The following is a 288,358-nucleotide window of genomic DNA, read 5'->3' on the forward strand; positions in this document are numbered from 1 at the left end:
CCCTCCCTGTCAGATGGCAATGACAGCCCCACCTTATCACACAAGGGTATGGTAAGGAAAGATGCTCGTTCTGTTATCTCTGTTATTTCTGAATTCATCAAGCAGGAAGGAAAACTGACACCCACAGGAAAGGCCATTCTGGTTGCAGATTCTGATGACAGTTTGCAATTTCCTCAAGGAGAACCTATCAGGAAAGGTGGCCTAATATGGGCTACAGTCTGAATAAAGAAAAGTTTATTTGGGGTTTCTTTCCTTCCCTGTCCTGGCCATTTAAACATTTATTAGTTTAACACAGCAGTAGAATCTGAAAAATATACAAAATCTGTATGAAGAATATGAGTTTTTTATGTCCCTTGCTGTATCATTATTCTGAATATCATTATGGTTATTGCAACAAAAAAGTAGATTTCCTTTTGTAACTTAGCAGAATAGTGGATAAATATTTCTTACATAACACAGAAAGTCTCCAAAGTTCTTTAAAACAAATTGTTGCTGATGGAGTGCACACTGCTCTACTGATCTGCAGGTCCAAAAGAAAATTTATTAAATGGATTTCATTCGTTTTTATGTTAATTTTATGTTACAGCTAAAAAAAATAATTTCAACAGATCTTGCAGATTTCTCTTCTTCTGATCACATCACATTCTGGACACAACACAGTTCATCTAAACACAAACACTCCTGGAATAGTCAGATTCAAGCTGATTCAATTCTTGTGAAGGAAAAAGAAAACCCACGCTGGAAAGCACTCAGTAATCTAAAATTAAACAAATAATACCTTGACATGGCACAACTGTAATTCTTTCTTGACAAGATTTCATTAGACCCTGGTTCTCCAGCTAATAGTAATGTTTTTGAACTACATTTGCTTGGTCAAAATATCAGACAGACAAATGCATTAGTTCCACATATGTGTGGATTCTGCTCTGAATCCTAGGGACAGCTGGACTAACTTTCAGCTGGAGCAATTGGATCTTGTGGGTGGTTTTATCAGGATCTCCTTCCAAAGAATCATCTAAACAAAACCAGGTCTGACTTTGGCAGGGGCATCCCCTGAACCATCTGCCGGCTGCGAAGATTTCTGAAAGGAGCCATGGGAATGAAACACAGCTTGCCACCAGGAAGGAGCATGTAAAACTTGCAGAAAATCTTCATGTGTTCTCATTTAGTATTCTGTCATAGCTATGACAGTAGTTTTCCACCTCATTCCTTAAACTGCTAATTAATCATTAATCATTAAACCCACTCAGGAGCACTCTAAGAAAGGACCTGTGTCTCTACTGGCACAAAAATGACACAGATATCCTGTAAAGAAAAAAATCCTCTGATTGGAGACAGGGAAAACCCTACCCAAAAAGGAACAATATAATTAGATCCCTTATTATAGTGTTCTTGCGTAATTCCACCAGTGAGTAAAGTTTTGAAAGGGAAGGAAGGTGGACTTTGGCTGCAGAAGTGCAGGTAAATAGCAACTGGCAGCCACTAGATCTGAATATTTGATGTTTGCTCGAAAAGAGAGCAGCAATGGCCCAGGTGCAATAAATGAGAACAGCTGGGCAGCACACCCCATGTGCTGTTCCGCTCCACTTGTGAAAAGCATCTGGAATTCAGCAATTTTGCATTTTCACAGAGCTTGAAATTAAGGACAGTTTTAATGGAGTCACCTTCTGAGAGATTTTTATCTTCTGCATGATTATTTTCTGCACAGCAGATTTTTTTTTCTTTTTTTCTCCTTGTTTTTTTCTTTTAATACACAGCAAAGTCCCATATGAACCCGCACTTGACTGAGGGGGATTACTCAAAAAAGGGACAAATTTATGCCAATGTGTTTCCCAGTTGGAGCAACTGTGAATCCTCAAAAGACATCTCTATGCAAAATAGAAGAATAATGACATAAGCTGTCTAATTCTTGGCTTCTTTGAATTAGTGCTGATGATTTGGGATTCTAGGCTGAGCTTTTTCATCTCCAAAAATTGAGCTTTGTGTGCTTGAGCCTGTGAATGAAACAGAAACCATGCCTGTTACTTTCCAGAAATACTTTTAGATCTACAGTGTCTGAAGAAGGAAACTGAAACAAACAAACAAAAAATTGCAATATCAAGGAATTTCCCTTTGAAAGTGTTCTTCAGCCTTTCTTTGGAGTAGGTCTGTGTACCCTCTTAGTGCTTTTGGCCTGATTATTTATGCCAGCTGTTTGTCCAGATGAATACACTTACCAAATCCCAAAGGAGACAAAATTAGCCATCTGCTGCAAATCCTTGATTTTCCTTGTGTTTTCATTATGTGTGACAATTTCCAGGTCCTTCTGGAAACAAGGATTTTGATGTACATTTCCAGGATTCTCTCCTGTGATAAGATTCCAGGTAAGTCATATATAAAAAAACCTCAAGGAAATGTAATGTTTCAGTGCTTTTTCATGCAGTGGCTATAATCCTAGAATGACTAAATGCTCCTTGAAGTTTCAAGCTTGCAAAAACGTTGCTATGCACCAAGACATAATCTCAATTACAGCTTTGTCTTCCTAGTCTCCATAGTTTGTCTTCTAAGTTGTACTTTATTATGGTGTCTGCAATTTTTTTTTTTTCCCCACAACTAGATCCAGATTAATGTGCTGTAATTAGAGTGTGTGCCATTTAAGGGCTGGAATGAAGAGCAGCTGTGGACTTCAGGTTTGTCTAGCTCGAAGAAAAGGAGGCTGAGGGACAACTTCATGCACTTGTCTATCCAGGCCTGTGAAAAGCAAGCCCAGGGTTAAATATGGGAGAGAAAAAGGCCAGAAATTCTCTTCCGACTCCCACAAGTGCAAGGAGCTGAGGTTTGGTGCTAATTGACCTGACAGATGCAGGCTCACCCTGGTTGTATTTGCCCATCATCACCTTTGAACCAAAGCTCACAGCACAGAAACACCTGAGCAGGTTGTGCATAATCCAGTCCAGCCCAAGAAGCAGTCTTTCTGGTTTATTGCTGTTTTATCCCTGATTATTAAACCCTTACAAAGTGTTTGTGCCACTGCAAGATGGTGAGCATGGCTAAAAATCACTTCAAATGGACATTGAGGAGCAGGAGTGAAAGACCTTCAGAAAACTCAGATGAATAAGTCATGCCACTTCCTCAGAAGTGTGGCCATTCACAAAATAAAATATCAGGAACAGAAACACTGCAGAAAGATATGAAAGATCCCACAAGCTAAACCCCCCAACTAAAAAGAAACAAGGTTCTGATGGTCAGAACCTTTTTCCCTTGAGAACAACCCATGCAGATCCTATTACAGTTAAATCAGTAATTGAATCTAAAAAGTTCTGCTGAATTTGCATGTAGAGAGAAGATTTCCAGCTTTTCTCAGTTGCAGAGTGCTGATAGTTAAATTAGGATGTTTCTGATTTGCTCTTTTTCCTATTCACTTCCCAAATAAAAATATTTTAGAATTACATGCATAATCCTGCAGCTGTTGAAGACAACCATTACTTTCTTCTTTTTTTTTTTTTTTTTTTTTAAGTATTAACTTCAGATTTTAAAACAATAGATTAGACTTAAGGTGCAAAGCATGAATTTTTTTCAAAAAGATTCAGAATTCCTGCTGTCAGTATGAAAGCCAATGGGAACTGATGTTTATCATATCACCTGACAGACTAAGTTAGGTGTCTTTGATCTGTGGAAGAACACGAAATATACAGTGCCTCTGCTTTTTAGACTTGAGAATTACATTGTCTAAGTTTAGATCTCCAGCTCAAAATAAAAAAATGGACACAATATGGGGTTCAAAGTGTTAATAAATACAAATTTGGAGGTTCACTGGCAAGCGGGAATGACTCTCATGTTATTTGGGACAATGACTCTCACATTATCCCAAATCTGCCTCTGCTCAAACTGGTCAACTTCAGCAGCATGGGAGTTTCTCTGCCACTCCCAGAATCCAAGCTGGTGATTTCCTCCATGGAAAACTGGGGGAAAGGGTTTGCTTTGCCCATTTGGAAACCACCAACCTCTCTCGAGCACAGTGCTAGGAAGCCTTGCGTCTCCCAAGTGACGCCACAGACCTCGCCTGCCCTGCAGCTGGCTTGGCCTCCTTTTCTGCCCAACTCCTGCTGCTCTTTGCTCTCCAGAGACAGCTCTGAGCACAGGTTCCTCCAGGCTGTTCCCCGAGCCACATTTTGGGAGCCAAACCTGCTCCTTTCTCAGCCCGCGGGGTCACTGCAATGAGTCGCGAAACAAAAGTTTAACAAACTGAAGGCCCAAACCCTCAAGTTTTCCAGGTCAGGAAGGAAAAAAAAAAAAAAAAAACCAAAAACACTTAAATTCTGATGCATCCCATCTGGAAGACCAAGAGGAGAGGCAGGGAAATAAAGACCAGGTCAAGTTTGGCTCAAAAAGGAGGAGTTAATGTTTTGTTTCCCATTTGACTGGAAGGAGGATTCCCTGGGCCGGAGTCACCTGGTTTAGGCCATGGAGTTCCTTTGGTTTGGAAATAGCTGCATTCACTGGAAGTATCTTTTGAGAAATGTTCAGCAGGCACCCTAATCTGTAGAAAACACAGCTATAAATCCTCTAAGCCCCATTTTGATTTCCTTCCACCCAGTTTTGGGTGCCCATGGATGGCTGCAGCTTCTCTTTGGCGCTCACAAGGCCCTTAAGGTCAACCTTTCATTTCTTTGAGATCAAATGAAATGAAATGCATTTCATGGCAGTGAAATTTTACATTTGTATGCAAAATGGGGCTTTTTAAGAAAAACAGACAGCCACCACTTTATTTTGCAGATGCACGCACGGCAATACTGATTATTTTAGGAATGTTGGGACCTGGCTAGTTAGTAATTTTCATATTGATAGGGCCATATTTTCATTCTGGCCCTATCAATACCTACCATCAATTATCACTCTCCCCATTTCAACAATGTGCTCATAAGAAGGCCATTTTCTGCCAACATTGTAGGGAAATCCATTATTATAAGCACGAAAGGAAAAGATCAGCAAAATGCAACAGCCTATTTGCTTCTTATTCTTCATTGTTGTGAGGTCTAAGCCAACAGATTTCCTCTTTTCCTAGTATATTTTAAAGGACAGATGGGAGACAGGAGGGATTTTTTGTTTTTTTTATTTTAAATACTGTACCACCAGGTGTTTAAGGAGTTCCAAGTTCAGGTGAAAAAAAGCATATTATTGCACAACAAACCTGACAAATTGCTTTTATTTGTTTTAAAAAGAGGCATATGAAATCCTGGATAAATTTTTAAAAACCAACAATAAGAAAAAAAAATTAAATTAAAAGAAAACCAAACAAACAAAAATCCAAAGCTGAGTATTGCTCATGTCACTGAATTGTGGGGAAAGTTGTGTGCAAATGTGCAATATAGGCATGTGCTGTGTGGATGCCCTAAGGGCTAAATCTGCACCCCACAGATAATCAAAACCAGCAGCACCATAAACTTTTCCCTGCACTTCAGGTGCATTTGGATCATATCATGTGTGGTGTGGCCTTGGTTCAAAAGAGTAGCAATAATGTCCTTAATTAATATTTAGCTCTGGAGGGGAAGCAAAAAAGCTGTCCCCCATTACCAAAATTAAAAGAATAGCAATCATGACCCTACAAAGGTATTTGTGCTTTTAGTGACTTTTTCTATAGCAAAAGGTGAGTTAACAGGGTAAGAATTCAAGTTATACCTCAAAAATAAACACCTGGCAAATGACTGCCACATCTGTAGCACACCACAGTATTTAAATTACATTTGGCTCATCACCCTGTGCTTTGCAGCTGTTATGGCACAGAGGAGGATAATTAAAAGTAGCAGATTACCATGGTATTTAATGGACTGCTGCTGAACTATTTGTGTGTTTGTGATCCAAATGAAAACTGTTGGGCAAGTTATGGCTTTGGAGCAGAAAGCTGTTTATGAGTGACAGTGAGTTTATTGAGAGTCTTTATTTACCTGGTGATCTGGGACAAGAAGCAAAGATTTCAGGACACTGAGAAGCTGTAGGATCATAGTGTAGTTATGTTAGGAATGTGCTTTAAGCAGAATAAATTGTTAAATTTATATATGCATTTAAACAAATGGCTAAAAGGAAATCCAGAATACATACATTAACATGCCACAATATTAGCTATATGAGCTAAGATTTTGAGTCACAGCATAAAGAAGTAAAAGAAAACCATTTTTTGACCAAAAAAAAAAAAAGAAAAGAAAAAAAAGAAAGGAAGACATAGGAAGGAAAGAATGAAGGCAATGAGTTGTGGCAATTTGGCTGCTTTTCTGGGGCACTGAGCTCATCCCACAGCTCAGGTACAGACAGGTTCATTCCAGGACTGCAGGTGACATACAGCAGAGATTCCCCTTCAGCCTCCTGTGATGTGCTTGCCACTTTGTATGTCAGCACACAAAAGGTGAAAAATCTCTCTCTCTCTTTTTTTTTTTTTTTTTAATGTTGACAACTATCCCTCCCTCTTGCCTAGTGACTGTTTACAACCACATTCCTGGAGAGAAAAGCAACCTTTTCAAATTTGATAAAGACCTATTGTGAGTTCCCTTGTGAATGCCAGGAGCTACATGGAAATTCAAAGACTTTTATCACTCTCTAGAGTGGTCCAAACAGATAGTGGTAAGTACTGTTTGGTTAATGTGTGTAAACTGAAAAAATAGGAAATCTTTAGAGTTTCCATTCTGCCTCCCCTTATTTTGCTGTTCATCTAAAAAACATTTGGCTCAAGATCATAAACACCTCGCATTTCTTCTGTCCTAAAATCTGGGGTTAATTGGAAACAATTTCAACCCACTAACCATTTCAACCCACCGAGTGTTCAGTTATTGTGTACTAGGTTGGTATTTCCTGAAATACCTTGAAAAAAGAAGGATTTTGAAGTGTGGCTTGAAGTCTTTTTATTTCCTTAACTTCTGAAGGAAGGGAATGCAGATGTGTTAAGTGTTCTTGCCTTTTTTTTTTCTTTTCCATAAAAATGTAAGTAAGATTCTTATTTTTGTTACTTAAGATAAAATTTATCTTGCTTAAAAAAAAAAAAAAAAAGGCTCTCATTTATTCACCTATCTCCAAGGCTGAAATTTAAAGAACAGTGGGTAACAGGAAGTTTCAACCCTGTGATCTGAAATCTCCAGAGCAGAAAGCAGAAAGTTTCTCCAGTAGAAAACCACAGCCATACGAAAAGTGCCAATATTTGAAAAATGTTTGAAAAGTGCCAGCATCTGTACAATTCTTGCAATAATGACTACTGGAGCAATTTCTTTGGAGTTAGTTAGGAAACACTAAATAAGTATGAGGTCTCTGCATTGTGAGTGGCAAAGGTTTCTTCCTCTCCATGGCAGGGGAGGAAATTAAACAGAGGAGATGGGCAAGGGAGATTTATTCCTCATTTTTCCTTTGCCTGGCAAAACTCAACCGGTAAACAGCTGCAGAGAAAGAAATGACCACAGAGATAATTTCTCTTTTCAAAGCAGCACAATTACATGCTGTTCCTCTCTCCAGGTACATCACAATCAACAAAATAATCTACAGAATCATCCAGGCTTCACAGCTGATGTTGAGAGAAAAAACAAGCAGTCAGGGAACCATGATAATATTTTTATTTTAGTTTGCCTGGTCTCACATTGCATATGTTTCATTTTAGTGGGGTGGGGGAGAGACACAGAGGTGGCTGGATCAGGACTTGGTAATTAATTATTTTTAAATTAACCATAAAAAAATTTTGTTTGGGATTACTCTAGACTGGTTTTGTGTTTCTTCTCTATTCCATTGTTAACTAATTGTACAGTAATTTTGGAAAGAAATTTTAAAAGCCCTAAATTTTATCATAATGTAAAAAAACCCCCACATTTTCACCTATGAATTTTCTCCTAAAGAAGTTTTTCAGGTAGTTTGGCATAAAGATCCATTCAGAAACACTATCTGCTTTACCCACAGCAATACAAAAAATCCATATCACATGAAATATCAGTTGTCTTCACTCACAGTGTCTGCCAACTGAATTCACTCAAACTGTGAGAAAACTTGGGCCAGATTCCAAGATCATTTAAAACAGTGGTGGGGTCCTCTTAGGGGCTTCTTGTTTCAGTTCTGGGGCTATATTTTTTTGCTTTTATAGGTGTCTTTCTTCAGAGCTCCCCACTTGGGACAGGGGCTCAGGGTGGGAAGTTGTGTGAACATCTTTTACACAGCTGATAATGAAAAGCATTAAAAACATTTACTCTAAGCAATACATCAGCTGATTCTGCTTTTCTACAGAGTCCAGGCTGAAGACAAAAAAAAAAAGCCAAACTGCTTTGTAAGCAAAGCATAATGATCTGGGAAATGACAGCCAGGAAAAGATTGGAACACGTCCCTAGTTAGTGCCCAGAAAATCCCTAATAGGCAGCAAATGAATCAAGGTGAGAACTTGGAAATTTAGGAAATCTAAACTTTTCACTGACTGCGATTAACGAAAGCTTGAGAAGAGTCTTCACAAAAAGTCCTCAACACCAATATTTCCCAACTCAATCACATTTTTCTCTGCTTAGAGCCTTTCCCCTTTTGCACAGATTCATGTTATCAAATACATGCATTCTGCTTGGGGAAGGGTAGAAATGTAGAGCCATGTAGGACTATATGCCTGCCGGGAATCTACCATAATCTGATTTAGATTAAGGTTCTGTAGGAAGTCAAAATTTTAAGTCTCCCTGCAAGTTTTCAGAGGATGATACTGAAGATCCTTAGAGCTAGTCCCTCATCACAAAGCTGAATGCTCTCCTGCCTGACATTGTGAACAAATAAAAAAAAATTTTAAAAAAATTGTGTGAAAACAGCTTGATTTGTTTTACACTGACAAACCTTTATTTGCAAATATTCCAGTGCTGCCAAGGGATTTGGTAGCATTATTCCCTTGTTATTGATCAGGGAAATTAAAGCACAATGGCTCTTTCAGAGTTCACGCAGCCGAAATATTTCTACTTAGCCTTTTGCACTTCTTCTTCTTTTAAGGAGCCGTGATATTTACACTTGTATTTTTCAGATTTTAACTCAATCTCTGAACTCCCTCTGAAGTCAACAGGCTGAGTTACCAATTAAAATTAATTGCTCTGCCTTGGCCAGCATTATTTTATGGGGATTATGGCAAAGCAGGCCATTGAAACCCTTTGAAAATGGAGGCCAAATGAAGATTCTTTGCTGCTCACACACCAGAGCTCAGTGTGCTCTGCTGGGAAAAGAATTCCCACGGCCCACATGAACTGCAGGCAGCCTCCCCTCCACAGATGTGTGGAGTTAATGGCTCTTGGGAGAAAACTGGCCTGTGACAAGCAAGAATGAGGATCCTGGGCTTCTGTGGGAAGCAGAGGCAGCACCAGTGAAATCATTGACAATTAGCCGCAGCACTGCTCGTCATCACCATGAAACAGCCAAGTTAAACTCTGCCAGCTCTCCAGTTGGTTTTGCCAGCTTTTTGTTCCTTAGCTTTTGTTTGGCTCTACCTTCAGAGATTACTATTCTGATCAAATATCTTCTCTTTCTTCCAAGCTCTGTTCTCAAATCTATGCCTGCAGCTCCTGATACTTTTCTGGTTTTTTTCCCTTTCAATTCCCATGTGTTGTGGAGCAGTGCATACAGCCTGGAGAAAAAAAATCTTAAAGCTCATTGATTTTATTGCCATTGTGTATTTGCAGAAAAGGTATTTCACCTTTTTCTCTAAAGCACTCACATTTAGTAGTTTACAACTGAGCAAAAAAAAGAGCGATGTACTATCTGTATTTTGACTACAGTGGAATTACATGGACAATCATAACATTCTTTGGATCTGGCTGTTCATTAAATCAGAAGTCTGCAAACCAACTCTATAAAAGTTACTAGCACAACATCTTGTGCAATCCTGCAAGGATTTCAAGGAATATGCAAAGAGACTGAAACCTGTATCTGAGCTTTTTGAGTACGTCTGTGATGACTTTAAGATCATAATCTTGTAGGGCTGTATTTGGCAGTGCATGTTTTCTGAGTGCCTCACCACACTTCCTCAGGAGCATTTCCTCACAAAGTGACAGAAGAGAAAGGGGAAGGCTCCATGATTTTCCCCAGCTCCATGAGGTCTGTGGAGATGTCCCCTTTTCTCCCAGGGGACATGGTCTCTACCAGAGATTCAGTGCAGGTCCCGTTCACCCCAAACCCCACAGAGGTTCACTTTCCCTCTCAGATATCAGGTTTGCTTGCAAATATTAATTTCCACTTGAGTCCAAGCACGTTAAAAGATAGATTTGCACCCAAGAAGTTCCTCCTCAAATCAGGGAACATTAGATATGCTCCTTTCTTTGGCTGTGGTACTCATTTCCTAGTGTTTACTGAAGTTTATGTGATTTACATGGTTATGTGAAAACAGCTCATCATCAGAGTTCATCTGCTGCTGGAAGTATCTTTTAAAACACATTTTGACAGCCAGATTGTACTCAAGACAGAAGGAGAACAGAGTTAGTTTTCCACCACTAAAGAGAGTCATCTAGACTGAACAAATGTGAGGAAATTTACACCGACCAAAGTTACTTTGTTCTGAAATGGATAAAATCAGTTTCATTTAACTAAGGCTCCCATGATTCCTATTAAGAAGAAAAAAAAAATCATAATAAAGGTTAACAGCCAAAACCTGTTTTTATTCTTCTCCAAACCCACAGCACTTATCACCTCCATCAAGTGAGAGACTCAAGCAACTCCTGTTTTCCCCTGTGGGTAGAAAAAGCCTCTGCAAGCTCTCCCCACCACAGGGCTGACCCACACACTGGCAGAAGGATTTCCCAAGCACTTGGGGTAGGAGTTTTGAGATACAAGGGTTTCCTAAGAGGCTGGGATCTTTGGTCTGTTGATCAACAGGGCACACCTGATAGCTGCCTTTGAAAACTTCCTCCTGAGATAATTCCTGTGACGTGTGTTCTGATCCTGCCACGGCCAGCTGGGATTGCAGTGCAACCCACAGCCAGGACATTAAAGCAGGCATTGTTTGGTGTGTCAGGGCAGATAGTCTTATCTCTCTACAAAACTAACTCAGATAAAACTGAGGTGGGTGATGGATACAGATGTCTTCACTTCTAAACCATTAAAAAGCCTTTTTTTTTTTTTTTTTCCGCCAGAGGCAGATCTCAGCAATCTTCTTTTCTTACCCAGGATATGCACTCCCTCTCCCTCTGTGTGTGCAATCCCTTTTCCAGGGGTTAATCAGGAACCACAGGGTTGCAGTTCAAATCCTAAGTGGGTCATTGACAAAGTGAATGCCTGGAGAATGCCCTTCCCCTTTCTTGGGAAAGCTTCAGCTACCCTGATGTTCAGGGAGACATTTTTTCCACTTGGGGAAAGAAAAGGAAAAAAGACAAAGAAAAAGGGAAAGACAGAATGAGAAAGATGAAAAGAGGAAAAGAGAAAAGGAAAGAAGGGGAAAAGGCAAAAATAGGAAAGGAAAGATGAAGTTGAGGGAAAGGAGGAAAAGAGGAAAAGGATGAAAAGAGGTAAAGAAAAAAAGGGAAAGGGAGAGGGAAAGGGACCATAGGGAAATTGTCAAAATGTTGTTAAAATGCTTTAAAGTCAAAGCAAGCCCAACAACAAGTTGGTACTCAATAGCTGAATCAACAATAACAATTTTAGAGTGGTCGTTTTTTTCCCTGATCCTGAGATATCTGCATGGTCAGATGGATTTTTCTTCCCTCCCAGAACAGGCTTTTCTAACAGAGGAGTATAGTCTGGCTCTGGGGCAATGTCAGCAGTCCTGCAGGGCAATAAAGATCAAGGCAGTGTTGCTCCCATGGTGTGAGCCACATCCCCTCTGAGCCCTCCCCAGACTGCTCCTCCTCCTCCTCAGCCACTCTGCTACCCAGAACAGCCTTCACAGTCTGGGTGTTATGGGAACTCCCCTCTCAGACCACATGAGACATTTTAAAACATATTATATTGTCAGACATGTGGAAGTTGCTCTAAAGCAGACTTCCATGTCTCCATCCACTGGTAAAGCTGAATTTTAAAACAGTGTTTTCCTTCCACTAATAGGAGACCTGCAAGGAAAGGCTTTCTCCCTCTTGGCTGCACTGTTTTTGAACACAAGGTGGAAGATGTTCCCTGAGATGTGATGGGAACAGGCTCACTTATAGTCTTGGATGCATGAGCCAGACTTCTGTGTTCCATTGCTACTGCAAGCCATTAGCCCTTTTCAGCTTTGAGGAATGCCCCTTCCTTTATTTTTAACAGAAGTACCTCCCAAAAACAATAAAACAACATGTGCAAACTCTCCAGTCCTGCCTGTTGCCCCTTCCTACTTATTTCTTCTTTTTGCTGGATACCTACAGAATGCTTTGCTTCTGTCTGTGAACTTTTGGGAATTTGTTTTCTTTGTTTGCTTTTTCTTTTGAGGAGAAGTTTTGTATTTTAGATGCTGGACACCATATTTTCATGTGAAAAGAAGACATTTCCTATGAAGTACCCAGATGAGACCTTGAAAAAGATGTTTCCCATCCTCTTTCCTCCCCTTCTGCACTTGAAGCTCAGATCTCAAGACCAGAAAAACAGTGTGATAAAGGGAGCAAAGGAAGCACAAGTGTAGAGCAGCACCTCTAAGCCTGAGCAAGAATTCTTCTGGCTAATTGGGCTAAGGTGAGCAGTCACCCTTATCGGATGCAGAAATGCCTGTCCTTGGAAGGAAAAATATATTATAAAAGACATTTGGTACACAAGATGAAGGACCTACAGCCATTTATTAGGTGCTGGCAATAACTGTTGGCAGATGGCTTAACTGAGGCTTTGCTATCCAGTAGAATTATGACAGTGCCTCTAGGTTTGATGTTAGGAAGACACAATGAGGCATCAAAAAAGGCACTGGAAGGCTCCCTCTTTTCCACATCAAGAAATCAGGAGGAGTATGTCATATTCCAAATACATAATATTCCACCTTGACAGAAGAGCAATTTCTCTAGATGCACCACACTGGTTCTTTTCCTTTTCCCTTCACTGAAAGCACCATTTAATTTGCTATTTGATTCATAACTGCAGGGATTTCTCAGGTTTCTTTGGCTTCTTTCAGTCAGGAGGTTGCTGACTCTACCCCCTGAAGCTGAGCTCAAGGAAGGAGAGATAGGAATCTCTGTGGGAAGGGGGAAGACCTGCTCGTCCTGCAATGGATTTGTGTGCTGGATTTTTCTTTGTAATTTGGTCACAGCAGCCTCTGGTGGTTTTTAGGATCCCTGCAGCCGTTTAGGGAGTAGCAGTTTGCTGTGGAAGCACTTGTGTTAGAATCACCAGCATCAACTCCCAGCTGGAAAGTGTACTTCAAAGCAGAACTGCTTTCCAAGCTTAGAAAATGACCCCTTTCTCTCCCCTCATGCCTAACTTTACTATAAAATACAAGTATCTTCCCCAACCCACAGTTTTTATTTCCTTTTCGTGCTGGGGATATGCTTCAGGTAATGCCCTGTTCAGGACACAGTAAAAACAAGGGGCTGCAATTGAAAGTGAGGGCACATCTGGGCCCTGCTTGGAAGGTTATGCCAACCAAATATAAGGCATGTGCAAAAAAAAAGTGTCACTATCCCAATTTTATAGATAGGAAACCAAGATGCAGAAAGACTTTTTCCCAATATTAGCAAGGATCAGGGGTGAGTGGGGATGTAATGACCTATGAGGGGAAAAAAATTTTATATATATATATATATATATATATATATGCACCAGACTCAGTCTTCTGTTTCAGTTCTTTATTTTTTTAATCCAATCTCACACCTCACAAAGGAAATGAAAAATCCTGATTATGAACAGAAAGGTGTGGACAAAACCCTGCCAACTATTTCCTGCTGCATTATGCATTTTTAAAAAACATAATATGCACATCTTTCAGGCCTTGCAATTCCGAGGGGTGGTGGGAGGAAGGGGAAAAGGCAGGACCGTGCTGCAACAGTTGTGTGCTGTGAGAAAAAACCACAGTGCATGAGCTCTCCCTAGTGGGATCACAAATCCCTGCACCCAAAAAATAAATCTGGCTGCTCGTGCTGGGTTTGCTCCATTACTTTCCTCCACCCTGTACTCACAGGGGTCCTTTGCTGACAATTGATTATTTGCAAGGAGAGCTAGTGATTCGATGAAGGAAGTTAATTTTGAGAGTTTTTCTGTGACCCTCCTGGAGAAAATTGCAGGGGGGTTTTGAGGGGTTGGGTTTGGTTTTGGGTTTTTTGTGGTTTTTGCTTTGGATTGTGTTGGTTTTTTTTTGTTCTGGTTTTGGTTTTTGTTTCTTTGTTTGTTTGTTTTGTGGTTTTTGTTGTTCTTGTTAGTTGGTTTGGGTTTTGGGTTGTTTTGTTGGGTTGTTTGTTTTTTTTTTTTTAATATATAATTTTTCATATTTTTTTCCCTTTTGCTCAGTAGGAAATTCAATTTCACGTGTTCTTGCAGTCTACTAGCACTACTCATTTTTAATCACAAAACTTTTGTCCACATGAAGCAAACACCTTATGAAGCAGAGATCCCCTTGCTCCAGCACACAACCTTACAGTAAAATAGCAATAATAGGGGGAATAGAAGCTCTTTTCCAGCACTCTGCACCCTAGAGTTAAAAAAGACAATGGTTGGACATGACCAGGATTTTAGATGAAGCATCATCCGCATAAAGCAATGCAGAGACAAATGAACAAACCCCTTGCCACTCATTAAAAACCTTCCTGGTTTTTGGAACTGTGATTTATTGGTGGTTCTGCAGAGAGCATGGTCATCCCTTTCTAAAACCACATGCATTTTGGGGGATCTATTTCCTTCCAGAGGATGAAAATCGAGAGCTGCCAATTTAAGGCACACATTGAAATTAAAAAATTAAATTAAATTTTGATTTAAAACACACATTAAAATTAAAAATAAGATACATGTATTAAGCACAGCAGAGGATTAATCAGAGGATGAGCTGATGATGAAAGAGGCATGTTCTCCATCTCCTGGAGTCATCCAGGAAAGTCAGGATGCTGTCCCAGAGGAAGCTGTTGGACTCTGTGTAATAGAAGCTGCACAGAATTTCCTGGGCTTTATCCTGGATGAGTTAATGCTCTCTCTGCCTTTAAATCCCTGAATGTGTGGATTACAAAACCATATAAAAACTGGGAGAGATTTATTTTTAAAAGTTATTTATGGCACCGGTGTGCTGAAACAGCACAACATTTGCTTTCCCAAAATGAAAAATAAATTATTTTTAGTAACCACATCCAAACATGGGGGGTTTGTTTGAGTTTCTCTGTAATTGGATTAAATTGTATTTTTTTGAGATCAAGCTTAGACTCTTTGTGGACAAATTTTCAAAATTATGAAGATACTTGTTTTCTACAAAGTACTGAAATCAGATGCTCAAGGTAACAAACAAAACCTATGGCCATCTGTTTCTTAAATAATCATCCCTTTATGTGGTAGCATTGTGTTTACCATAAACCTTCAATCTAAATAATCAATGTGCTACTGCCTTAAGTTAGTTTAAGAAAAGTTTGAATTTTATTGAATGAGTATCTACATTTTTCTCTTTCTTTTCATCCCCACTGAAATTTCTTCAGTCATGTTAAAACAGCAAATGCACACAAAGTAATTTAAAAAAAGAGAAAAGTTTATCTGTTTCCAAATATACCTCTTCATAAAATCAAATTCTACAACAACTTGGTGAAAACCAAGATCCAGTCAAACACTTTATCCTGTGGTCAGGGGAAATTGTCCAACTGACTTGAAAGAATTTTGAAGGGAAGTGCTGGCTTTAAATTAAATTATTATCTTCTTTAACATCACTGTGGCCTGGAGAAGAATCTCTAGGAATTTTCTTTGAGAGCAGACTAACATTTTCCAAGGCCTGAAAATCTGCATGTGACATGATGTTCAACTCAACACCTTACCACATATTTCACTCTCCTCCTAAGTGGGGTGCTGATTTAGTAATAAACCCTCGCTTCACCTTCAGCTGCTTCTCTACCCTAAAGTTTCCTCTTCCTTTTATGTGTAAGAGCAGTGGTAAAAGCCTGAGAGAGGAGAGCACTCCTTTCCAGGCCACTCCAGAGGTCTTAAAACTGAAAGGAGGAAAAGAAACAAGAAAACACATTTAAACAGCACAAAATTTTGTTCTTTCTGCTGCATATGACAACTCAGACTGTGAACTGGAGTTTGTGATGGGTTATAAGAAGCGCTGACACCAAAAATTCAACAGGACATTTGTGCATAGTTACAGAGACAGAAGATTTTCCTTTGGAGAAGAAACAAGTCTTGTATTTTGAGAGGAAGAGGGGTTTTCCCTTCTTTAGTTCATATATAGCATATAACCCCTTTGGCAGAAGGTACAGGATTTATTATTAGGTGGGCACAGAAGAGGGAGGAAAAGATGGAGAAAGCCTTTGGACATCCTGACTTTGCTGTGTGTTTCTTTTCAACACCTTCCTACCAGATAAAAAGTCACAACTGATAAAAATACCTTACACCTTCAGGTGTTCTAACCAGCTGTTGTGTCAAGGGCACAGAAAATTGGCAGAAAATAATCCCCCCTTGCTTTCCAGCTGGTCCTCAGAGATCAGAGGACCTGGGTGTGGCTGGGCTTAATTTCTGATTACAAACACCTTGACACAGAGAGTCTGGTCATATCCACTGAGAGCTGCCACAGGCAGAAATTCACAAATATAGTGAATTTATAGTGCTTTACCGATTCAATCCTACAGATCTGGCTGAGTTCAATCAGCGTTTGCATGATCCAGATCCACGAACATTGCAGGTTACTGAGGTGACAGGAAAGCAGCTACAGGATAAATGCACTTACTGCAGAGTGCTGACATGCATCATGGCAGAAAACAGACTAACAGGGATCTATTTGTGACACAAATAGAAATATCATATAATATCATAGAAATATCATATAATAACAGAAATATCACAAAATAACATAAATGGATGTTCCTGAGTGTGCTCCAAGGCAGCTGGAGGTGCCAAGCTCACTTCAAGGTGTCCTTTTGTTGCCTGGTATCAAAAGAAAAAAAAACAAAAACATTTGCAGCAGTATTAAAATGCAAAGGTTTCTACATTTCTGCATCCGACCATTTCATTAAAATGGTAATATTTCTACAGTTTTTGTAAGTGCAACAAATTATCATATTTAACACAAATTTTCCAAATAGAAGATGAGTTGTTTAGGTAATTTTTCCCAAAAAAACCTGCCCCATTGGAGTTGGTCCAAAGCTTCTTTGCCCCATTTCTTATTACGTCTCCTTGAGTACTGTTCTATTCAAAAATAAGGCTAAACAGTATTTCAGAAATGTGTTAGAAAGTTACATTATTACTCTAAAATCTAAGAGAAAAGGTAGAAACAACCACCAGGAGCTACATAACCACACATTGAAGTTCTAGAAGTTACAAATATACCAAAAATACATTTAAAAAGCAAAAATCTTTAGGCATCACCTTCAAGAGAAGAAGAGAGACACAGTCCATTGACTGATTCCAAGCAGGCAGAGGCTCCTACTGTCACCTCTTTGCAAAACCCCATTAAAAAAATCCATGTTTCAAAGGAAAAGGAGTTGACTTTTTTCTTTTATATTGCCATAAGTGAAGAGGGTTTGAAATGTGTGTTCTACTCTCTGAAGGCTTGCACTGGGAGGGGGAGAAAAACCAAAAACGAACCAGCAGAAAAATAATCCAGAGTCTGGATTTATGGGACCACAGCAGAAGGAACTTCCTGCACATTTAACATATGTAAAAGCGATTTTTCAGCTGGAAGAGTCTGGCAGGGGACAGGGGATCATTTCTGATGCACAACATAATGGAAAAGAATGTCTCAGATGCTGGACCAGGAGCATGCAGGCCAGGGAAAGCTGGTGGGACAGGCATTCCTGCCTCAGGTGTGTGCACACCTGCACGTATGTAGGCTGATTCTAATCACATAAGACAGAAAATATGCTTGCCTTTCCTGTTACTTTTTGAGTATATGCTCTCTTTTGTAGGACTGGCAGGGCAAAAGAAATGTGGAAGTGTAATCCTGAACAAGAAAAATGCCTGAAAAAGCAAAACTCACTATCATGATTCACAGGGGAAAGCGTTACTGAAGAATGCTATGCTAGGAGGAAGAAAAAATGGACATTAAAGGTAGAGAGGAAACATATTTTTGGTACAAATCTGTTTTTCTTCTCTTTAGTCCCCCCTTCCCTTCCTTTTTTCAACACCTCCGTTTTAATTTTCACCCTGTGCGAAGCCTGTGAACCAGCTGAAATGGAACAATGCATTTTGTTTTCTCTCCTCCCCATTCATTAAGAAATGTCACCCTTCACCTTTTTTTTATGGAGTACTGCTTTGATACTTTCCAATTAATTATATGCAATATTCTAGTAAAGGTCGAAATTTGATTGAGGGCTAAAAATTTATAATTAGCAATTTTGTTGAAATATCTTTCCAGTGTCTGGCTCCTTTTCCCTATCAGGAAGAGGAAACAGCATCCAGGCACCCTTAGGAAGCAGGGGACAACAATGATGGGAAATCCCAGCCCTGGTGAAATCAGTGGGACCAGAATTTGCTTCTACCTCTTTCTTTTGCATCAAGCATTCCTACCCTTCTGTTACCTTTGATTAAAAAAAAAAAAAAAAAAAAAAAAAAAAAAAGTAATTTTTTTTATTAGGTTTCTCACCCTGAAAAAAAGACTCATATCTAATTGTCTAAGGTCTGATCCCAAACCCAGGTTTTGGTGTTTTTGGAGTTTTGGTCTTTTGATGTGTTTCCTCCTGGGTTTAATTCCCACCTGCCAGGAGGGGCTGGGAGAGGCTTCCCCTCCTGTCTGTGCTTGCTCTCCTCATCCCCCCAGAGCCTGGCAGGTCCCACGGGTGCTCCCCAGGTGCTCCAACTCCTGATCTCCCTCTGGGGTGGCTCTACCTGTAACCCCAGGCTGAACACACCAGCACAGAGCCACCTCTGGGCCATTTCCCAATGAAAAAAACATCCCTGCAATCCACTGGCATCTCCTGTCATGACATTTTGGGTTGTTTCCCCTCTTTTCACCCCCCTGACAGGATAATACATTGCAAGGAAATAAACAGCTGGACATCGTGAACTTCACTCGTAACATCTAAAGGCTGAGACCAAAACCATTAAAATCATTGCTTAGAGTAGCTTTTTTTAGGGGCCTGCACTAAAAACAAGGCCTGGATCGGGGGAAAAATCCATTTTTCTGCAGTTGTTAGGGTCTGATGCCTGTCATGGGCTGCCTGGAACAGGCATCAGCCCCTGGAACATTATGTGCTCCTCATGGCATGGTGTGATCACAGCCTGTCCTTGTCACCACGCCAGAGAGGTTAAGCCAGGCAGGAATGTCTTTCAAACCATCAGATTTAAAAATATACATATAATAAAAGTCATATTCTGCAGAGGCTTCATATTCTGCCCATCCTCTCTGGCTTGGTTGTTTCCTTTTATTTTTTTAAAACTTCTTAAAACCCTGCAGGTCAGACAGGACAGCAAATTTAGCGTAACAAATTACAGGCTTAAAGAATGACAGACTGGCAAGGAGAGGTGGGGATAGCTTCTCTTCAAGTCATTCTTTCTCAATTAGCCCAAATTTGAGGCAGGGGATTGCCTGGATGGTACAAGGGAAGCAATTTGAGAAGAGAGGATCCCTCTCAGCTCTAATGATGCAACGTAACTTAAATTTTTGCTTTGTGGCGCTTACTTGTACATTTGGGAGAAGAAATGTCTGCTTAGATTTTATCCCTGTCAAACATCTGCCTGCCAGTGCTAACTTTCTCCACTGAGAATATCCCATAATTAGGACAAAGTGCAGCAATGAGCCCTGATTCCTTCAGACCCAATCCCAGCAGATGCTGAGCACCTCCTGTGAATTAAACAGCAAGAGGAACCAACAGCACTCATTGTTGTATGGGGCTGTGTCCTTTCCTGGGTAAATGAAGACTCCATTCAGCATTAAAATATATATATTAACTGCCTCTCTGGTCATCATGAATTAGTTAGGAAGAATGGTGTTTCCCAGATCATAATACCTAAAAGGAAAGAGATTATTGAGAAAAGAGCAGGAAGGAGGTTTGTGTGTGAGCACATGAAAGGGATGAGGATTTTTTAAGACAAACTGTGTAGGTCTCTTCTTCATCCTTTCAGTAGGTGCAGAGAATTTACCACCTGTGCCCAGATTTTCAGTACTGCAGGAGGTGCAGGGTGTGCCATGACTGCTCTGTCCATGAAAACCCTGCAAGGCATCCTAAGCACGGGAGCCTAAACTTTTGTCTCTACAGGCCAACAAGTCAATACCTTCCTAATTGCAAGTGGCCCACCCTCCACTTTGTTTCACATTGAGGATACATTCTGCAGGCCTAAAAAATGACATTTCCTTTTTTAAATATACTTTTTTAATAAGAAAACAAGTTCAAGACTCTGCCAAGAAGATATTAAAGCAATTTTGGTATTCCCCCTGTCCTGCCCATACCCCAGCAGATTGTTATTTAGATATCCCTCTCCCTGAGGTTAATTAGAAGTTAAATAGCTGAACAGCCTAAGGATGATGTCCTCAGTTGTGCAACGAAGCAATCAGGAATTATTGTCCTGGTTTCCAGCCTGTTGAAGCCTGTCTGTCTTGAGGTGGCAAATCCAGTATTTTCCACCCTGGTAAATTGCTGTTTTGTTTCTTTTCCCACACAGGTTGTAAAGTTAGAAAAGGTTTTCTCTAAGGAAGATATTTTGACCTTTATTGTCACTCATTCCTGCTGTTCAGACCTGATAGAGTGCCTATGAAAACCAGGATGATCAGAAGAGCAGAATAAATATTTCCTCTACATATTTTCTGTTAAGAAGCCCGTGAAGCAGTCTCATGCTAATACTGAGTTTTTGAAACAGAAGTTCAGATGCGTTATAACTCCAGGAAGGAGGGAAAAAACCAAAGCAATACATTTTTTTTATGACTGAGTCTGGAATAATCTTATGAAATCTTCATCATTATCAAAGGAAAATGGAGTGTCTGAAGCTGGAGTTCAGAGAACTATTTATTTTACTTGCTTTTATAAATGTGTCTCTCTTGAAATCCTGAACTGAGGCGAGCACTGTTTTTGCTGTTTGATTATTGTTTGTCACATTTGAAAAAAATTCACTGTGCAGGAGTGATTCACAGGCTGAAAGACAGGCATGTATTGAAATATACACTGACATATGTGAGAGGAACCATAAATATATTGAATTTGCACACAGAAGTCTTTTTTGAGGCCCAATGTCACACGCTGGTCGTCACGCAGCTTCAGCAGGCTTGGGTGAGGGTGGAGTCCTGCCAAAATTGGAATTATCACTGCAGATTAAGTGGCTGAGTGTCGAGATTTCACAGTTAACAGAGATTTTTTTTTTTTTTTTGGTGACAACTTATTTATAAATTGCATCTTCTCACAATGTAAAGACTGCTGGATGCTCCCAAGACAATCTAAGTCTGTGTTGAAAGGGTTGTGCCAGTACCAATATGCCATCAGCAGGTGCTGTGGTCAGGCTGGTTTCTTTCTCTAGGAGCTGGATGCTCTCCCTAAATGTGAAAACCCTTATTCCCATGAGCTCTGCTGTTCTTTCCAAATTGACCTCTTTTGCTCTTTTAAAATTTGCTGTGGATTTTGGACAAGGGTGCCCACGAAGCAAGACAAACAGAAAGGAGATGGGAGGTGGGAAGGCACGTCAGGACCTCTTTGAAATGGTGACACCAGCAAGATTTTGCAACCCAAGGGCGGCCTCCCACTGTCTGCAAAACCTTCTGCTGTGTTATGTGACACAAGCCAAGGAGGAGCACAGACTGACAAGGGCAGGAGGGGGTCCCCAAATGTCCCAGTGTCATCCCAGGGCCACCCACCTGTTGTAGTTGAGATGGTCACAATACAAAGCAACACTCCATTTTCAGAAGGCTTCAACCTGTTTTTATTCTAGCATGCATGCTTTTTATACATTCTTACAGAACTCCTAACTTTACTCCTTGGTCACAGAAGACAAAAGAAGTGCTCATTGGAACAGGCAGTTACAGGTTTCTCTTATTTATGCTTCTTCCTTTCTTGGTTTCTACGTCAACAACCTTGGTAGAAAATTCTTTCAGGGGCAAACATGGATCCTTTTATAAAGGATCACAGAAGTCACTGTAAAACCTCTTCCACACCAGGCAGCCAGTGAGAGCCCCACAGCACAGCCCCCAGGAGCCCAAGGGGAGGATGGCAGAGGGTCAGTCCTCAGGAGCTTCTGAGGCCTGACCCACCTTGCTGTGACCCTGCCAGGACCTGCCCAGGACAGCCCCAGCCCAGCATGAAACCCACCCCCAGCAGCCCAGTGTGGTGGTGTTGTGGGTCCCAGGAGGAGGTGAGACATGAAAATTTGACTCCAAGTTCTCAGAAGGCTGATATATTATTATATTATATTATGTTGTTATGTTATGTTATGTTTTATATTATATTATGTTGTTATGTTATGTTATGTATTATATTATATTATATTATATTATATTATATTATATTATATTATATTATATTATATTATATTATATTATATTATATTATATTATATTATATTATATTATATTATATTATATTATATTATATTATATTATATTATATTATATTATATTATATTATATTATATTATATTATCTACACTATACTAAAAAGAATAGAGAAAAGATACATCAGGAGGCTAGAAAAGAATGAATAAAAATCCATGAGAGACTAGAGAGTCCAATGCAGCTGGACTGGGATTGGTCATCAAGTAAACACAATTCACATGGAACCAATCAAAGATGCACCTGTTGGTGAGCAACCTCCAGACCACATTCCCAAGCAATCAGATAATTATTGCTTACATTTCTTTTCTGAGGCTTCTCAGCTTCTCAGGAGGAAAATCCTGGCAAAGGGATTTTTTAGAAAATGTCGTGGTGACAGCCCAGGGTGGAGATGACCTGGGGAGTAAAAAGAGTGGGCAAAAGGAGGGGTAAGGAGGCAAAAAGATATGGTAGCAGCTGGCTGGTGGGCACACTTGTGAGCCATGCCCTGCATCCAGTCCTGCTCAGCTGAGTCCTTCCCCTGTCACTGGCAGCTCTGTGTGTCCCCATCCTCAGGGTCTGGCCTCTAGAGCTGTGTGTCTCTGTGCCAGTGCAGCAGGACTCCTCACCCTTGCAAGGTGCACAAACAACCCAAATAACACCCTGTTTTCCAAGCTGTCAGTGGTGGGCATCCTGGGCTGCTTTTGGTGCTGAGTTGTGCCAAAACCACTCTGGCTCACCAAGCCTGAATAAACACCTGGATAGTGATTTGGGAGGTAAGGTGCCAAGCTGGCTGGGAGACATGTGACTTGCAGTTATATCACTTTACACTGTAAAAGTCCAACTTCACTTTCATTTATCAGGTTCTTCAGACATTTTCCTCCTTGGAGTGTGTGTGTGATGTTTCCTCCCTTGGGAAGGGGACACCACTCCAAGGATTCTCCTCGAGGTCAAGAGAAAGAGAAAGAGACTTCCCATAAGTGTTGATTTGGTAAGTTACATCAATCTCTACTCAACATTTTTAAATAGCACCTTTAATATGATGGCTTTAATATAATTGCTTTGACCTGGTGCACTGTACTACACAACACACTGCTACTAATTGTAGCTTTTGTACTGCATAAGTAACAATTCTGATTACAATTTTTAGTCTAATAATTTTGTCATGACAAATAATTTTGTAAAATTATTTATGTAAAAACATCTGATTGGCCATCTTTAAATCCTGCAGGACAAAATTCCTTAACCTGCTGGCAAAGTCTGGGGCTGAGATTGGATCCAGCCACCCCCAGGCTCCTCTCTAGGAGGGATTAAAAGGGGGTCCTTGTGGCAGAGCTTCTCTAAGATCCCCCCTGGATCTCTCTGGATGTATTTTCCCCTTAATGTTTCCAGCTGACTCACATTTTGTTTTCTTCTCAGGGACTGGAATGTCACACACTCGGGCAGAGGGGAAGTAACAACATCCTTGGAGGAATATTATTTGCACCAAAACATGGAACCAAATAGCCAGGTAATAATAATTTTCATATCACTTTTGCAAGATGTGTTTTCTCCAGTAAAAAAACCCCATGCCTTCCTTAACTACACCATGATTGATTCAAGATATGTGCATTTTGGAGTCAGTTAAGGCTTTTAATTTTATTTTTTTAAATATTGTTAATAGAGATCATTATTTATCCACATTTATTTTTCTGGAAAATGGTTAGCAATGTCTTGCCATCATCATCATTTTGTCAAAGGTAGATATTAATGTTTTTCCCTCAGCTGAGACATTGTTTCCCTCTTCTGCTAACCAGAAGGTTTGGTTCTCTGCTTCACATTACAAAGGCCAGTCTAACAAGTATTTTAGCAACATATTTTCTTTACTGAATGGGGTTTGAGCAGCATTCTGTTAGCAAAGGTGTGCTCTTTGTCTCCTTTTACTGTGTCTTCCAGGCTTGCTGCTCACTCTAAAATATAAATCCACAATGACAAATACCTTACACTTTCACTTTTGTCACACTACCAAACTGGCTGTACAGCAGGTTTTTGACGTTTGATAGAAATTTCTAAAGGCAAAGCTCACCTTTTCCAATCTTTGCACAAAATTATTCTCAGCGTGTGCCTAAGGTATCCCACACAAGGTCTTAATTTAGGTGTACATCAAAATTTAGGTGTTCATCAGAATTTAGGTTTTCATCAAAAGTATTCATGAGCATCAGCTTTTGTGGAAAACTCCTTCTATGCAATGACTGCACAGATTAATTTGCTGCAGAAACAGCCTTAGTTTTGCTGTATTGGCTGATAAAAATAAGTCAATAAGGCTGTAATCCTGATAAAAATAAGTCTTTCTTCCACTGAATTAGGTGCATTTACTGAACCTCTGCTTCCTTCTGAGGGCTGGTAAGGCTCATTGAAAACTTAGACCTTCACTTGGGTGCAAGCTGCTGCACCTAAACCTACCTGGGCATCTGGAACTTGCAAAAGGATCTCTCTGAATTCTGCATTCCCCACTGGATTCACCACTACACCACCCAGACAACTTGAAAACTGTCCCTGGTCTGAGTCACCACTCTCTCATCCTGCACTTTTTTGTGGCTCTCCTTGATTTAGTGACTGACTTGATGTGACACCACCTCAGTGCAGGGATCTTTGCAAGATGTGCACATAATTTCTGTTTTCTGCACCCATTTCTTCTCCACACATTAATTCCACAGGTTTGTCCACTACCCCTGAAAAGACTGGACTATAATCATAAGGGCTGCCCATGTGCAAAGTCAGCCTTGCCACCACATCTTCTGCCAGATTTTGATTTTTCTTTCAGCTCTTCAAGGGCTACCACCCTGCTGCCACTCACTGCACCATTGGGATGTTGCTGGTGTTTTATTTGATCTTACAAGTGGTGCTTCTGAGTTGTGCTGTCATGGATTTTCTGACAACATAGGCAAAAATTTTTGTTTCAGAAGTAACCAGGGATTTCCACACTGGCCTCACAAAATACAGCACCTGCCCTTTGTCAGGAGGAGCTCTTTATTTCTAAAAGTGTTGGAGGTCTGTGTAGCTCAAGTAGGGGTAATTTATAAAATTAAAAATTAATAAAATTATTAAAATCAATAAAATCCAAAGAATCAGTTTTGGGTTTATGACCTCCCCATGACATGAATGCTCCATGGTAATGTGTTTGATTACTCTGAAGTTAATGTTTAAACTGTGAAATAGAGATTTTCATAAGCTAGACAGGGGCTTCAGTAACAAAAATTAGTATCTACACTGTCTTCTCTGATTAAAAGTCTTCTCACTAGAACTTTAAAGCAAAATGTCCTAATTCCATGATAACACCGGGGCTACTAAACACCACACTTTATCTCATAGGAAAAATAACATGTAATTTTATAAATTTATTATGGTTAATTTGATCTTTCACAAGCAAAATATCAAAACTAGGCTTAAAACTCAATGAATAACCAAAGAAATCTTTGAAAAAATTCCTTAAATGTAGAAAAACAGTGTAATTACTTCACCAACTAATCAGTGACTTTTTTCCTACATTTCTATAGACATGGATACAAATGCAAACAGAGTTTGCACTGTCAGGAGAGATTAATTGGTTTTTCTTAATTTTGGAGGTTTTAATGCAGTCTTTAACCAAAACATCTCAAAGAACAGTGAAACCTCAATCAGATCTACTCTGAGTATTCTCTGCACTGGAATAATATTAATTTCCAAATCAGAAAACAAATTATTTCTTGAATGGCAAGCTTTCAGTGGGACCTGGTGAGGTGACGTGCCCATGCATATTTTTATGTTTACAAACACACAAATATCTATTTCTGTGTCTGTCATGTGTGAAAATATCATGTATTTTCAGCTTTTGGTAAGGATTCCTTTCATATCTTCTGTACATAGGCAACAGATGTTCCAGATTAACTCAAGCTTCTGGAATTCAGATGCACTTGACAGGAATTGGACTCCTCACCAAGTGATCAACCACAGTTCTGTGTCTGGAAATCATTTCACATCTGCTACTTATATGTGCTTCAGCATGACTCAAAAACAGAGCTGCAGAAATTGGGCTTGCAGCCTAAATGATTTCATTTGATTTCTTCCCCCCCACCCCCAACCTTTGGAAGTCAGCCTTATTCCATTTAATAAGAAATGGCTACACTCACACTCTGTCATGCAGCAAAATCAGAGATAGCCAACTCAGAAAAGACCCTTTTTTCTCCGCTTTAGATAGGGCAGTGAAGCTGAAAAAAAAAAGGAAAAATTGACATTTCTGCTTGGGGATTAGGACATGTCTGTTTTCTGATGGGATCTTCAGGAGCATGGGCAAGCAGAATTTTTTTTCCCTTCCTCCCCAGAATGAAAGCAGGGACATTTTTCTCTTTGGAAGTTTCTCTGCAGCCCTTAAAAGCCAGCTGCAAAACATGGACCTTTAGAAATAAATGATTTGCCATTTGAAGAAACACACAACCCTGAAGCTCTGTATTGTTAATTTACAACACTCTACCAAAAAAAAAAAAAAAAAAAATTATTGAGTTTCTTATCCTAAAGAGTGTTGGATGTTGATCTGAGTGTTGTTCATCTGAATTCATGCAGTCCATGAAAAGAAGTCTTCTTCCCCTGCCAAGTGAGATATTTTCCTATTTCTACACTTTACAATCTCAGTAGTTTAAAAATGCATTATTTCCAAGGCACTCCTTTTCTTTCTCACTCTCTCTCTTTTAACTGCATCCCCTGTCATGGACAGGCACTAAAGCCATAGGAAAAACAAGCATTTAAACCACTATCTCTGCTTGTGCACAGCGCTGGGAGAGAGAAAAAAGGGGGGAGATAAAAAGGAAGATAAATCCTCCCACTGCTTTGACTTTCATCAATAATTCAGTGTGCTAAAATGATTCTATCTAGACCTTGTGTATTTGTTAGGTAAGCCTTGTAAGCCCAGTCTCAGGCCTTTTTCTTGCTGCCTGACACCTTATTACCTTCAAGAAGAAATATGGGCTAGCTCCCCAGGCAAGGGAAGGGAAGATTAATAATGATTTACATCCAAGGTATTCTTTTCCTGCCATTCATCTTTCCCCCCACTCAGTTTTCGTATTAAAAGTGAAAAACAAAGACAAGGGCTGTGAACTTTTTCAAATTCTTTTCCCTGCAGTCTCCATGGATGGCTGGACATTTCTCAGAGTCAAAGCTCCTCTGGCATCAAAAACATTTGATCCTCCATTTTTACCCTGAATAATCTTCTACATCAACAGAAGAAATAAAGGCTTCCTCCCATTATCTGCATGTAAGTTATAAATTCCTACCAGGACATGATTAAATAAATCAGAGTCTTTGGGCTGGAAATCCAGTGCCAATGGGCTCACAGTTCATGTGCTCCTGATGTGGTGAGAAAAACCAAGACAATTCTTCCACAATTCTCTACTTTTTAAAATGGATTAATATATCAGTGTATTTACAATCAGTGCAAGTAATACTTACATGGTTTTTTTAGGTTAACAGCTAGACTTTTAAAGTATATGTTTAACTCTTCTCACAGCCAAATTAATTAGTTGTAATTGCTTTTCTGCATTAGCACATGAGAAATGTCAGCTGTGCATTTTAATTGTACTTCTAAGAGTGAAAATTTGTGGCTCAGGTTTTATAATAAATCCATTTTAAGTTCTGTATGAAAGATTTTTTTTTTATTAAGCCATCCATTGCAAGCCACAGCTACTACAACACAAACTAAAGAACAGATTATACCATAAATATAAGTAAACAGCTGTGGAGGTACTAATATGAGGAAAAACAGTAGTATCACACAATTAAATGCTGTTTATGTAATGATAGTACAATGCAAATAAATTGTAATACCATTATTTTTCGTATAGATTTTATATTGGTAGCACTTCTAAATAAGAGGAAAAATGTTATTTCTGGGAAGTGGTGGCTGAAATAAAATAAACCTAAGAACACAGAAGCATTAAGTGTTGCCATATTACTTCTGCTATAATATAAATTCAAATTGGTCATTTGGGGGTGTGGGGGGACAGTTCCAGAAAGGGCTCCGTGAAGAAGAGCTTTTAATAAAATTAATGTAACCAAGATATGAAGGCAAATTACAAAGAAATTTTGTTATTCTCTCTCTCTCAAGGATGCATACCCCCAGATAGCTTGATGAATAAAAGGAAGGAGAAACATCTCAAACTGTTACTTTAAAGAGAAATTTTCCCTTGTTGAATCGTGTCACCTCTGTCAGACACACAACACAAGTAGGAACAGCGGGACCTACTGAGAATATAAAGTGCTAAACATTTTCTCTTCTTCCACCAGAATTGATTTAAACTCTTGGGGGGGTGGGGGGGCGAGAATATTATTATTGGTTTCTGTAGAAAAAGTAAATTTCTGTAGAAAAATTTATTTTAATGATAAGGAAAATAGGTTCTAACACTGCAACTGACTTGGACCACTAGAGAGATGTGAGAAGTGCCAGAAATTGAGCTTTGAAAATGCAGCATGAAAGGTGGTGCTTCACCACTTGATGTCACTGTAGCATTTGATGTTAGTAATTCCTTGCCCATTTTTAGCAGCTGCTGTTGTCTCTGGAATTTTTAAATTATTATTTTTATCATGGTCATCACTACTGTTTTTAATCAAGAATGAAAGGTAGCCCCTAGTAGCCCTCAAATCCAACAATCTTGTTGGGTATTAAACAAACAGCATAGAAGAGAGGAGAGGGAGAGGGAGAGGGAGAGAGGGAGAGGGAGAGGGAGAGGGAGAGGGAGAGGGAGAGGGAGAGGGAGAGGGAGAGGGAGAGGGAGAGGGAGAGGGAGAGGGAGAGGGAGAGGGAGAGGGAGAGGGAGAGGAAGGAAGGAAGGAAGGAAGGAAGGAAGGAAGGAAGGAAGGAAGGAAGGAAGGAAGGAAGGAAGGAAGGAAGGAAGGAAGGAAGGAAGGAAGGAAGGAAGGAAGGAAGGAAGGAAGGAAGGAAGGAAGGAAGGAAGGAAGGAAGGAAGGAAGGAAGGAAGGAAGGAAGGAAGGAAGGAAGGAAGGAAGGAAGGAAGGAAGGAAGGAAGGAAGGAAGGAAGGAAGGAACTCTAAAATGATAATATCCTGAAACTGAGGCTAGCAGATGAGAGCATGCAGTACCAGCCAGACAGAAAACACATCCCTTGATGCCCATGTGCAGCCAGCTGCTAAATTTCTTATCCAAAGGCTACAGCCACACAAATGTCTCAGAGTGATTCTTGAACAGATCTGTCTCTGCTCCTTTCCTGGCTGCCTTTCCAGGCTGCTGTGGTGGGGTGACCTTGGCCAGCTGTCCAGTGCTCAGCGAGCCACCCTCTCACTCCCCCTCCTCCTTCATCAAGTCAGCTGGGGGAAAATAAGATTAGAAGCTCACAGGTCAAGATAAGGACAAGTAGATTACTCACCAGTTACTATCATGGGCAAAACACGCGGAAGATTAATTTAATTTATTGGCAGTTAATAGCAGAGGAGGTTTAAACACCGTCCCCAATGCCACCAAGAACTGGTCTGGTGAGAATCCCTTCCATGAGGTGCTGTTCCTCCAGGAGCTCCACTGTGGGTCCCCACAGGCCAGGACCTCTCCAGGGGCTGTAATTTCCTTCAGGACACACTTCCCTGTTCCTGCCTGGGCTCCCCCAGGAGCTGCAGGGTCATCTCTGTTCCCCTGTTCCCTTCCATGGGCTGCAGGGGCCCAGGGGGTTGAGCTCTCCCAGGGGAATCTCAGCTCCAGCACCCACAGCAGCTCCTTCCCCCTCTCCTGTGCTGCCCTGGCTGTCTGTTTTTCTCACATTTGTCCCACTCCTGTCTCTCACAGCTGCTGTGCAGTGTTTTTTACCCTCTCTCTCCCACATTGTCACATGAGCTTTCCCCCACAGCTGCTCCGTTCTGGAGCTGTCTGGCACAGGGGCATCCCCAGTCTCATCTGACAGGAGCCACCCCTGCAGCCCAATCTCTACCAAAACCATCTGTCTTTTTGGCCTCCAGTGTTTGCTGAACACACATGGCTTTGTACTTGGTCCCCCATGATCCCCAAGTAAAATACAGAAATGGAGGCTCAAGCTAAAATTTATTGCACAGATTGTGTGAGCAAAGTTTCCTTACACATAACTTTCCTCTTTTCAGTTTTCCCTTTACCTTTGGCAGTGTTCTGTTAAACTCTGACATTTACCCCCATGCAAGGGAGGCTTGAAGGCCAGCATGGTGTTCAATTTTGGCATTCAGTTTAGTCCAATTTCTAAATAAGTAAGTCAATGCAGCACTGGCCAAGATTCAGCCTCTATGAAACTGGTCAAATGGGTCACAAACAGAAACAATTAATGCTCACAATTACCTTACACTGCTGTATTGAAACAATTAATATACATCCCAAGCCATGTTAAGGGATGTTACCTTTACTGAGGATGTTACCTTTACCTTTCACTTAATCTGTAAAACTACCTCAGGGTTTTAAATTAAATACAAAATCCAGCCTCCTCGCCTCTGTTTTAATGTGTTCAGGATGGTTTTCTTTTTTTGCTTTTACTCTTAAACTTGTGTATTAACTGAGGCCACGATATCTTTGGTGCAAGAAAGTGGGAGAATGAAAATGCTGATGGGGAAATGTATCTTTATTTTAACAGTATCAGATGAAGGAAACGGATCAAGACTCTAAACCACGTCAGGCATTTTTGACTCACAGACCAGAGTTTATGAGAATAATGTGTGCAGCTGTGACCTCTGAAAGCACCTCCTGAATCCTGCAGGGAGCTACAGTGCTGGTGAGGTCTTTCTCTGAGGAAATGCAAGTTTGGCTAAGCTCCTTCTGAGTTTCTAACTCTGTTGTAAATTACTTCCATACAGAACCCAAAATGCAGCGTTGAGCCTGGGAACCTCTTTTTCTGACAAGACCTTTTTAAGACAGACTTTTTTTTATTATGCACAGATTTGGAGCTTTTCCTTGCAAGAGGCCTCCCTGCTGTGTGACAAATGTGTGCTTGTTCAGCTGCAGGTAATGCCACGCCACCCTCAGCAGAGTGCAGGCTTTGCATTTCACCCTCTCCAGACCAAGGTTTTATTTCTGACCACTTCTGCCAGTTTTCCATGCCGTTCTGAAAATAAAAACCTGGCCATTATGCTTTCTGGTGCAACTCCAAGTTATCTATAAAAGCTAAACTTTTTTTTTTTTTTTTTTTTTTAATCCTGTATTTTGTGAAGGATTGGGTAGATTGGGTCTTCTGGGTGCTGTGAATGATACTAACTAGAGAACAGGAAGGATAGCTCAGATAAAGGTCTAAATCTCTCATTTCAGGATAAGATGCTTTTTTTTCTGTGTTAGACATCCTGAGTCTCTGTAGGCCAGGTGTGGGTGATAATTCAGACTCATGCAGGTTCTCATTCTGGAAAGAAGGTGACCTAAAAACTGTCAAGAGTATTTTGCAAAAACCTACTTGTGCATGCAACCAGTGTTTTTGACAATGGTGTAGGAGTCTGCAACAACAAACACATAAATAAATATTATTCATATTACTATTTTAACTAAATAAGTAAACAAATAAGTAAATAAATAAATAAATACTGTTTATTCAGATTGCTTTTTTATTTTTTTCCACCTCACATGCTGCACCAAGGCAGAGAAGCTGCCAAATTACATTAAAATTATGACTGGTATCTCCCATTAAAAAAAAAAAAAAAAGGTTGTAAAGTCTCCAAAAGGCATCCAAACTTCAGCTCTATGAGCAGTCCTATTAATAACAGGAGTGAGTGATATTATTTACTGACCAAAACCACTTTAGATTTATATCTTTTCTCTAAAGATAAAATCATTCTGAAGGATGCAGAAGTGGGAATTTATTTTGCCAGCCATTCACTGTATTGAGAAAATGAGCACCAGCCTGGCATTTCTGTTTGCATGTTTTGTTCATTCACTACTGGGAACTTTGTGTGTTTATTATTGCTAAACTTCAGGCCTGCTATTCTAACCTAAAGACAATGAAACCTGGCTGTGAGCGGTACCAAGGCCCAAATTTTTGCTGCAAGGAAGATTAGTATGAAGAAAAGTGCATTTTTCTGGGAATGCCTTTCAAATGGATAATAACTTAGGATTCATGGCATTCGTGTGAAAACCGGGAACAACGAACAACAAAAAACATGTTCTATTTATGAACTGGTATCTTTTTATTACATTGTTTATAAATAGAAGAGATAAATCTGTGTAGCTAAAAGCTGCGTGTTTGTGCCAAACTGTTTTCTGTTACTTGATTTCAGTACACCCACCACCCCATACATACACAGAAAACCTGCTAGTGAGATAAAAGGTCTGAATTTCTCCATAAAAAACCTTTTTAAAGTTCTGTTGCCCATGCAGACATTCCAGCAGACACAGGATGTGTGGGATGGCTGTGTAAAATCCTGTGTGGAAGCCCCTGGGCTAAATGCTGTTCTCAAACCAAGCAGGTTTGTGCACACAAGGAGATCACAGAAACTCTCTGCTTTGCAGGAAAACCTGGGAACTACACACAGGTTGTGTCCTGAAAGCCTTGGCAGCTGAAGTGGTACATTTCATTCGCAAAGTTAGAAATTAATGGAATCAGTAGGCATAGATTTGCAGTAATTTGCCTGCCATGGTTTGACTAAAATGTTAAAATTTAAAAACAAATAACCCATTTGACACACCCATTGGTATAAGGGGATATTTGAACTCAGACTTCTGCACTTAGCTTGGAGATTTGTTTTATGAATACTGAAAACTTTCTTTGAAAATGAGGATGGTACAGCTGTATTTTTTCAGGTACAACTCCCGTAACTCTCGGTCAGTTGTCATGAGCACTTCTGGTTAAAAAATTTTCATAAACATCTCCTACAAATCCTTTTGTGCTTTACCTAAGGGAAGTACCTTGGGAATTTAGTACTCACTGGCAATTCTTGTCTTATCCAGATCTGAACTATGCACTTCACCCCCTTAGATCAGTGCCAAAATGTACATCTTCCCACTTTCCGTCATTCTTTGTCCTGAAGCAAACAAAAATAAGGTAGAAAGCACTAAACACTAAATGTATTTACTTAGGAAATTTGAGACTAAAAGTGTTCCCTCTTTGCAGCTACTCAAACTTTATGAGCAGGTTGTATATTTATTTTCAAGCCGCATTAACATACCAGGTAGGCATAGGAAAGACTGTTGGACTGCTCAATAACTGTGTAAAACAGAGATGGTGGAACATCAGTGCAAAAATTAACCTGACTGGACAGAAAGTTACATCTTAGTTAGCCAGGAGTTTGGTGGTTTTTTTTTTTTTTTTTTTTAAGTAAATATCTATGTCTAATTAGTTAAGAAATGTTTGAGATTTTAGCTGGTTTTGATTTAGATCTGTGTTGGCTAAAAGTAGAAAATCCTGATAAATTACCTCACTGCACCTGCAGAAAGGAACTCAAAGGACCCACACCCCTTAGAACTCAATCAATAGCTGGACAACACAATTCACTAAAGAATGTTTTAATGGTTATCATATAACCAGAGATAAATTAGATGTCATAGAACAGGAAAGGTATCTTGAGAGATTTGAGGAGTTGAAGGCTTATGCACCCCAGAAACCTTGATTAATACATTGCAGGTGCATACCAACCCACTTCATGGGTTGGTACACCACAGAAAAGTTAATTAATGGTAATGGTCCAGGCAGGACAGCAAATTTACTGTTTATCCAGATAAAACTTTGTATCCATTAAACAAAGAGCAGATCTGCTGGTAGTAATTAAAAGAAACAAATCACTTGTGCCATGATGCAATACAATGGGCAGACATTTGGTAGTGTCTGTGAAAAATCTTGCAAGTTTTACTACAAATAAATGCCTGAAAATTACTCGGGTTTTGAAAATTTCTGCAGTGCATAAATTCCCAATTTTAACTCAATTTTTTTATTAGGAATGTTCATCTAACAGCTTTTTGCTGTTTTGATTTAAAACTCTTTGTTTCAGACTTCTCACTCAGCTGCCTCCTCTGTCTGCAATCTCTGACAGACAGAACAAAAACTTATGAAGAGATTAATAAATTAAAGGGAGTAGCACAATCTTCTCTCCAATAACCAAACAGAAATATTTATATTCTGATAATCAAGCTCTGGATGGCTCTGCAGTTCATGTGAGGACATGACCCTGCTTGACACTGGAAATGTTCTTATTTCTCACTCATACCTTTAAAGAAATCATGCTGCTGTGCCTGTAAAAGTGGCAGCTCATTTACCAGAGCTCCTGATATTCTCATTTCAAGGCCATCTCCAAGCAACATCTGCTCCTGTGAGCACACTTAATGCTTGAGAGATCCAAGACCCTGACATGAACAAAGCTGTTGTTTTTGGCTTTTTTTCCCTTTTTACAGCCCTGGAACATGGCATTCTGTATAGCAAGCCTTGCACAGAACTGCCCTTCACCCCAAGCTGCCAGGGAGATCAGAGGAGGGGAACAGAACAACAACTGCAGATGTGATCACCTCAAAATTTTGCCTTATAACTCATCCCAAGCTAGGATGAAAACAGGTGGAGGAGAAAAAAAATTCGAACGGACATTTAACTTACTTATTTGTTTGTATGCATTGCAAAATCACCTTTTGCTGTTGTTGCCTTTTACATCAGAGCAGCAGTGACTGAACAATTAGCCCCTGCTAGTTTGCCAAAAAAAGTCTGCATGGAGACCCCAATAATGGGAATAATGATTTAACAGAGATAACAAAACTTTCATTTCTGAGTAGCTCTGACCAGCTAGGCTAGTTTTGTTAGTGAATATACAATAAGTAGATTTGATTGTCCAGGGCTAGGATGGAGAAACAAATTCTGCTTGGGTCAATATATTGTAGTTAGAATGAATCGTAAGTAATTAGAAAAAAAATGTTTAGTACTATATTTTCATTTTCATTTTTATTTTCATCATCATCATCATCATTATTATTATTTTCATTATTATTCATTATCATCAGTATTATCAAAAGAAGTATTCCAGTATAAAGTAAGATGTATAGCTGGAAAACCAATAAAAACTTCCTTTTTCTTTCCCGCTTGTACTGAAAAGGCATTCTTTAGGGAGGAAAAAAAAGAAAAAAAAGTGTTGAAGGAGAACAGAAGTCTACAAACCTTTCATTGTCCCTAAAATCCTTACTTCAAGATCTTACAATCTACAGCAGTGAGATGCTGCTCTATCATCCCAGTAAAGTTTTCTGTACATGCACAGTAATATGAGCTTGGAATTACTATTTCTCAGTGACAAAATCTCAGCAGACCATTTCTTTTCATAAAAATAAATTTTACTGACAAAATTTAAACACATGCATTCATTCTCTAATCGCACTGGAATAGAAAATAATGGATATTACTATTTTCTTTTAAGGAATGTAATACTCTGCCTTCGTGATTCATTTTTCTGTTCCAGAGGGAGACAAAAGTCAGCTACAGGTTCTTCTCAGAGACTCACCTCATCATGGAATAACTGGATGTGATATATGTATGAAAATACATTTTCACAACTGCAAATCCTTGGAGCAGCTCTGTTACCTCTCTGATGTCACAGCCCAGTGTCATTTTCTAACTTAGATCAGACTTTGTGGCTTGGGCAGTCTGAAATACTCCTAAAAATGGAGCACCAGAAATCCAAGTCAGTATTTACTTCATGATTAATCAACACAAAACATAACAAAAACCTCCAACATTTTCAGGTTCACTTAATTTTTTTAGTTACTGGAATGCACTGGAAAAAAATTAAATATTTTGGCACTTCACAATCTGTTTCCTGTTGGATCTCTTTCATCTAAATGTGGCACATCTGTGCTATTGATAAATGACTCAGCCTTTATGAGCATTGTTACAAGTTCTGTTTAATGAGTTAATAATTGTCTATTTCCAAGTGCAAAGGTTTAATCCATTTTTTTAACATGCTACAATGATTGTATTAATGCCTGTGAAACTCTGACAGAGTGACGAGGCTCATTTTGCCTTCCTGCTCACATATTCTTATCAGTTAGCAATTAACCTTTACTAACTCTTTACTGAAACTAAACACTTGCAAGAGTACATTTATAGTGAAAAAGTTTTTCCAGAACTTCTTTCTATTTCATAAAACTTTTCAATTAAACTCTTTTTTATGCAGCCTTTGGGTCATAAAGGACAGCAATGCTGTGAAAAATAATAAAAGATGTGCTAGGAAGAAAATATTGAATGCAAATAGAAAAAACTGCCAATTGCTGATAAGTAAGAGTTCAAAGTGAGATTAGGACTGACATTGATTTCTGTGGTGGGTTAACCTTTGCTGGCCCTCAAGTGCTCTATCACTTCCACAGGAAGGACAGGTGAGGAAAATAGAAAAAAATTAAGATGTAGCAGAGAAATTATTTATCTGCTTTACGGGCAAAACAGGCTTGAGTTGGTGATGGAATTTAAATTAATTAAATTTCCTGCAAATTAATTGCAACAGAGTAGGATAATCAGAAACAGGACCACCAAAAATTTTTAAAAACCCACAAACATTAATAGCAACACCAGCAACAACAAAACACCCCCTGCCCTCAAGAAAAACAATTTAAAAGACACACACACACATAGCAAAAAGCCACTCCACATTCAAACACCTCTACCCCGCTATACCTAAAAACCTGAAAACTCTCCTTATAAAAACCCAAGAGATAGCTTCACATGCACTCCTTGTGCCTGTGTGCAAATTCATCTCCTCCAGTTTATGACCACTTTAAAGGATTAAATTTTCACTGAGATTTCACAGTTGCATATTACAAATGCATTAGAAGGGTTTAATTTTCATTAACTGGCATTGTAAAAGACTTCTCTTAACACAGGTATTTCTAACTGATATTTGTAGGCTTGTGTATTTATTTTCTTTATTAAGTGTTTTGATTAGCTGCATAAACCAAGAAGTATTTAACTGAACAAATCCAATTGCAAAAGAAAGCACTGAGAACATTTTTGCTGTTCTGTTTCAAAGCCACATTGAGGATGTTAACACCCTGGCACACCTCCTATATCTCAGGAATTCATGGCTTTTAAAAACAGGTATTTGCAGCGCTGGAGTCAGAGTGGGAGGATGAACACTTATGACACAGAACTGTGATTATCTGAAAAGTTTCTGCATTTTACTCAGGTAAAACTAAACCTATCTTTCATCCACTGGAAGCATAGATGAAAAGCATCAGGTTGCTGCACCCCTCCTCGAGGTTTAGCTCCAACCTAGGTGTTCCTCAATAATCCCTTTCCAAGTGAACATCCTGTTGGGCTTGGGACACACTGTGCCTGCTGAACAGATTGTTTAGTTTTACCACCACCAACTGGATTCTTTAAAAAAAAAAAAAAATCCTGGAGTAGTTAAGAGTAATTTCTGTTGTGAATTCAGTTTGTGATGAGGTGAAGAAGCCATGACGACCTCGGTTGCTTTAATTAAACCTACACCTTGAAATAAATATTATCCAACTGTTTGACTTGCTCATCAGGGCAGGAAAAACAGAATGGATTTCACAAACAAATTAGGTGACATTTTCTGAAATTTGTGCACCCTATCTGTGCAGGCAGTAAATGGTAAACTAGTATTGTCATGAGTCACAGCTGCAAGAAGTATGGAATCATCCACTGCAGCAGGGAGGGAGTAATTTCCCACAATTTATTCAACTTGGTTTTAAAAATACTGCACATTTTGTTTCCACAGACATGAAATGTGCTTGCTACAAACTCAGCAGGACTCTGTCTTCTCAGAATGAAGCTTCTTCAATCAGAGATGAATCTTCTGAGCCTTACCTGTACCTACAGTGATGAGGCTCCAGTCACACAAAACTGCAGTAACACAACAGAGACCAGCTGCAGGTTGATTAACTGGTTGATAAACCACTTGATTATCTAATTTTTGAGTCTAATTATTATATAATAATATTATATAATAGATCACATGCTTTTTGGAGGTAATATTTTCCAGGTGATATACTCAATCAAAGGGTGTTTTTTAAGCTTTCTCTGTCAGCTTAGCTGGTTTTGGTAAGGGGAAAACTGAAGGTGTGCAAAACAGGACATCAAGGAGACCATGACTGAAATTAGCGTTTAACCAAGAATTTCTCTACTCTTTCCCAAGGTCTTGCCTACCACCCCTACTACACCTGAAGTGAGAAAACAAAATCTTTACAGCTGAGCCTGCATTAAAGATGCAGATGGGAGTACCTGTCTCAATACCCAATATTCATTTAGGAAATCCAGATTTTTGAGTAAATTCTACTGTTATCTGATTTATCTTACTGGGCCTGCTTCTGGATATTTTAAGAAGTGCCAAAATTCATTATTGTTCTGAACTTAAACTGGAAGTTGTGGTGGCTTTTTTATGGTTTTTGCTCAGTGCCATGTACAAGTTATGCTGGCACAGAGAAATCCTTCAGGTAAGTTACTGGAGGATAATATTTTCCCTGTTCCACAGTTCCCCTTAACTTCAGCCCAGGAACTCCCTGTAACCCAGTGAAATCCCACAGATGAGATTTAATTGCAAGTAAGATGAAAATCAGCTTTTTGTCAGAACAAGATGTGTCCAGTGCATCATTAAACACAATGGGAAATGAGGTGAGAACAGCACAGAAAGAAGCACATTTAATCTATCTTATTTTCACTAAGTTTCTTGAATTATTCTGAAGGACTGCAACATGAGTATCCCGAGGGACCAGAGGGAAGCTTTAACTGTTCCTATTCTTTCTTCAGCTTTGTGCCTTTTCTAAGTCAAGACAACAGGAAATTTAAGTCCAGGAGTGAAATTTTTAAGGAAAGTACCCATTCTAGGGTGCAGAAAAATGTCAAAGGCTTGATTGGATAACTCATAATGAGAATGGCTAATTGATAATGACAAGTAGCTTCCAGCAATTTTCATTGCAGTTAAGTGTCCAAGCACTGAAAATCCAATTAGACCACAACAGGGAATTTGAATGAGGCACTGATGGTTTGCAGTCCTCAGGTAAGACAGTCTAAAATGCATAAAGGAAAAACAGCATCCATGCACGGGCCTGTTAATGGTGGGAGTGAAAAACTGCACTCTTAAATTTATTGGGTGTTCAGGGCTGCATCACCAAGACCTTAAATGCCTAGCTGTGATGTAACTCTTCTCAAGAAAATTAGAGCTACGTTTGTTTTCCTGGAGTCAAGATGTTTCCAGTAGGAGTGATTTATCAACTGCGCTGTTTTATTTTTGTTAAAATGTACCTATCCAGCAGCTGGTATGTGCTTAAGAATTATGAGGCATCTGCTTGGATTTGGTTTTTCTCAATCAGTAATTAATAATACCTTGAGCACTGGTATTACCATGCAATAATACCATCAGCTTAAAGCTTTTTAGTTCCCAGATGTCCTCGAGTGGGGGATGCTAAGTGCTCTTTGTTCTTCTAATACAGAAACACAGAATGGCTGGGGCTGGAAGGCATCTCTGGAGCTCATCCAGTCCAGCCCCCTGCCCAGGCTGGGTCACCAGGTGACATAAGAACACATCCAGGTGGAATTGGGATGCTTCCAGAGGGGGATAGTCCACAACCTTTCTGGGAAGCCATTCCAGTGCTCTGCCCCTCTATGGAAAGAACTTCTTCCCCCTGCTGGGGTGGAACTTGTTGTGCTTTAGTTTATTGCTCCTCATCTTGTCACTGGGCATCACTGATTCTGGCACCATCACCCAAGAACTGCCTTGGAAACATTTATACGCATTAATTAATTCCTTCGTAGCCTTGTCTTCTCCACACCTTTATTTACCACACCCTTAAAGCTTATCAGTTCCAGAATGCCCCTGACTACGGGATGCATCTGCTGCCTGTGATACTGACGAGAATGAACCTCCTTTCGTCTGATCCGGCTTGAAAGCACACCGAGATTCCATCCAAAAGAGCGCTCGGCTTGAGGCAAACTCGCCTCATCCAACACCCCGCAACGCTTGTGCCGAGCATTCCCAGGCCCCACCAGCCGCCTGGGGCACGCTGTGAGGCCGATAACAGCCACCTTTCTTCCACCATGAGGCACTTCCACAGGGCAGGAGCCGGGAAGGAGGAGCCGCGGCCGGCCCGGCCCCGGACGGACGCGCTGTCCCGCCCCGCCACCGCGCTCCGCCCTTCCGCCGGGACATGGCGCAGGAGCCGCGGGGCATGGACGGCGACGTGGAGGACGGCGAGCTCTCCGGCTCCGACTCAGATATGCCCGGCGCCGGCTCCCCTGGACAGGTGAGGGTGGGCAGCGGCCGGACCGCCGGGCCGGGGAGCGCCGGGCCTGGGGGCTGCGGGACGGGAAGGCCGCGGAGGCCGCGCCTCAGGGGGTTTTGCTGGCGTCGGGCGCTCGTTCCTGGCCCGGGGGCTTCTCCCGGGGCTTGGTGGCCTCTCCCGGGGCTGCTGGCTTAGCTGTCCCTGCGCTACTGGCTGTCCCTGCGCCGGTACCGCCGGGGCCTCCCCGCGGAGCCGCTGCCGCGCCGGGCGCGTGGCGCGAGCGGGAACAATGAGGACAGCGGCGACAGTGAGGGCGAGCCGCGGGGTGACCGCGCCGGAGAGCGCCGAGCGCTGCCAGCTGCCAGCCCCAGCACCCCGCGGCTCTCTGTGTCCGGGTAGAGAGGCCAGCGCTGTCCCCGTATCTCCTCCCTGTGTCGCGTTATGTCCCCTCCGCCTCCGGCCCGAAGTCCCCAGCCCAGGAAGGAGCTGGAGCTGCTGCAGCCAGGCCAGAGGAGGCTCCAGGATGGGCAGAGGGATGGATGGAGCAGCTCTGCTGGCAGCAAAGGCTGGCACAGCTGCCACTGCTCACCCGGGCAGGAGAAGCTTTGGCTGAGCTCAGGGTGGCCTCGCAGGGCCTGAAGGGGCTGCAGCAAAGATGGACAGAGACAATTGCCAAGGGCTGCAGGGACAGCCCCCAGGGAATGGCTCCCAGGGCCAGAGGGCAGGGCTGGCTGGGATCTTGGCACTGAGGAATTGTTCCCTGGCAGGGTGGGCAGGCCCTGGATCCCTGGCAGTGCCCAAGGTCAGGTTGGAATGTTTTGCGGAGATAATCAAAACTCCACAGCTTTGTGAAAGTTGTAAAGCTGGTATGTTTATTACAGCGCTGGACACATGTGGGAATATTCCCCTAAAATGACATGCGTACCTTTGGGAACTTCAGGTCCCTTCTTATCCCCCTCTCAAATACATATGCATACAGTTTCACAATAGGTTCATATAAATTCATTCTACTGATTTCGTGTGACACTTGCTACTAATCCTTCAGAAGGAACTCTTGGGTCAGATTGCCTTGCCCTGTCTGCCCCCCCTCCTCCCCCCTTATCTCTTGTCCTGCTGAAGCAGCCCCTCCAAGCGCAGGCCCTTCAAGAGAACAGGCAGTCCAACTAAACAGCAAGCTACAGACTTAATTCAAAGATGTACATTTCATCTAAATCAAAATGGACTTCTGCCCTGGAAAATTTCTACTCTATCTCAGGACAATGGGGCTTGAGCAGCCTAGGACAGTGGGAGGTGTCTCTGCCATGGCAGGGGTGGCACTGGATGGGATTTAAGGTCCCTCCCAATTCAAACCAGTCTGTGATGTGCAGAGGGTATGAGGAATTCATTCTGTGAGGAATTTGTACTGAGTGTGAGGTATTCACGGCAGTGTACAGACAAAGATTTCAAAGATCAGTGTGTGACACTGTATGCGTAACGAATTTTATTTTCTCCAGCTATTTTGACCTTTGCCATATAGTTCTGAGAAATGAAGTGCAAAAGAAGTTTCTTACGGAAATGTTCAGTCTTTTTTTATTTATGCTGTGTTTGAGGTTTTTGCATTACACTTGAAGTTAAAAGTTTGTATTTCATAACACAGTAAGTTGAATACTTCCCTTTTCCTGTCTGGAGAAAGAAGAAACGGCACTGTGTCGATGAAAACAGTAAGACTAAAGAAAGAATTTGCATTTCACCCGAAAGTGAAGGAAGAGATCTTATTTTGAAAGATAATGGGACAGCATATAACTTTATGATAAGAAATCAGTCAGGGAATAACTGGAATTAGGAGTAAAAGCATTTCTTGAGTATTTGTATATAAGTGGAATGATTTTTTGTTGGGGGGTGTTTGTTCCAGTTCATGAGACATAGTTAATCCATGGTGTCTTGGTGGTTTAAAGGAGGAAAACTGGGTGATTCCTTAAAGGTTCTGCTGTCCCCAGGTTGGTCATGTGCTGTCCTGACTGAGCCAGGATCACAGAACACTCTTAGTCCGAGCACCGTCCCAGTTTTGTAGGTTTGCTTTTGGGGTTTATTTTTGGTCATTTGGTCTTCTTACTTAAAACTGCAGAGAGATTATTAACTTTTCTGATGTTACACAAAGCTCTGGACGGTTGCTGTGTTGTTCTGGTATTTTACTGTTCTTAGAGCCTGCTGTGCATCTTGCCCAGTTTGCGCATATTCACCACTTTTCCAGTTCTGTAATAATTTTTGCTCAGCAAAGTTTGCCTGAAGGGGAAGAGCAGCTCCTGACGTGTTTCTGTGTCAGCCATGCTCTATTTCATGCTCATGCACTCAAAATACAGCAGTTTCAAAGGTTGCTCCTGTGCTGTGGCCCAGGAGATGCTCATGGAGATCTGCGTGGCCACAAGGGACAGAATTATGTCATTTAGCTAATCGACAACATCACAGCTCTTGTAATTTTCATGAATAATGTGTTTCAATTCCCTTTTTAATTCCAGAAGCTGCACACTGGTAGTGATTCCTGCAGGCCCTTCCAGAGCAGCCTCTCATCCTGTGCTCCTAGTGTTCCTTACAGGACCACCAAGAGCCTGGACTCCAGCGAGGAGAGTGGCTCAGATTCCGATGATGACAGCTGCCTGTGGAAGCGAAAGAGGCAGAAATGCTTCAACTTCTCCCCTGCCAAACCCGAGCCCTTCCAGCTCAGCCAGAGCCACCAAAAACAGACTGCTCTGCGTGGGAAGAAGGTCAACAACATCTGGGGCGCTGTGCTCCAGGAGCAGAACCAGGATGCAGTGGCGACCGAGCTTGGGATTCTGGGCATGGACGGTTCAATTGACAGGAGCAGGCAGTCTGAAACTTACAACTATCTGCTGGCTAAAAAGCTGATGAAGGAAGCCCAGCAGAAGGAGGCAGAGGCTTTGGATAAGGAGCTGGATGAATACATGCACGATGACAAGAAGACATTGCCAGCAGAGGAGGAAAACGGGCAGGGCTTCCTGAAACGGAAGCGGCCCGTGAAAGACAGACTGGGGGAAAGGCAAGAGATGAAATACAAGGGAAGGTATGAGATCACAGAGGAAGATTCAGAGGAAAAAGTGGCAGATGAAATTGCTTATCGGTGAGTTAAATAATGGTGCATCTTCACTAAGTATTGGTAGTTGCTAGAAGGAAGGGGGGGCAGTTCCCCTGCTGCTAAATGAGGTGTCACGCCAGATTGATGCCTTGGGTTTTAGCTTTTCTATTTTTCATATTCTATGCTGCTTTAGTGTGTACTTATGAGCTTCATATTAGGGGATGGTAAGCTCTCTTCACAGAGTAGGGAGACCAAACAATTCCTGCTCTAGCTTGGGGTCAAGGACAGATGATCCAAATCTTAGTCCCAAGAACACAAACAAGAGTGGAATGAAGAGAGAAAAACAAGCCGGATGGGACTGCCTGGGCTAAAGTTAGAATTGGACAATGAACTCCAATATGCAAATGGACCAAAACTTATGTGAGAGACCCTGTGACTGGTTGTCCATTTTTGTCACCATTTTGGGTTCACCTGGGGTGTAGCCCTGGCTGGGCTCTTGTGCTGCCCAAGGGGATCCACTGAGGCCTTTTAATAAATCCCTACTTTATTCTTTAACTCAGTCTAGACTCTGCTCTAGGTCAGCCTTCTCAAGGCATAAAGGAGCACAAAAAGCATTTCCAAACTCCTGGGACAAAAATGCTTCACTGTGGCTGATGATCTTGCAGAAACATCCAAATAATACTATCTGTTTCTTTGAATTTTTATACTTTTATTTACAGAGCCACTAGGGTTTATTGTTTGGGAACAGGGCAAGGAAAAATACTGCTTCTCATTATACAGATTTAATAGTGGCTTTTTTTGGGAAATACCCAGTGGTTGTTTCAAGTTTGACATTAGTGCACACATGCTGTGGTCATCACAAAAATCTGCTCTAAACCTTTGAAACTGTAGATAACTTGGACAGTGCAGTGTTTTGGATGGAGTTAAACTGTCAGACTCCTCTTTTAGTAATGCAAGGGTAGAAAATTATGTTAAATGGGAAACAAGACTTAGAAGATTTACTGACACTCAGCTTGACATTTAAATAAAACTTGGGTTTATTGGTCATAGTTGGTTTTATACATGTGGTATTACTTCAGAATCTGGTAATACTACAGCAATTAGTTATTAATGCTATTAATAGTTCTGGGTAGTTCCTCATTTCCTAATTTGAAAAGTTAAAACATATTTCTTGCAAAAAACTCCTTTTTGTTTTATTAAGCTTCATTGAAATAGACCAAAATTTTTCTTCTACTAATAGAAAATTAAATTTGTTCTAATTGTAGTAGCAGTGGCACTGAGCTGTATCAATATAGTTCTGGTTGTAGTGTAATTTTTTTGTTGTTTTTGTTTGCTTTTTATAGATTATGGTAGATCAGTCCATAAACTGATCTACCATAAACTTTCTTCTTTGTTATGTAGGTTTGACTGAAATGGCACATGATACGGGGAACTTTTATACTTCCTGTTTTCTCCAGTTGCTGATTTAACTGTAAAAAGTTAATTTTAACTGTTAAATGCAGAAGAAGCTTTTATATTTTGATTTCAGAGGTTTATGCAGGTCTTTGCAGTTTCATATTTGGTTTAATATTTTACACCTCAATAGAAGAAAAATAACCACTCAAGGCCTTTTCATTGAAACAAGTTTTCAAAATGCATGCTTCAGGGAAAAAACATGCTTCAGAAGCTCAGTATTTTGAAATCTGATTCAATAAACCATTTAAACACATTTGAACAAATCTTCAGCACAAAATGAATTATTCATTGTGGAAGTTCCACAGTTATACTCAAGGAATTATCCTGACAATAAATGTGCCTCTTTCTTTTTCTTTTTTTTTTCCCCTCTCTGTTCAGACTTTGTGAGCCAAAGAAAGACTTAATTGCTCGAGTAGTGAAAATAATTGGGAAGAGAAAAGCCATCGAGCTGCTGATGGAAACAGCTGAAGTAGAGCAGAATGGTGGACTGTTCATCGTGGTAAGGAAAATGTCACCCTGTGGGTTTGCCAGGGATGGGCAGGGCAACAGCTCTTTATTTGTAGAATTTTCACATTTGTAGAATTTTCACACAAGTCTCTCCTGCTGGACATGTTCTCCTGGAGTTTTATGGCCTTCCCTTGCCATGTGACTCCCCTAATAAATATAAAAAAAAAAATTTGTGTAACCCCTAAAAAAATGATCTGTGTAACCTTCCAGCAGGATTTGAGCAAACAATAAGGTGAATGAACCTGAAATTACCCGGGTTCTTGTGCTGAGATTGGTGTCTGATTTGCAGGGATAATGCTGTGTCTGTTACTGTGGCTCTCCTTGGAATCTTTCCCTCATCCTTGAGGATGAAGGAATCTCAGGTTTGACTAAAACCCAGCATTTCCAAGATCCCATTTTCAGAATTACTCCCAAAAGAAAAACTGTTAGCTTTATTAGGGAACCACTGGCTTGTGTATCAGCAGAGCAAAACTGAGCATTGATTTCTGTTAAAAATAATGATAAAAAACCCTATATTCCTTCATTAAGTTGTCCATTTTTGGTCTGTTATTGTTCTTGTTAAATAATGATCCTCAGTGCAAAAAATACAGTGGGTAAGAAAAGCTGTGGGTGAGGAAAAATTGGGTAAGAATGAGGAATTGCTTTCACTTGATTGCAATTTTTAAGTTCCATCACTTGGAAGTAGAGAGGAGGCAAAAAACAAGTAGGGGAAAGGGGAAACACAATCTAAAAAAAAAAAAACCAACCAAATAAATTAAAAAACAAAACAAAACCACCACCTCCCTCCTTCAAAAAAGCAAAGACAATAAATTCCAGCTAGCTAGTTGTGTTAGAAGCATTCTGTTGTCTTGAAATTAAAAAGTGTTTAAGAGAGGAGAAGTGGCAAAGGTTGCTTTGGGAGCAGATCCAAGTACACTCTTTGAAAGAAGGCAGGTCACAAAAGGCACCATGAAATGCAGGTGATAAAAAGATGTTCACATGTGCTCTTTCAAGAGCCTACTTAAAACTTGACCATCCCTCTTCTTGGAATTTTTAGATTATGGAGTACATTATTTATCAGGAAAGCATCACACTGTGCACCAGTATCATCCAGTTTTTACCGGAGTAAAAGCAGTGTTTTATACTGCAAATTTTAATTTAATTAAAAAAAATAATAATAATAGTAATAGTAATAATAATAATAATAATTAGCGCTTGTAATTTACAGAGGTTTCAAAGCTATGCCCATTCCAGGCACTGCTGCTGCTGCACTGAAAACTTCTGGGTCAAACGTGGTGGGGAGGAATTTTAAAGTACAGAGTGTGTTTCCTGTGCTGTCAATAGAAATGCAAAATCCTGCAGCTTTTTGCAAGTTGTAGCATTTCTGAGTACAGAAAATGATAAAAAAAACCTGGGATAAACATAATTTTGTTAGATTTGTTTTAGAGATTTTACTGAGCTTATGTCTGAGTGTTTAACCTAGTGCATAACTTGTTGCAGATAACTGTGAGAGTAGTTAGAATATTATTTGTATTTTGTTTCTTCTGTACCAAAATCAGGTTTAGTGTATAATTTTAACAATTTAACATTATATTCTAAGGGAATTTTTTTTTTTGGTAACTTCATTATTTTCCTGTCCAGATTTAGCAGGCTGATTGTTGACCTTCATATGACTAATTCAGTCACAAATGAGACATAGCCAAGGTTATTTTCATCTGGTATTTGACGTACCAGAACTTAAATTGGCTTTATTCTGCCTCAACACTGAGTGTTGCCTTAGAGGCTATTTTTTTTTTTTGTCAACACTTAGCATTAAGCTTGCTATTCCTAATTTCCTCTCTCCCTATCAAGAATGGCACCAGGAGAAGAACACCTGGGGGCGTTTATTTAAACCTGCTGAAGAACACACCAAGCATCAAAGAAGAAAAAATCAAGGTAAAAATGTCAGGATTCCAAATGTACATTCTCATTTGGGTTTTTTTCTTCCTACTAGAAATGTAACGACTGAAACTTTCTAACTTCTAATAAATGTAACTGTTTATTCCATTGAAACCAGGCTTTCACATTCAAAAGACAGCCAAAAGATAAAAGATCTACTCAAAAATTGTTGAATTGCTATCAACTCTAAGCAGAGAGAACTCACTTTTGCATGTTGCCAGTAAGAAAAACCTGTTGAGGAAGATGAGGATGTAGAGTCTGGCAGAGCTAAATATTAGATTTTCCTGATTTGTAGATTTGTATTCTTTCCAGCAAAGCTGTCCACGTTGTGTTTTTCCCCTTGGAGCTTTGTGTCATTGTGCATTCATTGAATGCAGGTCTCCCAGGAGAATATTTTTGTCCTGTATACTCCAGCTGTGGCACCAGGCAGAATTTCTCATTAAACCACTTGATGGTCTGAACCTAATCTGAATTGCTCACTGGGCTCATCTGTGGGGCTCTCTAAATCAGTTTTGTAAGCTTGTAAATATTATTTTTCTGAGATCTTTTAACTAAGTGAAGAAAATAACAACTTTTTTTTTTTTTTTTTTTGGTGACGTATGCTACTTTATTTAAAAAGTTTTGGTTTTTTTTTTTTTATTTTGCTTATAGGTGGGTACAGGTAATTCTGTAAACCCTTTTACAGTCTGATACTGGGAATTGAGAAAAAAGTCAACTTTGTGTCAACATTGAGATTGTTTGAAGAAAAAAAAAAGAGACAGGAAAATAAACATCCTTTCATAGCTTGCAGTGGTCAGAAAAAATTTTTAGGAGTTGCAAGGCTGATCACTTTACACTATTAGAAAGTAAATTTTCTGTTCTACCCCTCTTACTTAAGTGCAGTCTTTTCTCACACTTCTGCTCTCAATAACAAGTAGCTTAGTTAAATATTGACAGTATTTGTAGTATTTTCTTTTTATTACTGCACTTTTTTTTTTTTTAGGAAATACCAGTAAAATGACTATGTAAATATGTTTTGTTGTTTACTTGTTTTCTTTCAAGGAAATATTCTATCTGGAAAATCAGAAGGAGTATGAAAACAAAAAAGCTGCCAAGAAGAGGAGGATACAGGTTCTGGGGAAGAAGATGAAGAAGGCCATCAAGGGGCTTAACCTACAGGAATATGATGATGCATCTCGTGAGACTTTTGCCAGTGACACAAACGAGGCCCTGGCTTCCCTGGATGACCTGCAGGAAGGGCACCACGAGGCAAAGATGGAACCTGAGGATACTATTGAAATTGATAATGCCCACGATTTGGAGATCTTTTAGTTACTAATATTCTTGATAGCAGAGTCTCTATAAAAACATGTTAAATGAAGCTTTCTTGTAATCCCATGGCTTCTTGTTTTCCAAGCATGGGGATACTTGATGCTGAAGAACAGGAGGTAATTCTTAGCTAAATTTAGCAGCATGAAAGACTTTTAATTATCCTGTTACTTGTTTGCTGAGTCCTCAGAAAATGTTAAGATTTTTCTAGATAAGAACCCTGCGTCACCTTAGGAAGTGTTTTTAGTCACATGTTAGGTTTAGGAGTTAAGGCTATATTTTAGCCAAATACTTCTCATTTAATTTGCTGAAGTACACAAAGTCATCAGGTGAGCAATGCTCTTTACTACAGATGAACAGAAAGAACAATTTTAGTCTTGATATAAATGATCATATATTCTTAATGTGGCAATGTGTTGACAAAAACAGTATTTATAGGATTAAGACCTATAAAAACAGATTGGTTTGTGAAATAATTTTAGTGGTCATTGACCTTTGAATAACAGCCTTGTAAATAAGCAGTATTGAGCAATGTATGCTTCAGATTTCTGCAGTATTTTTAATCTTTGTGTTCCAATGGTGACTTGAGCTTCCTATCTGTTCTGTGTAAACATTTTCCGTGGTTAGACACACACCTAAGTTCCATGGATCTTTTTGTTTGCAGACAAATGTAACTGAAAGCCTTCAGAGTATTGAGATTTTACTGAGCTGTGTTCCCTTCAAGGGTCTGTAGACTGTACGTGCAGATATAAACCCTTTACCTTGCAGTTCTTATTTCTGTTCTCCTCCTGTGTGCAGTGAGATAATGTGCAGCTTGCAGAAGATCTGGAGTTTTTCTGTGCTGACTCTTGCAGGGGATATTTTTTTTATTACTTACTTGATGCAGGACACTGTTGTGTAGTTTGTTAGTTCAGCCGAAAACAATTTTTATGTTGAGAATTGTTTTTAATATAGCTAAAGAACATGTGCAGCACTGATATCTATGTCTAAAGTATTTTGTCACTAATAAGTTGTGGCTTTTTTTGTGAGTAGACACTAATCAGCCCAACTTTGCCCATAAATTTTGTTCATCTTTGAGTTTCAGAAGGAAAGTGTGTCAATAAAACACATAATCTGTTTATATGATTGAACAATCCAGTACAGCCAAGAGCTGGCATTTAAAGAATTGCAGCATTTGAAGAAACATTTCTTACACATAACAGCACATTCCATTACCTGCCTTACTAAACCTGGGTTTTGACTTTCCTGCTTTTTATCTGTTCACATGTCAGAGCTCCTAATTGTTAAAAAGTTAATCAGATGTGCAGCATGCCTTTGCTGGAAGTAGTTGCTCGTGCTGAAATTACAGAAATTCTTATTTTTTCATTAATTCTCCTAACCAGTGATGGTCAAAGTAAACTGGTAACTTCTGTATAGGAAACAGAATTTTGTGCTGTTTAATTGCTTTGAGACTGTACCATTTCATCCTGGTTTTGGGAACTGCTTGGGGATATGTCTTAACTCTTTTCTGGATAGAATCAGCAAATTGTAACGTTAGTTTTTTTATCGTTATGTAATTTGCACTGTGTATTTTTTTAATGTTAATATTTCTAACGTTGATTTCCCAGGCAAGGGGTACTGAAATGATGTGTAAAGTGTTGTCTTTAACAAAAGGGTGATTAAGCAATTGGAGAGGGCAGTGAGGATGGGAAGGGGTCTGGAGAGGGGTCCTAGGGGCTGAGGGCACTTTGAGGGTCTATTCAGCTGGAGAAGACTTAGGGGAAACTCATTGGGGTCTTCAAAATCCTCAGGAGGGGAAGAGGATGGGCAGGCACTGATCTCTTCATTCAGCTGACCAGTGACAGGACCTGAAACCTGAGGCTGGGTCAGGGTTTTCAGGTTTAGTTTGGGTATCAGGAAAATGTTCTTCCCCCAGTGGGTGATTGGGCACTGGAACAGGTTTCCCAGGGCAGTGGTAACATCACCAAAGCTGACAGAGTTCAGGGAGTTTTTGGACGCTGCTCTGGTCAGGCACAGGGTGGGATTGTTGGGGCCAGGAGCTGGAGTGAATGATCCCTTCCAACTCAGCAGATTCCATGCTTCAGTTTCCTCCCTTTCTTTCCTTTTCTTACCTCATGGTTGCTCTCTATTTTCCCTGTCTTTCAGTGGAGTCCTTCCAAAAGCCAAGCCAGTTCAAAATGATGAGCAGCCAAGTCTTCAGGCTTGGTCCACCAGCAATTTTGTGTTTGGTATCAAACAGGTTGCATTAAGCAGCATCAGTTTCTGTGTGGTTCTGCAATTGAGACAGAATTTCTCTCTCAGCTCCTGTTTAATCACCTTGAGTCTTCCTGGGCTGATCCCTGCACAGGGAGCAGCCCTGCCTGTCTTTTGTCTGGAAGCAGATCTATGTAGATTTTGGTAGCTGATGCCCTGCAGACAAAAATGAAAGCAGCACAGGTTGGGGTTTGAGCTCTTCAGGTTTCTCTGGTGAGTAGGTATGGTTGAGGCATTATTTTTGCTGGAAATAAAGACTGTACTGCTGGTACAAACATCACCCTCCATCCCATAAACTATACTAGTATAATGAGCCATCTCTGTTACACCAAGGGAAGATGCTGAGAAACTGAGGGAAATGTGCTTTGGTCTGAAAACACAAAGCTTGTTTATAATCAAAGACCTTTTGCTACCTTGCATCCAAAATTCCAGTGATTTTTGGTACAACTGGAAAAAATAGTGTATTAATGATTCAGTTTAACTGTGGATCTTGAAGAAATCATTTGAAGTATAATTGCAATATTACAGATTCTCCTTCCCCTTCCAAGCAGGTGCTCTCATTAAGCTCTCAAGTTCTTATGCTCTCTGGGCTTATTAACTGCTGTTCACCAAAATTCTCAACCAAGCATGGAATGACACAGTTCAAGGTATAAAGGTGATGGAAAAGGAGATGATTGTATTAATTATGACATTTTCTGTTAAAGAGAAGATGAATTCCTTGTATTTTTTCAGAGTAAAGGTGAAGGCATAATCTGAGTAATAAAGACAATTCTTCAGGGTTTTTTTTAAATTCCGAGTTTCATCAGTCATAAAAACCTCAGTATGACAATGCTTATTATTTATCCCCTTAACTCAGACCATCCTGTGACTCAGGCAAGTCTGTCAAAGGCAATATTTAAAAAAAAAAAAAACATTTATTTCAATATACAGAGGAGAATTTATTGCTCCAGTGAATACAGGATTACTTGGTGCCCTGCTCCTGCTCCGGTCAGCAGCACCTCAGAGATCCAAGCCTTTTTCTGAACCACTCTGGGGCTTCTGGGGCTTCAGTGGATCTGGGAACACCCATCCAGTCTTGGAGCTTTGGCATCACAATTTCCTTAAGGGATTCCAGGAATGTGGCAGAGACAATGACTGCAATTTCCTGGCACCACTTCCTGGATTCAGCAGGCAGCTGGAGAACCTGTGGCAACTTAGGGCAGCAGCTGTGACCTCTTGGTGATTCTGCATCTCATGCATCCCACCTTACTCATGACCTGCCAGACCTAAGAATTTCTTGCAGGAATTCTTCTTTTATTTAAAAATTACATATTTAAAGGTTTCTTGTCTCCCCATCTGCTATGGTGATAGATGCCACTTTTTCAGAGCTGTGGGAGGAACACTCAGCTGTAATACATTTAATATTGCCCAGCCAAGTGCATTTCTAGAGTCACAAACATCTGGACCTTAATACTGACAAAAATGAGGAATGTGTATCTGAAGGGAGACTCTACACATAATTTAGCTATTCTAGACACCTTTCATGTTGTTTGGGTTCTTGTTTCTTTTTTTTTTTTGCTTGACCAGAAAGATTTATTTAGTTAGTTAAAGAAACAAAAAAACCAAACCAACAATTTTGTATCATTAAATACAGAAAAAAAAATCTTTATTTTGAAAACTTTTCGCCAAATAGAATGCTTTATTAATTGACAACTTACTAGTGACTCAATATATCAGAATTGTTGTTTAAGACATAATCCCTTTGAAAGGTATTCTCATTTTTCTGCTGAAAAATGCACTTTTTTAGTTTGCCCTCTGAATTTTTCATTTGTTCCATCAATGATTAATGGTGTTTGGGTTTTCGTTTTCTCCCCCAATGGATAGTACAGCTATTTACAGTCATTATTTTATATTTGATGTTTAGTTACCATTGATGAGTTTCGTACTGACACCTATTCACCCACTGAAATATCTTTATTCAACATGCAGAACTGGGGGAAATAGATCCTGGAAGACCATTCTGTCTTGGAGCACTAGGAGAGACCTTACCACAGAGTTGAAAAAAAAGCCTCCCAAAAAAAAAAAAAAGCCTTGAGAAATTTTAATTGATATCCTCACACATTCCCACCTCCAGATGCTGGGCAGCTGTGATTGCTTTTTCATTTGGAAAACTCATGAGCTGCTTTTCCCTCTTAGAAAACAAACTGGGACAGAATAGTATGTAATGTTTAAATGGCATACAAAACTGCACCAAACTGCACAGTTGTGTGGACTACTTTCTTTATAAAGAAAAATAATTTTAAAGCCCCACCAATTTGCTGTTATGTTGACACACTTTCTTTGGTAAAAAATATGACAACCTAAAATATTTAGGACTCGGGGTTTTGATGGAAAATCAGAATGTCTGTGTAGATGTACAGGAGCTATGCAGTCTTATTTTTCCTTAAGTAGTCTCAAATCTAAAAAACAAGTTGTATTTATACTTACTTAGGAAAATATATAAAATTTATCTTGTACCTTGTTGCTGCTCCATTAAGAACTTCAGTCATGGTGGATAAAGAGCTATGGTTGACACAACCTTCTTTTCTACAGAAGTTACTTATAATACTATTTCCATGCTTTAAGAACAGGTAACACCTTCTGGTGAACCTTACTTAATATATCAGCATTATATGGTTTTTATTTTTAATGTTATTCCTCTGAGCTGTTTTCTGCAAACTGCCTAGTTTCCTGCCTTACCCAGATACTCCCCAGTGAAAGGCACTGAAGATGAGTTTCTGTGCCAGAACATCCTCAGTACCTCTCAAAAGACTGGAGCTTTTTGCAGGCTTGGATGCCCCAATTTAGCCAAAAGAGTGCAGAGCAGATGAATTCCTGAGCACCACAGCTCAGTTTGAAGAATGATGGAATGAAAAGATTAGGGAGCCAGCAGGTAAAGAAGGGTCTGGTCGTCAGGATTCCTTACCTTGAAGATGTATTTTCCGGGGTTCTGCATGCCCTGACTGACTGCCTGGGCTCTCAGGAACACCCTGCTCAGCAGCCAGCTCTGGCAGTGACCTCCAAGAGTTTCCTATAGATAGGTCCAAAAGCATTTATGGGATAAGCTCCGTGCCAAGGGCCCTGGCCCCTCAGGACACCACTTCCTCTCCTCTCTCCCTCCCTTCCTCCCTGCTGCAGGTTTGTTTACTCCCTTCACAAATGAAAAGAGGGAGTGAGACATGAACCTGCTGCAATTTTCTCAGCACAGCAGCCCTGCAGGTAATGGAGGGGTGTGTGCAAATGAGACAAGACAGAAGGTAATTCTTAAGAGTCATCTCAGCAGTTATATGAGGAGTTAAACAGATGAGATTAAAGAGGCTGTTCATGTAGTTAGCATGTCACTCTGCTGCTATCTACAAAACCAAAGTCCCTGCTCAAGAGATAGCTAAGAGAGAAATCAACAGGTTCCTGTGGCAAGCCCTTAAAAAATGGGGAATTAGAATAAAAATAGAAATAACAGAAATAGAAATAATAGAAATAGAAATAATAGAAATAGAAATAGAAATAGAAATAGAAATAGAAATAGAAATAGAAATAATAGAAATATTCCTATGAAAATCATCTAGTTCAACTGCCTGACCATTCCAGAGCTGAGAAAATTTAAAACATTTTATTCAGGCTATTGTCCAAATAATTTGCTTTAAGGCAGGGGTCAGGCATGGGGTATCCCTCACCTCTGTAAGGAACTGTGCTCCTGAACCTCCTCTGAAACACCTTTGAGCCATTCCCACCCATCCTGTCACTGGATCCCAGGGAGTTCTGTACTCCCTCTCCACATCCCCTCCTCAGGAAGCTGCAGAGAACCACGAGGTCATCCCTCCAAACAGGACAAACCCAAAATCCTCAGCTGCTCTTCATGGGACATGGGACTCTGGATGCATTCCAATACCCTAATGTGCTACTTAAACAGTGTCCAACACTATGTGCAGAAAACCCCACAATGCTCCTTTGGACTTTTGGGACTGTTTTAAGAGCTGCCATTTTTATGTAGGGAAACTTAAGCCTTCCAGCAGTGAACAGGAATTGATAACAATGCTGAACTATTTCCATGAAAATACTTGATTTGAGTAATAAAGAAATAAAATAATTAGGATTATTTGATTTTTATGAGGAAATTAGTTTAAGTGGGAAAAGCAGAATTTTCTTCTCTGAAGATGTAATTACTTGTAATTTTCAAACCAGCACACTTTCACTGTAGTTCAGAAATTCCTAAAAAGACATAGATACAAGTGCCTTGATACTTCAAGGTGAAGTAGGTAGATGTTAACAGCTCAACTCTAAACCTTTAGCCTCTAAATGGAGAACACACCACACACTAGGATTTAATGAGCCTCTTTCAAAAGCCTAAAAATTATCTACAGACTGCAGTCCAGAGCTGGTTGCACTGCAGGAAACAAGGCTGTGCTACAGCTTCCATTTGCTGAAGCTTTCATTTCCTTACAAGTCTGATTTGCACAGGGTAGAAAATAGAGGAAAAACATTTCCATTGAAACATAACCCAGTGATTCTTGGTGGGAGGAGTAATTTCACTTGAGATATTTCACCACTGCTCAGGGCACAGAAAGAAGGCCTTAAGATCAACATGTGAGAAAGTGTCCCCTGTAGTTTCCTTACTCCTTGCATGGGAATTTCTGCATGCCCACAACACCCTCCAAAATATTCCTATTTAGCTCTGTGATTGTCTATAATTCCTCTTCCCCGCACAAGTACACCAGAGCATTTTCCTCAGTTGTCTCTAAGGATGACCAGACTTCACCAGCAGCATGCAGACCCCTGGGCTATCCTAAATGTTCCAAAGCTATCAGAGCAATGGTTTCTACCCTGTTTATTGTACAGTATTTTGGAGAAAGAGAGTTAAACTAGGAGGTGGAACTTAGCTTCACCTGGGAGTGAGCTTCCTTCCCATTACTGGAAAAAAGGAAAAACATTAAGGGTCCACGCACTAAGAGTATTGGAAATTTTTCAAAGATGGTTCAGGAGACCTGAGAGAAATTGGATGGTTTTTCTAAAACTGAAAGACAAATAGGAAAGAGCTATCTTCAGTGACTGGTGGTTCAAGCTGAAGATGTGGGAAAGGCACCAAACTGAGCAGTTGCATCCCTGAAGGAAATCCTGTGCAGGTGCTGGATAATGTCTGTGAATCAGGAATGCGAGGGGAGGAAATCTGGATTGGTGTGTGCTGGGAGGACAAGCTCCCCCAGAGGAAGAGTAAATGAAGGAAATAGCAGTTTGAGAAGTTTAGGAGGTGTTATCAGCAGGACCTGGAGCCAAACTCAGCAAGCCACAGCATCTGAAGTCCTAAAATCCAAAAGGAGGCACCCACCATATCCCTGCCTCAGCATGGGCAGGAAAAATAATTTTATTTATACCTATTTATTTGGTTATATCAAAAACTAAATTTAAAAAATTCTGACAAAGTGTGCCATCTCTGCCTTCCTCTATGTGTCGCTCCTGCCCAAGCATTCCCGAGAGAAGGACAGGACCTAAAATAGCTTTTTGTCAAAAGGAGCTGGCTGTGGGGTTGTTTGTGCTGCTTTTATGTGCTTATCAGAGACCAACAGCAGTTACTCTTAAGAATAATGATCATAAAAAAGATAACACTTTACCACTGCTTTGTGCTTCCAAGCCACTTCTTTGAAGGTAGTTTTATGTTGTTTGTCTGTAGAGCTACAATTTTCACCTTTAAAGCTCAGTCAGGTAATTATGCAAGGATTACCAGGGGAGGAGGAACGAATAATGAATTTTCTGTCCTAAAGCATGCAAACTTGCAAGTGAAAAGGTTTATAGTAAATAAATCAACTGATTAACAAAGGTAATTATTCATTAGATTTTTCAGGTATCTCTAAGTAGGATAGTCCTTTTCTACTTGGACTTGGCAGCTGATTCAGAGTGAAGTATGAAGTTTAGCATGCAGGCTGGACAAAAAATAAATTACTTCCTTATTCTTTCTTGGTTGTTTCTACACACTAAATTTCTCCAGCAAAATATCCTTCCATATTGGTACACAACAGAAGAAGGGGTATTTTGCAGGGGCACATTTAGGGGAAATCACAGGCAAGAAAAATTAGCTACATCCTGAAGGGAAAGGCAGGGGAGAAATAAACAGATTTTGTTTCTTTAAGTCTTTATCCCAGAACTTTGGAGATGATGTCTTACAAGTCCACTACTGCCTATCTGCACACATATTTTCAGAACTAAGTCATCTCTGCAAGATGTTCAGGCAATCTTTGGCACGAGGCCTGAAATAATTATTCAGATATCTTTAAACTTTTGGAACCAGCAGAGTACTGTTAGAGCCTTTGAGAAGTCTGGGAGATGATGAACAGAATTCTCAGAGTTTTAGAAAGCACAGGAGCTTTCTTCTGTAGCCAGCACATCAGTATCTTAGCTATTACCTTGTTTGCATTACACTACTTTCTTTGCAAGAACATATAGGAAGTGCATTATCCTTTAAAAAGCTTTGTTGTCAAAAGTTGTTTTTCCCACTCACAGGCTACTACAAGGCAGAGCACCTTTCATTCATGAGATAAGGTTTCTGTCTACTAATTCCAAAGTGTTTTTTTATCAGTAAGAATATTAGCTCAAGTTCTTTTTGGTGCCCTTGGCAGCATTTAACATCATTTGCCATTTCAACAGTGCCCAAGAGAAGCATAAAGTATTCACTTTTGCAAATGGGTACAGAATCAAATAAGAGCCTTCTGTGAAATCCTGTCCTCTGCTGAGCAGAGCAGATCACATTAAAGTTGGCATGGATGAGCAGCCGTTTATCCCTGGATGGAATTTGGCCCTTTGTGAGATGCCATTTGGAATTAATATCTAAATATTTTTAAACCATGAGGAACTAAGCTTCAGGATTCCAAAAATTCTTCATGTGCAAGGCAACAAATTATCAGTGTGAAATAATTTTATGTATTATTGTAAAATAGTTTTACAGTGATGCAAGTTAAAAAATATGGCCCTGTAGAAAATTAACAGAAGGCCAGAAACTTGCAAAGGTGTGACTTAACAATATTGATTCTCTTCTCCTCCTCCTTAGAGAAATTTCTAAAGTAGTATGATTTTAAATGTAGTTTCTCGTAGTTTAAGCAAGAAGCACTGTAGTGACCAAGAAGAACATGTGCCCTCAATGCACTCAGTACAAAAATGAAGCTGATTTGAGGAAATTTCTACAAACTGTGTCCATTTGGAGACAGCTAAGGCCAAAATTTGCAATGAAACACTCATAGATCATGGAAAGTCTTATATTTAGAGCCTTATCTGGCAGAAAAATAAAATGAAATAAAATACAGGAGCATGAATCTACAAGTATACATATAGAGCTCACTGAAAATATTCGCAGGTAAAAAAATAATAAAATAACAAAGTTATTCTTGTTATAGAAAAAATAATCCTATCTTTAGTCTGTGCTTTGTTAATTCAGTAGCTGAGGGGACTGCTGAAGTTTTCCCCACCCATCTCCACCACAGGAATTGTGATCCTCGAGCTGAAAGATCAGCTTTTGTGTTGTTAGACCTTGGGTTATCTCACCTTAATTCTTTTATTCATGCTGGGGAAGTGAGCTGATTTTTCAGAGAACTTGCTGGCTGAATATTAGAGACAAACACAACACATTACTTTAGCCACTGAAGCCAAGTGGCAATAAACAACTTTTATTTTCTGTAGTTAATTCCAGGGTGCTCTTGCTCTCTGTAACGGGTGTAGGAGAACTTCAAGAAGTGTTGTTCTATGAGCAAATTTATTCTGTGAAAGGCAGTTATTAATGAAAATTACAGGGTGAGATCAGTTTTGCTGAACTAGTCAGGATCTGGACAATAAAGTCCTGCACCCTGGTATAGATTCTTCCTTCTGATTAATTAGTCCTGCTCATACCTGCACACTGAAAAATGCTTTTAATGATGTTACTGGTAATTTAAAAGGTAAGAACCTGCTAGTAATGTGCATTTCCCTCCAGAAGTAAGAAGCAGCAAGCCAAAATTAAATAGAGCCATACTTAAAAAGTAGTAAAAAATAAAATCATTAAAAAAAAACCCTCTTAAACTTGCAGAACTAAAATTCTCCTATACTTGTGGTTACAATGTTGTATTCATAAAGCCCAAAACTAGAAACTTTTAACCAAATATACGTTGAAACTTCCTTCTCAAGTTTTGGCAAGTTTTATATTTGTTATAAATATAAAACAGTCTCAAGTTTTATATTTGTTCTCAAAGGATTTTTTTTTTTTCTGAAATGACTACTTCAGTGCTTGTAGAGTTTTCTGGGGATCCACAGTCCCACCTAACTTAGGGCCACAAATAGCTGGGCTGTGAGAAGACACTGCTATGACAGTTTTGAAATTGCAATCTCTTTCCTCGGACAAACAAGATTTTGGACAGATACAGCTAAAGCAACACTTAAAATGAAGAGTTTTCAACTATCAACTTCAGCAGCCTGAGCAAATCTCCTTTATTCTGAATCTTCAGAGAACTCATAAAAAACACATACAGAATTTCCACTGGAGAGATACTGTAAGGCAGTATTACATATTTAAGAAATGAAGTTTTCTTCTGGGCTTAGGAGGAAGACTCGCCTTAATTGCATTGAAATTGTTTTGAGGTTTACAATGTTTTCCTTATGTCAGTCCTCTGTATCGAAATCCCTTGACAGGTTGAAGTCATCCAAATTCCTAACCCTGAAACAATATTCACAAGGCTTCTTCACAAATGTGACTTATTTAAAGAACAACTCTACAGTCAAGAAGCCAAACTTTCAAATCATAATCAGTTAGTTGCAAACTGATTCAACAAAACCATAAGGCTTTTGTACACCCCTGTGTCCACAAAGTATGAAAACTGGTATTTTCAATGCCTGCAACACCCCTAGAACAAACTCTGACACTCCTTATCTTTGCAGCCATGTAGAAGTAGCTGTTGGAATAAAACTAAATATAAGGGCATGTCTGGACCAGAAATCTGCTGCATGTTTACTGTATTTTATTTGCACTGTCACTCACAGCAACTTGTGTAGGAGCAGAGAGACTGTCCACTTCTAAGATTTTAGTGTTTTCATGGTAGCTCTCCAAAAGCACCCTAGCCAACCCCAACTCATTCCAACAGTGCTGAGAGCAGCTCTGCAGGTGGGGTCTCACCTGAGCAGGGCAGAGGGGCAGAATCCCCCCTCCCCTGCTGCCCACACTGGGGGACCAGTCCAAGGCATGTTTGGCCTTTTGGGCTGCCAAATAAATAATTTGTGTTATCTCTACAGAGTCGGTTTGCCAGCCTGAGTCCTGTGAGGCTCAATGATACCTGTGTGATCCTTGAGACATAAACTGCTGACCAGCCCTGGGGCTGGGGTCAGACCTTCTCCTCTCTGAGAAGGACTTCAGAAAGTCTGGACGTCGTTTTTGCCACTCATGACACTGCAGGTCTGATAATGCCAAGGCTGTGGGTTTGATCCCTGTATGTGCCATTCACTTAAAATCTGGATTCTGGCAATGCTTCTGCATCCCTTCCAACTCAGAATTCTGTGCTTTCTGTGAAACTTTGTCTGAAGCTCCCACCCTGCCTGCCCCAGGCTGCTGCTAGGACAGCGGCAGCAGCACAGCACCCACAGGGAGCGTCCTGGTCTGCGCTGCTTCCATGGGCTCCTCAGGATCCAGGCAGTCTGAGGTGCCAGGCAAAACAGAGAAGGATCGAGGTCCACCTCCAGGGCCTGGAGGGCTGTGACCCAAAGGAACCGAGCCCAGATCAGATCCCGTGTCTGCAGAGCTGCCCCCAGCACTCGCCCCGAACTCAGCTGCAGATCGGAGCCAGCTTCTCCTCAGCCCGGCCCCTCGGTTCGGTGCGGCCATCCCCGGGCACGGAGCTCCGTCAGCTCGCGGCGCGCTGCCCGCAGCTCCGCCAGCCCTGCCCAGCCCTGCCCTCGCCCCTCGGCGGGGCTGGCCCCGGTGGCCAGCAGCAGCAGCAGCAGCAGCAGCAGCCCGGGGGTGGCGCTGGCCGAGGTGCCCGCTGAGCCCAGCTGTGAGGGCAGGAGGGGCAGGGGGAGCCCGAGGCGTCCCCTGGGCTTGAGGGGACGGCAGCCAGGCTGCCCAAGAGGGACCCCGGGAACGGCCTCACCAGCGAGCCCGAGCCTCTTGGACGGGCCCGAGGGTCCTGCGGGTAGCCGAGGCTCTGTTCAGCCCTGCTCCCGTCCCTCGACAGCCCAGCGAGCACAGGGGCACGGGCACGTCCCAGAGCCCGCAGCCGGCCAGAGCGGGCCCTGCTGCCGGACCTCCCCTGCCCCGCCGGCCAGAGGCCTCCCCCTGCTCGGTGGGAGAGGGCAGAGGGGCTCCGGAGCCCTCGGGCGTTGTGCTGCCAAGGGCAGGCCAAGGGCACGGCTCCGGGGCCCGGCCGCAGAGCCGGAGGGAAGGGGCAGCCCTGGCCCAGCCCGGCCCTGGGGCTCATCCCCGCCGAGCACCCGCCGATCCCCCGCGGCTGCCGCGGCTGCTGCGGCTCCTTCCACCTGAGGGGCTGTGCAGCAGCAGGGAGCGCTTCCCTGGAGACCCTCGGCCCAGCAGAAGCTGGGAGACGGCAGCGGGGCCCAGGGAAGGAGACCTGGGGGCTTTGTTCTGGGGTGATCCCGCCCTTACGGATCCCCGGCTGGGGCTCTCTTGGGGACAGCCGCGGGGCACAGGGACTGAGGATCAAAGCCGTGACCTCCCACACCGGTGGGGACAGCTGGGAAGCCTCTGGGGACACCGGTGAGAAGCCTCTGTGGCCGGGGGCTGCTGCCAGGCCCTGCTGGAGCAGGCGGGGCAGGTGTTGGAAATGGCCGTGCCAGGTTCTCTGCACCTGCTCGATCTGCAGGGACCCTTCCTTCAGGCTGGGCTGGGAGAACGCTGCCAGCAGCCCTTGCCCCAACACCCGGGACCCCCAGGAGCTGTCAGTCCCCTCTCCTGACCCCCCTCCCCATGCCCCCATGCATCCTTCTTGCATGTGTGAAAGGCAGCTTCCATTCTGTGAGAAGCTCCAAGACCGGCACCAGGCAGGGAGGGTTTGGAGCAGTCCACCCCACCTCCTGACTCTAGTTCAGGCCAAGCCAGCTCCCTCCCCATGGCCACAGAGCCAGGCCGCCAGCACGGCTGCCCTGACACCACACTGCTCATCATCTCGGCTCTCTCCGACAGCATCGTGAGACCCCTGAGCAGCAAGGAGAGCAGACCACTGTTCTCAAGGCTTTGCACTGCAGAGGGGATTCCTCTTTCTCATGGTGGGAGCTGAGCAGCGGACAGTGAGATCCCAGCAGTGAGATCCCAGCAGAGCAAGGCTGTTTGCACTGTGCAGTTCCTGGTTCCCAGGACCAGCTTTGGGGTCACTGAGGCTTCTCCTGCTGACTCACAGCCAAAGCGATGAGGTGTCCTCCTCCTTAGTGTGGAAGAGCCCTTTGTGCCCAAGCTGGATGTGCAGGACATTCTCCAGAGTCTGAGGCGTGAAGAACATCTGCTCCTACAGTCAGATGCTGTCCCTTCTTGGGGATGTCCTGCAGCATTCCTCGGGGCTGGCAGCCAGAAAGCCTCGGGATGCCTCTGCCCACAGGGAACAAGCCTTTGGGGCTATTGGGACTGATAGCTCTTATGTTCTGCCACAAAGGTCAACATGCTGTGGGCCAGTTTCCTGGGGTACTCGTGAGCCAGCTTTACAGGCAGGGCAACCAGGCTCTCCCCAGCTGACACTGCGTTGGTGTGCTCCAGGTTTTCTTGGCTGCTGTCCACAATTTTTGGGACCTGGAAGGGCCACAGGTGAGGGTGGTGCAGCCTCTGGAGCGCAGCCTTGTCCTCAGCTGCCCTTCCCATCCCTCTCTGCTGCTGAAAGGTGGATTCAGGTGTACCCGGGCTTGGGAGACAGACTGGGCTCATGGGGACAGGGCGCTGGCCCTACAGACACCCAGGGCTTGCTGGTGGGCATGACTGGAGCTGTGCTGGGACACCAGAGTGTCCCCTGCTCAGGGACAACAGGAACCCTCTAGGGCCAGCCCTGCCCCGTTTACATTGTGCTGGGTGGGAGCCCTCTGTGGGGGTGACACAGGTGACACTGCAGCAGAGGGACAAGGCCAGCCCCGTGTCCAGTGACCCCATTCAGGCAGCAGGGTGGGGAGAGGTGTGTGTGTAAAATCTCACGGTTCCCAAAACCTTCTGGGCCCACTCCATAGCCATCCTCTCTCCAAGACCTGCTGGAGAAGGTTAGCTTTCCATCCCTACTACTATTTTTGGGTGTGCAAACATAATAAACATAGATATGCTTAGTAATTATTTAAGAGTTGATAAGGACAATCTTTCAGATGTGGATGAGTGGAAATGAGACATTTTCAGTCCAGAAAGAGCACTAAATTATTTTCTAGACAAGCAGCTCTGGAAGTTAAAACCCTCCAGAACCCCAAACTTTCTAGATCTTTGTAAAAACAGAAGACAGGCTCTCTGACTGGCAGGAGAGCAGCATATGTGAAAGACAAGCAGGCTGCTAAAATCTGGTTTTCTAAAATTCTGTGCTATACTTGTCCAGAGATGTGGAGCACATCAACTTCACAAGCACTCACCTTAACTCACAGAATCTGGGAAACTCACCATGCCTGCTGTTACCTGTCACATGCCAGATTAGACTTAGGGCAAGTGTTTAATTTTCTTTAAGATGTTTAATTTTGCACTGACTCACACAACAGGTTTGTTTTTCTCCCCTGCCTCTAAGGGGTCAAGGATCTGTTAACTAAGACTTTGAGTTGTGATTAATCTGACAAGTTCATATAACTAGCCTTTGAAAACAAAGCTGACAGTTTCATAAAACTAATTACAAAGTCTCAGAAGATGGCAATAATTGATGTATTCCCTAACCATGCACTTACAATGTGAATTAAAGTTGTCCTGTCACAGGACCAGCCACAGCAATGCACTCTCATGTACTAGTAGGGTTAATACCTCTGAAACTTCATCGCAAAAACCATTTTTTACCAAAAAAACTAGTACTTCTCTATAAGCATAAGCCATCTGGACTCTTCAGCAAGGAGATTCTGTATTTACACTCTGTTTTCTAGCCTGGTCTGCAGAAATGCAACATTTCCAGTTTTGCATGGTCTTTTTTAAAGTGAGCCTAACCTGACCTTATGTGGCAGTGTGTAATTACGAGTTTCTGCTTCTCCTTTACCTTCCACAGTTTCTCCCCCCTCCCTCTCTCTCTCTCTCTCTCTCTCTTTCTCTCTCAGTGTTTTGCAATCACTGTGGGGAGTGATTTCAACCACAACTAACAGCCATATCACTGCTTCTCCCCTGTGGGTAGCTCTGCAGTGAGGGTAGACAACTCCCTGGGCCGTTCTCAGCCAACACCAAACGCCCACCCCTTGTGTTTATCTTTTCAAACGCATATCCCTGCCTGGCTCAGCATCTGCCTAGGCAAGGCAAGCTGGAGGGTGGTGGTTTAGATGATGAAAACCAGAGCAGGGCAGTTCTTGTGATGATTCTTTTTGCTTCTGTTTCTCCTGCTCTGCTTCCCCTACCCCAGCACTCCTTGGTCTTCCAGCCTGTCACAGGCAAACGTTGTGTGTCCATGTCCCAAATATGTTTATTCATCTTATTTTGGCTTTTCCTGGAGAAAGAGACCCTGCAGAACACTAAACAAAGTTTTCTAAGGAAGTTTTCATTGTGAAAGATTCAGCAGAAATGAAAAACAGGCTTTCCATTCTACCTGAAACAGCAGATTAAAAATTGCAGATTTTTTTTTTATGTCATTTGTTTGTTTTCATTTCATATACTCATTTAGCTAAAACAATATTGTAGCTGTCTTTGAATCCTGGTAAGACACAGTGCTAAATTAATATTTTTAAAGTAATTTTTTTAGGAAAGGCTTCAAGTTCTGTACGAGGGAACATACAAAGTGCACTGTAGTCATACTTAGGTTATTGCTATACAGAGCAGCAATTAGAATTTGCACAGGGACCATGCAGCAGTCACAGTTATAATTTTCATATCACTGAAGCCAAAAACCAGGGAGCCAGGGAGGAGTATTACCATTAACCCATCTGCTCATGTGAGGAATCTCCAGATTTTGCTCTCTTTCTAAGCAACTGTAGACACCCCCGTGCTCTCTCCTCCTACCATGGCTGTTACAGAAAAAAAAAAAAATTCTATTCATTTTTTATTGTTTTGCTTGGTTTCTTGAAAGCCCAGACTGAAGCAAATTCTCTTTTTGACTCTTCTTTAGCAGACATTCCCCAGGTGGAAACAAACAGCTGGTATTTTCTCATAAGTACTCAGGTTAGGTAATATAAACTTAAATATTTTTATGTTGTTCTTCTGTAGGAGAACAATATCTGAATCACTGAGGTAACCCTCAGACTATGGACACATATGCAGAATGTATGCACTGTGATTCTTGTCCACTTTAAAAGTAAATATGGTATAAATACAAATTATTATATATACATATAAAATCTGTTTTAGCAATAGAAAGTTGGCAACAGCAAAAATGGCTCAATTACTAGGAATTACAGGATCTCTGCAAATTTTCCAAAACTTAAATCAGCATACAGAGAAAACTTTTGCTACTAAATGGTCCATGTTGGAAGGCTTTTGTTTAAAAATGTCTCAGTTATTCAAATGCTTTCCACATTTTGAAGAGATGAGTCCAAGAGGTGTAGTCTGTTGGGTCTGTAAGTTGTGGGCGAGCCCCATATACACAATTTATGCTGACTGCAAAAAAAATAGTAAATTAAAATTAATAAATTGCAGCTGCAGTGGCATTTTGAGCCCATGTGGAGAGTACTTGTGATGTATTTTAGAGTTAGAGCTGAGTCACACGGGTAAACACCACATTCCTATTTTTTTTTTTTTTGTTTGTTTGGAGCTGCCCTGAGTAAAGAACAGTGCTGATATTCAGTTTCATCAGCCCGGGCAGTTTGAAGACCCATCATTTACTCACTTCCTTTTTCAGCCTAATCAAGCAGGAAGAATTCAATCACACAAACACCAGAAAGAAATCTCAAATATAAAAAAAATTACAGGGAAATCTGACAGTAGCAATGATTACTTATTTCTTTATGGAAGCTAGTCTTGCTGTTGAAACCAACACAACTTTGTCTTTTTTTTTTTTTTTTAATGATGAGATATCAATAGATTCAACTATTATAATTTTATGTGCATAAGAAATGCTACTTTTTTTTTTTTTTTAATTAGGTGGAAGCAGCAACCTGAAAACAAAGATTGGTGAAAAATAAGTATGGAATTGGAAAGATCAACATTTAGTTTTTCCACTAGGTAATTACAACAAGAAGACTGATCTGGCCAGCTGCTTCCACTACAATATTTGTTTCTATTAATATTTTTTTATAGTATTAGCCAATCTTGTCTGCTAAATAAGCGCCATTTAGTTTAATTTCATGTGGTAGACCAGAAAGCTAAAATGTTGTGGTTTCAAAAGCAAAAATATGAATCTTGAGGCTTCTGAGGGGGAAAGGAAGGCCTCCTTACAAACAGTTTGGATTTTTAATACATCCTTTTGATTTGGGAGATGAAATAGAACACATCACCTCCATACCTCTGTTGGGAGAGAAAAGTGCTTTGCTTCAGGCAGACAGATATAGTGGGTGGGGAAGGGATGATACTACATTTTCTCATAACAAAATGAAAACTCCTTAATTTAAAACCAAGCACCAAACGAAATTCTGGAAGCAGACAGAACCAAAGCCAGCAAAAAACACCTGCAGATGGCTCAGTTTGTCCAACAATAAAACTCCTAAACTTCGTCTCTTGTACTGTCTGTGAACACAGATCCTTTCACGGCAGTGCCAGCTGCAGTGTAAAATTACCCTGGGTTATAATCCTACTGTGCTGACAATTTTATGTTCCAGCAGGTGCTGTAGAATTTTTTACCAGCTGCTATCACTCTTGTAACCCAGCTTTTCTATTTTTCCAGTGGAAAAGGAGCAAATTCTAGTAAATGACAGGAAAAGAAAAGCCAGAGATAATGGTTTGTGTCAGCAAAGGCACCATGTGGGAAAAGCAGGAAGTCCCAACTATGACTTAATTACTTTAGTTATGTACACCCCTGTGATTAGAACATATTCTTTTTGCAGTTTGAAGGGCTGTCTCCTAGCAGTGAAAATTTGGAAAAGGATTCCCGTTTTTCTGGAAGAATTAATGTTTAACCTGAAAGTGAGTGCCTCTCACTGGCAGCAAAACTTCAGGAGCCACTCTGACATTAGCCAAGGAATATGAAAATGCAGACTCCAAAGTTGGGCTGACTCCACCTGAGGAATTGCACTCTGAGTCCTGAAACTTGCAGAATCATGGAATCAGTTAGGTTGGAAATGAGCTCTGAGGTCATCAAGTCCAGCCTGTGACTGAACACCACTTTTTCACCCAGACCATGGCACTGAGCGCCACTTCCAGCCTTTCCTTAAACACCTCCAGGGACAGTGACTCCACCACCTCCTCGGACAGCCCCTTCTGCCCTCTCAGCCTGTAGCTAGGAGATCCCTGCATACCAAATTCCTCCAAAGCAGCCCCACACTGGGTGCTCAGGCAGCAGCAGGAGCCAACATTGTTTTTTAAACCACACAGAGCAGCCGGTGGGTGAGGGAAATGTAAATTCGGGGTAGGAAACATCTGGCACAGCAAAATTCCTTATTTATGAAGGCTTTATAGCTGCAGCTGGACCCAGCCCCGGGGTGCCCGGGTGGCCGAGAGGCCGATGGCCCCTGGGCTGGGCCAGCCGCGGGCGGCAGCAGGAGCGGGGCAGGGCCCGGCCCTGTGCCGGCCCTGCTGAGGCCACACCTCGAGGGCTGCGGCACCTCTGGGCCCTAACATAGGGAGTCCTCCATTCCTGGCTGCAGCGTGGCCAGGGCAGGGAACGGAGCTGGGAAGGGAATGGAGCCCCAGGAGGGGCTGAGGGAACTGGGAAGGGGCTCAGCCTGGAGAAAAGGAGGCTCATGGGGGGCCCTTGTGGCTCTGCACAGCTCCTGCCAGGAGGGGACAGATGGGTTGTCGGGCTCTGCTCCCAGGGAACAGGGACAGGAGGAAATGGCCTGAAGCTGTGCTGGGGGGAGTTAGGTTGGACATCAGGAAGATTTTCTTCCTAGAACGGGTGGCCAGGCACTGGAAGGGGCTGCCCAGGGACGTACTGGAGTTACTGGCCTCGGAGGTGCTTAACGAAAGCCTGCGCGGCGCTCAGTGCCATGCTCTTGTTGAGAGGGTGGTGTCCGGCCGTACGCCGGGCTCCATCACCCCCGCCAGATTTATCCCGTGATTCTGTAATTTACAGCCACATCACCAAACCACTGCCTCTCCCCAGGAGCGCTCGGCCAGCCGAGGGGCGCTGAGGGCGGCCCTGCGGGGACCCCCGGGCGCGGCGGCGAGAGGGAACGCGGGGCTCTTGGTCCCTTTGTCCGGAGCCATGGGCGGGAACGGGGGGCGGGGATGAGGGGCGGGAACGCGCGCGGGGCGTGGGCGTGGCTCGGTGGGCGTGGCCTCAGTGGCGCGCCCGCCAGCCGTTGGCGGGTTTTAAATTTAGCCCGCGGCAGAAGGTGGCTCGCGATTGGCTGGCGCGCGGTCACGTGGGCGGGAGGGCCGCGAGCGCGGTCCGGCGGGGCGGGCGCGCGGCCATATTGGATCGGTGCGGAGCCGGCGGAGGAGGAGGCGACGGCGGTCGGTCGGTCCCTCCGTCCGTCCGTCCGTGCGGCCGCCTGTCTGTCGCTCCCCGCCCGCTCCCCGCCCCGCCGGTGACCTCTCCCCCCGCCCGCGCTCCATGGCCGACCCCGCGCCGCCGCGGACCCGCGGCCCAACCATCGCCGCGATGCCGCAGAGCCCGACGCGCATCTCCCGCCTGCAGGAGAAGGAGGAGCTGCGGCAGCTGAACGACCGCCTGGCCGTGTACATCGACAAGGTGCGGAGCCTGGAGACGGAGAACAGCGCGCTGCAGCTGCAGGTGACCCAGCGGGAGGAGGTGCGGGGCCGCGAGGTCACCGGGCTCAAGGCGATCTACGAGGCGGAGCTGGCGGACGCGCGGCGGGCGCTGGACGACACGGCGCGGGAGCGCGCCAAGCTGCAGATCGAGCTGGGCAAGCTGCGCGCCGAGCACGAGCAGCTGCTGGGCAGGTGGGCAGCGCGGAGAGAAAGGGCCGGGAAGCATCCCTGGGATGGCGGGATGGAGATGGGGATGCGGGCGGAGCGGCGGCGGAGGCGCCGACGGTGCGCGCCCCGCGCCGCCACCCACCCGTCCCGCCGGCGCTCGGCCGGGGGCTGCGCGGCCGGGAATGAATGAGGGAATGAATGAGGAGGCACGGGCAGCGCTGCCGCCGCTCCGCCCCGGCGGGAAGAGCCGGCCCCGAGCGCCGCCCCTGCCGGGTGCGAGTGCCCCGGCCCCCGCAGCATCCGCGGGATGCTCCGGGATGGCTCCGACCGGTGCGGACGGAAAAAGGGGGGAGTTTTGATTAGACAAGGTAGATATCAGGCATGAGTGCCTTACTGTGCGGGTGGTGAGGCGCTGGAACAGGTTGTACAGGGAGGCTGGCGCGTAAGAAATGAGCGAAGTGCTCTGATTGCTACCCGCCGTAAGGGACACCTTAGAGCACCTTCCTGTAACTAAAGGAGGCTGCGGAGAGATTTTTGGCACGGGCACGGAGGGATAGGGCAAGGTGGGAACGGCTTTACCCTGAAGAAGGGCGGGTTTAGATGGGATATCGGGCAGAAATTCTTGGCTGTGAGAGAGCTGATGTCCTGGCACAGGTTGCCGAGGGAGGTTGTGGACGCCCCCATCCCTGGAAGTGTTCAAGGCCAGGCTTGGTGGAGCTCGGAACAGTCTGCTTTAGTCTGGGCACTTGGGACTGGACGGGCTTTAGAGTCCATTCCAGTCCCTTAGCACTGTGATTCCATGACTGTCCACCTCCCCCTTCATGGACAGAGGACTCTCTTTAAGGCTCAGGCTGCTTCGGGGTGAAAACTTGAACCTTTCTGAAACAGATTAACTTCATAATGTGAAAATACCGACTAGGTAATACGTTGATCATACTTAAAACCAAAGGGAGCTGTAATTTCTGTGTGCCATCCTGGATGTTCAGATGTTACAAAAAGTAGAATTTGTGTCCACACATACCCCAGACTGATGGCTTTAGGGCACAGTGCCAAGATCCCTGCTCTTGCCACAAACTGATTTTGTGACACTAGATTTTGCTTCTTAAACACTCGACTCGATATATTTGTTTACCTGGTTCCTTGTTTTTGTTTACCTTCCATTTGATTTTTGTGACTGTTGCAGTTTTAGGCATTTGCGCTTTAGTCTTGGAATCACAAGGTGTGACAATATTGGGATGGGGGGAAGAAACCTCCAGAGTTGTTATTCTTCCTCTGCTACTGTGTCTTAAATGCCCTCTCAGCCCTGAGTTTTCATTATGAGAAAGATACTTCATGTGTAACCAACGCATTGATGTTCTCTCGTGTCTGCAGACAGGTCTGATATCTTTTGGACTCTGTTATTTAAAAAACTAAAACCGTGAGCTTCTAATTAGTGAGACTGGTTGTTCCTGAGGTTCTCTCTTGGTGCCTTATGAAAGTCTTAAATCAAAGTGGTCATTGACAGTGTTAGGGGAAAGCCAGGTGTAGCTGCTGTCAGGCACCAACATTACTTGACTCCGAGGTCAAGCCAGGAATTTCCATCTCTTAGTGATTTTATTGAGGAAGGCACACTCTTGTATCAGCTCCTCACAAGACTCCATGCGTGGGACCGGGATCTAAATGCAGTCTGTAGTGGATTCCCTTTTTGTGGCTGGAGCCAAGGCTTTAATAATGTGGACATGGGCATCTGCATATTCTGTCTTGCATTTGCCTGTGATACTTGGCAAAAACCTGTTTTGTTGGGGGCGGGGTGTTGATTGCCAAGAACTCCTGGATGGTTTGGTAAAACACTTAATGCTGTTTGGGGCTTCTGGATTCCACTTGTTTGTGCCTCTTTGGTGTTGTTTGGTGCCAGACCTCATGAAGGGTGTGCAGTTTCTTAGTCGTCTTTGAGTGCTAAGATGGGTATCTTGGGGATATCTAAGCTTATCTGTAATTCTATTTGCAAAGTCTTAAAAAGGAGCAGAGGAGTTTTTCACTTGAACTGGAGCACGCTCCCTCGTGGCTTCTTAAAGCTGTTAAATCACATTACAACCTGACAAAAAATACTCTAAAAGCACTTTGCACAAGTGTGCTTAGGAGTACTGTAAAGGTTTGCAAGGTAAGATGAGGATTTGTGCTCTCAGCAGGTTTTTCCTTGCCCTCTCTGAAAGCTGGACTGCAGTGTGCTGTATGCACTAGCTTTAGTTAAAATGAGAGTATGTTGTAGTTTGGATCTAACAAAGACAGTTGGAGGGAAAATAAAAGGGAAAAAAAAAAAAAAGGAAAAGTTACCTGGCATGTTTGGTTTGTGTGGTTTAGGCATTCTGGTCGCCATAACATTCAAATTAGTGATGGCTTTGTTTCTTTACAGAGCTAGTGGAGGAGAAATGGCTCTCCAGGTGTTCTGGGTCTGTGGAGGGAGTAAAGATGATTTGCCACTTCATTATCAGAAGCTGGGCATACCATTCATGGTCTAGCTGGCCTACTTGTGTTACTTGAATATTTTTGCAGGTGTTATTCTTGTACAACTCTGCTTCCTCTGGTTAGCACAGCATCCTTCTTAATTGCTTGATCCATTTTATTCCAATCATCTTTCAGTCACTCTTACTGCCTCAAACTCAAGCTTCTAGTTAGTCTCAGAGTGCTGTAGGGCTTGCCTTATTCTGTCTTTACTAACATTAAAGCTCCAGTCACCTATTTGTTAGATTTGCTGACTTCAGTGCCATCTGTATGGTGTGATGCACCAAAAAGCTTTCTCTGTTCATACTTCAAATCCCTCAAGAAAATTGCATTTTTTCTTTAACTGACACTCCTGTATGTAGCAGACTTGTTGCATGCTCTTCTAGACTGCTTGCCATGCAGTGGGTTCTGCTCAAGCAAAAATATGAAGGTTTCCCTTGATACTTCAAATCTCTGAAGAACTTGGGTGGGGGTGGGAAGAGTGAGATTAAAAAAAAGAGCTTCCCTATTTCTGTTCTGGAGAGGGGATGGGAAAGTGATACTCATAATTGTGTAAATAGGAAGCTTGTGATGGGCAGAAAGGAGATAAAGGAAAATAAATCTCTGTCTCAAGACTTTGGGGAAGAAAAAACATGTAATTTGAGTTTGGGTGTATAGAATTCTTGGGAGCTCTTGGGAGGTGGAGGAGAGGGAGATCTCTTTCACAGTTTGAGAAAGAGTTGAGAGAGAGCACAAATTCCACAGTATTTCCAATTTATTTTCTCGTTAGTGATTAGACAAGACTTTACTGTATGTTTTGCCATTGGTGTTGGCTGTTGTAGAGACGTGCCTCTGTTTCTGTCCTTTAAATAAATAGTGTAATTAATTGTGACTGCTACAGTTTTGCCAGTCAAGGGCTGTGGAAGACACCAGCAGCAGCTCCACAGGAAAAATGTCTGTGCATATTGATTTCCAGCTGCTGGACTTGCTCATGAGCAATAAAGGTGAAAGGTTGCCTGTAGGTAGCAGGATCATGAACTCTCAAAATGCGTGATGATACAATTAGCAACAAATTATTTTGGGGTAACAACTCCTGTTGTTTTTAGTTTTTGAGCGCACTTCCTACTACAGAGCAGCGTTGCCTTGGCTGGGAGTTCAGTTTGCTGCAAGTTCCATATTTCTTGAGAAAAGGATTAAATAGGTAAGGCACACAAATCAGTGAAAGATGTGATCCTTGGGCATGTCATAATGCCATCATTTAAGCAGCAGGTCCCAATTTCTCCATCGCATCCTACAAGACTGGACAAAACTTCTGCTTTTGAGGGGAAGTGTGTCATGGGTTCATCATTTGCCACAAGTGCACACCAGGGAGAACTGCTGGGCCAGGATGGTGGGGGGGGAAAGGTCTCCTGTGTCACTGGAGCAATTAACTTAACAAGGGTGCACATTGTGAATTTTGGCACAGCTGTGTCACCAAGTCCTGCTGAACAAGAGCCGTTCAGAAAGCCAAGGCTGGCTGCTGTGTTGTGTGGCTATGCTGATGGGTCAGGTTTCAGCATAGTTTTCCACTGGTGGAAATGATTTCCAAGATAAAGAAAATTTATTTTGAAGAATGTTTGCGATGGGGACTTAATTCAATGTACGGCAGGTCAAAAATCCCCGGCTGAACTTGCCCATGTTCTGTGAGGAAATTGTGTTCTTTAGAAGGTGTAAGCTGGTGTTAACTCTACTTCATTTAGGAAACCCATTGTTTACATTTGTCCCTGGCAGGCCGGGGTTTCACTGTGGCGGTTTGCCAGTGTTGAGGGACATCTGCTCTTCTGGAAGAGGAGACAGTGTGATTAAAGTAACTTTGAAGGAAATTGTGTGTTTTATTGAAGGTGTTGGCAAGGGACTTAATCTTCCTTTATTATCTTCAGGTGTTTTGTCGAGTGCAAGCATTAATAGCAAATGTAATTGTGGCAAGGAACTAAACTTTAATTTTAAATATCCAAGAGATAATTTATCTGTCTGGCTGGCTTTGCATCTCCAGTTGGCCTTCCTTCCCATCTACACTCTGAAATACATTTCTGCACTGAGATTAGGCAGTAAAATAAGTATCAGGAACAGCTTCCCATCAGGCTGTGGCTTGAATTACTGTGCAAGTGTGTGGCACTCTGCAGCTGGTACCCTGAGCAGCTACACAGAACCATGTGGTGTTGGTGCAGGCAAAGATGTGACACCTGTTCCAGGCTTTTCCAGGGTACATATGTGCTGTAAGGAGCTGGAAAGGAAGCTGACTTTAAATTTTTTTAGGCATATTTTTGTTATTGTAGGTGATCTTGAAAAGTGAGGCAAAGATAGGAGTCAGTGGAACCTTCAGAGCTTTAATCTGAAATCTGTCACTGTTTGAATATGTACCTTAGAGCACCCAGAGGGGGAAGGAGTGACTTGTTGCAAAATAATTCAAGCCACTGAAATGTAAGAATTTATATTCTGAAGTCAACATGTCTTCTGTGCAGTGTAGGACATAAATATTTGGTCTCCAGTACGTGGACATGTAATGATGGCAGGGTGATGGGCGGTGGCTTGATATGTGTTTGTGTGTGTAGGTTCTGTTAAAAATGAGATGACCACGAGATTCAGGCTGGATTTGTGACTTCAAGCAGGGTCACAGCTGAGCAGTATGTGACCAGAGATGATGTGTTGTTGTTGGTTGCAAACACTACATTTAAATAAAATGGGTGGCATGAAACTACATTACATATATTTATTTACAGGAAAGCCAAACTCATCCAGTCACTCTGATTTTCATGTCGGTCTCTATTCAATAAACTTTGAATGCTCTTAGGTGCTTCCTATGTTAAGTCACTTTCTTGCAAAACACAGCCTTATCATTTTGTCTGCCATCGGGGAAAAATGTGGGAAACTGACTGCTAGCTAAATAAAACATAGAAAATTCATGACTGTAGTTTGTAGTTTTATTTTCAAATTTCTCTACAAGTGGAGTAGAAAACCAACCCACTCTGCAGTAAATGTAATTTTATATGGGTCTAAATATAGGTTGCATTATCAGGAATTGCAACATGTGTGTATCTATGTCAGGACTTGGCTGAAAGCCCATGCTTTTCGAGGTGGGTTTTGTTAATGTTGGTAATGCTTAGCTTGGTGATCAGGCTCTTAAGTAGCGGCAGAAAAGAGTGGGTGGGGTGTGGGAGGTGAGAAGAATCTGCTATAGGCTGGTGGCATCCTGTACTTGGTCAGTTTGAAAGGAAATTTTGAATTACGCCTCCCGAGGTCTGGCTGCTGACTGCTGGCCTTGCTTTAGGTGCATGGTTTGTCTGGCTCCAGATGGTCATTTCAGCTAGAAAATTATTTCTTTGGGGTTTTTGTTTAGTTGAGGTTTTTCTGGGTTTTTTGTATGGCTTTTCTATTAACTTAGCAAGAAGTTTATGGGGGTGATGGGAAATTCTAGGTTGTTGTAAACAATTCCATGGATAAGAAGATCCACGGAAGTCAAAAGAGAGAAAACCAAACTGCTTTTTTGAAAAAGATGCAAGTCAGCAATTACTTGTTTGCTTTTATTTTCCTTTCATGAGTCAAACTACTTAAAAAGGAGCACAGTTCTAGGTAATTTCTGAACACTGCAACAGGAAGGTGTTTGAGGTTTTTTCATTTGCTGTATTCAGATGTAGCTTTAGCTCTCTGGGGAGGAAGAAGCCAGCTATTGTCAAGAGGCTGAAGTTCTTCCTGGTCAGAATTAATGGGTGTGAGGGTGAAGTATGTGTTGTATACATTAGTGTTTGTTTTTATAAATCACAGAGGCTTTTCTGATCTTTTCCTCCTTTCCTGTATTCCCTTTAGGGCTGTGATGACACTCTTGAGTTGCTGAGATTTCATCTGGCTTTCAGCGTTTGAAGTGTTGAGCTCTAGTTTCTGTTTTCTCTCTGAGAATGTGTTCAGATGAGGTGTCTCATAGTTAGACAGCTCATGTCACTAACAACTAATGGTGCTTAATTTTAATTCTCCACCCACCCACCACCCCCCCGCTGTGGCTTTTGTTGCATTAAATTATAGCGTGGCTTCACAGACAGTCTTGTTGCAAACAAGCCAGAAAGGGCTGATCTAACTGGTAATACTTTTTGTGGTACAGGTACTACACAGAGTTTTAATCATGTTGCTGGTCTGTTTATTATGATACCCTTTTTTCTCTGCTGATGCATGGCAAGAATGGTCTTCTCAGTTGCCTTTCAGTCTGCAAATGCATTGAAAAGGTATTTGCATTAAAATAATTTAAGATCCAAGCAGTTTTAAGGTATCCGCACGCTTTGGGTAGTGGCGCATTTTGGGGGCTCTCTCTGTTTCAGAGTCCAGGATAATTTGGGGAGCAGCACACTGCCTTAAGCTCTGAAACTTTCTCATTTCAGGGTCTGACTTGGTAGGCTTGGTTTCAGCATGGGAGAAACAGTTTCTTCATGTTCTGATTAAAGCTTTTTTCCCGGAAGTGATCAAGCAAGAACAGTCTGCTGTGGGCCCTCATACTTCCTAACAGGGGATGGAGAGATTGGATTTTTTTACAGATGTGTTTTTGTACAATGTGCAACATACCTCCCCTTCCTTCTTTTCCCTCTTCTGCTGCACATCTTCCTTGCATACTGAAGTTCCAACAGGCCTGGGTGGAAGAGGAAGGACACGACAGAACTTCTAGGGAATAATGCTGAGAGCTGGAAGCAGGAGTGCCCAAACCCTAAACCCTGTGTTTTTGTCTGAGCACTGGATCCAGCTGTGGATCTGAGGAGTGAAATGCCATTAAGGCAGTGGGGAGTGCTGAGCAGGAGGAAGCAGCTGAGTGCAGAAGAGAGTGTTTTTGTGTGTCTCGGGGCTCCCAGCCTGGCCCTTGGATGCTGTGGGGGTGGCAGGTGCTAATCCCACGGGATCGGGATTAAGGAGCGCTAAGTCTGTTGTGTAAAGCCTGCCATGTGGTGTGGCTGTGGTGCTGAAACCTCCAGACAGGCATTCCATCCTCAATCCCTCTGTGTGCTTCCACCTCTCCTGAGCATGATAAGTGCAGGTAATCTTGGGGGGAAAAAAGGATCTTTTAAAGCTGAGGGTGTCTCGTTTTAAAATTGTGTTGATTTCGTGTTTGGTCTCATTTTGTTAAGATGCATTGCTGTTGTGTCTTATAAACTGTACAGTGACTAAAAAGAGTAGTGGATGTATTCTGAATCTATCCAATTTTAATTTATCCAGTATTCTGCTGTTAATTCTGGGTTGGTGTTTTTTGTGCTGTTTTGTTTTTAACGTCTGGAAAGAAAAGGATAAAAACTGAAGAAGGATATGCCAGCTCTTGTATTATTGAGCCTAAATCTGTCCATTCCTATAAAAAGTTCATAGTTCAGTTAAAACCACCTAGGACTTCTGCATGCTACTGCCCTTGATAGACAAATGTGGATATCCCAGGCAGAAAGTGATTAATTCCAAGGCTGAAGAACTTGTTACACATTTAATGGCTGCTTGTGCCATCTAAGGACAAGAAGCTTTAATTCGTGAATATGGGTTTCCTTTCTCCTGTTTTTGATAGCAGCCTGTTATCAAAATGTGGATATTATTTGTGGATAATAAACTTGTGTTTATGTGACATTACTTTTCCCCCCCATTTTATTTCTCTATTTGAATATGCTGGTTTAGGAAATAAACACCTGGAAAATGCTTGACTGCTTGTCTATACACAAAAACTAATTTGAAGGCAATTTGAAAGTCTTCTGTGCTTACCTTCATAAAGAAATCACCTCTTCTATGGTGGCAGATATTGTATAGACAGGATTTGGGTCTGTTTCCTCAGGTCTGTGGAGCTTTGCCATTTTTGAAGGGTGTTACAAAGCCCAGTAAATTTAGCTAAAACAAAACCTTTTTGACAGGTGTTTCTCATGTTCAAGATTCAGATTGCTTTATTAGCCAGCAGTCTATTTTGGGGGCATTTATAGGCTTTCTTGCAACCACTTTTTCTCTGGTTTCTTCCAGCTATGCAAAGAAGGAGTCTGACCTCGGTGGAGCACAGCTCAAACTTCGTGAGTTTGAAGCAGCCCTGAATTCTAAAGAAGCTGCACTGGCCACAGCCCTTGGTGATAAGAAAAGTCTGGAGGGAGACATTGAAGATCTTAAAGAGCAAATTAGAGAGGTGAGAAGAAAAGATATCTAACCATCTTTCTCTTAGCTAATGGGGTGGTTGTCTCTATTATGAGCTGCCAATCTGATAAAAGATAACTTTGTAACAAAAAAAAAAAAAAAAAAGGATGAAAACCTGTCAATTTTAAGTGCTGAGAGAGCTCTTAAAATCACAGATGCTGAAATTAGGAGGGATGTTACTTAGGGGGAAGAAAGCAGGTCAAGACTCAAAGTACATTTTGACACTTTCCAGAAGTGTTTTGGGGGGCAGATTGACTTCACAAGAACAGGTAATAACTGACAAATAACAGTTCCTCTCTGCCCTTCTTTTGGTTCTGTCTGTGGTTCTGCATGTTCTGGTGGAGCAATGAGGAGGAAAACCTCTTGTCCTAGTTTTGTTAGCCTTTAGATTTGTAATCTTGATCAGCACCACCTCAAGAAGACGAGTTTTAGAGACAAGGAAACTTGTCTGGTGTTTTCCAAGTATTAAAAATTGATTTGTAAGGAAAATTATTAGGTAGCAATTTTAATGCCAGTTACTAATGTGAAATATATAGAACTCACTTGTATAAGCAACTGCAAGAGCGTCCGTGTGTGATATGTGATATTACGGGGGTAAATATTGGGATTTGATTGTGAAGTTAAACCTTAATGTGTAGTTAGCTGTTGTTCTGTGAGGCTTTGGCCGTTGTGTGGGTTCTGCTCCATAATTTTTGTGTTGATTCTTTTTGTTTCTTAAAGCTTGAAGCTTCTTTAGCTGCTGCCAAGGACCAGCTTATAAACGAAACCTTGCAGAAAGTGGACCTTGAGAACCGTTGTCAGAGCCTCATTGAGGACCTGGAATTCCGTAAAAATATGTATGAGGAGGTAAATTTAGCCTCAAGAGTTAACATTTTTAAAGAGAAGAAGGCAACAGGTGTGGGAAATCCTAGAGTAAAATAATTTAGGTTGCAAGGTACCTCTGAACTCCTACTCAGAGTAGGGTTTACCTCTGTTCTAGCATGAAGATTTTAACTTCCTTTTTCTAGGAAAAATTATTTTAACTGAATTCTTGTGGTAAAATAACTTTAGGTATTATGTTGTCCCATCTTAAATTCTGATCGTGGTATGCACATGACTTTATTTGAGGAAGTAGGTTAGTAATTTCTCACATAATCCCGATATAAGAAATAAAGTGGAGGGGGACTCAAACAGGTGCTCTGGACCCACAGTGTTTTTAATTTCAAACCTTTCTAATAGGATGCTTTTGAATAATGGAAACAAAAGTGGAGGGATAGTTGTCTCTTAGAACTTTCTCTTGTCACCTTCCCTTTCACCTGTGGCATTTGAGGCTTTCCAGGAGGCACCTTAGGGCAATAACAAATGTACTTGACTGTACTGTCTTTTGTTCCACGTGTACTTTTTCTTGCTAGAAGTATTTTCAGCTTTGTTTCATGTTGTTGGAATCCCTTTCTTTCCAGAGAAAGCACTGGCAAGCCCACAAGTGGGGAAAGTGGGGTGACTTATTTCACAGTAATTTGATTTTGTTGAAGCACAGAGGATACCTCAAGAAAGGAGGGATATATTTCCAAAATCTGATGATGCTGAGATGTATTTGTTGAAAGTTCAGAGAACTCTCAGAAAAAAAAATGCTGCTGGTATCCTAGCTCTTATTTTAATGACTGGCTATTGCAAAATAGGATTGGGGAGACCATTTCTACTAAAAGCTTCATGCCAGAATAATCTGATACTAGAACCTGCATTACTCCCTGCTCAGCAGGATAGTCTCCTGAAACTTTTTGTCCTGTATTTCCTGAGTGTTAGCATGTTTTTCTGGCTCTCACAGGAAATCAATGAGACAAGAAGGAAGCATGAAACTCGCCTGGTGGAGGTTGATTCTGGGCGTCAGATTGAGTACGAGCACAAACTGGCCCAGGCCCTCCACGAGATCAGAGAGCAGCACGATGCACAAGTGAAGCTCTACAAGGAAGAGCTTGAAGAGACTTACCATTCCAAAGTGAGAAGTGTTTTCACACAGCTGTTTGATGTTACTTTGTTTTTGTTTGGTTTAATGGCATAATTGCTGGCGGCTCGGAGGGGTTTATTAGGGAGCTGGGTTTGAAATTAGCATGCGTTTGGGTGTGGATTTGCATTTTCACTTCTCGCTTTGGGAGCAGGTTTAATCCTCATCAGGAACAATAACAGAAGGGAAGGAAGCACTGTATGAAGGTGGTCTGGGGGGAAAAGTGGTTAATGCTGGGATTACTGTGAATTCAGGGAAAGTTTTTGCATTGTTAAGCATGATACTAAACAATGATCCATAAGGTGTCCCATGTTAGGTATAAAAATTCTGAGAAGACAGAGTCCTCTGAGCCTGTACAAAACATGGGGAAGTTTTACAATGCCCAGTAACTTCTGGTTTTCACTCATCTAGGCAGAAATCTGAAATCAGTTATACTTCATCATTTCCTTCCTCTGCTATTACTCAGCATTTATGTCAGGAGGCACCCTGATGTCTCAACTGAACCCAGTTTCTGTGGCTGTGCTGTTGCAGTTAGTATTTTTTAAAAGCACAGTGGGATTTTACATCAGAAAAGTTCATATAAACTAAATTTATTTGTATCAGTTTTGGTATTTTCAGCCTGCTTTTCTCCAGGCCTTCAATCTGACTTGGAAAAGATTGTTTAAAATATGATCTAGCCAAAAATGCAACCTCTCATTGCTTCCTTGGTCTTTATCATGAGGTATACTTCTCTATATTTTTGGAAACTTTGTTAAAAAAAATAAATTGGGTTGTTTTGCATCATCATCATCAAGTTCAATCGATCTATGGTGCATGTCAAATGTGTGTGGTAGTGTTCAGCAGGAATTATTTAGTTACTTTATAAAAGTAAAGCCATTCAAGTCTGAAGTGATAGAATGAAGCAGTAGTGGCTTTGGGCAGTGGTACCTAGTACTAATTTGCTTATATTGCCTGAAAGTTAACAAGTTTGCCTCTTTTTAGAGAATTGGTAATCTCAGTTTAGCTTCTTCACTAAGAAGAAGCTAAAGCGTATTAAATAAACATTTAAGTGTGTTAAATAAACTTTAGCCAGTATGAAAACAGAGCTTAATAGCTCAATTTCAGTAATGTCTACAAGGGAAAGTTTTAATCCTAGAGTAAATATTCAGAGAATTGGAATTCCAGGCAGAGCAATCCAACATGGTAACCACATTTTAGCCCCAAAGAAAAGTTTCAGTGCATTGGAGCTGCAGGGAGGAACTTGGGTGGCTTAGTGTGGCCTGTGGGTTTTTGGTGATTCATTCCTTCTTCTAGTGAAAGTTACTCTGAAACTGATGTCTTCACTTTGGTGCCCTGCAGCTGGAGAGTGCCAGGCTGTCCTCGGAGATGAGCAGCTCTGCAGCCAACACCATCAGGGAGCAGCTGAACGAGAGCCGCATGCGCATCGACAGCCTGTCCTCCCACATCACCAGCCTCCAGAAAGAGGTATCCAGCTGTGCCTCCTCGCTTCTGCTATTTACAGATGTTGGTTTTTGTATTAAAGGGCTTTTCTTCCCATTACATTTGTTGGGTTTTGTATTAAAGGTGTGTCTTTCCCTAAGTTTGTTCAGTGTCGCAACTGGAGTTTGTCTTCTCTCATCCTGCTTTGCTTTTTCAAATCCATTAATATCTCCTTTTGACAAATTTTATTTTCTTTTTCTGTGTGTAGTATTCTGCTGTAAAACCAGTGTTTGAAATGGGGTACTGTTAACTGGCTTTTGTGAAAATTTTTGTGGATAGATGAGGCAGTTTTAGATAAAAGTTTATTAAGTGTTCTTGACACTCTGAGCAGTTTAGTACTGACTGGACCAGCCTGTAGAATTCTACAAAGCAACATTCAAAGCCAGAACTGGAATTTGCAGGCTCTTTTCATCCTAGATCCAGTTTGCATCCAGACATCTAAAAAAACCCCAAAACTAATGACAAGATCTTGCCCAGATTAGGAATGTGAGACTGAGTAAAAACATCAAATAACTGTACTTAAGCATCTGTAGGGCAGGACCTCGAGCAGAAATTGGTTATTCCGAGATCACAGAGGGCATAGATCACACCCAGAGAAGTGTGACATAGTGTATGACGAGTGACATGTTCAGTACTGGCTTGTTTGTAACATGGTGTGCACTGCAGTGGGAAATCCAGAATGAAAATCAGAAGAATTAGGAGTAGGTTCTGCAGTAAGCTTTTGTAGCTCACTTGAAAATGCAACAACACATTTAAACTTTTTTACTAGTATAAAATACTAGTACTGTTTGATCCTTTCTGTGGTACATTTTGAATTTTATTCCTCCTGTAGTAAACTCTAATAGGGCATCAAAATTCTGTGTATTTCTAGTGAAAAATAAAAATGTGGGGGATATTATTTCCTAATTTTCCAAATAAATTGGCAGATACTAGCAAGAGTCTTCCTAGTTTTCCTTTTATCTAGTCAAGTTAGTCTCTGGAAAAGATCAGGTGATGTAATGAATGTGCATGAGGTTCCACAGGAGCTGGATGGAAAGTTTTGGCCACTTGGATCTTATTTCTGCCTTTAGATTGCCATCATCTTTTGGGGTTCAGTCAACAGGTTTATTAAGTTAATTTCCTCTGTTCTGTGACTTCAGGACTGACAGCTTGGTTCGGAGGACTTGCTTCTGAACTGGCAGAAGTGTTTGTTGCTAATTTCAGGGCATTCAGCTTCAGGGAAAATCAACTTCTGTCATTTCAAACATGATTTTCCACCAAAGAAACCATTTTGCTGTGGTTTTAGGGTGTTTTTTTATAATAGCATTAGTGAAGTCAGCCAGGACACTTTTGTTTTCCACTTTTGTAGCATTAAGTTAAGCTTTATTTTCTTGGAAATCTCTTATCCCTGGTGCTGGTCTGGTTTGAGTTGCCAGCACTGAGCTCTGTAGTAGACACCACTGTGATCTTCGTGTGTGACACAAAACTCCATTTATTAAATTCCTTATCTGGCCCTTAGCATTGACAACCAGTTATACTGGTCTCTTGTGTCAGACATGGAGACTCCCTTTTCTCTCTGTCTCTGGAATATGTGGTGACTTCCAAAATTTGGATGCATGCATAACAAACTTTATGATTATGGGGCATTGGTTCCTCTGTCTGCTCCTTAATTAAAAAAAATAAATTGAATCTCAAGGGGCTGTGAAACAGAGGAAAGGATGCTTATGGAAACCCAAAAGCTGCCATCATTTTGGGCTTTCTTTGATAAGCATTCCGTTCTGGGTGTACACTTTTAAAATCTGCTGACCTGAGACAAATCAGATTTCTTCAAGGAATCCTTATCACCACACCCTGAGCAAGCCTTGGAGGCTTTAAGGATAGGCAGGCAGGTTTGCACTGACAGCACCCCCTATTCCTTCAGGGGAGCTGCCTCCCAGAATTCAGGATTAGCAGCACCAAGCCAAAGCACAAAGCAGACATCTGGAAAGTACAGAGCACTGAAACACCTCCAAGGGTGGTGATTCCTCCACCTGCCTCCCTGGGCAGCCCATTCCAATATCTAACCACCCTTTTGGTGAAGAAATCTGTCCTAATGTCCAGCCTAAACCTTCCCTTGGTGCAGCTTAGGTCTGTGTTCCTGTGTCCTGTCTGGCACGTGTTAAACACTTGAACTCTTAAGCTCAATTTTTCTTTCCCGAGTAAATTCAGGCTCAGTAGCATTTTGTCAGACCTCAGAAAAATGGAGCAAAGTCGTTGTTTTCCCAAGGATGTTACAAGTTTCACCGGAATTTGAGGTGTTTATATTTGTAGTACGTGAGGTGGAAAGGAGGAAGTTGAACAGATGGGTGAGTTTGAACTCAGAAACAGGGGAGGACATCACTTCTGTGTTTTGAATTTGGTGTTGCCTGAACAGCAGAGCACGTGGTGGCTTGGGTGGGCTTTCCTCTGCACCATCACTGATGTTTCCAATATCCTTTTCCTCTAGTCCAGAGCGTGGCAGGACAGAGCGCAGGAGCTGGAGAGCAGCTTGGCCCAGGAGCAGGAAAACTGCCGCAAAACGCTGGCAGAGAAGGAGAAGGAAATTGCAGAGATAAGAAATCAGATGCAGGAGCAGCTGACTGACTACGAGCAGCTCCTGGATGTTAAACTGGCACTTGACATGGAGATCAGTGCATACCGGAAATTGCTGGAGGGTGAAGAGGAGAGGTAGGGAAGGACATGGCAACGAGGTGGTGTCTCTGTTATCTCTGTGCTTTTTTTTCTCTCTTTCTCTGTTAAAAAGCAGTTTTTCGTGGTGCTTGACTGCTTTCCAAGGCACTGGTTTTGCCCCCTCTTGGCTCACAGTTCTAAGTCACCATGAGACCAAGCACACTGATTATCAGAGCAGCTCTCAAGACAGCAAACACCCTTTATCATTTTTTTATCTTATTTTAATATTTTTAAAATCTTTTTTATCTATCTTGTTTTATATTTTTGTATTTTTCTATATTTTAAAAATATTTTTTAATATTTTAAAATATTTTAAAATTTTAAAAAATATTTTAAAAATTTTTAAATTTTTTATCTTTATTTTTTTAGTTTTCCCCCCTTCTTTTCTTTTCCCCCCTTCTTCTTTTCCCCTGTCCAGCAGAGAAGAGGTAATGAACTGTCATTTGTATGTCTGTTTTGTGCCATTCTTAATATTCTTCTTCGAAATTAATTGCAGGGTTAATTAATTTTTACCCAAATTCCTCTAAGTATAGAATAATTTTAAGTCATAACCATTATGATTGCCCAGCTCAACAGCCAGCTGCATTTTCCACATCTGGCCTCAGAGTTCTCCCAGTAGTGAGAATTTTCACCTCTGTCACAACTGTCATTTAAAGCAGTTCTGTTCTTCACTGTATTCTCAGCTGCTCTCTGCTGATTTCTCTCAGCTGTGGGGATGAAACAGCCAAAGCTTTTATGCCACTGTGTTTTTGCATTAATTTCACACAGTGGCTTAAGTCTCCTTAGGGTTTTTGGTTCTTTGTAGTCTTCAACAAATGCACAGAAATGCTTTTATGATCTTAATGTGGTAGTCCATCAGTATTCTGTGCTCCAGGAACAGTAATCAGCTGCTTGACAACGTTTTATTCACCTCTTAAGTACTTCAGCCTTCACTTCTTCATGTAAGATGCTTTGTTTACTGTGTTGCTGTATAAATCTATGGGAAGAAGAGGAGATGGAAGGAAGTTTATTTTAGAAGAAAGATGGAAAAAGTGAAACCAAATCGTGGAATCATTAAGGCTGGGAAAGATTTGAATCCAGCTGTTGACCCAGCACTGCCATGGTCAGCACTAAACCCAAGTGCCCCAGTGCCCCGAGTGCCACATCCACGTGTGTTTCCAACACTTCCAAGGATAATGATTCCACCACATCCCTGGGCAAAGCCTGACTGCCTTTTCAGTGAAAAAATTCCTCCTGGTACCTAGTTTACACCATCCCAGTCCCAGTTTCAGCTGTTCCCTCTCACTCTGTCCCGCATTCCCCACAAACGCAGCCCAACCCCCAGCTCGCTTCACCATCCTGCCAGCGAGTTGTAGAGAGCAAGGAGGTCCCTCCCTGAGCCTCCTTTTCCCTGATGTGTGTGTGTGTTTTCTCCCTTGCCTATACCAGGCTGAAGCTGTCCCCCAGCCCTTCCTCCCGGGTGACCGTCTCGCGCGCCTCGTCCAGCCGCAGCGTCCGCACGGCTGGCGGCAAGAGGAAGAGGATCGACGTGGAGGAGTCCGAAGCCAGCAGCAGTGTGACCATTTCCCACTCTGCCTCTGCCACGGGGAATGTGTCCATCGAGGAGATAGACGTGGATGGGAAGTTCATCCGCTTGAAGAACACCTCTGAGCAGGTTTGGAAGTGACCACGCATGTCGTGAGTTGAGGCCCTGGGGTGTCCTCGGCGCCCTCACAGCTTCTAGGCTTCACTTTGACCCCAGAGCTCATGGCATTAAGGAACTGTTGTGTCCCAAAGAGAGCTTTCACACACTGTTCTGGATTGATGGTGACTTTCCCCAAGGATTTTTGGTGGGTTTTTTTTACTACAATGTGGCCTGTCCACCAAATCGTTACTTCGCACTTCTGTGTTCTGCCTTGCAAGTAATGCAGCTGTAAAACTTATGCTGCAAGCAGACACCAGGCTGCTTTAGAAGCCTTTTCAGCACTTTTTCTGCCTTAAAAAGGCTCAAAATAAATAAATAAGAGATGCAGAATTAAGATCTAGATGAAATTAACTGCCAATGTCCCTTGTATCTACATAGAGCTTTCCTAAATCATAGTTTTTCTTCTTCCTTGGCTGCACACAGAATTTCATGAGCCCTCAATTCCCATGCCAAAGCCACTGTTACAGAGACTACTGAGATTATATGATTCTGTGGATAAATTAGAATTTGTATTGGGAGGGTACACAAATGAAGAACCCTTTGATAAATAAAAATTACTTCCTTATTTTGCCCTCAAAATGATGCTATTGCATACAGTATGTTTCCCTCCTTTATCTTCACTAAAAGGCATCTTGTTGTGATGAACTGGCCTGGTTCCAAGTGTCCCATTCCCCTCTAATCAGTGAGGATATGGACAGGCTCCTGCAGACAGTGATCATGTGGGTTTTAATTACCTGTAATTACCACATCTGGGGAGCTATGGTTTCCTTCAGTGAATTCAAGAAACCTTGACATTTCTCTTGGTCTAGACACTTGCCTGTAGGTTACTCAAGTCAGCCAGGTCAAAAACTATTTCTGGTGAGTCAGAACTTGCCTTTTTTTTTTTTTCTTCTTTGAGGGATTTTTTTTTTGAGTTTCCCCCCACACATATACTTGTTTAACACACAGATTTCCCTCTCACCTTTTATTTAACTTCCCTGCACATCCCTTGTTTCATAAGGAAGGGGAAGCATCAGTTTTGTTCCCAGTAACCATGGGTGGTTCATGTTTTTATCACTTTTCTAGGTGGTCTAGATTTGAGCAACTCCCTGCAGTGCAGTGTGATAAACTGTACTTGGGGAATTTTCATGAGTGCTTTGACAGTTTATATAAATAAATAGATTTTAAAAATTTATAAAATCCTCTCTAAGTATGGTATGTTGTGTTGCAGTGACAAAGTGAATATCAGCATCCGTTGAATTATACGATTGTTTGTTTTAATTTTAACTGACAGTGGAAACTGTTGAATGACCAGAACCTGTGATTGTGGGAGAGTTGAAAAAAATGTTTGTTTTGAATTTAAAAAATACCTACTCTTGTTTTGAAGCAATCATTCTGTAAAGATGACCTGTCTATGATTTGTTAATGCTTTTCAAGTAGTTGATAGGAAAAAAAATAATATAGGGATTATGTGGTGGCAAGTGTGCATATGTAAAAATATTTCAAGAATACTAACAGCAATATTTTGTTTTCTAGGAAGCCTGCTTGCCATTCTGTGCTTCAAAAAACAATAAATATTTGTAAGGGGATTTTAATATTTAATACCTATTACTAATATGTATTTCTCTGGACCAAGTGATAACAAAACTGATGCAAATCATAAACATTAGTTAAGTTAACATCAGAACTCAAAAGCAGAATGTATTAAGCTTTAACTTCAAATAAGATGTAAGATAAATTTGCCTAAAATTATTCTAATTCCATGCTGAAGATCAAGTGATAATAAACACCTTCACTGAAAGTATATGTGTGTCACAGCCTTAAAGATAGAACACACTACATGCATAGCAGAAAAATGAATGCTGGTGGAAATACTATATTTTTTTTTCCCCCTCTCCCTTTTTTTAGGATCAGCCTATGGGAGGTTGGGAGATGATCCGAAAAATAGGAGACACTTCTGCAAGTTACAGATATACCTCAAGATATGTACTAAAGGCAGGCCAGACCGTTACAGTAAGTGGTCAAGTTTCACTTGAAATGGACTTCAGGCCAACTTCTGTGGGTCAAAAAGACAAAAGGATTTTTAGTTTTGTCCTTCCTTTGTGTGCGTTCCGGAAATTATCACCTGTGTTTGTGTTGGGCATTTGTTGTGTTAATTACTGGGATAATTAATACAGAGATGTTTTTCGGAGTTTTCAAAGTGAAGCAGTGATTTTCACCACGTACATCATATTACATATTTTAAAGTCCCTGCATTAAAAACATGTGTGTTTTATGGTACAGAACTTTGGAAGATGCTTGTTTTTCCTCACGGAGTCGCTGTGAAACGAAATACATTTAAATACTGCTAAATAAAATACATTAGCTGAATTTGGAAATGTGGTAAGAATGGCAAAAAAAAATGTTCCTGTGTGACTTCTGTTGTCAGATCTGGGCTGCAAATGCTGGAGTAACTGCGAGCCCTCCCACTGACCTCATCTGGAAGAACCAGAATTCCTGGGGCACCGGTGAAGATGTGAAAGTTGTGCTGAAAAATTCTCAGGGAGAGGTAAAGGACCTCAGATCTGTGTGAGATTTTTCTCTGTAGGTGGCATCACTTACAAGGTTTCAGATTAGGGCTCCATATAGGAATGCACTGCAGTGGTTTTTTGGTAAAGTTTTCTCCTTTTGGAGAGCTAGCTGCACTTTAGAAATGCCTCTACTGAGCCTTGTGATTTTTTTTTTTTTTTCTTTTTTTTTTACTCTGTATTGAGTCTAAATAGTGAAAAAATTACTTGCTCAGGCACCTCTCTCAAGGCAAGAGGTGGGCAGTGCCTTAGAACATACCCTAAAAAGAAAGTGTTGGTAAATTCTTGAGTGATTTCTAAATCAGTTTTTCTTGTGCCTGTGTACTTATGAGGAGTGGAGAATCAATCCCACAGTGAAATCCACGTGAAGCAATGAGGGGTTAGTGAAACTTGGGGTGGGATAATTACTGTGACACGCTGCAAGTGAAAGAAAATATTTAAATATATATGAAAAAATCAGGTTTTGGAAGAACCTGATGACTGTGTAGTCAGAAACAGTCCTTTTAATCTTTAAGATATTTAAAACTAAGCTGCTTATATAAGGTCAGTGCTCAACAAATGTACAAACAAAATGAGTACAGGTAGTTTTCTCAGCAGCTGGAGCATTCATTTCTCAAAAGTCTTGAGGAGGTGAGAAACAGGAGATTTTTTTGTTTTGTTGAAGAGTTCAGGTCTTAAAACTGTCTTGCAGGAGGTTGCTCAGAGAAGCACTGTGTTCAAAACAACAGCACGTAAAGGGGAAGATGAGGAGGTTGAGGAAGAAGTAGCTGAAGCTCTGGATGAGGAAGACATTTACCGTCAGCAGGTATTGTCTTTTAGGGTTAGCAAGGTTATTTATGTTGAAAAAATGGAGATATGTCATGAATTCTTAAAAAAAAATTAAAAATAGAGTGTGGATGTTCTTTTATTTTTTTAATCAGTAATTAATGAAAGCATGGAGGTGTCTTTTTGAAAATATTGCCTAATATATCCTCTTGCAGAGAAGTACCGTTTTTTTTAAAGTTTAAGATATGGGGATTCTTATATTCACTTTTTTTGATAGAGAAAATATATTCTCTGATTGAGAGAAATACTCATACATTTTCTCTTATAGAGGTAATCTGAGATTTGAAAACTCCTTGAGAGAAAATGTGCCTGGCATGCTGAAAAAATAAAGTTCTGAAGACCAAAAATAAAAAAAAATAAGGACTGTGTTGGAAATCAGCAATGTTAGATTTATTATATAAAACCTCTCAAGGTTCTCCCTTTATGCTCCCTGATTCAAATATGACAATTTTTTGTATTTTTCTGATGCCTGTCCTCTATCACTCCTCAATAGGAAAGCACATGTAACATTGCTTTAATTCCAGGGTAAAACAGGTTGTACAGCTTTGCTGACTCTTGTCTGTACCATGCCAGGCCAATGATTTCATGTATTAAAAAGTGTGTGTCTATATATATATGCGTGTGTGTATGTGTGTATGTATGTGTGTGTGTGTGTATGTCTATGTGTGTGTGTGTATATTATTTAATTATATATTAAATAATTTATATTTAAACATATAATTTAAATATATAATTAATTATATGTAAATATATCATTAATATATGTTTGGTAGATAATATATGATTAATAAAAATTAATATGTACTTATTTAAAAGTGTATATTAAAAACACAATAGATTCTTTTGAGTGGAAAAGCATTTTGAGCATTTTGTTGTTGGGTGGTTTGTTGTGTTTTTGGGGGTTTTTTCAGGTTTTTTGTTTGTTTGTTTGTTTGTTTTAAATGGTTCTCCCTGTTCACAACAGGCAGAGCAAAGGGCATCCAACAGAAGCTGTGTGGTCATGTGAAATTCCAGCGACTCCAGGCTCCTCCAGCCGTGGTAATCCCTGCCTGCAGAACAGAGCCTTCTGAGAAGCACAACGTTATTTTCCTGTCTGTGAATTTTTAAAGCTGCGAGTCTGATGGCCTTAAACTTCCTCTGCCACTGAAAACAAAAAAAAAAAAAAAAAAGGAAAAAGGAAGGTTTGTCACAAGCATCTTGACTTCCTCGCAGGATGTGTGCTGGTTGCTCCTGACAAGGAGAATTCAGCTCATGCTCCTGTCTCTCTCTCAGATTTATACACCAGTCTCTCTTCATTGAAACCTTGCTGGAGTAGGAATATTCCAGTGTGTTTTGGGGATCGATTTTTTTTAGAATATACCACTTTAGACTAGTTGCTACGACCTCTTTGTATTTTAGGTGCTGTTGGGGATTGGTTTAGAATTCTTAATTCTGGAAGAGGATTCATGTTACACCTTGTAGTTGTGTTGTTAAAATAGTGTTACCAGCTTAAATTTTCTTATGTGTTTTTTTCTAACAAATTAGAAAGCTGTTTTAATATGGATTGCCTTACTTGTTTACAATTTTTAGTAACAAAACCAAGTCTCTAGAGGTCTAGTCTACATTTGTATGGGAAACTATTGTAATTTTGCCAATGTTGAAAGTTTTTCTGTCCTTTTCACGTTATTCCAATGTCTGAAAAACATTTGAATAAAGTATGTCTGTGCTGCCGAGTAAAGTTTTTGGAATTTGTTTCTTCCTAGAACTGAGCTAAAAGTTGAATGAACGTTGAATCCTTGAAATTTGATAGGCTTTGAAGCTGAAGAAGCACCCATTAAATGGAACAGTGGCATTTGAGGTGCAAAGATTTCTTCTGAATAATGACTGATACTGCTTCACATTTGGAAAATCAATTCTTTAGAGCTTTATTCACACTCTGTTGCATTTGTGCTCATCTTGGCTCATGGTTCTGTTCTAACTGACTGGTTTTTACTGCATCCTGCAAGTATCAGCCTAAGCCATGTGAGCAAGCACATTGTAATATAGCACAAGTAATATAAAGAGAAATTTAGAAGTGCTGTAAAATAGTTATCTTTGACATAGACTGAATTTATTGTTTCAAATGCACAGCCAGAATTTTGGAAGTTGATTGGAATTTTTTTTTTTATTGACTGGACTTTTTTTTTTTTCATGGCAAAATTAAGATTTTTTTTTTTTTACATGTCTTGCACCTTGGATGAGCCCTTTTCTGGTGGAATTTCAACCATGTGCCAGCAGAAGGTAGAAAGGGAGGGGTTGATGTACAAATCTTAAGTTATGGTAGGGAGCTTCCTGCATAATCAAATTCTTGGTTATCACTTCTGTAGAGCCTGTTCTTTGATGACAATAGGAAAAATGCAGATTTTAGAATAATTCTTTCTTTTTCCATTGCTGTGGTAGGAATTACTGTAAATTAGAAGAAGGGAGTGTTGGGAAACACCACTGAAACATGCTGCCACAAGGTGGAGGTCTTGTTTTGCTTGGTTTTTTTTTTAATACTTGTACAGCAACAACCCAGCACTTCCTGCACTTCCCTGCAAGTTCCATAACTTGATTGTCATTGGTTCTGGCATAAGATACAAATTGCATCCTGCTGCAGCTGAAAACTCTTTAGCAATTTACTGCTTGTAGCTGGATAAACACCAGAAATGTTTCTGTTTAAATACAATCACTCCTGTAAGAAACAGATTAGGAGTTTAGGAAACAAGTGGTTTGACCTGTGCAGCAAACCTATGAACTGCATTCTTTTTTTCCAGTGTTCATTATAAAAACCCCAGTGTAGTCAAAACTGGTGCAAATTAGTTTATGGTGCTGTTGACAGCAGTTTTGTGCTAAAAATTGGTTTTTGCTTTTTATTTCCTTGTTCATGATTTTACATCACATTGGTCCAAGCAGACAGCAAACTATGGACGGAGAAATTAAGCAGTAAATTCTGTTCAACAGATGCTAATTATTCATTTCCTTCTATAAATTGTGCAATTTTAAATGAAAATTTAAATTTTTTTAAATAAAAATTTGTCTTATCAGTGTTTCAATTTGGGGGTTTCTGGACTGAAAATAATGGTTTTTATCTGTGAAACACTGCATTTCATATTCATATTGCACTGTAAGCTGTATCTGTACTTCAAGTTAAATGCTGCTGCTTTTACAGAAATGGCCACATGATAACTATGAAGGATTTTTCTCCAGGCAAAGAAATCAAGTAGCTGATGGAGAATAAAAGCTTTTAAAGCCCCTGTCCCAAAGAGGACAAGTGGGAATAATTGGTGATTTTTAGGAAGGGAGGGGAGGCTGTGTGTGATGGATGTGAATGCTTATTTAGCCTTTCCTGGACATCAAGGAAAGGCTGGGACACTTAATTATTTATAATACTCAACTGCCTCCATCACAGGATTATGGCAGAAGTTTGCTATTTTATCTCTGGTTTTGCTTGGTGTGCATTTATTGCTCAGAGCCTTTTGCTGATCTCCTGGTTTCTTTTTAGCAGGTTTGCATAAATACAGGATTTCTGTGTGCTAAAAACACTGTGATTAACCCCAAAGAAAAGCTGCATTTGGGGCATCAGTAAGGCACATTACAGCTTAAAATGATTGACTGATAGAATCTTCCTACAATTAAAAATTAGCTCTTGGATGTGAGTTTTCATAGCTGTTCTGCACTTTCAGAACAAAAAATATTATTTTTGGCAAGCAAGTCTTACTTTCTGTATAATAATAGAAGCTGTGGAATTAAACTCTGACATTGATTTACCCTGCAACTGCAGCATTTTGTTTTTGAGGGTGGTGTGTTTTGTTGTTGCTCCTAAGGGCATTTTGTACATAGGATATGAACATTTGTTCTCTATTTTGACAAGTTTTATTGGGAAAGTATTTGGTACACTTAGAATAAAGAAAATTCCCTTTGGTTTTGTAACCTTTCAGCACCAAAGGGAGGACAAGTGTTTTATAGCCTTGCTAGGTGTGGAGGACAGGCTGTCAGCAAAAGATTTAATACCTGAAAGCAGCTTAAGGGTTAAGATGTAACACTTGAGTTTTGAAAAAGCTGTCTCATTTGGAAATGCACATGAAATGAAGTTTGAAATGTGGAATAACACGGTGTATCAGTGAGGTGTCATCATTAGTGTTGGGACTAGCTCTGGTCAGTTTGGATCTAACACTAAATTGGATCTGTTGGAGGGCAGGAGGACTCTGCAGAGGGGTCTGGCCAGGCTGGATCCATGGGATGAGGGACAGCCAGGGGAAGTGCTGGGTCCTGCCCTCGGGTCACAACAACCCCCTGCAGCTCCAGGCAAGATTTAAACTGGATATTAGGAAAAGTTTCTCTGCTGAATGGGTGGAATGGGCTGCCAAGGAAGGTGATGGAATTATCCCTGTGAGTATTCAACAAAACCTGTTCATGTGGCACCTGGGGACATGGTTTGTGGTCAACATGGTGGTGCTGTATTCAATGCATCATCTTTTCCAACTTTAAAAATTGTGTGAGTCTATGAGTGGGCTTTGTATTTATAAAGATACTTTTGAATACCCAATAACTGGCAGTAAAGAGGCAGGGCTCAGTTCTGCTTGCAAGGAAAATGCTTCTTTAATTAACCAGTTCTGTGTTAAATGAAGCGCCATCTCACAAAAAGTAGCAAATAAAGATGTTTAATTATTAATAGGGAGGGTTTTTTTTGTTTGTTTGTTTGTTTGTTTCAAAGGGAGAGCTTTAGCTCTTTTAGTGCATGAGTCTGTCCCAGTATGTGTTCTCAAACCTCATTCTATGGTACCCATTGCATCAAAGGTCAGCTGCATTTATTGGCTCCGGGTCCCTTTTTGCAGAGTTGTCACTTTGCCCTGTGTGACTTTGTACTGGTGCAAAGCTGGTTTGAATAAATGAAAGGTAAATGATATTTTGAGGTCTCAGTCTGGCAGAACTGTTCAGTTGAGTAACAAAAAAGAAAAACCCAAACAACACCAAAAACTGAAGTATCTTTAATAACTGCTTCTGTTGTGACTTCCTTCCAGCTGAACAGAAAGCTGGGGTATTTCTACATCTTTATGTAATGTGATAGGCAAGTCCTGCAGGGGAAAGATTATATAAAAAAAGTAAAACTTCCTTATTTTACATTACACTCATCACACTGAATCAGGACAGGCTGCTTTTATCATTTGCAGCTTAAAATACTGGCTCAAATACTGTTGAATACTGTTCCTTCCATGTAACTTCTTATCTGGAAAAGGAAAATAAATGGCAAGGTCAGCTGCATGAGAAGAAAGCATAAAGTTGCTGAGAGAGAAGTTGAGTGACATTTATAAAAGATAAAAAGGTGGTCACTCATCCTGTCATTAATTATGTTCTTTAATTAATTTTGTTTTTTAAGGAGAACATAACAAATGTGTCATTGTTTTGCCAGAATCTTTGCTGGCTGAGGCTTCTGCTGTGGCTAATTTTGTCTTTCACTTCTATTCAGACAGAAATAGATGTTGCTGTTGTTGTAGAAAATATTCTGTAATAATCTGGTTTTAATAATCTGCTGTAATAATCCAGTTTTTTATGGAAATTTGGGCTTGGTGTGACATCTACAGCATCAACTCGTGGAAGAAAAATCAGCTCCCATCTGGGAGATCCTTCTGTCTGTAAATCTTTAGAGCAGGAGTGGGATTAAGAGGTAATATCTCTCAGCTCCCAGTTCTTATGTTTTAGGAAAAACAAGGAAGAGTGCTTTTTTCCATGGCTTTAATGTTGAGTGTCTGAATGGATTTTTCCTGCCACTTTTTTTTTCCTCAAGAAAATCCATGGGACACTACTGTGACTTCACCAGACAGTTCTGCTGTGCTGCTGCATCAAGCACAGAAACTGGGGTTAGTGATGTGTGTGCTAAACTGGACGATGCATTTTCCTCTGTCTGCTTCAATATGCCTTCTTCAGGTAAGTAAAGATGTCTTTACACAAAAAAACAAACAAAAAAAAATTAAATAGTACAGATGAGCTGAGCCAAGCAAACTGTGCCAATCTCTGTGCACAGACATTGATTGCAGCTTCACTTGAATAAATGTTTCCCTGAATGTTTTGCCGCTTAATTCCTTGTCTCCCTGATTTTTGGTTTCACAAGGCAAACCTAACAATAGCACTCACTAAAAATAACAATTCTTTCAAAGAATTCGAGAGCAGTAATGAAGTTCTGAAGAAAGCTTTCCTAAAGTATATGTTATAGGCATTAAAACACTGACAGCATCCTGACCCAGCTAGATTTGCTTTATTTCTTTGCCCCTGGCCAGCAGATATTTTTTTAAAATCTGGAATTACACTTAAGTGCATGTTCAGTCTTCATTCCAAATAATTATTTACAATTGGGAAGAGGTATTAAAAAAAATAAAATAAAGCACTACAGGACTTAGGCTATCACAGAGATTGTGATATCTTTATCTGCAGAGCCTTGTTTAGTTTTCTCAGGAAGAGAAGCAGTTATTCAGAGCCAAACATGAGCCACCCCAGCTCAGACTGATGAGTACAGATCTGCAGGTTCAGACTGATGAGTACAGATCTGCAGGTTCATGGCTTTCCTACACATCTTGGCTCATTGTGTAAGTGCCTTTCTGTTGGAATGAGGCTGTTATTGCTTTATATCCCCATGATTCTCCTATCCCCATGACTGACAGTCACAAAGAACATTGTTAAATAACATGCTCACAGCTAGACTGGTCTGCAGACAGAATAAAGAAATTTAACAGATTTGGCTTTGTGTACTAAGCTTTTTCACCCCCCAGGGCACACACAAAACATCAAATAACTTCTTGTCTGATAATAAATACCCATAATACCTCGAACTTTATGAATAACAAATTATTAGCCTTCCTGCTATGTCTTCCTTTTGATTTTCAGTTCCTGCAGTTTTTGGAAAACAAAGCACATGGTGGTACTGCCATCCATGCACAATTCTAAGAAATTTATCTGTTCAGAGGGGCTCTGTATCAATTTCTAATTCTTGCAGCATTTGGCAATGAGATTTTGTGTAGTTACTCAAAATAAGTCTCTTCTGGAAGTGAAGAATTGCTGAATGAACTAGGCATAAAACCAAGGGGAAGCAGATAAAGTCACCCAGGAATAAGGTCTGGTTTTACACTCCAAATTCAATTTGGTCACCATAGAAGACTGTTATTAAATATTTTTAATTTTTTTTTTTGTCTCAGTGCTACCATGAGAGGTCAGGGTTTGCACACGCTCTGCCAAATCCTACCTGTCAAGCTGGAGTTTCTGCTGCTTTAAAATAGTGCTGTTCTTCATGCAAGATGTGTCCCCGCTTCCTAAAACTTATCTGATGATCTCATTCATTATGTATGCAGAGCTTTCCCTATACAAAAGTAAGCTGTGGAGTTAAATTCAGCCTGTTATAAATGCAGGATATGTTGGCTAAGTTTGAATTCACACCAGCAGAATGTGCACTTTACTGAAGAATGTGGTGCTTCCTCATGGAAAAGTAGAGGTTTTTAATTTTTTTTTCCTGAGTGCTATGTACTATAATACTTTTGGCAGGAACATTATTGCAATTTGTGTGATTTTTCTCTTGCACATGCTAGAGTCATAACTGAAGAATCTTCCTGTCAGACCTTCCCTGCCAAATAGGAAACAGGTAATACAATTTTCTAATCACTTTGTAGCATTTAAATAATGTGCCAATTTGTAGAGCTCATTGCACACAGATTTTAATAATCAAAACATTGGTATAATGGACCTGCAGATAAAATCAAACGAGGAAATGCCATTGCTGCACTTTACGAAGCAGAAATGAATATTGGTTACTGTCCAGCTGCCTAAAGAAACAGTACTGTAGGAGCAAGAAATCATAAAAACAAAGCACTTTTTAAACCTGTTTTGCATTGTTAATTACCACAGTTTAATACTTTAAACAATAAAAAAAGTTTGCATCACTCGATGACGCAACAATTAACATATTTGCAGAATCCACAGGGTCCCTGCTCACTAGACACGTTTAGCAGCTTAGCAAATGCCACAGATGACTGCAGCATCCATGACTTGAATTCTGACTCTGATTTATCCCTCTGCAGTCAGTCTTTAAATCCAAATTGCACATTCCTGGCTGTTGGACGCTGACCAACCCCGACGGGTCTGAGGAAAAACAAAACACCTTTAGTGTGCAGCTGTGCCCCAAAATCACACGATTGTCTCCTTGGAGCTCCTTTTGAGGGGCTGCAGGCCCAGCAGGGACTGCTGGGTGGAGGGGACGTTGGCAGATTTTGGGATGAGGAGCATCACCCGCTGATTGTTCCGACGCCACTCGTGGTACAGCCGGCAGTGGTACCTGAAGGACACCTGGGGACAGAAGGGACACGAGCTGCCTTCAGTCACTGCCACCCTGCAAGGACTCAGCTGGGGCTCCAAATGCCTCCCAGTGGGACAAAATGGGGTGAGAACTGGTGAAAAAAGAGACCCACCACGCCCCAAGGTGCCAGAGCAGAGGAGAAAAGCAGCCTGTGACTATTTTACCTCTCATTCCCCTTTTTTCAGAGCCTGAATAATCAGACATCCTGCCTCTGCCTTTCCCAAGGGCTCTTGGCACACATGGAATGAGAATTTGGGATATCCCCTCTTGCCTCAGGTTGCTAAATTGACAAAGAGTGTAATTGTTTGCAGGCAGATGAACACAGGTGTGCTCTGCCTTGTAATACTTTACTGCTGAATGCATCAAGGTTGTGCTTGCACAGAGGCAACATGTGTGTCTCAGTTTAGATTGTCTCTGAAAATTATTTTTTGTTGTTGTTCTTATCATGTAATTTCAACCTTTATGTGGAAATGTGTGATCGCTGTGGAGATGCAAGATAGCTCAGCCCCATGTATTTAAAAAATAGTTTACAACTTGTTTTAGTGGCAGACAAGCATTGTGGGAGTTGAAGCTGTGTAAGAAGATGTGTATGTGCAGTTAAAAAAAAAAAAACAAAAAAAAAAAACCCACCAAAAAAACCCACCTACCAACAAGCTGTAAATTTTGAGAGAAATGTGCCAAGTGATGATAATTTTCTTCTTGAGCTGTGGGCAGGAGTTGACCCATGCACTGTATCCTTTCCATACTGCAAAAACAACTAAAGAACTAAAGAAATGTACCTTTTAACTAAAGAAATGTACCTTTTAATGATGTCATATAAGGGCTAAAAATAATTTTTTTTTCTTTATTTAATTGGACCTTTTCACAGTTGTCTGAGGGAAACCTATAAAGCTTTTGTTTTACTAAGCAGTTTTGCAAAGACAGCTCTTCAGATTGATTCCCCCAACTTTCAACCTCCTCTCCTCCCTCTGAAGGAAAGCATCTTGCATCTTCTGTTTCTGTGGAACTGTGTGTATGAAGGAATATGAGAAATCTCTTCTCAAAAGACGCTGCAGGAAGGGCAGAAATCACTTGGAGTGGTGAGGAGGGTGAAAACACCCCAACACCTGCAAAGCTGGATGTCCTGTGAAATGCTGTGACAGCTTCAGGAGAGGGAGCTGGAGTTCAGGTTGGGTTTTCAAGCAGCACAACATGAGATTCTTTGAGCAATAGCTGCGGTGTTAAACTAGGTATGTATGTTATACAAGAGAAAGCAAAGTTTTAAAATTAAAAATAAAATTTAAATTTTAATTAATTAATTAAAAAATTAAAATTAAAATTAAAATTCATAGTTTAAGTAACAATCCCATTTTTGTGTTTGGAGCTTTCTTCTTGGGAGGACCAGGTGCTTTTTTTTGGAGGGGGGGGAGTGTTAAAAATATAGAGTAAAAAGCAGCAGTGTCTTATGGATAACTTGTCTGTTTTAGAGGGAGGGATAAAACAGCTTCTGGGATGCTAAAGATAGCATCCCTGCTGCTCACTGGGATAACTGTGGTGTGTAAATAATCTGTATGCCAGCTTTTGCCTCCAGAGAAAGAAAGCTGATTTACTGCAAGTAAAACAAAGTTTTAGCTCTCTTCATTTCCCCAGGATCTAAAGGAATATTGTGTCATCCTGTGTGTCATTTACCCTGCAGATCTGAACTTATTCCCTGCTCAGCCATAGCTATGTAACAGGATTCTCCCACTCCTGAAAGTGACAAGGCATGTGCTGCTGAAGAATTCGATGAAATTAACACTTCTGTGTGTGTGGGACCATTCCTTCCTGCACAGCAAGGGGAGCCTGGAGCCCTCCCAGAGGCAAACCCAGGCTGGGGCTTTCCTACCTCACTGAAAGGAGGGTTATTTTGCCTCCCAGCTTCAATCATTTGATGATTCACTCCCCAAAAGGCCTTCCTGCCTTGCCCTTCTCAAATGAACACAGTGCTTCCTTAGCCCATCCATCTCCTGCGTCCCCAAATAACAATTTAAAATGGAATTACAGCTGTCATCAACTGAGCGAGCATCAAAGATACTGGCTTTGATTAAATCAACCAAGGTTTGCATTTCTGTAAGGCTCAGTACCACCAGCATGTTCTCCAAGAGCCAATAGCACATTTTCCTGAGTGCTCTAGAAGGGGTAAAATTTAAAAAATGAATATAAGGGATTTTTGCCTCTTACTCTGCAACTGCAACACCCAGAGATAGGGACCAAAGTTGAGATGCTGCAGTAGTCTTAATAAACAAGATTGTGTCACAGCTAATTAAATCCACCTGAAAAAATTGCCTTTTACCCCTTCCAGCAATTTGGTGAGGGTGAATTAAGCGTGCTAGGTAAATCGTTCAGCATTTTGGTTTCTAAGACAGCCATACACGAAGGAAATTTGAACAATATTTGCTTGCATACCTGGCAGGCACATCTACACCCAGCAGTGCAGGAAAAACAAGTGTGGCCTCCCTGCTGGAGTACATGGCCTGTCTCAGGAGAGTGCTGCTGCCTCCCAGAAAAGCAGAAAACAGCAAAAAAGATGAACTAAAAAGATGAGGCTGAGGCAAAACTCTGAGCTTTCCCTCCTGCCTGCATTCCTCCGTGGGTGAGACAGGGTTCACAAATGTGCAAATGAGATTTCCCTTTCACAGCTTTCTCGGAGATACTCGTGAGGAAGTGTGTGGGTTTTGTGCTCCCCTCACACCCCCTTTTCCTCAGGGCTCAGCACGGGGTGGGGGGTTCTTTCTCCACCAATGCAGGTTTTTTAAAGGTGCCACCTCCTTTGCAGCTTACATGGGTGCAAATCTGCTGGAAGGGGTCTGGGCCAGAGTGTGGCCGTAGGTATGAGGGGCCATGAGTGAGGGGCAGAGCTGCAGGATGTGGCCATGCCACGGTGTCCTGGCTTGACTGTATGGTGCTTGTATCCCCAGTCATCTGTTCTGTTTGTGCTGAATAATGAGTTTTGCACCTTTAAGACTTGTACCGAGAGTGAAGGGGGAGAGAAGAAGCATGGAGTTTCTTTTCAGAAACTGCACTCACTCCTCCACATTCCTGCTCCTGGACTGTGATGTCTGCAAATGGACAGACAGCAGGACAGAGCTCTCCTTTGCTTTTAGTTAGTTTTAGCTAGCTGAGGCAAAGAAGTTCCCAGGACTGTGGGGTTTTTTCCCCCTTTTCTTTGGACCTGTTTAGACCTTCTCCAGACTGAACACCACAAGAGCACCGGCAGCTCACACCTGTGACCCACCGGGCCGGGCCTGGGCCGCGGCATTTCCAGCACCGCAGGGACTCGTAAGGGACTGAGTGAGCTGAGCTACAGCCCACGGAGGGGACTTTCTGAGTTTGTCTCTCTTTTGGAGCAGTAAGCGGTTTTATTGTTTAGTATTGTTTAGGTTTTATTGCTTAGTCAACAGTTTTTTCCACTTTTCTCCAAGGAGGTGTTTTCTCCCAAAGCGGTTGGGAGAGGGGCCAATGTAACCTGCTTCCTAGAGGATCCCCTTTGGGGGTTGTCTCCCACATTTGCCCTGAATATCTCATAGTAGTAAACTTAAAGTTTAAAGTTTTAGATTATAGTAATATATATAAAACCAGATAGAGATTTTCAGGTGAAGACTTGTCCGTCTTCTTCACCTTCTTCTTCATGGGTTTAGGTAGTATCGTGTAATTAGATAAAAAAGTCCACATTGAGGGCCACAAATAGTTATTAAGTTAAAAGTAAAAATAATGTAAATGTCATTTCTTAACTAGACAGTTCATCCTTTAAAAGCCTTATAAAGAGAGAGCTAGAGCTCCATTTTTAATTTGTTAGAGTGAAGAACTATAGAACTTTCAGTTTGTGGGACTGTAATATAGATAAAAACTAATAAACATTGAGTCTGAACAAAGGATACTGTCTCACACATTTAATGCCAACCTTAACAAAAAAACCCCAATGAATCCACACTGCAGGAGGGAGTTTCACCAAATGTGATGCACAAAGGGTGAAGACACACCCAAAAAAAAAAAAAATTAGATGAACAGCTTGGCTGCCACAGAGGATTCAGATTCTATTCTAATGAAACATCCTGCCTTTTTTACAATTCAAAAGTATTGGATGTGGGGGAAGTCAGAATACACGTGTGCCCAGGTCTGTAAAGACAGAGTTGCTTTTCCAGTGCAGGTTAAATTGCATCCTGAACCCCAGCACGAGTCACTCTCATGCCAATCCATCCTGAGAGCCACTTGTTCTGTCAAGTTGGTGAATTGAGATAATTTACTGGCCCCAGTGAACTGACAGGCAGCTGGCCCAGCAGAAATGAGAGGAACACAGGGGACGGCTGCCAAAATGGGTGTTTATCAAGCCATGGTGTAGCAGCTCACTGAGAAGCCCAGGTTAATGCTGTCTTTGACATTTCACACCCATTTTTTTTGTGCAGTGGGAAGAGCAGGGTGGGTGCAGAGGGAGAGCACTCACAGCAATGCACTCAGACTGTGCCAGGCTGTGCTGCTGGGGCAGGAAAAACCCAGCCTGCCCCTGAGACAGCATCTTTTGTTCAGACTCAGATGTTTATTAGTTTTTATCTATATTACAGTCCCACAAACTAAGAGTTCTATAGTTCTTCACTCTAACAAACTAAAAATGGAGCTCTAGCTCTCTCTTTACAAGGCTTTTTAAGGATAAACTGTCTAGTTAAGAAATGAGCTCTACATTATTTTTACTTTTAACTTAATAACTAACTATTTTTGGCCCTCAATGTGGACTTTTTTATCTAATTACACAATACTACCTAAACCCATGAAGAAGAAGGTGAAGAAGACGGACAAGTCTTCACCTGAAAATCTCTATCTGGTTTTATATATATTACTATATTCTAAAACTTTACTGGTATGAGATATTACACACTTTTATTCATACTATACATTCATACTCCCAGTTCTATCATTTAATTTTGGAAGCCTTTTCCATGGTCTCAGGTCAAATGCAGTGTTCTCCTGAGGGTAAGTGCCTGTCAGCACAGAAAGTCCAAAATTCTCAGCATCCAGAGTCCCAACACTGCAGCATCTGTCCTAAACTCCCCTGTGCTGCTTCCCTGCCTCCCTCCTGCTGACCCCACTGGTGTTTGGCATTTGAGAATCCTTACCCCAAAGCAAACTGTCTTTCTGGTGTCCCAGGGAGCTTGAATGGTGTGGAAACAAGAGGTTTCTTGCAGGTGCAGTCTGCGCTCACCAGCACAGGAGGCAAACAGAAGCCAATCTCCGTGCCATCACCTAGAGCGCTCTGTGCGATTCATTTTCCTCTTTTTGCCCTTTCCCTTTTCCCCTCTGATTTAAATAAAACCTCTGATACTCACCAGGGTCCAAAAGAGGTAAATAGTGAAGAGTGCCACAGTGAGTGCAATGAGGCCAACAGCTTCCAGCCTACTGCTAAAGTGCAGGTGGTCCACGGCTCCTCGCAGGCAGAGCCAGCCGGAGACGGTGGCCAGCGGGGTGATGAACAAGAAGCACACCATGTCCCCAAAGAGAGTCCTCTTCTCATGCTGGGGGCCCGGGTTCCTCAGCCACTGCACAGGCACAACACAGCCAAGGCAGGTGTCAGCACAGGGAGGATTTATTTTACTCTCAGCTCAAAGCACAAACCCATCCCTTCAAGGACTGAATGTGGACGTGGCTTTTGGTGGCCCCTGGGGACGCCTCTCATGGATCTGTAGGTTTTTAATGTATAGCTCCATAGTACTTTTCTGTAGCTCCTCCAGAACTTTACACTCATATTAACACTAAAAAATTTGAAAGCAAATCAAATTGTATCAAATTTGATCCCTTGCCCTCCTGAAACATCCTCGGAGCCCCAAGAATTAGAGTACCTGCGTTCTGTGAAATTGGATTTTTAGGTTAATTTAAAATACACGGGAAGAAATCCATCTAAAACTTTTTAAACGTTTCTCCCTATCACCCTGTGTATAAGAATCAAACTTTTTGGTACAGTTACACTTCTGGCAGCCTTTCTAAATCCAGTAATGCAGCTGGCATCAGGAATGTTTTTAGTTTATGAAGATCAAGCCCAAGCCTTTTAGTAGCTGGAGTTTTTAATTAAAAGATTCTTTTTAGGATAGGCATGTATGTGATAATTGTATTAATCATGATACATTTCAATCTAGGCATAGATTAATTAATAAGGCAATTAAAGGAGTGGTTTTGGTTGAAAAGAAAGGGGGAGATGTTGGGGCACACAAGACAGATGATGGACTTTGGACCTGGTTAACGTAAGAGGTTTGATAACATCATGCCTTTGCAAAAGCAAACAGAACTTTTAGGATTGCAAGAAGATTCAATCAGACAGGTTCACCAGAAAAAGAAGATTACACCAGGCTTCTGCAAGCAAGAGATGTTTAAAATGCATAAGTTTGTTTATGTGATCTTTAACCCAATCATTGTAGTGAAACATTACTAGCCTCCCTAAAATAGTATATAAGCATTCATACCCCACAATAAATCGGATTCTGATCATCAAATCAGTCTTCCCTGTCTCTCTCCATCACTGACACTTTTCCTGCCCTCTCTCACATTTCAGAATAAGAAGCCAACCCTTTCTAACAGGTTCTTGGAATTCTGTTTAGTCTCACTCTCAAAAAGAGAACTTCTAACCAGCAAACCTTGTTTGTCACCAGAATTTGAGAGGCATAACAAAATGTAGGGCAAACAACCTCTTGGACCAATTCCAAGGGACAGACCCCAGGGCAACAAGTCTCTTACTGCATATACCTGCTAAATATACTAATTAATTAACTTTATTATAATTAATACTAATTAATTTTTAAAATTGTAGAAATCCTGTATCATTCACTTGCATACCTACACTTTGTGCACCAGAAAGCTTTCATTAAAGAACTGCTTTTTATCTTACCACTCTTAATATTGTTTTCCTTTGTTTTTTAGGCAACACTAGAGATCTGAATTTCTCTCCCTTGCCTCCTGCTGGTGTCCACCTTTATCTGTACCCACAGTGTCATTTATTCAGCTGTAAAGGCTGCCTTGAGAAGTGTTTTAAGTAGTGCTGCCCCTACTTTTTGCCCACTGGCTTCTTTGAAAAACTCCCTTCTTAATGTGTAAACGAGCGTGCAGAAAATATTTTAACATTTTCCACACTATTTTAGGATTTTTTTTTTCTTACATTCTGCTTATAACATTCACAAAGCCATTTTCAACTTGTTTTCAGATACCCCCACATTTAAGCAGGGTTCAATGCACACAAGGTTATTTTTATTAAGAGGGTATTAATCTTGAGAAACAGAGTGCCTGAAAGTCAGCTGCTGAAGCAAAGGTTAGGGTTGAACAGCTATCAAGCCCACACGCCCACATTTCTATAAACAGGATTTGAGATAGCAGAGTTGAAAGAAGTTCCTACAACAGTACATTGAGGTCTTATAATTAAAAAAAAAAAAAGAAAAAGAAAAAAACAAAACAAAACAAAACAAAAAAAAAAACTAAGCCAAACATCATCACACAAGTCAATATTTGAACAGGAAAACTACCCAGCCCTGAACTTTTTGCCAATGTGAGTTGTAGGGTTCGGTCAAACCTGTTCTGCAGCGTCCCTTTATGGGTTTTTGGGGCCAGTAGAACCAGATGAGGCTCATGCATCCCTAAAAACTTTGGTCCTCTTATTTCTGCAAGTGTGTTACACATTGGCAGTAGAAATCCTGTCTCATGTACAACTCAGGAATTTACAACACAAAAAATATGTTCATAAAATATTTTTTTCTTTTTTTTTCAGGATGTAGGCTTTTAACTTGCTTGAACACCTCTGAAATGCTAAGGAAGTGCAAAGCACTTTAAACCAGCTATGTATAACTGTGAGTAAGTTGTAAGGGAAGATGCCATTTAAAGACGGAGGCTCAAAATTGGTTTTTTCTGCTCCTTCACCAGGACAGATAGTAACCAGCTGTGGTCAGTTTACCCTAAGAAGCAGCTAAGCCCCAACACAGCCATTTCCTCGCCTCTCCACCCCATCAGTATGAGGGGGACGACAGCAACAGGCTGCAAGCAGAGTTTTCTTCAGCAGAGCTTGTGCAAAACAAGTGGACACACATTTGCATTTGCACTTCTTTTTTACTGTCACTTTAAAGGGAATGCTAAAAAGTGACTAAAAGTCTCACACTACTTGCCTTGTAGCTTTCAATCCATTTACTTAAAAACAGCAGCAAGGGTTTATGCACAACAGCTCCAGGTTATATCTGGTTGCTTCTGAAAAGACTGATTGCAGCCTTCTCCTTGTTTTCCATTTCCAGGAGTCCCTGCAATGTGAAACCACTAAAAAACCAAGAGGAGCTGAAAGCACCTGATAGCAGAGATTGTGCTTTTAAAGGTCTTAAAGACTGCAAAAAAAAAAAAAAAAAAAAGGTTTTGTGAAAAGCACTTGTTTGAAAGGTGACCTGGAAGAGAAATGCTGGGCATTTGTACGCTTCTCCTTGACCTCAACAGGAATTGCAGGTGTTCACCACTTTCCCAGGACAGATTTAAACATTTTGGCACCCGTGCCACTCAGGTAGGGCAAGAAAGAGTTCCCAGTTCAGTGTAAGGAGGAAGAACATCAGGAAGCAGGGAGGGAGGAACACATGTCAAGGCATGTGCTTTATCCCCACCCTGTGACTGTCATTACAGACAGAGCAGTGCACCTGAATTAAGACAGCATTTTTCACTGTGCCATCAAACCTGATTGAAAGTTTGAGCAGATTAAAATGGTGTAGAGCTGCTTCACAGGCTGATGGCTGCCTGCTCCTGATGCCCTGTGGCACATGAACAAAGAGACAAACCCAAGCAATTCAAATATTAGATGAGGCTGTGACAGCAAGAGTAGTATTAAATAATAAATAAAGGCATCACAATTCTGCAGTCTAACCTCAAAAAGCGGGAAGGATTTCATTCGCTAGCTCTGAAGTATAAGTCAAAAGCAAAGATTAAGCAATTTCAGTGTACAGATTCCAGTCACAGCACTTATTTTTCTCCTGAAGCAGTGCACACCTGCTTCTAAATCTGCTTCTTTTTCTAGTTTTCAGTCATTTGTTTTGGGAATGGAATGGACACAGTCAATTTATAGCCAAAAACCTAAGTCAGCAGATCCTTTTGTGCAATTCATACCCACACAAGAATCCTAACGAAGCCCTGAGCTGATTAATTGCTGTGGCAGTATGGTATGGACTACCCTGCTGACCAAGAATGAGATGTAAGGCCAGATGAAGCTGTCAGATCTGCACTGTGACACCCTGAAATCTGTCCTATTAAAATGTGTCAACGTGCCCAATTATCTCTGCAATAAATCCAGACTCTCAGAGTGATAATTTCTATTTAGGGGAGCAGGGGAAGAAAAGAAAAAGGAGGTATAAAAAGGGTCATGTTTGAAGTAAAATGCTGGCCTGCCTGGCTTTTTGTGAAGTGAAATCTTAAAGTGATCAGTGTTCCCTGTTCCTGATCCACTGGTAACTGGAGCTGGAGTAATAAGACATGAAATGACTCCAGCAATGGCAGCAAAAATTATTTCAAGAACTTTAAGCACAGCACCTCATGCAAAACCCAATCTTGGCTCTAACTGAGACAAGCCAAGAAACCCTTTGAGAATCCAGCACCTCAGAGAGATGGGGGTTAACATTTATCTCAACAAAGTCACTCTCTAAATGCATCCTGGGGAAAGCCAGAAGGGAGAACTGAAGGGGGCCATCAGTGAAGTTAAAGTGCTACTTAAGGTGAGGGACAAGGTAGATTAGATGGATAAGAATAGATGGATAATTGTTGTCCCCCAATTAAATTAGGTATAAGAATCGGAAAAAAAATCCCCATCATTCAAAGGATCCTGGTCTGGAGCAGCGAAGAAGAGCAGCTTAGGCTAAACCCATAAAAGCTGACAGAGTTTTGAGAAGGATCTTGCTTACATCCTGAAAGAGATTTTTGATGTACTGCATTTGACTTGACAAAACACTGTGAACACACCTGAGGCTCCTCCACCCCACACACAGAAAGATTTGCTGCAGTCACTTCACAAAAGTGAAATTGGAGGAGGAAATCATTGGAGCGAGCAGCAGTCAAGGACCAGAACACCTGGAGAGGCTCAGGCTCCCTGAATTTATCTATCCTAACCAAAATGAGCTGCCAGCAGAGCACTGCTGTAAAACACCTCCAGTATTCCGAGCTGCCTCACCACTGCCAAAGGCCAAACCCTGGAAGTACTCATCTCTGCAGGTCTAACTTCAATTAGATGACTCACAGATGTAAAAGTAAAGCGTGGGCACAGTGTTTTTCCTGATCAGAGCCTAAGGCTACCATCTGTTTCTGCTGGAGAGCCCCTTCTGGTTCAGTTCATTTTCCTTGGAGAAGTGATTTTAAACATTACTGGAGTCACACCACGAAGCTGGGCATAGAGGAAGGAATTATCTCCCCTAAATGCATTGTCCTTTATCCCAAAAATAGCTCATTGCACATCAAAACTTATCAGTTTATTTTGTAATTTTCACGCTGATGGCTCAGCAGTGAGTCCTGGTGGAAGCAGGCTGTACACAAGCTGAAGTGATGGAAATTACTGTGTTTTCTGTTTTCTGCCACCAATGGGAGCATTTTGCCTTGGGCTTTAAGCAGAGAAAGGCTGATATTCCCTCTTTTTTTCAAAGAATAGTTCTTTGGAATGAAGAACATTTTTAAAGATCAGGAGAATCATTTATTGCTCCTCCTCCTCCCATTTATTGTCCATCCCCAAATACTGCATCTGAGCAAAATTTTTTTTTCTAATGCTGTTTTTACTTGAAATATCCATTTTAACATTTTTCAGTGAAATGTTTTGAAACTTGGCTTAACTACGTGCAACTAAAAAAATAAAATCTCCCAGACTAGAATGGTATAATATGCTTGTTTCCACTGCCATGAAAGAGTTTGGGTGACTTGAAACTTTCCTAGGTTAATGTTTTTCCAAGGAAAACAAACATTTGACAGTTACTTTTTTGGCAGAAAAAATATTTATGCTCCAGTTTTTGGGTCTCCTCCTTATATCAAACATTCTGTTACTGGCACAGTGATATTGTCTTCAGTAGATGCCTATAGAAAGGCCACGGTGACAGCTCACAGAGATGTTTCTTTGGTCTCAAAAGTGTATTTGAGAATTGGAATCATCTCTGTAATGTTATTGTGCCAATATCATGGCCTCTTTGCCAATGAGTCTGCTCTCATTTAAGTTTGACCCCTATTTTAACTCAAATTGCAGGAAATATTTTAAAATGTGGATGTCTTAATGAGCCAAGGCTTCTTTTTTGAAATAGCAAATAAATTTTGCATGTTTCTGAAAGGGGAAAGATTACATTTTCCATTGTAAGGAAGGTGTATGATAAAACTTTAATTTTTGTTTTGTTTTGTTTTCTAGAAAGAGTAAATCACAACACAGACAGCTACACCTAGGGTTGGTACCTCAGTGTGAGGAGATCGCCATAGGCTGTGGTTGCTGTCACACCACAACTAAATTTTCGTTTTAGACCTTGGGTCACTTGCCAGCTGAAAAACAGGAGCAAGAAATTGGGCAGGGAAGGCAAGAGACCAGCATGGGTCAGTGGGAACCTGCTGGCCAAAGGAAAGAAGCAAATAAATGCACAGGCAGTGAAAGCAAGAACAGGTGACCTGGGAAGAGTCCAGAAATTAAATTCTCTAAGAGGTTGTGGAGGGCTGGGCTCAAGAGGGTCCAGGTGAAGCTGGAACTGAACCTGGAAAGGGGGAAAGAGCACCAGGATGTTCTAGAGCTTCATTAAACACGACAGGAGGTGACAGGAGGTGTTTCCCCCACTGCAAACAGCACTGGCAGACAGGTGACAGGCATGGGGAGACGCCTGAGGTACCCAACAGCTTTTCTGCCCCAGCTCCAAAGGGAGCCTCTCCTCCCAGCCCTCCAGGTGGATGCAGAGCAGGATGGGCACTGGGGAGCAAAGGCTGTGCCCTGGAAGGAGAGATCCTGCTCAGGGCCAGCTGAGGAGCCTGGAAGTGCTCAGCTCTGTGGGACCTGATGGGATGGAGCCCAGGCTGCCCAGGGAATTGGCTGGGGGAGCTGCCAAGCCACTGCCCATGACACTGGAAAAGTCCTGGCAGTCAGGCGAGACCCCAGGTGGCTGGAAAAAAGGGAAATATTGGACCTGCCTTCAAAAAGTGTGGAAAAGAACAGCCTGGGAACACCCAGCTGAATTCCCCTCTGTGCCTGGGGAGGTGATGGGACAGACCCTCTGGAAGTTCTGCTGAGGCTCCTGGAGCTCAGGGAGGGGATTTGGGGCAGCCAGCACAGCCTCACCAGGGACAAGTCCTGCCTGACCAACCCAGTGGCCTTCCGTTGATGGGGTGGCCACACCAGTGGACAAGGGAAGGGCTAGAGATGTAACTTACCTGCAAAAAGAGTCTCCCAGAACAGCCTTCTGTCCAAACTGGGGAGGATGGGTTTGATCATGGACTGCTGGAAGTGTTCCAGGCCAGGTTTTATGGGGCTTGGAGCAGCCTGGGACAGTGGGAGGTGTCCCTGCCATGGCAGGGGGTGGTACTGGATGAGCTTTAAGGTCCCTTCCAGCCCAAACCATTCAGTGATTCTGATACACAAAGCTCCTCCAAGCAGCATTAATACAGTGGTTCATAGAAGTGGGTTTCATGTTTCTGGATCAGCTTCTAAAAAAGGGTTAGTAATTCTCTGGCAGTGAAAACAAATAGCAGAGCTTGCTAAGTCACACTAAAGAAATCTACGAAATGTCTTGCAGGTCCAGTTACACAATAGTATAATGTTTTAACATTAGCCTGGCTCACCGCTGTTCTGTTTTCCACTAGCCACTTTTAATTTACAGTTCTGGGGATGGTTGTATCAGTTAAAAGATTTCAGGATGTGACAAGAAAAAAAAGATTTTGTAGAACTCTGGGAAAAGCTCTGTGTCTTTCTATCTGTATTTGCAGCGCTGTCATTCTGTTTTGGATGACTATTCCCAGTTAAGCAGACAAATATATGCATCCAAGAAAATCAACAAAAATCACATTTCACATTTTAAAACAAAAGCAAAGCAGATTTGCTATTGGCAAAACTTATCTCAAGACATTGTAAATGTCCTGATCTACAAGCTCAAATATATGGGAAGCAAGGACATGATAGATAATAAATTCCTCATAGGTCTACAAATAAAGACAGAAGCAATAAATCTTACCACTTCTATTTTCTAGAAAATGTAAACTTTGACTGGCTCCTGTCAGTGCTGGGAAATGCTGCCAGCAGGAAGGACAGAGATGGATGACAACTGGGCAGTTCAGGACTATTTTACAGGACCATGATGTCCAAAGAAAAGTCACCAAACCCGTTATCTGAAACAGAAGAAGCTGTGCCTTTGGAAATTCCTGCATCTTTCCCCCATCTTGCTCATTCTTGAAGGAAATATGATTGTTCAGTTACTTTCTCCTGGGAACTTGCCTTGAGTATTTTTTGCCCTTGATTGTTATAAACTTAGGGATGAGCAGTTACAGATGAGATGGTTTGAACTGTCTGTTCACTGACAAGTAACTTAAATTTTTATTTTTTTACTGGGAGTGGGTTGCTGTTGTTAGCACTCTTGCTGCCAGTACTATAAGAAAGATTTGTGCATTGTAGCAAATCCTTGCTGCAGGGAACATAAAACAGGTACCTAATTTCTCTTTAAAGGAGAAAGAAGAGAGCATTCTGGTTTGGTCTCTGGATTTCACTCCATTAGGAATAAATAGACCCAAAAAGAAAGCATCTTGGAGAGTTTATGGTTTCAAATCCATGGTGGGGAGTTTATTACACTTCTTTTTTTTTTTTTTAATACCTGCTTTAACTCAGACATACTTCTACTGAAAATCTACATGGCTGCTTCCAATTCCCCCTGTGCGAGTTGGTTTTAGGTGGATTATTTTCACAGCCAAAAATAAATAGGTACAAAAATGTCTCTATCACCTTGCCCTTTTAATCTGCCCTTTTGGGTCAAGAAAGGAAGGAGGACAGACACACCTTAATTATCTGATCCCAGTCCTAATATGCTTATGGACAGCTGCAGTTCCTCCAAACTTTGATTTATGAAAGTTTTCCTGGTAGGTGACTATGCTGAGGAACCATTTATTTTCCTTCTGGCTTGAGGTGTGATCCTTTTATAAACTACCTGCAGCAAATTTGGTGTCTGTTCATTACAGTAATTTAATGCTAATGATTTGCTTCACTGAACAGTGGAGAGGAAAAATAAGTAAAAATAATCCCAACAGATAAAAACGTCGTGACTCAAAGTCTTGCACAGGAAATTAATTCATATTTCAGTGTAAGGCTTCGTGAGGTTTTAATTTATAATGTAAGCTCATCTTAAATACCTCATGCATAGGTGTGCATTTTAGACATTTTTTTTAATTTATTTTACCTTACTTATGTAGGCTCTATAGCCAGCAACACAGCAGGGAAAACCTGAAGTTAATTTCTGCCCAATATTGCTGTAATTATCCTGACTTTATTTTTTTTCTCCTAGTCATGCTGTTTTGCTTATGAGCTTTGTATTGTTAATTAAGTGCTTTCTGTTTGTTTGCAAAAAAAAAAAAGTGAACCAACAGATACCAAATCCTGGTTGGTTTAAAACATGTAAGTAACTTACAAGCAATACAATCCTGACTTATATGGTCACATAATACTCTTAAACCATTTTTATTTTGTAGCTGGCTGTTCCCTAACATTTTATTATTGCACATAAATATATTTGTACTGCTGCATTTCGTGCCTGCTTCTGCACTGAGCCAAGCGGAAGCAACACAGATGCAATGTGGAAATTGAAAATGAAGATGATACATAATACTTACATAAAGCTTGACTAATCTTTATGCTGAAACACAGCAAAAGCAGCCACATGAATAATACCACACATTCCTAATGCAGATTTTTTTTTTTCCCCTGTGGATTGGCTGCATTAAGAAGGCAGCTTATATAGAACTGGAAGGTCCATAAAAGCCAGTAATGGCATTCCTGCAGTTGGAAATTTCACTGTGCTGGTTTTGAGGTCCTTGGCTTGCTTGTCACAAGGAATATCACCTCTGCATATCAGCCACCATATTATAGATTTCTCTTTCCTTTGTCAGGGGGTGGAAGGGGTGGGTTCACACCTTGACTCCTTTCACTGAATCCTGCACCATTGTGAATGCTGAAGGAGGGTTTTAATCACCACCACAGTGTCTGATTCACATTCCCAGTGTGGAAACACAATTTTTTTGGGGAGAATAATGTGAGTTCCAAAAAATAAATGAACCAAGCAGCATCACAAATTCATTTTTGAGGGGCTGGATCTGCCTGACAGGCTGCACCCCCACTGCCTGCTGCTCTGGTTGGGTTTTGGGCTCTGCTGATTCCATAAGGATGGACAGAGGGAGGAAGGAATTTGGCTGAGCCACCTGCCACACCACTTGTTCCATTTCAATCTCACTGCTGCTGCAGCCTCCCCTGCTAACAGCAGGAATAAGTTCACATATGACATTTCTAGACAAGTAGAGTGCCTCAATTTGTTCCCACTGAAACAGACTTCTTCCACACCCATTCCTAAGCCACCAGGAGACAGTGATCAGTTTCATGAAGGGATGAGGAAAAAACATAATAGCATGGTTATTTTTTTGTTTTGTTGGGGTTATTTTGTTTTGTTGGGTTTTGGTTTTTTGGTTTGGTTTTTTTTTTTTTTTTTGGTGGGGTTTTTGGTGCCTGTTTTGTTTTGTTTTAGTTTGGTTTTGTGGTTTTGTGTCTTTGGGTTTTTTCCCTTGGGTTTTTTGGTTGTTGTTTTAGGGGTTGTTTTCAGGGGGTGTTGTTTTCTGGTTTTTGTGGGGTGTTGTGTTTTTTTTTTTGTTTGTTTGTTTGTTTTGTTTTGTTGGGGTTTTTGCTTTGTGTTTGCTTGTTTGGTTGTTTGTTTTGGTGTAGGGTTTTTTGGTCCTTTGAAAAAGAGTATAATACATTTTGGGATAGTCAGAAATCCATTTTTTCCCCCTCCTGGTGGAAGATCTCTCAGAGAAAAGGTCAATAGGATGACTGATTGCTTTGAGCATTTCTTCTCTACCTGTCACTGACCCCTGAATGGGATGCATTCACTCTGTGAGACAGGGCCTGTTGAGGAGTTACTGTGTAGGTTTTTAGAGTCTGTGCTCTATAAATCACTTTATGAGTACAATAGCCCCTCTTGACCTACTAAAATGCATTGGTAAAACTCATCACTCACCTCCAGTGAGAGGAGGACCATTTACTCTTTCCATTACCTAGGTCAGGGGAATCTTTGGAGGACTAATCACCTCACTACTAAATGAAGAGAACTTTGATACCCTGCCCCAGAACCTACACACCCTGTAGTGTTAAAAGCAAGTGGCCACTTTGGCTTGTCAGTCCTCTAAAGAGTTTTTGTGAGGAAAGGGCCGACTACACCTGATAAACCTCCTGCCATGTCCTCACACTCTAGGGAACACAGAGAGACAGGCATGAAGGTGCTTTTTGGACACAGAAGATGAGGGAATCTGGCAACTTATGTCTGCTTTATTCCTGATTTGGGAAATTTCAGGTTTTTGCTGCAATTATTTGCGTGGGAAGGTCTTTGCATTTCAAAGCACTGTGTATTAAATAAGTAGAAATGTCCAGGACAAACTTAAATTACACTGTCAGAAATCAAGAACTTTGATTATCTTTCTGCTTAATTTGCCCCCTTGGCATACAGCTCATTTTAGTTACTCTTTGTCTTTGCTGCTCTGGAAGTACACCTTTGGAAGTACACCTTCAGCTTTGGAAGGTGTACTTCCAGCTTTGGAAGTACACCTTCATTTTCCTTCTAAACTGAAAACATATTCCTTTTATAAGATTACAAAGGATTGGGGTTTTTTTATGACCTTTCCTGCAACTGCACCCAACTGTTGATTTCTGCACTGAAATACTGTGGGTGTAAGCAGCAGAGAAGTCAGAAAATAATGAGCTGTAAAGCTAAAACCATTTAGCTATGTTTCAAAAATGGTCTTGTTCAGGATTTTCATTTGTCCTCAGCAAACAGAAACAACTGGCAGGTTTACCATTATTACTCTAAACATCATTACTGCTGTTTCTACTACTTATTACTGCTTTTGCCCAAAAGAAGCCCCATTTCATCAGGGAGAAATCAAGCAGCCACCATGCCCCATCCTGGGTAGGGTCAGCTTTGCTTTCAACTCCTTCCATCATCAGCAGCTCTGGCTAGCACCACATCCAGTTTGTGCAGAACAAGCCTCACCAGGAGCCATCACAAAGGGAGCAGTTTCCAGAAGCTGGGCTCTAAAATCAAACTGTGATGCCTCATCATCACTTATCTTTCTTCTCAGAGGGCGGATTCAGAGTGGCATCATCCTTGCACCAAAGATTGAGAGGAGAACCAGACAGCAACCCAGAGAGAGCCAATCCCAGCTGGCCAGGACCTGCTCTGGGTGCAGGACTTGTGCTAAATGCCATGACATGTACCTTTTGAAGGGGGATCCTGAGGAAGAATGAAGATATCCTTAGGCTCAGACACAAAATGTGCATTCCTATCTCAATTAAAGCAATTTTGGTAGTGTTGAACTGCTCATCCCCTGACCCACCTCCCAGTCAGTTCTGTCCTGTGTCCTCTTCTCTGTGAGCAGGAGAAAAACAAAATGCTCCTTCCCCCTACCCATTTTTAACACTGTACCTCCCTCCACCAGTTCTGACACAGTTTAAAGGAACAATTAAGATGCACAGGAAAGACATTTTGTCCTGAACCCAAGCTCTGCATGTAGGTGTCTGTGTCACCAACAGATACAAAATGGTTCTTCAGATTCATTTTGCCAAAATGTAGCTTGTATTTCACTTTTAATTACAAAAGAAACCCTAACTTTGCTTCACCTTTTCCCAAAATAAAATAAGGGAGGGGAAAAAGTCATTAGCAGGGTCAAGAGGTTGAACTTGTTTTGGTTTCTTTTCTTTTCCTGAGGACCAAAAACACCCTAAAACCTGGGAAACTTAATGAAGCTGCTATCTATAGTTGGCAAAAACTGAATTTTCATTGATAAGGGAGAAACAATTGTCCAATTCACTTTTGAGTCAGGCACATAGGCAAGAATGGGCCAAAAGGTGACTCACAAATGTCTAAACACACCAGATACTCAACAAAAACCATTCCTTCTTGTGGGCTTGACACATAAACTGGGTTTTCAGGGATCCTAGGATTGTTACCTCTCAAAAGCAAGAAGAAATAAATAAATTTCTGACCTAAATTTAACATTCTGAGTCCAGAGACTTCACCCACATTCCACAGAAACTTCAACTTACCTCTCTTCCACCCTCAGCCAAGCTGGCTGGCATCCCAGGAATTTGCTGCAAAAAAGCCCCCACTCAGGTTTGCAGTGAAGCAAACCCACTTGATCCCACCCTAAAAATTTGGTTTTGATTCCCTCTAAAACGAGGGGTTCTGCCCCATCCCACCCTTTCCCTGAGCTCCCACCCTCACATTGCCCAGCCCCATTGGAACCACAGAACCTTTGTGATGCCTGCATGGAAGCAGGCAGGATTTTTCCCAGCCAAAACTGAGATTTCAGGGTCGCACTGACCTCCACCAGTGGCCTGGGCTTGCGCTCCACTGCAAACCTGAAGTGGCAGAGCTCACAGTAGCTGGTGTTGGAGGAGGACAGCCAGCGCTCCAGGCAGCTGCGGTGAATGGTCCCCAAGGTCCCCGTGCACTCACAGGGGGACAGCAGCTCCTCGTGGCTGCTGCCCTCGTGGCAGATCCTGCAGATGGGCCGGTCATTGAAGGGGCTGCTGCAGGGCAGGGAGAGAAAAATGCTGGTCAGTGCTGGAGGGTTGTGGTGACCTGTTGGGGGGAGACGCCAATTGAATCTGCTTTCCCAGAGGAGCCCCTTGGGGGGGTTCTCTCCAAAATCTGCCCTGAACCAGGACAAATATATCCAGTGGCGCCCAATGTGAGGCTTTTCTGTTGTGAACTAGAAATATTTGCATTGCTTCGACCTCTAATTAGTGATCCAAGCTGGCAGGCTAGTGGTTTAAGGCGTTTTGGTATTCCTGCTTAAAATATCTCTTTTATTAAGGGGGGAAAGTGTAGAGTGAAAAACATCAGAGTGGCAGATGAGAGGCAGAAGACCAAGTCCTTCTGTACTCAGCATTTCCCATCTCTTCATAAAGCAGTGGTGCAGTCACCTCAGGAAGTCCCAAAATGCATCAGGGAGGTTGTAAATCTGCCTCAGCTGGGCATTTCTGACATTTCTTGGTGATCCTCTGACATAAATGTAGCCACATTTCTCCTCACAGAGAAAAGCAAGGCACAATTCTTCCCAAGAATATTTCTGGGGTTCACATTCTCTGAACCTCAGAGAAAGGAGAAGCAATTCTTATTTGCTGTGCATGTAATTGGGCAAAAGTAGAATGCAATATGGGGATTGTTTACCCAAAGTAATGGTGTTTTGTTTCCTTGGCCTATCAGGGCCAAGTGTGTGTGTGTGTGTGTGTGTGTGTGTGTGTGTTGGGACTGATGGGTGACAGCCACAAAATTTTGTGTAGTTAGAGCACAGTGATATGCAGAGTTGAGTGCTTGGCAGATTCAGTTTAGATGTAATGTAATATAGTGTAATATAGCATAGAATAATGTAGTATAATGAAGTAATTAATTAGCCTTCTGATAAGATGGAGCAGATGCATCATTCCTCCCTGCCACGGGGGTCATCCTGCTTAGATACATAAATGTTGTTTTCACTGGCCAACAGTAAAGGACTGCTGAAAGAGCAGCACTTTGCCCTGTAGCACCCCAAAGGCAGGGCCACAACTCCAGAAAAGCACATGAAGGCAGAAACCTCCTCTCCCTGGAATGGGTTTCCCTCTCTTTGGGACAGCCCACAGGCAGGTCATGGAAGGATACAAACAAATGCGTGCCAAACACATCCCTGCTGTCACCGACATGTTTTATGAAAAATCCTTTCCTTAGGATTTTTCTGCTGAGAAGCTGAGAGGCCTCAGGAACAAAATCCAAACAATTCTTATCTGCTGCTGTGGAAGGCAACAGGTGGATCTGTGATTGGTCTCATGTGGTTGTTTCTAATTAATGGCCAATCACAGTCCAGCTGTCCAGACAGTCTCGATCAGAGACAAACCTTTGTTATTCATTCATTTTCTGTTCTTAGCCAGCCTTCTGATGAAATTCTTTCTTCTACTCTTTTAGTATAGTTTTTAATATAATATATATCATAAAATAATAAATCAAGCCTTCTGAAACACGGAGTCAACATTCTCGTCTCTTCCCTCATCCTAAGACCCCTGCGAACAGTGTCACACCCTGCTGTGGGGCTGCAGCTGGGTCTGTCTTCTGCGCTGCATCAAGATCCATGAAGTCTTTCCAGCTCACCACCACCAGCAAAGACAAACTTAATTTTGACCCAAGCATCAAGTCTGGACAAGGCCAAGCACTTCAGAATACTTTTTCTTGCTTCTAATGAGAACAAAGCCAGCCTGAAGCACGTTTCAAAGGCATAGATTAACAATATATTTCACCACTAATCTGCCTCTCTAAACCAGCAGCAAAAAGAAAGGTCAATCCCTCGGACAACAACAGAACCTGCAACACCGGTGCAAGAAACATCTTGTGTGGCTGCTCAGCACACCAGGGGCTGGTGAAGTGTTTAAGGAAGCGTGATGCCTTCTGCAGCACGACCCTTGTGCTGCTGGGATGGGGGTTTAACCTCACACCACACGGGTTTAACCACACCTCCCTCTGCCCCCCACATACCTCTGCACGGCCAGGGTCCGCACCACGGACGAGAGCAGCTGCCCATCTTTGGAGGACACCTGCATGACATACTGGGGACAGCTGGTGGCCAGGCCCCCGCTGCTGCCAGGCAGGCTCTTCCCATCGGGGGCTGGAGGGTGCGGGCGCTCCGGAGGCACTCCAGGCAGGTGGCTGCAGCGGTTGGTCCTCATGGTGCTGGGCAGCGGGTCTCCATCTAGGCAGGAACGGGGACAGGGAGGTGCTGTGGGGCACATCTCTCCCTGTCTGACCAACAGCAGGCGTGAGAAGGAGCATCCCTCACTGTCCACCCCGGGTTTCTGAAGCCCGCTCAGCCGGGAAAGGGGGTTTGCAGTAATGGGTGTCACAGAAAAATACAGTCTGCACACAAGCAGCAAGGTGGTAACCCTGCTTTCTTCTCTCTGCAGACTCCTGAAGTCATGAGTGATAAAGAAAAAACCTGAACCTTTTGTCACTCCCCCTCCAAATGTTTCAAAAGTATATACAGTCTATGCACTTTCAAATTTAAAGGCTGCCACTGTCTGCCAAGGCAGAAAGTTATGTGCTAGAGGAGGAAATGGTTGATTGGCTTTAAATCCCCTTTGAAAACACTTCCATGCTGCTTAGTGTCTTCTATCACCAACCCACAGCAGAGCACAGACCTGGTAATTAATCCTGTACAGGGTTTTAGTCACACAAACCTGCTGAATCACAGCCTGCTCAGCAGTAATTTATGCCACAAGGTGAGGCAGAAATCACAGCCTGCCTGTGCCTCTCTCCTCTGCTTTGCTCTCTCTCACATCACTGTGAGTGCGTTTTGCACAGTGCTTTCACACATGGCAATTGGGAAGGAAGGGTTGTGCTGGGAACAAGTGTGATAATCCACTTGTGGGGAATTTTTTAAGGAATTTGAGATGGGACTTCTGAGAGTTTTTGATGATGCAGGTTATTTCTCTTATCTTCTGCATAGGCTGGAAGGATCAGTTCAGCTCACATCTTCACCCCATGTTTCAGAAGGTCCCAAGACCTACTTACAAGACCTTTTAAGAAGTTATTGACCAATGAAACACTGCCAACAAGGATATTTATGTTTTTGACCCAATACTTAAAGATTTTGTATTATGGACCCATGCCACAGTGCAAGCTTCCTCAGCCAGCCATGTTATGACCACTACAGTGCTGCATTCTAAACTCCTTGTTTACCTTTGTAACTACTTTCATTTTTATAACTTAAACTCTAAAACTCTAAACATTCTTCCACTTAACGGGTGTCTGCTTCACACTATAAATCCACATTCTCGCTTCTATCACCTGAGTCTGGGAGCCTTTTCCAAGGTCTCAGATCAAATCCTGTCTTTGATTCTAAGCTTTGGCTTACAGGCCCAGAGTTCTGAGAGCTCCCTGCATTTCAGATTCCAACCAGAAGGAGACTGGGCACGTAAATTCCTGGCGCCTTGGTGGGATGGATGCTCCTGGCTGGGTGTGCTTGTCCTGGAGGTTCCACCAGGCTTTGTCCCTGCCCTTTGGGTCAGGCACCAAAAATACACACCCAGGGTGGGTTAATCCTTCTACAAAAGGGGGGAAAGATTCCCTAGCACGCTCTGGGACACTTGGCTGCTCCCCCATGTAAACCTTGCAGGTTGCAGTGATGATATTGCCATGTTAAAATCAGGAGTTCCCCCCTCCAAAAAAGTGCTCTGCATCACTCACCACAGCTGTAGGGCGTCAGCAACACAGCTGAGAAGAATCTTTAAAAACCAAACATGAACAAAACCCTCTAAACAGGGGTGTTTTTCCAAGGGTTTAGGAGAAACCCTTGATTTGATTCTGTTGGATTTGAGGAAGAGCAGCCCCAACCTTGGGAAGCCCCCTGAAGGGATGGCCTTGGCAGTAAGATTTTGGGGCATGTGAGGACTGGTGTGGATGCTGGACCATTTGCACCACACAAGTTTTCACACAGGGACTCATATTCTTGGAAAGGCATCTAAAATAGGAAAATAGGTTTGTTTTGCAGGATTACTTCAGCTGTTTTCAGACCACACATACCCCAGGGAGCAAGCTGGAGCCTGATGAGACAGCTTACATGGCAGAGAGTGTTCAGGGAATGGGGAAGGGAATCGGACTCTGGGCCTCATTTACAATGAAAATGAAGCAAATGGCTGATGTCAAAACCATTAACATATAAAAGATGCAGACATTTCAAGAGAATAAGAGCCACAGACTCTCCAAGGAGACCATGGTGCTCAGTTTTAGTTTTAAATTCCATGCTGAGACTGTTTAACATGAAGGTTCAGCTGCTGAGTAGCTGCTTCATTAAACTTAAAAAGCCTTAGAAGTATCATGCTTACAGACCCACGCTGCAGAACTATGTATTTTTATCCTGATTGCTTCACTGACCCCATTAAGTACAACAGTGGTTTTATAATTTCATATATAATGGCCATCCAGGCCTTTACAAACACATCCCTCAGTCATTTGATGAGTTTGGAGGGTTTGCTGGAGCATCAGAAGATGCAACTAAATGCAAAGCTTTAAAGCACACAGGAAATTATCTGGCTGTATCTCAGGAATGTTAATTCAAATTTCTGCCTACAGCACTGCATTGATATCCCACTTTGGCAGAGCAGATACAGGTAATCCCTTTCTACTTTTTTAAAAAAAGAAGCTGAAAGTTACAACACGGTTGTTACAAACGGTTCTTCTGAACTCAGAAGAACCATTTTCACACAAAATCAGTGCCTGTACATGAAAAGTGATAAAATTATAGAATTAAATGATGTGTGCTTTAATACTGAACCCCATGGTAAATAACGGAGATTAGTTGTCCCAAGAAGCCCAGAGATCCTAAGCAAATCCCAAGTGAAAGCTGGCATTAGGGAATTGTAAATTTTAACAAACACAAACCCCCTAAGTCAGTATTTACCATCTGTGTGTATTATGTCAAGAAGTTTTTCACCTGAAACAACTGGAAATCTGTCAAAAACACCTCAATAAAAGAGAAAATAAAGAACAAAACCAGGGAGATGTGTTTAGCTAGTATTTATGAAGACATGCAATATTAAATTGGGGAAGACAGAATAGCAGTATTTATTCCAGATGCCAGAAAATTCTGAGTAAGTGGCTGAATTTGGAATGATGAATGTATGGTAGTTTTTGGCTCTTTTTTTTTTTCTTGTCTGTGTTGTCACTAGTTGTAGTTTTTCATTTATATATATATATATATATATATATATATATATATATACATATACACACACATATATATATATGTATGTATATGGGTTTATGAGAATCAAAGTAAAAGTAAAGGTGTTGCAGGGTATTTTCTTTATGCAGTAAGTGTAAAAACAATGGCAAACCAACCAATAAACTCAAGCACTTTATCTGGGGGCTGGCTTATTGAAGCTGGGTAGAAGATTCAAGTGCAGAAGACATCCTTTGCCCCATAATAATTTACAGGATGCTCTATTCCTATTTAAGAGCTTTATAACTTCTGAAGCAAAAAAATCTACAAGGCTCAACAAGTGCCAGTGAGCAAGGCACTGCCACTCCAATTGAGTTGCACCCTAATAAGAAGTTAAAAACCAGAATTACTGCCCTGAAATGGAATTTAAAGGCAAAGCCATCTGCAAACCTGGAACACAGCTGGAATCCTTGTGGCACCCTCTCTGACTGTGTATGAGCTCACTCGAGTTCTGAGACCCACAAAGCATCATCAGGGTGATGAGTTAAATTCTCATAGCAGAGCTTTTTTAAAGCAGTGCTGTTTTCCTGCTGGAGCCGTGAGTGGCTGGGATTGACACAAGCCAAAAAGATCTTTACACTTCAAGCAGTGGGTTGCAAATGTTGAACAAATACTCGTGGAGTTGCTCCCTTTTCAATTTTTTTTTTCCCCCAGCACCTCTGCTAAGAATAGCATTTATTTCACCTCTCAGTCATAGTTTCAAACTTGGAAACCCTTTTATCTTTCTTATTCCATGTTCCTACAACTCACCCTATTAGTTTCAAGAAATGTGACGTGAGCTTGCATCAATCAGCTTCAACACTTGAAAATATGCATGAAAAACCACCAGCCTCCTGTCTGGAGACATTTTCCCAAGAAATACTGGGTTATTTTAAAAAGACAGGCAAAATACTAATGCTAACATTAATAATAATTATAATAACAACAACAACAAACCAAATCAAAAACAAAAACCTCTCACACCAGCAGAAAAATCCCAAATACATACCCACACAGAAATAATTAAAATAAAAAAAAATCCCAAATAAATAAAAAAACCAACAACAACTCTAAACAACCAAAAAACGGCCCTCCAGTTTTCAGAAGCTCTCAGAGATGTGTTTTTGTTTATTTATTATTTATATTTATATTATGCTGAATTATTATTACTATATATACTTATATAAAATATAGAATTATAGTATAATATTAGATTGATATTATAATATTATACAATAATATGTATTATATTAAATAATACTATAATTTATATTATTTATTTATATATTAATTGTTGTTTATTTTTTATTTATTTATTTATACTATTTATGTAATTTCACAAAATTTTGTGCAGTTCACTCCAGAGTTTTGGATCCCAGCAATGTGTGGACAGTTTTTTACCTGGGACAGGTCAGCAGATCTGGAGCACACATAGAATCCTCCACCTCACTGCAAGCTGCAAGAATGGTGCAAACCATGGAGGAGCATCTTCCACCTTCTTTTCTGCTATCAATCCTGGCTGGCTGCTCAGAATGCAAATTGTTGCATTCTAAGCAAATGTTTCAAATAAATGTTTCAAAATTTCAAAATCTCAAAATGTTTTTTATCAGCAACGCAGTTCTCAGAGGCTGGGTGAAAAAGGTGTTCCAGTGTTCCCCACTGGCTCAAGTGTTACCTTTTTTTCCTAGGAAAGGGGAACAGGAACTCACCTTTCCCTCATTGAGGTTTAGACAATAATTTTATGCCAGCCTCCAGGATGCTCCAGAGAAAAAACAGGCATTGCACTCACTGGATCACACAGCTGCTGGGTGATCCCTCTTTCCCCTTCTCACCAAAAAAAAACGCAGAAGAAGAACCAAAATTCTCCACTCCAGAGCACTCTGAAACCTCCGAGATTTTTACTTTCTAAGAAACAAGGCAGGGTACTGTGAAGGTGGAATGCACAGGTCACTTCTTAAAAAGTAAGAATCCCGGGGGCACCTGCAAACCTTATTTTAGTGTAAAAAAATCGAGTTTTATGCTTGTCCTTTCTTGGACACTCACATCTGGAATAATTTGAAATGTTTCTTGGCTCCACAAGCCACCACAAAGAGCTTCAAGGGTGCCCTCCTGGTTTTCAAACACACAAATATTGAGTGAAAAAATTGGTGGCGTAACTGGCAATTCCAGCTGAAGCACCCCCAAGTCCCCCAGAGTAAAAAAATTAATTTCTCTAAATTGAGAAGACCAATTCCTATATTTGATAATGGCATGTGGCTCAGTACAAGGAGAGAAAAAACCACAAAATGCTCCCTGACCTGTTCATTTTGGAGCTCTAAAGCCATCAGTGACAGAGGACATGGCACTTCTGGGACATCGTGACAGGAGAAGAAGGCTGGAGAAAATTTTATTTTGGTCAACAGCATCCAGTTTGCTGCATTACACAGCGCCTTTTAAGGAGCTCTGAGAGACCACTGAAAGGTGCAAGGGGAAGATGTGGCAATTGTCCCCCAGCAGAGGAGGGCAGATTTCAAGTTAAGGTGTTTCAACGCACAGAAAGTAGCGCAGCACAAACCCAGACGACATTAGGCAATTTTCCTCTGTTTCAGCCCACATTTTACTAATTCTTAAAGCTGTAAATAGCATTTCCCATTCATCTGGTCTGACTGCAGAGAGCTGCGGGGGTTTTTAAAAGCTGCCACACAGCAGGCTGCATTCAAAGTGCAATTTTATAAACAAGCACATCAAAAAAACCTGAGTGCTCATTTGAGGCAGTAGCACAAAGCAGTTCAGCAAAAGTAGTCCTTAAGAGTCTGACCATGCATGTAAAACTTCAGTGCCCACCCATAAATCATTGTTATTTTGCTAGGTACTGAACCTTGAACCACTCTCCATGACAGCAATAGACTCCCTTTTTGGAATTGGGAACTTTAATGAATTGCTTTGTATGCCTGCACAGCCACTAACTTGGGTCATTTGCTTAGATTTGTATCCTTTTGTGGGTTGTTGAAATGAAAGTTTTCAATAAATGAAAATGATGATAAATACCACGAGTTCTTGTGGTGGTGGCATTTTAGCCTTGCATCAATAAGAAAAAAAACCCAGAAGACACAAATTCAGTATACAACTGATCTGGAAATAGATTTTTTTCCCCCAAGGTATAAGGCAATATCTATGTTTTCTTTCCTTGTATTTGTTTTTTTCCTAGAAGAAATATCTTCCCTCACAGGATACAAGGGCACCTACATGTGTTCCTAAGTTCCCTTTTTTTTACATTGCCTGATCATCTGATCACATCTGGTTCAGATCCCCACTCCCCTATTTCCTGTCCACAAAATACCTCCTTATACCCCAGAAAGTGTTTTAAACCACAATTGTTTACATACTTAGGTGCCAAAATGCAGTGAAAGAATTAGTATCTGCTTATATACTCAAAGATTGCATATGAAAAGGCTCAGAAGTTTGGGGGTTTTTGAACCAGAAAGCTCTGGATTCTCTTTCCTCTTCCAAATTAGGTCACCTTATATAAATGAGTCAAGCATTTCTTGGCCTAAAATGTGAAAGATGAGAATTTAATTCACCCTCAACAGCTGTCAAAGGACAAAGAACTCCATGTCAGTCCCTAAAGCCAGGCTTCATCTCTAAAAATCACTTTGTCCTGGAGAGTGACAGTATTTTTTTGCACACTGTGTTTTACTGTTGAGGCACTTCCTTCATCATGGGAACTGCAAAACTTTCAGCCCCGTTCTCTGCAAGCCCCTCAGAATTCATCAGAAAACCTGTTTTTTGCAATTTCTAAATGTGGGTTTTTATGCAGTTTTAATGCAGAGGACCTTCATTAGCCAGTGCCTGTGCACTCTGACCTCTGCTCCATTTTAGGTGCTTCATCCCTGCTGCTTGTCTTGCCAGAAAAATCAAAATCTGAGAGTGCAGGATGCTCACCCCACCCCCTGAGACTCAGGCAGCAGAGTGCACCAACAAACTGAACAGAAATGACACCTGGATGTTTTCAACTATTCTTTCAGCAGATGGGGAGAATTGAGACAGTGTGAGGACCAGTGTTTCTGTCAAATATAAAGTCTTGAAGTCTTTCTTAAAAACAAGGTCTTAGGAGGGCAAATTGAGTCAGATCTGACCCAAATGTGCTGCATTATTGACCTTCCCCACATTTAGGATGGACTCAGAGCCACTGCCCCACAGTTGTGGGATGGAGCTCAGGGGAAAACACTCAAAGTTAAATACTGATGTACCCCCAAGGCCACGTTTTCACATTTAAAAACAGCTCTCCCCATTTCCACTGCAAGGCTGAAAGGAGGGCTGCCAGCATCACACAGATCATTGCCCTGCCCCATGTAAAAAGTCCCTAATTTGGCTTCTTTTTTTTTTTTTTTTTTTTTTTTTGCTCACACAGGTAAACATCAGCTGAATCCAGCTGATTTCTCCTGGCCAGGTAGGGCCAAGCTGAAAATTACTTATTTAAACTCCAAATGTGTAAATAGTTAATACCTGAGGGTTTGGTAATGAACTCCTGTTCACGTAAATCTTGTGTCAATTAACTCTTTGACAAATAACTCTTAAATTAGGGTTTTACCGAGCTCACAGTGGCCGAATCCACACAGATTTTTGAAGCTGCGACCAAGGAATTAAGAAATTTGTTTGCAGAAGAGTTTGAGCAACAAAGAGCACAGAGAGTGCTGGCAGGTGATGAAAACTGTGGGGCAAAAAGAGCCAGCGAAAACCAAAATGTTTTAAACTACTTTTTTGGGATACCTGGAGAAATGTGGTCATGGTATTTCCACAGACAGCTTAACAAAAATGCTAATTCTTCTGTTCATCATGGCTAAGTTAATTATTTGACTGATTTTAGTACATTTCATTCTTCCAGCTCCTGCAGTCAATACTGCACACAAATATGATCCTATTACAATTATTGCATTTATACTTCTCATTATTGATGGCAAAACAGCTCAATGAATGAAACTTAGAAAAGACACTAAACCTACTTTCAAATTAAAGTAAGTAGAAAATTGAAAACATTTCTCTTTTTGATAACTTTACATTTTAATTCCAGAGTTCAGCAATATTGGCTGCATCAGTCTTGCATTTGAGAAAAGCTTCATTAGAAGCTCAATGAGCACAACTTGTCTTTAAGACTCCAGTTTTGAAACAAAGATTATTATCACACTCTGCGTACCTCAGTTTCAATGCCTTGTAATTTAACCTGAAATCATTCTGGTAGCTTCATAATAATTTATTTTCTTCCTTAGTCTTCACCTGCATAAAAATTTAATATTTAGTTCCTCCACAGAGGATTTATCTCCTTTCCATGTGATGCATCCCAAGCATCTCACTGTCTGCAAGGCACCTGCATTACTAAAAACCTTTTCTGGTGCTCTGCACTGAAGCCTACATGCACCAAGTACAATCACAAGATCTTTTTCTTCTTCCCTAGGCCCTGTGTCTGTCACTTCTACAACAAGACTGAAAACCCCATGGGGTGGATTAAATTCTCATGTTTTATTCAGCAATGAACCACCTGGATGACAGTCTGCAAATACATGAAACTTGGCTCGTGTGTGATGCTTTGCAAAGCATGTCCCAGACTAATATATTTACATGTGGAATATGTGCTTTCACTTGTTCTCTGTCTGTGGGATCACCCCAGGTGTTTCTGGAGGTGCCATCCAACAAGCCACTTTCCTCCCCTGAAGAGAATTTACTTTGCATGATTTTATCTTGTTGTGTTTCAGCTGGCAGCAGCTGAGTGTTTGATGTTTAGCAATGGGGGAATTAGTCTTCCAAACATCTTGTTTGAAAAAGAGGAAAACACTTTAAAAAGCAAAATGCCTCCAAATGCAGGTCTATTTCTCTCTCTTTTCCCTTCCCTTTCAGTCAAAAGCAGCTAAAAATGTTCTTGCTGCATTTTCCTTCTCATGGGAAGATAAACCTTCCCTGTTCCCATATCAGTCTACTTCTCTCAGCAGGAGCAAAGTGTGGACTCCGTGGGTTCCTGCAATACTTACATAAAGATTTCCCTCTGAACTTCATTTTGGGGGAGGGGAAGAGTTTTTCATCAAACTCCAAGACTTGCACTCTAGTCCATAATGAGACAAACACATGGGGATATTGTGAGTTAATGAAAATCACTGATAATTCCCTACAGTAGCTAGTTGTACATGGGTTTGTGATGTGTTATATAAAACTCTATGCTGTGGGGACTGAACAGCTCCATTTCTTTTCCAGTAACAAGCACACCGAGAATGCTTTAAGTCATTGTCACATGAAGTTGGCATTGGTCAGACAAATCAGATCTGACATGCAGACCTGGAAAGGAAAAGTTATTGCTGCAAAATAAAGCACGTACAATTCAATTTCTCTTCAGTAATCTCCAAGAAAATTACCGAAATGCTCTATGAGTGAATGTCTACAAGACAGAACTAAATCCAAATGGCAAAGGTAAAATTTGACTGTACAACATTATTGTCCTTATCAAATCCAAGAGAAATACCAACAAGAGAAATAAGAGTTAGAAGTGAACTAGGTATTAGCCTTATTTCTATGAGAAATAAAGCCAGTGGAAGCCTGGAGTGGGTTTGAGCTGATCTCAGCTGGGATTTTACTCTGTGTGTTATTGTGACTTCTTCTGAAATCAACCCTGACATGCAGCTTTTCTTGCATACCCAAGACAAGCATGGTATAGGACTATTAGAACTTTGCAGAGCAGCAGTGAGCCAGACTAAAGCTAAAAATATATACTATTGTGTAACTGGACCTGCAAGACCTTTCATAGATTTCTATAGCGTGATTTAGCAAGCTCTGCTATTTGTTTTCACTGCCAGAGAATTACTGATCCTTTTTAAGAAGCTGAGTGTGTGTAATGCAGAAACATGAAACCACATCTGTGAACCACAGTCTCAATGCTGCTTGGTGGAGTTTGTGTATCAGAATCCTGGGGTGGTTTGGGCTGGAAGGGACCCTAAAGATGATCCCATTCCACCCCCTGCCATGGCAGGGACCCCTCCCACTGTCCCAGGCAGCTCCAAACCCCAGTCTCCAACCTGGCCTTGGGCACTGCCAGGGATCCAGGGGCAGCCCCAGCTGCTCTGGGCACCCTGTGCCAGAGCCTGCTCACCCTCACAGGGAAGAATTTCTCCCTAATACCTGTTCTAAACCTACCCTCTGTTAGTTTGAAGCCATCAACCCTCACCCTGTCACTGCAGACCCTTACAAACATCTTTCCTGCAGCCTCCCTCCTGCATGCCAATGGTCACAATTAGGTCCCCCAAAACCTTCCCTTCCCCAGGTACCTGGAGTTGCCCCAGACACCGAGTCCCACGAGGTCTGAGAACATGATAATTGTGATATTCCTTCAACCACACTTTTATAGCAGAATCTTATTGAGGATTCACTTGTATCTCATCTAAACGTTTGTACGTCTTTGTGCCGCCTTGCACATCATAAGACATCACTGAGGGCACAAAAATCATCTAGAAGCATGGCAAGTCTAAAGCTTGGCTGAGCACTTTGGCTCTGTTGCAGAAGAATGTCTGTGAAGTTAGCTGTTGCCAAAGGGCAAAGTAATTAAACATCTCCAAGTTTTACCCTGGGGGCTCCAAAATTCTGGGATTTCTGGAGATGTTGTGAAGAGCCAGAAGTAAAAAGTAAGATAAAACACTTATCTGCTTTCAGCAATGTGTTTTACCAGCCTGCTTCATCCTCCAAAAAGCTATTTTTTCGCAGTAAACAAGCAACTAAAAGATTTCTCCTCCAAGTCTTGCCTTCCTGCCATTGCCTGCTGCTGAGGCAGGTGAAAAGGAAAACCCCGCTGGAAGTTTAGGATGCAAGTTTTCCACAAACTCTTGACTGACTTCTGCCTTAAACACTGCAAGGTTTTGTGGGTCTCTGTCCCCTCCCCTACTCTAAACCCCAGAGTTTAGGGTCAGCCAGCTTTATCTCACTGTAGGGCTGTGGAAATTTCTTGAACCTACTCACTCACCTTCCATCTGGACACTTGTGGTGCAATGGCTGCAACAGTAATTGAGGAGAGTTTAGGTATAAACAATCACCAATGAAACCTAAAAATGGAAACTTTAACAGCCCTAAAAAACAGCCTTAGCTGTGTGCTCCAGCTCCATCTCTTAATCAAGAGCAATTTATATTTACACAGCCCTTGAAATGTAAAGTTTGAGGATCCTCTGCTATTTAACAGAATAAGCCAGCCGACCACATTTTCCACAAGGAGCACTTTCCTTGGTTCATCTGATGCTCAGGGCTGAGCTTTGAAAGCACACTTCAGGATAATCCAGGCCTGGTGAGCAAACACACAGGACCAAATGCCCAGCTCCCAACTCTGCCTGCCCGTTTGGCACCTGATGAGCACAGAACTCTGCTCTGTGTGACAGAGAAAAGATGACACTCCTCCTCCCTGGAGGCCTCCACGCAGAGATGTCTCACACACAGTGGTAAATTGAGTATACAGATGATTCTGCTGGTTCTGGCAACCAGAAAGAAAGCAGAAATACTATTTTTAGCATGACACTTCATTACCAGTTTAATGGCATCCCAAGGTTTAGCAGCCTGTCAGGTCAGGAAGAAATTACACCTTGTTAGAGAAAAGCACTGAAACAAATTTCCTCATTAAGTACCATGTCTCCTGGCTTTTGTCTGTTGCTGGAAACATAATTTTTCACCCTGTAAATTGGATAAGAAAGATTCAATCATTTTTTTGTTTTATGTTAGGCTATCTCCATCACTTTTATCTTCCTTGCCATCGACTAGTGAGATTTTAAGTGGGTGTTTTTGGCTCTTTAATTAAAAATTATTAGAATACCTCCACAAGTATTTTATATTAACATTGATGCTGAAGTTGAAAAACTGATCACTTCATGTACAAACATCTTAATAAACTAGTGAATCTTAGTGTATTTTTGTGTCACCATTTTGAGAACTGCTGCATTTGCCAAAGGTTAATTACATTTCCCATGCCATCTGGGCATTGTTCTCAGCTAGTCATACTAGTCCTAAAATTTGTTCAATTTTTCCATCAGATTAATCCCCAGTGTTTTTCTGAGGAAGCTGACATCCTCCAGCAGCTCTTCTTCCTTTCCAACTCCTGGTTTATCTCCTAACACAGCTACAGTGGAAGCAGAATAAATCCCTGATATCCCATCATTCTATAAAATATATCTCAATACTCATGGCATGCTTGCCCATGTAACATCCTCCAGGCATACAACGAATTTGTAGCCCTAATGAAGAACAGTGAGTTAAAAGAGTGACAAAAGATTAGCTTAAAGTGAGCCAAAGCCTTGTTCAAACCCCTCCTCAGTGCAGCTCATCTCCAAAGCTGAACAGTCCATATAACAACTGCAATTATTTGCTTCCAATATTTGTGAGATCTGTCCTTTCCTACAGTCACTATCTGTTTCAAGCACATTACACTCCTGGCTGCTGATACAGTTAGAGGATAAATTAATTATGGGTAGGACTTTGTGACCAAGTGTTTCCAGAAACTTGGACTATCTGTCTCACTGCACAGAGCCATCAGCTCTCAGCTGCCAAGGAGGACTGAAATAAGTAAAACAGAGACAGGAAATTCACTGTCTCAGCCCCAGAAATACTCAACAACCTCAGCCCAGGCCAGAGCACACTTGTCTTTTGTCCAAAGCAAAACAACAGAAGCCAAATGATCAACAAAGGCAATTAATTGCCAGCACTGGAGGAAGTGAGGGAGCCCAGGTGGTAGAAAATTTCACTTGGATTTTGGGGGTGGATTTCTTTGGGTGTCCAAATGGGAGGTGGCAACAGATTCATTGCCTTTTGAGCCTTCAGGGAGGAGAGAAAAAAAAATACATGTTTGCATGCCCCTGAGCAGGTTGTGCTCCTAAACAAAGTGTGAACAGGCAAAGGGTGAAGGTCTGGCAGCCACAACCCAAGTGAGCTGGGATGGAATTGCCCTTGTGGCTTTAACAGAGGTTTATACAAATCACGGGGGAAACCTGAGCCGTGGTCACTCTCATTTCTTCATTTTTTCCATTGGACATTTCATTATTTAATTTGATTTGGTTGATAGAAGCTTTTAAGTCAAACTCTGTCTGGAATCTGATGGAGTGGGTTGAGAGCCAGCGAGCACAAGCAAGCTGCACATGTAAAAAAATATTTCCAAGAACCCAGGGGGCTGTCTCTAGTTTCTAAACCTCAGTGGCAGCAGAGCCTGATCACAGCAGCAATGTCCAGTGAAGTACTTCCAGTTGCTCTTCTCCATTGCAGCTTTTCCAGTCTTTATAAACCCCTGGCTGTTCACACTGGCAGTCAAAGAGCACACAACTGCAGAGCAGGCAGTCCTACAGCAGCTACAAAATGACTCTGAGAGTTGTGTGTCACAGCTGAAAGTCCACACCAGCCTCCCAGCTGCCCATTCCTGCCAGCCCAAGATGTGTTCTTAAAAGCAGCATTGCCACAGAACCCTGAAGCCACAAAAACTGAGCCACCAGCCAGTGCTGCACGATGGAATCAGCTTACAGGCAAGGAGCTGGCTTTGAGGGCTCTGTTAGGGATGAGCTCCTCTTGTGCTGGTGAGAACACTTTGATCTTCTGGGTTCCAGAACATCTCTAAAGTTAAAATCAGGTGCTGCAAGGGAAACTATCCTTTTTATGCTGCATGGATTGGAAGGTTTTGGGCGCAAGTAGGAGGGCAGGAATGGGCAGGTTAGCTCCCACAATCTTCCTGCCTGTCCTGGCACAGGTGCATGCACTAAGTCAGAGAAACCACGACTTCAGCACCTGACAAAAAGCAGAGCTGGCATTTGAGAGGAGGAGAAAAGAGAGGGGGGATTCCATTTCCAGCTCCTGGTGGTCTTCAGGGACTGGTCCCTGAAAACAAAGATTGAACAAAGTGTGTTATTGATACTCCCACGGGCAGGGAATTAATAACTCCTCCCTCTGCTGCACCGGCCCCCTCGGAGCTGATTTGGCACCTCAGGAAGGATTTCTGTAACATAAAGTTCATAACACCTCCAGGGGCATCCACAGGGGATATTTTATTCTGTTTCACAGAGACCTTAAGGATTAAAATGGGGGCAAAAATCCCAGAAGAGGGAGGTTTAAACTTGTCCTCATGTGGAGATACCAAGGGCCTAAACAAGGCCTTTATATTCCAGCCACAGCCGTGAAATGCTACACGGTTTTATTTCCAAGCATTTTAGAGATAAATGCATTTGATGCTACTCATAAACAGCCTAGAGCAGATAAGCAAAGAACCAACACTGACCTTGTGTCAGATGTACAATTTTTATTTTTTAAGCCCTCGGAAAACCAATTACCTCAACCATAAGCTAGTTTGGAGAATACTAATCTGCCCAGTGCTCAGCCCAGTGAGGCTTGTAAAACACCCAGCTCACACAGAGGGAGGAAAAAGCAGGTGGGTAAGAAAGGATTGCAGACTCTGACCCTGCCTCATGCTTCTCATGCTCTCTTTTTTTGAGGTAAAGCAGTGATTGCAGTGAGAACTGGGGCAGCAGAGCCCAGACTGGATGACACCAGGAAAAAAAAAAAAATTATATATATATATATATATATATGGCCAATTTCTTTCCACACCAGCTTTTCATAAAGTGCCAATTCTAAAAAGCTTAACACTGCCTGGGTTGTAACAGCTTCACAACAGTATTTATTCATTTGTGTTTACTGTCACATCCTAATAAATATCACAGTCAATGAAGGCTTTATGCCAGTTGCCTGTATCCTTTGGTGAACCTTCTGCAAAATTTGCCTGTTCATCATGACTGTCACCATCAAGCCAGAAAGAGAGTTTTCTTTTGCTAGTGTTGTTTTGTTTTGTTTCGTTCTGTTTTTTCCCTCTGTGTATTTTAACACAGATGTGCCTTTGCAAATTTCACATGTTAATTTTTTAATACTTGCTTAGTGGTCTGACAACACTTGCTGTAATATGTTTAGGCAGCCTAATATAAGTGTGACCGAATAATAATAAAAATAATAATTTTAATAATAAATAAACAAATAAATAAATAAATAAACAATAATAAAAAACCCATCTCTCTCTAGAAGAGTTTTACTCTAAAATTCCACTGGCCATCTCCACTGCTGCTTTCTACCAGAAAGAAAAGCATGGCTTCTACCTTTTTTAATTATTCCTTCTAAAAAGACACCCAACATTTGAGCAGCAGTTTGTCAAGGTCCTCAGGCAACCTCCATGAACCACAGATTTATTTCATGGCTTTGACTATTTCCCCTCATTCTAGCAATCCCCAGCCTTGCAGAGACTGCCCCGAGGGCATGATATGTCTCCACACCCCCCACAGAACAGCCAACATTAAAAAAAATAATCAGTCAAACTGAGTGGAAGTAAAAGAGTTTGTCATAGTCAGTGTGCTCCATCCAAGCCAATGTGCCTCTCTATGTGAAGCCATAACAGTTAGAAAAGGAAACTTTGTCCTCAAAATTCAGCAATTCTGTGTTACAAGTAAAACTAGATTAATTAAATATTAAAAAAAAAATATTAAAACAGGTTAAAAAAAAATCTTCTCACTCCACTTTCACTTAGTCCAAACTGCAGCAGGGGAGGTTTAGGAGGGACTGGAGGGGGAATTTTTCAGACCAGTGAGGAAACTGATTGATGATTGGTGAAATTGATTGGAAATTGATTGGTGGTTGGTCATTGGAAGGGAGGTGAAGGAGTCACTGTCCCTGGAGGGGTTTAAGGGATGACTTGGCACCGAGTGCTCTGCTCTGGGTGACAGGCTGGACTCAGAGCTCTTTTCCAACCTAATTGATTCTGTGGTTCTGTGTGATTCCACAAAATAAAACTCAGTAAAGGTCTACACAAACAAAGGAAAACATCCAAGATCTGTCCTGAGCATTTAGAGTTTTTTTTTTTTTTTTTTTGCAGTGTTGACTAAATATTTTGTCTCTGCTTTAGCAGTGCCAGCAATGATTCATCCCTACAAAATACTGTTGAATAATTAAAAGTAGATGATATCTTTGTTCTCTCTTAATAATATTTTTTTCCCTACTCCTAATTATTTTCCTTTGAAACAAATGTCTACCAGTCAGTTAATTAACATTCATTTTTCTAGGATCTGCTCAGCACAGGAATACACTAACTCTTCAGGTGAAAGTAATTTATAGACTACATTATCCAAAGTTATTTGCCATTCCTTTGTCCTTGGCCGAGCAGCGTTGCAAAGACAACCAACATCTGAGAGCAGAACACATTAACAAGACTGTTCATTTCCTGATTCTGCTAATGAAAAAAAAAAACAAACCACCTCGCCACTCCATTAAATAAAAATGAATGGCAACTATTTCCAATTTTATTATTTTTCCACAAAGAACAGAGGATGAAACCCTCAGTTCAGTGACCTGTAATTACTCCAAAGGATAAATCCCAGATCCATGAAACTTATTATTCTCTGCATTGTGGGGCTTTTTTAGATAATGCTGCTGTGAATAAAAAACCCAAAACCTCTATTCTGAGTGAGACTGAGAGGGCACCTCAGCCATCCATCATTATCATCAGGGAGCTCCTTGGCCATGCAGCCACAGAGAAAAACTCTTACAGGGGAAAAAGGTTGGGTGCCTCCCATAAAATTTAACATTTGCTCATCAGCTGACACAATCTTTTACTCATTTCTGGGGACTAGCACACACTGCCCAAGCTGCCCAAGCTGATTATCCCAGTGTTTTTGGGGATGCTGAGTGCAATGACCTGCAGGTGGGACTTCACCACAGCCAGGGGGATTTTCTCAGTGACCCCCTGGACCTCTCTGTACAGTACAGCCACTGCCTGGTCTCTCACTTGGTGGAAATTAACATTGTGTTCCAGCTAAATGAGGAGCAGAGCGAGAAGGGCAGTTTTCTCAAGGGGTTTTTCTCAGATTTTCCCAAACTGAGTGTCATGCTTCACTTTCAGTACTTCTTAAAAGCACTTCCAGTTAGATTGGGAGGAAAAACGTGATGCAAAACTATGAGTTTTGGTCACATCGAAGTGATGCCTATGTTATTGCTATGGGTTTTTTTTAGAAGTTAGGCTTTTCTGGAAAAAATTGGCATAATCTGGAGAGCTGGAGACGTGAGTGTCAGTGACATGTTCTATGAAAAATCCTTTCTTTAGGATTTTTTCCTCCTGAGTTGCTGAGAGGCCTCAGGAACAAAATCCAAACAATTCTTATCTGCTGCTATGGAATTCAACAGTGGTGATCCATATGGTGGATCTGTGATTGGTCTCATCTAGTTGTTTCTAATTAATGGCCAATCACAGATCAGGTGTTCAGACTGTCTAGGTCAGACACAAGCCTTTGTTATTCATTCCTTTTCTGTTCTTAGCGAGTCTTCTGATGAATTTCTTTATTGTATTCTTTTAGTATAGTTTTAATATAGTATATATCATAAAATAATAAATCCTTCTGAAACATGAAGTCAACTTTCTCATCTCTTCCCTCATCCTGGGACCCCTGTGAACATTGTCACACGTGAGTGTTGCACCAAGTTTCTAACTGATTTCAATTTTAGAAGACTTTCCTGGAATCACTTTGTGCTAGGTTTTATGAAACCATGAAGCATTTTGTGTTTGCATGCCTGTCTGCATGCTTAAAAAGCAGAAAAAAAGTTAACCTGGGCTATAACTGATCACATATTTTATACCTGGTAAGGAGTAATAGGATTTATTCCATCAGTGGTAAGAATTGCACCTTAGTGGTCATCTTATTAAGAAGAATTATATCTTTTCAAGGAGTTTGCTTCCTCCTATTTTGGGAGGCTTTCAATGTATACAAGTTCAGTGGATTTTAGGGTGTGTTGAAAGTAAAATTGGCTGTGGGTAAAGTAAAACTGGCTGTGAGTAAAATCTGGGCAGCTGCTCACTGCCCCAAAATTCACCCAGTCACTCACAGTGCCACAGGCACAAGGGACAATGTTTCAAGGCTCTGGGAATTAATGTTTTGTTATAGCTTAATGCATCATCAGACCAGCAGATGGAAAAGAGGCTTCCACGAGATGCATCACCCTGGCAAGCTCAAAGGGACTTCAGCATGAGGCTGTGGGGGCAGATCTCTGGCTCAGCTGGCCACCTTTTTCCTGTTAAAGCTTTAGTGCAAGATGTGGAAAACGCACATTTTATGATGGGCTTTTCGCAAATATTAAAATGAATATTTTATGTGCTGTGTTACAAAGTTTTGCTGTGTTAATTCTTTTAAGTAATATGTTAAATACAGTTTTAGGTTATAACAAAATGTTAAAATAGAAACTATGCTATGTAGGATACTTTTTGCCCCAAAGAAAGGACTGGCAGCAGATACCAGCCACAGGACACCTGAATCTTTCAGAGAAAGAGAATTTATTGCTCCATTATCAGAAGAAACCGACTTCTTCCCATCTCACTCTTTCTGTGTCACTCAGCTGGTTAGGATTAAGAGGAAGAAGCTGACACTGCCCAGACAGAATCCTGTGTTTGAATGGAATTTATGCATCATGTATGAGATCTATGAATATAAAACAGGCTGTTGCTTTTAAGGGTTAATCCTCTGTTAACATGGGTCCTTTTTCGGGCTTGTGCTGCCCAGAAAAAGGTACCTGGACTGTCCATAACTCTTTGTTTTTATTGTGTCATATTGTCCTAATTCAAATTGTCCAAATTATTATTACTCTAATTATATTGCCATTTTTATAACCATTGTATTATTATTAAACTTTTAAAATTTTGAAAAACAAGTGATTGGCATTTTTCACACAAGAAAAGATGGCATGCAGTTCCATTATATCCAGGTTGGGTTGGGATTTGCAGATCCAGAAGAGCATCAGCATCTGTGGGCAGCATGTTTTTTAAGCCACAGCTTAGGTAGAAGGCAGAGATGACTTTAAGCTTTCCAGTGCCCCTCTCTAGGGATGTTTTGCTTTACCAGGACTCAATTCTGCAGAAGCAGGAGGGCATTCAGGTGAGTGATGCAAAAGAAAGCACCAGGTACTCACAGCCCATTTGATTATCCCTTGTCCTGATAACAAGCTTCTCTCTAAACCCCTGGCAGTAAAATCAAAAGATTTTTTTGTTTAGGGAAATCTTGCTGGCTAAACATAGCCAAGCTGCTTGAGAAATCCCTGTGGACAAGGGCTGCCTTCCAAGGGCTGCTGCTCCCACCAACTGAGTTCCAAGCACTCACACAGAGCTTTTAGTGCTTCAGCCCCACAACATGTGTTTAATTATTTACCAAAACCCGAGCACAATGCATTTGTGAGACTTTTATGGCCGTCCCAAACATACTCAGAAGCACTGAATTTGTATCTTTAGCTAGTCATTCACACTAGCACTGCACAAACACTAACACTTCATTTAGTTCTCTGTGACTTTGAAGACAGCCCATGTGCCCCCAGTCTTGTTTTCTTGAGATTTTAGGGACCGATAAAGAGTTCTATTTCTGTCATGAATACATAAACAACTGTTCACTGTACAAACTTCAAACCCATCTTCTCCTAACTTTTCTCACAATTTCTTCTGGGAACAAAGCTTCAGGAACATTTAAAACACAATAAATAGATTATATCTCTTTAAAACACAATAATTAGATGATACATCCAAATGTACTCCAGGTTATCCACCCCTATGAGCTGTGTACCTGGTGTTCAACTCTCAGTTTGAAAATCACATTTCAAATGTGATTTCTGCTTTTTAAAGCTGCCATAGTTACTTTCACATTATTTTGTCACACCTGGCATGAAAACTTCACAAGAAGATTTCAAAGCTTAGCGTGCCTAAAAAAAGGAACATTTTCCACTCCCAGAAGCATACTCCTGTTCTCTCCCAAATATCTTAGTAGACTGTGTGAAAGTAATTTTCTTTGATACGGGGAAGTTTTAGAAGAACAAAAATACAAATCCAGTGTGCAAATCCTTTCCTCTCCAAACCACAGTCACAAATACCAACATCTGAAAACCAAGGCCTGCAGAGCAAAATGAAGAAGCAGGCTTCTATCCCTGGATATGTTTTCCTTCCTCTGCTCCAAACCCAGAATGACAATTACTGTGCTGTAGCTCCCTGTGCACCTTTGGATGGCACTTCCAAAGCAAACAGATGTTTCCCTGGTAACTTTTTTTTTTAATTATTTTTAAAATTTCTCCACACTGCTTTGTAAATTAACCACTTTAAAAACTTGGGGGAAAGTACCCATTAAACCTTTACAATGCCTAATTTTGCATGGGAACTGTGCATCATCCAAACTTTTCTCCACAGTGGTTTTCAACTGGAGAAAAACTAATTAATTGTGAAATGCATCACTCTTCAAAAAACCAGGATTTTGAAAGAGCTGACTGCTATGTAACTTTTTTCTACCACTTGTAGCTCACAGACACATTTACAGCTCAGTGGTTAAAAGTGGTGAAAAATGGTTTAAAAGGTGATCATGGAAGGACAGAACTGACAGAGCTGAGCACTTCCATTCCTCTTTATTCTACTTTGTGCTTGCATTAAAAAAAAAAATAAATCAAATAAGAACCCACACATATGGCAAAATGAACACAAGCTCCTTTTATACAACACAGTCTCGTTGAATTTCATTAAATGCCTTAAAATTTTGTTTTCCTTTCCCATCCTTACAGACTTCTCATCCTTTCAGCAGAGCCACAATAACCTGGGTAGGTACAGCTGCCTCCCACAGTATTCCTGAGGTCGTCTCTTCCTCTCTCTAACTCCTTCCTTAGTCATTAATGCTGAAATGTTTCTTTCAGCTAAAAGGATCAGGCACGTGGCTCCATTAAGAAAACTGCATGGCCAGAAAGAGTGCTATGAAAAGGCCAAAGGCAAATGCAGCATTCTTTGTCCTAGAGAGTAAGTGCATCTCTGACAGCACCTTCTGCAGAGATGGGTTATTTTCCTTCCTACCCAGAAACAGAATTACAAGAGAAAATAAAATTAAAAATTTTAAAAAATCAAAAAAAAATAAAACCCTTCCACCACTGGGTGTTTTGCACAGTCATCCCACACCCAAAATGTGACACCAGAACTGTGCATGTCACACTACCCCAACAGAACAGTCCAAAAGCAAATTAAAACTGGTCCTCTCTGCTTTGTCTTACACTGTTTAGTTTTTTTTTTTTTTAACCTGTCCATAATTCACCCCCAAAGCCTCACAGCCTGTGATATCCTGTTTATGTTTACCTTCCCTGTTTCTGAAGCAGCAAGCAAGGGGATCTCTCATGCCACATGCATGCCACACAAAGGGCTGCATATCAGCTCCAAGATACAAAATTGAAAGAAACGTGAAGTTATTTCACTTTACTATTTATTATTATTATTATTATTATTATTATTATTATTATTATTATTATTATTATTATTATTATTATTATTATTATTTTAACTGAGGCCACAGAAGATGCATTCCAGCAGACAGAGAGACTTCCTGGGGCGTGGAGTTCACCTGAACATGTATGACAGCATAACATCCAGAGAATTTTAAATACACAGGATATAATGAACTGTGAGAGGAATTATGGCAGTTTTACCAGAAAAAAAATCACTTTGCCAGGTCACTTAACAAAACAAACAAACCCAAGCAAGCCACACAAAAAGGTGAGTGGTCACTGCTATGGGACAAAGAGTTTTTCCTAACAGTAGGTTTTAAATTTTCATGTTACTTTTAATTTGTAATTTAAGCAGAAAATTTTACGTGCCATAGTCTGTTTTGACGACTACAGCAGGTGTAGCACACTTACAAATTTCCTACCCACTGCCAAGAATTGCAAAAGCCACTCATCAGCAAGCAGCAATGTCTTTCTCTGAGATGGCTATTTATTTTTAAAAAATGTTCAGAAGATAAATGAACAGGATGTTATACCTTCTTATGAGAAGACGATACCATAAAACAAGCTATAATCCTCATTTGTGTCACTCTGTTCTTTCCCCTTTTTTAAAAAGGAGAGAAAAATCCTAGCCATGAAGTAAAAAAAGGTTTGTGGTTTTATTTTTAAGCATGCTAAGCAGGCACAGCTTTATCTTCCCTGATTTTGACAGGCCAGCATCTGGTAAGGGGAATACCAACCAAAATTGTTGTCAACAGTAAAATATTCAAGACTAGCTGGCACTGGGGCTAGTGAATGGCTTGTGGTCTCCTGACCCCTGTTCCAGTGTGCTGTAAAATTATCTCACTGGAATGGCCCCTGCTGCCCTTCCTATCACCACCTTCCCTGCTCTTCATTTAACAGTCAAAAACCTGTGAAAGAATTTCAGGTTTAAAATCCTCTTTGGAAGCATGAAGATCAAATCACTTCTTCCTTGAAATAAGAGAGATAAGTAATTTATACTGTGACTCCCGGGGTTTTTTCTTTTTTTCTTCTTTTTTGTCTTTTTTTTTTTTAAATTTAAATTTTGTTTGAGTTTGCAGTGCCTTTTCCTCAGTGGAATTCATTGTGTTTAATCCTTTCCTTTCAGATATACACACTTTTTGTGCTCTCTTCTCCCTTCATCTCCTGCATCTCAGCCTTAAGCTCTACTTCCGTGTGCTAAAACTCCCTTTTTTCCTGGGTAAATTCTCTTTCCCCTCTTCACCCAGCTGCTCTCTCCTCCCCTACAAGATGTACACAGAAGGTCTGCAATTAGTGGCATCTAAAAATTAGGGAGGTCAATGGACAAAACTAATGAGAAAACAGAGATTTGCAAATGTTTGTAAATCTAAGTCTCTTTCCCAACCCTCTGGGAAAAGAGCAGGACACTGGATTTTTCACTGTATGCATCATTTTATTATTATTATTATTATTATTATTATTATTATTATTATTATTATTATTATTATTATTATTTAGAAATCTCTTTCACATAAGCCTCCAGCTAGGAGGAAATATTTCCTGAGGAAAAAAAACTTAAACCTTTTCATTAATTCTTGCTGAGTTAATGTCTTACAGAGGTGTTGGGGAGGAATGGGCTGGGCTCAGAGGCTGCCTGACCTTATCACACAAGAGGAGCAACCTCTACAAACACAGAAAGCAAATATTCTGGCAAATATTTGTATGTTGGAAAGTTAAATTACACACACAACCTCTGCTTTCCTGTTTCAAAAGCTGCCTGGGAAAGTCAGAAGATTTTTTAACAGCACTGAAAGACTCTGTCCCTTTTCACAGTGATGAGGAATGGTAATTCTTCCAAGGAAAACAGAGTTTAGGCAAGATTGAAATTACACAGGCTTGGGGCTGACACACAAGGCTGCCAATATGGATTTTTGCCCATTAAAAAGATCCACAAATGACAGGGAAATGCCTTGGTGCTCTCAGTCTCACTTTTCACATAAAGACCCAGCTTTATCACCCTGAAAGTATTTATCTCTGCTTTTAGGAATATAGGAGATTTGACTTCTCTGTTTCTGAAGCAGGAGACCTCATCAGATTAAAAAAAAACCAAAACTCTGTTTGACTGTAATATTTTAAAGCAAGAGATGAGACAAGTAAGAGAGGAAATATTTAAAACACTGGGTGTGGGTTTGTTAAATCTAACTGCCTTCTAATAAAAAATAAAGGACAAAGAGAGCTTTATGAAAGACTCTGCTCTGTCCTTGCAAGCAGAGCCTGATCAAACTCTCACTCCAATTTATGTATATTCCAATGATCCTTCAAGCGAGAAGAAAAGGCAGAAGAGGAAACTGAAAAGAAACATCACATCTACACCCCAAAGGTTTAGTCAAAGTATTTCCAGGCAGAGAACTTGAGGAGACACAAAATGCACGGGTTTATTTCTCTTTTAAGCACTGTGTCTCTATGTAAGGAAAATCCCAATTTATTTTTGGTAGCATGTACTAAAAAGCTGCTGCTCTCTCCCACCCAGCTGCTTCCCCCACCCTCCACCCCTACCCCCAGAGAAGGCTGAATGTTTTTTTCAGTACTCTGAAAACATGGGGTTTTTCATGGGTTTTTTTTCCAATACTCTGAAGACATCCTGTAAATCATCTTCAGGTGTTTTAATGTTTGTCTTAAATATAAATATTTGTGTGTGTGTGTGTGTGTGTGTGTGTGTGTGTGTGTGTATCCATATATGTACACACAGAGTTTGTGGTGGCATCCTAGAGTACTGGGGGGAAATTGGGCTACTGATTCTTCCCAAACACAAGAAACATGAGCTGTTAAAAGGTAACCAGTTTTTTAAAAAATTAAAAAAAAAAAAAATCAAAGTTTTCCCTTAAAAAAGCAGGAAAAAACCCAAATTAACAGAGTAAATTCCAGCCCATATCATATCTAAGTTATGTGTAGCACTAAGTCCCAAGACCCAGCTTTAGGCTTTTCATGACTCTTTATGACTAATATCATTATTTTTTATTTAATAATAAGACACTGAGAGACTCAGCCTCTGCTGCAAATGTCAGGGAATGACTGCTTGCTAAATACTGTAATTTGTGCCTGCAACAAAAATGAACAAATCAGCAGCACAGTAGCTGTGGTTTGGCATAGCTTAATTTTGGCTGCTTCTCCTGGATGGAGCTCAGAGTTTAAGGACCTGCCAGGAGCCCTTAAAAAGTGAACCAAGATATAAAATGTAACACACTGAGGAAGAAAAAAATTATTCTGGCCCGGAAAATGCTGTTGGCAAGAGCACAACATCCTTGTGCACAGTTTTAAACACCCCTGTGTTGGTGCATGACACTTTGAAAATCTTTAATATGGTGTAAAAACATCTTTCAGAAATAACAGGATTAAACTCCCAGCCAGAGATCCACAATCAGGGGTAATCAGCCACCATCCCATAAATGCTCCTGGTTATCCCAAAGGCCGGGAATTTGTGGGTTTTATTCTCGTTCCTGAAAATAACTTGCAGAAATTCAAGAGTGTTCTTACCTCCCTTTTGGTTATCTGCAAAATACTTCAATAATTTGTGCTGAGTGGCCATAAATCATGAACCCAGAGGAAAGTAGGAGCCAAAAGGCTTCTGGTCACACCTGCTTGGGCAGGAAAGTGAGGGCAGAGGATTCTGCCCTCGTGCCTCCTGCACTGGAGTCAGCACCACGACAGTGGCACAAGACAAGGGGCACACAAAGGTTGAAATCCAGGGCTTGGTTCATGGCCTAAAAAGTCATTTTTTCATTGACCTGCTTCCAAAATGCAGTGAGGAAATTCTGCCCTTGAAAAGGTGATAAATAATAAACCAGTATTTCCACTGGGTAATGAATTTAATAGAGCCAAGCTACTGCAGGTGGCTGGAGAATTCCAGGGAATTCTCTGTGGATCCAGGACCACATCAAATGAAGCAGACATTGTGTTTTATCTTCCTGCTGCTCTATCTGGAAAGGTTCCCCAAATCCATAAGAGGAGTTTATCAGAAGCAGACATCTGCAGAGGACAATTATTTCCCCCAGTGGTTAAAGGAATAGATTCTGCTCTTTCTGATGGGCTGAGGCACACACTGCAAAAAAGGTTTGGCCATCAGCTTTGAAATGTCCCAGTGGGTGAGTGCCATGTTCACCTGGAAAAGATCATTGTCAGCATGAAAAATGCAGGGCAAAGGGCTTTATGTCCCAGAAATTGTGCAGCCAACACAAATTACAGGAGTTAGAACTGAGAGGTGCTGGTGGCTCCTGCTGCTGGGAAGCCCTGAGGGGTGTTGGTGGGGGATAAGAGAGAAGAAAGAGATAAGGGGAAGCAGAAGAGAAAGGTGGCAAACCAAGCAGAGGGAAAATGAAGGCAGGGAAATGGCAATCAACCAGCAGTAACTCATCAGTGGCACAACACAAAACAAAATTCAGGAAAAAAAAAAAACAAACCCAAAAAAACTCCAACCACAACTAAATCAAACCAACCAATAGACAAAATTCAAAGCTTTTCCTGGAAGGGGGAAGACATTTGTGCAGCTACAAAGATCAACTGAGGACTGGCAAGGTTTAAAAGCCCAGAAATGCTATTCTGTCCTTTTTAAATGACCTCTTCAAGTTCCTTTCTGAAGAGAAGCTTTGATCACAATCATTTCATGCAGAAGGCTGAGCCAACCTTGGAGCAGAATGAACTGTGTAACTTCTTCAGCACAGGGAAGTGAAATGCAAAACTGAGGGAAGACAAATCACTCTTGCCTTTTGGCTATCATTCATTCCCTACCATTAAGGAAAACCCAGTGATTGATGAGCACTGCTGAAAGGGGTAATAATCTACAAACAGAAGGAAGACAGCACGTCTGGTGCTGCTTTAGGAGATGTCCTGAAGGGTTTGACCATCACAGATAAACAAATTCTGCTATTGCCACTTTACTGAAGTTATGGGTAGCATGCAAGGCTACTACAACCTTTCTAAGCCAAGTGGACCCATACTGAAACATGACACCACCACTTTCAAGCAGTCATATTCATCCTACAAATAATAAAACCGAGGTGGAAGGAAACACTGCCTGGCTTTCTCCCACTTGCAGTGGCAGGAATAGGCCAGCAAATTTCCCTTTTCTCTCTCCAGAGGCCATGCTGCCACAGCAGTGTGAAATACCAAGCTGTGTTTGGTGTCAGGTGCACACAGGCAATGTGTGTATTTGTGAGTGCAATATGTGTGGAGTCCAACAATGGGACAGTGGTGAATTCTAGTAATAACTGAGGCAAGTAAAGCATGGCAGAAGGCCTTTGAACCCATCTTTGGTTTGCAATTAACCTTGGCTGATTTAAGAGCATTTGAATTAAAGCGTTAAGGATGTTGCTTTTTGCTTGTAGTCAGGCCTTAAAGAGTGCTGCAGTAATAACCCTTTTTTTGAAGTATAATTTTAGAATATTGCTTGTATCCTTGAAACTATAGCCTTGGAATATATATAAAGGAAATATGCTTATCTCACCCCTTAACAAAACAGAGAAAAACAGCTTGAGAAAGGAAGATGAACATCATCTCAAGGATTTGTGGTTTCGACCAAGGGAAGCTGGGCATCACTGCTATGAGATTTATAGTCATTGTAATTAAAAGCTGGACCCACATCTGGGGAGCTGAACTTCACCAGATGGGATTCATCTTTGTTCTCTAGGAAACCAGGACCAACATCTCAGAAACTACCACCTCCATCTGGGAACCCTCCTTTTTGGGACACATCCTGAGAAAAACTGAATCACAATAATGTATAGAATTGTGATGTAAAAACTGGAAAATAGAAACTGCTGAGAAAGCTTCTGAGTACCCCTATAAATACCTGTAAGCCCCAACCATGGGTGTGCAGTTGGAGGGAAACTGCCCCCACTGTACCCAGCGCTCTGTTGCTCATACTTTACCATATTAATTAATAAATTGATTGCTGCTTGAATATTGGCATAGTCAAGCTTCTTATTTATAACAGCAGCAATATTCAGTTCAAATGAAGTGTGAAAGTTGGTGAGTTTACAGAATACCAGGGCTCTGCAGGACAATTTTCCATCACTTTCTCAAAGCACCACGTAGCCTGAGATGTGCTCTGAGCAAACACAACTGAAAGTGTGCACACTGAGGTCAGCTGTGGAACAAATGCTACACAAATCCAAAGCACCTCCAGGCAGAGCCTTGTTTTCCACCTGACCTTGCACTGAGCACAGTTCCCATTCCAGTCTGCCCATACATTCTCCCTCAGATTCCTTTTTGGGGATGAAACTATTGGTTTGGCCTGAAAACTGCCAGGTTTTCATTCTGAGAAAGTCTGTGTGACCACACAGAGATTCATTCAGACATTAGAAATGCCAGAAAATATCAGAAACCACCCAAAGCTCTTGCCTACAAGGGAGGTGCAGTTTCAGAACTGAGAGAGAAACAGAAAAGGAAAAATACCTCTGTGAAGGAGGAGATTTGCAAAGACCTCTATTCAGTCCTCTTAAATTCATTTGCCACTGAGCGAGGAAGGGAGAGAGGATGAGAATATTTATATTTGCCACAAGTAGGCGGAGAAGCACTAAGCTTCAGCCCTTTCCCACAAAACATTTATACAGTCACAACAAATCGTGGGGATGATCAGAGTGAGCCAGAATTTAACTTTTCCTTAAAGAAGACAGCAGTTTGTCCACAGGATCTCTTTCTGTACTAATTTACACTTTTCTGAAAGACTGTTTCCACTCAAGATTTTGTCTCCTGCTTTAAACCCCCACGTTGTCCCTGGTGTTAGACTCTCTGCTGGCTGCTCCAGAATGATGCAGAGAAACTAAAACACATGGAAAGGGAGGAATTTCAGCTTTTGCTTAATAGACCAACTGGATCACACAACACACAAAACTGTTTTTTTTTTTAATGAGGCGGGATACACAGGTCTGTTTGCATTGCAATTTGTGGCTGCTGTGTCTATAAATTCAATTTATCTGTAACTCTGGGCTTAAACTGGTCCTTCCACAGATGCAAGGGTGCTGCTGAAAAGGTTTTTCTTTTTCCTGAAATTCTTATATATGTCTCCACTGCAAACTACCTAGGTGAGATGAAAGAGCACTCTCCTCTGCCCAATTTACAAATGCCCAGAAAACCCTTGAACTCTCCTTGGTAACACTGATTGCACTCTGGCAAAGGTTGAAGCTCTAGAAGTTGTCTGGGATTCACTATTAGAACAAGAGCCAATGGACAATTCAAGTTTTCTTTTGCATTATGCCTGCAAATGTGTTAAATCTTAGCACCATTACTAAGATTTTATTCATAAGGATTCCCTTAAAAAATTAATTTAGTCACAAGCAGCACCCAGACAGAATTGGTTTTACTTGTTAAGTTCAGAAAGGAAGGAAAATAGATTTTTCAAAAAGAGTTGTGTTCATATATTTGGAGATTAATATGTAATTATTGCACAGGATAGGCACAGGATAGAGAATATTCACATTAAAGCTGATCACCTACAGACACCATGAGTCTATAAACTCCCTCAGTGAACAAAATTAAATCATCCCCACCCTTCTGAAGAACAGTTATTGAACACAGGCTGCTGGGAAGGTCAACAGCACAGCCTTCAAACCTGTATTTCTAAGCACTGTTGTTCCTCTATTGTTGCTTAAACACCTTGAATACTATAGGGACTAATCAGTAGTTCAGAGACAGATAAATAATTCCTCCTTTTTTTCAGGTTAAATGAGACCCCACCATTTCTACTATCAAAAACTTCAAGGCAGGACATATACATTTACCACGTCCTCATTACCACAACAATTTTTCAGATATCCAGCGAGTAAGGAGCAAACCACCACCTGCAAAAGTGCACATCAGCCTTTGTCAGCTCTGGAAATCCTCCTGGGCTTGGTGCAGTCAGAGTCTCAAAATGCCCCCGTGGTCTGGGGCAGTTTCTTTGGGGACAGCAGGATGGGTGACAGTGCACGTGCAGACCTCCAGCCTCAGCCAAAAGTTTCATTTTGGCTTTCCAAGTCACATGAACAGATGGATACCATGTCAGACTTGCAGCAATACTCCTGTGGAAGGCCACAGCTAAGAACTGATAGTGTCACTGCACCCAAAAAATTATTTACTGCTAATTCCTTAATGGTTGTGGTGATAGATAAAATATTTTCCAAATAGGGACGATAGGTAAACTCCTCAGCCTAGGGCATTTGTCATCCAAATACAATGAAGCAACAGGGTGTAAATTAGAGGGAAATGTGACAGCTTATTTAGGCAAATGGTGCTCACATCCAGATAATTCCCCTTTTATGGTGTTACAGTAATTAATGATGAGATAGGGCTGGAGCTTAACTAAAATGGACATTCAGCTCTAATGCTACATATCTGATGCTGAAAGCTGCTGGGTGAGGGGTTGAGGACAGCTCTTCCAAGTGGGATCACAGGAAGGCTGAGGCTGGAAGGGACCTCCAGGAGAGTCATCTTGTCCATCTCCACTGCACCTGCAAGAACCTTGTCCATCTCCACTGCACCTGTCAGGTGACAGCATCGTGAACAGCTTCCCACATTTGGCAGCACAAGTGAAAACACAGAGATGGTTACAACAGACTCAGTCAGAGGATAAAGTGAGGCAGGCCTGAGTGGTCAGAGAGATGATTCCAGTGGACAAAGCACACTGCAGAAGAGAGGTGTCAAGCAGGCAAAAATTATGTGGGACTTTGAAGAGGATTTTAATTCAGTTCCATGGAGGAATCCAGGGAGAAGGTGACAAATCAGTGCCAAGGACTGCTGTGGCCAGTGGGAAAAACAAGGTTGGAGCAACCTACAGTTAATTGCCTGTAGGGCAGCGTTCAAATTCACTGCTGGTTATCCATTACCTCACTTAACAGAACAGAAACAGGTTTCAGCTTTGGTGGTGGCACTCACAGCAAAGAAAAACAAGGATTTGTTTTGCCACCACATTCCCAGGGTGACCTCAGCTCTGTGGACAGGTCTCAGCAGTTTCATAGGTGAAACATGAAGCTAATCTGGACCAGGGCCTTCAGAGAGAAGCAAAAGGAATGATGGAGACTGGTCCCAGTGGTGACTGGCAGCAAACGCACAGTGCCATAACCTGGTCACTGGATAAAAGGTAAAATGCTGGATGAAATCCCATTGCAGGGGTTTGATGTGGTACAACTATTTTTCTGCACTAGCTGTTTACAAGTTATCAATTCTAAAATGCTTCAGACTGCCTGGGTTGCAACAGCTTCACAATAGTATTTATTGATTCATTTGTGTTTATAAGCGTGACAGTCAATGAAAGCTTTCTGGCTTTGTTGTGGGGCAGGACCCCCAGTCCAGCTCCCCCTACCCAAAGTTTTATTGCTGGGCATTACAACACATTCTGTGGAAAACCCTTTGGCAAGCACAGGTCACCCCCCAAAAACCTACAACCTGCTCTCTGTGGGGGCAGGAGGCAGGGGAGGCACAGAGAGAAAAACCTTGACAAAACAGTCCAGCCAAAACCCAAAACCTCAGCAATTTAAGAGCTTCCACTGAAGGGAATTGTCTCCACCCCAGCCAGACCCAGCACAAACTGGCTGGGCAGACACAGATGTGCTTGCAGCAGCCTCTATCAGGATGAGTTTGAAGCCTGGACAGGCAGACCTCAAACTCCTTCCAACAGGCAGAACACAAACACATAGCTTCCAAATCCATTCCTTCCCTTGGAAAGGGAGGGAATTCCAGGTGGTGCCCACAGACCTCATGGTCAGATCTATAACACAATGAAGATTATGGATCTGAAACTTTACTAAAACCTTCCATGGCACTGGAAGTCCCCTGACAAGAAAAATGCCCCACCCCGCCAAAGCTCTTTTCAAAAGGGCTTGAGAGGCTGGTTTAAAGGAAAATTGGCAAGTGCTCAATCCAGAGAATTTTATGTGAAAATGTGAGCCCAGAAGTTTCTACAGGTTGCTGCAGCAGTCACCTGCATGGTGTACCCTGTGTTTGGGTTATTTCTGCTAAAGACTTCCAGCAAGTGAAGGATGAGTCTCTCTCTTAAGAGATTCAAATTCAAAACTGTGCTATAAACCTACTTGTAGCTAAATAACCCCAGGCTTCTGGGCATCTATTCAACTACCTAAATTAGCATGAGGAGATGGTTCCCATCAGTAACCAGAGCCAGTCTCAGTCTGGCATTAGTAAATATACTCCTGTAAGCAGCTGGGATGCAGAAAAGGTTTCTGTTTAGCTCGAAAATTCTGCTTAAATTAATACCAAGTTTATCCACACCCCTTTTTTTTTAATAATTGCAATCAGTTTTCAAAGATAAACTGAGTGAGTTGCTTTTCCCACTTCCAATAAAAACTTGAATGTTCTCCTACAGAATGCTGAGGATCTCACAGATCTGAGAAAGCACCTCTGCCTCTCCCCTTCTGGCTCACAGATGAGTTTGTAATCCTTTGCTGATACTAAACACACAAATAGCTTTTAGCAAGGATTTCCATTTAAAATATACATATAAAATACTCATTTAGAATTTTCATCTTAGAGAAAAAAAATCTGAATGGCCACTGCTGTGTTCTCTGACTGCACTAAGAGCAAACAAAACACTGGCAAATTACTTGAAGTAATCACATTCAATTTAAACAGGAGCCAAATATTTGGATTAGGCAACAGACACCTAACAGCCAAGATTAACTAAGTAAAACAGAATGTAAGGTAACTTAGGAATTTAAGTAAAAATTAGCTACCTATGTTTCACATGATTACATGTAAGTGTTTTCCCCCTTGACACTGAATTTGTCCCTTTTCATTATGAGTAGACTGAATTAAAGACTGTTCCTAACAGGGGCGCTGAATTATTTCAGATTTTATAATGGAATGCATTTCCAAAGTGTCCTGACTCCCATGCCTCAGCTAATCCCCCCTAAATGTATTTTCAGATAAGAATACCAAGACTCAGCCACTCCACGAGGAAACAGAGGCAGAGATGAGAAGACTCAAAAATCAGAGAAGGTCCAGTGAAGATCCTGCTGCAAAGATTTGGTCAGCAGCAGGAAAACCCACAGCACTCTCAGTTTTCCTCACTATGGAAATAACCCCTCTGCAGACAATGGGGAATGACTAAAGAAAAAGTTCTTCCTAGGGTTGTTCCTAAGCAGAGAAGTTCATGGTGGATTTCAGATGAGCGCCAAAGGACAACAGCAAAGGTCACAAAATGCACTGGTTTGGCTTCTAAATGCTGTGACATTTCCTGTCCCATGTTATACCACTAAATCACCCCCTCATTCCATTTTTTGGTGGGATTTTTCAAAGCTTAAATATCAGGTATTAAATATGAAAACTGCATTTTTCATCTTTCTAGCCAGAAACTCACCATGACTTAATATCAGCAGATTACAATAAATGAGATACTGGAAGTTCTCCTGTAATCTGCTTTTGCATTACTCAAACTTTGGGGGATATAAATTGTGCTCAATAATCACATTGATTCTTATTTCTTATTGTTTACAGTTTTCTCTTGAGACATATAATGAATGATTCTTTGCCATTAGTAAAAGTTTTATAGGCTGGGAGAGGAAAATAACTCTTTAGTGATAAAATTTTTCAACAGCAGGAAAAAAAATACTTTCAAAAAGACAATTTTCTCAACTTATTATTCAAGTTTTTACAGTGGCTTAGAAACATAGAAACCAATTAGTTTTAATCTCCATTTAATTTTATGGAGTGCCTCCAGAAGAGCTCTTAACACAAAGCTAAGACTCCAGTAAGGGCAGTGCAAGGATGATGAGAACTCTGCTAATATTATCCTCACAGAGATAGCAGAATTGCGGCTCTTATGTGTTTCTGATAAAAAGTATGATGGGCATAATTTTCAAAACTCTCTAGAAATTGCTCTTTGAATTTATATTGGCAGTGGGGGCACGAAAGCAAATTTCCTCACGCAGACACTGAGGTGCAGACAGCAGAATCCAATCCAAAAAGGAGCAGAAGTACAAGGAAAAATCACTTGCAATGCTGGAAAGCAAAAGGAAAATATAAAACCTCGTTTTCAATTATCACTTAGACTAAAACACTGTGTTAAATGTTAATACTTTTAAATCACAGGTACTCCAATTTAGAAATATCTCTCTCCCTTTTTAAATACCTGTTTGAATGAAAATTGCCTTTCTGAAGGCTGGCTGGAGTTATACTGATTATTTATCTGTTAAAGCCCACTCAGAATCTCTGGTGCTTTTGCTAGCTGTGACCTGTAAGTGACCTGAGAAAGGAAATTCTCTGTGAATTAGTAACAGCTCTGCACCTCCCCTGCCACTGCTGCCCAAAACCCTGCTCTTCCCAACCTCCAAAATGAGGTGAAAGCAGCTTGCAACACACCTGCTTAAAGGTGGCTCAGAAACTCTCAGGAAATGACATTTTAAAACTGTTTACGTAGTACATTTAATAAGTGGAGATTGTTAAAAATTTATGGAGGTAATCTTTAAAATTTAAGACAGATACCTTACCCTGGTAGGTTCAGTGCTGGGGGCCAAATGCCAATTTACAAAAAAAACCAGATGAGCATTTCAAACGAGACAAAAGATTCACAGATATTCATGCATATTTCCACTGGTAATATCAGGGACAGATTAGTTCATAACTTCAATTTAATACTGAATTTAAAGACAGGTAATTTGTAGGCTCTTTTGCTATCACTTCTTTCAAGTGTGCCTCATTTTCTTCATCACTTCATGCAGGCTACAAGCTTTTTGCCTGTCTTATAAATAGCCCCCTCATCCTTCCTGTGTATTTTCAGACACCAGGGTGTCAAGCACTGGGTGTCACCAGCAGGAATTAGTCTGATATCACTAATCTGTGGTATAAGCAAATCAAAGTGAGTGACAACTCCAAGAGGAAGCTGGTTGTTAGGAAAGAAGCGTGCTAGCAATCATCATTTCTCAGAACAGAGCATAACAAACACACTGCTGTTAGATGGGAATCCCTTACAACATCCATGTGCCAAGAAAAATAAGGATGGGAAGGGGCAGCTTTTACTTCCAGAGCCAGGGAGGGTCCAAAGATCAGGAATTTATGAGGTATATTCAGCCCCTATTAGTCAAATTTCATCAGTGTCACTGCTACATTCCCTCTATAACCCTGGTGCTGATCCTTGTTCCCTCCCTTCCCCCTGGTATCTCCCAGATCTGGGTGCTGAATTATCCCTCAAACTGGTCCCACTAGAAACCCAACAAGCAGTTTTCCACTGGCACACCTCTCTGAGACACAATCAAGGAAACACCACTGTGATGTCCAAGCAGGGAGGCAAACACAGAAGGGAAAACCTGGCTGAAATCCTTGTCCTGAGCTGCTCAGAGTGCCCAGGCTGACACTGAACAGAGAGAACACAAAATGCAGAGTGAAGATGCTGGCAAATGTACTGGCTCTGCCAGCTGCATTTTAGCAGGGAAAGGCTATGAAGGAAAGAAAAGCTGTGAGGTTTTTCTGGCAAAAATTTGGAAAAAAACAGGAAAGTGCAGGAGCTTAAGGCAGAAAAAAGGTGAAGACAAGGAAGTGTGGAATGATGGTAAAGTGCCGAGGCATGGACACACTCCAGGCCAGAAACAGACACGTCAGAGGCAGACCTAACAGTGGTTTTGTTATAATTAAGTGTTGTGGGAATGAAAAAGGCCTTCTAAAACTGTCTGGAATAAATGAGTATCACACAAAAACCAGAGCTTTGAGGGTTTACCCAGAAGAGCTTGGCCAAGTTGTGTAAGGCTTCAGGAATAAACAACTTCTTCCCTTCTCCCCCCTCTCCTCTTCCCCCAAAACCCTGAAAAAAAGTCACAACAACTTTGACTGCCATCAGGAAAGAGAGAATTTTGTATCAAACAATTGCCCTGGGCCACCGTGGGCCACTCAGCTGAATTAAGTCAAAGGGACTGCTGGCAGGTTTAAAATAGGCATGGGATTAAGAGTTTTCCTGGCTTTGTTGCTGCAGTGGGAAAAAAAAAAAAAAAAAGAAGCTGCAGATGCATAAATTTGAAATTGAAAATATCATCGATATCTCCAAGACACAAAGTATAATTAGAATTAGTAATTAATTCTGGTCTACGTTGCCTTTCACAAAGCTTAAATGAGAGAACAAAGTGAGAGAGATGCCAGATACTCTCTTTCCCTCCCTGTTGCTTTGTATTGCTCTGAAAACAGGTTCAGCAATCACCAGAAAAAAGGCTTGGAGATTCTTTGCTGTGGGGAGAGGTGCACCATAGCAGGGACACTAAAAAAATATCTTTAGCACATCACCAAGGGGGCTGACACAGCGAGGATGGCACAGGAGCAGCTCAAGAACCCCTTGACAAGTGCTCACATTATCACTTTGGTGGTTTTCAGCAATTTGATTTTGTGACAAGCCTTCCTGCACTATGTCACAAATGATTTCCCTCCCTTTCAGACTGTGGGTCTAAGCAGCAGCAGCAGCATTTCTTCCTGCCAGCTTCCATAAGGAAAGCAGGGCACACTCCTGGCAGCAGAAATCTGCCCTGACCACTTCTGGGATGCTCTCAGATACTTTTCAGTGGTCTATAATCTGTTTTATTTTTAAGGGAAGGATGCCCACAGTGGCTCCTCAGCTCCAACTAGCTGGAGTCATCTTTAGGGTAGTATTGTAATCTGGTACAGGGTGGTCTGAGGATGAATCCCTTCAAACATCATTCAGAAAAAGCCCCCCCTAAAACTTGTGTCAAGAGACCCTGCAGCATTGCAAAGAACATGCTGGGTAGATGTGTTTGCAAACGTAGGTGAAGTTTCTGCTACTACGGAAACTACACACATCTCTTTGCATCTGCTGCACACAAGGAGAACACATACAAATTCAAAGAGAAAGTGGCTCTGCCAACACAAATGCACAACAACCACAGTTACCCTGATGCGTTTCAGTAGGCATTATTTGCAAAACTATTTTTTCTGATAGACCAAAACAGCTCTCAGCCCGATTACAGCCATTGTAAGTGGAAGATGTTACTCACCCTTTCAGAGCTCAAGCCTGTGAGCCCCCAGGCAGTGGCTCAGACATGCTCGAAGCCCTGCCGTGGATGGAGCCCGTCCATAGGGGCAAGTGGAGACCTCAGAGAAGTCGTGGGAATGATGCAGAATTTATCTGTGAAATCCGATGCAGCCTGTGATAAGCAAGAGACCCGAAAAGGTATGAGAAATTTCCCTTCTGGGAGGGAAACCTGTCCGCCAGCTGATCTGCGCCCTCCCAGGTGGGTCTGGTGGCTCACTCACAAGCACCCCACACCTGGAAGTTTCAGGGCAGACACTGCACACCTCGAGATGCCACCACAAAAATAATTACTGCAGAAGGACAGGCTGCAATTGCCTCATCAGCCGCACAAACAGCAGCAGACTCAGCCATTAGCAATTAATTAAAGATCAATGGCTTGTAAAACCCCAAGGAGCGCACGTGCAATTAGCGAATGTAATTAAAGCAAGCCACAAACCAGCAAGCTGTTGTCTGACACCACTCTGCACCTCATCCCACTCCCTTTACAAGCCAAGCGGGCTGAGGGAGGGATACCTACGGAGTTCCACTTGGCAAAGCACATTTCCAACACCCTGCACTGGTCCAAAGCCCACGGACATGAGTCATCACCAGTGAGAGTTTTCCTGTTTATTCCAACGGACTTTGGATGGCCTGTAAACACCCTTGCCAAAACAAGGAATCTCTAATAGATTAATTAATTAATTAATTTACACGCTCTGCTTTCACTGGTTTGATGACTCGGGGATGCACAGTCCAAAGCTGAGACACTACTTGGTAAAAACATCCTGCATGCACCACAGGGTGCAACACAGGGTTAAATTTAAGTTTAAACAATTGCTTTGCGTTGAAAGTTAAACTCCTCTGATACGGGCAGGTACATTACTGAGTAGTTTCATAACCCCTTATACATCTACAAAGAGCCCTATGATACCCGGCAAGGAAAAAGTAATTAAAAAGAATTTTTTTAAAAAAACGTAAAAAAGAAAAAAAAAGGAAAAAGGATTTATAATTCCTAGGCTGAATCCCAGAAATGGCTACAGTTTGCCACAGCCTCTGGAACAGACAGAAACTACATTTCTTTCCTCCCCGGCTCCAAAGTCCCGATGGTAATTCTGCCTGAAAGAGCCTCCAGCCAGATCGCTGCACGCTGGGCATTACCACTCTTCACATGGTTTTGCTTCGTTTTCTTAATGAAAAAGTCAAACCCCAGCCCCAGCTGAGCTACTGGAGAACGCTGATGACGATGACAATAATATTAGGAAGAGGAAGAACAACAACCAGAAGAAAGAAGCAGCAATTTACTCCGGCACAGAAAACGCAAGGACCGCAGGTTTTCATTCCCGTGTCACACTCACCTCCTCCGGGACCCTCAGCTGTCCTTCCAAAAACAGGGATGAAGCGGGAGAGAGCCAGGAGCAGCAGCCTCTGGCTCGGCTGTCACCACAAGACCTCTCTCCATCAACCCCTCCTTCTTCTTCTTCTTCTTCTTCTCCTCCTCCTCCTCCTCCTCCTCCTCCTCCTCCTCCTCCTCCCCTGGCGGTACCCGCGGAGCAGCAGCGACACAAAGGAGCGCCCGGGTAGCGACAGCTCCCTGCAAGCCTGGAACAGAGCGAGGCATCCAGGAATTTCATCGTTTCCTTGTCACACGGGGGTTAAAAACCTCGCAGGAGCCGGTCCCAGAAGGGGAGAAGGTTTCCCGGAGCTGCCTGGGTGCTGATGTCAATGAAAGCTCCAGAGTTGCCCAGACTCAGTCGTAGCTGCATCAAAAATGATGCCGCCCCGAGTTCCAAAGATAAACCCCCCTCCCCAGGCTAATGTTTTTCCTTGCCTAACCACAGTTCTCCGTTCCACTGCCTCTGTCACGCTTGCTTTGTTCGGGAAGGAAAGGAGTATTGCAGGGCTGAGATGGTATTTCATGAAATTGCTGCGTTCCCTGAATGCAGCCGCCTGTTAAAGCAGCAAGATGCACTAAAATTTTACTAGAAGGCAAACCTCAGGGGCAGGGAGGAGCTGGCCTCCGTTGGCTTTCCTGACAGTGAAGCAGAAAATATGCCCACCTCTATTTGCCACCTGCATGTTCAGCCCCAGCCACACAGCTGCACTTCCAGGTGGTGATGGAAACAGCACCCAGGTGATACCCGGGTGTGTTAAAATAAAAAGGGAGAGCCTGGCGTGCCCAAATCACTCACCCACCTCAGCAGGAAAGGTACATTTAGTAGAAATTTAGGTTTTCAATGCAGTGGGGACGTCAGTGAGGTTGCCTGTATCCCAGCCTTGCAAACAGCTGCTGGCACCTTGGAGGTCCTGTAGCAGTGGATGTCTCACCTCCTGGAGAAGAAGCTTGAATTGGTGTCTGGTGTACAAATCAGACCTGTGTTTATCAATGTGGTTTGGTGGTTTGATTCACTGTGCTTTTCTCCACTGGATGGAGAGATAGGTGCCACCTTTCTGGAAGCAGATCTCCAGGGAATGTCATGCTGAAGAAAGAAACCCAATTCAATTCAAAACAGAACAAAAACCAAAACAACAAAACAAACACACACAAAATCAAAGACAAACAAACCCCCAAAACAAACAATCCCCCCCCCAAAAAAAAAAACAAACCAAAAACAAACACAAAAAAAAGCCCCCAAAAAACCAAAACCCACCAAACAAAAAAATGCAGCACCAAAACCCTCAAGAAAAAACCCAGATGTATCACCTTGTTTTATTGGACCCTGGGTTAAATATTCCTGGGAAGGACTGAGGAAGGGGTGAAAAGAAGGGAAAGGATTGGACTGACTCAGGATTAGGTGGTCTAAGACATTTCTTTCTGTGGCAGCCTAAAACTGTTGGGCTGTTGCAAGACCCTGAATTTTGCACACCCTGACCTTGTGTCTAGGTGCCTTCCAGCAATCCACATCACACAACCCACATCTTTTGCCTTCCCCCCAGGAGAAGGGAGTGGATGTAGTTGTGTCTCATTTCAGTGAGATTTGTGTATGACTGGCAGGGATTTAGTTTTTATCCTTGTAATCATCCACATGTGCCCCAGAAGGCAGCGCTGAGGGAAAATGAGGAAGGTCTGGAGTGCCCTCAGTCCCTGCTGCTCATTCCATGGACAAGCAAAGAGTATTTTTCTCCTGCAGGAACTCATTTTATCCTTTGGATGGCCTGGTCATATTTAATTTCTCTCTGGAAGATCCAGACCAAGAACCAGAATTTGATCTCAAATGCGACAAGAGCTGAGGACAGAGAACAGAGAATAAATTTTGTTGTTCTTACTGTGATTTTTTTTTGCCAAGGCAGCTCAAGCTATTACTCAGATGGAGTTCCCTAACTGGAAACTGTTCTGTTCTCACAGCTCCAGTCATGACTTTCAAAAACTCAGGTTTGGGTCTACAAGGCAAAGCAGTTTCACAGGAGTGGGATGGAGCCTTCTTAGCAGCAGGGCATGATGGAAAAGAAGAGAGATTTTATTGGTAGACCATAAAGCAAAACTGCCTGGAAAGTGATATTGCCACTGAAAAAAAAAAAAAAAAAAAAAAAAAGATAAAAAGAAAAAAAAAGGAAAAAAAGAAAAAAGAAAAAAAATAGAAAAAAGAAAACAAAAAAAATTAAAAATTAAAAAAAGAAAAAATAAAAAAGATCTTGCAAACACTTGCACACTGGGCTTTGTTTACTTCTATGTGTAGTTAACCCAGATGGTCATGTGATTACAGCTGAATATCAGATTATGTACCACAGGCCACTTTGGACAGGGAGACCCTGTCCCTAAAAGAAATGAGACATTTTCTTCCATGTCTTGTGTACAATTTAAAGACACAAAGAAACAGTCAGAGAAGCAGAACATGGAAGAAAGTAAGCCCAGTGGGTATTTGTTTTTTTACAGTTACTGGAAGAAGATGGGACATTGTCTGTGTGCTTTTTTATTGGCCAGAAATAGGAAATAAATCCATCTTGTATTCATTCTCCTTTTACTACAGAGATAGTGCATTACAAGGTTTTGCACCCCTGCCAATACTGCCAAAAGAGTAAATTGCCAGTTTTCACAAAGTTGCACATTGCTCCATAAATATATATCTGCAGGGGCAAATACCTTCTCCTTTTATTATCTGTGTTATACTTAAACACATTTGATTAGAGAGATGCATGTGCTGGGAGACAGCTCCATTTCTTACATTCAAGAAGAAGGGGGAAAAAAACCCCCTCAAATTTATATAGGATGCGTCCTTTCTTTTGGAAAATGAAGGTGAGGCCGTGCCACCAACACTCCATACTGACACATTCCCACCTCCTCTCCCTGTATCCAAATTGCTGGAAAGAGGGTTTCCACTCTCTTAGAAGTGCAGAACAGTAAAGCCACTGGAAGGTTTTTGGCAGCACAGCCCAAATGGAAAAGCTCAATCTCACTCATAAGAGCTATGCAATGGACAAAAGCTATTCTGGAAATCCTGTCATCATTGACTTTACCAAATAAATGGGGGAAAAAAGGATCTGGCACTGGCTACAGAGGAAACTCTTCACAGTCTGACAGAAAAAGGAACAAGGGATTCATCAACTCTAAAATGATTAAAAAGTTTGGTTTTAGCTTCCTCTTTTTTTCTTTCCTTCCCAAAACAGACCTTACTAAAATAAAACAAAGGCAAAAAGATCTCTGAGAGCTCTGCCAGTCTCTGTCAGTTATGCATTTTGGGAAGTGCGGTGAGTCCACATGAATTCTGTTGTCCCTATCTTTGAGAGAACGCTGTTGCATTTTAGAAGAGCACTTGAGCTGTGGTTGACAAGTGCTCTCTGCAGTTCTCTTATCACAAAACCTCAGTGAGGAAAAAACCTGGGCCCTCTGAAACCATCTCAAATCATAGAAGAAAGGCAAGTGGTGCTTGCTGATACAGAGATAATTCAGATATTTTATTTAACAGTAAAACAGGTGGAACTGTCAGAATTTTGACTGCAGCACCCTGAACTGCAGAAAGTATGGAAGTTTTTGACTCTAAAGTCCTGCTCTTCTGCTAGTGGTGATGAAAAACATTGTGGATCCATGATCTGGCTGAACTTACCTCAAGTTCTCTGCTATGAAAATTGCACAGGTCTCCCTCCTGGGAAACCTTGGATAGTTTCAGACCCCAACATGAGTGGACTGAAGCTGCTAAGCCAGAGCAAAGTTTTAATTTCTTACTCCCTCCTCCCCTGAAATTTTTCTTCTTGGGGACTACATCAAGACAAGATTGCAAATTATTTGTCAAATGCTAAAGACACTGCAGAATGAGGCCATGAAGCCCATTTTCACCACAGCTGACTTCTTATTAAGCCATACTCCAAAACCTTCAGAGACTTTCTTGAATCCTGCTGTATTTCAGTTTGCCGTTCCAGCCAGACATTGTATCTGGATTCTTCCCTCTGTGAAGACACATCTGTCAAGTGAGCCTGCCTAAATTCCTAGTGAGAAGAAAAGACTGAATATCATCATGATAGGAAGAACAAAAATGCAGCAGGTAGGGATTAGTTTCTGTGTCAAAGAATATATTAAGAACATCACAAATACCAGCAACTTTCTGCAATCTGTTACAGATTATTTAACCTAAAATGGTTGTCTTTTCCTGAACATGTCATTCTCTTCTTCCTGAAAATATGTTTAACTTGGGCATTCTGTCTCCCTCACAGGCCTGAATTGCCTATGTAACTAATGTAACTGCAGCAATCCTTGAAAAAAATGGCATTCTTGCCACATGATAAATGGATTTGCAGCTGTGTGGCAGACAGAACTGAAATATGAAAAATAAACCATTCAGTGTTAGGTGTTAGCAATAACTGTATCAAATTGTGATTATCACTTCACAGATACAATTCCAGTGAGAGTGTGTGGTCTTTAATCAAGTGCCCTTTTAACAGTAAATGCCCTATTTTCTATTTTAATTGTCATTTAGGGTAGGCTCCTGGTCTTCTTCAAGGAATTCTCCTACACATCTACAGTGTAATCTACATCTACACGTGCTAATCATCTTTTAAACACTGATCCTGGCTGGGTGCCACACACCCACAATTGTCACCCTATCAGTCCCTTCACCAGCTGGGCAGGGGAGGGAAAATACAATAAAAGGCTCATGGGTTGAGATGAGAACACAGAGAGAGATCAGCCACTGATCACTATCACAGGCAGAGGAGACACAGGGAAATTAGTTTATTACCAATCAAATCACAGTTGGCTAAAGACAAAGGAAACTAAATCCTTAAAACTCCTTTATCCCACCCTTCCCTTCTTCCAAGGCTTAACGTCACTCTCAATTTTCTCTTCCTCCTCCCCCTCAGTGGTTCAGGGAGATGGAGAACAGGGTTTGTGGTTGTTTTATTAAACATTCTCTCCTCCTTCCTCCTCATCAGAGATGGTCTCAGATGTGGCCAGAGGATCCCTCCTGGAGCTGGTTGGCTCATCTGGACACAGGGGAAGCTTCCAGCAGCTCCTCAGAAAAACCACCCCTGTACCACCCCCCACTACCCAAACCTGGCCATGCCAACCCCATACAAACAGAGTTCACTTTATCTGCTGTTGTGGAGCAGCTTTTATTCTGTCAGAGAGAACACCAGCCCAGCAGAGCAGCAAATGAACAGCACAGAAAAGGCAACTCCTGGTGCAGCTGGGTTGGGGGATTAATACAAAACAGAACACAAGTCATTCAAGTTTTTCAGGCTCATAAGTCCTAAGAAATTTAAGGCCAGTTAATGAATATGTTTTTTTTTTTTTTTCCACAAAGTTCTTTTCACCTTTGCGATCTGCATCAGAGCAGCTGCATTTTCTTCACTGGTTTCCCTCACTTTGCAACTCCAGCTTCCTCAGCTGGTCCTCAAACTTTGGAATGTCGACTCGGTGCTTCATTAGGAACCTCCCGTTCAAGTGGAAAACAGGGATGTCATGTTTGTATTTATCATACCATGCTGAGTTCTCTGGAAGGGTAATATCCACCTCCTGCAGAATAAACTGTGGCAGAGAAGAAATATGTCAGCTCCTACTGGACACTGGAAAACAACACCTGCTTGTCTTCTGATCAGGCTTTCCTCAGAAATGCAAGGCTGTTTTCTTGAAGCTTTTGGGTTTATTCCTTGTGTTGTAGCCTGGTTTTTGGAGTACAAAATATGTGTAGCCACAATTCTTGGCTGCCACTTCACAAGGGACTCTCCCCCTAGCCCAGAATATTCTTGTTCCACTCTCCTGTGGGCAGCAACTTCAACAAACACACAGCTGGGAACAAAAGAGGCAGAGGAGTGCAACAGCTCTTAATGCCCCCATTAGAAGTTTCATCCTTCAACAGAGACATCAAAACCTGGTTGGAAAATGGCAAAAATTGCAGCCACGTATTTCAAAGCCCCACTTAGTCACATCCTTCTCAAATTACATCCTGGCTCATAAAAGTTACTAACTTCTTCAGACAAGGCAACAGTATTTGCAGAAGGAGTATTTTCAAGAACTCCTGTAACATGGTTTATATTGGTTCAGTTTGCCAATACTTATTTGAGTAGCATTATCACAAAATGCTTTTGGATAATGAGTTTTATGTAAATCAGAGCTGAAATTGTCTTGAAGAGGTCATCCATGAAAGAATAACAGATGCAAATAAATCCAAGCAATTTTCTTTTTACAAAGAAAGAATCCTGATTAACTGTTCTTCCCATATAGAAAACATATACTGAATTTCCATACATTACCCTTCTCTTGTATGGCTCAAGAACTTCTTTTGCTTCATCACACAGAGGGCATGGTTTCTAAATGAAAACATTCAGAGTAGCTTAAAGCATGCAGTAAAACACAAAAGTTGTTTGTACAGTGAAATAAAACACACAGAAACTACATTCATTGCTGCAAATGCAGGTTCCCTTCCCTGCACCAAGCACCCTGTCTTAGGGCTTTCTAAAACTTTACTTATCAGTGCAGTATGGATGAAAAAAAAAAAAAAAAAACCACAACAAACTATCCAGCCATTGAAATTTAATTATTTTACATTTGATATTGCATTTCTCATGGGGCAAATTTAAGTTTTCTAAAAGCACATCCAAGGGAATGATCTGAAAGCACTGTCATCACCCAATGAAGACAGCTGCACATACCATTCCTGCTAAAAGAGGAATGAGAAAGCCACACAAGTAACTTCCAGCCTGGCTCAGACCAAGACACATGCCTCAGCTCAAATGGGAAAAGAAGGCAATTTAAGACTGGGTGCCTTTGCCTGGAAGAAATTAAGCAGGACCCTCCAAACTGCAGAGCTGGAAGGAAAGTAACCTCCAGCAAGGAGAACTGGCAAACAGCTGCAGTGCTCTGACTTGTGATGAGGTCAAAAAAACCCTCACATTTTTGAAAACTCCCCCCTCTGAGTTCTGCTGGCCCCCCAGGCTGTAACTGAAGAAGTAACTCTCATGAAGGCATGCTGCTCCAATGTTTGCAACAGCAGAATTGGGCCCAAAAAACTCACGTGGCAAAGTATAGGGAGGTGAACATGACTGCTCTGTCCCTCTGCCCCAAAACACCTCCCACAGCTGGAAAAGACCTTCTTCTCTTTCTCCCACTGAAGTCTTCCTTGAGCTTGTTTAAATGTGAAGTTAACCTGAAACAGCTACTTTTAATTCCCTGTAATGTGAAATTTCCAGTAATGAGAATTACTTCGGATTAAACACTCTGCTTTTATCTAGATCTAGCCTAAATTGCCTTTCCCACACGAGTCCTTGTGCTCTGAAAACACATGCAGGACACTGAAGTGATGTTTTCTTCCTAGTCCTGGCTGCTTTTGGTTTAACAGATACTGGCGACTGAAAGGATTTCACCCAGAACCCTGCACATCAGTTTTGTAACACACCAGGCTCCTCCCAGGTAAAACAGGACACACTTGGTTCCCCTAGGCCTGTGGAGAGCTTCCCAACGTGCCAGGCACATAAATGCATTTGGCAAAGGTGGCTAAACTGTATTTTCTTTAGGAAAAAATATATAGTTTTACTCTCATGGCAAGCTTAAGCGCTAGGTGGTACTGGGTTAAAATCAGAAGTGAATTATTTCAACAAAGAGAAATCTTTTCTAAAAGTAGATTTATGTAAGCAAATGTTGCTGGGGTGGTCAGAAAAGGGGACTGCAAGGGGAAACCCATCTGGAAGTTTCTATCAGTTTGATCCAGAAGTCATAACTCCCTTTGCTTTCTCCTCCTCTTTTCTCCTTATTAAAAATAAGAAGGAGGCAAACTAGGGATCAATTAGCATAAGATAAGTGTAGATTAGATTTTTTTAATAAACTGCACTTTTCTTTGCAATTGCCAGTGAACATTTAAAGTTAACAGTAAACATTTAGAGTCAAAAAACACCTTCAACAAAAAGGCCATTTCAGAGAACTGCTGGAAATCTGCTACTTGAAAATTGGATTTCACACAGTGCCTTACTAGTTAGGAATTTTAAGACACAAAGAGAATTTTTTTCCCATTTTTAACCCAAAAGTAAGACCATTAATCTCTCCTTTACCCCATTTCAATTATGAATGAGTTGAGGCTGAATTGGGCACAGGGACAGAAAGCTGCAACTTTAAAGTATAGTTCTGATTATTGAATGGATGCTGACCTATTATTTTTAACCTATTCATTTGTCATACAGTTTCAACACTCCTGTATGGTTACAGATGGAATGAAAAAACACAGTACAGGAGGAGGAAATTATTTTAATCAAATCTAAAACCAGCACACTGATGTCAGCACTCTCAGTGCTTTGCATTTGTAGTTATTCTCCTCTTAAAAGCTGCAACAAGCACATAAATTCAGCATAACCCACCGTGTGCCATCCTTTATAAAAGTGCAGAACTATGCAGGTAATAATTGAAAACAATTCATGGAATGTGACAGTCCACAAATGACCCTTCCTGCTCATCTCATCTGTTTTCTAAACATGCCTAGGAATTCTACACCCATTTTATCTGCTGCCAATAAAGCAAAAAAGAGGGGTAAAAGAAAATCTACTTTTCCCTCACGTGCTCCCAACACTAATTGGATGCATTTTACAGTCTCACAGGTGGTGCTGAAATTAAACAAGAGCACTCTGAAGAGCCTGCTTTGACTGCTGATGCTTGTGTTTGGCAGATTGTGTGTAACATTCCATCATCTCTGCTCTCCATTTTCAGGGTGAAACACTGGCAGCTGGGCCAAATCTTCAACTAGTAAATGAACCATAGAGTCACAAAGGCAAAACTATCCTGATATATTTGTAGATTGCTAATTGCTGATTGCTAATTTTTACAATGAGAACAGGAGTGTGCAGCAAAGCCTGGTGTGCAGAAACCCACTAAGTAAAACACCCAACACTACTTTGAAGGGGGGGAAAAAAAGGGCAAGGACAAGGCATTTAATCTGCAATTCCTGTGTTTCAGAGCTGACAAACACACAGTCCTGCTCAGCTTTATTGTGTGAACAGCTCCTACCTTGGTGAATAAAGTCAAGACTGGCTTATTCCTGGTGGCTGAGCAGAGTTGTCTCCACAGTGGGCTGGGTGAATGCCTGGCTCGTGGCAGGGCTCTGCTCAGGAAAGAGAGCACCATCATCCTGTTTCAGGCAGAAAAAAAAAAATAAGAACTCTGAGTTGTTCCATGCCAAGTTATAGCTCATGAAATTTAATGTCAGGATAAACGCGATGCTTCTGCGGTGGCTCTAAATCACACACAGCCAAAACATTCATCCCAGGGCTTTTATGCTCACAGTATCAACACATTCATCAGTGCTTTACTATGTGGCAGGCCAGAAACATCGTGCAGCTCAAAAAGCAGCAGTTCCATTATAAAAAAAAGAGAAGAAAAGAACAACAAAACACCTAGGTTTTCTTGTTGAAATGCCTCTTTTAAATTCCCTAACACAAATGCTGACATAAATGCATTACGCTGTTCCAGCTCCACAGATGCCAGCTGGAATTACACATTTAAAAATGCAAAGTGCTGTGCTTTGAACCTCTGTAATCTTGCTGCAGCGTTTGACATAGTCTACTTGCCCGAATTATTCCATCAAAAAAACTAATCTGTACCTAATCAGAATATTAATACAATGTGTTCTGCAGTGAGTGAAAAGCTGTAGCCAAGATGATTTAACTTGGTAATTTTAAAAGCATTCATACTGCCCCCAGTTCTTCCTTCAACAGCAAATTAATTGATGGGTTTGTGACTCCTTTGAGAGAGTTTGAATAAGTTAAGTGTTATTGAAGGGTGCCACGTTGGGGTCTTGAAGTCACCTGCTCACAATGTCATTAACAGCAACACTGCCTCCTCCAAACTTTTGTCTTAATGTGACCTCTACAAGACTGAGGGACAAAGAAGGAAGCCAAAGGGTCATTATCAGCAGACATGACACCTGGTATCAGAATTTACACTGGGAAAACCAAATTGAATCCCCTTTACCCAAAGCCAAACTGCTTCTGCTCAGTTTCAGGCCTGACTTGCCTGTAGCTTCCATTATCTAAAGCTAAACACACAACCTGATGTCACAATTTCAAGCAGCTAAAGAGTGAGGAGGATCTCATTGCAACTGCTAGGCACAGTTTGGGATGTTCAGTAAAAAAGAACCCAGGGCTCTTCTGCTTAACTGGATCTCTCAGTACTGATATCACAAAGCTTTTTTCTAAGAGGACAGTTTATCCAGAATAACCACAAGAACACTGCAATGGACTCTAAACTTTAATGCTGCATTTCTAAGCCACAACCACAAGAAAAAAAAAATTAAATGGGTGACAGGGCACTGCTCCACCAATCTTCCTGCACAGCCAAAAGACAGCAGCTATTAGTAAGAGTCAGCTGCAAGGGGCAGAGCAGTAAAATTCCTGTCACTGAGCAGCGACTGGCACAGCACACACTGCCGAAGGTCACAGTCCTTGGCAGCTACTGCATTTGTTTCACTCAGCAAGGTGGAAATAGAACTGCCTGGGATTTTCCATGGTGAACGTATGGGCAAGCTTGGAACCTTTTGGAAAAATGCAGATCTGGATGGCAGGAAGAGCCTCAGTCAGACGTGGAAAATTTTTAAACCCACAACAAATGGAAGACCAGAACAAATGCAGTTTTGGCAGGAAGTGTTTACAGCATGTTGGCCTGCTAACATGCAAGATAAACAATGGGGGCAAAAAAAAAGGGTCTGCTTTCTGACAAGTTTTTTAAGAACACTTTTGTTGCCAGCCTAGCAAGCCTTCCAAATGAGGAAGATGCTCTCAAATTGTTTTGTGGGCAGTAGAATGAAAAAAAGCCCAGATATCCATAGATCGCATTCTCCCTTCCACACATATACGTGCATAGAACAGCTCCAGTTCAGTCCTATTTAGCCCCTTTTTGATCCCTTCATGCTCTGCTGTCCTGAGGACAACTCCTACCAAAACATCAGCTGAAGGGGAATGAATAAAACAGTTTCGGTCCCTAAGCTTTGAGACCCCACAAAAAAAAAAAACCAAAAAAAACCAAACAAACAAAAAAAAAACAGCCAGCAATGCCTTAACTTCCTCACCAATTTTGTGTAATTACAAGAAATTCTGCCTTCAGAGTCCAGCAACAAATCTTCACTGACCAGAAGAATCTGCTTTTTCCAGGGCTAACATGAGTCTGGCTGGCTGTTTTTATAAATAAGCAGAAGAAAACAGAGTCCTATCTGTCTCTTTATTCACCTAAGCAAAATGATACCAAAAACATTAAAATGCACAAACCTTCCCATATCATTATTCTGGATCTCTCTCTAGACTACCCCCAATCATTAAGATATGCTTTAGGGAAAAAAATGAACACATAAATGCAAAGGATGCTTGCAAACTTGAGAATTTACCTTCCCCAACACCACAATGCTAGATTTAACAAATTATTCTTTTGAGTCTGGGCTTGGCCCATGTTCTATTTTGCAAAGCCAAGTTGGACTCAATTCCCATGTACAGAATTTACATCAGCCAATAAATCCTCATCTGCAGGAAAAGTAAGTTGTGACACTAAAACCATCCATTATTTAGATGAGGTAAGTATCTGTATAAACTTAATCTCAGCATCAATTCAAGAAAAGACAAGCATGGATATTTTTTTCCTTGAAGTATTTACCTTTTAAGTAACAGCTGAAAGAGAATGGGGGGAGCAAGTAGGTGCAAATAACAGAATGTATGCTGATGGCATTTAAAACACCTATCTCCTGTTGTCCCTCATTCAAAACCAGCTATGGCCATCAAGGAAACTAAATTTTCTGGCAGTCTGCATTTGATTACCTACCAAGGAAACGCTGAGCAGGAAAACAGGTGACACAGAAGAGGGAGTCCACGTGGAGTGGGGACTGCAAACCCTGCAGCTGTGGAGATCCCCAGGCAGCTTTTACCCCACCAGACATTCAGAGCAGACCTGCAAAACACAAGAAAATCTTTTTGCTCATAACTCTAGAAGTCTTTCAGGGAGAATCAGGTTCTTGCAGCAGCTCGAAATTGAAAGGTATCATCAGCAATACCAGCTGTGTCTGTGGGGTGATGCTATGCATCAATCTGTGCATGTTTCTGTGCATTTTCTCCTCCAAAGTGCAGTAACCTGAGAAAAATGCCACAGACACACTGCATTCCATCTCAGAAAAGATGGAAGTGTCACATTTGTCAACACATTTTGCTCAGTAATCCCTCCAGATTAGAGGGATGAGGCCATGGAAGTGCATCCTAGAATCTGGTCCAGGGCCACACTCCAAATTCCAGATAATTTAAATTACACCCAACAGGTTGCTGTAATGGCCTGCTCTGAATACTGTACAGAACTTGCACAAAACAACACCCTGCTACCAAAATGGAAAGTTTGTAACAGAGCTTAAAAGATAATAGCAATAATAGCAAAATAGAGGATAACATATATGTCATATATATTATAGAATACAGCAGAGAGTATTTTATATATAACCATGTATCTCATGAAATTATATTAATATCTTAGATGCTACATATTCTATAACGTCATCATATTACCAAATATAGCAACAATATTAAAATATTAGAATATTACTGATATTAATACATATTAATATTTATATAGGTAATATTAAGGTCATATTAATATGTCATTAATACATAATTAATATTTCTTTCATATACTGTATGAATAATTACATTAATGCTACTGTACATTATATATAATATGTATATAATGATACTGTATATTACTTATGGATATAATGATACAGCTTATTATATTGATATATATCAATATACTCATATGTATATATTTTATTTCTATGCACAGCTTGTATGTTTTAAGTATACGCATATATACAAACATAAAAGAACATACCTATACATATATATACATTCAAACAAATATACAAATATTTTCATGAGTATATATATGTATACAAATTTATATATATGTATACAAATCTATGTTAATACATGGGTATATACAAATATACACATATAGTAACATAACTTGTAGATACATATCATTCCTACACTATACATATATGCCTAAAAGTATACATTATACATTATATATTCACATATATGCCTACATACACATATATACCTACAGATATGCATATAAATACAATAGACAATAATATGAAATATATTATAAATAATGCTCACGTATAAGATACACATCTGTGTGCCTATACATATAATAATACGTACATATAAGATACATATTTTTGTGTGTGTATATGTGAAAAATAAATCAGAACTGTATTATAGATATAAATAAGTATAAAAATTATAAAATAAATTATAATTTATATATATGTATATATATTTATGTGTGGGGGGTCTTTATATAGATATAGATATAGATAGATATAGATATGTGTATGTGTATATATATGTATATGTACAATCCAGTGGGGCTTGGGTGGTTTAGCTCAGAAGTTTCCAAATAGAAATGTTTAAAACTCTCATTATGTTATATATCTATAATGTATAGAATGCCTACATATACATTCAGATATATACACACACACACATATATATGTGTATATATATGTATATGTACACACATATATACATAAATACATATACCTAGATACATATATGTATATATACATGTTATACACATATATATACATACCTAGGTACATATATGTGCATATATATACACATAGATACACCTGTACATACATACATATATTTATGTATACATATATACATATATATACATTTATATATATACACATATATGTGTGTATATACACATATACATATAGATAAATATATGTACATATATACACATATATGTATATATAGTGCATATATGTACATATATTTATCTATATGTATATATAGATAAAAATATGTGTGTGTGTGTATATATATATATATATACACACATTCATATATGTATCTATATACACATATATAAACATATATACATATACATACATATATATGTGTATGTGCGTGTGTGTGCGTGTATATATATATCTGCACGTATATGTAGGCATTATATACATTATAGACATAAAACATAATAAGAGTTTTAAACATTTCTATTTGGAAACTTCCGAGCGAAACCACCCCAGCCCCGCCGGCGAGCCCAGCAGGGTACAGTGTATCCAGAGGCCTCCTCGCTCTCCCCCGCAAGGAGCCAGCCCGCCGGGCGATGCCAATGCTCTGCAAACCTGTACCCGGACCCTCCGCGGCGACAAGGAGCCGCATCCCGCGGGAGCCGCATCCCGAGGGGGCAGAGCCGGAGGAGCCGAGCCCCGCGGAGCCGCAGCCGCCCCGGGCTGGGCGCGGCCGGTGCCGCACGCACCTGCGGGAGCGCCGGCGGAACGCGCGGGCCGCGGGCGGGGCGGCAGCGCCGGCTGTGACGTGACTGCGCCGCGGGAAGGAAGCGACCGCGGCTCGGGAAGCGCTCCCGGGGCACGAAGGGGCGGCCCAGGTCCGCAAGAGAAAGTAAAATGCGGATAAGTAATAAGAATAGGGAGAGTAGTGTGAAAAAGGGCAATTCGCTTGGTTTTTAGAATTTTAAAATTTTAATAGTAATAAAGTGGTTATAAAAATAGTAATATAATTAGGGTCATAATAATTTGGACAATTTGAATTAGGACAATATGACACAATAAAAACAAAGAGTTACGGACAGCCCGGGTACCATTTTCTGGCCAAAATAAGGCCGAAAAAGGACCCACGTTAACAGAGGATTAACCCTTAAAAGCAACAGCCTGTTGCATATTCATACACCTCATACATGATGCATAAATTCCATTCAAACACAGCATTCTGTCTGGCCAGTGTCAGCTGCTTCCTCTGAATCCTGACAGTGTCATCCTGCCCAAGTGAGGCGGGAAGAAGTTTGTTTCTTCTGATAATGGAGCAATAAATTCTCTTTCTCTGAAAGATTCAGGTGTCCTGTGGCTGCTATCTCAGCGAGAGTTCTGCCTTTAAAAAATGTATCTTACATAGCATAGTTTCTATTTTAACATTTTGTTATAACCTAAAATTATATTTAACACACTACTTAAGAAAATGAATACAGCATAACTTTGTAACACAACACATATAATGTTCATTTAAATATTTGCAAAAAGCCAATCATAAAATGCACATTTTTTTTCACAACAGTAATGCAATAGCAATAATAGCAATACAACAGAAATAATAGTAATGTAAGAGTAATAATAGAAAGAGGAGCAGTAATAGTAGTAATGGTATCATGAAGTTTTTTTAGTAAGTTGGAGAGTCGCCATGGAAATTGGTATATTAGTCTCTGAGGTGAGTGCTTGGAGGTTGGGTTTGCATAAAAGGGGTAGGGTGAAAGGTAGGGAAGAAAAAGAAGGGACATTGAATCCTGGCTCGTAGCTCCCACATTCCCCTCACTCCACTCTGTTATGTACCAGAAAGTGGGCAGCAGCCTCAAAATCTTCTCCTCCATCCTCCTGAAACATGGAATTTGGGCACCCACTTAGGTGGGTATACTTTATAATGGAAAAAATCCACATTGTTGGAGGGTATCACTGGAGCACAAAGGGTCAACAACAACAAAAGCACTCAAGGAAAGAGCTGGGCCTGTTTAGTCTAGAGGTGACTGAGATAAAATCATATTAGTGCATATAAAATCTCCAAGGCAGGTGCTAGGAGGATGCCCTTGATGCTCTGTTTGACTGCTCTGAGGTGTTTCAGTTGTCAGGTGCATTCATCTTCCTTTCCCCAGAAAAGTTTTAAGTAAAAAATAGCAAGCGTCCACTGCTGGGCAACTAAAGCTGCAGGCTCATGTTTAAATACTGTAAATACATACTGTATTTCTGACAGGATTTTGGTTTTGCCATAGCGGTTGTCCCTAGGCCAAGAGTGGGAGACAAATCTTTTGGGTAGAAGCTCAAGTCAGCTTCTCTTCATCTGTGCTCTGAGAAGCACAACAGCACTCAGGGAAAAGGCCCTCCAGGGGTGTAATCCTACCCTGCTGATGTGACATCTGTAATTAGCCAGCATTTAAATTAACACAAGGGACAGTCAGCTTGGGATTTTAGTGACTCCTTTTCAGACACTATTTTAATCCCTGCTGCTGAACAGAGATGTAATGCTTGCAGCTCACACTGGCTGCTATTTATTTATTTATTTTATTTTGTTTCCCAACATCAGAAAATCCAGTGTCAGGCTTTGGTGTTCGGCATTGCTACAGGACAGACCTGACAAGCCTCACACAAGGGAAATGCTGAGCTGGCTCTCACCTGGATTTTACTTTCTCAGAAAGGGTGGGAGGACATCCAGAGAGAGGGCAGAGGCAGGTTGGAAAGCAGGTTTAAATAAAGAGACCAGCATGCTCTTGACATCTCAGGTCTCAATTTTATCCCTCTTGCTCCCAAAGCAATCCTGTCCTCTGTGGGACACGTGTCTAAAATTCCCAGAGGAACCTGGAGAACAGAGCTCCCCAAACTGGTCAGTTTATTTAAACAAAATTGCTGCTGAAGGCAAGAAGTGATCTGGCTGTGTTCCTTTCCTGGTTTCAGTAGGATTGTCATTCTGTTGCCTAGCAGAGTTCAATTAACCAAAGCACTGGCTGTTCCTGTCATATCAGAATTTTCTTACACTGCCAGATGTGTTTATTGTTGTGCACCTAGGTATAGAGTGGTTTCACACTCAGATCAGGCTGTTTATATAATACAGTATAAGTACAGGGGAAAAAAATAAAAGGAGAAAGAAAAGATGGAAAAGCTGGGGAAAAAGCAAAAAAAAATTTAAAAGGTTTTCTTATGCTACAAACATCTGCTTTGCAATTAACCAGTTTTGCTTTGACAGTTTTTTGATACACCACTGTAGATATCTCAGCACAAAATTAGCTTTGGTTTTAATCCAGTATTTATGAGATGAATCTTCTTAATCTTCATAGTGACAGATGCAGAAAGAATTATTACTTAGAGCATGTCTCACTATCACTGTGCTTAGGAATGAGATGGATTGCTGTAAAGTTTGGTATTTAAAAATGTGTTCTGACATCTGAAAGAAGTGCAACTCCACATTATTTTTCATTATGGCACAAAGGACATCTTTAAATTTCAAGGGCAGTTAGGACTCAATGGTTAAATTTGCTGCACAGGTACTGTGCTATGATGCCCAAGTCTTCCTTTTTTATTTTTTCTTTATAGATATATCTCTTAAATAAAGTGTGGACATGGTTTCACAATCCAAACTAAGAACTCATGCTCTGATGGATTGCATTCAGTTTGGTTCTCCTCCAGATTTCTATTTTATTTCTCTATGTTATTTTGAGTTAGAATCACAGAATCACAGAAGGATTTGGATTGGAAGGGAACTTAAAAGCCCATCCAGTGCCAGCCCCTGTCCCAGGTGTCCCCCCAGGGACACCTGGGACACCTCCCATTGTCCCAGGCTGCTCCAAGCCCCAATGTCCAGCCTGGCCTTGGGCACTGCCAGGGATCCAGGGGAAGATTTGTTCCCAATAATTGGGCTAAATCTACCCTTTTTCAGCTTAGAGCCTTTCCACACCTCAAATCCTGAGGTCAGTTTGGAGCACCTCACTCCAAGAAGGACCTTGATGGGCTGCAGCGGGGCCAGGGCGGGGAATGGAGCTGGGAAGGGAATGGAGCCCCAGGAGAGGCTGAGGGAGCTGGGAAGGGGCTCAGCCTGGAGAAAAGGAGGCTCAGGGGGGCCCTTGTGGCTCTGCACAGCTCCTGCCAGGAGAGGACAGCTAGGGGGTGGGTCGGGCTCTGCTCCAGGGAACAGGGACAGGAGCAGAGGGAACAGCCTCAGGCTGGGCCAGGGCAGGTTTAGGATATTAAGCTAAAAAAACCTTTTCACTGAAATGATTACTAAGCATTGGAACAGGTTCCCCAGGGGAAGGAATAATTTTGTGAAAAGTGAAATTCTTAATGTTCAAATAACTTGAGTATGGAAAAGGTGACAAATTGAAAAAATAATCACAGCATCACATATTCATGCTTCATAAGTTCATAACTTCAATAAGGAGCAGAGGAACACCAGAAAAATATATTAGAGAATTTTATTCTAATATGAGAGTAAATTTTTTGCTGTAAAAAGAAGAGCTTTTAGAAATCTTAGCCTGAGGAGAAGCACCTTGAGGAATATGCTTAAAAAAACACTCCATAATGTGTTCCTGAAATGATGAATGCCAGTGGAGGAGGATTTTCATTTGCCTAAATGACCTGCAGAAGGAAGGGGACTGCCTGCCCATGAACTTTTCACTGCTTGCCCAAGGATCATCTGAGCACTGAGCATGGTGACACGTTAATTGACACACTGTGTAACAGCAATTTGAGCAGCATTTTGAATTTATTTTTGTATCTCATGTTTTTTAATTGGACCATTGCCATGGTGACACATGGTATCCAAAAATTAATTTACTGAGCACCAAGAGAGCACTGGGTTCCAGGCTAAGGCAGAGCCTATTGGAAATCAATGCTGTTCTTTCTCTTCCCTTTAAAAAAGCCTCAGGTCAGGCCATTCTTTTGCATGCAGCACAGAAAATAATTTGTGGTATGTTTGCTCTGAGTGCTAAGACTGAGTTGTGTTTAACAGCTTTTTTAATAGTGAAATTTACTTCACATAATTTCCAGCTCAGTGGAGAGTATTTGAGGGAGAAGATGGAAGTTTTTATGGGATCTAGGATAAACACTTATTTTCAAAAAAAATGAGGCTGCTCTGGTAGATGGTGTCAGCAAATGCCCTACTCCCCTCATCTCTGAAATTATATAGTTGAAGAATAACAAGACAGTGAAATAACGTGTATAATTTTGGGCCATGTATATTATGGGGGGGTTGCAGCAGTCCCTTTGCTGCCCAAAATTCTCCCATCACATGCTCACTACCCCTTTGACTGCTCATAAACGACATGTGAACAAACAGCATTTGTTTGGCATTGCAAAGTGAACAGCAGAAATTTCATTTTACTCCTATATATTCATACCTTCTTCACAGAAATATCTCCCTGTGCTGTCTCTCAAGGCAAAAAGAGCTTCTCCTTGTAACATCCTGCAAGCCTCACCACCTGAAAAAACACTTGCAAACATTTCAAACATTAGTTTGAAAGAAAATTGGGGAAAAGACTGAGTGTGAGGCTCTGCTACGGTCTTCAAATGAAGAACTTTTTTTTTCAGGCTAACAATGCAATGAGGTGTTAAGTAATGAAGTACTAACTTCATTAACTAATATAAAATGTAGGGTTTTTATTTTCTCTCACATAATGTAATTTTTAAAGGAAATGGATCTTCTTCTAATATCTTTCACTCTTAACACTTTTTTCAAATTAATGCAAAATATAGTTACTATTATGCAAAATTTGGTTTTTGCAGTTATTCCTAAATGATTACAGTGAAACATGAGTCATATTCTGCCTCTTTTCTAAAAAGCTAACAAATGTTAGAGTGCTAAAACTCTGTATTTTGAGGTCCACCTGGATAAAAAAACCTGTGTCTTTACATTTGAAATTACAATTGTTTTAAACTTAGCTATCTGATTAAAGTCAGCATGTGGCACAAAAATTCAATTCACATGGTTTTTTGTTTTGTTTTGTTTTTTTGTTTTTTGTTTTTTTTTTTTTTTTGTGGGGATATTTTGTTTCTTTCTGCTGTTTTCCCCATTTGCTACCCAGTAAATAACTGACTGACTACCTACATCCCATATATCATGGGGTATATCTATGTTATATCCCATTCCATTTAATGCCATGGACATTCTTTGGCTAGTGTTTTTGTGTTTTGCTAATCACAACAGCGCTGTTGTGTTTTGATTTAAAATCAATTATAAAATTATTTCAAAGTCAAAACTGAGAGGTGCATCTGACTCTGATATTAAAAAATGCTCCAAGTGGTTCAGCTGTAGAGGATTTTCCAGGCCTAGGGATGTGGCTAGTGATTTGTATTATAAAATTTTTACTTTTATCAGTGAGATGGCAGATGAACAAAGGCAAATAGGTTCAGCTTCAAAATTCATACAGAGCATGTCCCATGAAGAGGACTTTACCAAAGCATGGGAATGGGTTCCTTGTGGATTTACTGTTCTTTTCTTAAACAAGAACCTAAAGTCATGAAAAAGTATCTTCACTTGCTGCCAGGCCTTTACGTGGGTTGTTTTTCTGCCCAGAATGTGATAGAGCACAATGTGATGTTACTATGATTTTTTTTCCCCACAGATGAGCTCTGATTTTATGTGTAAAATCTTTTGTTACAAAAAAATGTGTTGAGCTATAGATTATCCTTGCCTAAACATCTGAAGAACTTCATTTGACAGCAGGAAAAATCAATTGTGGAGTGTTGTGTGGATCTCAGATCTCAAACCCTATTCAGAGCTAAGCTTCTAATGATGTGGGGTTTTTTTACTGCAGAGAGACACCTGATGGTCTAAATACGATGGATAAAATGGACAAATGATGGATGAAATGATGGATAAAATAAACAGCCAGAAAGGATGGCAACTTTATTGCAGCAGCATTTCCAATTAAAGCAATCCTATTGTAACTTGTGCACAGGTGCTATAAAATATGAACTTTTCATTTTATTCCAAATCAATGCAGATACATCATCCTACTTACCTCCTCTGTTCCTTCTGCTTGATTTAATTTCAGGATATTTCATTCATTACTTCACTAGAGATTCAACACTTTCCTGGAGAGGTTACACTGGAGTTCCCACAATTTAAATAAACAGCATGCAGGCATTTTGTTCTTTCTACCAAAAGTCAAATTTTAATCCCGAAGTAACATTTAAACACACTGTGTAGCTTTCAGTAGGCATATAAGCAGAAAAATTTTTTTGTATTCTAATGATTCCTTTATTTCCTGATCAGCTCTCTTTTTGTGCAGGTGTGTGGATTACTGGGATGAAAACAGCTAAAAGGAGGGAGGGTTCCAGAATATTCACCTCTTTTCTTTCTCAGCACTTCCTCTGCCAGTGAATGAATCCTAAAACACAGGTTCAGCTGCTGGTTTAAGCTGAAAATTCAATATTCTACACATTTCTACTGTCCAAATGAAAATGTAACTAGTTAAGTACGCTTTTTCCTTCTCTTTTTCTTTTTTCCTCCTGTTTTTTTAGTTTCCAGTTCTGCTGGAGACATCATCTGCCTCCCTCTGGGTTCTCCATTGCCATCTTGTTTTATTCTGTCACTGTGGAATATCACCACAGCGTGTCTTGTCAGGCTGCCAACTGGGAAAACCCTTCAACTGGGAAAACCCTTCAACTCAGAAAACCCTCCCCCTCTCTCACTGCTTTCTTCTTTGGTCTACCTAGATCTTCTCATACGACATCTCTAAAACATTTTTAATGAGGTTTTACTACTTATTTGTTATTAAATACATCTATTGACTATATGCTGATGCATCTAAGATACTTGTCTGCAATGCTTCAGCTCGTTAGAAAAGACTTTCTGCTGCTTTCTGTTTGTGCTGGAGACAGCTATTTTCAGTATTTCAGAAACTAATGGGACACAAAACAGTAGTCAGTTGGTACCTGTCCCCGGCTAGATGGTGACAGTGGGGAGGTGACAGTCTCCCTGCTTCGGGCTTCGCAGAATTCCAGCTACCAGGGGAGGCGCCACGTGGAACAAAAAGGTCACAGCAGCAGCACGGACCTGGCTGGCACTGGGTTACTTTATTTGATGTTAAACTCCCTGAGTCTCGGGGTCCCAGGCAAGGATCTGGGGGCGAACAGCAGCTTATAAAGGGGGGCAGGTCTCAAGGGAGGATACAGTGTAAGAACTGTGGGTGGAACACAAGGCAGGGAATACAGGGGAGGAAATCTGCTTGGGACAGGAGGGGTTAAAAACAGGATGTGAGAGGAAGGGGTTTGAAATTCGGCCGGAAAGTAGCTAAGTAGCAAAAAGGTAAGATACCTGGCTCAATTGAATAACAAAGGCAGGTCTATGTCCCTCTAAAATCAGGGGGAGAAACACCCCAAAAGGACAAATCAAACAATAACTTTCAAAATAAAACCAAAATACAACAGGTACCTTTACTGTTTACTATATATATTCACCTGATTTTCTGTGATTTTTTTTCTACTTCCACTGTTGTTTCGTATTGAAGAAAAGAAAAAGGACCCTGCTGTCTGGCAGCCTGTAGCTTCAAGAGAAGCTCTTGCTCATGAAGCATTTCTGGAATGTGACTGCATGCTGCCCAGGCATTGAAATAATACAGTAGATACTCAACAAAATGGATTTTTGACAACACCTGCAGAGGTTTTTTTGCAGGTACATTTCAACATTTTGTGTCAGTGTCGTGTGATGTATTTATTTCTTTGGTAAGATAAAGAGAAATATACTAAGACAGTTGTTCTGAACAAGGTAAAAAAATATATAAGTAGGGAAGAATATTTACTGAACTCTGAGTTAGTACAGCTGTGCAAAGGATGAGGTACCTTTTATCTGAGAAATACAAGCAGAAAGTTGTAGAAGAAAATGCAGAACTCATATTTTGGGTTCACTGGGGCTGTGTAGACAGGAATTTGGTGAGTCAGCCTACATGGAAAAGGAGCCCCATCATGGCTTCTTTGTAAAAAAATTATTTTCCTGATTTATCTGATTTATTAATACCTCAGTCATGCTGCAAAACTTATTCCTTAGGGGGCAATCTTGGGCAAAAGCTGAAGAACTACAGTCCTATTTTTTACTGCCTTCCTGTTAACTAGTAGAAAACTAGTATTTTGGAAAAAACAGTGTTAAGAGCTCATGCTTCTTTACAGATTTTTTAATTCATAGGTGAGTGCTAAGAAAAGTGCATAAGCACTTCATCAATACAATGCTACTGTAAACAAAATAACAGATAAGGTAATAAATCTGGATTGATGCTGATGATGATAAAGTGCAGTGTTAGGAATAATTTATTTTAACGGGAGAAACTGACATGACTGAGATACAGCATTTGGGGTCTCTTTTTACAAGTTTTTCCTTGCATTTCAGGGAAGTCCAGTTTTGATGCTATGATGTCCCATTTGGCTTGAGCTAAGTAGAATCTTGTCAGGAGGCAAAACTGAGGTTCAAAAATTCTGTGTAATTATCTGCTCAAGGACTTAGGGTTTGCCACAACAGAACAATAATCATGATTCAAAGTTTATATCCAGTACAGGTCTAATTCTTTTAAAATGTGCCCAGGACTCTTCAGCCAGACAGTACATATCCATCAAGGAATCACACTTTGCAATTGTAATATGTAATTTTAATTAGCAGTTCTTCAGTCTAATGAGCTTCCAAATGTTCCTTGCATTTGCTGAGTTTTCATAAAACCGTGTGAAGTTTTAAGTACCTTAAATCTTAGGTTTAATCATAACCATGGTGCTCTACGCATGGGTACAGAATGACATCAGGCTTGCAGACATTTTCTTCAGTTGTAAATTAACATTGTCTAAAAACCGATCAATTAAATAATTGGAATACCATTTTTTTCACTCTCTTTGCATCTCTGATTACTTTCAGTGGCTGAAATTGTGTGCCCATAGACTCTACAATGGGTTGTTACTGCTACATTTGTTATTTTTAGTAGTACTGCTCTAACATTTGCCTACGAGTCCTGGAGGGGTGGGGAATTTTGCAGAATTTTATGGAATTACACTAGAAATACTGTATGTTACTGAATACAAACAAATAAAATCTTTCTTAATGATATTTATGTTTAATTGTGCAGGCAGGTGAGAAGTTCATAAAGAATATAATTATATATTTAAATAGGAGTAAGTGCAAGATAAAAAAAAATTATCTGCTTATGCTTCAATTTTTATACTAGTGTTTGCCACCCCTCAAGTTTTAAATCCCAAATACCACATAGGTGGTTCTTGTATATTTTAACCCAGCTAATCCCACTCTCTTGCACTCCATGACTTCTTCCTAGCAGTTGTTTTGGAAGTAAATATGGCAGTGTTCTACCCCATAGTAAATTATTTGAAAGTAATATTTTTCAATTTAAAAATAAAAAAATGCCACAAGGAGGTGCTGAGGCCTGGTTTCCATTCCTGTTTTAGACCCTCAGTAAAAGCTGTGGGAGGTAGGTTCGTTCCAGTTCCTAACTGAGAAGTGTAAACAACAAAAATTAATAAATCCAAAAAATTTAGGTGAACTGCAGTGAGCTGAGGTAGGACAATCTTCTATTTGTCATATTTTTACAGTAGGTTATGGAAAAGTAATTGCATTCTCCTCGGCAAGGAGAATTTAAAAGCAGGAGAATCTGCTATTCCTGAAAATTATCACTGCAAGGCATTATAAAATCAGTATAAAGATAAGGAAGCACTTCATCACTTCGGAGTTACTACAAGAACCAAGTGCAAGGCACCACAACTTCCCTAACAGGTACTTGCAGCTTTGGTCATAAAGCAGTAGAAAAAATAATTTCTGTTGACCAAGGAAAGTCAGTCTCTGCCAAGGCCATTTCAATACAGATTCACTCAGTCAGCGCAGACCAGTTTTTCTTGAAGCAACGCTGGGAAGAGCCATTTACTACTTAACCTCATCTCTGTCCCAGGTACAGAAGGACAAGGCTGCCAAGAAGGCATTTGCAGCTCAGGAATTAGGCAGATTTTAAATTAGGAACTCTGTGCATAACACCAGAACAGGCAGAGCTTCAAGATCTTGGGGGGAATCAACTTCAAAATGTTAGGAGCCTGTCTAAATACAGCACACACTAATTAAACCACAGACTAAAGCATCTGATCAGAATTTTGTGTGGTGTTAAGAGTGGAAAGTAAGAGTTGTTTGGAGCTTGTCTGGCTCTGCCTCTGCGTTTTACTCCCTTCTGTCGTTCCGCTCATGCCGAATTTCACTCCTCATTTTAATCATTTCACTGATTGCACTGAAGCAGCCGTACTACGCCCCGTAATTACTCAAGAGGAGTCATCGGGATGCAAAAATCACTCCTCAGGTCTTCCGAGGTTATCACCGCAACTTTTCCTCTTGTCCCAAATTCACCGGGCAAGTAAAATTGCAGGAAATGTTCTTTATTTGGCAGAATAGCGGCACCCTGTGGCTCGTGCTCCACTTTGCTTTGAGACACCTAAAATCTTTCCAACTTCCTCTCTTGCATGCTGGTTATTATTATAACACAAGCTAGAAGTTACTTTAGCCCACGAAAGGTAGCAGATTTCTTTTTCGAGACCTTAATGCTCTGCTCTTATGAGAGATATGAAAGAGTGCACTGGGGGCAAGAATAGGATTCTATCTTCAAAATGCTATTAAAATGAAATTTTGTGTGTATTTACTTTCATTATTCACAGAATGCCATGAAGCCATCTCTGAGGTATTTACAGGCAATTTTATGTCCTACAGTATGGAGTAAAATTAGTCAAACTGACCTGGACCTCAAGTAGTGCCTTAGGTAGGGCTTTGTGAACTTGATACCCTAATGTTTAGAAACCTAACGTATTATTTCAATTTATTTCTGAAATAAGTAGCCTGCTGCTAATTTCTGCAGGCCTTGTGTTCTGCCGGTGCAAGAGACTCTCAAAAATGAGGCAGCAATCTGACCACCTTCCAGTATCACACCTCCTGTGCCCCCCATGACACCTCTGTGTCACTATCACTCACAGCATCTTCAAAAAATCCTGCCACACCTGCCAAAAAAACTGAGGCACTGACACCAAATAAGCCACAAAATAAGTTTAAACTCTTACTGCTCTATGGTTTAATTAATTCTTTGTTAACCAACTCTAATATCACTACCGTTTGTTCTACAGCCCATGTGATGATTTTTCTTTAAAAATAAATCTCTGCAGTGATTAGTGCTATGCTTGGAAAGAAGTGAAAATGTTGATGTGTTTCTGTTTTTTCCTGGCCACCAAATGTTCAGCACTCAGCAAGGCTCAGCAGAAGTCCCAGGTGATGAATTTTGCTCCAGCAGCACAGACATATGCCTTGGCCATGCAATAAAAGCAATAATCAGCATTTCTATAAGTGTAAATTACAACTAAACCACACAGAGAAGTATAAAGGATTTCTACTGCGTTTTGGGTGGAATTTTGGCTGTGTAGGTCAAAACAAAGCTTTACTAAAGTCATGCTGCCCAGAACCAGACCAGCCTGTGAATCTCTTCTGTCTGCAGGTTGTTATGTAACTTATATATGCTTAATTTCATGTGCCCCATCCTGATTTTGCACTTGTATTTCAGGGTTTTGGGTTTTGCCTCAGATGCTGAAGCAGCAGCTGAACAGCCCCTGCAAGCTGACATTTTTTCTCAGATATACTGAAATGAGAATCACAATTCCAGAACAGCAATTGACCCTTCACTAGGGGCTGGGGTGGACGCAACACTACTAAGGCAAGAAATCCCAGAGCAACATGATAACAAATATAAGAAAACAAGGAGGAAGAGTGCAGAGTGGCTGGTGGGTGTACAATAGCACAAAAAAGAAGAAAGAAGATCCTTTTGTTTTTCTTTTTTGACTGTTTTTCTTTTTTGAATCTGAAGTAAACAGATTATCCCCCCCCCCCATGCAGAAAAAATGAGAGCAAAACTGTGAAGATACTTGACTTGTTTTAAAATTACTGCACTGGATCTGTAGCAGGTGAGATACAACAATGCAGAGCTCAGGGGTAATTTGCCTTAATGACAAGTTAATTGACATGTTTAAATACTAACAGCTGCTGATGTTGTCACCAGTATTTACTCACGGGTTCGTATTTTCAATAATCAATGACACCAATAACACCTTTCAGGTTTGAGTTGTTGGATATTCCATCAGAGGCTTAGGAAACAACTCCAGGGCATGAAATTTACTGAAGAGATCCTGAAAAATAAATTTAATTCTCCTGAATTTTCAAGTGAGGTTGTGAAAGAAAGGCATGATTTTTAAATAAACATCAGGTTCCATACTAACATTTGCAACTATTTATCCACTTAAGATTCTAATGCAGAACAGAAATAATGATTTTGACACATTAGAAGAAAGCACAGTGAAATCTGAAAACTGAAATCTGTCAGCATGACATTTCAGTAACTGTGCTCCATCCTGTCTGTAGATAATGTGGGATGGATCATTAGCAGTTCAAAACTCTCTATATTTAGGTCCTCTGAATGTACACCAAAAATCTGAAAAGGGTGCACAAGATTTTTAGGTCAAATCTGCTTGCATTTAATGTGAAATGTACAAAGGTGATAATGAAATAATCTGAATGTACACCAAAAATCTGAAAAGGGTGCACAAGATTTTTAGGTCAAATCTGCTTGCATTTAATGTGAAATGTACAAAGGTGATAATGAAATAACAATCAAAAAGAATTCCAAATATTCAAAATACAGTACACAGTATATATATCTTCTGTTTTTTTTCAAAATTAAAAGTTATATTTCATGTTAAAATATATTTTACCATTAGCAATCCTGTAGAGTTTCCTGTGTTGTGCAATATATAAGGGGTAACTAGTAAACAGGCTGGCTATGTTAGTACAAATATCATCAGAAACTTAAATGAAGATTCTTATACTGTCTAACACTTGAAGCTTATTTCTGGTGGGAAAAAAAGAAAAAAAAAACTTATTATAAATTGATTTCTATACGTAGAGGTATCATAGACCTAACAACTGCTTTGTAACCTTCAGGCATTTAATAACAGAAAAAACCTAACTTTACTCTGAATTATATGTTCTGTCTGAAAATTTCCTGAAGAAGTGTTGCTTTTTATTCCTTCATAATCTGGGTTATTTTTTTTTTTTTAAAACATGTTATTCCACGGAAAAAAATACTGAGGTAGGTAAAGTGCCACAAATTCACCAGTTTGTTTGTAAAAATATATACTGGTATTAGGAGTTATATGCATTATAACTGGAAGAAAACTAATTGTAATCTGTGGAAAGCAGCTCACATCCAAGCCTGGACATTCAGTTTGAGGAAAGCTAATAGTGAGAGATTGATCTTTCATGAGAAACTCAGGTTAGGTAAAACACAGAAACATTTTAAGCAAAAGCACTTTTTATTTTTGGAAACGAAAAAAATCCCCCTTTATCCCCTCCTTTTCTGAATGAGGAGAATAAAACTCCTCAAACTCTGGCAGCTTGGAAAATTTTTGTCCTAATTTGAAAAATGACTCCTCAGGAATTTTACTCAGCAGAAGTCTACAGAAATGAATAAATAAATGTATATAGCTGCTTAACATAATTTTATCTACAGATATCTCTGCTTCACTATAACAGTGGTTATTATATTTATGTAATAAAAATTAGTATCTAATAATATCTAATTAATGTATTTACCAATAGTAATATTCTGTTCCTAGACTTTTGCAGAGAACAAAGACTAAAGCTGTAAAAGAATCCTTTTGCTGTAAAAACACTAAGAAATGTCTTTCAAAACAAGAACTCTTCCTCTTAAATATCTTTTTTTTTTTCACCTAGACTTCTCAATAAGACAGGAATGTCTGCTTTAGAGTGTATTTTGGAAGCCATACTTCTGCTTTAATCCAGAGCCTCTGAACAGGGCAGAGCAAACACAGAGGAGAGCAGTTTCAGCACAAAATCTGGCTGCCAGTGCAGCACCCAAAGCTAAAAATCGACACAGAGGTGTACAGGTTGATGTTATTTCCTGTTAGATTTGCTTACTGCAGCCTTGGAGAGGAACAACTGGTATTTTCTACATAACAGCCTTGACTCCTTTCACCTGGAGGAACCACTCAAAGAGTCTCCTTTGCCTCTAAATGGTTTCCATGAATTTTGATTGTTGTGTGTACTTTTATGCATTACAGCACCTGGAGTGGCTGCAGTCCTTCCTGAGACAGCATATACACAAATACACAAAAAAGTACCAGGCAAGTGTTTCCATTCTGTTTTATTTTATCTTTTCTGGTTGTGGATCTGTAGGGCACCACATCAGCTTCTGCATTCTTCAGATGCTTCAGTGTAAAAATAATGAGTCATTTCTGCTTTATTATGTGGGAGAAAGCAAAGGTGATAGCCTAGTTTCCAGAGTGATGTGAACGTAATACATAACTGGAAAAAAATACAGGGTGAAATAAATAAACAAACCCCCACGGTAATAAATAAAGTTATAAATTAATATTGACCTGTTGAGTCCAGACACACACTCTGTGCCTGATCTATTGCCCCCAAGAGCTCAGTGATTTTGTTATCAAGAATGCATAGCTGTAAATATAATTGCCTTATAGTTTTTTCTCCCCTTAGGTACTAATGTGAACAGCAGCAGAGGACAGCTGTGCTAAGCACAGGCACATCTGGCAACACCTCAGAGTTCCAGCACCATTTCCACGTTTTCGCTGCAATCCTATTTCCATGAGCTCTGAGACAAAGCAAAGCTGTGACAGCCAATAACCTGTGGCATCTAACTGAACTTCAGGTTACTGAATTATGGTGGAAGCAATGTGGCAGTATTTCCTATTTCTGCTTTTCTAGCCTGGCAGGCATTTCCAGTCTTTCAGACTTTCAGCTCTGCCAGAAAATGCAGCTGCTAATACACACCAGTTGTGTTAAATTGGAAGAACATCCCCTTAAGTGTTTAAGCTGAATTCAAAATGCAAGAAGTAATACCAAACCCCAATTATCTTTTGAAAAAGTAAGAAAGAAAGCACTAAATCCTTGAGGGGGGTTGATTAAATCCCCCACCCTTTTAAATGCTAAAGGATGTTATATTTAAACTTTGAGCTAAACACATGAGGGATCTCTGATGATTCCCAGTGCAGCTGGCAGGGCAGCATTTGGAGCCAGGTAGGTGTAATAGGGAATGGAGTGCTTTTTTTGTGGAAGGGTGGAACACGTTTGTATTTCTTGTAACTTGTTGCAATTTCTAAGTTGTTTAACAGTTCATGCACTTTGGCCACCATGAGTTTGCCCACTTCAAACATCTCTTCCAGGGAAGCTCATCAGTGAGGTCCAGATCTGGATTTTTAAGTCTAGCAGTTTAATTACTGCTTTTGTGGCTTTTTTATTTTCTAGACACCTGAAATGGTGCAATTCAGGTTGAGGAAGAACCAAGTATAATGTGAGACATGCAAACTGTCATAGAGTTGTCAGGTGGTAGAGATAGTTTCTGCCAGCAAGCAGGAGCACTGCCCAGGAGGCACAGGAGGGTTTTTCACAATAGTTGAGGTGGTAGAGGTTGGCTTTAAGTCTTACCACGAGTCCTGTGTTCTATAGCTTGTAAGAGCCTTGGCACAAACTATTTGTCTCCCTTTAGTCTGTATAAAACTGCCAGTTATATGGGAACTGCAAAATTCCACAAATACAGAGTTTGGTTAGAGAATCAGAGTGCAATCTACTCCTTGAGATGCAGAAGTTCAGCAAAAATTACACTGCTAGGTAATAAGTGCAAGAACATTTATCTCCATTCCAAAATTACTCTGCATTTTCTGCCAGCTGTGGAAATGAAGCAAGTGAAAAGCTGCTTTTCTGTAATGGTCAATGTCAGCATTGACCAATACCATACATGTAGTTTTTTAGGTAAGAACTGACAGTACCTTCATACTACTCTTGCACATTAGAACTTGGTTTAAACTGGTTTAAAAAGAATGTTTTAGAATCATGCTTTTAGCAGACTGGGTGTTTTATGAATTAAAACACCCTGTATTGAGGTGTTTGTCGTGAAAGAAGGAATAAAGAAAGAAGAAGGAAAGAAGAAAAAAGAAGGTAAGGCTGTGGCTGTGGTTCCTGCTGCTGCAGCTCGGAACATCGGACACTTTGCCAGGGAACAACTGCTGCTGCTGGTGCTCCTGCACAGAACCTAGGACTCGATGCCAGGGACTCTATGCCAGAGAGCAGCTGTTGCTCCATGCCAGAAAGTTTTTAGCATGGACTTTTAATATTTAGAACTCTTTCCCTTCCCGTGACACTGATGTATTCAAGCAATAAAGAACTTTACAGCAACCAACAACTGCTCTTGCCTCTTTGAAGACCCCAGACCCAAGGACAGCCTCAAAAGGAAAGTAACAAAGGACGTAGCACTATGAAGACATCTCATGCTTGTCCATAGGACCTGAGATCACTTTTACTGTCATTTCTAATATCTGAAGGTGTGTACAAGAAAATGATACTCCATTCCCTTTTAGACATCCATGTTAAAGCATCTACAGGTGCCTTGCTGTGCCCTTGAGGGCAGCTTTGTGTCAACGGTGAGGCATAACTCACTCTCACAGAGCTAAGGAGCTGTAGGCCTTTGCTGCAGTTGGCGGACAGTGTGATTGTGGTGGATGAGAGCTTGAACAGCTTTTAGGTGTGGGTCAGCAATCACACAATGCTGGAGGCAGCCAGGAAGGGTGCAAAGGACGTTGGAAGAGCGGGAGCTTTGCTGTAGAATCGGGCTGCCATAATTCATGCTGTCATTCCACACCATTGTTCCACACCACATCTATACCAGGCTTGAAACAAAATCTTTACTCCTGTTGAGTCTCCCTTTTTGTACATCCAGTCTCCATCTCCAGCTGCATCTCCCTTTCTGCTACGTCTCTATCTCAACTACCACTCTGACCATCCAGGGCCCCACCAAGGACACATCCCCTCCGACCTGCAGGTCACACATGACCTCTGGCACCAGCTGCTGCCCATTCTTGGGGATGCAGCACTTCTCAACACTTCATCTCCAAATGGGGACTTGGAGGCAAGGTCTCCATCTCAGAGCCACTGGGGTCAGCAGGCTGCATCGTGTCCTGCGGTTACTGTCTGTCCTGACAAGAGCTCCCAGCCCTGCAAGAAATCTCAGGGACCCCCAGCGCCTTTCACCAGCAGAGCACCCACAACCTGCAAGCTGCAGGGCAGCAGCAGCTGCCGCCCCACCCGCTCATCCTGCAGGTGAGGGTACCCGCATCTTGCAGCAAATGAAGCAGCGCTGGAGACACCACAGCAGCCCCTCAGCAGCACGCTCGGGGCTGCGTGGCCACCCCACAGCTCTGGACTGGGGCAGGGATGGGGCACTGCCACTGCACAGCCCAAGCACGCCTGGTGCGCCTGGCTCCTTCTCGACAAAAAGCTTCAGGGAGTGCCATAGGAACTCACCAGGCAGGATGCGTGGACTCAGAGCTTGTTCTTCATGGCTGTGCACCCACAAATACCAACATCCTCCCCCCCACCAATACCTCACACAAACTTGGGACGCAAAGAGAGGAACAAAGCCAGTGTCAGAGGCATGAAGTCCCTCTGCAGAGCTGGGCAAGTGTCCGTGCAGGATCATCCCACAACCTTGCTCTGTCCCTGCCATGCTTAGGGCACAGCAAGGCAGCCATAGATGCCCCAGCAGGTGCCCACAGCCCAGTCTGGACCCACTGGTCCCACATAGGAGGTGCACCGACCCCACTTGACTGACTTTACGTCTGATACACAGAGAAACACCCACAAACCCTGACATCTTACCCAAATGTAGCAGCAGCCAACCAACCTGCAACTCGTCTCCCACCTCCAAACCCACAAAAACCCACAAACCCATCTCTGACACCCACCAGCGCCCGATGGTCTGAAAGAATCACCACACAGATCCCCAAGCCAGAAACAGCACTGAGCCAGCAAGGATGCAGCACGAAGCTGCTCAGTGCTTTGCTCCAGGCTAGACTCACACACTGCTCTGATGCTGAACCCAAAATGGGCCTGGTGAGCACAAAGAAAAGGGAACACCCAAACATGGAAGAGCTGCCAGTTACAGTGGGGCCACGGACACAGCAAATAGAGGTGGAGGTCCTCAAAGGAGAGGGAGGACCCTTCAAATGTGGGGGGGCAGGAGGCACACCGGTCACCGTGTCCTCTTTGTGACTGTCTAGTCACTCCTGACCAGACCTGACACGACAGACAGCAGGGGACACTCTCCTGTGCGCAGGAGGTACAGGAGGGTGGCTAGGGTTGTGAGCCCTAAGTCAGAAAAGGTGCTGGCAGATGATGATGGAGGAGGAAGGAGTTGACTCTTCAGGGGGTTTAATCCAAGGTTTACTGGGAGCTCCAAGAGGAGCCCCATACCCCAGAGTCACCGGGGCAAACAGCGCAGACTGACCTCTTGCAACAACTTTTAAACGGGGGTGGAAACAAGGAAGGGATTCATACAACCACCAATGGGAAGAACTGAGGGTGTGGAAAAGGGCAAGATAGATAGGAGGAGACACAAATTGGGAAGAACCTTGAGAGAGGGCCCTGACCTCTGACCAATCACTCGACATCCTTGATGGAAGGTTCTGGAAAGAGTGTATGGGGGACCAAGTGACTGACAGAGGCCCAGGGATGAGACTGGGGAATGAATTCAGCAGAAAATTGGGGGTGGTAGGGGGGGAGTAGAGAGGACTGACAGGAGAGAATCAACTTGGGGTAAACCATCTTTGGGAGAGAATGGGGATACACAGATGAAACCATTACAAACTGAAATAAAGGTAATAAAATCACAATGCAACACACATCAACAATGCTGACTGCCATACAAACCAATGCATTTTAATTAAAGCCTTAAAGGCTGATGCAAAACCACGGTTATAAAAGGTGAAACAACCATTTTCTGGACAAACCTCTGGTGTTCAGTCACCCTCCCACTACTGTCCCTTTTGCTTTGCAGACTTTTTTTTTCTGAGTAAAACTTTTTTAACTTATTCTCACTTGGTGTCTGAATCATTTAAAACAGCAATGCTATACAAGGGTCAGAGTTATCTCAGGATAGAAATGGGAGACTGGGGATGCAGCAGTCACCGCTTGATCTGCAAACACGCACTTGGGGGTCAGGTCTCATCTCATGGCCATTGGACTTACCAGGCTGCCCTGGGACTCACGGTCCCTAACGACATCTGGCCTCAAGAAAAGCTCCCCAACCATGCAAGAAATCTTGGAGACCCACAACCCCTTTACACCCGGATGGGACCTACAACCTGCTTCAAAACACTTTGCTCAACATCCCTGTGTCCCTACAATCCCATCAAACGGAGGACTTCAGGGCCAACTGACCCCCACAGCTATCCCAAACCCATGCAGTCCCTCCGGCCACTTGGTGTCCCCACATCTCTATGGTACAGCTGCCATGGTCTCCCTTGACACAACATCAGCTTATTGTGCCTCAGATAAGCTCCTAAGAGCTGCTGCAGGCTCAGCTCGTTGATTCTCAACTTGTCACCAGAAAGGAGCATCCAGCACCTCACCCCCAGCACCAGCCATGGATAGCGCCAGTTCCTGCCAGGCACCCCTGCACCCTTGTGGCCTCCCGCCATGGGGACCGACTCCCACTGCCGGGGTCCCCCTTGTGCAGGCCCGCCTGAGGGCTTCAAGGCCATCTCCGATTCCCGCCTGTGCCTCCTCAGGCGGCAGCGCCGCTGCTTCTCCTTCTCGTGCCGCTGCGAGCAGCGCCCACCCAGCCCGAAGGGGCCGGGGAAGGCGAGCGAGCGGCAGCCGCGCCCAGGCACCCGCACAGCGGGCGCTCATAGCCCGGCGGCAGCGCCCACACGCGCGGGCACTCGGCCTCCCCACAGCTCGGGCTGGGGCAAGCCCGGCTCCCAGGAACCCCACAGTGCCTAGGGGACACCACCCTCAGCAGCCCCACGCTTCATGGGCATGGGGGAAAAGCTGTATGGGGTGGCATAGTCGGGTTTGGCAGCGTGAGGTCTAGTTTAACTTCTCAGTTTCTCTGGGAAATTGCTGGAATGTTCCTCCCTGTCCCGCAGAACCAATGGCGCCGGCTCCAGGACAGGCCCGCCGCTGGCCAAGACTGAGCCAAGCAGCGACCCTATAAACGCCTCTGCAGCTATGCTCAAATATGGAAAAAAATAAAGTAAAGCAAGAAGCAATGCTTCTTGCAGAGTAAAAATCTTCAATATTCTTGAATATACTGAGGTGCAAAAGTCACCATGCCCTTCCTCTCCGCAGCAGCTCCGGAGAGGAGCACATGACGTCTCCTGTTCTGTAAAAATGCGTCTCCTGAGGGGGCTGAGGATCAGCCCCTCATTGCAGGTCCTAAGCGTTCAGTCGTTTGAAAAGACGATTTCTCTTCTCAATCATCTGCTGGGTAGGTACCTATCATTCACTAGGCCGAACAGAATGACCTCTAAGATCCCTATGTAGCTCGCACTTAGCCCGCAAGTGAGCGAAAGGCGACAAGTCCGGCACTGAGGGAACGCACGATCACACCCCGACCGCGCACCGAGCAAGAGTGGCGCAGGGAACGCGGGTAAGCGGTTAAAAATGTCAGTGGGGCTGCCCGGGGGCGGTCCGGGGCAGGCGGAGGAGGGGCTGATCCCCGCCGGCCCCGCCGCTCACACCGCCCTCGCTCAAGTCCCGGCGGCAGCGGCGGCTCCCGGCGGCGGCTCCCGGCGGCCGGTCGGACGGGGAGGGCGCCCGCGGGACAGGTAGGCACTGACCAGACCCCTCCCGTCCCGTCCCGTCCCGTCCCGTCCCGTCCCGTCCCGTCCCGTCCCGTCCCGTCCCGTCCCGTGCCGTCCCGTGCCGTGCCCTACCGCAGGTGCCGGGTGCGGCAGCCTCGGGGAGGAAGCGGGGGTGAGGCGGCATGGCTCCCTCCCGGAGCGGGGTTTGCCCTCGGCAGAAGCATCCTCCAGGGAGCGGGTGGGATGCGGGGCTGCCCGCGGTACCTCCGCCTTTGCAGAGCATCCAGGCGTGTTTGTCCCCGCTTTCGTGCGCGGTGACCGGGATAGTGGTGCGGGATGCGGGAGCTTTCCTGCGGTCCCGAGCCCGGGCGAGTCGGATCAGATTCTTCTCAGAGTACTTCTGCTTATTTATTTATTTATTTTCTGCAAATCGGATCAGATTCTTCTCAGAGTACTTCTGTTTGTTTATTTATTTATTTATTTTCTGCAAAGTGCCTGTTTTTAAAGGGTATCCTTCGTTTTCATGGAAGGCGTTTGGCAGTCCTGAGCAGAGAGTGAAGTGAGCGTACACACTGGAATAGAGGGATGCTTGTGTATAGATGTAAATTAGCGTGACCCGCACATGAAAATGCACATCTGTTTAATACCGTGATTTCGTTCCAGCATATGTCCCTCAGCAGAAGCTGCCTAGAGAAATTCTCAGTTGTGTGGTATCCTGCACAGATTTTCTTTTGGCGACAGTAGTAGTAGCGTAAACATTTCCTATTTTGTCTTTCAGCCAAGGAGTAGGTTCAATCTGGAAATGTAGGCACAAATCAATTAGGAGAAATACGCAGCTGCTTTTCCTAGAATGAGCTGGGAATGGACAACTTTCAGTAATGTTATTAATTACTTAAATGTTGCTGCCAGTCATTGAGTACTGAAACGTAGTCAAAGTCAGCATGCATCTCCTAGAATCACATACAGCTCTGAAGTTTTTCCAAAGTACCAGTTTCTCACTATAGAGCAAGTTTAAAACCTCACTTGGAATGTGTCTTTGGTATAGAAGATGCTTCATAGCTTATTTTATCAAGTTGGTAACTGAGCTTTGGCAGCAGTGTTTTAGAAAGCTGATTAACATAATGACTCTATATAGGAAAAATGTTTTATTCCAGCATCTTGGAAGAACAAAGGAAAAAAATCTAAAAAGACAAGTCTGGAGAGTAGCATTTGTTTCTCAGCAGATAAGCTGCAGACCTTTGCTGAAAAGTCTTAGATTCTTTGATTGAGCAGCATGTCTGATGTGAGACTGAAACTGAAAGCTGGCTTCAGTTGCCTTGTCAACATCCCTAAATGGTATTTGTGCCCAACAGTACAATACTTGGAGGAAAGCATATGTAATTAGGCATGTGTGTTCTTCTTCAAGTGGGGTGCAACCATCTGAGCTGGAGACAGAATTTAGCCAAATAACTGTTGCTTGCTAGTTACTGGCCCTGCAAATGAAGCAGTATTAGCATGTTTAGTTTGATTTCCCATCTCAAATCAGAAAAACCAGTGGGGCAGGTGTGCTCCAGATTTTTAATAAACTGGACAAACTCTAATTTAGGACCAGGTTTCTACTTGTTTGCCTATGTAACTCATGCACCTGTGCAGCATCAATATATGGCATCTTATGTAATAAACTTTATTTAAATTTTCTTACAGAGCAAACCATGTGGCCTTGTCATACAATCAAATTTAAGCATGTGTTGCTCCCTCAGGGGGTGAATCAGTGGCATCATATTAGTAATGATTGTTAATATGCTGTGGAGATGCTGTTGCTTTGTGTGTGGTTCCTTGGTGTGTGGTTGAAAGTCGGGAGTGTTACAAGTCTCTGACAGAGCAGTTCACAGGACAGGCTATGAAATCCGTGTTCTTGCTTACTGATTATAGTCCATATCTGGCAAAAAAAATTTCTAAACTGCAGGCAGCTCAGTGACCTGTGTGAATTCAGCTATGTCTACTTAATTTCCCTGGAAACAGTTATCCTTTTCTGATGTATCAGTTCCTATTATCTGGTGGTAAAATGGTCCAGACGTGGCACAGCTCTCCAGGGCAGGGCTGTGCATGCCAGGTTTCAGCTCCCACAGATGAAATCTGTATTACCCTTGCATTAGGAGAAGATGCCTTAGCCCTTCATATATAAATTTTATCACTTAGATGTCTACTTAGAACTGTGATAGCCAATGCCATCATTTTGAATTCGACTGATAGGGTGGGAGTGGGCGCCTGGAGGATCTGTCCAGGGATTACAGTGTTAAATGAGCTGTTCTGAGGTGAGCAGAAGGGTTTAACCAAGTGAACGGTCCTTTGATGACTTGCATAACCATGTTTTCCATAATCAGCTGCTCAGCTGTACGGGTACATGCACCACCCCCCATCAAGGAAGCAAGTGCAGTTAACAAAAGCAATTAATTCATCTATGCAAAGAACAGGAACTGTGCATTACCATACTTAAGTTTGATTAACATCTAGCAGAGTTTGGAGTGGGCTTTTGACTGCAGCTGGTAAGGATCCCTTGAATTTATATTCAGATTACTTGGCAGGAGTTTTGCATGGTTTCTGTATGTTGCTTTTTCTTGTCTAGGCATTTTCATTTCTTGTTAGGGAAAGCAAGTGGCTTTTGAGGAAGGTAAAACCAGCTTCTTTGTGTACATGCCACAGTTTTAGTCTAACCAAAGATGTGTTGGTTTAAAAAACCCAAAGTTATGTAGATAGTACTGTAAGATGGATGTGTTCCTTTTTTTAAAAAAAATTATTTTAATGGAGCACAGTGTAGATTAATACTGTTTCTTTAGGTATGGACAGGAATGGTGTAGTGAAATGACAAAGTTCTTAATATCCTTACTCCTGTTAAGTGGTGTCTTCCTTGATGAATGATCCCAGTGGAATCAGATTTCAGTATGCAGTAGTTATGTTACTGACTCACTGCCAGGAATTTGATCCTGATTTTTAATACTAACAGATTAGTTTGTCAGTAATTAGTACTGACTTCATATGCTCCAGTCAGCATAGCATAAACGTAGATATAAGTGCAGTATTTTTTCATCTGTGAGAAAAATCTGTGTCTTCATATTCCAAATGTTGGGTTTTTTTGTTTTTTTACTTGTGAAGAGAGTATGTATCATCTAAAGCCATCTGTCAGAAAACTAGGAGAAATATTCTGGGGTGGGATTTGCTTTACTGGAATAGCTTTATTGATTGTGTCAGCATTCATGTTAATTAACCCATTCAAACTATCTGGTCTATAATTGATGTTTTGCCTGTGTAAGGATTTGTGGTTCATGCCTTTGGATGTACACGTTAAGTTTGTATTAAATGTGGACAGCCATCTCTTCCAGTTTTATCAGTGTTTTGTATCTGATTGTCAAAGAAATTAGCCTATAGTCAGCAGTGAGATACCAATTCTGAGCTCTTTTGATGTGCAAGACAATGAAAACATACAGCAGAAAACATAATTTTAACTTTGACATTGACTTGCTGTGTGACCTCGGGAAAGAAATATAATAATTATTCTGTTGCTGTAAAAGAACAGCCTTTTCAGCCTACCAGATAATTTTTGTTGAACACACAGAGGTGCAAGTGTGTGCAGAATTATTTTTTCAAAGAAACATAAAGACTTCATATTAGTGTGTCATTTTGGACTTAGGATCACTGGCACAAAGAGCTGCAGCTTCTATGGCTCTAGTGTCCACCACTGCAGGCACAGGACATGTGCAACAGCACAAGAACAATAGCAAAAAATTATCTTTCCTTTTATAGTCTACACCCAAGACAAAAGGGAAGAAGAAGTAAGAAGAGACAATGAAGACAATGAAATAATGAAGACAGGTGTCAAGCTGAAGTCATGTTATTTTTCACCAAAAGTCAACGGAAATTAATACATTTAAAGGAATTAATAATAGCTCTTTTTTAGATGAGAGTCTTCAAATAGAAGACAGTGAAGAACTATTTCACTATAACACCAGTATATTGTCAATGATGGCCGGAACCAAGGCCTCATCAAACAAAGAGTCAAGGTCTTGTAAAGTACTGGAAATGCTGGGCATGGGAAGAGACCATGAAAGGCAAGGGGCATCTCAGAGAAGTCATGACCTTAGGATGATGCAGAGGGTGAATTTGTCAGGCTGGACAAGAGGGGACCAGCAGGGATTTATGGTCTGGGTAGAATTGTCCAGACAAGAGTCAGGGTGGCCATGACCCATCGTGGTGGTGTTTCTCTGGGGCAGTGCTCAGCTGGAAGGGTCTGCTCAAAGCAGCAGTGGAGAAGGAGGTGTAGAGAAGGAGGAAGGCTGGCTCCAGCTGCTTAATAAAGAAAAATGATCCAGAGGAGGGTAATATGTGTTTAGGGCACCTGGCATGTTTATGAGAAGTACCAGGGTGGAACACCAAAGCAGGGTTCAGAAGAAGTTACATTACTTTGATGGACTGCAAAGGAAAGAAGAATGAACTGGACAGAAGATGGTACATGAGCTGGTAGTTTGCTGTTCCATGCACAACCCCATTTCTTTTGGGAAGAAGCCACTGCTTCCCAAAGTTTTCTGCACATCATAGGCATTATGTCATTAATTCTTCCCACACAGTGCCTGTTTATTTAGGGGTAAGTCCTGTAAGTCCTCTTCAGAGTGAGGAGTGCTGTATTTGAAGAGTAGTATGAGACAAAAGTTATTCCAGGGAATGTATGGGCAGGAGGATGTTTTTCTTAATATGGTTTGGTCTCAGCCCTGTGAGACTACTTTTCATTAATGAAAACAGAGACATTCGTACAGGGTTTCAATGAGTTCAGCATGTTTAAAGCAACTTTTGAAGTTTCTCCTATACAGAAGTCTTGTCTATCTATTTTTCAGAATATTTTTTTGGCAGGGGAAGTGTTGGGTGTTCTTGGTGAATTTAAAAGATTTACAGAGCAAGTAGTAAAATAATACTGTCACTTGGCAAGTTACTTGTCTTTGTCCTGTGGAAATGTTTTGATTTGATGTTGCAGACAAATACTCAAGGTGGGGATAGCTTGGACTTGTGATTTTTTTTTTTCCCCCATCCCCCACTTTTATTTGGAGCACAATTCTCTGCTGTCGTAGGGTTTAGGAAATGTGATTTAAAGTGATGTAGATAAATGATGGCTATGTTACATTACTTGCCCTGCTCTTCATGTGGCCCAAAGAGAAGCTCCATAATCGGTTGATTTGGATGAGAGCTTTTGAATCCTGACTTTTAAAGTTTCAGCAGTGCTGGGCTGATTAACTAAGAGCAGCAAAAGAGTTTCGATGGCAGGGCTCTGCCAAAAGGAGCCCCCAAAGTGAGTGTTTTGTGTGAAAGCATGCCTTGCAGTTTGAGCCCAGAGTGACAATGATTGTAACACAATGCTGCTCATGTGACAGTGAGACAAAGAGGCCATTATGCACGGCTGACTGGCATCAGATCCTCCAAAAGCCAATAGTCAGACCAGGCTTGATCACCCTGAGAATGTGAACACACTGGAAGCACTTGCATGTTAAAAAAAAAAAAAAAAATAAAAGGACATGTGTGTTTGTGTGTGTGCAGCAAAAAAAAAAAAAAAAAAAAAAAAAATAAAAGGACATGTGTGTTTGTGTGTGTGCATGCCAAGGCCTGGTTAAGTTTTAAGTACAAAATGACATAACTGGTTTGTTTGTTTTTTTGGAAGCTGCTGTCAGTAATCAGCAAAAAACATGTAACATAGCATTGAGAGCAGACATAGTGGGAATAAGATGGAGTATGCTAGCAGGCCAAGTGGATCTTCCACTTCCTTTGCTTCTTTGTTCAATTGCTTCCTTCTGTGTGCTTTTGGGCATGTGTAGCTAAGTTTTTGTTTCCTCTGAAGTGTTTACAAAATTTTGGACCACATTGGTCTGTCAATACACACATCTCATGATCACTGGAACATAAGCACAAATGATGACAATGTGTGTTTGTCGAAAGCATCTGTTTGGTGTCTTATAAACCCTCTTCAAAGGGTTCAAGAGCACTTGATACATGAAGAAATGACCCTGATGAGTTGTTAGCTGTGGCAGTCTTGGTCCCAAAGGCAGCAAGGGCTGGAAATCTACTCAGTAAATAGGATACAGCAGCTGGAGTGGAGAGCTCTTCAATTAGAAAGGTATTTGTTTAAAAACAACTTGTTTGCCTTTGCAACCTTTAGGGATGGATTGACTTCTCCAGCGCATCCATCACAGGGGAGGCGGCACTTGATGATGGCCAGAGTTACTGGTGATCACACCCTGCAAAGAGGTTTGGCCTTATTCCCTGACTACTGCTGTATGTCACTTTTCCTTTTTTACTGTGTTCCTACCATAAGAAAAATTTCACAATCTGCACAGGCTGCCTGAATCCATCACTCTGTCACCACCAAAAATCTGAGGCTGCCTCTTTCATATCCTCTTCTTCCCTGTGGAAACCCCACTTAAATCTCTGGTCTTCTTCCTTCCCAACTTCCTCCTGCTTAGACAGTGAAAGTATGAAAGCAGAATGATGATTTGGGCCCCTTTTTCCAGAGATGTGTGTGGGCTCCTCCGGATCTGGAGGAGCCCCCTCGGGACGGAGCACCAGACAGGATATTTACCAGCAGCTCCCCTGTTTAACTCGTGGCTCTGCTTGCTCCGTAACGGAGCTTTCCTGCCTTTTTAATCCGTGCCACATGCTGGTGACCCGAGCAAACCCTGTGGGAAGACAGAAGCCCTGTTGTGTGTTTGTAGAGCAGTTGCTCGGAAGCTGATGTACAGCTGTGGCCGGGCTTGTTTGGAAGTGAAGAGTAACTTGATCTTTTAATCTTTTTTTTTTTTCCCCTTCGTCTTCTTTTTTTTTCGCCCCCCCCCCCCCCACCAGACTGATATTGCAGATAACAACTGTTTCTGAAGGGTACCTGCCAGAGAGATTGAAATGTGTATTTTAAATTGAGGGGTAGGGTTCATGAAGATTTTATCAGTCTGCAAAGTAGGTCATTTCTGTTTGGGGTATTTTTTTTAATAAATTAATTTTAGCTAATTTAATTTCTTTTAAAATAAAAGGCATAACTGTTGAGAAGCTGAGAGTTCTGTTTTCTTACTTGCATTGAGTAAAGCAGAAGTCACTCAAGTGAGATCAGAGTAGCTGAGGTGAAGTTCATGATGCCAGACCCATTGTGCATTTTAGGATCTGTGAGGATGCACACATCTGTGTCATCCAAATATACCAAAGCTACCTCCACCAAAGCCAGAACAACTGGCCTCTTTTAATAGATAATTAAATTTTCTTTTAGAAAAAGGTGGAACTGCCAGCAGTTCTGAGAGTGCTGAGAGTGCATATGGTATTCTTTCTGCTTTGGGATTGGTTTGGATGAAAGGCAGTTCACATTGCAGGTTCTGCTGTGCAGGTATGCACAGGCCTCTGTCACTTTAAAAGAGAAGATGGTCCTGAAGAAAAAAAATCACTACTTCCAGGGAACTTGTTTAATCTCTGAACCCACAAAAGAGTGCATTTTTAATTATTGAATAGGAAGATGGGGTGAGTAGTTGTTGAAAGAGTAAAACAAAAACGCAGCAAGAGAAAAGCTTCCTTGTTTTAAGTATCCCCACTGCTTGTCAGTAGAGTTTTCAATCTCCATAACCCATTTCAGGGAGCTGTGAGACTTAATCTCATCTCTGGAACAATATTGTTCTTCTGCAACTTTAATGCACTTTTTTGAAATGCTCCATTCTTTCTTGCTGAACACTAGTTCATGCCAATTTGCATTATGTATGAATAATGACAGCCAGGATATGCATTCATGGTAAGTGAACCTCAAAGGATGCAGTGGTTTGGGGTTCTGGTCTGCACCACTAATATGCAAGAGAAGATTTTTTTTTTTGTGCTTTTGCAGATTGCTAAACTTTCTGTGCATATTTTGTAGTGTATCAACTTCAGAAAAGAGATTTTTGTTTGGCTTGTTTGCTGAAGTGGTGTGGGGATGCAGGGAGGAAATACCCTTTCTCATCTAGCAATGAGACAAGTTGTGAAGAAACCCTGAGGTTGCTACTGCTGCCTCTTGGTCTGCACAAGGGTTTTTTTTGGAATTAATTAGAAATTCATTGCAGTCACTCCAAAAATGTCTGGTGCCACTGAGTAATGTTTCTGGAGCCTGCCTTCTGGATACACACTTTAAACTTTTATCTTCTTCTCTTGTGGGAGTCTCTCAATAGACTTTTGAAAATGACCCTGCTTTGTGTTTCATGGCCTATCTTCAGGGAAATAGCAAAGCTTTAGTACACGGATGTTTTCTCTTAGGCATATGTGTGTATTTTTTCTTCATTGCTGTTTCCAACAAGAACACCAGTGGGAAAAACAATCAAAAAACCAGACTGACGAGAGGGCATTATTGGCCTCTTCAGAGCTGACCCAAATCTGTAAAAAAAATTCTCTCAGTCGTGACATTGGGTGTGGTGGTTCCTTTGTAAATGTTAAGGACCCAGAAGTCTGTATTTCATTATTTGCTACACCTGGTTAGTACCATAAGAATGATGCTCATGTCATTGCCATCATGGCAGGATATCAAACTGGAGGCTTGGATCCCGGGCGTGGGTTGAAAATGGAGACTAACAGACCTAAATTCTGTTTTCAGCCCTGCTGTTGACTTGTTTTGTGAAACAAGATTAAACACTTAGACAGACTGGAGCTGAATATTTTCCATGTACAGTGTGGTTATTAAGAGTAGCCTCGAGAATGAAAGGCTAGTGTTAGAAGAAGTGTTGTAGATCTTATAGGGAATTATGTCAACTAAAATACTGTATGTGAGATTATTACATAATATGTCTCTTAAATAAATGTGCAGAAGTGAGTGCTATTTTTTGCTGCATTCCCTAGGTTGAGGGAAAACAGATATTTGCAAAAGAAAAGAGATCTCAAAGTAGAGTGCCATGTGGAAACTTTCTGTACCTCCATGTGGCATGGAGCAGCCTTGAACTCCTAAGAGTGCAACAAAAACCTTCAAACGTTGACAAAGAGCATCTGCCCTGGCTTGTCTCACCCATTGGGGCAGATTCCTTCCAAAAAACAGTCACTTGCTCTCCTGGAGGGGGAGAATCAGAGTGTCCCAATCTGCCCTCCAGAGAGAAGAAAGATTTATACATGGATTAGTTCAGTGGGCAGCTGACAGGTTGGGTCAGGCAGAGTGCCCGTTGCTTGTCCAGGCCATGGTGGTCAGCTTAACTTCAGCTTCCAGCACAGAAGCATCCTTCTGCCTTTCAGGAGTGGATGCTGTGGTATTGGTGTAGTTTTTGTTGCTCTTCCACACATACTTTTACCTTTCTTTGCACTCTCTGGAGCAGTGTAGAAAATTGGTAAGGAAGGTCAAATAATCCCTTGCTCCTTATTGGATGAAGTGGACGAAAAGTAGTTTTCAGCAATACTGCAGCTGGCCTGTCTGTCTTCATGCTTACAATAGCAACATACATTTCTGTGCTCTTGGTAGGAAGCCTGTGTGAAATTGGAGAAAAACGTTAGCTGAGGGAGAAAGGGTCATTTTGCTGTGTCAGGACAGTAGATGCTAAGAGTTTGGGTTCTAGAGCAAAAAGAAAATCAGCTGGTCATAAAACCAGTTACTGGGCAGCTCAAGATAGCTGGGATTTTCACCAGGTGTCATGATCTGTGGATTTCAGAGAGGCAGTTCCTGTGCTCAGGTTTCATCCTGAGTCTCCATGCAGATCAGAGGAGAGTGCCGTTCCATTTTTGCTCTTCCCTCACTGTGATTGTCCAGTCCCTTTGCAAATGCTGTGCTGTTTGTCACTATCCCCTCAGCCCTTTGCTCATCTGCTGGCAAAATAAGGCAGCAGGTGCACCACTGAATGTGAAATTTCATGTGGTGCAATTTCCAAATTCTGGGTTGCTTTCATCCATTAATGAGAGATGACACATTCAGGTAACCTCTGCTCTTCCTTCTGAAAATAAGAACTGGTTTAATTTATCTTTAAGAAAGGAAAAAAAAAAGAAAAAAGGAGGCCCAATTTGCAATCCTTACTTTAATTTTTAATGAATGACTGAACCAAGGCCAACGTTCCTGTAGTTTTAACTGAGAGGCAGCAGAAGCTGTAACAGAGATGCTGCTAGTGCCAGTTGGGCTATAAGTTATAAGTCTACTTTACAAAGTTTGCCTGTTTTCTGGCACAGTCCCTGACACATACACTCCAGTCAATCAAAGTAAAGTGCCTAATAACAGATGTGGCAATTAAGCTGAAGAATTCTGTCTCTCTCGTTTAATTTTTATTACAGAGAATAACAAAGTACCTCATTAAACCCAGCATCATAGAGTTGTTTTTTTTTTTAATTTGGCATACAAATGTCTGCAAAAATTAAATCTCTGAATAGGGTGCCTTGTTACGAAAGGTGCTTTGGCAGACAATGATATGAACTGATCATTTTTGTATGACAAATATGTGCTTGTGCTACTGCTGTCCTTTTGCACACTGCAGAGGTACAGGCTTAAAGAAGTCAACATGTGTCCTAAAGGAAATTTTGTGGGATTTAGGGCCTTGTGTTCAAGTTGATAAGAACATGGTCTTGATTCTTCTGCATTCAAATTGCACTGCCCTCAACTGAAATCAGCAGCAGGCACTTAAAAAGATTTCAGATAATCTGTAACACAGGTAAATTAACATATTAAAGTAAGAGAAATTTCTTGATGAACAGTATTAATTGCAACCTGAAAAAGTTGTCTTCTGATTGTCAAAGCTTCAAAGGCATTTGCCATCATTAGCTTCTTCTAGTGATGTATTGGGCACTCTTTTAAAAAGGCCTCTGATTCATCATTAGACAAAGTTAATTAAAGAATTTAATGATTTGAGGTGCTCTAAAATTTATGGTTAGAGAAGACTTTTATGAAATTACTCTGTTAGTATGAAAGGCATAAAATTACAAAGTTTTTTACTCGGTCATTCTCAGAAAGAATCTGCTTTTTTTCTGCCTGCCACAAGTGTTGGTAGCAGTTTTATTTCTTGGAGGTTTTATTTATTCACTGAAGCACAGCATCTTGTCCTTCAGCTGCAGCTGATACTCTAGGGGTGTATTGAACCAGTTTGTGCCTATGTACATTCACCTACATGTTTAGATATCCTCAGTGTGCAGAAAACTTGCAGACACCACTGGCACCTGGCAAAGTTGAATTTCTCCCCAGGATTTTTTTTTTTTTGTTCTGGCAGATAGGGAGTACTAGAGTATTTAGTATTAGTACTAAGTACTAGAATTATACAGCTGCAAACATGGTTTTAAATTTGTATTAATGTTTACAGAGGATGTAATGTGTTTAAGCCAGTTTACCATGAAAACCACGTATTTTGCATGTTGCTCACTCTATAGACCTCTTGAGGTTGTGTTGTAATCCCTGTGAAAGTCCTTCAAGGCAGAAGTTCTTCAAGACTTAAAGATAGGATTTATATCTTTAATTGTGGGTTTGTTAAAAAACTAGAATTAACCAGTCACTTTCAGTTTTGAATTATGTTTTTCTATTTTCAGCTTTGAGTGCAGGAGTACTATATCCATTCCAACCTCTGCAAATCACCAGAATAAAAGATGGAACTGAGTGAATGAACTGTCAAAGGAAATGCTTTTGCCTTCCCTATTCTTGTGCTAAAATGTTTTGAATTTTTTTTGGTAGGGTGGTGGTGGCATGAGAGGCTTTGTGCAGTGAATCACAGATGCTTTGATCGCTGGAGGTGGAAAAACTGATCCATAATGCATTGAAATGTTTCAGAAGCTGTTAAGGGGAAGTAGTATCAGAATTAATTAATTTTGGTTTTTTACGCACATCATTTGAAACACGAAGTTTTTAAGCTGGGATAAAGATTTACAGAAGTGTAATGCTTGGTGTAAATCATGAAAACAGGAGCTAGCTGGAAAGTAACTTTATTTTCTTCTGGGTGTTACATGCAAAATGGCATTTCACTAGATGATTTACAAGGACAAAGGTACTGAAGCAGAGTTGCCAGCAATTTTTTTCACAAACTATAACATCTTGTTAGCAGCTAGAAGTTGTAAACAAATGCAGGAGTTCATATGTCTGATCTTCATAAAGAGGGGGTCCAGTGAAAGGCTGTGACAAGTGCAGGGAGCTGCAGACTGAACAATTTTACCAGTGATAACAGAGGCTGTGTCTAGGAAAGGGAAGAATCTAATGTATGGTGAAAATGTCTGTGGAAAAATAGAAAGTGCATGTCATGGGGGAGGGAAGGAAACAGAGGCTGTCTTTGAAGAGGGCTGAAAAGCAGAAGACTTTTAAAGGAAGGTGGGCACATTTGAAATGATCTTAAATTGCATAGGAAGCTAAAGTAATTATCTGAGTTCTTTGGCTGTGCTCTTTTATATCCTGGCAATAAACTGGAAGTGACACGGTGTCTGGAAGACTGGTAATAGGAAAAGAGGGGTCACAGAAACTTTGTTCAAGAGAGGGTAAAACCATGAATGATAATTTCCACAGCAGTGGAACCAGGGCATTGGTATATTTAGGCAACCACAGGATTGTCCCAGGCAACTTGTCAGCAACCACAAAGTTTTCACAGTTACATCCACAAGTGCAATGTCCTTTTTTCTATGACTAGCATTAGGGGGGAAAAAAAAAAAGTCAGAAATCTATAAATCTATATGCTATATGGCTGAGGGACTATGACAAAAGTTTGATACAGATGTCTTTGTTGCATAACTCAGTAATAAAGCTTTCATACATGCTAGTAATACCTTATTTCAGAAATAATTCTCCTTTAACATGTGCATTTAGCCATTTTTACTTAATCCTGTAGTCTTCTAGCCCTGTTCTATTAAAATAGACTTGGTGTTAAAATAAAGAGATGTTTCAATAAGGAATACATTATTTGAAAAAAACATTTTTAAATATGTTAATTTAAAAAAAGAAGGGAGAGGGAGTGGGGTGGGATATGATTTTTGTCTCAAGCCTATACTGTATAGACTCTACTAAATTATGTTATTTGCCTTTTCTGCTGAGGACTAACTGTTAACTCCCAATATCCACCCTGGGAAAGATGCCTAGGGCTGAGAGGTGCCATCTGTATACGGACCTGACATAGTTTTTTATGTTTCACCTGAAATGTCTTCTGTCAAACAAGAAAATCAGTATTTATGTTCAAGGTGCTGTTTCATCTTCTCAGAGTGTGCTTTTCAGAAACTTTGGTTTGGATTCTACACAGTTTTAACTGTATTTGGTAAATTTTCATTTGGAGGGGGAAAAAAAAAGGCAGCATATTTAGTCAAAAGATTTTTGGTAACTGCTTATCCTCTGGCTACCTGTGGAAATAATCTTTAAACATAAAATACCATGGGCTATATGTAACCTTAATGGTTGAGCACCTGTACTTGCTATCTGCCTAAAGAAAAGGAAATACTTTCAAGTGAAAGGGCCCTAATTTATCAGACAATGACAGCTACAGTGAAGTGACCCCATGTTTGTGATGTTTGGCAGCCTTCCTCGGAGGAACAATACGTCCATCTGCAAAGTATCTGGCATGCTGGCATTTGTCTTTACCATGCTTCCTTGCCTTGTGCAGACTTGACTTGCATTGAACTGTCTTTTCCTGCCCTTTTAATGCTAATTTGAGGGAGAAGAGGACTGATAAGTGGATATATGGTCCCTGCCAGCTTAGCAGCTTCAGAAGCTCTCACTGCATGGCAGAGAGTGAAGTCAGCGGGCCAAAGACAATCTTGCATTTCAAGAGGACAGTTCCTAGAGGAAATTCTCATGATCTTTTACATTAAGAACAGGTCTTGTAAAAGATACTGCAGAGTGTTCTGCAGAGAAGGACAGAGTCCCTGAGGACCTTGCTGCAATATTCTTGTGCTTTTGGGTCTGTGCTGCAGCATGATCCATGCTATCCAGCCACCCGTTGCATCTGGATCCGTGTGGCATTACTAGTGCAAATCCACATATTTGCTGGGTGGTAAAGTTTCCTGTTTTTTTCCATGTTTGTAGTTATCTTACTTCATTCTGTGCTTGTAATTACAATGCAAGAGGTTGTTTCATGCTTACAAAACAGCATGCGGTGTGGGAGCTCCCAACCTCTCCAGGTTTCCACCAGAAAATGTTTAGGTAGAAAAAAGGAAAAATTAAGTTTAACTCCAAAATGTACTCGTTTACAGTTTTAGTATAGTTTGAAGGCTGCTCTCTGTTATTTAAGATCAGGTCATATAGTGTTGCATTTCTATTTAGTAGGAATGGTAGAGAGATGCATTCTGTGAAATTATAGCATTACTTAAAAGACTGTGATGATGTAGCTTTCAAAACTGGTAATTCCATCACTTAGGGGTAAGTAAAGTCTGGTCTCCTCCAGACTTGTGCATAATCACTGGATTCTCTGGAACTCCACGATTCAAGACTTCTTCCCCTCTTGCTTTGAGTGACCGATAAATTTACAAGTTATTGGGCATGAGGCCAGAACACACAAATACTGTGATTACATAAACCTCATTTTCTTAGAAGCCTCTGATAATTGAAGAGGGATGAAAAATAAAAATGATCTCATCTAATAACCAAAGAAAAATGGTAATTGAGTACTGTTTTTTTTTTTTTTCTTAGCAACATAACTTGAAAAAAGTAGCAGCATATCTGTGTCCATCAAGGAGAGTCGTTCCAGCTCACTCAGCCTTTGATTTGGTTATTCTTCAGACACCAGTCTAAATGAGTTATTTTCTCCACATCCATGCTTAGCCCATCTTCAACATCTTTGGGCTCAACAAATGTGTCAGTCTGTTTCACAGTGAGGTTTGAAAGTAAAGCAGCCCAGGTGAAGAGGGTCAGATCTGATTAAGCTGCATCAAGAAGGGCTCTTATAATCTCTGACCATGGAGGGTGTGAAAGTTTAGGGCACTACTGGGTTATCCTTTGGCAAACTCTCATGCTGGCTGTGCAGATCCCACACATTTTGTCAGGCTTGGTCTGTCCTGAGCTTCCTGTGACAGTCACAATCAATGCTGCCTTTGGAGTGGTTTGTTCTAAGGCTTTGGGAAAAGACCAGTCAGTTTCCATTTGCTGTGACTGTACATCTTCAGCCAGCCTAGGGTCTGTGTGATAATGCTCCTAATTCAGGTTATTTTGTATTTGCTTTATGAGTGAGATTTCATGTGACAAGGTGTCAAACTGATTTACTGATTTCCAAAGGGAAAACGCCTTCTGCTCTTCATCCATTAATTCTCTAATGTAATCGATAAAAGCAATCAGATGTGGATTTTTTTTTTTCATGGAAGCTAACACGGGATTAATCATCATTGACAAGATTAGGTCAGATTCAAATTTGTCTCTGCCTGACATCAGTCATGAGAGAGATGTTTTTATAAGCAAATTGTGTCCCTGGTAGAGGAGCTGAGCCTCAGGAGTGAAGTGTTTTAAGAAAAAAACTCTCTAGGAAGTGAAAGATCAAACAATTCTTCACCCAAAAACGCTTACAAAAAGTCTTTTATCTCATGTGGAGCTGTAATTTCCAGTTGCAGTCACCAAGTCTTTGTGGGGTGCTCTGGAGAGAGTGGGGGCAAGGACACCTGCAAGAGGCTCTGCACAGATGACTGTGTGGTTTACAATTCAGTCTGAAATTTGAAGAAATGTATGATGAGAGGATTTCTTTTGAAGTAGCCCTTGCTATACATGCAGGTTGATGCCATGTCAGTGCAATTAAGAATAGCCCATGGGTTTGCAGCTCAGGAAAAACTTTGATGTCCCTGTGTCCTATCACTGCAGAAGGGCAGGACTGAGTGCTATAAAACCTTTAAGACACCACAACAGAGTACGAAAGACTCTCACTGCTCCAGAGTTTGTCTTCTAACTAAATGACCCGTTCCTGCTGCATTTTTCATGTTTCAATGGTAAAAATGCTTTTGCAACAGTAATGGGAAAGCTGCATCAGCATTTCCCTTGGTCTTGGGTCCATTATGTCATGTTAGCAACTGTGTCGTACTATTCTCTGTTGCTCATGCAGCTCTAATCCTGGGTAATTCTCTGGCAGCACTTGATTTTGCTGACCAAAAAATATTTGTTTGCAGCCTTGAGCAACCTTCACTTCTTTTACAGTGTCCATCATATCTTACCTTGCCCCCCTCAGCTCCACCCCTATTTTTTTAACTTTTGTTGCAAGAAATCTGAGGGATAGCTGTGCACCCTCAGCTTTGCCTGTGGCTCTGCTCTGGGTGGGTGGACAGATTAATTTGTAAGCATGTTGTAATTTTCACCTCATAAAGAAGAATCTTTTTTTTTTTTTTTTTTTTTTTGCTGCTTTTTTTTTGTGTTAACTGTTCTCTCTTTGGTTTTGAACTCTCTCTCCATGGGGGAAAAAACCCCAAACCAAAAAAAAACCTGTCAACACAGTTACTAGTGGCAGAGAAAGTGCCTAAAAATCTCAGATATTGGATATTAATGGTCAACTGTCTGTGTTTATATAGTGCACATACAGGATTTTACATCAGCTTACTAGTAAGACAAATGCAATTTGTGTAGTTGCTCAAGTTTAAATGTATTTTAGGGGAGTATCTGTAATTTATGGGAGTATATTTTGTACACTTTTTATACCATTTTAAAATGAGCTTTTTAGTAGTTAAAATAAACCTTGGGGTGATAGGGTTTATTTTTTAAAATGACTGTTATTGATGATCTGATTTTTTAATAAAATAAATATAAACTGAGTTTAATTTCTTTAATTAGCTGACAGAGATTAAGAGAAGTACTACAGTTGTTTCATGCAGCTGCACTGCTTTCCTGTTAAAATTTTTAAATCATGGGCATGGATTAAAGTTGAGGGAATCAGAGAAGTCTGACCCAAACAGACACTGGTACTGCCTTAAAGTTCCTGCCTGAAATAGGAATAAAGATACAGCTTTGTCAACGGGAGATTTTGCCTCAAATGCTGTAGAAAAAACTAACAGGCAATTGGTGGTGAAACACCAAGGATTATCTTAAATTTGTTGGGTTTTTTCCCCTGTCTCATGTATGTACTAATTTGCACAGGGTAGGCATTCCTCAAAATGAGCATTTTCAGTACTTAAACTACAGGTTCTGTGTACGTGTAGATAATTGAAATACTCATGTGTTATTGGGTGAGATAATTTGAGTAATATATGGTATGAAAAGTGAATCTCTGAACAGTTGTTCTTGGTGCAAACCATAGGCAGCAAGAGTTAAATGAGTCATCTACATCTTTTATTGCTGATATCAACACTTCAGCGCTGCTAATCAGCTGTACTGATTTTCTGTTTTGATTTTCCTTAATAATTAAGCAAAAGATCTGGAATGCAATCAAGTTTTACTCTAGGGGGTTCATGCAAATTTATTTTTTTTAATTTTAAATTTTGTTAAATGTATCCTGCAAAAGGAAAGTTGCTGAAGTCAAGAATAAAAGATAGAAAAAAGGGAAATACCATTTACAGTCTGCTTAATCAGAGTGAATATTTTCAATGAAATCACAACTTCACTGCAATTATTAGGTCAAAATACAGCTGCTGTTGAAATAACTGCACATTGACTGCTTTGCTGCATGCAGAGAAATAGTTACAGACCATGAAATACCTTTCAGCAGCCTGATTTTTCAAGAACAATTCAGCAAAATAGGATCATCTCTGTATCCTCCGATACCTTAAATATAATAATTTTGTGTTGTGAGCTCTTTATGTTGACTTCTGAAGTAAGAGTTAAGTAAGACTGTTTTGTCTCTTTTTTTCCCATGGTCCTGTGGTCTTCTTTCTCATATAATAAAGTGATTGATGTAACTTTCTTTATTCTGTTCCATAATATTTAAAGTAAGAAATTGCTATTTCTGGATTAATGTACTGTGTTAAAAATATTTTTATTAAATCAAACATATTTATTAGAAATTACTGTCTCATTATACTACAGATTGGACTCAAGAGTCTCATTTTTTTTTGTTATCTCTGTAGCCACATAATGTTAGAATCAGTATGTAAGTGAGGAAATAAGGTCAAATGTCACTGAAACAGAAATGTAGCTTAAGTCATTACAAATAAATTACATGTTAATAGCATTCATTCTGGCATTTGTGGATTAATGACCGGTTAGATTAAGAGTGTTTCAGCATGCAAATTAAAATAATTTGCTTAGTAAGAGTGTTAGGATAATCTTTTCAGACCTTCATGTTACTACAACAGCTTTCTTTAATGAATGTTTATTCTATTTGGAAACTGTACAGCCGGCTGAGGAGGGGGAATTAAATTTTGGGGACTCTAAAGAGCAGTGACAGTGCAGGGTGACATGTGAGGCTGTGCTGGCCATGGGGAGCACGTGGAGAGGCACAAACCCTTCCTGTAAATGAGGGACGTGCCGGGCTCCTGGTGCTGTGTCACAGCTGAGCCTCTCCACTCTTGTGGTCTTGAGCAAATGCCAGCCTCTATTCCAGACCTCAGCTCTGGCTCTCGGAGTGGGCAGAGCCTGGCTGAGCACCCCCAGGCTGGGTGGCTGCAGCTGGAGGGGACTGCAGGACCTCTGAGATAGTTTGTCCACCAGCTGACCTCATGGGAAACGGCTCCCTTTGGGCTCTCCTTCCAAAATGGGCATGGCATTGCTGCTGCTGGGCAAGCAGTGTGTGTTCCTTGAAGTACCCCTTGCTTTAGATTGATTATAGATGGGTCAGCATTATTAGCTACTTTATATTCTGTATGGTATTACTAATGTACTTTTTTTTTTCTTTCCCCACAGTCATTTCTTTGGAAAGATGGTTCTTCATTTCAACTCCCTCTTTGGCTTCCCTGTCATACTCCTGTACCACTGGATGGGTTCAGCTGTGTCTTTGAATCTGGAAGATCCCAATGTGTGTAGCCACTGGGAAAGGTAATACTTTCCTTTTGGAAAAATAAGTGGCATGAATTCTGATATAATAATTTTGCTTTGTTTTGCTTGGCATGCTTCAAGTTACTGAGGGCTTTTAGCTGAGTTTAAAAACAGGGGAAAAGAATTCACTTTACTGCCTGGGCAGGTGAGTTCATTTATAAGTAGAAGACTATTTCATAGTGGGCTGAAATGGATCTTTGCATTGGGGGTTAGGATGCAAAGAACCACTACAATGGTACTACAATGTTACACAACCATATGGGTACTAGAAGTGAGTAAAAATAGCTCTTTCCAATTTAGGTGAAAAGAAATTTTACATATGCAAAATATAATTAACCATATTGGAATTTGGCCAAATTTGATTATGCTGATTCCTTCCTATTCAGCACTCACAGGATCTGAGTTAAGATTTGTTGTTTAATTATTTTGATGAGGTTCAAAAATTTATAACATGCAAAATAAAATTCATCATCAGTGTAGTTGGTCTGTTTGTTCATCCAATTTCATGTGAATTGCAAAAAGCCACAATGAGTTGGGAGAGGTTGAGCCTCAAGCATCTGCTGAACTTCTTTCCTTGTGTGAAGGTTATGACAGTGAAAGCAAGACTTCTGGTCTCATTATAACTGTTGTGCCTGTAATTGATCAGCAGGTCCATGAGAAAGACTTAATTTTCACTTAAATTCCCTTGAGGACATCAGTATTTCCTGCACTTAATGTAAACTGTGTTGTGTGCTTAGTCATGGGGAGTGCTGCTGAGCCACTGTACATTTATTTGTGATTGTTATAGCTGAATCTTTACAAAGGAAATTGAAATTGGTATTTACTTTTTTCTAAAGTCTCTCTATTAAAAAAAAAAAAACAAACCCAACAGGTAAGAGCATCCCTTGGGAATTTTCCTCAGCTTGGTGTAAAGTATTTGGCACCTCTGCCTCAGCTGCTGTGTACGGTTCATGCAACCATGTGTATATGAGGTAGTCACCATATTAAATACCTGTTCCTAGTAGTCAGGAATTTGTCTACAGTGTTACCGGGTACTGTCCTATATTTTGTGTGCTTTGTTACAGTTTTTGTTGGTAGAAGTGGTTTTGGGGGAAGCTACAACATAGTGAAAGCAAAATGGGAAAGAAACCCCGAATATAACTATTTACACTGCATAATATAATTTAAAACTAGCTAATTAAAGTCTGCAGAAGGAAAAATACACCCAAAAATGAATTTAGCAAGCATGCCCACTTTGTTGCATGAACTTTTTTTCCTTCTTGTGCTATCTCACAAACAGTGCAGAGCTCCAAATAAACTAAGTGAAATGCTCACGTTGTTGCCCAAAGCAGGTGACAAAGGGAAAGAAGTATGAAAGGGCAAAGCCCCAGACAGAAGCTCTTGACTGCCCCTGTCACTGTTGTATGCTTTAAATAAAAAACAGACCTCAGTCAGTACTGAAATGGTCTTTACAAATGGTGAGAAGGGGTAGAGAGTGCCCTGCCTCAGGGTATGAGCACAGAGCCTCAGGCGAGCGCCAGCATCCCACTGATGTTTTGTTGGGCTGGGACAGCTGGGTGGATTAGGGCTGCTTGCCTTCATGCAGGAAAACAGGGAGTAGGGTGTGTGCATTTAGGGGTGAGTGGCTCTGGAAGTGCTTCCCCTTGGCGTAGATGGTGACAGCAGGATGAGGAGACTGTGGCTGTCACCCTGCAGTGGGGGCTCAGGGCTCAGAGAGGGTGTGAGTGGAAGAGAGGGAGAGCTGGGTGAGCTGTTTAGTGTTTTGGCTGGTCCTGGGAATCAGTCCTGCTGCAGGAGCTTGCCACGCATTCCTGTATTTTCAAGCCCCCTTGCACAATCCAGGACTGGCTGCCAGCACAAACAGCTTCTCAAAGAGTTTTCTAGGATGATTCAATATTTTCCCCTTTTGAGACAGGGCTCTGCTCCTCTTGTCCTGCTGACAGCTTTGGAGGCTCTCAGCGTGGATTTGTTTCTAGGACACTGTACAATTGTGTAATTTGGCAAAAAATAATAGTAGGATTTCGTATAGTATTTCTGGGAGTGTGGTGTGGTGTGGGTGGTTCTCTTTTAAAAATTATCCAGTAAGCAAAATAAACTATGGTCTTCAGTATTCATTAATTTCTGATTGCTGAATAGACTGGTGGTATGCCTGTAATGTAATTTTTCAGTAATTACTACTCAGGTGTATTTCTGTGTTAACATTCACTTAGTATATAGGTGCACTGGTTGTCTTCCTGTAGGCCCAGTTTTTTTCTTATAAAAACTTGATCTGTTTAGGATCAAGTTTTTACAAGAAATTTCTCAGAATGTCCTTTTTTTTTTCTATTTGGAGTGATAATAGAAGAAAACTCATTTTCTGTCTCTTTAATTAGTTGTTCAGTCATCCAGTTCATTAATAAAAATTTTTACAGGAGCACACCTAATATGCACTACTTCCATTTGCTGCCTATTTGAGTTACAGCTGTTTTCATTTTAAAAAAAGTTAGGCTGACATTACATTTCTTTAAATGTTGAGTAGTGGAATTTCATCAAATGTGTTACACAGTATAAACATGATGACTCTCTGCATGTTTATTTTTCTTTGCAAGCTTTCTATGTCATTTTTTTAGACATGAGTATTTTGTTATATTTTTTCCATTCTGTAGCAGGATTCTGTAAAAGACCCAATTAAATGAGACTGTACTAAAAGGACTTGCTTGATGATCTCCCTTTTTTTCTCTCTGTCTCTCCCCAGTTACTCAGTTACAGTGCAAGAGTCATATCCACATCCTTTTGATCAGATTTACTATACCAGTTGTACTGACATCCTAAACTGGTTCAAGTGCACACGACACAGGTGATGTATCAATCCTAATATTGTCAATTTTCTGATATTGTTAAGAATCTTGACTCAAAATCAAGCATGATATGTAGGATTTTTTAGCTGTAGTGTCCAGCCTGTCTAACTGCTGTGACCTGTGTCAGCTGGAAAATGCCTATCCAAGCAATGTCACATAAATTTCATTAGCAGGTTGGGGTGTACCATGCCATGGAGTACTAACAGAAAGCAAAGAGCTTGGTGAAAACTAAATTCTTCAAACCCTGCAAGTTGTATTTGTTCAGAAATATCGCAGGGAACCCTTGTTGCTTGCAGTGCTGTGTTCTGAGGGAAGTAAGTGTATAGTTCTTGAAAGAAAAGTAAAAGGATTTGTTAAAGGAAACTTCCTGTGCAAGCAGAAGGTAAGCAAAGGTTGAATGATTAAAAACTGGTGACATCTGTAAAGAGCATTTTCCTCAGAGGAATATGCCCATAAGTATGACCCATCACCAGTGGGTAAAGTCCCCATTCTTTTCCTGCTTTCTGACCACCCATGAACCTAAATCATGTCAGGAAACACCTTGGACTCTTAAAATTAGCAACAGATAAATCAAGACAACTTGGAGCATTTTTTTTTCTTTTCTTATGACACCTGAATGTTTTTTAAAATGTGTAAGAATACATCCTGTCTTGCTTCTGAACCAAGGTATGTGACAAACACTCCTCCTCTCTTTAGGATCAGTTACCGTACTGCCTACAGACATGGTGAGAAAACAATGTACAGGCGCAAGTCCCAGTGCTGCCCTGGATTCTATGAGAGCAGGGAAATGTGTGTCCGTAAGTTCACCTTTTTATTATTATTTTTTTGGCTTTGGAACTCCATCACTGTGCTGGTGTGACTCCTCTGTGATGGGTGGCTTGTGGAGGCTGAGTTGCAGGAGCTCAGTTACTCGCCGCTGATGCATGTGCAGCTCTTGTTGGAGCCAGCTGGGGCTGAGCAGATGCAGGTGACAGGGTGGTTGGATTTCAGATGTCTAAGTGGCCAACCAGCCTTCGTGTGGTTCTAGCTAATGATTGTGTGGAAAATGCACTGTGCAAGCATCAGTGTTTTAAACACAAGGTTTGAAACCACGGGGGACATGGAAGTCTTTTCTCCTTGGAACAGACCCCAGCAGATCCTCATGCTGAGCCTCTCTTGGGCATACAGAGGTCTGTAGCAACTCTTTGGAGGTCTCAGCACCTTTTTTTGGATGGCACATACCTCTGTCTCCTCATCTAACCCAAAACTGGAAAAATTTGTGGCTTGAGGGGTCTGGAGGCAACCTTGGCTCGGTTCTTTCTCTCTCTTGTTTGGCCTTGTGCAGACCTAGGGAGGTCTTAAAATGGTATTTGATAAGAATGTGTTTTATGTCCTGGAATTTGAAAAAAAAAAAAAGCTTTGATTCAAAACATTTTCTGCTTATGCAAAAGCAAGGGCAAAATATTTTTTAGAAAACTAATATATCTGATAGCAGATTGGCAATGATTCTAACTTTTTGTTGTAATATGTATATATTAGACTTACAAGAACGAATTTCTGACTACATTTGGTTGTTATACAGCATGTGTGAATAATGATATTTAATTTTTTTATTAGGTAGAACACTTTTTGAAGTGTGTTGCAGCTTGACTCGTGATGGCAGGTGTGATGGGGATTCTTTTATGTGACAACAGCTTTTACATAGCTATAGCATATGTAGTAAATTCATTGTGTTAACACAATGATATTCAGAACCCGAAAAATTCAAATACCATTGGACATACTAATTTTTCCTGTTACTTCATGAAAATATGCTTGATAATGGTACTCAGGACATACCTGCTCTGACTTCTGAAGTGATTGTGGAAGGCCTTAGACTTCAAATTTCGTGAAAATACAGATCCTTCAGTGTAGCTGAGTTTGCATTTATTTGACCTTGGAAGAAAGAGAGAGACCTTCAGTCTTCATGATTTCCAACTGGAGCATTTCCATTACTGCAATTTTATTTCCATGCTGTGTGGATTATTTTGTTCACCTAGTGGAAAGATGTTGGATGGTTCTAAAAGGCTAAAATCCTTGCGTTGTTGTTGATATTTTGTTGTTTCTTTGTTCCTTTTTTTGACTTCTCAATTTAGAAAGGTAAATTAGAAAAGTCTACTGTTTTGGTTTTGGTGTGTGCGACTCAACATTGTGCAAATTGAAATTTCATTGCTGCTTCTCAAATAAAATAGGAATCTGAGTCATTTTGTCTTTAGGTGGGTTGACAGGAAATTGTACTTTCATTTTAAATCCAACGTTATATGCAGTCAGTACTTGGACTGTTTGTAAGAGTGTAGATATCTTGTTACTAAGTACTAATTCACTTTCATTAAAAAAATGTGCTTTGTGCTGTCCTCATGAAACTCCTGTTTGTAGAGGATATAAATAATGCACAGATTTCTCACCTCTATCTTCAGTATTGCCAGCACCTCTGGAGAGCAGTAGGTGGACCTCAAGTTTTTATTTTACTCTTATGTTTAGACCTGATGCACTTTCTAAGCTAATCTACATGCAGTTTATATGCAGATACAAAGGCAGAACAGTAATTCTGTGAAGTTCTTTTAAGGAGCTTAGTCCTGGCAGCTCCACCCCAGGCTGAGTGATTGACTAAATTTCTTATTTATTCCAAAGAATTTCCTGCCTCTTGTCTGCTACTATCAGTGGCAATCCCTGGGAGATTTGGCATATGAATACTAGGCTTAGCTACACACTAGAAACTTTTTCCAAAAGTGCAATTTTAGGTGGTTTTTTTAAGCATATTTCTGAAAAGGAAGATTTCAAAGGTTTTAAGACATCTTCTAGCATCTTCTAGTGGCTTTCTTGAAGTTGGACACACAAGCAAAGGTTGATTGTTCCTGGCAGCTTGAACATTTACATCACTTAGTTTCTAACATTGTAGTACATTTCAAAGAACCTTAATGGAGAACTTTGCCTGTTGAATTTCCTCAAAACATGAAATAGAAAATACACCATCTATCTTAAGGTATAATTGCATATCACTCATTTTACTAACAAATAGCCATCAAGCACAGGGAAAAAAGGATCAAACAAGGGATATGTTCTAGCATACAGTGTAAAACTGAAGGATTTATTTGAAAAAAACATGTTTATAATGTGGTTTAATAGATAATTTATTTTTTCCCACGACAAATGCTTGTTTCAATTAATTTGGAGGAAGTTGGAGTTAAACCTTGCAGTCATTTAATTTATGTGCATAATTACATCCTAAGTGTTTCAATTTTATGTTAACTGGTTTATGGCTGGCTTTTCAAAGTGAAAAAGCAACAGATCCTAAAATGCATGCATAAAATTACATGAAAGATAAAAATACATTTTTTTGAGTTTTAACATCAGATAATGAATGCAAGAGTGTAGAAAAGATCTTGAAAAATACAATAAGGCACAAAAAAAAGGGCAAATAAGATGTAAAAGCCAACATTAAGAGCAAACCCAGATTGTTTTTCATACAATAATTGAGCTTTTTCTTGAAAAAAAAAAAGACATGGCAATTGCTGCCAGGGAGTTTTTTGGTGCTTCTTCACACTGGTCAGTAAAAAAAAAACCCCTTCATGTTAAGTTTTTCACCTGTACCTGCATACAAGTTGTTTTTTTTTTTGATACCATGCCCAACAATTCCATAGAAAACCAAGAGAAAGTAGTTCATCTGTTCCTGGTAATATTCATGTCTTTTCAGCTTCTTCTAGATGATTTTTATGTTGTCCTCACCTCTTTGTAGCTCTGTGTAGTAAATTTTGGTTCTCTCATCCCTGTGTACACTGCAATATTTTTGTTTTTTAACATGTGCTGTCTCTTACAGATGCAGGATTCACTTTCCAAGAATCAGTTAGCCCAGAAAGTGTCTGGAGAATACTTTCTTTTGGGTAGAGAATAGGTTTTTATGTATATCCAGATCGTGGATCTGTATTCTGAGCGTGGCATGAGGGGCAGTGCAAGGAGATAGGTCTGGTTTCTTCAAACTTCTTTATTTTTCTGTTCTGCTCCAGCTGCCTCACAGAGGAGGTGGTGGAGCATTGCCTTATTGTATTTTAGGCTCAGTGCTCAGAAATTTGGGCTGAGCATGTTTGCATTCCCTGGGTTATTCCTACAAGTGCTCACACTGCATGTTTACAGTGACCTACCTGCTGTTGCCTCACGACTTTCTGGCAAGGTTTTTCACACATTTCATTTGTGAAGAGCCTCAGTGCCCAAGGCAGGACTAACTAGGAAGGAATTTTCAAACATACAAGTGATCCACGTCAAGTTACAAGACTAATGGAAAATTGTGATGTATTATTTAAACTCAGTCTTTCCATAACACATAAATAGGCAACAACACTCTGTGTTAATGCCTTGCTTCATCAAATGTTTAGAAATTGTTATTCTCCCTGTTGATTTCTAATGAAGATCATTTATTCCACATCTGAAAAGTAGCTTGTTAGAAGTAGTTGAGAACGAGAACTAAAGGCTGTAAAAATAAGCATTAATGGCTGGGATCCCCTATAAGCAAAAATTTTTATCTTATTGATCTTCGTGTGCTTTTTCTTTTTCTTGGACCCACTAAATGTAAATGATGACCAATGTGCTTCATCATCTTTAATTGAGAAAAAACCCAGAACATTTGCAAGTGTTTTACCTAAATACCTAATCACTCTTGCAACATTTTCAATCATTCAGAACCACAGTGATTCACATGTAGCCTCATTAACTTCTTTGTCTTTTTCCCCTTGATAGCTTTATATTCATTTGTATAGCAGTCAGATTTAGTTTCTCTGGACATGTTGGTACAAAGAAAAATCTTATCCTGTGCACATTTTCTAATTTTTCTTGTTTAGAGCAGAAGGAAATTATTACAATGCATATATTTTGGAAAATTAGGGGTACTTTGTGATTAATATGATGACAGCAAATTGTTGCTGCTTTACTTGAATCACTGTCACAGTTTGTTTTGTTCTTCAATTGAACTGTTCAATCATTTGGTGAAGTTGAAACTAACATATTGGTGTGTTGCAAATCATATTTTATCCATGCTGTTGCAAAAGAGCATTTCTTAGGATGCCTGCTGAAATTCCCCTTTTTTTTTCTTGGCATGAGGGTTTGCTGCAAAGAGTCACAGGACAGTTGAGGTTGGAAGGGACCTGTGGAAGTCATCCCATCCAAGTTTCAGGCAGGGCCAGCCAGAGCCTCTTGCCCAAGACCATGGTCAGATGGGTTTCCAGCCTGGATCATACTTTGGCTCTTTTTTCATTAAATTTGGACAATTTCCTCTGAAGTATTTGAGTAATACTAACACATTTTTAGCTGGATTCTTCAGACTTAGGAGAAATGGAAGACATTGAAGTGAAATTTATTTTTAATAGGTGCCACCAAATACACTGGTATTTATTTTGCTTTTAAGAGGTACTTGAGTCACTAAAGAACTGGGTTAGGGCTATTTTAGAGTATTTTAAAGAATATTTTTCCTAGTGGTAGGAGTTCTGTAATTGTTCTTTTTGTTCCCTTCTCTGACAGCTCACTGTGCTGATAAATGTGTCCATGGCCGTTGTATTGCTCCCAACACCTGTCAGTGTGAGCCTGGCTGGGGAGGACCCAACTGCTCCAGTGGTGAGTTTTCACCTGCTTCTGCCTGTCTTGTACTCTTTCCATGGTATTGTCCTCTCTTTTGGACAGATAATCATCAGTTCTGTGCTTGGGCTTCTGCTCTCTGATCGGGGCTTTTTTCTCAGTTATCAGGTTACTCTGTGTAACCTGATTTTTCTTCATTTACTTGCAAACACTGTTCCCACATAGCAGCACTAATGAGCTTTTTTTTTTTTTTTTCTGTGCTCAGAGACATGCAGATTGCCCAGTATCTGGAGTTAAGACATAATTTTATTTTACTTGTAAGAAAATCTCACCGGTTTTATTTTACTAATGTGTGAAGTTTGATGGTGCCAGGTCACATTTAAAAGCTATGAGGAAAGCCTTCCTAGCAACTCTGTCCTCCTTTTTCACTCTTACACTGACTGAACCATTTTTCCCTTCATTCTTCACTCCCTGAACTCTCAATGTCTTTCCATTGTACTCTGGTCAGATTTCTCCCACTTCCTTCTCCTTTCCCTCTGCATGTACAGGAGATGAGGAGAGTAGAATTGTGCAGAACACAAATAATTATCTTTTCTTCCCTTTGGCTGACATACAGTTTCTCAAAGTAATTTTCCAATTTATTATACTTCTTTATTTTTTCCAGCCTTGTGGCTTTTTAAGGTCTTTAAAAATGTATTTTTGATGTTAATATAAGACCACATATTTTGTTACACTCAAGTTCAAGGTGGGTCTCTGCTAGTGAATGTCCAGTTGAAAGAAATCTATTTTAGCCAACAAAAAAAACCAGCTGTATTTACAAGTTAAAGTTCATAGACCTTGTAAATCTCTAACAAACCAATTGCAAAGATATTACACTGCTAATTTACTTAGTACGTGATTCCTATAAAATTAACAACTCCCATTATCTTTCTTTTAAAAAAGGGAAATGTTCTTAAATTTTCAAACATGTTGCTATCATAATTCATCTGTATCTGATCTGTTGTTCCAGCAGCATATTTGTTGGCATGAGGAAGAATTTAACTATTTTAAAACTAACTACTACATTTGTTGTGTAGTTTTTGTGTATGCTTACATGGGATTCATATATAGCTCCAAAGAAACACCCAAGTTTTGCATAAGGCATAAAACTGAAAGAGCCATTGTTCTTTCTCAACAGAGTGTTGCTGCAAGACTGGTCTTAATCTAATGTACTGAATTGTCAAAATAAATTGTCAAAACATACTATCTTTCTTTCTGAAAACCTTATGCATTAAGCTCTTCTGTAACTAATCAAACATGCAGAAGAAATGTGAATCATTAGACAGCACAGATTGCAAAAATACTGTTATTTACTGAGATTTTCAAGCCTGAAAGTGTGCTTTAGATGAGACAGGAACCTCTAAAATCTGTCTTTGTAAATAATCCTTCCTCTCACAGGATTTCTGTCTGGTATAATTCACTCTGAGTACACATGCAGCTCTTTTCCTCTGCTTCTTCCTCAGCTGGTTCCCTTTTGTGTATCTTTGAACAGTGACCTCTGGAGAGGCTGGTGAGCCTCTAAGGGCTCTAGGGTGCCTTAGGGCTACCTGGAACTGCCAAAATTTGTTTGGGATTACTGGTGTAGGCATTGGAGAAGGGGGGTAGGCTGAGGAGGAGGATATTTCTGTGCATGTGCAACAGGAACATTTGTTCTGGGATTTATCCCCTTCTGCATGGACAAACCTCAGAAAGTTGCTGCTTTCACTCGTTTGTCCTTCTGAGCTTGAGAGCTGATGTTTGCTGCTATCTGTCCATGATTTCCTTATCTGAAGAGCAGCAGCACAGGTCAAACTGAATTGAGGAATAGTGGATAGTGTTGGAAGTAACAGAGAGGGGCTTGGTTTTCTGAGCTTACTTGTTGCATGCCCTACGTAAAAGTTTTGATGCTCTGTCTTCAGTTGTGTTTTCTGCATGATCCTCAACTTGGTTTTAGTTTTAATCACAGAAAGGTACAATGATACAAAATATAGATCTCTGCTTTTTAAAATAATATTTATAATATAGCAAGTTATTAATTCGGTAGGAATATATGCATATTGCCCTACTGTAATAATGTCCATCAAACAATCATTTTCATTACTTAACTGAATGGTGGAACCATATTTGAAAGACAGGCCATTGTCTTTGTAAAGCAAAGGTTCAGGGATTTTATAGCTGCTGATGACCAGATAAAATGCCCTGTCTCAAAAGAAGATATTATCCTCAAAGGGTGAGGTATTAGGCCAACTTCCAGATGCAGCTGTCTGTTCATCTTCATGGATTCACACATATGGGAAGGAACTGTTCCACCTCGGGACCAAACATTTTGTAAAACTGCAAAACTAAACATTTTCTTCCAAATTGCTGTCCTATCTCTATTGGAATTGTTTTTTCTCCTTACAAAGGAATTTTATCTGCAAGTATCTGAGAACAGATTTAGTCCTCTTATGGTATCTGCCAACCCCCAAACTGATTTTTATCTCTTGTTTCTCAGGAGGGAATAAATTTTTTGGGTGACTCCCATTTCCTTTTGTAGCAAATATTACCTCCTTGCCAATTCCTGGATGGTTTAGGTTAGTGGCTGCTCTCAGTTTAGGGAAAGGAGGCCTAAGGTTTGACCAGAGTGCTGAGACTGTCTTTTCAGTGCTCAATTCTAACCCAGACTATAACTCTGCTCCTCACCACATCCTCTGCTTTTCTGGAAAAATTACATCCCAGCTGAGTGGGAAACAGGATTGGATCTATTCTTTAGCAAGGAAAATGTGAGTTGTGGCTTAGCAGTTTTGTTAATTAAATTATGTTTCCTTGGGGAACATTTCCTGCACAAGGTGTAATTTTTCTTCAGGTGTTTTCTTTTTATTTAAAGGAATAGAGTGTATTAGGCAGTGTTTGCTTGCAGTGAAAGTCAGTGTGAGGTGGATCAAGAAAGTGATGATAATGTGGATATATCTGAGAGGAAACACCACTTGGATCAAGAGATCACTCCTTTGCAGAACATTGCTTTCTGGTGAGAGAGATGACAGTCATGCAAAACAATTTATTCTAATGAAGATTTATTGACTGAACACAATAGTCAGGACAAGGGAGTGGACAGAAGATGTGTTGAGTGAGAGAAGCAAGTGAATCAGCTATAATCCATAAGCTGTCAGTTCCCTTTTGAAGAAATACTTTGGAATTCCAGGAATATAAATTGGACAGTTCTGGGCTGTGCAATATTAATAAAAGTGCACTGAGTGCTAAATATAGGTTAAACAAACAGATTTTATTGAAGAACAAACAAATTGACACAACTTTCCCCTCCCGAACTAAATTACTGTTTTATCAAATTTTTAACTGGCATGTGTCAAACTAGGTTGTTTTTAAAAGTGCTTTTGAGTACAGGTTGAGAATAGAGTAGTCTTCTCTAGAACTTGTGCTAATAGTTCAGTTATTACTAATGTCTGTGTAGATGATCAAACTCTATTGTACTTTTGTAATTTATGTTTTCTGCTCACACTACTTCACCTCTATTTATAAATGATATTTATTTATATTATTTATATATGCTATTATTTATATTTTTATTATTATATATATTGCAATGGATAATACATGAACCTGATTGTCAGTTTTGGGTGAATGTGAAGTTCAGATTAATTTCCTTTATATCTATTTATAAATGTTATTTAATTGTATTATTTACATATATATGATATTATTTATATTTATATTATTATCTATAATATAAGGGATAATACATGGACCTGATTGTCAGTTTTGAGTGGGTGTGCAGTTCAGTGGGTGTCCTGTCCACAACCAGAACATTCACTTTGTTTTTCTTCTCATGCCTAGCAGTCCACAGATAATTCCTTCAAAATCAATAGGACACTTTCTGGATAAGCTGGAGCAGAGGCAAAAATCAATATTACACTGACTAGTCTGAAATGGTTATAGCCTTGTGATCTCCCACAGCTGGCATGAGGGGTAAAGCAAAATAGGGAGTGACATGTCTTTAGTTTATGACCAAACAATGTTGGTGAATATGGGAGTGGGATTCTTCCATTTTTATTGTACTGAAGTAATCTTGATATTTGTTTGAATCACTGGGTTTTAATTTGTAATTTGATCTGTTGGTGATTAGCAGAGCTTTATTGGCACTATAGTCTGAAGTCATGGGAGTAGAAAAAGAGGCATGAAGACATAATTTGTCTCCAGGGTTTTGTAAAGCATGAGAAGAAAATTGGATTTCTCCTTAATACATTAAGCTGCAAGTCCAAGGCTTGCACCTCAGAGAAACCTTTACTTTTAAACGGGTGTTATTAAGGTAACTTTTAAACTACAGTAGCTCTGCTACTATCAGATTTCCTTCACAGCTGTGGGTGTTTTGTAAAGTTCGCAAATTCTGTGAAAATCTTGCTGTTTTCTTCATGGGACTTGGCAGTTGCAGGCCATGGCAGAAACTGGATCCCTTGGCACTGCTGTGTGTGAGACACTCACGTGAGCCACGGGCAGTGCCAGTTTCCCAGTGCAGCCCTGGATTTCCTTTAACCCTGCAGAGGTGGAAGTGTGACTTTCCCAGTGAGACAGCCCCCATGGAACCTGCCTGGAACCACCTTGCACACTTTGATGGCACAGAGTCCTCCTAAACTCAGCTTTTTCTGGGCCAGGGCATTGCTTTCCCTTTTTTTTTTTTTTTTTTTTTGACTAATGCAGCTTGCAAGATATGCTTAGGGGGTTAGCTCATCCCTGAGTTTTCCTGGCCATCCAGCAGGCTGCAGAAATAAGTTCTGGTTTTAACCACATCCTTGCGTTAAGAAGGCTTGGTTCCCAGAACTGGAGAGCTGGTAAACACACAGGCAAAACTGCAGAGTGTGCTGGCAGACAGCTATTTTACTTTTATGGAAAATGTAGAGAAATAGCTTGTTCAAGTAATGCAGAACTGCCCCCAGCCCAGCTCTTAAACAAAAGAGCCAGCAGGTCATAAACAATCTTAAATTTAACCTGTTCGTATTTAATGTGTCTTCCCTATGTTCACTGTCCATAATTCTTCTGTAATTATTGCTGCTGTAACTTCCCTGACTGACTTCTCCTCAGTTTTTCCAGCTGAACCCTTCATTTTCCCCTTTAAGGACACTGAATATCTTTGAGTTGAGAAACTAACCCACCAGCAAGTCAGACGAGGTGCAAATAGGAAAAACAGATATTAATTGAAGTTGCCATCACCTTCGTTTTTAACAGTCACTGCAGTGTCACTGTTGTTGGTGGCATCAAAATTTCCAGGTCTACATAGCACCTCTGCTTGTCTTGAGGTTCACTACAACTATGCATTTGAAATAATAAAATTCTTGTGTTTAGTATATCTTTGGTGCTATGAATCATTTTGGTTTGGAAGTCCTAGGGAAATTAATAGATTTTATGGCCATGTGTCAGAATGTTGCTTAATTACAGTATTACTCTTCAAGCAAAAGTAGAAACAAAAAAATTGCTTTATACGAAACAGAGTTATTACATTTACTTATATTGAGATTTACTTAAAGGAAGGCATTCCAGTAAATGGTGATAGTTTTATTGCTTTATAAATTTTTTCTGGACCAGAGAAGCTTTTCATTTCTGCTTTTCACCGTTTTGGAAACCCAGTAATTTGTACTGTTTGCCTAAGCTGATTTTTTGACTAAGGTCTGTGTTGGTTTTTTTTTCCCCTACTAACAGTGCCTAAGTGTTTTTAGTGCTGATTTCATTTCAATCTGCCTTATATATTGGCGGGCTTATATATTTTCAGTGGCTCACTTAGTAGGTTTTCAAGCATGTGAGGGATACCATTTGTAGCCAATTAAAAAAAAGAAAAATTAAGATGACCTTCAAGTCATTGCAAAAAAAAAAAAAAAAAAAAAAATGGAATAAAAGGTAACTTGTGGTTCTACTAGGATATCTGTGAAAAATCAGGTCATGGGAAGGATGTAGTACAAGCAGATTCTTAAAATTTTTCCTATAATAACAATTATTTTTAACAGGTTTTATCTCAGTAACATGATAAAATGAACACCAGCAACCATCTGTGTGTGTTTTCCTTATCAATTATCCATCCTTGTGTTCTGCTGTCCAAAGCACTTTAAAGAGTCTTGGAAATTTATGGCATGTGAAAGGCATATAGTTCCAGTCTTTCACAAGATCTGAAAAACACATTTTCATTGTTCTTCCAGTTCACGGATCAAAAGGCTTTTATAAAGTAAACAAGAAAAAACCCTGAATTAAGTTTAAGCTTAGCGTTTTGAATAAAAATCCTTTCTTATACACAGAAGAAAAAGTAACAATGAAAAATGCCCCACAGGCTAAAAGGCCTACAGTATAACAAATGCAATCAGAGAGAAACAAAGGACTGAAAGAAAATTCCAGATCCAATAGAAATGGCATTCTGAGGGAAAAAAAAATTCCATGCATTTTTGTGTCTGGGATTTAGGTAAAGTAGGTCTTTTACTAAAAGACATTGGTATTTTATAATTATTATGAGTGATTCTCTGAAGGAAAAAAGAGGTTTTTTTATTAATATGCATGTGCTGTTTTCATAGCACTTTGAGATGACTAGAACAGAGCAAAATAAAAAAAAAAAAACTACATGGAGAATAATCCATGGTTTTATGAAATAACACATTGAGGGTTTCTACAGGATGTTTTTATTCTAGTTTTCAGAGTAGCTGGCGTTGTTTCCTGGCTTTTTTGACTCATCTCTGAAGTTTGTGTTTGCCATGTTCCACATTTGCTGTCCAGGCTGACAGACAGGCTGATGTCATCAGGGGCTTAATGCATCTTGTCAAATTTAAAACACACTTTGAGTATTTATAGCTTTTAAAATCAGCAGGAATTTACTTTTACTTGGATTAAATTCCAGTTGGGGAAATTATTATCTGTTTCCTACCCTGCAGAATTCTCCTAAGGGAAGCAAGTGCAATCCATTTAGATCTGCAGATGGAAATAGCAGAGAGTAGTTTCAAGAACACTCTCTAAACTTTCCTGTAGGTGTGATGTGAGTATAGATCAGTGATAACATCCATATTTTTGTCATTTTTTTTGCTTAGAAAATCGACGGATTTCCCTTCTGTTGACTCTTGGAAGTCACACCTTGGGGCATGTCCAGGGATTAGCAATCTTGTTTGTAGTAACAGCAGTCAGTGGAGTACTCCTTTGGATAAATCAAAGTTTTCTCAATATTGTCCTTTTTTTACTCACACTGTCTGTGGTTGGCGGAAGGGAAGGGAAGAACAGGGAAAAACAGGGAAGGATGTTGAAGCTGTGGGCAGCTTCTCTTTGTTTTACGTGCTGAAGCAAGGGAGATCACCTTTCACTTACTAAAGGCTGTAATTGCTTGAAACTTTCTTAAGAAACTGTGTTGGGAGTTTTGAGGGCAGAGAGATAGCAATATGTATATGTGCCAGTGTTAGGTTATTTTAAATTTATACTTCACTATATTGCATTGCAAGGGAGGGAGTATTTACTCCCTGCTGTCTGTGGTAGGGAGTTTTGTTTTCAGTTTTTTTAAAAGACCATAAAAATACATAAGCCTAATGAAGTGATAAGAATCTCCTCTGTTTTCAAACAGTGGTATGTATTTCCAGGAACACACTGCAATGTGTCTTGCAGAAAGATGGGTAAGATAGACTAAAATCTCATTTAGTTGTCTTGGTACTACATATGAGACACCTGCAAGAAACTGATAGCAAGGACTGTAAATCTTAGTTTTGCTGTATTTCTTCTCCCTCCCCAATGGCACAAAAAGAAGTGATCTTTAAAAATAGCATTGCAATAAACATTGTCTGGCTTGAGTATGAAGTTATAAGGGAAATTTGTGGCATGGTAAAAGGTAGTTGCAAGTTAGAGTTTCTAAGGAGGTCTTTCTTCTGAACTGCTCTTTGGCTTGGTCTGGTAGCCTTATTTGTTTATTGTAGGTCAGCCTTTAGAGAAGTGCAGAGTTTTAGGTGATCAAGGTGGGTTTGCCAGGAGTGAGCTGGGAAATGTTTGCAATTTTTTTGTTGCCCTTTAATGAAATCAGCATTTTAAAAAAAGGAGGAAAAAATCTTAAAAGCATGTGACCATATTTAGTTAAAAGTGTTTTTTGTTTATGGAGAACAATAAAATAGTTGCCAAATTCTACCCATGTGTTCCAGATTGTTAGAAAAAATCATTAAAAAAGATAAATTAAAATATCAGAGCTCCCACCACCCCAGTTTGTAAATTACAAAATCTGTTTGCACAAAACCACATTTAGCCCGGCACAATAACCATGTGCATTACAGTTATTTTACAAGGAAATCATATGCTATAGAGGAGAACTTTACATCTTCAAAGATGCTGCAAAAGGCCCCAAATTGGTAGCAGTTTCCATCACAGTTTTCAATTTCTTCTCAAAGGTGGTTCTTTTACCATTGTCTCCTTAAGCTTCTCCCTGTTTCTCGAGACACTTGGCCCTAAGTGTCAGCAGGAATTTTTATTATGGGAGACCTGCACAGTCTTAGAGATTCTTACCATAGTGCTCATGTTAAATAGAATTTATGCAATGCTGTTATTCCAATTCCTGCTTTTGCTCAACAAAGCAGAGAGCAAAGTTCTCCTTCCTGTGTCAGTGGCATTGTGTGATGAGCACAGTGCATACTGTGGTGACAAAAAAGATATTCCCAGATGAGTAATAAAAGGAAAAGATTATAGGAAGATGTGACATTAATACCACAGTGTTAAAAGTGGTGTTTATCTGTATTTTGGTTTTTTTCCCTACAGCAAAAGGTGAAGGCAGAAAGGACCCTGTGAATCTGATACAACAGCTGACAGGGAGATTTACTAATTCATTTGTTTAAAAATGTAGGAAAACCTGAGGGTGAATATAATGTGTGAAAGGCAAAGAGGGCCTTTTGTAAAGAAGGTGTTCTGTGTAAGACAGAGCAACAATAAGCCAATTCTCTAGGATCAACACAGAAAATTAATTCTGGTTTCCTGTCTGGGTTTGGCATCTCTGAGTGGTTCAGACTTTGATTGGGGCTGAGATGCACCATCCTTGAACTGAAACCATTCTGAACATTCTCTTGTCTCTGTGCATTGCTCCCCCTTCCCCTTGTGCTGAGATAGATGGTATCACAGCTCTGGATCTGTGCAGAAAATCAGTGTATGAGGATTTTGCAGGTGCCTGCTTGTGGCGTGTGCCCTGTGCATGTGTGCCTGTGACCTGGGTGCAGACAGCACAGCAGCTCATTAAACTCCTGCTGACACTCTCTAACGTGGCAGTAGTCATTAACTAACTCCAAGAATATCCCATTCCACCAAATTAGCAGATATGTGTGACTTCCAGCCTAGTTTTCTCAGTGTTTGAATCCTAGAACTAGTTGGATGTAATAATTGTATAAAAGTAATCCAAACTCACCACAGGAAGTATTTCTACCCTTTGCCTTCTTTTCTAGTAGTAAACTGAGCATCAGTTTCTGACAAATCACTCTGATTTCCTATGGAGATTTTTATTGATGATCAGTCAGGGGAAATAGATGTAAAATACATGATTTCTCCATCTTGTTCAGTATTATTATTTGTTCCCCTTAATCCTGGACATTTCTCCACAGTTCTGCCCATAATTAAAAGGTGGATGGAAGGCTGGTGACAGACCTTGTGTGAAGGGCTGTGGCAAAACTACACCATGCTGGGGCCACCACTGGAATGTAATGAAAGATTGCAAAGTCAGTATTTGTTATTCACCTGATCATTGCTGAGAGAATGGTCCTGAGGCTGGGTGTCATCCAGCCATAGGATGTGCTTTTATTTTAATGATTTCCTGCAAACATAATGAGAAGGTCATGCCAGGAAACTAATTAATGGTTATGCACTGGGCAGTACATCCTGCCCAAGTGAGGCTGGGTGCTGGATGAAGGGGCAGATGCTTGGTAGGAGCAGTTTCTGGGCCCTTTGGCTCTCACACTCATTGCACTGGGTCTTCAGGAAGCTGCAGGAATATTGCTGGCTGCACCAAATACCCCATTCCCAGCAGCTGGTAAAAGAACACAACCTCTCACTTACCAACCAAGAATAAATCTCTTGCCAGTCCCATCTTTGTAGGAAGGGCATGTTCTGGCTGCCTCCATCCTTGCCTGAGCTTTGTGCTGGAAGAGTTGTGATGTGGCAATCAGTCTCAATTCTCCTGTTTATCAGACACATCTGGACAGGGCTTTTTGGGTTTTGGTTGGTTTTTAAAAATAGTAGTAGTAGTTGTTGTTGTTGTTATTATTGTTATTATTATTTTTAGTTTGGTTTATTAATTAATGTTTCCATGGGGAATGGCAGCTTTGACATTTTGTCTGAAACGAAGACTTTCATCTGAATGTAGACTAAAGTGTTAAAATATATATATCTAAAAATTTAGGGGTTTCTGCTCTGTCGTGGTAGAACACATGACTGTCTCAGGCATCTTGACAGCCATACATGTATTTTTTATACCCAAAATAGCTAGTTTCCTGCCTGGTTGAGCAGGAGGATTACACATCTACTCTGTGCAGACATGTTGAAAATGTTTAAAGTTATCATGGCAAAAGGCAGTTTGAGAGATGCACTAGGCAGCAGTGTATTACAGAACTGTTGTAGGCCTGTTGTTTGTCTACAGCAAAACCCACACATCTCTAAAGACAGAGGCCAATAATAAGATAGGCAGTTGTTCTTACAACCCAGCAGCATTGCTGGGTGTTTATAATACGTAACACTACTTTCTGTTGCTCTCTGTATTATTGTGTGTAAGTCCTCACAGTATCTCCATTTATGGCTGCATGTTCTAGTGACCTATACTGTGGAAAAGAAAACAAAAAAAACAACCTTAAGGAGTAGATTCTTGAAAAGACCCTAATTCCTTTTTATTAGTGTAGCCTGGGTGAATGGCTCTTACAGCTGAATAATTCCTACCCTGAGGAGCATTCTTGAATTACTTTGCATTAGTCTAGGAAAGTGTGGCTGTTCTCTGCCTGGCTTTTTTGCCCCGGGAGAAGACTGGGAGAACAATGGTTGTCAGTCTCCAAGAGGAGAGCCTGGGCTTACAGTCACTGCAGTTGAAGCTTTCCCATTGTGCTGCTGTTATCAACAGAACATAAAAATAAAATCAGATCATTTGACCATATGATTAACACATTCCTGTTGAACTCCAGGTGACCCTAATCTTCTGGCTCTTTACAGAACCTCCTGTGTTTCTTAGGATAAAATTTCTTCCTTAACATTGAGTTCTTCTTTTGATGCTGAAATACCCTCTGAATGGTGTGCTTATAGTGCTTTAATGGGATGCATTGGGGCAGACAAGAAGGATTTGAATGATCGTAAAGACACATTGGATAATCAAATTTGTAACATCCAGATGAAGTTTAACCACGTAGTTGTTAATTTCCTATTGCTTGTGAAGTGCTTCTTGTGTTTTCTTTTGCCCTGTCAGTATATTTGAAGATTGCAAAGGAAATATTTGCAATTACATGAACAAGTAGGAATTCTTTGATGTGCCCAAAATCACAAGTCTACACTGAGCAAGCTTTGCAACTTCCTTGTGGGATTAAGAGAGTTGTGGGTGGATTTAGACTACATTTCTTACGTTAGCAAGACTTCCCTCTATAAATGGAAGCTCATGGCTTGATGGTGGAGAGTTATAATGAAGAGTTTTGAGAATTAAGAGATTTGATTTCATGTTTAGTTTTCAGCCTCGTGTTTATAATGTTTGCTTTTCTCAAGAAGAATCAATTACATAAATTGCATAAACGAAGTCTGATCTGCCTGCCACAGTCCTTAAGGACCAAGAAGAAATAACTATTTCCCTGCCATAACTTCTTTCTTGTTGCTGCACTGCCAACTGACAGCACCTCCAGTACTGTAACCACAAAAACTCCTCTAAAACTTTTCTTCTTCTGCCCGTCCAGCGTGTGACAGCGACCACTGGGGACCGCACTGCAGCAGCCGCTGCCAGTGCAAGAACGGGGCCCTGTGCAACCCCATCACCGGGGCCTGCCACTGCTCTGCAGGCTTCAAGGGCTGGCGCTGCGAGGAGCGCTGCGACCCCGGCTCCTACGGCAACGACTGCCACCAGAAGTGCCAGTGCCAGAACAGAGCCACCTGCGACCACGTCACCGGGGAGTGCAGGTGTCCCCCCGGGTACACCGGCGCCTTGTAAGCAGTGCCTGTGTTGTTTTTTTGGGGTGGCGGGGTGTTGGAGAGTTTAGGTTCCATTTAGATTCCAGGGCCTCCATCCTGAGATAACAGGTTTGAGAAAAGCTGTGTTGGAGGGTGCATTCAGATGTGCGGCCAAGAGAAAAAAAAGCCTTGACCTAGATGGGTAAAAATGCACAAAAAAGGAGCAGCAGAGGGTTCTTCATGGCCGTTACAGTCTGGCCGCAGGTTTGGGAAATGGCATTGAAACATGGAGTTGTTTGGCCTTGGTCATTCCAGAGCTGTGTGAGCAGCAGGGAATGAGTGCCAAACTGCATGTAAAGACATGCCTTGGGAAGGAGTAATTCCTAGGATGCCAGGGTCTGTTTCCTAAGATCCATTGTGTGGGTGCCACACAAGACTTGGGGCGCATCTCTCTGCATCACACTGCTCTGTGCTCCATGCTTTTGCCTGGAAGAGCTGATGATGATAGCACTGGAAACAAAGCTGGGGCCTGTGGTAACGGGTGTCTGTGCTGTCCCCACCCTGTGCACAGCTGTGAGGACCTGTGTCCCCCTGGGAAGCATGGCCCACAGTGCGAGGAGAGGTGCCCGTGCCAGAACGGAGGCGTCTGTCACCACATCACCGGGGAGTGCTCCTGCCCGCCGGGATGGATGGTAAAAAATGCTCTCTGAAACCCCCACAACCCCCCCAAAACTTCATATTTGTACATCTCGACAGGGGGAAAAAAAAACAGGGTAGCAAATGAGGATAGCAAATGTGGTCTGCTTGTAGCCAGGAGTAATGAGAAACATATTTTAGCATAGGGTACTGAAATAAAATGCTTGCGAAACCATCTGTTACTGAAAATGCTCCAGTTCTGCACTGCCTTTTTAACTGTATCAGATTCTGGGAATTAAAAGACATGAGTTGTGCTGTGACAAGGCAATATCCTTTAGATCTTGCCTGGGAGTCATTCTGCATGGAGGTTGATATTACAGGGAGATAACACCATTGTGTTTATTAATAGTGGGGTTTGTGCCTGTTTTTGTATGTCTAGTATGCATGGAAAAAAGCCCAAAACCTTTGCCTAGTGTGTTCACTGTTGGGGAGGAGATGGGACATCAGATCTTTGACATTATCTTTAGGCTTCCTTCCCTTTCATCAGAGGGTAGGGAATTAAGACCTGACCTTGCAAATTACCTTCCCTTGCTATTAGACTGCCTTCTCTAAGTTGGAAAATAATGCAATTGGAAGGTGATCAAGGCCCAAATAAATTCTTTAAGTGCATTTGCTGATAATATTTATCATGAGCATTTAATAATATTTTCCATTTAAATGTTTCTTTTGTGTGAAAATTAACATTTACTGATCATTTAATTACCTACTGTATTATACTGAGAATAAGCTGTGGCAGAGGCCAGTTTTTCACCAACTAGAGAGCATGCTATAAAATACAATCTCTGGTTGTGAGATTCTAAAATACACCTGACTACCCAGCTTGGAATACGGCCATTTTTACTTTCTATTGCATTTCATGCTAGAAGAGCAGAATCATTGGTCGTGGAATACAGATGTTTGCATAAATTCTTGACTCCCTTTATCTGCCTAAACAGAGCTACTAAAAATGAGAAATAGTGCATGAAGCCGTGAGGAAAACTTTATACTACTAGTATGTGTGTTAATTAATACATGACTATTTAGACCTTTGACTAATTTTCCATTCCAAGTAATTATTTAAGTATAACTTTTAATTTTAGAATTTTGAGTTTCATTAAACACTCTTTTGTATTTTGTCAGTGTAACCTTATATTTTGCTTTTTTTTTTTGTAAAGGAAGGTTTAAGGTAGCCAGGTGCAAATTCTGCAGTGTCTTCCATCAGATGAAATACCTGGATGTCTTTTGTCTGATGAAATGCCTGTAAATACCTTTTTCTTGAAATGGCTTCTTAAAAGTCTTAGGTTCTGATGTTTCCCTCACCACCCAGCTGCAATTAATTCCAAGGATGTAAAAGGTAGTGCAGAAATTCAAAACCCATTGAAAGGAGCAATCATGCTACTTAAGCTTTTAGGATGTGCTGTTTTAAGTGAAATTGCAAACAGCTTTTTCATTCATCAAAAAAAAAAACCCAACTTACCATAAGGTAGAATAATTGGGGCATTAGAGCAGCTGCTGCTTCTTACACCTCTGTTCACTGGAGGGCATTCCTGGGTATATTGATATATAGTACTCCTGGTAAATAAATTGGGAAGAGATTGACATCAGTTAGTCTTTTATGTGTAAGTGTTTTCACAGGTGCTTAGAGAGGGTGTTTTTCATGAGTGTTTTATTTCCAACATGCAAATCCTAGAAGATTATTCCTCCAGTGCTGGAACATGCCCAGTGTTTAAAGCTGGAGAAGGGTCTGGCATTTCCAGGATCAGCACTGGGAGACTAACACAGCACGTCCTTGATCTTCCCTCATTTCTTCCTTGTCCATTCAAGCTGCAGTCCCAACTCTTAACATTTCTCTCCTGCACTCCCAGGGCATGGTCTGTGGTCAGCCTTGTCCTGAGGGTCGTTATGGGATGAACTGCTCCCAGGAGTGCCAGTGCCACAATGGAGGCACCTGCGACTCGGCGACAGGCCACTGCCACTGCAGCCCAGGCTACACAGGGGAACGGTAAGGAAAACCCATTCCTGCCAGGCTGCTGAGCCTGGAGGGCTCTGCTACAGCAGGGCAACTTCAGAAGCTGGTAGGAGGAGCAGTGGAAGCATCTGAGTTATGATTGAAAGTGGTGATTTTGGTGATGAAATGTTTGCTGCGTCATTCAGCTGATGCCAGGTTGCAAGTCCATGTGAAAGAACACATGTCCTGTGAAGGAACTGCTGGGTTTCACTGTTTCCCTGCTGTGCTCTGGCACTTCTTGTGAGTCTTCCTCCCTTGGAGTGTCGTGCAGAATGGTGCAGCCTGGGCTGTGGTGGAGGGGTGAGGAGGGAGGCTCATGGGTTTGTGCAGATGTCTGGCACTCACAGCAGTGAGGGAGGCTCATTCAATCCCTCTTCAAAGGCTGCAGGCTGGAGAGTTGTCTCCTAAAAATGCTCTGCTCAAATGAAATGAAACATTTCATTTTCTGATGGCTGTTAAATCAGCTTTGGCAGATTGGAAAGATAGTAGAGTGAGACATCACTTGTGAAGGCAGTGGAAAGCAATGAAAGAACATTTTCCTGCCTGTATTTTAAGCAGCTCACAAGTAATTTTCAGGAGTCAGCAGCAGCCTGATCACTGGGGTCAGTCCAGGGGATCCCTGCCAGCAGCTGTGGGTTTTGTAACCATGTGCACTCCCCACACCAGCGTTCACAGGACGTGGGAAGTGCTCTGCCAGACATAATGTGGAAAAAGACCTCAAGAAGAAGAGAAATAATTAGCCCAGAGCCATTTGCATGCCAAAGTTATATTTGTGTCTGTGAAGAAACATTGCAGAAGGTGGTATATGCATTTAGGCTGACATAGGCAGGGGCTCCAGGGAAAATCAGAGTAACCACACAAGTGTCTACACACTGCTCTGCACTGGTATTTTTAAAAGTAATTAAAGTTTTTGCATTGTAATAATTTAAATCTTTCCTCTGAAATGCCTTTAAGACGTTCAGCTGAAATGCCTTACAGTTTGCAGGATTGTGATCACTTTTGCAGATTGGAGCCCCCTTCTTTTCTTGCAAATGAGGCTGTATTTTCAATTCTTTCATTTTTCAAGGTGGTTCCAAAGGCAGGAAGGAGTCAGTGGCAAGGTTGTAGACCTGGTCCTTATTTCATGTCAGAGAACTGTGTGGGCACTGTCTGAGGTAGCCCATACACACCTCTTCCAAAGAGATGGTTTTTGCAAGTTAAATTAAAAAAAAAAAAGTCTGGCTTAAATTTTGTCTACTTTGGCTGAGGTTCTTGGCTGCCATTTGAAGAAAAATTCTTTCACAGCTTTATTTGTATAACTTCATCAGGACACAGTGATACAAGGTAATTAGCTCTATTATTATGCTATTAGCTCTACTGTTATGCTACGCCTCAGGAGGAAAGAAGATTTTATTGATAAAAAGTTAGGACAGAGTTACAAATACCTTGAAACTTCTGGGTATCAGGATTAGAGATCAGAGAAAAGTACTGCATGTCTACCCATTTTACTTCAGTCAAAGGGTTTTGCTATTTTCTGTTACATTTTGCAGTTCCTTGTATCATGTGTCGTTGAAATTTTCATGCAATGAACCACTAGTCATACCTGAAAACAAACCAAAACAAAAAAGCCAAATGTATAAGGAAAACAGAAGAAGGAGGAAAAAAAAAGAGGAAGAAATAAAAAGAAATAAAACCATTAATAATGTGTTATATTATCAAGTAGTATTTTTCTACAACCTGTAACTTGACTGGCTTTCAGAATTTAACAGCTCCTATTTTAGAAAACAGGAAAGACAAAGCTGAAAACATCAAACTCATAAGACACAGGTGAAATTGCTATCCAGAAATTTTATGAGTTGCAAATTTGAGAATCAGGATACTGAAATTTTATTTTCTAGTAGTCAGATAAAAGATACAGACTAATCTTTAGGTTAAACAATGTGTTCCATCTATGAAAAACTAAGGAAATTAATCAGTTGGCTAAACAGATTAATTTATGTCTGTTTTCTATCTTCTCAAAACTCTGTGAATAAGAGAGGAAAAGTTTGGTGAAGTCTCTTTCTTAAGACATATTTTCCTTAAGCAGCAACAAAAATCATTGCTACTTCCCCATGTGGGTTAAACTCAAATCTTTACTGATCCTCATTTTCATCTGTCAGAAAAATGAGATGAAAAAAGGGGGTTGATCTCCTGAAGGTTTCTCCAAGTTAAACAGATTTTTGCTCTTACTTAAGTGGCATTTTTAACCGGTAGAAGACATTCCTCATAAACCAAATTTCCTTTGAACCTCCAGAAGCTGTCATTTATGGGAAATATAACAGTTTTTTTGTTTGTTTATTGGTTGTTTGTTTGGTTTTTTTTACCTCACAGGTGCCAGGATGAGTGCCCAGTGGGGAGCTACGGGCTGCTTTGTGCAGAGACCTGCAAGTGTGTGAATGGTGGGAAGTGCTACCACATCAGTGGTGCCTGCCTCTGTGAGCCAGGCTACACTGGGCAGCACTGTGAGACCAGGCTCTGCCCCGAGGGGATTTATGGCCTCAAGTGTGATAAAAAGTGCCCCTGCCACATGCCCAACACCTGGAGGTAGGCTTTGCACCCTCTACCCTGCTTTGTTTTTTCCTAAGCAGAACATAGAAATCCAAATATAACCTGAAAAGGGGTATTTCCTGATTTTTCTAATACTTTCATGCAAACTGAAGCAGCTAAAGACTTGTAAGTATTTGGTATTCTCTGACTACAGTGAGAAAGAAAATACCATCCCAAAAGATGCTTTGAATTTTTACTTGCAAGCATGTTTGATCGTCATATTCACTGCTGTGTTTGGTCTCTGACCCATTAAATAAATATTAAGACAAAGCATGACCTTGATCTGTTTGCCACCTGAATAAATCATTCTGTTGTTCACTGTGACTGAATAAAGTCAGTGCACAAGGGCTGCCTCTTACATACTCTGGTTTACTGTAGATGAGAAATAACTGAATTGAAATCAATAGATGTTTAAAGTCTTCTGATTAGGGCATGAGAAGCTTGGACATTTCTCTCCGTCTCTTTCTATAAGAATTTCTGTTCGTGACTGATTTTAGTACAAAATTTCAAAAGCCTTACCTACTGTAAATCTGGGAAAAGTACATTTTTTGTCATTTAAGAGCTTTTTTGAGTGAGCAGGTAAAATCCAAACTGTGGAAATCAAATGAAAATAATTTTCCCATTAGCTTAGCTTTTACACATCTCTCCTCATTCAGGAAATGATGAGCCCTGTATTTTGAGGTTTTGTGCATTTTGACAGCATTTGAGCATATTGTTAGGAAAATATAAAAACTAGTTACTTGCAGACAGAGTTTCAGCTGTAAGGGAGGGATGTCAGATGTCAGTTGAGGTGAGCCAGCATATTTATAGAACAATTGTGGACAGCTTTCTCTTGTTACAAAACAGTTCTTCTGATTAGATACTGTGGTCATTGTGCATTCACTTACACTTAATTGCATTACTAATAACAGTACCTTGGAGAAGGGTCGTGAGCACAATTTAAATTTTTGCTATTGAAAGTAGCTGTGAGTGTAATTTGCAGGAGCTACTGAGTGTCACATAGAATGCTGCTCTATATTAATAGAAGAGACACTTTTTCTCATAGACAAAATAAAAGCCTTTAGTCAGAATTTAGCAGTGATGTTAAATCCATGCATGGAAATAGCTACTCTGTTAATTCTTTGTGAAAAATTATTTTGTGCTTTGTTGCAGTTGTCCAGGACACCTTTTGTTGACAAACTGTGTGACAACAAACTGAATAATTTTCCCCTTCCAGTCATATACTTTTACAGTTGCGTACTTGTGCTTTTGCTCATCCCATTTGCCTGAAATACCTTGAAAAAAATAGAGTTTTGATATAAAATCAAGTAGTTTATTATTTGGGCAGTGTGTTCAGGAATAAATGGCATTATAATTCAGGGCCCTCCAGCTCTCAGATTAGGCTAGCGCACCACACACTATTGTGTTTTGAATTATAGTTAGCTATTTCCCTACAGAAAATCTGTCTGCAGTCTGTTGCAGCAGCCTGGTTTGACAGGAATGCATTGCACTGTATACCATTTCTAATATTACAGGGATTACTTCTGATTCATGTCCCACACAGCTGTTCCTTCATTTATACCACTGGAAGAGACAGCTCGTGGTCAAATCAGATCACAAATGTTCACAAGTAAACAACAGCATTTGGCTGGTCTTTTTTTTTTTGGACATTTCCCCCCTGAATGACAAATCCAAAGGCACTTAACAGCCCTGAAGGTGCTGGAGCATATTTGCCAGAGCATCGTGATGTGTGAGAAAAACAAATATTTTCATTGCTTCACAAGTATATTTTACATTTGTGTTAAGTTGGTTCTTCTTGGATCAGGATGTGCCCAAGACCATAAATAGCAGGAATCAGGGTAATGATGTAGAAGACAAAACTCCCTGTGGGCACTTGAGGCTTTTGAGTATCTTTTGAAAATCTTTTTAGAAGCCAGTTGTGCCTGGTTGTCCTCGCTTCTTGATGTCAGTCAGCCATAAGGCAACTCTTTAATCATGTCAGGGGATACCCTCAACCCTCTCTTGCCTGCCACAAGCACTGCACTAATTCATTTAGCAGAAAAGTAATCTCAGGGCATGCAAAAAAAAAAAAGTGTTGGGGGGAATTCGTTCTGCAAATAAACTTTGTGTGTCTGTAGGTCTGGGGTTCTGTTTTGGGGGCCCTTGATGCTATAACAGCTTTTTTCACCTGGGTGTGATCACTGGTTTAGATATCCTCAAAGAGGAGCTATTGGTAGGCTTAGAGTTCTAGGTTATTGGTATTAATCAATACAGAAATTAACAGAAAGAGTAGTTTAAAAAGAAAGTGCTTAGCTCTAAAAAATACTGCTCTAAAGAAAGTGTACATAAGTTTCAGAATACAGCTATGTTTTCTTCTCATACTTCTCCACATACATAGTTGAAAAATGCACATTCTTTATTTTTTATTACTGTTTTATTGATTTGCAAAAATTGCATCAAAACAGCTCTGACAATAATTCCTTATTTGCATTTTGGGTAGGCCGAGCTGTAGGGATTTTGCTGCTGCTGTTGGTTGATGGCAGCTCCTGGAGATGAAAGGCAAGCCCTTCCTTGCTCTTGGTTGTACCAGCAGCCTTTATTAAATGCTCTGTAGAGCATAAAAATAGCTATACTTGAGAGATTTTAATCTGTTTGAGGGGCCCAGAGGACAGCAACAGGTAAAGACTTTCTTGTACCAACACCCTTGGTGCAGTTCAGCCTCCAATTAAGATTTATTCATGACATGAGCACTATGGGGTTTTTTTTTTCTTGTCTCATGCCCTTTCTGAGACACCTATGTAGTTTTATTGGTGGAATTAATTTTTGGTTCATGTAGTTTGGCTCTGTTTTTAAAGTAAAGATTAGGGCTTTTTAAATTTCCATTTTTCTAATGGGTCTGTATGTACAGATGCAAGAACTTTCAAAGGAAATTTTGTATTTATTCATATATATGTTTATATTTATTTTTTAGGGTGCTACACAATTTGGTTGGGTACTTTAAAAGCAAAAAAGTAAATGGAGCATATAAAGATAATTATGTTCACTTAAATCCTTCAAATATATAATATGAACTACCCACAGTAATTTATTTTTGTCTCTGTTCAGAGTTGTGTTGCATTTCCAGCAAGTGTGAGCAGACAACCAGGAATAAAAGAGGATATACTGCCAGTATCTCCCAGCATCTCTTTATATCCCTACCTTAATATTTAAACATTATTGCCAATTAAGATAACTGCATGGAAACCCATCAAAAACCTCCAGAAGTGCTTTGGCTTCCTACATCTAATTACAAATCACGGAATACTGATTTCAGCGCCCATCAATACGTGGGCAAGGGCGCCTCAGTGACACTCACTGGGGGCACAGAATTATCAATGCCTCTGCCTCATATCCAGTGCTTCCTCATGCGTGTGGGCTCCCCCTCTCCTGGAAGGGGAAAAAAGATAAAAAGCCCCACAACAAACCACACTTCCATTCGGGAATTTACAGAATTTCGTGATCGCTGGGATTTTTGTCATAAGGTGCCACTGAATTTGTGTTATGAATATATTCTGGTTCTTATCCTAACAACTATCTAGTTGTTTTTTCTAGATTGATTTTTTTTTTCCCCCCGCCTGCTCTGTATTCTTCCACTGATGAGAGCTCCAGGGTCCTACAGGAATTTAGGATAGGAGACAAACCTGATTATCTTGCTGCATCATGTGTCTTCATAATTTTGCCCGTGTTTTATATGAGAATGTCTCCATTTCATCTTGTTTCATGGCTGGCATGCACATCACTAACAAATAACCAGGGCTGTTCAGTATGAGCCCCATGAGTTTTGAACCATTTCTGCAGGAAAAGGCCTTTCCTCTCACTTTATATCAACACTGTCAAAGGTATTTTAATATCCTGAAGACCCACACATTTTTATGGTGCCATACTGTTTGCATTAAATATACAGAAAGCAGAACACATAGTGATGTTCCAACTTTCACAATCCTTGCCTTCCCTGATTAGCAATGGTTGTTTTCAGCAATTTTAAACTCTTACTTGGACAAGAGCAGCCCTCAAGTCCAAAAGCAGTTCTCACTAATGTTGTGTTCCCATGTTACACTGCAGCTCTTTCAAAGATTGTTGTTGTAATGTTATAAATGTGCTGCAGGTATTCTTTCAGACTTTCAAATGCTTACAGAAATACTCAGTTTTCAAAACACCCCCACACACAAAGTCAGCAAGTCATGCAAAACCAGGCTCTTGTCATGGGTCATTTAATTTGTCTGGAGGAAGGCTTTTTTTTTTTTTTTTTTTTGTCCTTCCAGCACTCTTAAAGGAGCTTCACTTCAATCAGTGGGAGGCAAATATCTCCAAACAGTCTTTCCATTGTAAATATATTGGATTTGGATACTAAGGCTTTCCTTTGGTGAGAATTAAGCAAATGCTTTGTCTGCCAGAGTGCTACAGAGCTCCCCATTGTGTCCCCTCTCCCAGCCTATATATCCTTGCACAGCTGATGATGTCCATTTGTTACAAGGCAGCAGCTGCCTGCGTGGCTCTTCAATGAAACTGCTGTTCCAGGTATAGAGGCAGCTGCTGTGCCACCAGGTATGGCCAGCAGAGAGGGCAGATATTCCCCAAAAGGTCACTGCTCTCATGCTATAGCTGGCTTCTGCCCAGGGCTGATGGTTTTTTACCATTCTCAGTTGTCCTCTTCCAGACTAGTTTAATGAAGAGAACGTTCTTGCTTTGCTGATGGCGTTCTGTGTTTTTATTTCCTGTTGGATGCCATGCTATTTTTCTTGATCCTCTTTCTCAGACAGTATGCTGCTGAGCTTATGCAGGGTTGTGAAAATGATCCTGATAGAGTGGGAATCTAACAACAAATGTTGGGGAATTTAATGGTTTCATCCTCTTAGTATTTGTATCCGGGGATATCTATCTTATGGTAAAAACTGTATTTCAGCAAGGTTTCTGTTCAAATAGAGAAAATTATACCCTTAATTTCTTTCCATGTCCTCCCAAAATGTCTGTATGTTGTATGTTGCATTTCCTATCACAATTGGCACATATTTTTATATAAATACACCAAATTGTGTTGTGGGAAGTAAAATCATCTCACACAAGGCCCTTCACGCAACCCACCTGCAACAGGGGAGATTTTTGGGTGGTTTTGGTATTTTTGTTTGTTTTTTTGGGGTTTTGGGGGAGGGGGTTTGGTTGTTTGGGGGTTTTTTGTTGGGGTTTTTTTTTTATATTTTGGGGTTTTTTTTGGGTCCAGTGGAAAGAAAACAATACTTATGCCACGTTTAGTCCTGAATTACCGAGTTAACCTTTCATCCCCCTGCCGTGGCAGCTGTCACCCCATGTCTGGGGAATGCTCCTGCAAGCCAGGCTGGTCTGGGCTGTACTGCAACGAGACGTGTTCGCCAGGCTTCTATGGGGAGTCGTGTCAGCAGATCTGCAGCTGCCAGAACGGGGCTGACTGCGACAGCGTCACTGGGACCTGCACCTGTGCCCCTGGATTTAAGGTAAAAGAGGTCTCACTTTCAAAGTTTCGCAGTCTTCAGCCCCAGTTATGCAAGAAATTCTTCAGGGTGCCACCTCTCCCTTTCTCCTCCGCTGCGGTAAAAGGGAAGTGAGGGTGTTTGGGTTGCTCTGCTTGTGCTGTAGGACCCTGAAAAATCAGCATTTGTGGTGGGTTCTCACTGCTGAAATGAAGGCATTTTTAGAAGGAGGAGTTGCTTCCTTTATAAGATGTTGGTAAGAATGAGGGCATGCTGTTGAGGTGTAAGTAAAGGGAGGAATGATGGGTTTCAGTCATCAGCTCCTCACACTCCATCCACAGAAACCCCAGCCAAAAGTATTGCTTTTTATACTTCAGGACAGATTATTCTGCAACTTTTACACACATTTCCTATTTCATGTGCTTTGGATGCTAATCCTAACATTTTACAGTATGACTGTTCTTGTGAAAGTAATAACTGAAAACGTCAGCCAAATTAGCTCTTAAAAATATTTTACATATCCACATAATTTACTATTACACTACTTTCTTAAAGTGTTTTGACTTCATAAAGAGCTTCTTTATTACTGTCCACTGATCCACCTGATCTAACCAGGTGCTATGTGACCTGAGCTCTCAGAGCAAATCATAGAAAACTAATACTTACTCAAATAGACTTTAAAATACTTCAAAAGCATGAAAAGTGTCCCTCTCCCCAAAATTAAAGATAATGTAGTGACAGCCTATGACATGCATGGGCTGTATTCTTTTCTAGCTTTTGTATTACTTGAGTCAGTTGTATTGTCTGAGCCTCCTCAGATGGTTTTTGGACTCTATTATTTTTATAATTCAGGGTGCATCTTGTGGTACCCCTTGTCTCCCTGGGACGTATGGAGTGAACTGCTCCTCTGAGTGCAGCTGCAAAAACGGGGCAACCTGTTCACCTGTGGATGGCTCTTGTGCCTGCAAAGCAGGTAAGTGTCTCCTCAGATGGATTTCATTTCCCTGTAGCTGTAAAATGAAATTGGGTTTTTGAAGTAGAGAAGGGGAAACTTAATGAGAAGCGGAAACCTGATGCTTCTGCTGCTTTGGGAGGTGAAAACAAGGAAAATGTATTGTCAGGGAAGAAAACTTGTTCTCTGCTCTTTCAGGACATCTGTGGGGTGTACCCTTCATCTGATGTCAGCATTCCTAATCAAAGTCATACAGAATCCCAGAATGGTTTTGCTGGAATTACATAACTTTTCTAATTTTTTTTTAATTGATGGTTTTAATTAAATTTTAATAATTTGCTTTTAATTAATCATAACCAGTATGTTGACTATAAGCAGTGTGTTAGTTTTGAATCACTTTTGGCCACAATTTAGCTGTTTGTCATAAGCAGCTGTTGTGGGAATACTTGGGAAAAGTTACTGAAACTTCAGGTTTTCCTTAGCTAATTTTGATGTGCTTCAATGAACAAAGCCTGGGGGAGGGAGAGAGAGAGAGAGATGTGTTGTTTAAAATTAGTACAAGAAAAGCAGAATTTATGGGCTACAAAGACATTTTGCAGAAATCAGAAGATGAGGAAGACAAAAAGATAACTAAGACTCCATTTATGTGTGTTGGAAGCTCCCTACCTGTGGAAAAGATAATAAAAAGAGTAAAAAATACAGATTAATTAGCCTGAGAAGTGAGGAATCTATTACCAATAGAGGAAGGAATGCTACGTAATGAAAGAGAATTACATAATTTAGAACCAATGAATAATAATTTCTTTGTTTGCTAAAAATGGATAAATAAGTGAAAAAGTTTAGTGTCTGCATCTGTGTGGAGCACAGAATTTTGTCAGCCACACACAGATAGATCCTGACCAGGAATAAACTAATGCTTGACTTGCTGGCACAGAAAAAACAGTGTTAGAGGGGTTTATTTATACCAAGGTTTAGGAGGATTTGGTAACAGTTTGGGTTGGAAGGAACCTTAAAGATCATTTTGTTCCACCCCCTGCCATGGCAGGGACACCTCCCACTGTCCCAGGCTGCTCCAAGCCCAAGTGTCCAGCCTGGCCTTGGGCACTGCCAGGGATCCAGAGGCAGCCACAGCTTCTCTGGGCACCCTGTGCCAGGGCCTGCCTACCCTGCCAGGGAACAATTCCTAATTCCCAATATCCCATCTAAACAGAGTTTGCTAGACAAATAGCCACTAAATTTTTCAGGGACTGACACTGTTAAATCAGTTATGCAGCAAATGTGGAACTTCTGCTCTTTCCAGAGACAGTATGGCTGATTTAACCCTGTTCAGGTTGATACTGCAAAGCACCTAGGTCATGAGGGACTCCTTGGGCAATGCAGAGTCCTATCTAGTCCTATCTTCCTGTATCCCATGCAGTTTTAATCATGCTACAATGAAAGAGGACAGCAAAAAGTAAAATCAAACTGAACAGAGGTACTTGTCATGTAAACAAAGGAAGATAATAAATCCTGGAAGACAGCTGAGAGAGAGTGTCTCAATTTCCTAGTAAAATTACAAAAAATACATTTTTTCCTGAAATGACCCCTGATTTTGAAGTTATCAATGAAGCACGAGGCAGCCTGATTGCTGTGCATGTGTTTTGCATAGCCTATTGATCCGTCTCAGTGCAGAATTATTTTTCCCTCCACTTACTGTAAACAAGGTACAAAATTAGAAACTTGGCCTGTGTCACTGGTGATGGTAATATGTGACTGACTGCCTCACACTGTTCCTCTTGAATCTGATGGATGATCACATTTTAAAAAATCTATTCACATCCCAGTCTGTCCAGCCTGCAAACCATTGCTATTGGGCATGATCAGTGGTGAATGCTGCATTTTACAGCTATTTTCTATTACACTTCTTTTTTTATTTGGAGAGAAGTACAGAAATCATCTAAAAGGTCTTCTGTGTTCCCTCAAACGATCTAATTTATACAACACTTTTATCTTTCCTCTTTTTTTTTTTTTTTTTTTTTTTTTTTTTTTTTTTTTTGTTAGATGCATGTTAAAACCATATTACAGGACTGCCTGATTTGAATGCTGGTGGAACAATTACAAAAGCAGCAGCTTGAGCCTAGGGAAAATATTCCTAATTGTTTGTAGGCTACACCTTAACACTCTCAGTGTAGTTTTGATCTTCTCAGTGAAATGTCAAGGTGTCTCTATTTCCGTTTCATATCTTCCATCAGTCTCTTTTGCTTGTTGGCACCCATCTGCAGATGTGTGCTGTGCACAGATGTTACAAGGTGCCCTTAAACACCTTTGTTTCAACCTGGACAGGCCCTCAGCTGAAGCAGCTGATAAATCCTGCAGTGAATTTTACCCCAGTATTGCCTATCTCAGAGACATGAAACATCCTCTGAGAGGAATGGGGGGAAACCTGATTAATTTCTGACTTTAATCCCTTCTTTTTTTTTTTTTTTTTCTTTTGGCAGGTTGGCATGGTGTGGATTGCTCCATAAATTGCCCCAGTGGCACGTGGGGACTGGGCTGTAACCTGACCTGCCAGTGTCTTAATGGAGGGGCTTGCAATGCTCTGGATGGAACCTGTACCTGTGCCCCAGGATGGAGGGGAGAGAAATGTGAACTCCCTTGTCAGGTAGTTAAATAATTTCACTGAATTTTGAGTTTTTTGTAGGATATTATTGGGTAGGGTGGGGCATCTGTTATTCTTTGTGTCCATGGGGATGAGTCCCTTTGGAGTACACAGGATGGGGTGCAGGGCCAGGGACAAGCACTAAAAATTCTTCTAATATTTCTTCATCAAATGCAATCAAACTGCTACTTTTAAGTGTAAATAATGAGAGAAAAAATACACCCCAAATCAAATAATGACATTTTGCTACAGTATGAATAAAGACTTTTCATTCCCTCTCTGTCAAAAGTGAGAACTTGTTCTTACCCCCCAGTTCCATGACAGGTCTTTGCTTTTCTACTGGGGCTTTGGCTTCTACTCTCTCCCACACTCTGGAAAATCAGAAATCATTGTGAGGGCAATGGCATGCTCCTTATCAGTTCTGTTCCACCTTGTAATCTGCAGCTTTGGGAAAATAAAATACGTAAATTCAAATAATGTAATTTCAGAAGTTTTTAAATTGTAAAATTCCAAGTGGATTTGTTTTATTGTGTAACTGCTTGGTATCAATTATATTTTATACACTGAAAAGAAATATTTTATAAAAAGTGGGTTTTTCCAGGGTCCACTGTTTTCAGTGATGGGTGTCAATTTTCTGGAAAACTTTTTAACAAAACGAATTATTAAAATAAATGCTCTCTGCCCTTCTTTTCCCTTCCCCTGACAGTTGTTAACTTTTGCAGTGTATCTGCAGAGTAGGTTGTTGGTTTGCTGTAACTGCAAAGGAATCACCTGAAGGCAACACACACCCTGTAAATAACACACTTAAGCTTCTTTCAGTTTGGACAAGCTCTACTGAGCAATGACATGATGGGAGTAGCTGAACTACAGCAGAAAACTGGAAATCACTTCATTTTCAATGAAAATGTTTTCTGCTGAACTGCACTAGGAACACTCAGGAGTGATTATTTGGGTCGTTGCTTTTGGTTTTAAGATGAAGCACTCCTGCAGTGAGTAAAGTGGCAAAGAAAATTGAATATATTCTGGAAAGCTGATGGCAGTACCACCTGTGCAGTGTTTCCAGCAATGCATCTCCATCAGAAGACTGATTTTTCTGTTTCCTCAGGCAGCTTTGTTTATCACTTAGTGCCTGAGTCTGAAGAGTGATGAGACCTCCCAAGCTGCATTAGCTCTTCCAAAATGGACATTTAAAAAAGATGTGTATCATTTCAGAGCAACTGCATCTCTATCCCAAACTTAGTAACATAAAGCTTAAAACTATTTCTGTATCAGATAATTCAGCATGCCCAAGCTCATTGTCTTCTTCTCCCTCTCTCCATCTGTATCAAACAATGTCCATAAGCATTTACCTATTTCAAATGCAAATTCTGCTTCAAAATTCCAGAGCAGAGGAATAAACCGAAATTGTTTATTCAAATAATAATAAATATAATAATTTATTAAAAATAGTTCAAATACTTCCAGTTGTCTGAAATGTTTTTCATGTCTGAGCAGAGACTTTATTTAAATCAATGTATTTCAGTTTGTTTCAGTAACTTCAGAACATTATCACTGCTCAGATTGTTGTTCAAGATTTGAACTACAGTTTGGACTACAGTCCAAGTACATAGCAAGCTAAAAATACTGCTTTTCAACAGCATATTTGAGGATTTCCTTTCATTACAAATCTGATTATATGCAAAGGAAATGCTTAATTTTTTCTTTTTCTGTATATAAAAATGTATTGTTGAGATGAGTGAAAGGCTCCTTACACTGAAGTAATGTATGATTTTGTTCTGCTTTAGACTTGAAAGACTGGCAGTTGAATAGCTAAATCCTGTGGCACTTGGTTGGAATGTATGCATGAACATCAAAGAACAGCAGATTAATTTTCATACAGGTTTTATTCAGATTTTTAATGTGACTGACACCAATTTTTAGCTTTGAATGTAAATTATTGGGGTTTAAACCTGACATGATTTTTTCCTTTTCCTGCCTTTGCTGTGGGCAACCCTGAAGTATTACTGTAAATGATACTGGCCTTTTTTTTCATGCTCTTTTTTTTTTTTTTTTTTAATTTGGCTGTGACACCTTTTATTCAAGATCAGTTGACTGTTATACTTGCCTTGTTTGGAGATTGTAAAAAATCTGCTCTTCTCAGTTTCTTGGGTTGATTTTGTGTGAAATTATCCACCAATCAGTGTGCCAGCTTCTATGGAAGCAGCAGGAAAAGCAAATTCAAATGTTTAAATGTTTCCCATGAAAAAATAAATACACCAGCAGGGTGATTCAACTTGTGAAATCTCTTGTTGATTCAAAAAATGTTGCATAGGTAAAAATAAAAGTTTTGCTTTGTGCACTGCTCCATAGCCAAAGATTATCTCTTTTTGATGGAGTATATGCTGTAATGCAGAGAGAAATGTTTTTAATCAAGAGAAATGTTTCTAATCAAAAGAAAGTGGTAGTTTTCTTTTTTTATGCAGTGAACCTCACACTGAAGGTATCTTGTAATTTAATGGGTTTCACTCATTTTCTTTAAAATTATACCTCTGTGTGGTACCCATTTTGACCTATAAGCAGAGATCTCAGAATTTGATGCAGAAAGGAGACTTAATTGCTTTAGTCTGGGATTTTTCAAGAGAGAATAATTCATTCTTTATCTTCCCCCCTTTAATGAAAGAACGAAAGTGTAGGATGCTGACACGTTCCAAACGCCACAAGTATTTTACATTCATAGCAGCCTGGAGATCCAGGAGAGGTCTGTGTCTGCTTTTTGAGGCTGGGATGACCCTAACCTGTCTCTCCTCTAACTCCCAGCTGCCATCATCTCCGGGGTGTTGTGTTTTTTGTTGCCACAGGATGGTACCTACGGCCTGGACTGTGCCGAGCGCTGTGACTGCAGCCACGCGGATGGCTGCCATCCCACCACGGGCTACTGCCGCTGCCTCCCAGGATGGTCAGGTACAGGACACACCCTTGGGAAGCACTAAAACAGAGTTTTCCCCCCAGGGGAACTTGGTTTTGTGGGCAAAGGAAGAGTTTGTGAGGTTGGAAGTGGAAGAGGACCCCAGTCTGTGGCTGTCGTGTTCCCTCCGCTGATTCATGGGTGGGGAAGTTTTGTCCAGTGTGATCTGCAGAAAACTGGGAATGGAAAAGGAAACTTTAAAGCTTGGGCACCTCCTCTACACAATTCCTTACAAAAGAGGTGATGAGCTGTAAATATCCAAGGTTGTTCTGGCAGCTCTGAGGTAAAGCATCATGTACAGGAACTCAGGAAGCTTGGTTCAGGCAGCCAAGAGGAGGATGAACCATTGTCCTAACTTGTCAACCTCCTAACTTGTCTCAAACCAAGACAACTGTGCTGCCATTTCAGTGTCTCAACCTTTTTTAAGTTTTTCTGCAGATATTTTGTCCTCTACAAATATTTTCTCACAACTTTTTTTCTTTTTTTTTTTTTTTTTTGTAACATTGTGATTTTAAGGACTATATCAGTTGAATCATTCACCAAAATTTTTGTTGGGCACTGTTGTTGCACCCTCTTGCTAGTGAAGAGCAAGATTTTTTTTTTAAAACGTGATGGAACTCTGCAGAAAGGCAGCTATCATGAAATGTTCCCTTTATGTCTAGGAGGGAGTTTTAGGTCTCACTACTCTCTCTCTAGGATTTTTGAGCTTTAAATTTGGAAGAGCTCTTTGATCTTCTGTAAAGTTTAATTAACACTGTGAGTTTTCCCCGCTTGGAGTGTTCCAGCTGCCTCTTTGTGATGCAGTGTTGCAAGGATCACATAGGTCTCACATCACCTGTCTGTGTGGGCTCCTTCCATTTAGTAATGAAGAGTCAGCATGAAAAACAAATCTTAAATGAGCAAAGCATTTTTGTGCTCTGAAAATCAGAGATTTGTGTTTTATTTGTGATTTTAGACATAATCCACTCTTCTATGAACTACTGTTTAGCCTAACTGACTTGTAAGTTCATGATAGAATTGTTTTCTTTTTTTCTGTGTGCTTTTAGACAAAGTAGGTGGAGGTGAGCTTATAACCTCCTCAGATAGGTACAGTCTTGCTCTTGTTTTTTTTCCCAAACCTTATTTTTGTATGCTCTTTCTTCCTAGCTCTCTGGATAGATTGCCAGCATCTTGTTTGAAGTACATAATACTCAGTGTCTACAATTCAGGTTGATTAACTGTAGCTGATTACAGCTTACCTGCTGTTTTTTCTACTTTCTATTCACAGGAACATGACTTTTATGATTACTGGGGGTAGGATGTGGAAATCTCTAGGGGATACAGATACACAGGCACACAAAGTGCTCCTGCTTTGCTCTGGAAGACCAAACCTCTCTGTTATTTACTCATTTTTCTGTTTATTATCTCTTTGAGAAGGCCTGTCTCACCATTTCCTCTCAGTGTGGGGGAGAGGAGCTTTAAGAGCCAGCACTCACCTAACTGAGGCAGGACTTCTTTTGGTTCAGCTCTCTTCCCACAAGCTGTGGGACTTGTGGAAGTGTGACTTGCCATCAGCCACTCAGATGCCTCAGGAGTGCAGAAATTAGTAGAAGCTACCTGAGTGAATTTCAAAAAAATACCATTAGCCTTATACCAGCTATTGCTGTTTTTCCTGACACTACTTTGTGTTTATTTTGGTATGATGTCAATGTCCTTAACTTTCAGGTAGTTTTCAGATAATTGTGTGTGTGTGTTTGGACACATTTCCACAGACTTACATTTGAATCTGCTCAAAATGTGATCTCATGAATTACTAAATGTATTAATCAAAGAATTCCCACCATAGAAACATGTGCAGAGTTGCTGATCTTAATGGTGCAGGTAGGTAGAGCTGTTCACAAGTCCTAAGGGCACAGCTTGAGTTACATCCTGCGAGTCTTCTAAAACTGAAACAGACAATCAGGGTCAAAATTAATGGATCCAGGTTAAAACAGGCAGTTTTGAAAGGCCAGATTAAAAATCTAGCAGCGTTTTTTATAACACATTATTAAAATTACCTGGCCAATGTGATATAACTAACCCAGGGTGTGACAGGCTTCAGGTGCAGCACAGACCTTGACTGTGCTTGGATTCAGGTATGGGAAAGGATAATATATATCAATAATATAGATTATATAATATATAATAAGATAAAGACATACAGTAATTTTGTATAGTGAAATCTTACTTCACCTTTTTTCTTAAAAGGAAAAATATTTCATAAGAAAGAGACTTGAGGCCTAATTATGGATAAAGTGGAGCCCCCCATCCCTGGATGATGTCACCAGAGCAGCATGTGTGTGACAGACTAGTTTTGACATGTTGGTGATGTCTAGACACACTTTACAACATCCACAGCATAGCTCGCTTTATACTCAGTGTCTGGAAAAAAAATCCTCCTCCCACACTTTACATGTCAGAGCAATACCCAGAGAGGAATCCAGGCTTTGTGGAGATGCTTATATTTGGAATGATTAAAAAAAAAGGAGGGAATACTTCAGGAAAGGGCTCCCAAATAGCTGTGCTGTAACAGTGCATTGCAGGAATAGCAGAAGATTGTAGGATTAAGGAGGGAGGTTGTGCATAGGGTTGTGTGGAGAAGCAGGTGGAGGATGTGTGGAAAATACAGGAGCTTTTAAAATGAAAGAAATTATGTGGCTTGGCCTTTGTTTTGGTTTTGGTGTTGGATTTGTGAAAGTACCCATCAGGCATGCAGACATAATAGTTTTAGGTGGGTGTTACCTGCCTAGTTGAAAAACAAAGAGAGGGAAAACCAGATTTTGGATCAGTTTAATGCTTATCTAACCCAAATGAAGAATTTAGTTGCTTAAAACCCTTGGTATTAAACCAATTTTAACCAGTGTTAAATACATTTTGAGGAAGCTTAAAAATGTGAAATTTTATTTCTTGGTTTTAAGCACAAATAAATCCATGACGCCAAGGTGGACTTCCCAAAATGTTTTGATGCCATCAAAACAACACAGACTTTCCAAGAAGGTACTTTAAATGCAGCATTTTCCTCGGCCCTGTGAACAGAACAGCTATCTGCACTTCCCCCAGGGAATTTCATCAGAGGGAATGGTTTATGTAACTTTTCAGAAGCACATGAAGGAGTGACACAGTTGTCCCATAAGGCTGGGGAGCAGGAAACGCTGCATGGGGAGGGTGGGTCAGTGACCTTGGGGTGTGAGGGAGTTCTGGGCCGCTGACGTGGGCACGAGGGCTTGGCCTCAGCCTCCAGACAGAGCTGCAGCTCCCCACTGGGTCAGCAGTGAGATGCTCTAAGGTTTAGTTTTGTTAAGTAGTTTTTAGTTTGTTTTTGAGCATGTCCAGGGTGTTCTCTTCTCCTTTTTAGGTTCTGCTTAGGAGTAAAAGTTCAGTTTTTCACACAACTGTTGTGTTAAAAGAGTCAAGAAACAGTTAAATTAACTTTCATTAGATCTCTGTTTTTATTTGGGGTTGCTGGTTTTCATTTGGGCTCTGTTTCATGCTAAACAGAAGTGACCTAGGTTTACAGGAGCTCTCTTAGAAATCCTGTGCTCTTTGGTAGTTTGCAAAATATTTTCCCTCTGCAGCAGCTTAATTCTGTTTAGGGAAGGAAGAGTTAAGGGTGATGTTTTTTTCCTGGCAGTCTGACCATTCCATCACGTTCCAGGAGCCACATGACAGGATGGCACAAATGAGAAACATCCGCCCACACAGAGGATGATGTCTGCCCCAAACTCCCTCATCCCTTGACATTTTCACTGTATCTTATAAATAACTTCTTGTTCATTTGGAGGGAAAATTCTTTTTCAATTCTCACTAGCCAGAGAGTGGAAAAGAGTAAGAACTATTAAAATAGAAAACAGAAGAAACACATAGAAAATATACTCTCCTGATAGGTAATGATAATTCTCCTATTAAATTAGGCCAAAACTTTTGGTTAACGTCCATTATAAAGGTATATCTAACATTTCTCTCAGCAAGCAAACCAACAGGCACCATGATAGTTTCATCCCTTAATCTTATCTGTTCTGCAAGCAGCTGTCAAAATAAATTTCTCCCAAATTTCCTGGAAGATTAGGGATCTCATATTTTTGCAAACGGAGTTTTCGCATTAAAGCATTAATCAATTAAATTAAGTAAAGCAATATGTTTAATTAATTAAAGTGGCAAAAGCTTTTTCCCTCCAGACAGTTTATTAGTGTAATTGCAGCGATGTGGGTGTTCCTGATCAGACATCACTGCTCTGCTTCTCCCGGTGCAGCTCTGCTGTACCTTTGCATTTGTGAGGAGATGTCACGTCAGGGTGGCGCGACACTTGTTACTCTCAAAATTGATTTAAAGGCTATGTGATGCCAGGGATTATGAAATACCACCAGTCTGCTATCTGTACCAAAACAATGGCAGTGGTTTGTGGAAAAGACAGATGCAGTAATACCAGCCCACATTTCACCAGCAGGCTGAGCGTTCACCCACAGGCTGCAGCAGGAGCGGTGTCAGTGACTTTTTCTGTGCTGGACACCTGCTGGCATTACTCAGCTCACCCATCACCAGATGTGTTGTTTCTGTGTCCCTCCATGTGCCTCTGACAGTATTTCTGAGAGGCACATTTGTTGCTGGATTATAAAGGGGAGGTCTGCCATCTGACACCCACTCTGGTGGAAACACCCAGGTCTGCTGGGAGGCTGCAGCTCTGCCTTCACCCTCAGCTTTCTATGAGTATGCATTTTTCCCTGTCCTACAAAGCAAAAAAACAGAATTGAAAGGGTTCTGTCTCACCTTTGGAGCAAAAGTGAGCTGCTGCTGTAGCACCAGTGCACCCGAACCAAGATTCTCTTGTAAAAACATAGTTTTTCCTCCACTGCCACCAGTTCCACCTGGCCTCCTGAAGGATGAGACCCCATTGGAAGGAATACTCAGTGAGCTGTAAAATGAAATTATTTCTGAGCACTCTCTCATGATAAATGACAAATTTGCTTTTCAAGCTTGGGGAGAAGAATTCTCCAGTAAGAGGTTTGGTTCCACCCTACATCTGGGTTTCGCTGTGTCCGTAGGTCTGTTCTCTGTGCGCTGTGGTGGATTTTTATGTGGGAGAAATACCACCCTTTTAGAAAAAAAAATTGCTTTAAATCAGTGATTAGGTGTACCTGTTGTCTGCCTAGAAGTTGAAAAAAGGAGAATTCTTATTTCCTGGTGGCTGTCTAGGGACTGATAGATGAAAAGAAGAGCACCTGTGGAGTGGATAACAGTATGTAGTAAGAGTATGGCCTTCAAAAGGATACCACAAATACCTCAGAAGGGATTCTACCACTAGAATTGGCAGATAAGGATTTCTACCTTCAAGCTCAGATGTCCTTGTTGACAGCCTTTTCTAGCTAGCTTCTGACCAAAATTTCCAGTCATGACTCTCCTGCTTCTGCAGGGAAGCAGCTGAAGTCTGAACTTCGACAGAAAAATCTCTGTTCTTCTCATTAGCTCCTCAGTTTGGGACACTTAAATTATTTCCTCTTGCTACCTTCAGCAGTGGAATAAGGTACCACCCTCCCTCAAAGACAGTGAGGTACTTGAAAATAGTGCCTATGATATTTTTCACCACCTCTCTTTCTTTGGACTGCCTGTTATTTGACAGAGAAATTAGGAAAGTAATTCTCACCATCAGAAGTTGCAGCTGCCTTGAGTAGAAATGCTAGTTTTTATCAATATGAAGGGCAAGCTCTTGGACCATAATGAGAAAGCATCATTAGCTTTAATGACACCAGGATTCCTCCAGCCTTTGAAGGTCTTGTTCCTTCTTTACTTTGGGCTGCTACATATCCAGTTTTGCACTGACTAATGGGAAATACAACAGTATATAAATAGTTTTTATTTTTTTAATACTGGAAAGTTCCATGTGTGTTAATATAAATTGCACAGCAAATAAAAGTTCTTTAGGGGGAAAAAAAAAAAATTCTTCCTAAAGCTTGGATAACCTTTTATCAGACTAATGGAAACATGATAAGGTGTAAAACAGCACTTACCCAATAGTAAATTTGCCTGTGAAGATAGTAAGAAATAATTGTTAAATTTTTTTCTTCCACTTCAAGTGCTAAAACAAATCATCTCTTTGTTGATATGACTCGGGTGGGTCACTGAGTCTCAACTTAAAAATACAGCATAGGGAGTGTGCAAATGCTGTGCTAGCATGGGCAGAAGGAGTGGTATCCCTGAAGAATTCTTCACTTCATTCATGCAATTACGAATGCTGGGGGAATGCTGATTTGGATGTGAGGCCCCCAGCATAAAGCACTGGGCATTAAATGCACGAGCATTTCTTCAGAGCAGCTTAGCTGAAGTTTATCATGACCATTCAGCTATTGCCTAGCAACTTGTGAAGGCCATCAAAGAGCTCTTTGTCCATAGCTCTGGCAAAAACATTTTCTCGCAGATATCCTTATCAGTATCAGAACCAACATGAAAACTTATTAAAAACTATTTTTTTGTGCAAGAGATTAATACTTGCACAAAACTGTGGCAGTCATCAACCAGTTGGTAACACTGTTGTAAAAGCTGAGTCTAATCTTGCTTTGCAAGTTCTAGTAAAAATGCTTTTTCTCCCTGAATAATTTCTGGCTTTTCTACCAAGCATAGCTTTCTTTGCTGAAATTTCATTAAAAGCATCACTCTGGAAATTAATTTTTAAATTTGTTTTAATCCCTTTAATCTTTCTAAACCTGTTCTTTCTCAAAAATACACATTTGGTTTTTACAACCATAAGAGACAAAACTCAACTTGTTATTTTTAAGTGCCTTGTGAACTTACCAAAATAAATAAATAGTAAGTGAGACTGAAAACTATTTTAATAAGTAGAGATGCAGTAAATAACTAAATGATTTCAGCCTTGCTGCATTTGTTCTTTACACTCAGAGGAGTAAAATTGATTTTCCTAATGATCAAGAGTGAATATAATAAAATCTCAGTGAAACAGAATTGTATTCAGCAGTCTTTCAGTGTGTTATGTTGTCATCACTGTTACTCAGTGACATTTAGTGCACACTGTTTATCTGCTAAGTAGAATGATGCCATTCTTCACCTTCTCCTAAGGGATGAGAGTGGGAGATAAAAAGCAGGTTTTTTCAGTTTCCCTAAGGGATGGTTTTCCCTGATGTGTACTGAAGGAGCCTTTTTCCCCCCTTTTTTCATTTTTAGTGGTAGTTTCTGTCTGTTTTAAGCCCTGTGGCTCTGTGCAGCATGGGACCCATTGTCTTCCCCATCCCAGTGTGCCCACATCACCCTCGGACACTCTGCTGTCATAAAGCATCCTCTGTGCACAGATCAAGGCAGTATAATTGAGCCTGGTGTTATTGTATGTCACTGGTCTACATAATCTCAGATAATGCACTTTGGTAGCTCTTGGCAACCACTGGCTTGTTAATAGTGACCATTATACACTGAGCACCGCTGACACCCATTGAGGCTGTGAAAAATGTCTTTTCTGCAGCAGGGTGCACTGAGTGCAGCTATGTGTGATATGGCAGATAACCCTCTGAGGGGCTCTGTCTGTGTTTTCACAGACTTAGAGACCCAAATTCTCAAGTTTGGGAATACCAGAAAAAAGCAGCAGCTGGAAGAAGTGGTCTTGTTTCTGGGGAAAAAAAAATTAATTTAATGCAGTGATGTCATAACTGCTCTTGTGCACCAGCGTCTATCAAAATCAAACCTCTCTCTTTAATTTGCTTAAATGAGTTAATGAAAAGTTTGAACTAGACTGCTGAGAACCAAGTCAGCACTGCCTCTCAAATGTAGATGGAGACAGGAGAATGACACTGTCTAGGCAGGCAGAAAGTGAAAAAAGGAGTGATGTAAGCAGCCTTTCATTTTCTGACAATAGGTTTGTTTTAGGTCAGTACTGGTGATCATTGTGCAGTTAGGGCTTTGAGGTGGCCTGGGTACTGTCTGTCAGTATCTGGATTTTTAAAGTCAGGTGTTCTTCTGTCGTGCTGGCACAGGTTGGTGCAATCTGTTGAAACACATATTTGATTCTTCAGTCTGTTGATTGTCCTGCAGAGAGAAACAGTTCAAGAGTCTGGAGTTCTACCTTTCCTCTAATTAGAGAGTTGGTTTTTAGATACGGGTAGCTTTGCAAGGCACATGCTGGGGGTGTTGAGGAATCACCTCTTAGTCTGATCTATCAGCAAACCATGTAATTATTTCTTAGGATTTTTACAAGTAGTAGGTTCTGGAGTTCAAGATTAAAAGATTTTTTTTTTCCTTGTCACATGTAAAACTGTTTTGCGTTTTTTAGGACCCTGGCAGCCACTGAACCTGTGGCATATTTTGCTGGAAATACTTACAAAGCAAGACATGGTTGTGGTTGGATCCAGTCCACTTTTCCCTTAGTGGAGGGTTCATTCAGTAGAGGCATTACAATAAAACTTGATTGTTAATGCAAAGTGCTGCAGACACAATAGGGTCTGGGTTCCATGGTGGTGCCTGCTGGCGTTTAACATGCACAGTGCTTCTTAAAAAGCAGGGAAATTATATTTAATGCTGCTGCATTGTGAAGAAAAATGACAAGCAAACAAACAAAAGAACCCAGCAAATAAACTGTGATTGGATGGTTGTAATGGGTGGTGTGTGTTAGGATCTATGTGTAGAGATTCAGGTTGTGGCCATTTTACAATCAGTTTTATACTGAAACAGGTTAAACAAAGCACTGACTGACCAGCATCCTTAGCATAGTGGCAGCTCAGCATTTTGGAATGCTCACATGGTGTGTTTGGAAACCCTTTGTGTGCACTACATTTTTCCGTTCAGTACGAGGCTGAGCAGTAATCAGCTCGCCACTAATTAGAAATCATTCCATGTCCTGCACCCCATTATTATACACAAGTTATATCAGACACAAAGAATGCTCAGAGGGAAAAGTTCTGCAATACCTTCTGTCGTGCATTTCCCAAACATAAAATCTGAAACCAAAAACCTTCTGCTATTTTGAAACAGGCATTATGGAGGAAGCAAAAGCCATTTATGTGCCTCTCACCAAAACTGGAATATGAGGGAAATTTCACTGTTCTGGGGAAGGCAGGAACAGAGATGCAGGTTTATCTTGTTGTACTTTCCTGGTGTTAGTGATGTTTTGATAAACAGGTTGTGTGAGCTGCGTTTTAAAGTTCGGAAAAGGTTTAACCTAGCTGTTCACAAGAGCTCTTCACAGATGTTTTGTTTGTTTGTGGTTGCAGGTATTCACTGTGACAGTGTGTGTGCTGAGGGACAGTGGGGTCCAAATTGCTCCTTGCCTTGTTACTGCAAAAATGGAGCATCCTGCTCTCCAGATGATGGGATCTGTGAGTGTGCACCAGGATACAGAGGCACCACTTGCCAGAGAAGTAAGGACAACATAACTGCTCTAAAAATCTGTGTCCCTCCCTCAGTTGCTTGGAAAACATATCATACAACATCCTAATGCTTTGCTGATTGCAGTGTGAAAGACTAGGAAACACTCCTTGACTGGACATTTTGTCAAAACACATGAATATTCAGAAAAAAAAAAAGGGTTACATGAAATGAACAAATGTGTCCATCTAGTAGTGCTTTCCTTGTTATGGTACAGCTTTCCTTTTATTCACTTTCTGTCCTGTGGCACTGTTAAGAGCGTGACTTTCCAAGGCATGTCATAAGGGATTCCAATCTAAAGCATTTCCAAACGTGATTGATGACTGTTGAGTTTGTAAAACAGGTAAATAAAACATACTTGAGTTTCAGAAACTAAAAGCTTTCCCATTGTCGGCTAGGGACCATTAGCTTAGTTAATATTTGGGGCTTTAGCACTTGTTTTGTAAGAATAGTCAGTGGGATCAGGCCCCACAGTCAGCAGAGGATGTCCAGTGTGCCCATGGCTCCTTTGGAAAACTTGCCTGGGTAAAATACAAATTTCACATAGAGAGATACAGATGAACTAAGGAAAATCATGCCAGAATCAGGGAGGTAAATAATTAAGTCTGCCCTTCCAAGATTTGTCACATTTTGCCAGTAGTCCAGCTGTCTTCAGTTTGAACCACTGAAGCTGTGAGGGAAATGTGTTCAGGGAAGAGAAATGTGATTTTTCTGGAACTGGAGGGAGGCCCAGTTTCCAGAGTAGATCTCGTAGAAACAGGATCCAGGAGCAGGTAGTTTAAGGACAAGCAGAGATGCTCCTGGCCCTTCCAAAAGAGGCTTAAAAGGCAGGAGATGACCTGAAATGGTCACTGTCAGGAGAAGGAGAAACAGAGGAAGGTGGAGTTCTGTCAGTCCAGGAATGGCAACATTTCCAGCTGAAGGCTGTGTCATGGCACTGCTAAATCCCACATCAGTGTGGCATTAGTATTCCTTGAGCATGTCTGACTATGGGCACTAATTATTCTCACTATCTGATCTCTAAGGGCCCTGCAGTCAATCAGTGCATCCGAAGTGTAACACTGCCATGTGAAAATGTCGCCTGGTGTTTTGGAACTGTGCCTATAACCTGGACAAGGGGCTCCCAGTCCAGTGCCCCTCTGAGGCATGGTCTGCAGGCTGGGAAGACAAAGGTCATAGGAATAATTTGGATCCTGGTCAGAAACTGCCTTTTCAGTAAACAGGAAGACCCTTTGGCACTGTTTCACTTGGAGAAGTTAATCTCTCTGGAGAGATCCTGGCCATATAACTTGTATCAAGTGTGTAATTAAAAGACTGAATCTTCAATGAAATTGAAATATTGAAAAGATTCCAAGGTAGTTTAGTCAGTGCTAATTGCAGCTGTTCAGGTATTTCTCTTGCTTTCTTACCTAATATTCTAATTTATCAGGAAATAAATGCCAGAAGGGATTAGATCAACAAAGAAGGAGAAGCAGCCTTTTTTTCCTCCCCTTTTTTTCTTTTTCTTCTTGAGAAACTCGTGCTTTTAGCATCACAATTAACTGCACAATTCTGTATTTCTGGTCTCAGGTTCCCTGAAAGTTAGAGTGACTCTGTATCATGTAAAAGAAAGGCTGACTGGAAAACATCTGTGCTTTTTATCCCGTGAAGTTGTGGCTATTTGAATTCCAAGTTAAAAAACACATCAGGAATCAAGGTCTAAGATGACCTTACTCATCTAGAGATAAAACTGTTCTCTCTGTTACTTCAGATGTGCTTCAAAAGATGTCCTTGTTTAGCAAAAAAAAAAAGGATGCATGCATTCCAAATGTTGTCCAAGTTCAGGGTGGCTTGACATGTAATGGAATGTCAACAAAGTCGTGATGAACCAGAATTACACCAAATCCTTTAGGAGAGGGAGCAGCTCTTCTTTTGGGAGTGTAAATCACTGAACTGCACAGATAACAACGACCACCTCTGGGGCTGGAAAGCAGAGCCAGCTGCAGGCCAGGGGCAGGTGGCCTGCAAGGGTGGCTGATGGCAGGACAGCAGCAGTGACAGCTCGTCCTCTCTGGTTTTCCAGTCTGCTCGCCGGGGTTCTACGGCCACCGCTGCAGCCAGACCTGCCCCCAGTGCGTGCACAGCAGTGGCCCCTGCCACCACATCACTGGCCTGTGTGACTGCCTGCCTGGATTCACAGGAGCCCTCTGCAATGAAGGTACAGCGGGCCATAAAGACCCCATGGAATGATTTCCGTTCCATCTCTTGGGAGGTGTGAAACCAAAGATACTTTCTGTTGTGTAATGTTCAGTTTATAAATCAGAAGTCTTAGGTTGTTTCATCCTTCAGTGTGAAAGCCTCTGTACTCTTAATTGCATTGTTTGTGTAGTGAGTATGGATATTGTGCTCACTGTAATTTATAATACCTCACTTTACCCGTATATTAAGCAATACCTCTCTCAATCCAAATGTTAGTAATTTTCTCCTGAAATGAAGAAAATGAAATCTTGTTCTGATCACTAAGGAGTTCTAATTCTGACAATGTCTTCTCAGTATGTCCCAGTGGCAGATTTGGGAAGAACTGTGCTGGAATCTGCACCTGCACCAATAATGGGACTTGTAATCCTATTGATAGATCCTGTCAGTGCTACCCTGGATGGATTGGTAGTGACTGCTCTCAGCGTAAGTACCTGGATTTTTTTCACCTTTAATTTTAGAACAAATAATCACGGTGCAGCTACTTAAAATACTTTTTTCTTTTTTTTTTTCTTTTTTTTTTTTTTTTTTTTTGGGTAAAGTAACACTGTCTTAAGTCATAAATTAGAACTTCATGGTAAATAATGGAGAGATAAATAATCCCAAACTTCTCTGGCCAGGCCAAGAACAAAGCTGAATTTTTCTCAGGCATAGGTTAGTGCTCTGGCTGCACGGCCATCCCTGTCATCACTAAGCATTTGAAGATTTTGTTAAGAAATTTTTCACTATGCCTTTTTTTTTAAGTGCTTGTAACTCTGTGATGGATTTTCCTCTTCCTTTTATAAGAAGAAACAGATAGACATGTTTTCACAGATAGACATTTTTAGTGTCATTCTGCCTCACTCAATGAGTATTGTCTTCCTGTGCTGAACTCACTGGATTCTTCATTACTGCCTAAAAAGGAGAAGGGAAGGTCCTAGTTCTACTGTTTTTTGTAAAGTTACTTTATTAAGTAGTCACTCCCCATATGCCTGGATGGGTCTATGAGATTTACTAATTAGAGGAAAGAATTGTTTTAAGGAAGACTCTCACAAGAAGCATATCCAATCCCATAAGGTGCTAAAATCCACACAGTCTGAAGCACACACATGCCAAAATTTCACTCAACCCACTTTTGTGAATAAAAGAAGCTGCACCATACCCTGAAATGTCAGACATTGTGCTGGGATTTCCAGGGAAGTGCATTTTTTAATAACATGGCTCACTGGTTTATATCATTTATGGTTTGACTGGCCCAGGTTACCAGGCTTTGCACAAGTGCAGGGTAACATCTGGTCAGTTTGGGAAAAAAACCCAAAAAACAACATTCCAGGCTAAATTCTGTGAAGTGATTAGCATGCACAGCCCACTATGATACCAAAATAAATCTTGGGCCCATTCCGGTGAAAGCCAGTGGCTACAAAGGTCCCTGTTTTTATGGTAAAATAAGTAGGTAGTTGGGAGAGTAGCAGAATAGGGGTATTTAGGAAGAGGAGGGACTTACTCACTGCATCAATATCAAGAAAATGGTGCCAGCAATATGAATGGAAGTGTTTATTGAGGCTGTGCTCACAGACCATAACAGAGGAAGTTTATTTGCTTTGTATAAAGGCCTTTCGTTCACATGGAAAATAATGATTCCATTAATTTCTTTCAGAACTAGTGACCTTTTTTAAACTTCTAACCTTTTGCCTGTATGTGATTTACATTCCTTCGTAGCTGACCACTAATTTCAAACACAAAATAATAACAAAAAATAATTACAAGGCACAACTGGAGTGACAGTAATAAAAAAAACAAACTTAGTGGGTTTTTTAAATTCATCATAATATAATTTTTAATGAACTGAAATTTGGGGAAAAAAGGTGATACTTTGGAAAAGTACAGCCCACTTATACATTAATTATTATGCAAATGTTTAAAGGATTCAGGAGTTTTATTGATCTCAGGCAGCCAGATAAGTACAAAACAATAAGGAGTTACCCTTTTAAATTTACACAGGAATAAAACCAAGGCTTCATTGTCTGACCTCTTGCTTCTCTCCTACAAAATACAGATACTGTACTTCCATAAAACGATTTTTAAGTACTAAAGAATTCTTTCTTTTACTATTTCTTTTTGAAAGTACTGCTTTCTTTACTAAAGGAAAAAACTCCTCGAGATGAGAATCCTACTCAACAGAAAGGGTCTATTCTTAGAGTACCCTCTTCACTTAGTGATATTCTACCATGAAGAAAATTATCTTTTGCTGTCTCTGAATAGTAATTAGTATTTTGGAACCACTTCACAGTTTTAGTGGCAGCACATAGCATCAGATTCATCCATCATGACATTTCCAAAGCAGCCAGTAAATTCTGTCTCATAATGAGTCTACATGATTGTGCACAAAATAATCTCCATTCTGTGGATAATTACTTGGTGTTTAGAAATATTATATTGATTATTGGATAATTACTTGGTTTAGAAATATTATATTGATTATTGGACCCACAGAAGTAACTGAGTTAACCAGATTAAGGTACAGACCTGATTGTCTTCACCACATTTAGGCAAATACATGAAATTTAACAGCAGAAGCACAAGAAGCAGGCTCAAAATTGGATCTAAAGCTCTAGTCTGTATAGGAGTTTCCCTTTTCTCTGTTTTCCTTCACTTTTTGAGGTTTAAAAGCTGTATCATCTTGAATGTTTGCAGAGTAAAAAATAAGTGAAGAAAGGAAACCTAATGGCTTTCTCTGTGAGAAAGCTGCTGTGAGTGCCTTATTTACTGAGTATTGAGTATACATTTTTCATCCATTTAATATTTTTAAGCACTTTTTACCTGGAGTAAAATGATGCCTTAGCTGAAGTAAGTGAATAAATCTATGGCTGTTGGCTCAGAACAGAGCAGCCCAAACCATGAACTCGGGAGAAAAACAGCAAACAAAGCAGTGCTCTTGTGTGAATGGAAGCAGCTCTATTCATGTGCATCAAGGAACCTTTGTCATTTGAGGTTAATTAATTGCTCTGGGTTGTTCCAGCTTGCCCACCTTCCCACTGGGGACCAAACTGCATCCACACGTGCAACTGCCACAATGGAGCTTTCTGCAGTGCCTACGATGGGGAGTGCAAGTGCACCCCGGGCTGGACTGGCCTTTACTGTACACAGAGTAAGTGAATTTTGTGCTCATCCTTAGTCTGAACATCAGTGTTACAATTATCCTCCAGAACAGCTTGAACCTGGAATTCAAGTACTGATACAGAAGCTGTTTTTACTTAGAACCTTGAAAGATTATTTTACTAGACTGTTACATCATAATTTCTTCCAGAATTTTCTTCATGTAATAATACATTAGTACTGATTTCCCACCCCACCACCCCCCCCCAAGAGCTTTTTGTTAAAGTAAAGTAGCTGTGCAGTGACAGGGTATGGGTATCTGTCATTCATTACGTGCTGGCTAAGAGTTCATACGAAGTTTGAGAAATAAGAATTTAGAAATAAATATGAGTAAAGCTGACTTCTTATCTTTTTTGTATTACACTTTCAGTTCAGGTTGCCTCACTGACTGTGATCCTGGCCACAACCCCTGTATTCAGCCTCAAGAAAAATAGGACTGCTGACTGTATTTTGCATTCAGTGTTCAAATACGTGTTTTTCATAAAATCAGAACTTTGCTGTTTCAAATGAGTAATGTCATAGTGGCAGGAAATAACAGATACATAACAGGACCATATGGATGCAGTTCTGGGAGACATTCACTATGCTGGTTCAGCTGTCAGCTATCAGGGGTTTTTTGCTTCCTGCTGGTGAATAATGATCTCTTTGCAGTGAAGTGTCTTCTTCATACTGAAATGGTTTCTTTCTGAGTAGCTCAGGTACAATATGTTGTTTTGGCTTTTTAATGCTTTAGTACAAACCACGAAGGAAATATGGCCAGAGAGTCACTGACTGATGGGCAGACTCCCAGGGTGCCCCCAAATCTCTTTGGAAGCCCATTTCTTCAAGGAGCTGTCTTTTCAGAACCTCTGCTGCCAGCACCATTTCCCAACCTCATTTTTGCCTGATGTGTGTTTTAAACCACTCTACATGAGTTCTGTCGTGTACTGACAGAAGTCTCCGTTTCAGGAGCTGCAGAGTAAAAAATAAGTGAAGAAAGGAAATCCTCAGTAATACACCAAACCAGAATGTTTGTCTTCCACGCCCAGAGCAGCTGTTTCACCCCTCTCCCCCCTCCCTCTGCTTGTGTTGCAGGGTGTCCCCTGGGGTTTTTTGGGAAGGACTGTGCCTTGATTTGCCAGTGCCAGAATGGAGCCGACTGCGACCACATCAGCGGGCAGTGCACATGCCGGACGGGCTTCATGGGGCGGCACTGCGAGCACAGTGAGCACTCCCCTCCTTCTGCCTTGGGACACAGCCTCTGGCCTCCAGGGCCACTTCTGATGGGCACAGAGCTGGCCACAGTCTTTTCCAAACAGTTTAAAGCCCAACAGAATTAAGCTGTCACAATTTTCTCTTTTTTTGCACTGTGTATTAGCCGCTTTGGGCGTAACGCTAAAGGAACACCCAGTCACTCTGTCATGTAAAAGCAACAAAATGAATCCAAGGAATTGTCATTAGAATCCTGTGAAAGTAATGAAATGTATCCATCAGTACAAACCACAGTGACAGCTAATAGCTGGAAAACTGGTGGATGACATTATCCTTCACAGTGTGGTTTTACAGCGCAGCTGGTTTGTAAAAGTGTTGTAGGTGGCGTTTTGTTTTCATGTTTTCACACACACGTGTGGTTCTCTCCTCAGGAAGATCAGGGATAACACCACTGACATCACTGTTGTGTAATGTTGTGCAACATTAAAAGAATAATCAAGCCCATGAGCACAGGACTGTTTGTCCAACCTTTGCTGACTTTACAGGGCTCTGCTCCCAAATTTCTTCATTGGGATGATGTCTGTGTTCCTACTCAAAACATCACTAATGTTCAGGAAAAGATAACTTTTTAAGACAGTCTCTTGATGTCAAAACATCACTTTGAATAATTTGGCAAATCTAACTCTGTTACAGATTTTGTATTTTATCCTACAAGTTGATAATAATGATTTGGCAGCATTAAGCTACATGTTTTGGTATTCATTCTAATTCAGATCTTGAAATGCAAAAATATATTATGACATGCTGGGTTTTGGCCACCCATTTACCTCAGTATTTATAATATTGTTTTATTGAGTGTAATCAAGATAAGGAGGAGGTACATAAACATGAATTTTTTCACTTGAGTTGGGATTTGTCAAGACTGCAAGACTATTCTCTGGCACGCTTTATGTTACTTTATTTTTTAAATTATTCCAAATTAGGAATGCGTGAAAGATGAGTTAGATTCTTTTAAAAAGACAAAAGGCAGTAAATACTGTTGCAGGACTCTCAAGAAATTTCAGAAAAAGTAAAACCATCAGAACTACTGTACTGTGCCAGACCACATAGTACCAAGAGGTGGCAGTATAAAAGAAATTACTTTTATCGTGTAGGGTAATTCTCTACTAGGACACTTACACGAGGTAGGAGATACTTTGATCAGTAATTAAGTATTATATTCAAGTAATTCAAATAATTAAGTACAACTTCCCCACTTACTTTATTTTCCATAATTTAGCTTTTTTCTCCTGTCATTAGTTTCTCAGTGTGTACATTACAGTATCAGAGCATGCAATGAACAGCAGTTGTATTTCTCTGTAAATGTGTGGTGCATTTTAGACTCACTGTTAGGGCCCTTTCCTTTTTCTGCTTTACACCAACACAGCTGTCACACCACAGGACACCATCCAGGTGTCTGGCTCCACCTGTATGATAATGTGATTTTTCAGGCTCTGGGATCTGAGTCTTCTGGCTCTTTATTCACACCTTGCCCATTTCTTCACTGCCTTCTAGTTTCTAAAAAATTATCTTTTTTTGCCGTGTTTTTTTTTTTCCTTGATTCCTCGCTGCACTGCCTTAGTGGCATTGCAGGTGAAGCATGAGTACACATCTGAGCACAATTTCTCTCTCTCCTGCACACCGAGGAGGACACTCCTCTTAGGAGCATTTCCAGGAGAGATTTGCTGCTGATGACACATTGCCACCTGCTGCCCACGGACAGGAACGTGTGGGGTTGGACTCCTGTGGTGCTGCAGAGCTGTAACTCCAAACTTTATTGAGATTTTGCTTGCTTTTTGTCCTGTGCAGAGTGTCCCCAGGGCACGTATGGGTATGGATGCCGCCAGATCTGTGACTGCCTGAACAACTCCACCTGTGACCACATCACAGGGACCTGCTACTGTAGCCCAGGCTGGAAAGGGGCCAGGTGTGATCAAGGTAAAGCCCAGACAGAATCAAATTTAATTTCATACAGAAACTGGCTTCACCTATTGAACACCATCTCTCTGTCATTCATTAAATAAATCTGACAGGTGTTTTTTTTTTTTTTAAGTAGCCCATTCTGTTAATTCCGTAAGTTTTTGAGGCTTTAAATTAGATTAGTGGTAATTAACTGGAACAAAGTAACTGGAGTGTGGATTTGCATGAAATTCCAGGGCAGTGCTGCTCTAAGGTGCTGATGGAGCATGGGCTTTACCAACTCTGTTCTTTTGCCCAAAGAATGTTCTTACTTTTTCAAATTCATGAAAACATCTCTTTTCTGAAAGTGAAAATTCTGAGTGTTTTTCCTTAAATTTAGGACTGGTTTCTGGGAGAGTTCTATTCTATCCTTACTAAATACAGTTAGATTTAGAAGTGAAATTTTGTCTCCTGCTCCTAACACTCCCTCTGAGTTTATGCCATTTATTTTCACTTCTTCTATTCCAGCTGGTGTGATTATAGTGGGAAACCTGAACAGCCTGAGCCGTACCAGCACTGCCCTCCCTGCTGACTCCTACCAGATAGGAGCCATAGCTGGCATCATCATTCTTGTCCTAGTTGTGCTCTTCCTGCTGGTGCTGTTCATCATTTACAGGCAGAAGCAGAAAGGGAAGGAGACACACATGCCCACTGTGACCTACACCCCTGCTATGAGGGTCATCAATGCAGATTACACCATTTCAGGTATGTCATGTTTGGAATACTTGTTTTTCCCCTCCATCTCTTGGCTTTGTGCTCAGATCTGCCCCTTAACAGGGCTTGAATTCACATATTTCTGCTCTTTGATACCATGAAGGTGGCACACCCTGGCAAAATGTCTTAATTGTAAAGAAAAGTGGCAGTGTACCTCGCTTTCCTGTGCAACATTTTACACCCTCAACCTTTTTTTCTGCATTAAACATGAACATTTCTGTCCTCTATGCCTGCTCTTATATGGTTGGAATGTGGCATAATCTGGTTTGTACAAGGGACTTTAAATTCAGTGCCAACAGTTTGAATAGAGGAAGAGTGTAGAAAATCAAGATTTCATGCTATCTGTGACAAGATTTTGTAGAGAAACAGACAGCAAAAGGTTTGTAGGGAAGGAGCAATGGAATAAAAAGAGTTTTTGACCTATTATAGTGCCTGTGAGTGGGATTCAATGGGTACATGAAACTTGAAGTAATGGTGCCTTCTGAACACCACTGTCAAGGAAAGCAGCATCTGAAGAAAGCACCAGAAAGACTTGTCAGAGTTAAGAAAAAGCAAATCAGCAAAGGCCCTGGTGTTCTTGAAGCACCAGAAAATGTTGGTGCAGACTTGATGGACAAGTGACTGCAGTGATGGCTAGAAAGGAAAAACAGAGCAAGGGACCACAGCAGAGAGAGGAGTTAAGTTAGCAGGTTACACTTGTGAATGCTCCTTGCTAAAAGTGAGGACATGACTTGTCACTTACTGCCCTGCATCTCTCATTTCTTGGAATGAATAAAAGATACTTAGATTTGTGTTTGCTGGTTTTTTGGGGTTTTTTTTAAGAAACTACGTCAGATTTGGAAATCAGAGCAGCACTCTAAAAAATGTATCTTAAGAAAGAAATTCCATGTTTTTGATCATTTTCCTTTCTTTTTCTTTCCAGAAACCATCCCTCATACCAATGGTGGAAATGTCAACAGCCACTATTTCTCTAACCCCAGTTACCATACTCTGACTCAGTGCTCCAGCCCCCCTCATGTCACCAACATGGAGAGACTGACCTTGGCAAAGGTAAAGCAGGAAAACATGGAAATTTCTGGCAGTCTTTAGTTTATTTTACATTGTTCCCTAATCTCTCCAATTTGCTTTAGTTTTGCTCTTCTTGATTACCACCTGGAAATTCAGCATCTTCCCTTCAATTTCAGTTTTATTACCTCTCTTTCTTTGAAATAGGCAAAAACCAGCCAGCTGTTTGTGAACCTGAAAAATATGGAGCCTGGAAAACGAAGTGCTGTCATGGACTACACAGGAACACTGCCAGCAGACTGGAAACATGGTGGCTACCTCAATGAGCTTGGTAAAAATAAAAAAAAAGAAAGGAGGAGAATGGGAATGTTATTCACTGTATGTGGGAAGCATCCCTTAAGGCAGGAAGAGATTAAAAAGAGACCCCTTGTGAGGAATGGAGGAAGAGGTTTTGATGCCCAGTGCAGACACGACATGTAAAATACCTCATTTTTATTAAAAGATTTGCTTAATCACTAGTTTCATAGAACAGTGGGGTTTTTACAGTAAGGGTCTGCTTGGACAAAATTACAAATTCTTATCAAATAAAGGAAAGGTTGCATATATTCTTTTTTTTTTTTTTTAATCACCACAAGATGCAATCAGTGGTTTAAAAAGTATTTTTTCATTACCTGAGCCATTTCAGGTGTAAATAGTAGATCTTCCCAGCTAAGCCTCCTGTTTGCTAAAAGAGCATTGTCTTTAAGAAGAGAAATTCCCAAGAAATGGTGAGAGTTGCTGTATCCTGCTTTCTGCTGTCTTTTCACCCTCTTCCACTCTCATGCATTCCGAAAAGGCTGGACTGCACTGCCCAGTGAAAGCCTTAAAAAGGATTTTCAGTGGCAGTATAAATCAGAAAATTTGATTACCTTCATTTCTGGTACTTACATGTATCAGACCCTGGGATTCAGAACAACAGTATGCAGCACTTTTTGGTTTTTTTCTTGCTCTACCCCAACCTTGGTCAAACCACAATTCAGGCTCAGATCTGTTGTGTTTGGTTTGGGATTTGTTTTTTTGGGTTGGTTTGTTGTTTTTTTTTTTTCCAGGAAAGGATTTCAGTCATAATGCTCAACATTCAGTTTTATATTTTCTTAGAACATTTGAACTTGCACTAAATGCTCCTGAGAGACACTTGCTGTGGTTAAGCCAAGGCAGGAGATCTTGAGCAACAGGGAGGTTCTAGAGGACTGGATGAATGCTGATAGTGTGTATGTTTGCTAGAAAATAAAATAGAATTACTTGGGTAACTCAAGGCTAGTGACCAGAGCATTAAACTTGTAAAAACAACAGCACAGGTGACATGAGATCTAGTAAATAAAGATGAGGTAGGAATAAAATTAATTATGTGTAGGTCTCCTTAAAACAGTATCACTTTCCTCTTGAAAACCACTCATTTTGTTTACATAGTGCATGGATATAAAAGCCATTTCAGGCTTTTATAATGCCACTAGCATAGTCCCACAGTACAGCCTAATTAAAAATGAGCTCTCCACATTTGAAAGCTATTTGGATAGATCAGTAACCAGGAAAATGCCAGGTCTCTGAAGACAGCTGTTGTGCTCTGCTGTTTACTTTTATTGAGAGAAATCAGTGACTAACAGGTAATTACAGAGCTGTAGATTGAGGTGCAAGTTGTTCAGGCCACTGGGGGTGGAACAGGGTGTCATGGTCTGAGCCTGGCGAAATGCCAGTGCTTCCATGAGAAAACCTCTTTTCCTGGTATCTGCTGTGAGATGTGATCAGAGACAGAGAAGAGCAGGCTCTAACTTATGATTGAAAGGAAAAAAAAACTTTATTAACATAGAACTACAGGGAAAAAAAAAAACACACAGAACACGGGATGAAAACCTTCCAAATTTCCTCCTCCTCCCCCCACCAAATTTCTTAATTCCGCTGCCACCCTTTGGATAATCAATTCTCAGTTCTTTGAGAAGAGAGGAGTCCCTCTTGCACTACAGACTTCACCCAGGAAACAGTCGAAACTTCTCGTGTCTCTGTGTCACGTGTGGCACCGCCCGGAGAACATTTTGCCATCGTGACCTCTTCCTTCCATGTCCAGTGCTCTCACCACTGCACATGGACCAGAGCTGCTTCTAGGGTTTTTCCCTTTAAGGATGCTTTGTCCAGTTCCAAAAAAAAGAGCACAGTCCCTCTCCTTTTGGGACACCTGTCCCCCCCATGTTTCACCCCCTGGGGCTGAGGGGTCTCTCGAACAGAGATCATCTTCCTCTTCTTCTTCATCAAAGACGGAGGGTACCACCACAACCCTCCTCCACCCTTCGTCTCTGTTCACACACCTTCACATCACCGCACTCTCCTGGCTCTGAGCCATTGCCTCCCCCTAGGATGCAGTCTCTGTGTCACAGGAACTCAAGGGTTCTGTCCATAGCTATCCAAGAAAAGTCCAGCCAAAAGCCACTCCATCATCTCCTCCCACCTAGAATTCTTCTCAACTTTTCTCAATCTCACCAACTCCAGGAGGAATCAGCATTTGCAAGGTTTCCATCGTCCCAAGAAGGGTTAAAAGTCTCAGGCTCTGCCGGTTTGGTTCATGAACTCCCACGGCTGGCTGCCCTGCTGGGCACCCCCCCTTCTCCTTCACTCCAGCCGCGCTATCACAAGCACAGTCTGCTCTCCTCTCTCTCCCTCCGGGGGGGGGGGGGAATGGGGGATGGCTGCCCGAAGCCCTCGCAGTGCAATGCTCCTCCACCCTTCGGCCCAGACCTGGCCTACCTCCCTCCGGCCGCATGGCTCCCCTCCCCCCTGCCCAGTTTAGAGCTGGACAGGGGAGAGGTCTCCTTTGGTCCAGGGCCGGAACTCAAAAGGAACTTCCAGTGGGAGTTCACAGCTTTTAACCCCTGTGTTCTCAGAGGCGTATCCATGCCCTCAGTGGACAAACCAGGTGCCAATATTAAAATCTGGACACCGATTGGCGTGACCACACCATCCCAAAAAAACTATTTCCTCTCAAACCACGACACAGGGTGACCCTGATTTAGGAGTGATTAAATTTGGAAGCAGAGAAATGAGAACTGGAGCAAGCTCTGCACACCCTAACATTTTCAGGTGAAGGTGGGATGCCTCTTCGGTAGGTAGGGTTTATCCATATCAAACAAACAAACAAAAAAGCTTCAGTCCAACAGCACTTGCTAGGATTGTTCAAGAGTGAGTAACTGGCATTATGTGAGGTCAAATTTTAGATAATGTAATGGGTTCTTATGACCCACCTCCCCTGTTCCTGTTGGAAAATGTGGAAACAAATAGTACAAGTTTCTGCACCCCCATCCTGGGCATTTCCACAGGATTCTTGTGAAAGAATTATTCAGCTAGGGCAGAAATGAGTCCCAAGGCAATTCTTAAACATTTACAAGCTGTTGTCTAATCACTTTTGTTTTCTTTGGTTTTAAAACTGCTCCATTTTTTTGTATCATTTTCTCCTCAGGTGCTTTTGGACTTGATAGGGGATATGTGGGGAAGTCCCTGAAAGGTGAGGTTGTTTTCTGATGTATTTAGATGAAAGTACATAGACATGCTTTTTATTCTTCCCAATTACCTTTGGTTTCTAGGTGAAGAGAATATAAAAAATCATTCTGGAACTAAATTTTTCCTAGACACTGAATCAATCCATGATTGGTTGGATTGCTGGTGTGGGTTTTTTTATCTTTTTTTTTTTTTTTTGAAGGGAGGTTGTTGGATTTTTTTTTTTTAACCAACAAAACCACAAACCAAGCCATTTTAAGCCCCGTGTGTCACACAGATAAATGTTTTTAAATGTCATTCTTCAGTCACCACACAGCTCAATTCTAGACTGGAGAACACATGCTGCCTCTGCTGAAAGGCTTTAAAAGTCAGTTCCACCTGCAGCTGGCATGGTCTGCATGACCACAAACCTTCACCACATCCACTGCAGTCCCTTGGAAAGGATATCAAAGTACAGAGACACAGACAGGAATGAAAAGCTTCCGAAATTCAGGGTAGTGATCTGGTATTTTGATCTTCTGAATTATCCAGTTTCCTCATAAGACTTTACATTGTACCACCCTGCTGTGTGTCAGCATTTGTGGTACCTGATCAGGGCATGCCAAGGGTGCCTGGATATCCAAGCAATGGAAAAGGTGTAGCAAAGTTCATGTGAATGACGAGTTAGACACATTGACAGAAAGCAGCTGGTTTGTCCCCTCTTGTACAACAGGGTACAATTAAACTGACACAGTGATTTCTTACACCTGGTTTTTCCTGCCCTTGGGTCACAACAACCCCCTGCAGCTCCAGGCTGGGGCAGAGGGGCTGGAAAAGGCCCTGGGGGACTGTGCCAGCTGTGGGGTGGCAGCAGGAGCAGGGCAGTGACCATCCCTGTGATGGCACTGCTGAGGCCACACCTCAAATCCTGGGGGCAGCCTTGGGCCCCTCACAAGACAAACATTGAGACATTGCATATCAGGAAAAAATCCCTTCCTGAAAGGGTTGTTAAGCATTGCCACGGGCTGCCAAGGGAAGTTGTGGAGTCACCACACCCAGGGGGATTGAAAAGATGTGGAGATTTGGCACTTAGGAATGTGGTTAAGTGATGGATTTGGCAGTTGTTGCAGAAATGGTTGGACTCAATGACCTGAAAGGTCTTTTATAATGTAAACAGTTCTACACTTCAATGATTACAGAAAGTCCAATTCAAATGAGTCACAAAACCATGAGCACCCACCCACCGACAGGTCCACCAAGGTCAGTCTCATCTTGGATATGGAGTCAGGAATGAGCTAAGAAGTCTCATGTTAAATAACACATTATATCACAAAGTAACACAAACACCACAAAATCACTTCCAGCACAAGCAAATACATCTCTGAAACCAGTGATTCATCCTTCAGTCAAATCCTGACATCACAAGCCACCTGATGTTTCTTTGCCTCTTCTCCTGCATGTGCCTAACAGAAGCTTAGAAGAAGCTGGTTACTCTTTTTGTGTATTCAGATACTCAAACTTTGCACCACCCACCCTAGAAATAAATCATGCCATTTGCCCAGACACTGCTCTTGGGAGCAGTCTCCAATCAGTTCATTTAAGTGTCCTCAGTTCAACACCTGGAGGGGCACAAAGTGTTCTGAAGTGTTGGTAAAAATTGATTCTACAGCTTATCTCTACCATTATCCCTAAATAATGCTAGGCACTATTTTAACCAGAATTGAAGATGCTTGGATTTTGCAGCAGTAATGAAGTCCATTAAAGAGCATAGCAGCTGAGATGCTTCCACTGATTGTTGCAAATAATTTTGAGGTGTAACAACTGGTTTCCATTTAAATATTCACTTCTGAGTGACTTTTTAGAACCCAGCATGAAACAAAACCCTTTTATATTTTTTGGTGGCAGTCTCCATAGCACGCAGCATGCTCGAGACAGTCGCGTGTTTTTCTTTTTGTAGATCTGGTGAAGAACTCAGAGTACAATTTAAGTAATTGCTCACTGAGCAGCTCTGAGAACCCCTATGCTACTATCAAAGACCCACCAGCTCTGGTGCCAAAGAGTTCAGAATGTGGCTACGTGGAAATGAAGTCCCCGGCACGTCGCGACTCGCCCTACGCCGAGATCGCCGGCTCTGCCACAGCCAGCAAGAACGTGTATGAAGTTGGTAGGTACAAAATCCACCTCTGGATGCTGGGGGTTAGGAACAAAGAGCACAGGGCTTTTTTAATCTTTGATTCAGTTTCATCAAAACACGTGAAAACCAGTGGAAAAACAAAATTACGCAGTCAGATTCTGTGTTCTGCCCAAAAACTGTAACAACAGTGTTTTTACTAATTTGGTGTAGTTCACAGAAACAGGGTTTGAAGTACCTTCAGCTCTGCTCTGTCACCTACAGGTACCTCTGAATTACTCTGGTGTGAAAGCTTTCCTTTCACCAACAGCATAAGAAAAGTTTAGCATTTGATTGCAATGTAGTTCAGCTCTCAGTTAGACTGAATGCAGCTGGAGTTACGTATGGGAGGGTTGAAATTCTGTTTCCTTCTTTTGATCAGAATAAAATAGCATCTTCGCCCACAGACATAGTGTTCCACTTATATGGGGCCTACCTAGTTGCCATATTTATTTAGTTACAGGGAACTTTGGGGTCCTGTGGAGTGGTAGCTATCCTGATCATCCCTGGGCTGTAATAAATTGGGTCCAGTGTCACTGGATATATTTTCCTTTTCTGCATGCAATTAGAGGTCACTGAAATCCATCAATATACCCATTCTGCTTTTAAGGACTGTTACAAAGTCTTGATTAAAACCCTCAAATTCAGGTTGTTGTTTGGTTTGGTTTTTTTTTAATTTGCTGAAATTAAAGTCACATAAAGAAGAGATGCTCTCTTGTTTCTGTCAGTAAAGACACTCATGGCAGGGCCCTGCTGCAAGTGTGAAGCAAAAACACCAAGCTGTGTTTCTACAGCTGCATTTCAGGACTTAGGGCGATGAGGAATCTGAAACTGAAAAAAAGTATCAGTGTTTTCCCCGGAGTTGAGTGTGTGCTCTCTCTCCTCACAGAGCCCACGGTGAGCGTTGTCCAGGGCGCGTTCAGCAGCGGTGGCGGGCGCCTCGGCCAGGATCCCTATGACCTCCCAAAAAACAGCCACATTCCCTGCCACTACGACCTGCTCCCCGTCAGAGAGAGCCCCACGCCCTCCACAGAGGGGGTCAGCAGCAAATGACCCCGCAAGGAGCTGATGCCTGCAACCCTGGGACTCTCAAGGGGCAGAGTGGCACAGTCGTGCTCCTTCCTCTCTCGTTTACCATCTCTCTTGGCTCCTGATCTGTCCTGCAGATAATTGCTGTACCTTAAGCAGAATCTCAGCACGAGGTCTGTATTGCTTATACAAGTGACAGATGGACAAATGCCACACTCTGGGGATCCTGATTATTCTTTTTTTTTTTTTTTCATGGCAGTAAATTTTATAGAAACAGGTATGCAACACATTTATACTGTAATATACTGGCTTAAAAAAAATAGTAGTTAGCAGATTCGTATTGATAACATCACATTTTAGCAACTTCAAATATAGGTTTCATGTCTGTCATGTTCCAGAGTAGTAATACTCCCAGGACAGTGCAATTTACCAAATACCACTTCGTACAGGTGATCTGATTCACCAGTTACTCACTAGTAGAAGGAAAACTGCCTTGCCAAATTTTGCCTTCCATTCTCATCTTTAGTCAAGACATATTACAAGAAACAAGATCTGATGGGGATAAGGAAGCACAATGTTGCAGTTGTTTGGGAAATCCACCATCAGGCTTTGATGTCCATTGCAGGTGGTGGATGTTGTTGGCTTGAATAGTTCTGGAGATAAATTAATTGCATACATCAATATTTACATGATGCTTCAAGATCTCTTAGTACTGTAGACCCAGCACCAATCTTCAACAAGTATTTTGCTACAGTTCAGCTTCATACGTTGCAGTTCTGGCCACTGTTTTCTGCCACACACAAACTAATAATCCACAACATATCAGTTATTACTTCAAAAAAGATGTAAATTGAATCAGTTTATTTTGTCACCACGGACTGATTACGTAAGGAGTGGACAAAGGTGATGACTTCTGTAAATCTTAACTGCAAGGAAGGGTTTACATTTTATAAAAAGGTAGTAATAATGACTGTAATATAGGATAAAGATAGTCAAGTGTTCTGACTTTTTTTTTTCTTCAAAATAATTAAGCAAACTCTGTGCATACTTGCTAAAAAGGCACCTTTTCTTTTTTTATAGTTGATGTAGGGAAACACATGCTTAAGCTGGTCTTTTGCATTGCTAATAATGTGACACATGTACCCCCCCACCTTCATTAACTTCTCTCTCCATTTTTACGCTGTGTGTCTGTGTTTTTAGTGAACTAGCTTGTAACTGAAAAAATATTCTTGTGTGTGTGTGTGTGTGTGTGTCCATTTCTTTTGCATTTTTGCCAACTGGCCTTTTGTTTGTCCAGTTCAAGGGACCTCTGGGCAGAGCAAGAGGGTCAAAGTAAGAATTCACAGTGATGTCAATTAGGGGTGATTAAAAAATACCTGACAGTTCAGGCTGATTCATTATTCAGGGGAAGAAAATCAAGGTGTTTTTTGTTGAGAATGACAACAAGAACGCAGAAGAAAAGTAAAAAACAGTTCCTCCTTAAACTTTACCTTATTCGGTGGATCATATGGATGGAGACCATCCTCCCAAAACAGCCCCTTTTTCCCAAAAGAGGCTTTCAGTCCTTCCAAAATAGTCTGTTACAAGCTGCACGATTCAGTGGAAATTAAATTCACCAAGGGATCCGTCCATTGGACAGAATTTTCCCCAAACATGTCAACCTGAAGATAACATGGTTGTTATAGATTAGATACCCTCTCTCAGTGAAAAGGTATTTTTAGGAAGCTGAGACTGAGGTGTGTCTTGGTTTGGATAAGACAGGTGCCTGCTAAAGAAGGCAGGAGTTTCCCCTGAAATGGAGAATGCAAACCCTCCCCACCCCTCCAAATTGCTATGAATTTTAAATTAAGGGGCTCTCAGGCAACAAAAAAATACGGGAGCAGGAAATAACAGTTCTTTAATAGGGAAGGGGGGAAAAAACCATAAAATGATAAAAACAATGCAGTACACTAAAATGACAGAGTCAGAACTCAACCTGACACCCTGTTGGTCAGGGTGCTGGCAGCAGTCCAATTGGAAAAGTGGCTGCAGTCCTCCTGAGGTGTCAGGTGTGGTTCTGCTGGAGCAGGGGGTCCTGTAGAAAAAGGGTGATTCTTCCTCCGCAGATCCGTGGAAGTAGAAGCAGCTGCTATTCCTCTGGTGAATCCAGTGGAGAAGCTGTGCTGGTGTGTCAGAATCTCCTGATTATATCTGGATAGCAATGCTCGGCTCCTCCCTCTGGGCGGAGCATCTCCCAATGGGATGTTACAGTTCTTATCAGCCATGCAGTGACATTCAATAGCCTCTTATCACGGGATGCCCCCTGCTGAGGGAGGAGTGATTGTGATCTCTCAGGGAGAGAGATAAGGGGAAATTGCCCACTTAACACCTAGACAACTGCCATACAGATGGTAATAGAATACATCCTGCCTTGCAATCCAGAACAAGGTGCCAGCATTTATTGTGACCTGGCAGTGCCTCTGCTGCACCTGGTCCTGAGGGTTGGTGTGTCACGGGTGGATGGGGAGAAAGATCCTGGCTGTTCTGCAGTTCCCTGGGCAGTTCTGGTACATCCTTGGAATAAAGCATTCCATTACCTTTGGATTTGGAAAGTAGAGATATTAGCTAGGAGATTTCTAAGGCTCCTTGCCATTTAATCCCTGTCTAAAATGAAGTATTGATTGGGTTTGTTTGCATCCAGATGAAATGTAGAGCTACTGGTATATACATTTTTTTTGTACTGTGTGAAGCAGACTTTAAAATAAAACCTTTCTTCTCTAAAGCCATGAATACAAATTGCTGCATTTAACAACTGGGAGTTCACTAAAAGTTCTTGCTCTTTTTGAAGACCATTAGGTAAATTATCTTCATCATTCAAACAATTCTTTTAACATGGAAAAGGGAAGAGCTGAATAAATGTTGGGAGGTTTTTAAAATTTCCAGCATGTCACATATCCTCAAGTGAAATATTCAGTCAAATATTCATGAAGATAGATTGAGTTTACTGTCATTTTGCTTATTGTGTGTGTTCTAAATGTACACATGACTGAGGTCTGCCTTCCTGCATGTGGTTGAAACTCCTGCTCTGTAGTCAGCAGCAGCAATGTCTCCATAAATCTGAGCTGGATCTGCAGTACATGCAGGGCAGGCAAATGGCTTGTGAATTTACTTCACAGGATGATGCCTGGTGAGGTGCTCAGAACACTGATTTCCTGGAGTGCACTCTGCTCTCAGCTCCAGGGACCCCCATCTCAATCCTGGTGACTGCCAGACAGCTCTTCTGTAGATCCCCCTGTGTTCTTCACACAATTCAGACACTTCTGCTGGAGGTGCATTCTGTACTGTGGAGGAGCCTGAAAGGCTCAGGGGATGGAGCAGTTTTAGCCAGCACTCAGAGAAGTGGCTTCACTTCACCACAGACAGGGATGGAAAGGGATGCCTTGCCTCGATATATTCACCTTGCAATAGTGACAAAATGTAGCATTGAAGATGGAGGTGGCTCTCCCCTAGCAACGTGTCAGCATTTTAATAAAAGGCTGCACCAAGTTAATAGCTGACTTTAAAGTAGTGAGTATAAACTTTAGGCTTTAAATACTGTAGGCATTATTAATTCAGGCCACTTTGAAGCATAACAAACCCCACGGCTTTCTGCTACATCCAAGATTTTAATCACAACAGACTGGTACACATAAAATCTGTCCTTATCTTGATCTACCCAGAGAACTTCCAGTAACTTTAATTGGAGATCCACATGCAGATTACGGGAAGGAAGACTTCATTGTGCTCACACTTTCTGCTGAGACAATCTGCAAGTTCATACTAAAGTGAAGTTAGGATAAAATCAAAAGCAAGGAATGTGTTACTCTAAATATATTGGATTTTCAAGTACACTAACAACAATTTTTTATCCAATATGTGTCCAAATAGTAATTCTTACACCGAAGCTCCTAAGTCCAGACTGAAGATCACAGAGCTAGTTTTGACAAAAAATGCTTTATATTAAAGATTGTATATACAGTATCTGAAATTACTGAAAACAAATGAGTGTATGTTTATCAATTACTGTAGAGAAAACGTGTCATTTGATACACTCATCCCAGTGCTAGAGCACTAAACATAACTTTTCAGTCTTTTAGCCCACAAGACTTCACTTTGATATGATTGAACTGTATTATATTTTTAAAGAAAACCTATCAAGTATGCCTGGCTTTTTTTTTTCCTTAGATGTAACAAAAAAGGTGTTTTGTTGTGAAAACATATATATCTTTTCCAAAGATGACTGATGTTCATCATTCTCCCTTTCACTACCATATATTTCACTTCACATCCCTGTAGGTTAATACAATAAAGTTTCTAATGAAAGATGAGAAGTGCTTTGATTTTTTTACTTTGTTGTTCATTTGCCTACAGGAGCTCTTGAAATAGCACAGGAAATGTATGAAGTGTCATTTTTGCTCTCATGGTTCAATCCCAGCTGGCAGCTGGGTACCATGTGGGTAGTTACTCTCTCCTCCAGGGGGGACTAGAGGAAACAAAACTCTGTGGGTTGAAATAAGAACAGTTTAATACCTGGAAGAAAATAAATTACTAGTACTGATTGTAATACTGAAACAAAAAAGTTCATAGTAGAGGTCTAATGTTTCAGATTTTAAAAGCTACAATCCAGTGCTGTAAAAGTATAGTTCTACTTTCCAGGCTTATCTGTGCAAATCTGAAAATCTCAGTATTCCTTCAACGCTGTTGAAAGGAGGCTTGATCCTAAGTGATTGACTTGTTTTACAGTCAAATGGCCATGTTATTAATAAAAAAGTAACAAAGACTGATCCTGATTAACCATACAGGGTAAATGATCATTGGTTATAAATTAGTATTCTCCACAGTTATAAAGCTATAAAGGTTATAAATTAGTATATTAGTTTATAAAGCTATAAAGGTTAAAAATTAGTATTCTCCATAAAGAGAATCTCCACGATTCCACATAAGGAAAAAAAAGGGTTGGGACATTTCACAGAATCACAGAATCAATCAGGTTGGGAAGGACCTCAGAGATCAGCTCCCAGGCTGTGACCTAACACCACCTTATCAACTAAATGATCTTTACCCTAAATTGAGGGGCCAGAGCTGGACACAGGACCCAAGGTGCAGCCTCACCAGTTCTGAGCACAGGGGAAGAATCACTGCCCTGCTCCTGCTGGCCACTCCATTCCTGATCCAGGCCAGGAGCCCTTGGCCTTCTTGGCCACCTGGGCACACTGCTGGCTCCTGTCCAGCCTGCTGTCCATCAGTGCCCCGAGGTCCTTTTTGTGCCTGGGAGCTGTCCAGCCACACCATCCCCAGCCCAGAGCACAGGGGGTTATTGTGGCCAAAATGCAGGACTCAGCACTTGGATTTATTAAACTTCATCTTGTTAGACTCTGCCCATCCATCCAACCATTCCAGGTCTCTCTGCAGAGCCCTCCTACCTTCCAACAGATGGACACACTCTCCCAGCTCAGTGTTGTCTGCAGATTTACTGATGAAAGCCTCAATCCCCTCATCCATGTGTAAGTGCACACACTGAAAAGAGCTGGCCCCCACACAGAGCCCTGAGGGACACCCCTGGTGCCTGGCTGCCAGCTGGATGCAGCACCATCCCCACCACTCTCTGAGCCATCCAGCCAGCTCTGAGCCCAGCAGAGTGCTCCTGTCCCAGCCCTGGGCTGCAGCTTTTCCAGGGGTGTGCTGTGGGAGACAGTGCCAAAGGCCTTGCTGGAGTCCAAACAGACACATCCACACCTTTCCTGCACCCACCAAAAAGTCACCTGGTCATGAAAGGAGACCAGGTTGGTCAGACAGGTGCCCCTCTCAAATCCAGGCTGGCTGGCTCTGATCCCTGGGCCATCCTGTGGGTGCCCTGTGATGGCACTCCAGGTGCTCTGTTCTATTTCCTTGGAACATGCACACAGGTTAGGCTGACAGGCCTGGGGCTCCCCAGATCCCCCTTCCAGCCCTTCTTGGGGATGGGGTCATACTGGCACCTCCAGTCCTCTGGGACCTCCCCACTGAACCAGGACTGATGGTAAATGATGGAGAGCAGCCTGGGGAGCTCATCCACCAGCTCCCTCATCCCCCTGGGATGGATCCTATCCAATCCCATACATCTCTGAGTATCTAAGAGGCTCAACAGGTCTCTGACTGCCTCCTCCTGAATTACAGGGGGGTTGTTCTGGCGTTGTTCTGCTCCCTGTCCCCACCCACCAGCCCAGGAGGACACCTGGCCTAAGCCTGACTTGTCTTACTGTTGAAAATGGAGGCAAAGAAGGTGTTAAACTACCTCTGCCTTTTCCCCATCTTTGGTTACTAAATTCCCTCCCACATCAAATAAAGAATGGATGTTGTCCTTACCCATGCTTTCCCAGTCATGTATTTATAAAAATATTTTTTATTATCTTCCACAGCAGAGACCAGTATGTTCTAATGGGGCTTTTACCTCTCTGTTTTTTTCATACACCTTAAATACTTCCTGAGTTACTTGCCCCTCTTTCCAAGGGTGACCCACACTCTTATTTTCCCCTAGTTCCTTCCAAAGCTCCTTGTAACATAGACGGAGCCCATCTGTGTCTAGCAGGCCTGGTGCTGTAGAAGTTGCCCTGTGACCAAAGAACCCAAAATTCCACTGATGGCACCAGCCCTTAAATCATTTATTGATAATGTGGATTCTCCTGCTCATCACTCTTCCCTCAAACTGGAGGAACCAATCAGAACACCTCCAGAGCTCCTGCCCTGTTGGATTAAATTATTTTCTGATTTAGAGATGGGGCAACTGAGAGGCGTTTTAAAAACTTTTATTCTATTTTAGTCTCACGTGAAGGGTGAGACAATGCAATGTTATAATACACACTATTACAAGTCAACTGTTTCTTAATAGTTGTATTCTAATTTCTTAATTAGAATACACAATAAGCATTTCTTGGCCTATCAGCTTTTGCTATGCTAGACTGCAAACACTTTAAAGCTAATAATCTAAAATTACTCATCATGGGTGTTTATATAATGTATCTTTCACAGTTCTATTTCTCCAAAGTATCAAGTCTTTTTTGCAAGGCCATCCTTTGAAACTTGTTTCTATTTCTGTTTCTCTTTCAACAATATCTGTCTTATTCCATAACATTTCTAAATCAGCATTTCTTATATCAAAGTTTACATACAGATGTATGCCATGTGAACCTTCTGTAAATTTGGAAAATTTTCTACTAATCTATTTCCCACACTGCCCTATCAACCAAGTGACCCAGAGCTTTGAAGACCTTTTTAACTACCCTGGTGCTCTTCTTTTCAACCTCATCACTGCCAGCCTGGACAACCAGCAGTGGGTAAAAAGCAGAGCTGAATCAGCCCAGGGAGTTTCCTGGCAATATCCAGACCAGTCGGGGATTACAGGGGAGGAGAACAGTTTAAAACAAACCAAAGAGGTCTCAGGGGAGGCACAAATGACAAGGTATGTTCTGGAAACAAAGGTGGGGCCATCCTGATAGACAAGGGAGAAGGGCAGGGTTACAATGATGGACATGGAAAGAGCTGGAACAGAGGGCAGGTCTTTGGGAAGATGGACAAGGGAGGTGGGAGGATATAATTTAGGGGGAAACCACCTGCACAGGGGCAACAGAACAAATTATTGCAGCACTCTGGGAACAGGGCAGGTCCTCACACAAGTCCTTGTGTCACAAATGGCAAGTGTCACCCGAGACTGGACCAGTCAGGAGGGGCAAAATGGAATGGGAACAGGAACAATGGAGTAACCCAGAAAAGAAAACTTTAATAATGAGCAAGCAAAAGGAAATAATAAGCCGCTCACAATATTGGGTTTTCTCCAAAGACCCCAGAATGGGGGAAACACAGCAATATATATAGACACACTGATCTGAAGGCAGGGAACCAATCATTAATGAGGACTAAGAACATTGCTTTGTGTGTAACATGCTACGAACCAATCAAAACCAGGAACTAGAAATGTAACCTTATATGAAACAACAACATTAACATAACCACTACCACGATCCCCTTCTTCTCACCATAACTGAGCTACACAATTTCCCTCTAAACATCCCATTTCCCACAGCCTCAAGATGTAGCCTTTGGTAATGAAGGCTAGCACACTACCCATCCCAACTAGCTGAAATCCCACATCTCCTCCTTTCTGTTTAAAACGGACTTCAAAGACTTCCTTAAAATCCTAAACAACCAACCTGTCAAACACAGCAATAACATCAATACAACTATAACAACAACAAGAATTAGCATTTCTATCTCAATTTAAGACGATAACCAATTTGGTAGACCCAGACTTTCAACCAGTCCATTAAACCAGTCCTTTTCATTTTCAACATGAAGTTTCTTGACTCCATCCCTGAGGACTTGAATGCTCTGATGTATCAACTCACTGTGGGCCAATAAATTCATACAGCATAGTCTATCAAAGCCTTGGCAGACGTGTCCTTGGGCCAGCAGCAGAAAATCAATTGCAGCCCTATTTTGTAGTGTGGCATGCCCAATACTGCTAACATCTGTTAGCAGTCCACTCAATGCAAGGGATGTAGCACTGGTTTGCTTACTCAGCCAACACTCCAAAACTATCCAACTGTTTTAACACTTTTGCTGCAGCAACCCAAGGTGCCAATACTTTTTCCTTTTTTCCAATACATAAAAAGTTTTGTTTCTCCTGTAGGGGTAGTGCTTACCATTGATACCTTTGGAGAGGTTCTTGTCCGTTAACACTCCAGAGAGAGAAAGTAAATGGAGGAGCATCGTCAGGGTGAAGCGGTATGTCAAAGAAACAATCCTTTAAATCGGTGACTTTTAATTTCCATTTCCTAGCAATCATGACACGCGACAGTAGGCCAGGTAGTAACGTGCCCATGTCCTCCACGACCTCACTGATCTTATGCAGGTCCTGTAGAAGTCGCCACCTGCCCTTGTTTTGTTCTTGGATGGAGTGTTCCACCCACATGTGATTGGTGTGATGTGCCCTTTTTGAAGCTGTTCTTGTACCAGAGACTGAGGCACAACCAGTTTTTCCTCAGGGAGGGGCCATTAATCTACCCACACAGGCAGCTCTGATTTCCAAGTTAGTTTTAGAGTGTCACACTGCTCAATGGCCCCAGTTAAAAATTTGTCTCTAGGTGTACTCCCAACTGAGATAAAACATCTCTTCCCCACAAAACTATCAGGGCTCTTACCACAAAGGGTCTGGTGGTGGCAACACAATGTTTGGATCCTTCAAATTCTGTTATCTCCATGCTCCTGAGGCAGCTGTTGTTACCTCCAATCCTTGATAGAGTTCCCAGAGCAGGAGCAAGAGCCCAGTCAAGGAGCCATGTGGACCACGAGATGATCATCATGCCAGCACCCATATCTACAAGTCCTGAAAGAACAACTATCTTGGTGTTAAAAGTTTTTGTATGAATGTCAGCTGAGGTCTGCTGTGGCTGATTACCTGCATCCACATGACTAAGTGTCGTGGTACATGATTTACAATGCCCCAGGTGTGTGACAACAGGGATGTGACATACCCCCTGCGAGCCCTGCAGATCCCAGCTCTCGGTGGTCTGGGGCAGGAACAGAGAACAGCAACATAGGCCTGGGGGCCTGGGGGTAGAACTGGGAAGATTTATTAGGTGGATGAAAACACTTCAAACTCCCAGAGCCCAGGACCCCAGGATACAGATTAGGGCGTATACAAAGGATTTTTTATCACAACTCAGGAGGAGTGGTTTAGGGCAACTAACCAATGAGGGAATGGCAGAGAAGAAGTCTGAGGTGGGTCTAACATTCTATAAACCTATCAAGGAAAACAGGGGAGGGGAATAGCACCAAGAAACAAATGGGGCATTGAGTACCAAGAGATTGGCAAGAAGGGCCTGGAGAAAAGGGCAGGGATAGGGAGGATTGATGTCTTGGGAGGGGAGGAGATTAGGGAGGAGGTAGGGGCATGGGAGCCAATAGGGGATTGACAGGGAGTGGCTGAGTGACAGACAGAAAGACTGACATGTAACAGAACAGAATTACAAGCACGGTACCAGTCTAATTTTAGCACATGATACAGATGAAGAGTTGACACCACTTTAAAAGATGGGGGGAGATTAGGTCCAGAGAAGACTAACAGGACAAAGATGCCATAGTAGAAAGGGATTACAAATTCATTAATAAGACAGTAGGCAAGCTTAGTAAACCTGAAAAGAAACACACCACAACAATCAAGGACTCTGGCATGTTGTCATTGGTCAAATCAGGGAGTAAAATCACTTGTGTGATTATAAATCCTTGGGGAATAAAACAAGGTGGATCAGGACACATTGCTAATACTGTAATTTCCTGTTGTGATATTAATGACATCACCAGTGGTAAAACAAGAAAACCCTCAGTTTTCAACCTACAATCCCCAAGAATTAACGCTCATGGGGCTGGTCTTTGGGCCCAAGCTGTCCTGTTGATACAGTTATGAGTGGAGAAGTCAGTCAGTTACAAGCTTGGCACTTGCCAAGTCCAGCCTGGCACCTGGAGGCAAGTTTTTGGTAACCCTGTGATGAGATGCTGAATTTCTGGGCTACCTGGCCTCCAGTGGTTGCTGTCATGGATGGCTGGGATGTTTGTGTCGTTGAACGGGGCTGTCCTGTGCTCCACAGGAAGCTTCCCAGCAGCAGCCTGCTACAACCTTCCCATGTTGGCCAAATGTGGTTAGTGTGTTGGTAATCCCTTTTGCACCCACAGGTCCTAGGAGTGAGTTCAGCTCCTCGCTGGGGGCCGTCCTTTACAAAATGTCCTGCATTGCCATATTCCTAACATGGTCTCAGACCCTGTTGTTACCCTTGAGGGATGACTCACATTGAAGCTAAAGGCTCTGCAATCCCTTGTCCTACTGCCTGTGCCTGTAAAGCAGCTGAGTGTTCCGGTGTTCCAAGGCAGTTACAAGCCTCAATCATTTGCATCAATGCTGGCTCAGGCTCTGGTGGAAGAGCACAAAACACCTTTTTGCAATCAGGGTTGGTGTTTGAAATTCCCAATGTTCTCAATAACTCATATTTTGCCCTTTCATCTTTAACTTGTTTTTCTAAGGCTTGCTTAAAGCAGTCAATGAATTGCATTTAGTGTTCATTGGACCCTTGTCTTACGCCCACAAAATCAAGTACCTGCCAGTGTGTTGCTGTCAGACACCTGCATGAGTGCTTTTCTGGCTGCATTTTTGGTATTATCTAATACAGGTCTTGGGAGGTGTGATGTGGCCTGATCAACAGGTTGGCTTTGTGCCCCTTCACCTTCAAGGTGGTCAATTTTCAGTGCTGTGGGTCGATTTTTAGTGACCACATGGGCCTGATAACCAGCATGCGGTCACTCGGGGTCTGGCTCGGATGGACAGACCCCTAGACCACCCAGGAGATTGGTGAGAGATCCCCAAACTCAGCGCTGGAGCTATAAGGGGGTGTTGAAGAAGTTTTTTAGGGGGCTGTTTCTTTACTTCCCTCGGGTGTCTCCCTTGGATGTTGTCTCTGTCCCCTTTTGGGACAGAGTGAGAGCAAAGGTTTCATCTCTTAAACCAGGGAGACATCTCAGTGTCAAAATTTTATCTTTTAATTTGGCTAATCAGGAGTGCCTTAGTTGACAAGGGGGAAGTAGGGAAACAGCCACAACCCAGTTTTACCCCAGTTACCCCTTCCCTGTCTCCCCGATCGCCTTCCCCTATGCCAGGAGGTTTGCGCAGTGTGGCAGTACCAGTTGTTGGTTTCACTGTGTCTGGATTGAAGGCAATTGAGACAGTAATTCATGTTATTTCTTATCAGTGAAACAGTCTCACTACTGTGAATACGGCAGCTTTTCTTTAGAAGGCACAAAATGGCCAACAATCTCTTGTTAAGAGGCCTTTTAAGACTAAGCTATCCAATTAAGAACTGACACCTAGATTATTTTCCCTTTTAACCCAACAACTGATCCCAAAGAGCTGCAATGGGGACTTTTCTGCCCAATTGCAAAATGCCACCCAAACCCAAGAAGAAGGAAGAAGCAGCATGAAGAAGAAACCCAGGACAGCACCCTGTGCCCTCCATCTCTCTTCCATCCACAACACACTAAAAATCCCAAAACCTCAATTTCTCACCAAGTGACACACCTACACTGCTCTCTATAATCTGTTCCACACTTTTGTGGATTCTAGCCCATCCTGAAGTCTAGGAAACTTTCTCCATGAATGAGGGTCAAAGTCAGTGCTCCCCTGGGGGTCAGGGCACCCCAGAGTGGACAGAGAAATATTCCCTAGGTTTCCACAGCACAGAGCAGCCCGTGTCATGCAGAGCAACCAGATTCACCTTAGCCTCTCTGGCTCCCTGTAACCCTCTCGGCTCCCCAACCCTGGCAGCAAGGGCCCTGCTATCAGCGACCTTTCCCTCTCAAGCCCATTACTCCAATTTCAACTCCCAAAGATGTTAGGTTTGAAGTTGCAACCCATTCCCCTTCCCTGTTCCATCCTCGTGTCCCAGTTTGCCCCCGTATGTCACCTGCACCTTGTCCTTCTGCCCTACCTGACAACCCACAAAATGGCCCCCAAAGGGCACAAGATTTAGACAGCCACATGGCAGGACCCCCCCAGTTGTGTTTCTTCTTCCCAGAGTCCCTTTCTTCCCACCTTTTCCAATCCTTTCCTCCCTCCAGACCCTCCCCTTCCTTTCCCTCCAGGCTCCTCCCTCTCTGCACTGGCTCCACTCCCAGAAGCCACCCTGACTCCACCCTTAGCAACCAGGAAATTCTCCCACCCCCTCAAGCTGCTGCTCCACTCCCAACCCCTCCTCCTGTGGTTCTCATGGGGTCCCTTCCAGTTCCCACGCCCCTCCTGGTTCCCACTGATTTTTAAAATTATGGATATTGATCTAGTACTGATATCCAACTGTGATGGACAAAGACTCTCTAACAGTTTAAAGGTAGAAAGTGGATGTTTATTGTGGGATAGCTCCCAAATACACACTGCAATTTACAGGTGATTACAGAGCCCTTTTAGCCATACAAGTACTGAATACCCAAAATACAAATGCATATTCATAACTTTGGCACATCCCATTCCCCGCTTCCTATGGAAATTAGTTCCAAAACTATTCAGCATGCGTAGTTTGTTCCTTGAAATGGGTCAGTGGTCTCTTTCATGGGGGGGGGTCCCAAAATGAGGAAGTAAATGAAGTCTTCCTTGTTCTGACCTTTCTACCTTTTCAATGCAAATATGACAAATAAACCCTTGGTAGAACTCTCTGTCTTCAACTGGTTTCAGAACAGAGGAGGCCTACAATTGTGTTATGTTCCTAAAAGCTATTTATCAGTTTCCATATTCTTCATTAAAAACCCAGCTAACCAAACATTATGTTGACAAGCAATTAGTTAACTACTAAACTCTTTACTTCATCAAGTCCTACTCATTTATTTTGATTAACTCCAATAAACCTTATCTCTAATTAAAACCTCAGCTCCTCTACAATCTCTACAATTCTTTAAAGTCTATGTCTCACCACGCTATGGGGACCGGGGGTGGGGGGAGCCAGGAAACCGGAACCCAGAACCAGAATCCCTCCCTGACATTGCCCCGGTTACATTCCAGGGTAGGGGAGGTGCAGTCCCCTTCTCTTATCAGAATAAAAAAGAGTTATGCAAGGCTGTATGACGAGGTCATGATGGTTCATTAATCTATCTCGGCGTGCAGAAACCACAACACGGAAAGGGGACTGCAGTATCAATCGAAGCAAATGCACCTTTATTGAAATGAGCACCGCAAATGTGTTAAATGAATTAGGGAAAGGAGAAGAATATAAAAACTGGGAGAAAGAGAGAGTATAGCTACCAAACATGGAGATGTTATGAATATGAACGAGGACTAACTTTCTCTGGACAAGGAGGTTCTCGTTTATTAAAATAGCTGCAAGAATGGAGTACCCAGGATAAGCCTGAGGACCCACACAGCGAGCCAAAAACACAACAGTGTGCTATCCTCAAGTGCACTGGGTTCTCCCCAGAAAACAAGTTTCCAAAAAGAAGAAGAAGAACCCCAACCCAACCAAACTTCCCCCATTTATAGCCCATTTTGAGTCCAGGATTGGTTAATTTTGGATCCGCATGGTCATTGGTCCATTTCCAGGCTTCCCATTGGTTGTTAATGCCATTCATTCTGGACCAATC

General features: G+C 41.2%; 5 protein-coding genes across 9 annotated transcripts; 3 read left to right on the forward strand and 2 right to left on the reverse strand.

The window, feature by feature from the left end:
* Positions 1–40,514: 40,514 nt before the first annotated feature.
* On the forward strand, positions 40,515–50,505 carry PHAX (phosphorylated adaptor for RNA export). Its single transcript, XM_059873396.1, has 5 exons — positions 40,515–40,646; positions 43,121–43,740; positions 45,529–45,649; positions 47,488–47,571; positions 48,616–50,505. Exons 1-5 carry the CDS (start codon positions 40,551–40,553, stop codon positions 48,883–48,885), a joined length of 1,191 nt encoding a protein of 396 aa, XP_059729379.1. The 5' UTR covers positions 40,515–40,550; the 3' UTR covers positions 48,886–50,505.
* An 18,233-nt stretch (positions 50,506–68,738) lies between these two features.
* Positions 68,739–90,765, forward strand: LMNB1 (lamin B1). The gene is made up of 11 exons (XM_059873991.1): positions 68,739–69,244; positions 77,681–77,837; positions 78,566–78,691; positions 79,650–79,820; positions 81,165–81,290; positions 83,770–83,990; positions 85,422–85,647; positions 87,565–87,669; positions 88,085–88,204; positions 88,915–89,028; positions 90,013–90,765. Exons 1-11 carry the CDS (start codon positions 68,895–68,897, stop codon positions 90,052–90,054), a joined length of 1,758 nt encoding a protein of 585 aa, XP_059729974.1. The 5' UTR covers positions 68,739–68,894; the 3' UTR covers positions 90,055–90,765.
* A 6,150-nt stretch (positions 90,766–96,915) lies between these two features.
* On the reverse strand, positions 96,916–156,086 carry MARCHF3 (membrane associated ring-CH-type finger 3). 2 transcript variants are annotated; one of them, XM_059836630.1, is made up of 6 exons: positions 155,980–156,086; positions 154,608–154,757; positions 118,146–118,359; positions 115,963–116,170; positions 102,723–102,932; positions 96,916–97,376 (listed from the first exon to the last, which is right to left on the reverse strand). In XM_059836630.1, exons 3-6 carry the CDS (start codon positions 118,334–118,336, stop codon positions 97,218–97,220), a joined length of 768 nt encoding a protein of 255 aa, XP_059692613.1. In that variant the 5' UTR covers positions 118,337–118,359; positions 154,608–154,757; positions 155,980–156,086; the 3' UTR covers positions 96,916–97,217. The 2 variants fall into 2 exon arrangements, with proteins under 2 accessions (XP_059692613.1, XP_059692612.1); XM_059836629.1 differs by having other exon boundaries at positions 118,146–118,405.
* A 3,407-nt stretch (positions 156,087–159,493) lies between these two features.
* On the reverse strand, positions 159,494–170,273 carry CZH5orf63 (chromosome Z C5orf63 homolog). 2 transcript variants are annotated; one of them, XM_059874022.1, is made up of 6 exons: positions 170,206–170,273; positions 167,838–167,963; positions 165,042–165,162; positions 162,305–162,361; positions 161,366–161,579; positions 159,494–160,042 (listed from the first exon to the last, which is right to left on the reverse strand). In XM_059874022.1, exons 1-5 carry the CDS (start codon positions 170,256–170,258, stop codon positions 161,400–161,402), a joined length of 537 nt encoding a protein of 178 aa, XP_059730005.1. In that variant the 5' UTR covers positions 170,259–170,273; the 3' UTR covers positions 159,494–160,042; positions 161,366–161,399. The 2 variants fall into 2 exon arrangements, with proteins under 2 accessions (XP_059730005.1, XP_059730004.1); XM_059874021.1 differs by lacking the exon at positions 159,494–160,042 and having other exon boundaries at positions 160,768–161,579.
* Positions 170,274–191,160: 20,887 nt separating this feature from the next.
* Positions 191,161–278,536, forward strand: MEGF10 (multiple EGF like domains 10). 3 transcript variants are annotated; one of them, XR_009490332.1, is made up of 26 exons: positions 191,161–191,277; positions 209,930–210,061; positions 212,796–212,897; positions 213,595–213,695; positions 218,425–218,517; positions 230,388–230,634; positions 231,170–231,290; positions 233,139–233,275; positions 235,631–235,843; positions 241,158–241,332; positions 242,161–242,281; positions 244,738–244,901; positions 247,736–247,838; positions 257,064–257,210; positions 259,280–259,414; positions 259,750–259,878; positions 262,451–262,579; positions 263,662–263,790; positions 265,627–265,755; positions 266,245–266,481; positions 267,413–267,540; positions 267,703–267,826; positions 270,980–271,024; positions 272,954–273,160; positions 274,056–275,931; positions 276,623–278,536. XR_009490332.1 is itself a non-coding variant. In XM_059873929.1 (25 exons), exons 2-25 carry the CDS (start codon positions 209,946–209,948, stop codon positions 274,217–274,219), a joined length of 3,396 nt encoding a protein of 1,131 aa, XP_059729912.1. In that variant the 5' UTR covers positions 191,161–191,277; positions 209,930–209,945; the 3' UTR covers positions 274,220–278,536. The 3 variants fall into 3 exon arrangements, 2 of the variants coding, with proteins under 2 accessions (XP_059729912.1, XP_059729913.1); XM_059873929.1 differs by having other exon boundaries at positions 274,056–278,536; XM_059873930.1 differs by lacking the exon at positions 191,161–191,277 and adding an exon at positions 197,431–197,517 and having other exon boundaries at positions 274,056–278,536.
* The last annotated feature ends 9,822 nt before the right edge of the window (positions 278,537–288,358 follow it).

This window comes from Haemorhous mexicanus, chromosome Z (assembly GCF_027477595.1).
Source record: "Haemorhous mexicanus isolate bHaeMex1 chromosome Z, bHaeMex1.pri, whole genome shotgun sequence".
In the NCBI taxonomy this organism is placed as follows: Eukaryota; Metazoa; Chordata; class Aves; order Passeriformes; family Fringillidae; genus Haemorhous; species Haemorhous mexicanus.

What these genes read in the sequence shown, in the direction of transcription:
- MARCHF3 (XM_059836629.1), bottom strand. Translation starts at nt 118,399, where the DNA reads ATGTGCCCCACAGCACCTCCCTGTCCCCGTTCCTGCCTAGATGGAGAC. An exon ending in CGGACCCTGGCCGTGCAGAG is followed by an intron (nt 116,171 to 118,145) that starts GTATGTGGGGGG and finishes CCTGCCCTGCAG; the next exon opens with CAGCCCCTTCAATGACCGGC. An exon ending in AGCCCAGGCCACTGGTGGAG is followed by an intron (nt 102,933 to 115,962) that starts GTCAGTGCGACC and finishes GTGCCTGTGCAG; the next exon opens with TGGCTGAGGAACCCGGGCCC.
- MEGF10 (XM_059873929.1), top strand. Translation starts at nt 209,946, where the DNA reads ATGGTTCTTCATTTCAACTCCCTCTTTGGCTTCCCTGTCATACTCCTG. An exon ending in CTCTTGTGCCTGCAAAGCAG is followed by an intron (nt 242,282 to 244,737) that starts GTAAGTGTCTCC and finishes TTCTTTTGGCAG; the next exon opens with GTTGGCATGGTGTGGATTGC. An exon ending in AGGGGCCAGGTGTGATCAAG is followed by an intron (nt 265,756 to 266,244) that starts GTAAAGCCCAGA and finishes CTTCTATTCCAG; the next exon opens with CTGGTGTGATTATAGTGGGA.
- CZH5orf63 (XM_059874022.1), bottom strand. Translation starts at nt 170,258, where the DNA reads ATGCGGCTCCCGCGGGATGCGGCTCCTTGTCGCCGCGGAGGGTCCGGG. An exon ending in CGCGGAGGGTCCGGGTACAG is followed by an intron (nt 167,964 to 170,205) that starts GTTTGCAGAGCA and finishes TGTGTTTTGCAG; the next exon opens with GTCTGCTCTGAATGTCTGGT. An exon ending in TCTTGACTTTATTCACCAAG is followed by an intron (nt 162,362 to 165,041) that starts GTAGGAGCTGTT and finishes GTTTTCATTTAG; the next exon opens with AAACCATGCCCTCTGTGTGA.
- PHAX (XM_059873396.1), top strand. Translation starts at nt 40,551, where the DNA reads ATGGCGCAGGAGCCGCGGGGCATGGACGGCGACGTGGAGGACGGCGAG. An exon ending in GCAGATGAAATTGCTTATCG is followed by an intron (nt 43,741 to 45,528) that starts GTGAGTTAAATA and finishes CTCTCTGTTCAG; the next exon opens with ACTTTGTGAGCCAAAGAAAG. An exon ending in TCAAAGAAGAAAAAATCAAG is followed by an intron (nt 47,572 to 48,615) that starts GTAAAAATGTCA and finishes TTTTCTTTCAAG; the next exon opens with GAAATATTCTATCTGGAAAA.
- LMNB1 (XM_059873991.1), top strand. Translation starts at nt 68,895, where the DNA reads ATGGCCGACCCCGCGCCGCCGCGGACCCGCGGCCCAACCATCGCCGCG. An exon ending in TCACCAGCCTCCAGAAAGAG is followed by an intron (nt 81,291 to 83,769) that starts GTATCCAGCTGT and finishes CTTTTCCTCTAG; the next exon opens with TCCAGAGCGTGGCAGGACAG. An exon ending in TGAAAAATTCTCAGGGAGAG is followed by an intron (nt 88,205 to 88,914) that starts GTAAAGGACCTC and finishes ACTGTCTTGCAG; the next exon opens with GAGGTTGCTCAGAGAAGCAC.